The sequence below is a fragment of the Leucopleurus acutus genome (genome assembly GCF_964270905.1).
Source record: "Leucopleurus acutus genome assembly, chromosome: 5".
NCBI classification, from domain to species: Eukaryota; Metazoa; Chordata; class Mammalia; order Artiodactyla; family Delphinidae; genus Leucopleurus; species Leucopleurus acutus.
Genome location: NC_139147.1, coordinates 65,188,261 through 65,475,217, shown reverse-complemented (window position 1 = coordinate 65,475,217; position 286,957 = coordinate 65,188,261). Strand labels below are relative to the sequence as shown.

The window sequence follows — 286,957 nt, the reverse complement described above, 5'->3', positions numbered from 1 at the left end:
TTACATCCACACATGTCATTCTCATAACCTAATTAGGTAGAAGAAGAAAAAGGGTGGGGAGGCTCCAGTTTGCAGATGAGGCAACTAAAGCTTAAATTGGTAAATTAAGTTCCCTGGGGTCATACAACCAGTAAGTGGAAGAGCTGGGCTGGAGGCCTTGGTCTGCGTGGCTCCAGAGCCCCAGTGCTTCTCCCCAGCCCATGCTGGCTCCCAGAAATTATCTACAAGGCTTAGCGCTGTGTCTGGCACTTTAAAAAGCAGGTCTCTCCCTCCCTGAGGATCCTCTGGAAGGAATACAGGGTAAGTGTTTGGGTGAATTATTTTGGCCTTTGCACGTTAATTACCTTGAGATAAGCCATCCACATCTCTCAGTGTTTTGTTAATTAAATTAACTATCCACTTCATCCACTCAGGCTCTAAATCAAAATGGGTTATATGACACAACTTGCATTTTGAGGGATACAAAGATATGTAAGAGAGATGGTTGTGTTCTAGAATTTCAGGCTTTAGTAGGGAAGCTGTGTTCCCAAGTCATTATAATGTGTCTAATAAGACCTTAAGTATCGTGGGAGTTCTGAGGAGGGAAGGGGTAAGGCGTGCAGAGTATATATGGTTCTGATGGGTCAAGAAGAGGTGGGTGGGAGTGGGAGGAAGATGGGGGTGACATTCCAGGTAGAAGGAAAGGAAAGGTCAGGGAGTAGAGGCTTAGAAGAGTAAGGAGCCCAGGAGATAACACACTAGCCAGTTTGGCTGAAGTTCCGGCGTGCGTGGGAGGGAAGCCTTCTATTGGACTCAGACCTTGCTAAATTGTAACTTCATTGTTACACTCTAAAGTAAGTATTCACAACCTTCCAAGTAATCTTAAACATCTCTAAATATTTTCCCTTACCTGTTCACCTGGGCAGTGGTGGGAACTGGAGTTGAAATTTATGAGTGTTTTCTGGCCCGGAACTGGGCACATGGTGTACTCCATCAGTGTTTGCCAAGTGAATAGAAGAAATGGGGCCATAGTTACAAGATCCCTCTGCGTAGCTTCCGCTAAGAAATGCCATTCATTTCTTTCCGCTTGGAAATGTCATTTCAGGTTTAGAAATGTCATTCATTCTTTCCCGAGATTGTTGCACACTAGACGGAGTGGAGCCTGAGCGCCGCGAAGGAGTTAATGCACAACCTCCCCCAAAGGGGAGCCTTACTCACGTAGCTGGATCAGCCACATTATAAAGTTCCTCACTGGAATGCACAGATATTGCTCCTGACCAGTTGGGTCACTGTCGAAACTAGAGACACAGATAAATAGACCATGAAAGGTAGAAGTTCAGACAACACAAGTACATAGAGAGAGTAAAGGGCAAAAGAGGCCCAAAGCAGCCCCATTATCACCCAGTACCAATTAGGACCCATTTGCAGATAGCAGCCTATTTATGGTCATTAGCTGGGCTTAAAGAACAGAAGGAAGACAATTTGTTCTTTCAAGGAAGTTAAAGTGTGATTGTAGCAACATGGCTGCACAGCAAAAATGACTGTACACTGTAGAATAAAGGAGGAAAGTAGGGCTACGGAGAAAAAGGAAGAAGACAGGTAGGTCACCAAAGAAAGAGGGCTTTATTGGTCCAGGAGGAGCTGCTGAACAAGAGAGCTGGCCCCAGTGACCCAAATATATCCTGTAACGATGCATACTTTCCCAAAGATGACTCTGCCACACAGAGTTTTTAAAAAGGGGAAGAGACCTATGAATACTCCGTGGAAGAATTGCAAGTCAGAATTAGGGTGGGGAAACGCAGACCAGAGTGGGAAAAAAGAAGGAAGGAGACAGGTGGGAACTTGGTGTGAGGAAAAAGGAGAGTAAAGTGAAGAAATCTAGACAAGCATGAAGTAGGAGATGCCAGGGAGGGGCATCTGATTCAGGAAGGCAGGACTGTGTGGATGGGCACAGAATGCTGAAGTGGCTGCTCGATGTTTCTCCTTTTCCGCTACGCGTTCCTTCTCCTCCTTCAGCGGTGCGTAATAACTTAGATAATGGCACAAAATAAAGTGATGGTGAAAGCTGTCATTTAATGTCCTCAGCACATGCTGGCACTCTGTGTTCATCCTCTCAACAGACCTGAGAGATGGGTATTTTTACCAAAATCTGTCCTGGTTTCTTATTGCTGTTATAACAGATTACCACAAACTTAGTGACTTCAAACAACACACAGGGAATTATCTTACAGTTCTGGTGGTCAGAAGCATGAAATGAGTCCCATGGGGCTAAAATCCAGGTGTCAGCAGAGCTGTCCTCCTACTGGAGGATCTAGGGGAGAATCTGTTTTCTTGCCATTTTGCAGATGCAGAAAATGAGGCTTAAAGGGATTAATTGCTTTGCCCAAGGCACGTGGCTAGAAAATGCAAAAGCGGAGACTCAAACCCAGATCATGTAAGTTAACACTGCAGTTTGTAAAGACCTGCCATATGGCTAATACTTTCAGTAGAAGAAGAAACACCTGGCTTGTTTCCTCGCCAAATCTGGAGCAGAGAGAGTAGGTACCACTTTTCCCTGCTCAGGTGATCCTGCCTTTGCAAAGGTCAGAATCACTGGGCCTCTCTTCGCTCACTTCTCCAAGTTCTTGCCTCCTTAGCCCCTCAACACTGCACTCGTATTTGCACATTTGTCCCAAACCCAGAGCTGCACCCACACGTTGTTCCAGAAAATCTGTCTAGATGTATTCCAGACCTGCACCTTTCTCATGCACCCCTTGGGAACAAAATTCTTAGAAGAGGTACAAATGTGCAGGTCAGTGTGAGAGCCAGCATTTCATAGCCTCTCCTCGGCCACTTGTAGTTGACTAGGTTGTTGTCTAGAAGACGTAAAATATTTATTGCATCCCCCAAACAGCCACAAATGTCAAGAGGGGTGGCAGTTAGACAGCCAAGTGTAGGCTTCTGGCAGCTCGCAGGGTGGTCTACTGGCTGTGGTCTAACAGTGAGCACACCGCACTTGGTGTTAGAAAGCCAAGGTTCAAACGCAGTCTTGCCCAGTCCTTACGGTGTAACCTTGGGTAATGCCACTCAGTGTCTATTTCCTCACTTACAAAATGGGTAAAACACAACTTGTTGATGGGATTGTTGTGATCACTGAGATAAAAGATGTCGAAGCGATTGGTAAACACCAAGATCATTTACAAGCATGAGAAAGTATGAATAATAACTAGAGGAATATTTAGGAAGGGCAGGCTGTTGGGCTGTGGCTTTGCTTCATGTACCAGTGACCCCTGGGGCCTAGGAGGGAGGTTTTAATGGTTACTGATACCACAGCCAAAGGCATCGAGGTTGAGGTGAAGCAGCCTCTTTCACCTTCCTCCTGTTCCCTGCTCAAGGGCTGCTCTGTTGGAGGGTGCTAAAAGCCTTACCCATCTCCCATCTGTGCCCCTTTTTATTTTCCATGGAAGGATTCATTGGCTGGGGGAGAAGGGAGAAGCTCTTTGGGAGAGGGAAAAAAGCTTCCCAGTTGTGCTTGGGGTATGGCCAGAGTCAGGTACCAAACAGCACGTCCCTATGGCAGGGGCCCTCTGCACATTGCACCAGCATTCCTGAACAGTTAACACCGCCATTGGGCCTCATCCCTAGGCTTTGGCCAGCTCTGGAGCCTCTGGTCCAGATTATGAGGTGATGCAGAGATGACCCTTGAGGTTCCTCCTCTGTACTGGGGCTGCTTCCCCCCCCTGGCACAGAAATTACTCAGGGAGGACTCTGTTCTGCTCCCCTTGTGCATTATTTCCTCCTGGTATCAACCTATGAAGGGCTTCCTGCACTTTACTGCAAGAGTCTCCAAGGCAGAAGAAGGCCCTGGGACCCTGTTTTATTTGTCTTTTTCAGTCCAAAGTGGCACAGCGCTTTACATGTGGTAGGCACTCAATAAATTATTTTACTCAGTAAAAAGGCAGATGAAATAAATTTTAAAAATGTATATTTGAGTGAGAAGAATATATGAGTGAATTATTTGCCTAGAACTTTATTGCAGAACAGGTTAGAGTATGATGAAGTAGAAAGAGCATGGGATTTGGACAAATCTAGCTTTGAATCTTAGCTCCACCACTTAGAAGTTTTGTGGCCTTTGGTAATTACTTAATCTTGTAGAGCTTTATCTCTAAATGGGTATTATAATACTTAACTAAAAGGGGTACTATGAAAATTACATGAGAATATGTGTGAAGTTCTAACACAATATTAGTTACCCAACCAATATTCATTTTCTTTACCTTTGCCTCAGTTTCTTGAAGCAGACAGACCAGAACAAACAGTGAATGATGAAGGCATCTAAAACTAGTGATTTAATTTTGTTTTAAAACAGAGCCGCATAGGGAATGTAAATTGGTACAGCCACTGTGGAAAGGTTTCTCAAAAAACTGAAAATAGAACTACCATATGACACAGCAATTTCACTCCTGGGTATATATCTGAAAAAAAAGCCCCACTAATTCAAAAGGGTAAACACACCTCATTGTTCACAGCAGCAATATTTACAATCGCCGAGATATGGAAGCAACCTAAGTGTCCATCAACAGATAAACGGATAAAGATGTGGTGTATATATACAATAGAATACTACTCAGCCATAAAAAAAGGATAGAATTTTGCCATTTGCAATGACATGGGTGGACTTGGAGGGTATTATGCTAAGTGAAATATGTCAAACAGAGACAGACAAATACTGTATGATGGGACTTCCCTGGTGGTGCAGTGGTTAAGAATCCGCTGCCAATGCAGGGGATATGGGTTCGAGCCCTGGTTCAGGAAGATCCCACATGCCGCGGAGCAAGTAAGCCCGTGTGCCACAACTACTGAGCCTGAGCTCTAGAGCCCGTGAGCCACAACTAATGAGCCCACGCGCCACAACTACTGAAGCCATGTGCCCTTTCATAGCATGATTGAATATCAGCTCTGGCTGCAAACCAAGAGGCTTCATAGGCAGCTCCATCATGGTGCAGACAAGGAAACCAAAGCTCTGGGAGGGAAAGTGACTTGTTCAAGATCATCGGTGTGTCATTTTCAGGGTCAAGATTTCAGTCCTGATCTCCTGACTCTTAAACCAGGCCTTTGTATTGAATTTGTTGCTGATCTTTCTTCTTTTTAACGTAGGGAGATACCACCTCCCTTTATGTTTCTTTAAAATTAAGAGATACTCCCCTGCCCTTTTTCCTTACAAGTTTAGCCAGAAGGGGAGTCACATAAACAAAGTTGACAAGGTGAGAACCTTCTACCCTCAACCTCCATTCAAAGTGTTCCTCACTCTTCACTCTAATTTCCAAATTCCCATAACTCAAGAATACTCCTTTGCTCCTGGTTAAAATGCAAATACATATAAAAGAGGCACCGTGAGCCTCATGAGCCATCGATGTCAATGCCTCATTGTGAATGATTTTAGTAGAAACCGTTCTTGTATTTCCAAAGGGAGAGGGAAGACACCCTGACAGGGAAGGAGGCCTGAGGAGAGAGCACAGACGAACAGATGAACTTCCTAACCCATGATTTGGGGGCTTCGGGCTGTGAGTAGAGACTGACTCCTGATAATATGGTGTATCTGCCCTTCCCCCCCTTCCATTTTAGCTCCCAGTATGGATGAACTTTTCAAATATGGGGTTTACTGAAACTTTCCTGTGTTATTCCAAAGCAGTGCTTCCTTCATATATATTTGATTTTTTTCTTTCTTTCTTTCTTTTTTTTTTTTGTTATTTGGGAGAGCTAGTAAGGAAGTGGATGGGATGGGGTGAATTTTAAAAAATGGGATTGGTAGCGGGCAGAGGATGGAATAGCAGCTGTCCCCCTTCAGAGACGACATTGCCCTTGCCTGAAAGTGCACAGTTCACCTCAAAATTTTTCCACACACAGGAATAGCCCCTGTGAGCCCCACCCTGTGGAAGACTGCCCAGTGACCTGGCACCATGATGATTTATTCAAATTGCACAACCTCCGGGAACTCCTTTGCTCTGAGGAGTACAGAGTTTTGAAAGGCTGGAGTTTTCTTTATGTATTTTTCTTGTGTCTTCATTCAGTTTGTTTTCTTCTAAAAATTATTCATCCCTACAGTGTTGATGTTTCCAGACACATTGAATAGGTCTAAACACCATTGCTTACTAAACAAACCAATTTTCAGAGCAGGAGGAAAAAGAAGTGAGACTCACCCATCAGGCATGAGATCATTTTTTCAAGCTCATTACCTCTTTTCCTCACCCAAGTTTGTTGGACCAGAGAACACACAAACCACACCTCATACTTTAGCTCCTATTAGTGAAATTTGGATTGACAAAAGAAAAAAAAGGAGAAATAGGAGAGGATGAAACAGATAATAGGCTATTGCCTTAGCCCAGATTCTGAAACCCAGAACAAGATTAGACACTTGTATGACTCAGAGATGGGGATAAAGATGGCTGTGGAGATTAGATCAGGGCAATTGCTGGTCTGCTTACACTTAGGGTATGACGAGGTCGTGGGAATGATGAAAGGAGGAGCTTTTTCCCATGGCCATGACCCCCATGGCCCACGGCAACCTTTCGTTTTTCTTGCTTTACAGCTCTAAACCTGCTCTGACCAGTGTGGTGACTAGTAGAGGCTTGTAGCTATTTAAATTCAAATTAATTCAATTAAATAAAATAAAAAATTCAATCCTTGAGTTGCACTAGCCACATTTCAAGTGCTCAATAGGCAAATGTAGAACATTTCCTTCTTTGCAGAGTTCTATGAGACAGCACTGCTTTAGATCCCTGATGCTTGCTGTGCTGAGCTGAGTCACTCACTCACCTGAAGTCGTGGAGTAAGATGTAAGCAATGGCTCAGGCATTCTCAGCCAAGTGAGGACTTCGGGTGTGGGCAATGCCAGTGGGATGCCCAGCCCCAGGGCAGGAGTACCATGGAGATGCCTTGGGGCAGGTGAAATTAAGACACTTCCTCATGAATTTGGTCTCTGCCCCGGTTAGGGAACAGTGACGCACCAGGGGTGTGGGTAGGCTTCATGGCCATGAGGCTCAGATTTCAGCGTCAAGGGGAAGCATATTCTAGGGCTGATCAGTGTTTGCTCTTCCTAAGAATGTAAGCAGGAGAGGTCAAAAGAAATTCCGAGTGTTCATTTGTTTTTCTTGACTAGATGATGCCTAAGGTCCCCTGTGTACTTACAAGTCTATGATTCTTTCCAGATAGTTAAAAAAAATATAGGTGATTGATTTATAAGCCCATTGTTGCAGAAAGCAAAAATAGTCTGTTGTAGTAGAAAGAAAAATAAGGAAATTTTCTCCTCATTGAGAAAGAAAAAAAAAAGCCAAACATTTTTTATAAGGTTTGAAAACTATACGACCCAAGTTATATATATAACTTAGAAATATATATATATAAAATCTAAGTGAGTTCTTCTTATGCTTGGCGATTCTATTCAGGCAAAAGTGATCAATAAACATTATCTTTAGTTTAAAAAAAGACACTAAAATTCATAAAAATTCTAAATGTCATAAATATCTTTAAAGCTAGTTATAAGTGGGGTTTTAAGCTCATAAACATAAAATGATACTGTTATTATTTGAAACTTAATCTGTATTACGTGTAGAAATGTTGTTAGAACAAAAAAATACAACCTGCAAATCCTGGTGGAAACACCAACTGGTGAAGAGTAAAAATAAGTTATGTAAAAATAACATTGTGTAGATAAAAGCTAATTTGTTGACCTATTTCAACATTTATTAAGCAGAACTGTTTGCCGAGAAGAAACATGAGTAAATTGCCTCACAAATCCCATTATGAGTAGACAGGACCAAATGATTTCTGACAAGAAGATTAAGAAACTTTCTCTCTGCTAGGCTAATTTTCCTTTTGCTTTTTTAACTCTACATGGAAACTGGAGGTCCTCAAAGGGGTCTGTCTATCTGAGATTTAATCAGGAGACAGAGGTTTTCCCAGGGTTCTTGGAGTTTTCTTGGTCTTTCTGTGAAGAGGTGGAAATGTGAGGTGGAAATCAGGATGGGTGAGTAACACCCCCTGGAAGAACATTATCTTAGTTCTGAGAACTGGACAATATCAAAGGGGATAAGAAAGCAGTTTGTACAGTTTAAAGAGAACAGAATAGTCACAATATCCTAAATTACAAAAAATGATAGACTGTTCATCAGGAAATGAACTTCTTCCCCAACCCCTAAGAGTGCAGTTATCTTCCCTGCCCAGTGGAATGGGTCTACTCACCTGCCCTCTCCCCCTCTTCCACCTCCTGGTACTGTGCCGGCCCACTGTGCACACTGCTCTGGCCTGAGGTGCTTTTCTACCCTGTACCAATCCTTTGAACCTCTGGGACCAGGGGAGGGTGGTCTGCGATTGGGAGAAGGCATCTCACATGGGCTGAGCCCGATGCTGCCTGAGCCTGCCTCTCTGAGGCCGGAAGTAACAGGAAACTTTCAGCCAGTAGATTTCTGCTACTTTGGAATGTGTGACTCTGACAGGTGCAAGCACCTTCTGGATTCCTCGGAGGTCTGGGCTTCCTCGAACACACACTCAGGGCTTTTGTTCTGATTTTGATTTGATTTGTTTCTATTAGTGTGATTTAATGCTTAATTCTGCTCTTATGCATTAAAAGTCCTATCCACTGTCCCAATTCTTCACAGTCAGGCTGGTACACATTTATGTGTCCAGGGTCATGTCTAATTTCAGTTTCTATATCTTGCAGACTCTACATTTACGGGGATAGGACTTGCCCAAGTAAATGCTCCCACTGAGTTGGTCCAAAGCCTAATAAGGGGCAAGAGATCTGGAAACAAAGATTGCGAGATAGAGGGCTCAAGTACCCATCTGATGTTATTCAATGAATTTCTCCCCTCTCTCTCTTCCCTCCCTTTTTCTTTCCTTCTTCCCTCTGGAGCCGCCATGTGCCATAACAGCACTAACAACGTCTAAACAAAACAAACATTTCTTTCAATGTCTGCATAACACATCACGGATACGTGCATCACAGTTTATTTAGCCTGGCATGAGCCATGGGTCCTGGCAGTAATGTCAGGATTTACTGAGTGCCTTAATCAATAGACTTTGGGAGTTCTCATGGGTCAGGTTATGTTTTTCAGGAACCGACTCTGAGACAGAGTACAATGTGTAGTATATTTATTAGCGAGTAAACACCCATGGAAGGAAGAGGGAAGAAATAGGACGGGGCAGAGAGAGAAGCTGAGCTACCATGCAGAGTGGACAGCCCCAGGAAACTCTAGAGGAGGATGCCCTATCACAGTCGCTCTGCCTTGGGCCCCTCTATAATCAGTCCTTAGATGTGGGTTGCCCTGGGAAGGTGCTTGTAGCTAAAGCAATCCCTGCAGGGGGCTGGTAGTGGAGGCTGGAGATGCCAGTACTCCCAGCAGCTGGGCAGCATGTTCCCCCTTGAGGGGGCCTGCACGGGGCATCTCTGAGTCCATCACATGCCTTATTCCTCCTCAGCTCTGCAGGACATGGTTAGAGATAGCAAAATTCACACAGTGGAATCCTATGCAATTGTGATGAAAAAAATGAAGCCACAGAAAAATACCTCATGAGCAGCTGCATCCCCTGGGGAGATCAGCTCGGTGCTTTGTGACCACCTAGAGGGGTGGGATAGGGAGGGTGGGAGGGAGACGCAAGAGGGAGGGGATATGGGGATATATGTATATGTATAGCTGATTCACTTTGTTGTACAACAGAAACTAACAGAACACTGTAAAGCAATTATAATCCAATAAAAATGTTTAGAAAAAAGAAAAATGCTTCATGACATGGAAATATGTTCAGTTATTATATTCAGTGTTTATTTATTTATTTTTTACATCTTTATTGGGGTATAATTGCTTTACAGTGGTGTGTTAGTTTCTGCTTTATAACAAAGTGAATCAGTTATACATATACATATGTTCCCATATCCCTTCCCTCTTGCATCTCCCTCCCTCCTTCAGTATTTATTTATATAACTATTTATCTAGAACTTATGATGTTCCAGACACTCTTCTAAGTGCTACAAGTGAAAAAAGCAGGTTACAAAATAGTGTGTACAATTTGTCACGCTTTTATTTTTTTAAAAAGTGTATATATGTATATATGAATTAAAAAGTTAGGAAGAAATTAAATATCAACAGGGTTATATCTGGATGATGCAATGTGGATGACTCTTTTTTGTAGTTCATATGTTTACAAACGATCTATGTTACAGAGAAATAGGTAAATTATTAAAAACGTGTTCTTTTGGAAATCTTTATGGTAAAGTAGCAAGGATGCAGACAAGGACGTATGTTTCCATTCATATCTTAGGCATTTTATGTTCTATTACTAGGATTATGTGGGGAGAAAATAAACATGAATCTTTTCAAAATAGATAATGTGAACACAAAACCCATAACAAGAAACCAGAGGCTAGCTAGGAAAAGGAAGATTAATTTTCAGACAATATCTGTAAGTGATTAGATGAGGCATTTCAGGTCCTGAATGTGTAAGTATGACTGTTTATTTTTCCAATACTGTAAGTGCTTTCTAACTGTTCTGCTAATCTCTCCTTCCCTCTGGCTCGGTGGTTCCCTTAACTATTTTTAACCCCATTCCAAAGCTCATCAGTAAATTCTCATTACTAAAAATCTCAGTTCAGTTAGAAAGACTTAGATATTTTCTTCCTATCATTACAATTTAGACTTGAGACTCCAGTGGTTTGGGAGGATATGGGGAGGAGATGGGGGGGTATCTCCCAGGTAATCCCCCTTCAGATTCCCCGTATACACTCCTCTGAGAGTGAAGTGATGTTGTCTTAAGTGACTGGACTGGGAGAGGCTGCGGTCCCTTCCTCTTGGTCCTTACCACCATCCACCATCTGGCTCACTGCCAGCAGCCTCAGTGTAGACAGGGGGAGCTGTACAGGTCTAGCTGATAACGATGCTCGCCCAACCCTAAACAGCTCCCCTAAGCACCAGAGGATGCTCTGCCCCCTTCACTGGTTTGCAGCCAGTTGCCAGTCTCACCCACACTCCAGTACCCCAGTTCTCAAACTGAATCCATCTTCAGTGCACCTCAGTAACCCGGAATTAAAGGGAGGTATGTGTGCCCAGTTTCTGCCTGGCCATACCACTGCCCATCACCCTGCATTGCTATTCCTTCTCTGTGGTAGTTCCAAGGCAATTTAACAAGTCTGGTGACTAATGTGATTTCTAACTGGACTACCAGATGTTGGTCCTATACACACCCTCAAACTTTCCAACCCTCATGGGGCTTCTCTCTCATCTTTGGAACAAAGAACCACTGGAATGTTTCTATTCACAAACACTGCACTCCTTAAACAGATCCCTCACTTAAAATCCACTTTTTTTTTTTTTTTTTTGTGGTACGCGGGCTTTTCACTGTTGTGGCCTCTCCCGTTGCGGAGCACAGGCTCCGGACGTGCAGGCTCAGCGGCCATGGCTCACGGGCCCAGCCGCTCCGCGGCATGTGGGATCTTCCCGGACTGGGGCACGAACCTGCGTCCCCTGCATCAGCAGGCGGACTCTCAACCACTGCGCCACCAGGGAAGCCAAAAATCCACTTTTTAATGGGGGAGGGAGGGAGCTGTAGTGTAAACTGGGTGGGAAAGAGACTGGCCCCATATCTGGAAGTTCTTTGAAATAAGAATGTGGGTTATATAAAGCCTTTTGCTCTAATCACCAATTTCAGGGGAAAGAAAGACTTCTCCAAACCATGATGCTGTCTACCATGTTTTCAGTACTTATTAAAAGTCCCAGGCATTGTCATATTTCCTCTTCACTGTGAAGTATATACTATCACTAAGCCCCGCTTTATAGATGAGGGAGCTGGAGGTTAGGGGAGAATAACTTGCCCATGGTTACAGAGCTGTTTAGAGGGAAAGACTCTGGTTGGTCTGTCCTCACAGCCTGTACTCTTAACCACTAGGATATACTGTTTGAGTGTAGTTAGACAATCAGTGTAACTTTTTAAATGTTATTAAAGCTCCGCTTCTATATTAAAAAACAACTGAGCCAAACCTTAGAACAGTGAGCCGCAGGGCCCAGGTCTGCACAATTCTCTAGTGCTGCTAAAAATGGCTTTTTCTCCAGCAAGTCTTGACTCTCTTTGCAAATTTTACTGAAATATTTAAATTCAGGCTTTCTGACCTCTCATGGGTCCTCTCTCTAACTCAGCAACCCTTTTGTTCAAGTTAATTGACGTTCTCATTTTCTCTTCGGCGCCTATAGACGATGAACGCTTCACTTTGTTCATATTTTTTAGATGATGGTCACCAAAAAATGACTTCGAAAAGCAAGTCTAACCCTTTCCCTGGAAAAGCACATACCAGTATTAATAGACTCTTACAACTGGAAGGGACTTTAGCCCATTTCAATAACCATTTATTGTTATTATAAGGAACAATTATATGGAATAATCATATTCCGATAAAATAACCAGTTAGTCCAGTTTTTTACCCAATGAAGAAAAGCCTCTATATTATCTCTGATGTCTGATACTAGGAGGCAAGTCTATGAAACTTGTTGTGTTTATTGCAGAGGTATTGAGGATGTTGTGTACAGTCTTACATGTTGGGTCGGAGAGGTCCCAAGGGAAAACATTTTCTCTGGTCTCAGTATGTGGAATGAGTATACTTTTCCTAATCAATTGGTTTGTTTTGATCTATTGGACACTGTTAATCTTCCACCAGATTCAACCTTGCCTCTGTTCTTACCACGCCATTGAAACTACTTGGAAAGTTCCAAACAACCTCTATTTTGTCAAATTCAGAGGACTCGTCTTTTTTTTTTAATATAAAATTTATTTTTATTTATTTTTATTGAAATACAGTTTATTTACAGTGTTTCAGGTGTACAGCAAAGTGACGCAGTTATATGCATATACTTTTTCAGATTCTGTTCCATTATAGGTTACTACAAGATATTGAGTATTGTTCCCTGTGCTACACAGTAGGCCCTTGTTGTTTATTTATATATAGCAGTGTGAATCCGCGAACCCAAATTTCCAATTTATCCCTAAGCCCCCTTTCCTCTTTGGTATCTATAAGTTTGTTTTCTATGTCTGTGAGTCTGCTTCTGTTTTATAAACAACAGTGGACTCTCGTTTGTCTTCATTTTACTCAGTCGCTCAGCAGCCGATGGTACAGCTGATGACGCCATCTTTCTCATACTGCTTTTCTCTTCTGGCTTCCATCATACCATATTCTCCTTGTGCTTCCATCTCTCTGGTTGTTCCTTCTCAGTCCCCATAGCTGTCTCCTTCTTGGCCTGACCAATTATGTTAGAAGACTCCAGGGCTTGGGTCCAAGTCTCATTTGGGAATCTAGCTCTGAAATGGCGCCTCCGTCAGGATTCAGCCGGCCCCTCACTCATGCCCACTACTTCCTGGTTAGAAGTCCAAATAAAGATGAAGCAACGCTGTCTGGATGTAAGGGTAAGAGTAAGAATTGTAGACCTTTGTCTTCTTACAAATACAGCTGTGTTTCTCTGCTTTCCCCCCAGAAATTTCTTTTTCTTTCCCTGGCCACCAGCTTTTGAAAAACAGTGAATAGGTTGTGGTCTCTCAATTTGGTATTTACTAAGTATATATACTTTTGATTTTTAAAAGTTTTTGTTTATTTTATTAGATTTTGGGGGCAGAAGATTCTGTAATGCAATTTAAAGCTACCCTCTTTATCAGAACTGTTCTGAGAACTTTTAAGACAATAAATCAGATTTTGTCATTCCTTTGTTTAAAAAGTCCAGTAGTTCTCTCTGCCCTCAGCATAAGATCCAAACTCCTTACCATGGCTTACAAGTTGCCCATGTACTCTTCTGCAGCTTCATTAGGTACTACTTTCACCCTCTGTATGTTCCAGCCACAGGGGTTTTGCACTTGCTATTCCCATTAGCGGAAATCCATTTCTCCCAGTGGTTCCCAACAACCTTGAAATGCAGCTCAGCTCTCACTTCCTCTGAGAAGCCTTTCCTTATCTCCCTACCTAAAGTACCCTGCCTTCTCCATGCCAGTGACTTTTTCTCATATAATCATGTTTTATTTCCTTCAAAAAATAATCACAGTCGATTATTATCTTATTAATTTATTTGTTGTCTTTTTTCCTCTGCCCTTGTTGCTTCACCAAAACTAGAGTAAGTTTCAAATGAATGAATGAATTTCTGATCCGGGAGGTTTAGGGTGAGTTAGGTCTACTCAGTCCTGGGGAAAAAAAATTCATTTTATTAAATAGTGTTTGAGTAGAGCCACAAGCACAGGACCAAAGTGCCAATTATATGGAGGTATCTACATTTCTTTTTTTTTTTTTTGGTATCTGCATTTCTTTAAGTATTGCCCTAAATTATTCTCTGCTTTAAAACCAACATTCATTATTCTATTCTGATAACAAAATGAATGAATGTTCATTGTAGAAAATAAAAATCACTATACTTCCTTACTCAGTGATAAACACAATGAACATTTTGGTGTGGAACCATCCATTTAGGAACTATTTGAGGTACTATTACGTGTCAGGTACAGTACTAGCCAGAATAAAACATGGCATTTACCTTCATGGCACGTTCAACCTTTCTTCTTTACATTTTCTCACAAAATAATTGGGATCACACTTATTTACAGTCTTCTAAACCAGTTATTTTTATTTACAATACAGTGCAGACATTTCCCTATGAGTTTATTCTACAACATAATTTTAGTGGCTGTATTGTATCTCACCATATGAATATGCTATTATGTACTTACTGAACCTCTCAGGTTGAAAATTCAGATTTTCAATTTTTCAATATTATAAATAATGCTATGGAAAATTTTAAACACATTTCATTATTTTCTTCATACAAATTCCTAGAATTAGAATTTCTGGCTAAAGGGTATATTCATTTTAAAGTTTTTGGATTCATGGGATCAAACTGCATTCCAGAGAGGTTGTAAAATATATACTCCCCACAGGAGTATAAGAAAGTGCCCATTTCTCTGCACTTTAAGCCAGATTAGGTATCATCTATGAAAGTTTTTTTTTTGTTTATAAAAAATATTTAATTGGTATATAATTTTTGTTTTAATTTATATTTCTTTGGCTATTTACATGTTATCTTCAGTAAGTTTCCCACTCATATTCTTGGCCCTCTTCTTTGACTGGGGGTATTTACAGTTTTAAAAACTGATTTCTGGGAATTTGTTACATATTTAGGATATTGACCTGACATATTCATTGCATCTATTACTCTCAATTAATCGTTTGCCTTTTTGCTAACTTTTTCTCATACATTTAAAAATATTTAATGTCAGTTATATAAATATTGTCCTTAATAATTTCTGCCTTTGGCATTACGTTTAAAAAGAGATTTCCAAGTCAAGATTTCATATTTTCCTATTCTTTTCTCTCTTTCAGTCTGTCTGTCTCTTTCTCTGTTTAACTCTTTATATGTAAATATGTATATTGTTGTGTATGTATGTGTATGTTGTTATATGATACGGGGTAGATCCAACTATACTCATCCAAATAATTAAACAATAATTACAGCAACGTTAATGGGATGAATAGAATTTCATTGCATGGATATGCCACAATTTATTTGATCAATCTGTGGTTGGTCAATTTTGAGGTTGGACAATTATCCCCACTTTTCTCTCATTATAAAAATGTGAAACAAATCTTCTCTATAAAATTCTCCAGGTTCAGTGTCATTTCTGGAAGTGTAATTTGACTATATGCGTGATTTCATTGCGGGACAGTTTTGGTGATGACAAGGTGTGGCTCCAGTGGTGGGTGACTAAAATAGAGTATAAAGGTCGTAAGAAAGGAGGAGTCCTTTGTTACTCACTGCTCACTCCTCTCCCCTGTACCTGCCCACGCTGACTGTGGAGCTGTCTGAGGTCTGCCTGGAAAACATCCTGCACTTAGCTGCTTCTGTGGGTTCTTAGGTGGGTTGTCTGCCCTAATTTATCCATTATTGTTGCCCCATCTGCTTTCCGTTTACAGAAATCATAGAAATCTCTGGCTTCTCTCCCTTTTGCTTTGAGTATTAAAATGGATTTACTTCTTTTTGTAAATATTTACTGTAATTTTAATGGAGTTTGAGGAGGACTGCTTTGGCTTTCTTTAAAAAATTAAAACACAGAATTAGGCAGACAACTTAACTCTACCCATTGGAATCCTATCTGTTCATAAGAATAAGCCACACTACCACTGTCTGTCTGGTGTCAACTTGTTGCAAATTCTGCCAACACTGCAGGTAAAAAAATAGCCTTTTGAAAGCCGAATAAGGCATTGGCATACTAACACTGTTTGCCACTCATAACAACACAATTCTCTTTATCTGAGTTTTAGCCTTACAATGTTTCCAATCAAATTATTGGCATAAAGATTCAAGCATGGGTACACAGCCATCTGGAACCATACCTGTCCACACCCCTCTTAAACAAAAACATATCTGGACAAATGTGAGTACAAAAACATCAGCAGACATAATTATAATTATATACTCACAACTCCTTATTCACAAGAATAGGCGGCTTGCATGGGACTTCCCTGGTGGTCCAGTGGTTAAGATTCTGTGATCCCAATGCAGGGGGCATGGATTCCATCCCTGGTCGGGGAACTAAGATCCTGCATGCCACGTGGTGCAGCCAAAAAAAAAAAAGAGAAAAGAAAAAGAGAATAGGTGGTTTGCAGAGTGTTGACATAAAGGCTGATGACATAAGAGCAAAAGAAGGTAAGTGGAGGAGAGAGGGTGAGTAAAACTGAGAATAAGTAGGTCAAGAAATAATAGGACGCTTTATCATGGAAAGCATCTCCCAATATATACATATATCAAATCATTACATTGTACACATTAATCTCACACAATGTTATATGTCAATTATATCTCAGTGAGCTGGAAACACACTCACATACATATACACACAAACATGAAATAACAGGAGGCCAATTTAAAAGAAATAAAGTGTATGCAAGAGACTGAAGGGTAAAACAAGGGGATTTGTAAAGAATGGGGAAGTAGAGGGATAATTCTGGAAGGCTGGGGTATTCCTGTTTCTATTGTTTCTGAGTTTCATAGCTATTCTCCTTCACTCTCCTCTGTCATAAAGTGGACTTAAAATATTTATCTTCACATTAATCTTTTAAAAACAGCTTTATTGATATATAGTTCATATACCATAAACTTCACCCTTTTGAAATGTACAATTCAGTGCCTTTTAGGACAGTCAGAGTTGTGCAACCATTACCACTATCTAATTCTAGAACATTTTCATCACCCACGAAAGAAACCTCATTCTCATTGCATTCGCTCCCCACTCCTCCCCCTCCCCTACCCCTGGCAACCACTAATCTACTCTCTGTCTCTATGGGTTTGCCTCTTCTGGAGATTTCACATAAATGGGATCATACACTATGTGGCCTTTGGTGACTGGCTTCTTTCACTTCACAGAATGCTTTTAAGGTCACTCAAGCCATAGTCATATATTGGTACTTCATTCCTTTTTATTAATAACCAAACAATATTCCATTGTATGGATATATAACTTTTTTCATTTTTAACTTTTTAAAATTGTGGTAGAAAACACATGCCATTTACCATCTTAACCATTTGTAAGTGTATGGTTCAGTAAAGTACATTCACATTGCTGTGCAACAGATCTTTTCCGTTCTGCAGAGATGAAATTCTATACCTATTAAACAACTCCCCATTTTCCCCTTCCCCCAGTCCGATAACCACCATTCTACTTTGTCTCTATGCATTTGACTACTCTAGCCGCGAAGCATGTGGGATCTTTGCTCCCCGACCAGGGATCGAACCTACACCCCCTGCACTGGAAGGCAAAGTCTTAACCACTGGACTGCCAGGGAAGTCCCTGAATTTGACTACTTTAGACACCTCATATAAGTAGAATCACACAGTATTTGTCCTTTTGTGACTAGCTTATTTCACTTAGCATAATGTCCTCAAGGTTCATCCATGGTGTAGCATGTGTCAGAATTTCATTCCTTTCTAAGGCTGAGTAATATTCAATTGTATATATAAACCACATTTTGTTTATCCATTCATCTGTCAAACATCACATTTAAAAAATCCATTCATCACTTGATGGGCATTTTTGTTGTTTCCACTTTGGGGTTATTATGAACACTGCTATGAACACTCTTGTACAAGTTTATATATGGCCATATATTTTCAGTTGTCTTAAGTATATACCTAGGTTTGGAATTGTTGAGTGATATGATAATTTTAACTTTTTGAAGAATTGCCAAACTGTTTTCCAAAACAGCTGCACTATTTTACATTTCCACTACCAGTATAAGTATTCTAATTTCTCCACAGCCTTGTCAACACTTGTTAGTGTCTGTCTTTTTGATTAGAGCCATCCTAGTGGATGTGAAGTAGCATCTCATTGTGGTTTTGGTTTACATTTCCCTAATGACAAATGATGTCATGTTTATTCTTTAAATGGAAGAGAGGAAGGGATATGCCCAGGAAAACTGTTCTAATAGCTTCATTCTCTATTACTGTGAGGAGATTGGGGTGGCTGGGGAACACAGCGAGGGAGCGTCACTAGGATTGTTCAGGTAAAATCTAATATCAATACTTGAGACACTCACACCTCATATCTATAGGAATAACTCCTTCTTTTAGAAGCATCCTTGGGGGATTCCTTCAAGGGAGATCATATCTTCTGATCTCTGCTTGTTCTGACATTGAAACTTTTATTCCCATTACCTTTATATTCCATGTGTCATTCCATGTCCTCTGTCAGTTTTACTCTGAAAAGGTTGGGACTCCTATTCCTCTTCTAGTTGACAGCCAGCGCCACCTGGAGACTCACCTTTACTCCTGGTCTGGGACTACTTCCTACCACTTAGGGACTAAGAACTGAATATACTTTTCGCTGACTGATCTTGTGCACTATACAGATCTTTTAGTAGAGAGCCTGAGTCACTGAGAGTGAGGCCTGATCTCCATTTTCTCCCTTCTCCTTTCAGTCAAACATGTTCAGACAGGATCACTGGACCATACCGAGCCCATCCCCTCTGGTCCACTGCCTCACTGTGAAAGGTCAAAATGACAGCTCTGAAATGCATCACAGAATGTCAATGAGAAGGGCTGAAGTGGCTGAGGTGGACTAGTTTGAGGTGTTCTGCTTTAAGAAACATAGTAAAGTGTTAGGGCTGAAAACCAGTGAACTAAATTCAGTATTTAATTTCAGATGTTATTGATAACATCCAAGTTTTTGATCACTAATGATATTGTGGACCCTTCAATATTTGGGTTATTTTGTTCTAGCAACTGATTAATTATAACCTTAGTCATGTCACTCAAAGTTTTCTCACAGGTTCACTGTAAGTTTATCAGCTTTTACCTAGTTTTGCCAGCCCACAATCAACAGAAAGGCTGCTTATCCGCCTGGAGTCTGGGCACTGGCACATTTTGTGGACAATTGAAGAAAAAGCTAAAGAAGCTTTGAAGTTTTAAGTAGAGATTTTAAAACTATAATTATTAGACATGAAATTCAGGTATAAAAAAGGGGATTTATGCATGATTGTTCAAACAGAGGCTTAATTCATTGCAATACACCACATAATTATACCAAATCGCCAGGGAAACAATATGAAGAATCAAGTCTGCTATAATGTTCAAACAGAAATTAAATGAAAGGTTCAGCTCACAAAAGTAGTATCAGATGATCATCTCAGTTATGATTGCTGGGCAGATACTCTCATACCAGGTAGATCACGTTGAGGCTTTTTGCTTTTAAATACCAGTTCAACTGGCTACACGTTCCACACGATGCAGACACTCTTCAGAGGTTAAAGGTAATAAGGAAGTGACATTCTGCCTCTCCCATAGGTGTATACAGAGTAGTATAACATGTCTGAGTTTTGCTTTAGGTTAAAAATCAGAAGAAGATTATCCCTTGGAATAGATTAAATCACTTCCATTAATGTCAGAATATAACAGGCAGGGTCAAAGAGGAAAACAGTAAAAATTTGTTGGAGGTATTAAGAAACAAGAAAAGAGATCTTACAACAGTTACCTTCCCTTAAGAGAGAAAAAAGTGCTGTTACGAATTATTTTCCGCACATTTTCCGATTGAAAATTTTATAAACAGTTTCGAGACATGATGGGTTTGTATGCTTTTGGGAATGTGTATAAATTGCTAATATTCTTTTCTTGATCCTCTCTGGGATTTGTGAACGTGTTTCTGTTCAGTGCTTTGGAGGAATGAGTACAGAAATATCAATGCATGGATAAGTATATGTGCCTATGTTTTTTGTATGATGAGTCAGAGGTATCTGTAACTGTTATGTGAATTTTACGAAGCTACCCAGTAGATTTTTACTTAAAAAATAAGAACACATTTAGGCAGAGTCACTACAAATGACCATTCAACAATGATTTTTCAGAGTGGGAAACAGAACATAGTGTTGACACTGATGGTTGTAAACAATGTTGAGGAGAGATTCATTCTTCATAGGTTTCACTTTTCTTTCTGTTTTGTATCATTTCCTGTACCTGAGGAGAATGAAAAAGAATTTTTTTTCACTTGCAGTTTTGGTCTACTTTGAGTTACCTTATCTTGTAGGGTTAAAATATATAGACATTTAAAATACTGAAGTCCTTTTAAATTTTTGCTATCTTGTGGTTTTACGTATTATGTTACTGTAAATTTAATTTGCAGGTTTCCTGACTGTTAAAGATGCTCAAGAAATTGTCATGTAAAAAATAAATAATAAATAAATTAATAAATAATAAATAAATAAAAATAAAATAAAATACAGAAGTCCTTGTACTGACTTGGTACAAATAATTTAGACTTTGATAAGTCACGAATACGTGTTGTAATATCTAGGGACACCATTTAAAATATTAAGAAGGTTATCAGGGCAGTGACCTTATTCTGTATGATACTGTAATTATAGATACATATCATATACATTTGTCAAAACCTATAGAATGTACAACACAAAGAGACTTTATGTAAACCATAGACTTTAGTTAACAATAATATATCAAACCAGCTGATCAACTGCAACAAATCTACCACACTAATGCAAGATGTTAATAATAGGGGAAATGGGGGAAGGAGAGGGAGTAAATGGGAACTCACTGTACTTTCTGCTCAAATTTTCTGTAAGCCTAAAACCATTCTAAAAAATAAAGTATATTAATTTTTAAAAATCACCCCAATGTGAAACCAAAAAAAAAAAAAAAGATTAAGAGAGTATAACTTCTAAATAGAGAGAAAAATGGAACAATAAAAGAAGATAAAAAGTAGAGGAAAAGAAACAAAACAGGCAGGACAAATAGCATATGGTAGGACAATAGATTTAAACCCAAATGTATCTTTAATAACATCAAATATAAAGGGACTAAATGCTCCAATTAAAAGATTATCAGATTTGAATAATTATAAAAATTATAATACATGCTATATATAAGAAAGATATCTAAAAGACAAGGACAGAGTAAAGTTAAAAATAATAAATATATACCATTTAAATATTGACTAAAATAAATCTGGTACAGCTATAACAATATTGAAAGGAGTAGAGTTCATGTTATACCTCTTAATGATAAAAATTCAATTTACCAGAAAAATATAAGAACTCTAAATTCATATGCACCGAATAACATAGCCTCAATTACATATACACAGCGTAAATTGACAGAACTATAGGAGATAGGCAAATTCACAATAATATTGGACGACTTGAACAATATGTTTAGCAAACCTGATCTAGTGGATATATTTAGACACTTCCCAATAATTGCAGAATAAATATTTTTTCAACTCCAATTAATTCATTCACGGCAATTAGCCATATGCTGCATCATAAAGCAAGTCAACACATTTCAAAGATTTGAAATCTTGATCTCTGAGTAAAATGCAATTGACTTAGGAATCATAAACCAAAGGGCAACTAGATATCTAATATTTGATAATTTATATAAATAATCTAATGTCAAAAAATCCATAAGTTGAAGAAGAAATCATAATGAAAATTAGAGACTATTTTGAACTAAATAAACTAAAAACACCACACACTTAAATTTATGTGATAAAACCCATATGTATATATTATATATTAAAAAGGAAGATCTGCTTCCTATATGCAAGAGTAAGCAATAAAAAAAAATGAATTCTGCAAATAAGAATCAGATGATCATCTCAGTTATGATTGCTGGGCAGATACTCTCATACCAGGTAGATCACGTTGAGGCTTTTTGCTTTCAAATACCAGTTCAACTGGCTACACATTCCACATGATGCAAATAACAGCTATGTATTCATGGATAAAATACAGCTATGTATTCATGGATAACAGCTATGCATTCATGGATAAAATACAGCTATGTATTCATGGATAAAATACAACCCTGCCCACAAAAGAAAAACCCTACAAACCAAAACAAAACAAAAAACCTCACAGCTACCTGAAGGTTCCGGTGACTAAGCAAAGACAGGCAGATTTTGGAGAGGAGTCTAAACTTAGAGCAAGTGGCCAAATGGAGCGAATTTCTCATTTTTTGTAATTTTGACCCAATGCCAGTCGTGACTCACAGACATAGCTATGGCTGCACGAGAATGCCTCAAACTGTGACAGAAAGCCCCCTGTCTTTCTGGATGGAAGAATTACAGGAAGTAGACTGGTCAAATATGGCTAGATGCTGAAGAGTGAGGGGAAATCCTAGAAGAGGGGAGGAGATTCCTTAATTCTGTGCATGAACTCTGCACAAGCCTCAGGTTGACTTCTGAATCATGCATTCATAGGACAGATTCAAAGTAGTAGTAGGCTTAAGGAACTGACCTGAGCTATGACCACAGAAGGCAAGAGAGAGAGCTTACAATTCAAATCTAACCATGTTAACTGCCAGCTAAAACAAAAACAACACCATCACTTGTCACAGCAGTATGACAGAACTCAAGTCTACACAGCATAATATTCACAATGTTAAGGATACAATTGAAATTATCCTAGTTATAGAAAACCAAGAGAATGCTACACATTTTAAATGGAAAAGATAACTTTAACTTCTTCCTTTCTGATTTGGAAGCCTCTTATTTTTTATTAAAAAAAATTTATTTGGGGCTTCCCTGGTGGCACAGTGGTTGAGAGTCCGCCTGCCGATGCAGGGGACACGGGTTCGTGCCCCGGTCCGGGAAGATCCCACATGCCGCGGAGCGGCTAGGCCCGTGAGCCATGGCTGCTGAGCCTGCGCGTCCAGAGCCTGTGCTCTGCAACGGGAGAGGCCACAACAGTGAGAGGCCCGCATACCGCAAAAAAAAAAAGGCTAATGCTGAAAATACTGATAATACTAAGCGTTAGGTGTAAGTGATAAGGATGTAAGACAACTGGATCTCTAAAATACACTGCTATTGGGAGTGTAAATTGGTACAATTGCTTTGGAAAATTGTTTGAAATACTCTACTAGAGCTGATCGAACACATACCTGACAATCCAGCATTGTCTCTTGTGGGTATACACCCAAGAGAAATGTGTGTATACGTGCACCAAGAGACATGCACATGAAAGTTCCTAGGAAAATTTTTTGTAATAGCTCCAAGCTGGAAATAACCTGAAGGTCCACATCTATCACAGAAAGGATAAATTGTGGCATTTCATACAATGAGTACTATACAGCAATGAAAATGAATGAACTACAGCCACACACAACAGCACGGATTAATCTCACAGACATATTTTGAGAAGAAGAATGAACCAATGAGTCCCTAGTACATGGTTCCCTTTACATAAAGTTTAAAAGGTTGACAAGCCTACACAGATATAGAGAACAAGCTAGTGGTTACCAGTGGTGGGGGGCAAACTACTGGGTGTAAGATAGGCTCAGGGATGTATTATACAACATGGGGAGCAGAGCCAATATTTTGTAATAAGTGTAGATGGAAAGTAGCCTTTTAAAATTGCATGAAAAATTAAAACAACATTTTTAAAGTCTCAAAGGTAAAGCTTTTGGCTCTAGAAGTCGTGCTCTTAACCACCAAAAAAAAAAAAAAAAAAAAAGAAATTTAAAAATAAATTTAAAAAAAAGGCTGACAAGTCTAAACCAAAGTGTTTCATGATTCATGTTTCATGGTAGAATTATAAAGAAAAGTGAGAATGTCATTATTGTAAAATTCAGAATAATAGTCCCTTTGTGGGAAGTGATAAGCATGAAGAAAAGAAAGGGGGCTTCTTGGATGCTGGTAATGTTTTAATTTTTTTTGAACTTGAATGGTAGTTACAGGTGTGCTCACTTCATGATAATTCACTGAGTTGTATATGTTTTGTACACTTGTATGGGTGCTATATTTTATAATGAACAGAATAACAAGCTTGTTCTTTTTTTCCTATTCCATACCTGGCACAGCATAAAACTCAGGGGGTCTTCTGGCTTTTCATAGACTAGCTTTTCAGTGATCTGCTGAGGGAGAGAGAGAGAAAGGCATCACATTATGGTTCTGAGCTAAAGCTATATGGTCAGGTTATACCTGAAGCAATCTTTTACATTAACCTAACATCTACCATAGCATTTTAAAGAAATTCGTATATCTCTACATAGTGACAAATTACTTTCTTACTGCTGATAAATTTGGGCAAATTAAGGTAAAATGTGGAGGGATTAAAAATTTAGGAATAAATAATAATGTATATTTTTCTAGTTTCTAAGATCAAAGAGTTTTGGAGAAAGGTTTTGAGAATTGTGATTTTGCTAGACTGAGAAATCAATAAATTATTTGCTTTGAAGAATAGTCGAAGAAAAAGTTTGGAATAAAAATTTTAAAACACTGTATGATTTTTACATAGAAACTTCCTCCTAAGGCATTTGATTCTAAAAGGTGAAAATGATGTTCAGCATTTGTAATAATAAATGAGGAAGAACATAAAAAACTTCAGAGACCCCCTTCCATATGTTTTACTGTTGTTGAATAACTCAAAAAATTATAATAAAGCAAGCAAAATTCTCACTTGCAGGGAATAACAATAGGGCAATTTTTTTGGTATAAAATATTCTGGTCTGTTTAATGCATCCACGCTAATTAATTATTTCATATATGTGTCTCCTGAACACATATTTATAACTAATTTTTCTGATAACAACGTTCAATGCATAAGCATTGTTTTTTTCTTGACAGATAAAGAAAATTACTTACAGAACGATTAGAATTCTACTTTCTACGGCTTTCATCCTTGAGTTTAATAATTAGTATTTCTTTGGTTAAAGCCAGAAAATCCAGCCATTAGCATTCTCCCACAAAATGACATTTTAAAGAAAGAAAAGGCATACAGCAGTGTTAATAAAGCAAATATCACTTATCTCTATTTTATATGAGGAAACTGAGATTCACAGAAGTTAGGTAATTTCCTCCAAATCACAAAGATGAGAAGGGACAAAGTTAGCTTGGAGCCCTGGGCTAACAGATTTTAAAATTTGTGCACTTTCCTCTATTTCCTACTTCTTTAAACTTAAATTCTTCCAGTTTAAATGCTTTCATTTGGGGTGGGCCACTCTTACTTACAACTTTCTAACCACAAAGTTATTTCATGTATATATGTCATTATATATGTATATACACCTTGCTGCATAATAATATTAACATAAAAATACACATGTCAGGAGAACAGAAACAAAAACAACAAAACAGCAAAAACTTTATAAATGTGATAACATTTTATAATTCTGTATTGGCCAAGGAATGTCATACTTTAAAGAAGGTTCCAGCCCCATATCCTGAGGTCTATAAAATTTGTAGTTTCAAGAATTGGAAGCAACTTTTAACTATGTCATTTTTCTCCTAAAGACTGTGGGTTCTTAGATGGTCACAGGTTGGTCATCTTTTGAAAGTATTATATTCCTGCCTGGAAAGTCTTTTTCTCTCCTTTTCAATTGCCATTATTTTGTCATTCCTTCCTAGTCTGGCTCAAACTTTAACACTGGGCCAAATTTTTTCCCTAGCAACCAACCTATCAGATCTCTAATTCCTCTGAAGGGCTTCACATCATGATAAAAATCATTCATTTGGTGTTTATCATTTACTACTTTTGGTTAATACATCTTAATGCACTTACTGACTTCTCATTAAGATTATATCCCTTTTATAGCAAACGCCCTTTCTTGTACCTCTTATAAGCCAAGTCAAAGTTTGTCGTTTACATTATAATTACTTTAAAACTCACAATTAAAAAAGAGGTTGAGTGGTTTACCTGGAATATTTGCAGAATGTGGTGTTTCTCCACGTATCGAAGTGAAACTTGATAAGGATCTTCATGTACTATAGGAGGTAACTGCTTCTTATAAGGTTGATTGTATGCCTGAAAACTCCTTCTTTCCTGGTATTCTGAAATATCAACCTAAAATGGAAATATCCCCCAAGAGAGTCTTTAATGAAATGAAAATCCCCAGGAAGTTTTGTTGCTATTGCTGCTGTTATCAGTGGAATCTGGTATTGATGGGATCTGAACACCAGGAATTAAGAGCAAAGACATTATTATGAGAGACCTGGCTGATTCTCCAGGCAATGTAATGCACCTTGAGTCCTGGGAGGTACCTTAGACATCTCCAATCTACTTCAAATACTTTTCCCTTCACAGAGATTTCCAACTGACTCCAAATTCCTTTCCTTTGGTAGAAGCCCAGAGGGGGAATGACTTAGTGTCCCAGTGTTAGCAGCAGAACCAGGACTTGAAACCCAGGTCTCCTGAATCCTGGTACGTTGATCCTTCCTGAATGGCCTTACTTAGTGTAGCAGAGAAGGCAATCCATCTTTTTATTTCCCACCCTTCTCCTGCCCTTCCTGAATCCTATGGGTCACACATACCACAACATGTGCCCTCTTCCTACATTCTGCCAGACCCCTGGCTTAACCTCCAACCTCCCAGGTGGGTATCAAATGCCCCTTTAACCTACAGGCTTGGTTTCCACGGGTTGAGTTTTTTCTTGACTGATGATATAGTCCAATTTGGATGAGATGGAGGGAAATCTTGGGGAGTAGGCTTGGTCTTTTGTTTGGGAAGTACTGGTCAATCCGTGATCAAATGGGATGAATGCTTGCAGATCAGCTACACTTTCCGTTTCAGTTTCAAGGGAAGCCTTGGTTATGCTGCCATCTGTCTGGCCAGGCTCAAATTTGCAGGGTTGTACTCTGAAGTCAGCCTCTTTGTCTTCCTTGCTGCAGCCAAGCTGGTGGAATAATCTATCATCAGACCGGCTACATGCTCCATAGTCAAACAGGTTGTCTTCTGTGTAATCATCCTCTTCTTCCACTAAATCGTCAGCCTGGTCAGATTCACTGCCAGCCTTGTCAGGGTCAGCAGCCTGGTGTTCAGATGGTTTAGTAGCTTGGTCATACACTTCGTGGTGCGTCTTTACAGATGTTCGGTGGTCAACTTGGTCAGACAATCTATGATCAATCTGTTCAGAAGTTTTTCGCTCAACCAGGCCAGACAATCTACTTTCAATCTGTTGAGAAGCTCTTTGGTCAGCCGGGAGGGACATTCTGTGATCGCTCTGCTCAGAGGCTCTTTGTAAAGATGGGACAGATGGTTTACAGTCAATCTCTTCAGAAGCTCTTCTCTCAGCTAGGCTGGACATTCTGTGATCAATCTGCTCAGAAGCCCTTTGTTCAGTCTGTTCAGAAGTACCTCGTTCAGGCAGAGCAGACATCTGGCTGTCAGTCTGTTCAGACTCCATGCCACCAGCTTGGCTAGATGCCTTGTCGTCCATCTGTTCTGACATGCTTCGGTTAACCTGATCAGATGCTCTAAGATCGGCAACATGATGAGCATGGTTGGATGCTCTGAGGTCAGCCCGATCAGATGTTCTTTCTCCCATGGAGTCATATGCTTTGTGGTCAGCTTCATTAACTACGTTGGGTTCAGCCGGGGCAGACACTATCTGGGCAGCCTGGTCAGCTGCTCCGTGATCAGTCTGGTCATCAGCTTCCACTTCATCCTGGTTCTGTCTGTTGTCTTCCTGGCTGTCTGTGTGGCTGTCATTTGGGGACTTGGCCGTACTTTGGTTTTCCGATGATTCCGCCAGAGCCTCTTCTGGAGGCTTTTCCATTTTCTGCCTGGTACCAGACTGGTCTAGATTGCCAGACGCTGTGGGTGGGGCCGCGCCGGGTAGTCTAGGCGACCTTCGGAGCGCACTAGACAACAATACCCGCGGGCTTTGTTTGGACCTCCGAGCTCCAGCTCTTCCGGGCGCGCGGGCGGATGCCGGTGGATGCCGGGAGGTGAGCGGGGGAGCCCCGCCGCTGCCTGGGGAGGGATGCCTCCGGGCGCCCAGCGAGGATGCGAGTGCAGGGGCGGACACCCTCTCCCAAGAAGTGGTGATGCCCACAGCCTGGCGTCGCCACCGCCCAGTGACCGGGCCTCAGGGCTCTGTGAATCGGTGCCTTAGAGCGGTCCCCTCCCCGTTTTCTTACGGAGGTCCGCAGCTGTGTGTGTGAAATAGGATCCAGCAGGTTATCACTCGAACCAAGAAAATGTTAGCTATGAACACGCGTCCAACCACATGAGGGCGGCAGACCTGAACAGAGGTTACTGTTGCCATCAACCAAATGCCACGTTTCATCAGCTACTGACTTTTTACAACCACAGTTGTATTGCAGAGTATGATTACTGCTGGGCATGTGCTAGTAAACGGTCCTGCTAAATGTTATTTTTCTTTAGACTCTTATCGGTATTGGGGTGATGTGGCCCAAATTCTGTGGTTTTTCTTTTAATTAAAAAAACAAAACAAAACAAAAACTTTTAAAAGCCAGCCTTTCCAAAGAGTGCCCGTACTGTTTTCAGTGGTACCAGGAAGGCTTTAGTCCTTCTAACACTCACATTACCAAAGTCAAACGTATCTTTCTTTCTTCATAGTAAGAGTGTAGAGAGGAGGCTTTTGCTTTCCTTCTCACTCTCATCCCGACACACCCCTTGGCAGTTCATTGCTGCAGGAGCATCCTCTTCTCTGTCTCACCGGACAGGTGAGAAGCTGTTTTCCATCTTCTCTGGGAAGAGCTGTCCTGACGGTGGAAACTCAAGCTCCAAGTGTTTTCTTGCTGAATTAGTCATATATGGTTGGAGGGCTGGAGAGAGGAGAGGCGATCCAGTGAGAATGGGTTCTAAAATCACCCGATCCAATGGTCTTATAGCAGAAGGGAGGGTTAGGGTTAGGAGCCAGAGTTCTAGAAAGAAAAGGAGTAAGGAAGGTGGGGGAGAGATAGGAGAAGGAATACTTAACAGGTGGGGAATTTGCACTTGATGGTGGTGGCCAGTGGGGTACATGTTTTGAGATTTGCCCCTCCCTTTTTGAAATAAACCTTAAGAATCCACTTCAGGCCAGCACGCCCTCTACTCTCAGGAGCGGGGTAGTACAGAGGTGGTGAGGCAGGCCAAGGATTGGTAGTGTGATGCCAGATATTCTTTTAATATGGGTTTAATTGCATTCAATAATTAGAGATAAGACTTAAAATCCAAATGCAAATAGTAGTAATTAAGGAGTGAGAGGGAGAGTGCGTACCTTTGGTGCCATACTTAGGAGCAGAAGGAGACTTTAGATGCACTGAAATAAAATCACTTACCTAACAGTACCTAGAACATATTTGGTGCTCAAGACGAGTTTGTCGGATATAAATATATTAAAGATTTGCCTTATTTATTTATCTAAAAATGTGTGAAGCAAATGGATGCTACGTTTGAAGTAAAATAGGTGATGGTCTATGGTTTGCAACTTCAAAGGGGCATTGGTTTTGTAGATTTGTTTTTCCATTTATAAATTAAATGTAATTATTGTAGAAAAGTAAGAAAAACAAGCATAAATTTGAAAAAATTCCCCCAAACACCCCAGGGATAACCTTTATTAACATTTTCCTGTATACCCGTCTAAAATTTTTCCCATGCAAATCTATACATCTAATATCTATAGGTATGTGTATATTTTACAAAATGGAATCAAACCATGTAACTGTTCTATAAACTACATTTTCATTTAATGCTATAGTTTAAATGTTCTTCCATGTCAAGAAATGTAATCTAAATTAAAGAGCATTGGCTTTTGGAGTTAGACCAATTTGTTTTAATTCTGTATCTGCCACTTATTAGATTGTTGAGTTTGAGCAAATCTCATTATTTTTCTGAGCTTCAATTTTCTCATCTGCAGATGAAAATGGGAATAATATAATAGTTCTCAGAATTCTTGTGAAAACTAAATGAGATAACAAATATAATTAGCTCATATGTGCTTCATAAAGAGTAGCTATTTAAAAAAATATATAATTTATTATATGAATTTATTTTGTTGCTTTTAACAGCGCTGCATTGACCATCATTGTACAAACATTTTATAAGTTTGTCATATTTTTTCCTTAAGATAAATTTTCTGTTGTGGAATTGCTTGGTTAAGGAAGTTTGCTCATTTGGTGTTTTGAAAGTACTATATTTAAAAATGCCTTCCAGAAAAGTTGGGCCAATCTCTAGCTCCACCAGTAATATATGAGAATGCTATTTCCCTATACCAAGTCCAATTCTGTATATATTTTTCATTTTTGCCTATCTGATAAGTGAAAAGTAGTATTTTGTTTTAATTTGTATTTTTTAAAATATGTTTAATGACTTTGGATTTCTTTTTTTGTAAATTTCCTAGTCTTGCCTTTGTCTTTCCTTATTGATTTGTAAGAGCTTCTTACATATTAAAATACTTAATTCTTTGCTATATAAAGACTACATAAAACTTTGCAAATAAAGTTTTCTGGCTTGTTTGCCATGTAGTTTTATATTTTTTGGTTTATGAAGTTAAGTTTATTTTTCCCTTTCTAGTTTTTTTCTTTGGGGTCATGTTTAAGAAGACCTTTGTTATCACTTATGATTATACAAATATTCCCCACTTATATTTTCTTTCAGTACTTTTCAGTATGTGTGTATTTCTTTTTTTCTTACATAGAGTTAAGTGCACAAAGTTAAGTGTGCAGCTTGATGAATCTTTACACACATATACATATATGTACACATTGCCCACATCAAAATATAGAATATTTCCAACTTTCCAGCAGGTTCCCTCATGTTCCTCCCTAGTGACTACCCCTCCCAAAGTTAAGTACTGCTGTCCTGATCTCTGTTTCCATAGCTTAGTTTTTCTGGTTTTGGAACATCACACAATATGATTCTTATTCTGGCCTCTTTTGGTCTACATTATGTCTGAGATTAAACCATATTCTTACACATAGCAGTATACAGTTATTTTTCATTGCTCTGGTATATTCCATTGTATGATTATACCACAAACTATCAACTCTGATGTTGATTGACACTGGACTGTTTGTAGCTTGGAACTATTTAGAACTTTCTTGTACATGTCTTTTGGTGGACCTAAGTGCTCATTTCTCTTGGGATAGACCAGTGTGGGATTCCTGGATCATAGGATAGGCTCATGTTTGGCTTTAGTAAATACTGCCAGACAGATTTCCAAAATGGTAGTACCAATTTGCACTCTCACCAGTTATATATAAAAGAATTCAAGTTGCACCACATCTTGCCTCTTACTGTTGGCTTTGGGTGTATTTGTTAGAGCCTGACATGTGAATTTGAGGAGGACATAATTATTTAGTCCATTACAGTCATAGATGTGAGGGCTTATTTCTAGATTCTCAATTCTATTCCATTAGTCTATCTATCTGTCCTTATGCCAGTCACACACTGTTTTGATTCCTATTGTTTTATAGTAAATTCTGAAATCAGGAAGTATGAGTTATCCAACTTTGTTCTTTTTCAATATTGTTTTGAATTGCTAGGGCCCCTTGAAGTTGTATATGAATTTTTAGATTGGCTTTTCCTTTTCTACAAAGAGCTTATTGGAATTTTGATAGAGAATGCATTGAATTTGTAGATTGCATTGGGCTAGTATTGCTGTTTTAAGAATACTAAGTCTTCTAATACATCAACATGAGATGTTTGTCCATTTATTTATGTCTTCTTTAATTTCTTTTAGCAATCTTTTGTAGTTTTCAGTGTACAAGTCTTTCACCCTCTGCTTGGTTTAATTTATTCCTAGCTAGTTTATTTTTTTATATACATATGATATTGTAAATGAAATTTCATTTTTGGGGTTGTTCATTGGTAGTGTATAGAAATACAGCTGATTTTTGTGCGTTGATCTTGTATCTTGCAACTTTGCTGAATTTGCTTATTATTTCTAATAGTTTTTTGTGAGTTTTAAAGGATTTTCTATGTATAAGATCATGTCATCTGTGAATAGGGATGGTTTTATTCTTTTTTTCCAATTTGAATGCATTTTATTTTTCTTGCCTAATACTCTTACTAGAATTTCCAGGACAATGGTGAGTAGAAGTGGTGAAAATGAACATCCTTGTCATATTCCTGATCATAAGGGGAAGGCTATCATTACTGAGTATGATATGGGGTTTTCATCAAAGACCTTTATCAGATTATGCTTGTTTTTATCAAGAAAGGGTGTTGGATTTTTAAAATTGCCTTTTATGCAGCAATTGAGATGATTATGTGTTTTTTTCTCTTATTCTATTAATGTAGTGCATAGCATTGATTAAGTTGTATATGGTGAACCACCCTAACAATCCTGGGATAAATCCTACTTGGTCATGGACTGTGAGGCTTCTTTTATTTTTTAATTGAAGTATAGCTGATTTACAATGTTTCAGGTATACATATACATCTATCTATTCTTTTTCAGATTCTTTTCCATTATAGGTTATTACAAGATATTGAATATAGTTCCGTGTGCTATAGTTCATTGCTGTTTATCCATTTTGTATATAGTAGGGTGTAGAGTGTGATGCTTTTAATATGCTTCTGGATTTAGTTACTAATATTTTCTTGAGGATTTTTGCATCTATATTCATAAGAGATATTAGTCTGTAGTTTTTTTTTTTTTTCTTGTGTTGTCTTTGTCTGGCTTTGGTATCAGGGTAATGCTGGTGTATAGACTGAGTTAGAAAGTGTTCTCTTCTCTTATTCTTTGGAAGAGTGTGAGAAGGATTGGTGTTAATTTTTCTGTAAATGATTGGTAGAATTCATCAGTGAAGTAATCTATTTCTGGGTTTGTTCAGTTTGTTTGGTTTTACTTTTGTCGACTCAGTCTCTTTATGTGTTACAGGTCACATAAAAAAATAGAGATTTTCCATGGTTTTTTTTTGGGTCAGTTTTGGTAGTATGTGTGTTTCTAGGAATTTGTCCATTTCATCTGCGTTATCTAATTTTTTTGCTACACAGTTGTTCATAGTATTCTCTTACAATCCTTTTTACTTCCATAAAGTTGGTAGAAATGTCCCCACTTTCATTTATGACTTAAGTTATTTACTAGTTCTCTATTTTTTGTAAGTCTAGCTGAAGGTTTGTCAATTTTGTTGATCTTTTCAAGGAACCAACCAACAAACCAACTTTTTGTTTTGTTGATTCTGTTTTTCTATTTCATTTATCTCTGATCAATTCTTTAGAATAGAATTTCTTTTCATCTTCTAGCTTGGGTTTAGTTTTCTCTTCTCCTTATAGTTCTTTACGGTATAACGTTAGGTTATCAGTTGAGATCTTCTTCTTTTTTTTTTTTTTTTGCGGTTCACGGGCCTCTCACTGTTGTGGCCTCTCCTGTTGTGGAGCACAGGCTCCAGATGTGCAGGCTCAGTGGCCATGGCTCACGGGCCCAGCTGCTCCGCGGCATGTGGGATCCTCCCGGACCGGGGCACGAACCCGTGTCCCCTGCATTGGCAGGTGGACTCTCAACCGCTGCGCCACCAGGGAAGCCCCTTTTTTAAGGTAGGCATTTACAGCTATGAATGTCCTCTGGAGTTTTGCGTTCCCTGTATCCCATAAGTTTTGGTATGTTGTGCTTTTATTTCCATCCATTTCAAGGTATTTTCATCCATCTCAAGGTATACATTTCCCTTGTAATACTTTTTTTCATCCATTGGTTATTTAAAACTGTAGTTTAATTTCCAAATATTTGTGAATTTTCCAGTCTTCCTTCTGATATCTAGCTTCATTCCATGGGGTGTATCAAAGAAAATACTTTTTGGGATTTCAATCTTTTAAATTTATTAAGACCTGTGGCCTAACATAGGGTCTGTCTTGGAGAATGTTCCATGAGAAGAATGTGTATCTGCTCTTTTGGGAGGAATGTTCTTTATATATCTGTTAGGTCTAGTTGGTTTATAGTGTTGTTCAAGTCCTGTATTTTCATACTGATCTTTTGTCTTGATATTCTATCCATTAGGCATCTTGTGTCAGTCCTTCAGGTAAAAGCCCTCAGACAAGTAAAAAAAAGACAAACATAATTCTTTGAGAGCAAGGTGTGTTCTGCTCCCTCTGGAACCAGCGGCTATGGTCCCACACTGTGAACATGGGCTGCTATCTTCAAAACTGTTGCCGAGTTGAGAAGCTGGGAGCAAGGACAAGTAAAAATGCTGCAGTACTTTCCTACTCTTTGTTAAGTGCCTTTCTTGACTCAGCATTCATTAGGTTGCTGAAAACCTTTCTAGGGTCCTGACAAAGTTGACTGACAGTTTCTGCTTATTTTTTCATTGTTTCAGTGGAAGGACAGGCTCCCAGAGCTACCTACTCTGCCATTTTCATCACTCTCCACCCCTCCCAGCTTAAAGGTTTGAAAATGGAACATTGTATATACACATCAGATTTCCAGTTTCTTTTTAAGAATGGGAAAATCTGCCAATACTGGGCTCACAGTTCCACATATCAACAATTGCCTAGTGAGTAGTAGTTTACCAGTTCAGGGAGGACCTACATTCTTCAGTTGTCCCACACTTTCCATTCTGCCCCTTAATCATTTAAGTTACCTGATTTGTTCCTCCATCCATTTTAATTTTCAATCTCTGTAGTATTACATAGTGACTAAGAGCTCAGGCCTTGAGCCAGACAAAACTGGATTTGAATGTTGTCTTCACCATTTAAATACTGTGTGTCCTTAGGTAGGTGGTGTGCCCTCTGTGATCTGTGGCATCTTCACTTGTAAAATGAAAATAAACACAACTACTCAATGGGATTGTTGAGATGAGTAAATGACATAATATTGATAAAGAATTTAGGCCAGTGCCTAACATTCAGCAAGTAAATAATAGTATTTATGTGTTTTAATGTAAATTTCTTAAGGCCATCTTTTATGTTCTTTGGTAATGTTTGGACTTTATTTTTCTTATATGTTGACTGTATTTGTTTAAAAAGTTATTCTTATGTAGTTTATGAGTTTTATTATTGCTGTGAATTGGATTTTTTTTCTAATATATTTTCCAAATGGCTAATATGTAGGAAAGGTAATTTCTGTTTCTTTTATACTGTCATCTTTTTTATTTTCTTATTAGAATGAACAGATTTTCAGATTAGTTTGATTTTTCATAATAGACAGTGGTAATGATAGCTTTTCCTCTTCCTTTATAATATTTTTACCTCATTTGTTTCTTTTCTAATATTGAATAAGACTGTCAAACAATGTTTAATAATTATGAAGATTATAGATGTCTTCATTTTATTCCTGAATATAATGAGAATGTCCCATGAAATGCAAAGCTTAATTTTGGTTTCTGATATTTATAAGAATATATATATATATATATATATGTTTCTATTTCTGTTTTACAAGAGATTTTAATTGGCTTTTGAAGTTTATCAAATAATGTGTAGCATCTGTTGAAATAATCATATGATTTTCTCCATTAATTTATTCATGTGTTTATATCAAGAGATTTTTAAATGTTAAATCGGTTATCCATTCCTGGAATAAACCTTACTTGGTCATCCTATATTTTCCTTTAAAATGCACTTCTGGAGTAAGTTGCTAATATTTTATTTAAGGTGTTTGTACTTTATTAATCAGTAAGATTGGTCTATTGTTACCTTTTCTTGTTTTATATTTGTTAAGTTTTGGTGTCAGGATTAGGCTAGCTTTATAAAATAATTTAAGAAACTTACTGTCTTTTTCTGTACATTGTAATAGTTTTTATATGAACTATCTGTTCTTTAAGCTTTGTTAAAACTCACCTATAAAATCTCATGGTCTGGTCCTTGTAGGGTGCAGGGGTTATGGTTGTGGTGTGTAGACATCTTTTATAGAGTTTCCATTTTTTCTATGTTTATTGGTCTACTTAGATTTTCTCCCTCTACTTGAAAAAATTTTGACAATTCGACTTTGCTAGAAAAATATTTCGTTTCCTCTCAAATTTAAGATTTATTGAGCATAAAGTATTTTCTTACAATATTATTTCAATCTTCTCTATATACGCTTATATTTCCTTTTTAATTTCCAATACTGAGTCCTCTTTCTTTCTTGGTTACTCAGTTATACTCTAATATTTTTTTTCAGTATTTCTTTAAACAGTCTTTTAAGAGAAACACCTCTTTTGTTTATTCTATTGTGAGTTGTTTCGGGGTGGTAAGGCTGTAATAAAATAAACAGTGTACAGTTTTGTGCTCCTCTGACTTGTAATATCTAACTCTGTGTGGACTGCCAAGACCACTAAATTTTGGGTGTGCCTCCATGACATACAAAGGGGTCAGTAGGGAGCCAAGTTGACCCTCTTGCATCCTTTCTCATTTATATTCTTTACCCTATTTATGTATTACTTTGTGAGAAAACGAAAGTGAAAGCAACTCTAAACCTAGTTCAAGCTGTCATTCTTGCCTATCCCTAAAACCAGTTAAGAATCTGTGGTTTGGACTAGGGAAGACAGTTTTCTCTTGGTTTTGCTTGTTTTGTCCTTTTTGGTTGGTGTCTGGGAAGTTATTGTTCTTTAAGCATGAGGCTGAGTTTTTAACATAATTATGTATTTCTAAAAATAGTTTTATTAATATATATTTCACATGCCATAAAATTCACTCATTTAATGTGTGGAATTCAGTGCTTTTTATATATTCACAGAGTTTTGCAACTGTCACCACAATCTAATTTTAGAATCTCTTTAACACTCTAAAAAGAAATTCCATACACGTTAGTAGTCATTCCCCGTTCCTTACCCTGTTCCTCCCTCACTTCATCCCAACCCCAGGCAACCACTAATCTATTTTCTGGGTCTATGGATTTGCCTATTCTGGACATTTCACGGGAGTGGAATCATATGATCTGTATCTGGATTCTTTCACTTAGCATAATGTTTTCAAGGTTTAGCAACAATGTAGCCTATATCAATACGTCATTTTCTTTTTAGTGCCAAATAATTTCCATTATTTGGATATAACACATTTTGTTAATCCATTTGTCAGTTGATGGAATTTAAGTTATTTCTACTTTTTGGCTATTATGAATAATGCTATTATGAACATCTGTGTATAAGTTTTTGTATGGATATATATTTTAATTTCTCTTTGGTATATACCTAGGAGTGGAATTGCTGGATCATATGATAACTCTCTCTGTAATTTTTTTTTTTTTTGGTGGTACGCAGGCCTCTCACTGCTGCGGCCTCTCCCGCTGCAGAGCACAGGCTCCGGACGCGCAGGCCCAGCAACCGTGGCCCACGGGCCCAGCCGCTCCGCGGCATGTGGGATCCTCCCAGACTGGGGCACGAACCCATGTCCCCTGCATTGGCAGGTGGACCCCCAACCACTGCGCCACCAGGGAAGCCCTCTCTGTAATATTTTGAGGAACCACCAGACTGTTTTCCAAAATGGCTGCACATTCCTACTAGTAGTGTATGTGGGTTCCAATTGATCCACATCCTTGTCAGCTCTTGTAATTATGTCTTTATTATTTTAGCCAGCTGTGAAGTGGTATATCTTTGTGGTTTTGATTTGCATTTCCCTGATGGCTGATGATGTTGAGCATCTTTTTATGCGCTTATTGGCCATTTGTATATCTTCTTTGGAGAAATGTCTATTCAGAGACTTTGCCCATTTTTAATTTAATAAAGAATTAAAAATTACTTGCATTTACTATTGAGTTGTAAGAATTCTTTATATATTCTAGATATAAATCCCTTATAAAATATATGATTTGCAAATATTTTCTCCCATGCTGTGTGTTGCCTTTTCACTTTCTTGATGGTATCCTTTGAAATACAAAAGTTTTGGACTTCCCTGGTGGTGCAGTGGTTAATAATCCGCCTGCCAATGCAGGGGACACAGGTTTGAGCCCTGGTCTGGGAAGATCTCACATGCCATGGAGCAACTAAGCCTGTGCACCACAACTACTGAGCCTGCGCTCTAGAGCCCACGAGCCACGACTACTGAGCCCACGTGCCACAACTCCTGAAGCCCGCGTGCCTAGAGCCTGTGCTCCACAACAAGAGAAGCCACCGCAATGAGAAGCCCACGCACCACAATGAAGAGTAGCCCCTGCTCGCTGCAACCAGAGAAAGCCCGTGCGCAGCAACGAAGACTCAATGCAGCCGGAAAAAAAAAAAAATACAAAAGTTTTAAATTTTAATGAAGTCCAATGTATTTTTTCTTTTGCAGCCTGTGCTTTTGGTGTCACATTTAAGAAACCACTATCTAATCCGAGATCACAAAGATTTAGACCTGTTGAAGAAAAGCAGTAAATGCTGTCTTCCAAGTGAAGAGACTAAATGTACCTGTGATTGCCTAATCTGCTTGTAAAGTACTTGTAACCTTTAACTCTTTTCTGATTATGCAGAGGAGCCAGAATTTACTAAGGAAGATTGGATGAGTATATTACTGTTCTGATGATAGCTTGTTGAAATTCATGTAGATGACTTACTACAAGGAGTGATACAGGACAGAGGAAGGTCAGAGCTCCTGGATGGTGGCAGCTTTGACAGAGAAGTAGCATCCATCCTACTACCCTGATTTATGTTGGGACAACTAAAGATGATCCCATACAAATCTAAATTGAGTTAGCTTTAAGTAATCCATTCTTTTTTAAAGGTTTGTGTGGTCTAATAGAATGGGTCCCATCCTAATATTTGTACTGGAATCATGTATCCAAAGAGGACTTTCTAAAAGTAACTACTTTTTAAATTTTAAGATATGAGATTTATTTACTCTAATCTTCCTTTCTCCTTTTCCTCACCTCTCTCAGGTAAGAAGAGGACATGTCCCTGGTGGGACTTTTGCTCTGGTGGGACTACTTTTCTAGTACTGGTGAGTGACTTGGCATTGATAAGGTTTTAATAGTCTTAGCAGTTATTATCTCTGATGACCTAGCTGAGGGAAGGGCTTTTTATGATTCTGACCTCTTGTCACATTCTCCTACATATTAAAAAAGAGTCTCCCATTTTTCAATCCTGGGAAAAAATTTTCATTTCAAAAAAAATGTATTGAACACTTGCTGTGTGTCAGGGAAGGTGGATACAATAGGAAACAAGACAGATACAGTTTTTAACCTCAAGAATCTCATATTCTAGAAGGCATCTCTGGTAAGAAAACAACAAATTGTAATACTGTGCTAAGAGCTATGAAGGGAGAAGTACAAGCAGCTGTTGGTGCATCGAGATGAGGCAATTAACCCAAAGCTGAGGGGTGAGGAGCAGTGACGTAAGAGTGGCATAACGTCTAGCCAGTTGGTTGTTGTAGGACCTTTGCAGAGCTGCAGTCTAGCTGCAGCTCCAACATCTACTAGCTTGTCACCTTGGACACATTTCTTAATCTTTACCCCCTCCAGTTTCTTCATACTTGAAATGGGGATAATAACAGTAGTCATCTCATTGGTTTTCTATGAAAATAAATCAGTCAATACATATAAATTGCTTAGCACAGTACTTAGGTAAACAATAAAAAAATGGTAACTCATTATTATTCTGAGAGCTGAAGGGTTATCAGGAGTTAAGAAGTAACCGAGTGGTTGGTGTCAGGAGAAGAATATTGCAGGCACAGAGAAGAGCACATGGCATACCTGGAAGAAGAACGGATCACGGAGAGTTTGAATAAAGAAATTCATTAGGCTCCAGTACTGTGTATGAGGGGGTTGCAGAAAAATAGATGAGGCAGGAGAGGTGGGCAGGGGCCAGATGACAGAAATGTTTGGACTTTATCTCAAGAGCGTACAGAGTCATGAAAGGGTTACTTGCAGGGTACTGACATGATCAGATTTGCATTTTAGGTCATTCTTGTTGTAACTGAAAAAAATGGATTGAAGGATAAGATTGGAGGTAGGGAGACTAATAAAATTCTGTTACAGAGGCTTCTGTTTTTTAAATGGCCATGTAAAGATGGCACTAAACTCTTCTCTCAGAAATCAGTGCAAGGTAAGAAGAACAAAAGACAGAAATGCAAATGCAATCTTTGAAAAAAAAATTAGATGAAATCTATAGCCCTGAACAATAATATATGAGGAAAAGCTACTGAGAGCAGCTGTGGTTAAATAAGAATATGAATAGATACAGAAGGATGTTGCACCTACATATTTCAGGCAAAATACCCTTAGGGTATAGAAAAGACACTATACCCTAAGGGGAAAACCCCCCCTACATTTCCTTATTTGGGATAATGGGAATGTACCATTATTGGAGTGAAGAGCAAAGTGAAAAGGAAATAGAAATATATAATTTTAATGTTGCTCTTATTATGGAGTAATAGATAATGTCCAATAAAATAGATGATTAATATAAGTTTATAGTTATCCCACAGATACACTTGTGAATGTGAAAAATACAGTTTGTGAAGAGATATTCATTGCAACATCATTTGTAAAAAGCAAACGATTGGGAATAGTATAAATGTAATGTATATCTGTAGAGTACAGCTATTGTAAAGAATGAGCTCTATGTATACTTACACGCAATGATCTCCAAGATGTATTATTAAGGGGGAAGACAAGACACAGAACACAGTGAACAGAATCAGGAAAGAAAACCAACATATATACATACATATTTGTGTATGTATAAAATATCTCTGAAAGGAACACAAAACTTTGGTTAGCTTGGTTTCCTCTTATTAAGGGAATTGTGTCCCTGGGGGCCTGGGGTGGGAGGGAAATGTTTATTGTATACCTTTTGGAAATTTTTGAATTTTGTAACATTACTTTAAAAAATAACTTATTTTTCTTAAAAAGAGGGTATTTAAGTCACGTATGTAAGAGAGGATGGTAGTGAAATGGCAGTGGGGATGGAGAGAAGTAGATGGATTGGAGGTATTATCAGTTAGAATGATGGGTAGGGAGGAAGAAGGGGTCAAAGATGGCACCTAGGTTTCTACTAGCTTGGGTAACTGGATAGGTGTGTCATTCCACAAGATGAGATACTCAGATTCCCTAAAGATCTGTGCACAGGCTTCATCCTTTATCTGTAGAATTCTGTTATTTCACACCTTTCTACCTTTCCACCACTTCAGTTTTCACCTCTGTGAATCACCTCTCTTTTATATCTTTTACAAACTCTACCTTACCTGGATCATCAGGCGCCAACTAGACGTTAATTCAAATACATACCCTTAACTAATTTTTGTACTAAAGAATCGTAAAATTTAGATCTAAAATGGACCTTTGAAATTTATCATGGTCTTATCATTTTGTTTTACTAGTGAAAACCCTAAGGCACAGAGGCAATATGTGACTTAGATTTTTGTTAAAAATCTATATAAGTTGGAGCATGAATTTACATATTTTTGATCTCTCTTCTCTTCCTGTATCTTTCTTTTTTTATTTTACTGTAGTACAGTTGACGTACAGTATTATATTAGTGCAGGTGTACAACATAGTGATTCAACATTTTTATACAATTTGATCACTGTAAGTCTATAACTACCTGTCACCATACAAATATATTGCAATATTATTGACTGTATTCCCTATGCTGTACATTATATCCCTGTGACTTATTTTATAATTGCAAGTTTGCACCTCTTAATCTCTATCACCTATTTTGCCGAACCCCTCACCCCCTTCCCCTCTGGCAACCACAAGTTTGTTCTCTATGAATCTGTTTGTTTTGGTTTGGTTTTTAGATCCCATATATAAGTGAAATCATACAGTATTTGTCTTCCTCAAACATATTTTTCTTAGAGTAATACCTTCTATGTCCATCCATGTCACAAATGCCAAGATTTCATCCTTTTTTTAATGGTTATATTCCATTGTGTATGTACCACATCTTCTTTATCCATTCATTTATTAATGAACATTTAGGTTGCTTCTATATCTTGGCCATTGTAAATAATACTGCTATGAACATTGGGGTGTATGTGTCTTTTCCAATTAGCATTTTCATTTTCTTTGTATAAATACCCAGAAGTAGAATTGCTGGATTGTATGGTAGTTCTATTTTTTAGTTTTATGAGGAACCTCCATACTGCTTTCCATAGTGGCTACACCAATTTACATTCCCACTAACAGTGTACAAGGGCTCCCTTTTCTTCACATCCCAACCAACACTTGTTTTTTGTTGTCTTTTTGATAATAGTCATTCTGACAAGTGTGAGGCGATACCTCAGTGTGGTTTTGATTTGCATTTCCCTGATAATTAGTGATGCTGAGTATCTTTTCATGTGTCTGCTAGCTATATGTATGTCTTCTCTGGAAAATGCCTGTTCAGGTCCTCTGCCCAATTTTTAATTGGACTGTTTGGTTTTTTGATGTTGAGTTGTGTGAGTTCTTTTTATATTTTGGCTATTAACTCCTTATTGGATATATCATTTGAAAATATCTTCTCTTATTAATTTGTTTTTTGTTTTGTTGATGGTTTTCTTTTTCTTTTTTGTGGCCCCCACACCCTATATATATATATATATATATATATATATATATATATATATTTATTTATTTATTTATTTATTTATTTAATTGAAGTATAGTTGACTTACAATGTTGTGTTAGTTTCAGATGTACAGTGCAGTAATTCAGTGGTTCATATATATATATAATATATATAATATATATATTTTAAGTATATATATTCTTTTTCAGATTCTTTTCCCTTATAGCTTATTACAAAATATAGAGTATAGTTCCCTGTGCTATACAGTAGATCCTTGTTGGTTATCTATTTTATATATAATAGCGTTGATATGTTAATTGTTAATGGTTTTCTTTGCTGTGCAAAAGCTTTTTAGTTTGATATAGTCCAGTTTGCTTATTTTTGCTTTGTTTCCCTTGCCTGAAGAGACAGATCCAATGGACAGATCCATTGCTAAGACTGATGTTAAAGAGCATACTGCGTGTTTTCTTCTAGGAGTTTTATGGTTTCAGGTCTTACATTTAAGTCTTTAATCCATTTTGAGTCTATTTTTGTATATAGTGTAAGAAAGTGGCCCAGTTTCATTCTTTTGGATATAGTTTTCCCAACCCAATTTATTGAAGAGACTATCTTTTCCTCACTGTTTATTTTTGGCTCCTTTGTTGTAAACTAATTTCCCATATAAGTGTGGGTTTATTTCTTGACTCTCTTTTTCCATCATAGTTCCATTGATCTATGTGTCTGTTTTTGTGCCAGTACTGTACAATTTTGACTCCTATAGCTTTGTAGTATAGTTTGAAATCAGGAAGCATGATACCTTCAACTTTCTTGTTTCTTAAGATTGCTTTGGCAATTTGGGGTCTTTGTGTTTCCATACAAATTTTAGAATTATTTGTTCCAGTTCTGTGGAAAAATGCCATTGGTTTTTGATAGCGTTTGCACTTAATCTGTAGTTTACTTTAGGTAGTATGGACATTTTAGCAATATTATTTTTTCCAATCCATGAGCATTGTATATCTTCCCATTCATTTCTGTTGTCTTCAAGTTCTTTCCTCAATGTCTTATAGTTTTCAGAGTCAGTTTGATATTGATGAACTCTTTTAGTTTTTGCTTGCCTGAGAAGTTCTTTCTCTCTCCTTCAATTCTAAATGATAATCTTGCTGGATAGAATATCCTAGGTTGCAGGGTTTTCCCTTTTAGCTCTTTGAATATATCACGCTACTCCCTCTGGCCTGCAGGTTTTCTGCAGAGAAATGAGCTGATAGCCTTATGGGGGTTCCCTTGTATATGACTTTTTGTTTTTCTCTTGCTGCCTTTAGAATTCTCTCTTTAACTTTGCCATTTTAATTATATGTCTTGATGTGGGTCTATTTGGGTTCATTTTTCTTGGGATCCTCTGTGCTTCCTGTATCTGGATATCTGTTTCTTTCTTCAGGTTTGGGATGCTTTGGGCCATAATTTCTTCAAATTTTCAATTCCCTTTTCTCTGTTTTCTCTTTCTGGAACCCCTATAAAGTGAATGTTGGAACACTTGATGTTATCCTAGAGATCTTTTAAATTGCTTTCATTTTTCTTAATTAGTTTTTCTTTTTTGCTCCTCTGTTTGGGTGATTTCCATTATTCTGTCTTCCAGATCACTTATGCATTCTTCTGTATTATTTAGTCTGCTATTCATTCTTACTAGTGTGTTTTTTTAAATTTCTGATGTTGAATCATTTATTTTTGATTGGGTCATTTTTATATTTTCTAGATCCTTCTTCAAATGATCAGTGTCTAGATCAATTCTTTTCCCTGTATCAGTTAACATTTTTATTACCAATGTTTTGAATTCTTTATCTGGTGAATTGTTTATTTCTGTTTCATTATCTATCTTTTCAGGGATTTTATTTTGCTCTTTCAATTGAGAGTAGTTCCTCTGCCTTTTCATTTTACTTAGCTTTCTCTGCTTCTATGAATATAGGTGAAACTGTTAGCTATTGTGGTCTTAAAGAGGTGTTCTTATATGGGAGTGGCGCTATACAGACTGTGTGCCCAGTGTCTTCAGTGGGAGGGCTGGATTTGATGTGGACATCAGTCATGTCTTTCCTCAGTGTGTGCTGGCAGCTATCACCTTGGTAGGAAGTGGGATTGGAGATGGAGAGGCTAGAACTGGCACTGGATGTGAGGCGGGACTTCCTCCCTTCACAGTGGCTGCCACCACCCTGTCAGGGACAGGGTCTGATCTCAATTTGCTGGAGCAGAAGCCCTGAGGGTCAGGCTTGAGCTAGCTCTATTCCCTTTAAGTGTGTATTTTTCCCTCTCCCTGCACTGGGGCCTTTGCCCCAGAGGAGGGAGGGGAGTGCTAAAGCAAATGGGGCTTGTGGGCATACAGGGGTCCATGGTACTGCCTGGGGTTCCACTTAGACACAGCTTATTTGGAGTCTCTTTCCCAGTCCTGGCTGCCCCAGATCCAGTGCCGTAGGGCTGGAATGTTCACTGGGCTTGGGCTGGGGCAGGAAATTCAGCAGCCACAGGGCAGGTCTCTCTCTGCCCTGCCTGGGGGGCAAGACCCCTTTGTGTCTCACAGCTGATCATTGTTCCCAGCCTCTGCCATTCCTGACCTGTCATGGAACTGCTCTACAGGGCAGGCGAGGTCTGTGTGGTTTCTTTGCATGTATTAGGGGGTGAGCTGTGGCAGAGCAGCTGCTGTCAGAAGTCTGGGCTGCTTCTGGGGCACTGCTTGAGTGAGCACCAACAGGGGCCACTGCTGCCCCACTGAGGGTCCGCTCCAGACCTGTGTTGCCTCTGAGTCCCAAGGTTGAGTTTTCTCCCTGGTCCTTGTTGCCTCAGATCCAGGGCTGCACTGTGATGTGAAGTGAGCAGGGCAGGAACGTTCATTCGGCTCAGGCTGGGGCTTGAGACGGAGGTGGGAGACCCATCAACTGCTAGACCTTTCTCACCAAGCCAGCCTGTGCACACTCGTAAATAGAGTCTATGCCCCTCCAGCCTTTCTCTCTATCCCAGTGGTTCTCTGGCCAGCCAAGGGGGCTTGTCTCCTTCACATAGGACCCTTGGCTTGGCATGCCCAATCTGTGGCTTGACCCACTCACTCCCCGGGGTGAGTGTCTGCCCATCCAATCTCCCTTTTCTTCTGAGACCCCTCCTAGGGGCACAGGTCCTGACCCAATAGCTTTAATTCCTGTCCGATCCAATTACATGTGTATCTTTCTTACAGCCTTGGTTGTATAGGAGTTCTTCTGACAGTTTCCAGTTAGTTTGTAGTGAGAATTGTTCCACATGTAGATGTATTTTTGATGTGTTCATTGGGGGAGGTGAGCTCCATGTCTTTGTACTTGCCATCTTGATCTCTTCTTTCCTGAAGCATCTTATGTCAGTGTCTCTATTGCCATTATTCCAGCTGGAGTTCAGATTCTTTTGCCTGGACTATAGCAGTGGCCTTTAAACTGATCTCCTTAGTGTTAGGTTTTCTCTTTTTAAATTTATCTTCTGGATTACTGTAAAATGTTTCTTTCTAAAAATGTGGGTCTTATTGTGACCTCTTTTCACTAACTGTTCTTGGCAGATAAATAAAAGTACAAATTTCTTGGAGGGCATTCACGGTTTCCATGATTTGTAGCTAACTCTTATTTCTGATTTCATTTCTGAATATACCTGCCATTGCAGCGATACTTGACTAGTCATCTTTTCCAAAATTCAGTCTGTATCTTTCCACTAATGTTATTAGTTCACTTCTTTTTTTCATCTGAGGTAACTTTTCCCTTGTTTATTTTTGTTGAAAATTTATCCATCCTTCAAGAGCCTGTTAATTTACTACCTACTTTAGGAAGATTTCCTAGGGCAAACATTTACCTTACTTGCATGTCTTTGGCTTTGTACCACTAATAGAATAGTATTCTGACAGTTTACTTTCCATTTTAGTGGTATATGTGTCCATGTACTTTTCTCTTTTCATGCAGAGACTGTATCTTTTTCATTTCGGTATACTCCATCAACCTTTTCTCTTTCCCAAATTTTGCACATTCTAGATGCTCAGAAAAAAAAGTTGGGATTGAATTGAGGGCTCTTTGTGTCTCCTCTGCAGAACTTCAGTGATCTGGACCTGGTTTGAAAACTGAGGTTAGAAAATGGAGGGATCAGTCATGAATATTTAAGTAATAACAGAATAGAAGTACTCTCGAGTGACTTGTTATATTTCTAAATGGCATTCTTCACTTGTGACTTTTTTGTTGCAATTTTTGCATGTCTATTTATTTTGCAATTTATTACAATTGGTGCAAATTTTTAAAAAGTGAAACATTGCACTTAATATGACTGACTTCCCAAAGGGAATAAATTATGAATACAAATAAATTTGTTACTGGAGATACTAATACAAAATTGTAAGCATTCAAAAATGTATATGAGTATTTGGAAAAATATTTGAGTAGAAAAGTTGTTTTATTTCTTCAGAAGATGAGTTGCTTAGCTGGTAAGGATGACCTTTATGTGCACTACACTGTGTCTTCCACTAGAGGGTAGCAGTGACTCATGATTGCACCAGGCAGTAGTAAAATGCTTTGGGATTATCCTTGGATTATAGTTTCCAATGCAAAACTGGACAAAATGCATTTGCCATTAACTTAAAAAACATAATTGACTTTCTGTCTAGGTGGAAATCAAGCCCTAGTATTAGCTGTTAAATTTAGTAGACAAATTGCGTTTTGTGTTAGACCAATTTTCTCACCTTAGTTTTCAATTTCATTTCTCATTTCACATATTCATGTATTAAGCTCTGTTCTGTGGCAGGCACTGTGCTTTTCCTGGGAATATAAAGTTGCATAAGACATATCCTAGCTTCAGAGAACCTTGTTTTATTAAAAATTGTTTTAGTAGTCCTATACTAAATACAATAGGGGACACAAATATGTGTACGACATAATAATATAGAGAATGCATTGAATGTTTACAATGGGCGAGGCACTGTTCTATGTGCTTTACTTCTATTATGTCACTGCTCACAACTCTAAGAAGTATTAGGCATTAGTATTCCTGTTGTACAGGTGTAAATGGAGGCACAAAGAGGTTAAGCACCTTGGTAAGTATCACAGACTATTTAAATGGTGGAGACAGCATTTGAACTTAGGCAGTATTAATATGACACGTGGACTCTTTATCATTGTGCTACTATCGTGTTTCCCGCAATAAGCTCTGTTCTCAGAAAATGATCACTGATGCGGAAATGAGACATCCTGGGGAAATAAACAGCATCATATGAATTAAGTGCTTCCTCTTGAGGTCTATGATAGACTGTCAGTAAATGTACTCCTCTTTCTCACCTGGATTCTGAACAGTTTAAGGAATAAGAAAAAGAGTTGGGAGATGGGGCCAAAATATCACCTTTATTACAGATAAAAGCCAAATTGGAGGATTTGGCTTTAGATCTATTATGCAAATGGGCTTGCTGATACTGAGTTGCAGAATTAGCAGGTTTCTCCTTCACCCTTTATGAAGGGAAGCCAGGCTCAGGTAAGCCTTTTACTCCCAGCAGGGGCAGAGTCCCTGGATGAGCAGTGAAATGAGTGCTCCCTATAAATACCTCATACCCCCCAAAAGGAAGGCAGGCTCTGAGCCAAGCATGCCTAATTTATTCTTCCCAAATTACCTATCAGATAAATCTCTCCATCTTTTTGGAGCAGAGAGAAGCCAGTAATTACAGTGAGTGAGTTTCTCTGGGAAGTAAATACCAGAAGTAGTGGTGATGCATACCTCCCTATCATTGTCTAGCTCTTGTCAGCTACTTCCTAGTTACTATTTGTTTTGTTTTGTTTTGTTTTGTTTTTTGCGGTATGTGGGCCTCTCACTGCTGCGGCCTCTCCCGCCGCAGAGCACAGGCTCTGGACGCCCAGCGGCCATGGCCCACGGGCCCAGCCGCCCCGCAGCATGCGGGATGCGGAATCCTCCCGGACTGGGGCATGAACCCACGCCCCCCGCATCGGCAGACAGACTCCCAACCACTGCGCCACCAGGGAAGCCCCCTAGTTACTATTTTTGAGAAAGCCGTTGGGGTAGACAGAATAATGGTCCCCCAAACATGTCTACATCCCAATCCCCGAACCTGTGAATGTTAGGTGACATGTCAAAGGGGAATAAAGATGCAGATGGAATTAAGTTTGCTATGAGAGATTATCCTGGATTAACCAGGTGTGGAATAGACTAAATATGTTCCTCCACAACTCCTATGTTGAAGCTTTAACCACTAACGTGATGGTATTTGGAAGTGGGGCCTTTAGGAGGTAATTGGTTTTGGATTAGGCCATGAAAGTGAGGCTCTCGTGATGGGATTAATGCCCTTAGAAGAAGAGGAATCTCTCTCTCTCTCTATGAGCACCCATGGAAGAAAGGCCCTGTGAGCATAAAGCGTAACGAAGGCAGCCATCTGTAAGCCAGGAAGAGAGTCTCACAGGAGCTCACCCGAGGCACCTGATTTTAGGCTTCCAGCCTCCAGAACTGGGAGCAAATAAATTTCTTTTGTTTGAGTCACACAGTCTGTGGGGGATACACACACACACACACACACACACACACACACACAGAGGCCGCGCTGCACAGCTTGCAGGATCTTAGTTTCCCAATCAGGGATTGAACTGTGTGTTCATGCTCTCTGAAGTGGAAGTGCAGAGTACTAACCACTGGACTGCCAGGGAATTCCCTGTGGTATTTTGTTATAGCAACCCAAGCTGACTAACACAAGGTGGGTACAATCACCCTTAAAGGTGGAAGAGTCACACAGATGGCAATGTGATAAAGACTGGGCCCCGAAATTGTGAGAAAACAGACCTTGTGACAAAATAGTATTTGATAAATGTTGGACTTCTGGTCCCGAAGAGGGTATAGTATGGATCAGAAGGAGTAAAGCTCAGTGAATTTAAAAGCAGGAACTCCACGGCTGGCTGCCTACCTAAGGCCCCAGGAGATGAAATGGGGCCTGTATGACACAAAGTTATAGCCAATCAAGGTCGATGTTACTCTCTCTGTTTCCCTTATGATATGCCTTAGCATTTAATAAAGGCATGAATGTCTAGTCTTTCCCATCTATGCTGCTCGACATAAAGAAAAGACATATTTGCGCAGCTTGGGGTAGGCAGTTAAATGGAAAGTAGCGCAACTTTCCAGCCTAGAGGCAAATATGATTATGGCATTAGTCATCTGCAAGGAGACAAGGGGAAGGAAGAATTTCATACAGGGTCAGGAACTGTAATCTAGTTGCTTTCGCCATTTGAAGAGTCCTTGGAGTGTCTGGACTTTATTATAATCAATAAAGATTGCATTTCCTTTTAGAAAATGAAAGCCATCTCTATGTCCATTTGTCCTACTTCCACATGGATGCCCAAGAGTCTAGGCTGTGAGGAGTAGGCCAGTTAAGAAAGCGTTGGGGACAAGCATGCCCACCAAGAGGTGCTTTCCCACCAAGAAGAGTGCTTAGGAGATGTCACTATAACCATGGTATATTTTTTTCAATACATCTGTTACTTATTTGGTGACCCCCTATAAAGTGCTAAACATTGCACTAGGTAGTTGCTAGAGATAAAAAATATAAACAGATAGTCCCTGTCCTTAAGGAGCTCAAAGTGTACTTGGAGAAAAGACATGTAAATGAGTAGTTAGAACACAACATGAGTAAAGAATGAAGATGTTTATGAGGCAATCTTCCATGGGCCCTGAGCACCCCTGTGTGTGCTGGAAATTACAAGAATGCCAGGCCTGAGCTCCCTTTACCTGGACCACTCCTCAGAGCTGGGCAGCAGCAAGCAATCTTGAGGGTAAGGTGATGTCTCCCCGGGACAAAGAATTGCGTATTACTCGCTGTAAAAGTGGTGAATCTCCAAGTGTGGTGTTTCTCTCCTGTGATGCAACCCACTGCATACGTAGACAACTATCTAGACCCAACTATCTAGACTGTGTCATCCCTGTGAGACTGGGAAGACCCAAGGAACTGGCACACACATGAAGCTTTGGCTACTACTTTTGTCATAATGAAGTCCTTTGTCTCTGATCTAGGAATCTCATGTCTTCTGCCAGCACCATGAAACAGTAATAAGCTAGCTTGTTACCTTATAGGTAGGTCCTTCACAATTTCTGACTGTACTCTGCCTTGGGTAAGTAACCTGAGACTTGAAGAAGGAATATGGATTTTCTAGGCTGACAAGAAGGTCAGATAACACTGAGTCAGGCAAAGCTGCCCTCTGAAGGCTTTAGCTCTCATTAATTCCGACCTACATAGATCTACTTGGTTCATTGGTTTTATTCTTGGAAACATTATGTGCATATTCTCTTTGCAATAGATCTTTAATAGTTCATGGTTCTTTGTTCTTTCAACAAAAAGAAAGATTACACATTCTCCAACCTAGACTTGAACCATAATCTGAAGTGTGTGAGTGTGTGTGTGCGGGGGTGAGATATATATATATATATATAGAGAGAGAGAGGGATTGATTCAGTTCCTACTGTTGTTTTTAAATAATAATTTTGTTTGGGTTTTGACTTTGATACTTTTCCTTAGCTTATTTTAATGTGAAAATTTCCTGAACCTTTAGAATGAAGTGGGTTTCAGGAAAGGTTTTTGTTTGTTTGTTCGTCTGTTTAATTTCACAGAGCTTTGTCTTCTGTGTGGTGTTAAAAATATGGTGGCTTTCTGGCTTTGTTCACTGATACTATTTTGATCCAGATATTCTTATTCCTTTTCCCCTATTCTGCTCAATTTTGATTGCACTCACATCTGTTTCTCCTCATTGTTCTGCCCTTTCCTAGCACTCCTGACTCTATATCAGCATCTACTTCCTGAGGGACCTGAACTGATAAAGGGGTTCTGTTGTCAAATCCATCAGAAGATGCCTAACTTCTGCCTTGTTTTCCCTATGAAACAGACACCAATACCATACAAGTTTTGTGGCTATTAATGGTTTCCCTGCACACCCATTTGTGTTTCATGGTTTGTAAGCATATCTTGTCATTCAACTTTTAAATAAATGTTGTTCATGGGTTTTTGACTTTGCTATCTAGTTGCCCTTCCTGTTTTTATGTGAGGATTTGAAAAAATGAAAAAATTATGCTGCCACTGCCCCCTCTTCCTGGGATCCATATTAAAATTATTATCAAGTATAACTATTGATAGTATTAGCTGAGCCACTATAATCCTGCCAAATGCTGACCCTGACGCATATACCTGAGGCATTTTACAAGGGCACTTCAGCTTTATGAAGGTACCCTTTAAAATGTCTTAGGATCATTTTCCGTATTGTATCTAGTCTATCTTCTGACCTTAACTTCATTTCTCCCTTGGAAGAAATATTGTTGATTAGCTGAGATGAATAAATACCCTTGGTTGTTCTATTATCTTGATAAATTATTTACATATTCAATTCAGGTTAACCCTTATTTTGGTCCCATTGTTTGTACCAGGCACTATGAGCTAGGCACCAGAGACACAGAGTTGAATAAACCATAGACCCTACACTTAAGGGGCTCACAGGTACATTTGTTTGCTGGCATTAGGGATCTGTCCTTACCTCAGATGATGTCAGACCCCTAAGAACAACCTCTGATGTGGAGAAGGAATTTGGACACTCTGACTATTAAAGCCTTATAAAAATAACTAGTAAAATTTCTGGGAGGTAGAAGGAAACAAACTGTTACTGAACCTCAAATTGATGTGGAGGACAAGACTCTGAGTATTGATATTAAAAATTCCTGGTGTTTGTTAGTTGGATAATGTCATTTAATGACCCAAGCTTTCCTAAGAGGTAGGGTTAACCAGAGTAATTTTTAACGGTCTGGTGAGAAAAGGCTGCAGAAGCCTAAATACATGAATGGCCAACAGTTTCTGCAGGGAGCGATCCACAGTGTTTGCGTCTGTCTGAGCTCACTCCATTAACATGGAGCTGATGCCGTGGAATCCCTGGGAAGCATTCCAAAAAGTGCAGTACTAATGACTGAAGGTGAAATAGATGAGCTTTGCAGGCAGAGGTAGCTTAGCAATCTTCAGTTTCCTACATAACATTAAGACAATTAGTGTGTGGATTGTATGATCCAGCATTTTCACCCCTCATTATTTACATTTTATTATATCTTTGTGATATTATATATATATATGTGTGTATATATATATATATATATATATATATATATATAAAATGGATTAAATGTTTATGTCCCTCCAAAATTCATATGTTAAAACCCTAACCCCCAAGGTGATGGTATTAGGAGGTGTGACCTTTGGGAGATAGTAAGGTAATGAAGGTGAAGCCCTCATGAATGGGATTAGTGCCCTTATAAGAGAGACCCTAGAAAAGACCCCTTGCCTCATCTACCATGTGAGGCCACACAGTGAGGATGAGATGGCAGTCTGTGAGGAAGGGAGCTCTCACCAGACACTGAATCTGCTGACACTTTGACCTCAGACTTCCCAGCCTCCAGACCTGGGAGAAATAAATTTCTGTTGTGTATAAGCCACGCAGCCTATGGCGTTTGTATAAGCCACCCAGCCTCCCAAACAGACTAAGACTATATATATAAAATCTTTGTGGTAAGGGTGCTTGCCCTATAGATCAGTTAGATCACTTATTCCCAGGAAGGCTAGGAGAGGAACTGGGAATATATGATAGAGAAATAGTCCATGAAGCTAACTGGGGGCAATTGGTAAAAGAATCCACAATTTATAGTGCTACATTTATATTTCAATTGTCAATTTAGGCTTCTTTTTTTTAAAAATAGTTTAAAATAAATAAATAAATAAATAATTTTTGGCTGCGTTGGGTCTTCGTTGCTTTGCTTGGGCTTTCTAGTTGCGGCGAGCAGGGGCTACTCTTCACTGCAGTGCGTGGGCTTCTCATTGCAGTGGCTTCTCTTGCTGCGGAACACAGCTCTAGGCACGCGGGCTTCAGTAGTTGTGGTGCACGGGCTTAGTTGCTCCACGGCGTGTGGGATCTTCCTGGACCAGGGCTTGAACCCATGTCCCCTGCACTGGCAGGTGGATTCTTAACCACTGCGCCACCAGGGAAAGTCCCTAGGCTTCTTAACTATAGTTTTATCTTAAAACATAATCCTAACAATTGATATTGAAGCTGTATTATCTTACCTGGTACTATTCTTTTTATACCCCCTTGAGAAAGGATAGTTTTGGTTGTTCGTCTTTGAGAACCCTGCTTTTCTTTGTAGTTTTGGTCACAGAAGCATGCTAAGTTGACATTTTCAGAGAAAGTTTATCATGTCTTCCAGATCCTTCTCTTAGGATTTCCGTAAAATTAGTTTTTTATCGTTATAAGTATTTGAACATACAAACTCTGAAGACTAAACATAGATGAACAGAATTTTATGTTGTAATCAATGAAACTTAAAATGACATCAATTAATCTGAAATATTTAATGATTATCATGATTACTACTGTGCTTCATGAAATTTAAGGACACATGGTAAGCACTGAAATTTGGCATTAAAGTATTTATCTGTTTAAGGACAGTACAGACATAATCCATAAAACATTATTGCATTAACTGTCAGGATGATGTTGAGGTTATGATTTAATACATTATACACTATTTTCTGTATTAGTACTCCTGGAAGAAATTTCTCTCTGTTCTTGGTACCTGGAATAGTTATGCTGCTCCTAAACTACTGTTTTGTTTACCTTTTAAGGACACTGTACCTTATAACTGATCATGTTCCTCTTTGCACTGCCTGCCAGGAAGCTCAGAGTCAAATTTATGGCTGACCCGTAGTAAGTTTGGGGGCTATTATGGCATACATTATCTGTCCTAACCTCACACTTCATCTTACTTTCACCCTGCCATTCTTTCTTTTTTTTTTTTTTTTACGTCTTTATTAGAGTATAATTGCCTTACAATGGTGTGTTAGTTTCTGCTTTATAACAAAGTGAATCAGTTATACATATACATATGTTCCCATATCTCTTCCCTCTTGCATCTCCTTCCCTCCCACCCTCCCTATCCCACCCCTCCAGGTGGTCACAAAGCACTGAGCTGATCTCCCCCTGCCATTATTTCTTACCTATTAATTTTTGTTATAACATATTATATTGTTTTATTTATTTATTTATTTGGCTGCATTGGATCTTTGTTGCTGTGTGGGCTTTCTTTAGTTGTGGTGAGAGGGGGCTAGTCTTCACTGAAGTGCGCAGGCTTCTCATAGCAGTGGCTTCTCTTGTGGAGCACGGGCTCTAGGTACACGGGTTTCAGTAGCTGTGGTGCACAGGCGTAGTTGCTCTGCAGCATGTGGGATCTTCCTGGACCAGGGATCGAACCCATGTCCCCTGCATCGGCAGGCGGATTCTTAACCACTGTGCCACCAGGGAAGTCCCTATTACATTGTTTTAATTTTTGGATGAGCCTCTAAATTTTAATTAAGAGGTTTGAATAAACAAAGTGAGCAGCTCATGTAAGTAATTACAGGTGATAGGTATTTACATAGTCAAACTCAATTGTGCTGGGTTGGTACTGAACATGGGCAAACTGGATGAAGCAGGAAGTTGCTCTGAGTTCTATATGACGAACTCAGGACGCATAATGTAGGAGGAAACAGGAAATCAGGTTTAACAATTTCTCTCGTTGGAGCGTCCCACATCTCAGGTGTTCTAAGGACTGTGACTTCAAACTCTCTCCTTTTCCCCCTCGTCTCCATGTTCAGTGCTTGCCTTAGCAGTATAGATACAAGAAGTGTATTACAAGGGGAGATTTCTTGCCCCCAAATATCTTCCTTGTTGCCTAAAATTCCACTAGACATAGATTTATTTGGACAACAGCAAATGCCTATGGAAGGACTAGGAATTGGATCTTCATACTTCCTTCCACAAATAGGTGTGGGTAAGTAACAGTGTTATGAAACTGAAAGGAATTTTAGGGAGCCCAAACAACTCTTCTTTTTGAAATTAATTAACTAATTAATTAATTAATATTTGGCTGAGTTGGGTCTTTGTTGCTGTGTGCGGGCCTTCTCTAGTTGTGGCGAGTGGGGGCTACTCTTCGTTGCGGTGCACGGGCTTCTCATTGTGGTGTCTTCTCTTGTTGCGGAGCATGGGCTCTAGGCGTGCGGGCTTCAGTAGTTGTGGCATGCAGGCTCCGTAGTTGTGGCTCGAGGGCTTTAGAGCGCAGGCTCAGTAGTTGTGGCCCATGGACTTAGTTGCTCTGTGGCATGTGGGATCTTCCCGTGTTCGAACCCGTGTCCCCTGCATTGGTAGGCTGATTCTTAACCACTGAGCCACCAGGGAAGTCCCAACTCTTCTTTTATTAATGAGGAAATTGAGGCTCCCTGATGTAAAGTGATTTGCCCACGGGCGTACAGTTTATAAATGTTAAAAACCAGGACTGGAAATCCTAACTCAAAACCCAGTGTATGTGTCAGAAAATAGATTTTTAAAAGAACCGAATGGCATGGTATAGTGCTTTATATATATATTTAATATATACTTAGCATATAAAAATACTCTACTGAAGAAGCGTCACCTTTGGACCTGGAGGGGAACCACCCAGCACTTGTGGATTCAGTATTCATCTAGGTATTACGGTCATGAAAATGAGAATAGAGATCCAGTAGAGCCTGAAAGAGACTGGGAAAAAGAATACGTGAGAACAAGTAGCAATAAACAGCAGAGGGAAAAGGAGTAAAGAAAAAGACTATGAGGAGAAGCAGAGGCAGGTGGGAAAGACAGAGACAAAAATAGAAGTGAAAGAGACAGAAAAAGGAGAATAAAAATGAGCAAAATGAAAACAGACCAAAAACTGGGACTATGAGAATGAAAAGTGAGTAAGAAAGATGTAGTAAAGAATAAGACATAAAAGAGATGAGGAATGCCCCCCATGGGCAGTCAGATGTTCAACCAGATGTTGTAAATAGCAGATGGAACAGCACATTAAATGCTTAATATGAAAAGAAACCGGGTATTCATTTGACTTTCTAAGTTGTTGAGAGGCACCAATATATTGCCCGAAAATGAAAACCAATTCAACATTTAAAAAAGCAAAACCAACAAATAAAACCCAAAACTTTCTGGGTAAAATTTTAGAAGGAGGAAATTCATTAATATATTAATAGATTTTTACTCTGCAGGGAAGTAGTTACACTGGGCTGTTAAAAACAACTGTCACCCTAGGTAGGGTCTATCTTCCTTTAAAGATGCAGATTAAGCATGGACTCTCAAATGTTACTTAGGATAGGAAAGTTACAATTATCTGCTCTTTGGTTCTTCCTTTATTTCACTGTGGCTTTAATTAAAGGCCTAGTGATGTCGGAAATTCACATTAATTATTCATCTGCAAACATTTACATAGACTTGCCTGTTCCCCTTCAATAAATTATCAACTTCACATCTCCATAATTGAATCAAAATGACTAAAAATACACCATCTCCAGCTTCTGCCCTTCCTCTCTGGGCTTTGTTTCTTCAGTGTTATTTGTTACTGGAGAAGACTTCCCGCTGTTATTAAGAAAGAAGAGAAGAAAATCTGTCTGCTGAAATTGTGTGGATAGTGTTTACTTTCTTCCACACTGTCATACTGATTGGTATAAAGCTGTGGTTTGCAAATGTCCATAATTTTTTTGGATCAAGATAAGAGGTACCATAGAATCATGCTATTATTAAAAGCCAACATGATGTTGGTATATAGTAATAGAAGCATAGTATTTAAGAATAAAGCAGCAATTTCTTCTATAATCCTCAGAGTGTGAAGAATCAAAGCTTCAACCACTAAGCATATAGAAAAATCATAAAAAGGGAAACTTCTAGGGGTTACAGCTAAGGACAAGAATAAGTATAGTTAAACAGCCAAATGTAAAATTAGAAATGCCACTTAAGAAAAATTACTCAAGAAGGCAGATGTACAATTTGACAAGTTACTTAGTAGGTCTACAATTTGGCCTATTTATTTATTTTTTGCGGTACGTGGGCCTCTCACTGTTGTGGCCTCTCCCGTTGCGGAGCACAGGCTCCAGACGCGCAGGCCCTGCGGCCATGGCTCACGGGCCCAGCCACTCCGCAGCATGTGGGATCTTCCCGGACCGGGGCACGAACCCGTGTCCCCTGCATCGGCAGGCAGACTCTCAACCACTGCGCCACCAGGGAAGCCCTTGGCCTAACTCTTAAAGGTACATTGGCAAATTGTTAAATCCAAGGACTCACAGGAGGAATCCTTAAATTGATCTAGAGATTCACACAATTCCTATCAAAATTCCAGCTCTTTTCTTTTCTTGCATAAATTGTCAAGTTGATTCTAAAATTCACATAGAAATCCCAGAGACCCAGGATAGCTTGAATGATTTTGAAAATAAAGTTGGAAGACTTAAACTTCCTGATTTCAAAACTTAATACAAAGCTACAGGAATCAAGACAGTGTGGTTCTGGTGTGAAAATAGACCTATATATTAAGTGCAATATAACTGAGAGTCCAGAAATAAATCCATACATATAAGGTCAGTTTATTTTTGACAAAGATGCCAGAACATTCAATGGTAAAAGAATAGTCTTCTCAATAAGGGACACTGGAGCAACTGGATATTCATGTGCCAAAGAATGAAGTTGGACCCTTACTTTACAACACTTACAAAAATTAACTCAAAATGGATCAAAGACCTAAAGCTAAAACTATAAAACTCTCAGAAAGAAAAATAGGTCTATATCTTCATAATCTTGGATTAGGGAATGGTTTCTTAAATATGACTCCAAAAGCACAGGCAACAAAAGAAAAAGCAGATAAACTGGACTACATCAAAACAAAAAATATTTGTACATCGAAGGATACTATCAAAAGAGTGAAAACACAACCCACAGAATGGAAGAATATATTTGCAAATAATTTATCTGATAAGGGTCTAATATCCGGAATATACAAAGGACCCCTGCAACTCAGCAAGAGAAAAAGTCTCAAAAACACAAACAGCACAATTTAAAAGTAGGCAAAGGACTTGAATAAACATTTCTCCAAAGAAGATATACAAATAACCAATAAGCACATGAAAAGATGCTCAGCATCATTAGGAATCAGGAAAACGCACGTCAAAACCACAACGAAATACCACTTCAAAAGAGAAAACCATAAATGTTGGTTAAGATGGAGAGAAATTGGAACCTTGAGACACTGTTGGGGGAATGTAAAATGGTATAGCCACTTTAGAAACAGTCTGGCAGTTCCTCAGAAAGTTAAACATAGAGTTGCTATATGACCTGGCAATTCTACTACCAAACTGTACTTTGGTATATACCAAAAAGAAATGACAATATATGTTCACACAAAGACTTGTACATGAATGGCCATAGTAGCCTTATTAGTAATAGTCAGAAGAGGAAATAGTTTACATACCCATCAATTGAGGAATGGATAAACAAAATATGGTATATCCATACGATGATTTCATAAAAGGAATAAAGTTCTGATACATATTACAATATGGATGAACCTTGAAAAAAACTATATTAAGTGAAAGAAAACTGTCACAGAAAACCACAGATTATATGATTCCATATATATGAAATGTCCAGAGTAGGAAAACAGATAGAGACAGAAAGTAGATAAGTGGTTGCCTAGGGATGGGAAGGCGTTGGGGGATGGGAAATGGGGAGTGACTGCTAATGAATATGGATTTTCTTTTGGGGTGATGAAAATTTATTGTGGCAATGGTTGTACAACTCTGTGACTATACTAAATACCATTGAGTTGTGTACTTTAAATGGGTGAATTATGTGATAGGTGGATTATGTCTCAATAAAGCTGTTTTTTTTAAAAAAAATATCATATCTTCTGACTTGTAGTGACTCTAGCTTGCTTACTGGGGGACATGAGGGAGGGATTTAATGTAATACCTAAGTCTCCCAAACTGGGTCACAGCTTCTCAAAAATGGAATGTGAGAGCAACTGATGGTTATTTGCCAATACAAAAATATTCTATATACCTCAAAATTGGGAGGATTCAATGAGACATGAGAAGCACCAAGAAAAGTGCCTAAATTTAGCTTTCACTTCTTGACAGATTGAAACCACCATTATTAGATATAATTCTTTGTGGCACGGTTGCCCAGTAAGGTCAGACAAGCCAAATCTATGGCAAGTTAGCCTATGGCAAGTGGTTTACAAATTCTGTATTTTTAGTTGTGAACTTTTGATAGGGGGTGAACGATTGAGTTTACGTAGTTAAATTTGATACTCATTTCTAATAAAACTTCTACTGCATGAGTGTCATTTTTCAGATAAGCGTTGGTCTGTGGCCTCAAGTCTTAACCAGATCTCTCGTCTGACTAGGGCATTGTTCTGGTCATGAACATCAGTCATGTTTTCTTGTGTGTTTCCTTCGAGAGAGTAGCCATGAGCAGGTAGCAGCTCCTGCGTGGTCACCTCAGGGACTTCTGATTATGTAAACTAAGCCTTTCTCAGAAGTATGGACATTCATTTTTTTTATTTTTTATTTTTGCAGTATGTGGGCCTCTCACTGTTGTGGCCTCTCCCATTGCGGAGCACAGGCTCCGGACGCGCAGGCTCAACGGCCATGGCTCACGGGCCCAGCCGCTCCGCGGCATGTGGGATCTTCCCGGACCGGGGCACGAACCCGTGTCCCCTGCATCGGCAGGCGGACTCTCAACCACTGCGCCACCAGGGAAGCCCTGGACATTTATTTTGATATCAGTTTCCTTATATCCCTGGATCATGTTAACTAGATTAAAGTAGATCAGATCTTATTATAGTTATGTACTTTTGCTTGGCTCCATTGGTGATAGAGAACAGAATGCATTGGCACCAGTTGCTTTGACAGGGCCAGAAGTATCTCTGTAGCCCACATAATCTCTCAGAATATACAAAATTGCTTAGCAGCTCTGAGAGCCAGGTTCCGGATGATATTAAACACTTATGCAGTAGATAAATATAGGGCAGTACTGCCAGTACTTCTGCATCTGTTGTATGCATGGTTTATTTTTAATAGGCTGCTTTCAGACTACATGTTGTAACCACTTCATGTTATAATAGGTAGAATGGGAGAGTGGAAAGAGGACTGAATTTACAGTCAGATAGGCTTGTATCAATTCCCCATTATTTCTACAGGTGGGAATTGCCTTCCTTGTGTATGTTACTTCACCTTTGCACAATGAACATAATTCTTCTTCCTAAGTTGTGGTGAGGAGTAAATTGTGTAGAACCATCCTGCACATCCTCTTGCTGAGGACCTGCGGTGAAAAGCTATACTATTTTCTTCTTTGGTCTGGAAGAACTGTGATATAGGGGATATGGCATGTGCTCTAAAGTCAGAACATCTGAATTCCAACTTCACTGCTTACGTATGTATTCTTGGTTAAGGAGCTTTAATGGACCTCAGTTTCCTCCTTTGTAAATTGAATATACTTCCCAGTATTGCTGTCATGGTTAAATGAGATAATGCAAAGTGCCCTGCACCTAGCAGGGGCTCAACAATCATTACTCCTCCTACCCAATGCCTTTTCTTCCAGAGTTGTCTCATACTTTAGTGAATCATTGCTAAATGGAATTTCAGAGCTGGAAAGATAGAGGTCTCCATTTCCATTGCCATGACAACAGAATCAGAGAAGTGAAAAATTTCCTCTCAAAGCAGTGAGGAACTGTTAACAAAGTATAGAACCTTTTTAATTGATGGCAAGTATGTGATTTCTTTCCCTTTTCCCTCTGCTTTATTTAACTCGTGTCCCTAATCCTATTTGTTTACTCTGAAAGGACCAAAAGGAGAGGTTGGAGATTGATTTTCTGATTACTAGGTAAATGTTAACAATGATATCTAATACATTTATACCACTTACCTCCTAACTGCTGCCTGCAGAATATCATGGAAGGTACCTGGGGTTTTATTATTATCTGAAATTAGACTTTTTCAAAATCAATATCTGCATTTTTCAGATGTATTTAAATTATACTCTGTAATCTCAAAAAGTTACAGTGGTCGTCTAGTCTTTCTTTCACCCTCTACAGGATCATTTCCAAGAGGAATTTTTCTTTTTGATTTGTCGTGCCTAAAGTTGACTCAGTTAATTTCCATGGTAATATATTTCACTCCCTCATAGCTTTTATAGTCTTAATTAGGAACCCAACCTACTAAAACTTAAGCCTCTTCTCTCTCTTACCAATGATGTAGATACAGATCATCATCACTAACATATCTTTATATGCTCTATTAAGAAATACTGCAATTATAATCTCTTCTTTAAGATAAACTGTTGTCCTTTTATTACATTACATAGTACAAAGCTATTTTAAAATAATATATTCCACTTAAAACATATTTTTAAAAAGTTGCTCTGAAAGCCTGATTCCTTGAAAGCAGTTTGGCAGAAATCTGTGACCGAGGTCAGGCTTCAGAGATCAGTAAAGAAGTCATTTACTGAAAATTTCTTATTTGAGGGAAGAACTGAGTGAGGTAGAAACATGTTGCCAGTAAAATTATTTCCTTCTCATTGGTAAAAGATCACTACAGATAGGGAAGTCATGCTTCTTCCATGCAAAGATGAAATTATAGGACTCTCTTTGGGCTTTTGATAAGGTATTTGGAACAGAAAAGTTTTCTCCTGTCCAATTATAGAGTTTATTAGTTAGATAAGAAAGAAGATAAAAGAAGGGCTAAGAATGGAACTGTAGCAGAGATTGCTAGCTGCCCACCCAACATCCATTCTTTCCTTTTTCCTTACTAAGGGAAGTCCAGTTTTCTTAGGGGCAACATTGTATTCAGGTTAACAAATACTACATTTTCCAGACTCCCTTTTGGACAAGTGATACAGTTTGGGTCAATGATGTACAAATGGAAGGTTAAGTTAGAACTTCTGGGACTACTTAAAAGTGAGTGATTGGGCTTCCCTGGTGGCGCAGTGGTTGAGAGTCCGCCTGCCGATGCAAGGGACAAGGGTTCGTGCCCCAGTCCGGGAAGATCCCACATGCCGCGGAGCGGCTTGGCCCGTGCACCATGGCCGCTGAACCTGAGCGTCCGGAGCCTGTGCTCCGCAACGGGAGAGGCCACAACAGTGAGAGGCCCACGTATTGCAAAAAAAAAAAAAAAAAAAAAAAAAAGAAAATGAATTCTTACAAACATTTATGGTGAGATAAAACAAATCTTTCACAAATTCTTTTGTAAAATAGAAAAAAAGGAATACTTCCTTACTTTTTATGAGATCAGCATAACCCTGACTTTAAAACGTCACAAGGAAATTGTAAGAAAATAAAATTACAGATCAATTTCTCTCATGAAAGTAGATTCAAAAATTCTTAATAAAGCATAAAAAATCCATTTATATGTAAAAAAGATAATACATCATGACTATTGGGATTTATTTCACAGACAAAATGGTAGTTAAGTATTCAAAAATCAATTAAGGTAATTTACACATGGCCAAGAAAAAAAAAGAGAAAATCCATGATCATTGCAACAAACAAAAAGAAAGCATTTGAGAAAATTTAAGACACATTAATGATTTTAAAAAATCTTGGTAAGCTTGGAATAAAATGGATTTTTCTTAATTTGATAAAACAGTAGATAAAAATCTATAGGAGACATCACAATAAACAATGAATTATTGAAATCTTTTTCCTCGGATATTGACTAGAGACAAGGAGGCCTGCTACCAGCAGGACGTCTTAGGAAGTATAATAGGTAAGAAAAATAAGTAAATAAGAATTGAAAAGGAAGAAATAAACTTATCTTCAGATGATATGATTGTGTATGTAGACAATTCAAAAGAGTCTATAGATAAACTATTGGAGTCAGTAAATGAATTTAATGAGATTGTGAGAAACAGATGCACAAGAGTTAATTTTTTCTAGACACTAGCAATAACCAAATAAAAAATGAAATTTGAAAAATGAAACCATTTACAACAGCATCCAAGAATATCACATACCTAGGAATAAACTTAACTAAAAATGGACGAGAAGCTACTAAATATTATTGTGAGAAATGAAAGAACCATAAATACATTGATTGATGTGACCTGTTCTTGGATTGGGAAACCTAAAATAGTAAAGATATTTTCCCTCAATTAATTTATAGTTTCAACACAATCCCAATCAAAATTCCAGGAGATTTCACTGTGGAAATTGAGGTGTGATTCTAAAATTCACAGGGAAATGTAAAGCACCAAGAGTAGCCAAGGCGCTCTTAAGAAAGAGAACAAAGCTGATATCAGATATCAAGACTATTATATACCTATAGTAATTAAGACAGTGTATTATTTTAGCTAGGATAGAGAAATTGATCAACAAGAACAGAATAGAGGCAGAAACCCCACGCATACTCGATTATCTCATTTATGCGGGCGACACTGTAGTTCAGTAAGGAGAGGATTTTTCTTACTTTGAGTAAATGGTACTGGATTAACTGGCTATCCCTACTTCACACCATACACAAATATCAAACCCATATGGATTGCAGATATAAATGCGAAAGGTAAAACAATGAAGCTTTTAGAAGAAAATGTAGGAGAACATCTTTCTGACATTGGTGTAGTCTTTCATCTGTGGTCATTTCATTCCAACTGCAGGGCCCTCTGGCACACCAGTTTACTTGGCATCTCAGAGTGCCCTCCCTTCCCTTCCCTGAACCAAGAACATGAGAACCCTAACCTGTCCTTAGGCACCACCATAATGGAGTGCGTGCAGCTCTGTGAGGTCATCTTCTGGCCTAAGTGTCAAGACTTTGCCACAGCCATTGTTCTTCCACCATCCACTTACCTAGCTGCAGTAGTACCTCCCTGAACTGCTAACCACTACAGGGAAAGTGAGGACACTCCAACTTGGCTTCCTGGCCTTCTCTCTCTCTCTCTCCCTTGGTTCATCTTTGAAAAGTTTCCCTTACCTTTTTCCTAGGGTTGGAACCTCACTTATATAATATCCTCTGACCTGTCTTAAGGGTGACTTAACAGTGAAATCTTTTTGTTTGAATCCATCTGACTTATTTCTTGATACTTAAAAAAGGAGCTATTAGAATTAAAAACAAACAAAACTACAAACAATAATGACAAGAACAACAATAAAAGTACGTAGAAATTTCCCCTCTCTTGAAGCTTGGCTATAAGAAAGTAGCTCTGCCATAAACTCAAACAAGTAACTGTCATTCTCAAAGCAGAAGAATGACATTTTCTGCCCCTAGGGGCCTTTTCTGTCCTTCTCTGTGCACAACAAAACTTATGGCTTGACCTGGGAGAGGGGGGATTGCAGGAAAATAGGATTTACAAAGGGGAATTAAAATGCATAGTTTTAATTGTTTCAAAATACCCCATTACACATTCTATTGCCTGTGCCACAAATTACCAATTTCCCCTTTGCCTGGTCAACCTTTCAATCTTTGTAAAGGAATCATATTTTTAGGGAAATTTCCCAGATCTCTTTAATTACATTAAATTCTGTTTCAATCCCACTTAACATCCAATTTCTCTCCTTCATATCACTGTCACATTTATTTGTAGGATTATGTGATGAATTTCTGCCCTTTCCACTTAAAATGGAGACAGAGCCTGGGAGACGGTATACTCTTAACAAATACTGTAGAACCAACCCTATTGTAATATGCCCCATCAATAATGACAATTAGTATATAATGCAATTTACAATTCCTGTTCTGTGTTCAGCCCTTTTTTCACGTGGGGCGGGGGATGAAGGGAGTGGAGGCTAAAGTGTTTACTTTCTAAGGGAGGATTTGGTGGGGTGAGTGAGTTTAGAAGGTTAAATGGCAAGTACTTCTGTCTTAGGAAGCAGAGGGTGTGTCCCCATATGTTATGGCCCAGCATTCTTGCATCAAACTGATGAAACAAGTGCCAACTCACTGTTCCTGGAATCACCAAGGCTGCCATGGGAAGTACCAATCAATACAGGACCCAGAAACATTCCCAATAGCTGAGCTTTAGTTTGAGGTGCCACCAGGTGGCGCTAAACCACAGCTAGGACAGGAATAGACAGGGATCCAGCAACAGGACCTCTGGAATTCCTGGCCAGCTAGCCAGTTTATTAACCCAGCTATTTTTTTAACCTCACAATACTGTGGCTGTGCATTTTACATGATAAAACTGTTTATTTTCCACTCAACAATCATACCTGGGTTTTTCTATACCTGTTAAATTGATGAGGGACTGCATGGAAGCTGTGAACTTTCAGTAATGGGGGAACGACAGGGTAGGATTGGTTGTGAGACAAAGGTATTTGTTAAAGCAATAATGCCTTGAAGTCTCTCATTTCAAAGATCCAGACACAGGTTTGCTCAGTTTATTCTATGGATATATCTTGATTCCAAACACTAAATGAATTCAAATATTTGCTTATGGCTGCAAAATACAATTAATAAAAGGTTTTTGGTGAAAATACCAAATCCACAAAATGGATATTTTATCCCCATGATGGCAGAGTTCCAAATAGAGTCAATAATCTACACTAATGATAATAATAAAGACAGCTAACATTACTTTCCAGGCTGATTATCTGCCAGGACGTGTAACAGGCATTTTCACATATATTACCTCATTGAATCCTTATAACAACCATGAAGTAGGAAATAAAATAATTTTTGTAAAGGAGATAGTTGAGGCATAGAGGGTTAAGTGACTTTCCAAAGGTTATTAAAAAATAAAGCAGAGTTGAAACTGAGCAAACCTTTCATCATTTAGAACTTCAAATGCAAAAGCTACATTTTGTGTTTGCCTTATCTGATTCTAAATATCAAGAAAGACACATGATAGAAACCTGCCAAGACCTATAGGACAAGAAGAAATGTACTATTCCCAGAAATCTAATGTGCAATATGAAAAGATCTGGCTATTAAAAAGAAACTATAGTAGAATCTTAGTAAGAACTGTATAACAGATACATAAAATTTACTTAAGAGTAGGTCTCTTAACCTGGGTTCCCCTGAAAACTTGTGTCAAGTCAAAGGCTTATGTAGAGTTAGTTTATTTAAAAAGTAATTTCAGGGCTTCCCTGGCGGCGCAGTGGTTGAGAGTCCGCCTGCCGATGCAGGGGACGCGGGTTCGTGCCCCGGTCCGGGAAGATCCCACATGCTGCAGAGTGGCTGGGCCCATGAGCCATGGCCGCTGAGCCTGCACGTCCGGAGCCTGTGCTCCACAACGGGAGAGGCCACAACAGTGAGAGGCCGCGTACCAAAAAAAAAAAAAAAAAGTAATTTCAGAGGGGAGGGTTGATTGATGGGGGAGTGAAAAGGGAAGACAGAAGAGCAGTCAAGGCTGTGCTCATTGTCAGTTGGTTACTCTTGATCACGCCAGGACCTTCTGAGGAGCTTGATGAACTAAGAACTGTCTACTTGGAGAATGCAAGGGGAAGGATTATCCACTGGTGCCCATCCCACATTAGTCAAGAGTGGCCCTGTAAGTGTTGACATCCCTGTGCTACCAGGTTGCACAAGTCACTACCACCAGATTCCTGCTGGTGTCCCAGGCAGCTGTGTCAGAGAAGCTACTGAGCAGGGAGAGGTACTTGGTATAGGCCACCATGAAGCAAGTCACTGTCAGGTTATACAGTGAGAAGATGAGCTAAGCCTGCAGCAAAGGATGGAAGAAGAGGTAGGGCTGAGAAGGTCTGAAACAGTGTACAAGAAGGGTCTCATACTGTGGTACCCGTCCTTTAGGATTACAGAGTATTAATATGTGGATTTTGGTAATAATGAGTAGATACATATGGATTTTTCTAAAATGGTATTAAAGCTATAAACCAATTTATTGGAATTAAAATATCTTTTAGGGCATCTAACTTTTACCTCATTGTGTTACTATAGAAACATTAGTGTGGCTCACTGTTTTTTAATTTGAATTCCATTTTTATGGGTTATTTCTGATTTTATTATTAATGGCATACAAAATCCAGGTATTATTTAGTCCTTCAAGCTCATTAAATATAAGATTTTAGAATAATTTTTAAGGGGGATGGTATCCATTTAATTGTGTAAGTCTATATCTTTTAAGGAAGAATATTCATGAACAGATTCAGAAGATGGGCTAACATCTAAACCAACAATCATTTAATACTAAAAAGTAGCCGAAGTATTATCAGTTCTGAATGTTAACCAGGTTGCTAATTCAAATAGAGATTTCAGGGTCTACTGGAAAGAAAACTGGCCTTAGAGTCAGAAAGATTGGGATTTATTACATAAAAAGTTGAGTGATCTTGACCAAGCATTTCAAAGCTGCTCTGAATCTGAGTTCTCTTCAGTTGAAAACATGGAATAAAACCACATATCTCACAGGGTTTTTGTGAGGATTTATGTGAGACTATGTACACTAAAACACATAGCATGGTGCCTGGCACATAGTAAGTATGCCATAAATATGGATTGAATTTAAACCTGAAATGTACACCAACTGGATCTGATCCACACACTGATAGCAATGTGTGGATGTTACCAGACTAGAGGCCATCTTTTTGAAATTTCTGGTTCTTTTCATGGCTTGTTTCTTCATATCTTTTGAGTACTAGCCTAGAAAAATCTTCCCTGATGGCTCTCATCAAGTACGACCTTCCCCATTTGAAGTATAAGTTAATGAGTATCTCTAACCTCCTTCTAGAAAGGAAAGAACCTCAGAACTCTTTAATCCTAAAGACAGTGTTCTTTGTGGCAAGCAACAGAAATGGATGGTGATTAATTAAAGAAGAAAAAGTCTAGGATGTTGGGTAGCTCGTAGAAAAGATGGGGAGTCTAGAGGATCAGAAAACAAGCAGCAACCCAAGGAAGCTAGGTAGCCAAAATGACAGTGTAGGAACAATCCAGTGAGTCCTCCTGGCACCACCGCCGCTGCCAGCACCACGTACTGGATACCATACCTGGTTGCCCTGACTGCACTCTGGTTGCTAGGAGGCGGGGACGCACTTTTGGCTTCTGTAGTGGAGAGTATACTCTGTTCCCATTGAGAATCAAACCTTGGGGAATTCTCTGAACACTGGAAGAGGGTCTTGATGCTTAGCAGTCAAAAAAATGTTTAGCAATCAAAAAATTCGCCAGAGTCCAGCCCTTCTGATATCCAACATCCACCAATACATTTTCCTTATATTTATGCTTAAAAAATACATAATGCATGTATCTTTCTTACAACTGAAAAATCACTCAATTCTTCCATTTTAGAAGACAACCCAAAGTCTAATATTAGTTACATTTTCGAGATTTAAGTCCAGTGGGTTGTTCTTCTGTCTTGATATTATTCAGTCTGTGGACTAACTGTAAAGTTACCTTTACATCCTAAGTAAAATAGCAGGGTAAAGGAAAAGGAAAGAAACAGAAAGCCAGTTGAACTTGTAAATATATAAATGACCCAGCAAGGAATGAGATTATAGAGGCTACAGACTTTATTTCTGAAACTGATTCTGAGGCCCTGAATCTATTTCAACCCTAAATCTTTGAGGAAACATTATTTTCATACACTCTTAGAAAGCACCTGACTTTCATTCCAGGTCTTGAGCCCAGAATTTAGGAATTTAAGCATGTTACCTTCTTTCTTTAAGCAGTCTAGTGCCATTAAAAGTAGTCACCTACCCCACAGTTCTTCATGCTGATTTTACTGTTCTCCAAGAGCGGAAACCAGATTTCTCAAAGCCTTGCTTTCATGGACACTTAATGAAATGATCATATGATTTTTCTCCTTTCATCTCTTAATGTAGCGAAGAGCATTATTTTCCAGATGTTAACCCGATCTTACATTTCTGAAAAAATCCAAGTGGTGTGATGCATTATCCTTTTCATTTTTCACTGGACTTGGTTTGCTAATATTCATTTGCATCTCTCTAGATGATGAAAATTGGCCCCTTTCCCTTTCTCCCATTATTTTTGCTGATATTTGGTATTCAATATAATACTAGCATCATAAAATGAGTTGAGGAGTGTTTGCTATTTTTTCTGTATTCTCAGATAGTTTGCAAAAGACTGGAATTTTTAATTTCCTGAATATTTGGTAAAAATTGCTGTTAAAATTGTCTGGATCTGAAGTTTCATTTGTAGGAAGATTTTAAACTATTACTTTAATTACTTTATCCATATGAGACGATTCAGGTTTTCTGTTTATTTTCGAGCGAGTGTTGATAAGTTATATTATTCTAGGAATTTGTTCATTTCTTCCAAGTTTTCAAATTTATTGGCATAAAATTGTTCATTATTCTCCTTATCTTTTTAGCAGCATCTATAGTGATGTCTCATCTTTTTTATTCTGATAGTATTTGAGAGCTCTCCCTCCCTCATTTTAATTTTTGATTAGTCTCATTATTTTAGTTAATTTAATTAAGCTTTTCAAGGTACCAACTTTTGGCTGTGTTTATCTTCTCTATTACATGTTCGTTTAATATTTTATTAATTTTACCTCTTTATTATCTTATTCCTTCTATTTTCTTTTCCTTTTTTTAATATGTGTAGCTCCCCTTCTATTTTTTATTTTATTTTTTGGCCATGCCACCTGGCTTGTGGGATCTTAATTCTCTGACCAGGGATAGAACCCACGCCCCCTGAATTGGAAGCATGCAGTTTTAACCACTGGACCGCCAGGGAAGTCCCCTGCTTCTATTTTCTTTGGACCTATTTTATTTTCTTTGCCAAACTTCTTAAGCTATATCTTAATTAATTAGTGTTTAGGCTTTTATCTTTTAAAAAATTGAAGTATAGTTGATTTACAATATTGTGTTAGTTTCAGGTGTACAGCAAAATGATTCTGTTACATATATTATTTTTTCAGATTACTTTTTATTATAAGTTATTACAAGATATTGAATACTATTCCCTGTGTTATATAGTAAATCCTTGTTGTTTATTTATTTTATATATGGTAGTGTGTATCTGTTAATTCCATACCCCCAAATTATACCCCTCCCTCCCTTTCCCTTTTGGTAACCCTAAGTTTGTTTTCTGTCTGTGAGTTTGTTTCTGTTCTGTAAATAGATTCATTTGTATTATTTTTTAGATTCCACATATAAGTGATATCATATAATATCAATATTTGTCTTTCTCTGTCCAACTTATTTTGCTTAGTATGATAATCTCTAGGTCCATGCATGTTGCTGCAAATGGCATTATGTCATTTTTTTTTAATGACTGAGTAATAGTCCATTGTGTATATATACCACTTCTTTATCCATTTACCTGTTGATGGGCATTTAGGTTGCTTCCATGTCTTGGCTATTGTAAATAGTGCTGCTATAAACACTGGGGTGCATGTATCTTTTTGATTTAGAGTTTTTGTCTTTTCTGAATATATGCCCAGGAGTGGGATTGCTGGATCATACGGTAGCTCTATTTTTAGTCTTTTTAGGAACCTCCATACTGTTCTCCATAGTGGCTGTACCAATTTACATTCCCACCAACAGTGTAGGAGGGTTCCCTTTTCTCTAGCGTTTATTATTTGTAGACTTTTTGACGATAGCCATTCTGACCTGTGTGTGGTGCACTATAATTTTGCTTTGCATTTCTCTAATACTTAGTGATGTCGAGCATCTTTTCATGTGCCTGTTGGCCGACTGTATGTTTTCTTTGGAGAAATGTCTATTTAGGTCTTCTGCGCATTTTTTGATTGGGATGTTTGTTTTTTGATATTGAGTTGTATGAGCTGTTTCTATATTTTGGAAATTAACCCCATGTTGGGCGCATCATTTGCAAATATTTTCTCCCAATCCATAGGCTGTTTTTTCATTTTTTTTAATGGTTTCCTTTGCCGTGCAAAGGCTTTTGATTAGGTCCCATTTGCTTATTTTTGCTTTTATATCTTTTGCCTTGGGAGACAGATCTAAGAAAATATTGCTACGATTTATTTCAGAATGTTTTTAGGCTTTAGTCTTTTTTAATGTAAACATTTAAGGCTCTAAGTTTCCTTCCAAGTATATATTCTAGTTGCATTTCACAGGCTTTGATATGAAATATTTTTATTATTGTTTTCTTCTAAATACTTTAAGCTTCCTTTATGATTTAATTTTAGGTTTTGAATTATTTAGTGGTGCCTTTCGTTTTTTGTTTTTTTTTTTTTTTGGTACGCGGGCCTCTCACTGTTGTGGCCTCTCCCGTTGCGGAGCACAGGTGGGCCTCTCACTGTTGTGGCCTCTCCCGTTGCGGAGCACAGGCTCCGGATGCGCAGGCTCAGTGGCCATGGCTCACGGGCCTAGAGCTCCGCGGCATGTGGGATCTTCCTGGACCAGGGCACGAACCCGTGTCCCCTGCATCGGCAGGTGGACCCTCAACCACTGCGCCACCAGGGAAGCCCCTAGTGGTGCCTTTCTTAACACCCAAATGTGTGTGTGTATGTGTGTAAATTCATCTTGTTATTGATATCTAGCTTAATATAATTGTGGCCAGAGAGTGCATTCCAATTGGTTTCAATCCTGTGAAATTTTGCTTCAGTCACTGATTCATCTATTCAAAATGTTTATTCAGTGTCTACTATGTGCCAAGCACTGTTAAAGATACCAAGAATTCAGCAATGAATAAAACAGATCAAAATCCCTGCCCTCATTAGTTCTATTGGGTGATGCAGACAATAAACAAACATGATTATTAAGTAAAATATAGTGTATTAGTGATGGAGTGCTAAGAAAAAATACAATAGGGATGGGACTTCCCTGGTGGTGCATTGGTTAAGAATCTGCCTGCCAATGCAGGGGACATGGGTTCGAGCCCTGGTCCGGGAAGATCCCACATGCTGCGGAGCAACTAAGCCCATGCGCCACAACTACTGAGCCTGCGCCCTAGAGCCCGAGAGCCACAACTACTGAAGCCCACGTGCCATAACTACTGAAGCTCGCATGCCTAGAGCCCGTGCTCTGCAACAAGAGAAGCCACCTCAGTGAGTAGCCCGTGCACTGCAACCAAGAGTAGCCCCCGTTTGCTGCAACTAGAGAAAGCCTGCGTGCAGCAACGAAGACCCAACGCAGCCAAATAAATCAATAGATCAATCAATAAAAAAAATACAATAGGGAAAGGTATTTTAAAATGTGTTTAAACTTTTTATTTTATATAGAAGGGTCACCTAAGGCCTAACTTTAGGTGACATGTAAGACTTAAAGGAAGTGAAAGGGGAGCTATGCAAAAACCTAGAGAAGGAACAATTTCAGTGGCCCTGAGGTAAACACGTTCCTGCTTATTCAGGGAACATGGAGGAGATCATTGTAGTGAGAGCAGAATGAGCGAGGGGAAAACAGAAGCAGTGATCAGAGAGAAAATGGGGGACTAGATCATGTAGGGCCTTGTGCTAAACAGAATAACGCCCCTTCCCCCACCAAAGATGCCCACCTCCTAATCCCTAGAACCCGTGGATATGTTACCTTACATGGCAAAGGGGAATTATGGTTGCAGATGGGGTTAAGGTCATTCTTCAACTGACTTGGAGATGAGGAGATTATCCTGGATTATCCAAGCAGGCCCACTGTAATCACAAGGGTCCTTCAGTGTGGAAGGAGGCAGGAGAGAGAGTCAGAGAGATGACAGTGGGAGAAGGTCTACGCTGATGGCTCTGAAGATGGAGGAAGGGGGCTGTGAGCCAAGGAAAATAGGTGGGCTGTAGATGCTAAGAAGGAAAGGAACACAGCCCTGTCGCCCTCTTGAGATGAGATGATTACCTAATGACATTTTGGACTTTTGACCTCAGAGCTATAAGATAATAAATCTGTTTCATTTTATGCCATTACGTTTGTAGTGACTTGTTACAGCAGCAATCGGAATCTAATACAAGCCCTTTAGTTTATAGCAAGGACTTCACTCTGAGATGGGAAGCCATTGTAAGGACTCGGGCTGAGGAGTGACCTGATCTGACATAATAGGATCATTCTGGATGCTGTGTTGAGAATAGAACAGACAAGAAGGATTCCTTCCTTCTAGATTTTAGCTTGACTTTTCCATATTTTGTTGAGAGCTCATCAATTCATTTAAGATTGAAAAAATAATTTCACAATTTTTGTAAGTCAAGGTCTCTCATCTATTTTGTTGTCAGAAATGAAAGTCTGATGTATACTTTAAACTTCTATGAAAAGCTCATCAAATTTGAAAAAAATAAGATAATTGATTGCCAATACCCCAATATATAGAATCAAGTAACAGAGTTTGAAGCAGATTAATTTAGATTAGTGAAAACTGGTAAAGAGACTTTGAAGAATACTTTAAAATTATTTTCCTTATAATAAAGAGAATACAAAAAAATTTCAGGTGACGTGAAATGCTTCTTATGCTGTTGCCCTTTTCAAGTCCTAAAAAACATAAGGGTGCCATTTTACATTTGCCATTAGAATAAATTCAAAAGCACTTAGTTACACTGGGCCCTGCTCAGAGAATAACCTTGCCTAAAAATAAATGTGTTCATAATGACATGGTTTCAAGGAAAAGAGCTAACTTCTCCCCAGATGAATGAAGATGTGAAACTTCACTTCAGCAATATTCACAATGGTGACAGGGACTGGGCTATGGTGAAGGGGATGGAGATGCTGTTTACCTTTGCGTAAATCTTGTCTAGCAAGAGTTACCAGAGGAAAAGGCAGAAACAGATATAAGAAAGACTAAGCTGTCGATATATCTAGGTTACAAATTGATCGAAAATTTGAGAAGGATGTTTTAAAATATTAAATGATCTATTTATGTCTTAACATACAATAAACACTTATTAGTTTGCTTGTTGCTTTACTCTAATGATTCCACTATTATCTTTTCTACTCCTTTATTATTATTTTAGAGACCTTATTGCCTCTGCACAAAGGGGAAGAGGGAAGAATTCCTCTCAAGTTCTACTTTTAAAAGGGTCAGGCTCATAAAAAAAAAAAAATAATGCCGTTTGCAGCAACATGGATTGATCTAGATATTCTCATACTGAGTGAAGTAAGTCAGAGAAAGACAAATATCATATGATATTGCTTATATGTGGTATCTAAAAAAGGGTACAAATTAAAGAATTAAATATTTATTTCTTATTTACAAAACAGAAATAGAATCACAGATGTAGAAACAAACTTATGGTTATCAGAGGGGAAAGCGGTGGGGGCGATAAATTGGGATATTGGAACTGACATATACATACCACTATATATAAAATAGATAAGGACCTACTGTATAGCACAAGGAACTCTTCTCAGTACTCTGTAATGGCCTGTATGGGAAAAAAATTTTAAAAAGAGTGGATATATGTATATGTATAACTGATTCACTTTACTATATAGCAGAAACTAACACAACATTGTAAATCATCTATACTCCAGTAAAATTTTTATTTTAAATCAAAAAGAAAAAGGACCAGGCTCTGCTCTAGACTATATATGGTTCTAAACAGCGAGGTTAAAATAGTTACAGAATGAGTTACTGGCTCAAACAAGGATCAGAAAGATATTTTCTAACTTTATGAATGATGTTCTTATAAAACATTCCATAGACAAACATTCTCAAAAACATAAATTAACCTTTAATTATATACACGAACGGAGAGGGATAGGTGGTATTAATAATTTAAAATAGCTAATTAAAATAATTTATATTTAGCTTTGGAAAGCCTTATGATTCCATCCACAGTTTTTCTTTCCTAATTATGTTTCTCCTGAGCTAATCATAAATTTAATTTTCCATTCTTGAATGCAGAGTAACTGATTGTGGAAAGAGATGGGTCCAGCATTTTGATGGGGGGAGGAGAGAAGCTGGTCTAGGACTAAAATTTGAATTTGGATAATTCCTATTTAAATATTGAGAAGTTGACTGTATTGTCAGGTCATCAGTGTTTTTGATCCAAAATTATTATTCACTATAACAGAGTCCCTTGTCCCAGTCCTTCCCCGCTCCATTTCTTCCTTGGTCAGGTAAGACAACTATAGCCTCCTCAGAGGTGAGAGTGGGGCTCGTCTCATTCAAATTATACAGCTACGGGCTTCCCTGGTGGCGCAGTGGTTGAGAATCTGCCTGCTAATGCAGTGGACACGGGTTCGAGCCCTGGTCTGGGAAGATCCCACATGCCGTGGAGCAACTAGGCATGCGCCACAACTACTAAGCCTGCACTTCTGGAGCCTGTGCTCCGCAACAAGAGAGGCCGTGATAGTGAGAGGCCCACGCACCGCGATGAAGAGTGGCCCCCGCTTGCCACAACTAGAGAAAGCCCTCGCACAGAAACGAAGACCCAACACAGCAAAAATAAATAAATTAATTAATAAACTCCTACCGCCAACATCTTCTAAAAAAAAAATATTTTACAGCTACTCATGTGCTGGTGGGATGTGGTGGTGGTGGGATGCTGATGGGGTGGAGGTGGGATTAACGTTGGGGAGGCAATTGCAGTGTTCCCCACAGATAGCTTTAAGACACTATAGTGGATATAAATTTCTTTAGATGTTGGTCTATAAAGAGATAAAAGAAAGACTTTGTGGTGTGGTTGAAAAAACTGTTGGGTTGGTTCCAATTCTGCCCATTGGTATTTGCAATCCCTGAGATGTTCACTGATCTTTTTGAGACTCAGTGTCTTAGTGAGTGAGGAGGGGGTGATACTATTTGCCTTACTTACCCCCAGGGTTGCTGTGAAGATCGAATCAGACAATATATGTGAAAGCACTTTGACATTTATAAAGTATTCTACAAATGAAAGATGTTGTCTGTTGCTTTAGCACTCAGAATAATTGAGATTTAAAGAAAGCCTACTGTGGTCATAAGGCAGATTAGGATAAAAGAGTTGGTAAAACTCATTACTAATAAAAATTTTACTCAGAGTACATGCCTGAGGTATTAGCTCTGTGAATTAAATAGCACAGTTTTTCTTTGTTTCCTGTGAGAGCGTCCTTTTGGGTGCCTCTGTGTACAGCGCTTGGAGTTTCCAGTACTCCGATCTGCTTCCTTTGAGTCAGCCATCTACCATCTGCCCGCATGCTTCTGGGCAGCCAGATTGCCTCCTGAAATCTGATCATCCCCAGTCTCCCTTCAGAAGCCACACTTCTTTTTCAATTAGAAGGACTGCTCCACCAAACTGTGAGCACTCTGTCCTCTTAATAACTCACTAGCTCCTGTCCGGCAAGGCAGAAGTACACTATGGTGACAAAGAGGCAGGACAGCTCTCTTTCTCTGCTGATTCATAACATTGTAGATATATCCCAAGTGTAATTGGAAGCTATTTAAGGGTGAGGATCATACACTGATATTTTATGTTTAACCTTCAACCCAGTGCCTTACACAGTGTAGATACTCAGTAAATATTTGCTGAATTGATTTGCTAAGAAGTATATCAGGTAACTTGCTTTATGAAGGCTTTTAAGCCTAGATTATGAGGTTATTTATTTAATTATAGAACCAATATTCTATCTATTTAAATCTGGGATTATAGTGAAGCAAAGTCCTGCTTGGAGTAACACCTTTCTTTTCTCCTTATATTACTTGCTTTTATACCCTGCTTGTGGCTGGGTTAGAAAGCAGGAATATGTACAAGACAAAGGAAGGAACTGAATTGGTTGGAGAAAAAGAATATTTAGTCCTTACTCTGGAATTTAAAAGAATGAGAATGATCCCAGTGATGAAATACTTGAAATATTAAACTTTTGTTAATATCAAAAAAAAAATTCTATACTGTCATATCACACTTTTCTTGCCATTAGAGATCTGGTAAGGGATTCTAGCAAATTGGAAGTAGTCAGCAAAGCTGAAGCATTTAAAATTCATAATCAAACTATCTTTTCAGGGTATTGTTGTTAAAGGTGGTTGATGTTTCTTAATGTGGTTTCTTTTTTAACTTCAAATTATAACAGCAACATTTTCAAAAAAGAAAAAGTGCATCCATAATTCCATCATCCTGATACTATTTTAATTTTTACCTATGTGTCTCAATCTTTGTCCAAATGTATAGATGTTTTATATATTTGTCTTTCTCCCGTGAGTGCCATTTTCATTTCTGAGTTGCCCTGGGAGGACTGTATCTGCCAGATGGGGGCTCAGAATTTCTGAATGGCTCCAAGAATTCTAATCTATGCTGCTGTAGAAATTGACCAGAATGGTCTGACATTACCGGGGGAGATATGTCCTCAAATCTAGAAGGACTGGGTGGGAGGCTGAAGTAGAATGGGACTGTGGGCTTTAAGAAAGGGAGCAGGGGGCTTCCCTGGTGGCGCAGTGGTTGAGAGTCCGCCTGCCGATGCAGGGGACACGGGCTCGTGCCCCGGTCCGGGAGGATCCCACATGCCGCGGATCGGCTGGGCCCGTGAGCCATGGCCGCTGAGCCTGCGCGTCCGGAGCCTGTGCTCCGCAACGGGAGAGGCCACGGCAGTGAGAGGCCCGCGTACCGCAAAAAAAAAAAAAAAAAGAAAAAAAGAAAGGGAGCAGGAACCTCATTGGAAAAGGAATGAAGATTAGGTTTTATAAGGAAAGATGTAGGTAGGTATTTAAGTAAAATAATTTCAGATGCCATGAAGGTCTCTCTTCCCATCCAACCAAAACAAGCAAGAAACAAAAAATAGAAACCCAACCAAAGTAATCAATCACCACAATAAAAGCATCTCTAGTTAACATTAAAATAAAAGCATTACTAGTTAACAAATACTTGAAATTAGTTTAAGAAAGCGATAAGGTTTAAAAGAAAAAATTTTAAATATTGTAAGTTGTTGTAAGTTTTACTAAAGGGGCAAGAGAGGGTGGTCTTTGATAGGAATTGGGAGTTAGGGGCATGCTACAGCCCCTACGCTCTTTTCAAGGAAGAAACGGTAGTCGGAAAAATAAAAGGTATAGGACAAACCTCATCGATTCTCAATTTTGCTAGAGTCTGGTTCTTCTGGGTTACTTAGGGTACAGAAGAAAGGATTGAGAGAAAGTGAAACGGCCAAATAGAAATCATCTGAAAACTGCGATAGAAAAGAATCTTGCCTGTTCGGACGCAAGCTGTGGTGAACTGCCTTGTGGAGATCTCTGGCGCTCAGGACTGTCACCGCCGGTCTGGGGAGTGGTTCAGGGCAGGGGAGGGCCCTGGGTGCGGACGAGGAGGATGCCCGCCTTCGGTTCCCAGCGCTCGTGGAGGTGTGCTGGGAGCGGGCGGCCCCGCGCACAGGTGGCCAGGGCCGCGCCAGCTGCGCGCCGCGCTCGCTCAGCTGGTGGGCCGCCAGGCGGCGCGCTGGAGCCGCGGTTGCCGGGGAGACCAAGCGGGGCGAGTGGGCGGCGCGGAGCCGAGCCGCAGCCGGGCTGCCGCCCAAGTAGCCGGGCGAGAGTTGCGGGGAGTGGATCCCCGGGTGGCGCGAGGGGCCGGCGGGTCCTGGGGCAGCGCGAGGTGGCCGTGGAGCCGCGGGGCAAGGCCGGCGAGCCCGGGACGCACCTGGTCGCAGCTCAGCCTCCGCGGAGCCGGAGGGCGCGGGTGCCGCACTTGCCTCGTTTGCAGCTCCCACCGTCCCAGCCCCGCCGGGCGGACTGCGGCCGGGCGGCGGGTCTGGGAGGTCCGGGCTGCCCCGAGAGCTCAGAGAGCCCGGCCCGCTCCTCCGCTGCCGCGACGAGGAGCCGGGCGGGCGGCGGGCGCGCTCCCCGCGGCCCCGGAATGACTTGTCGGGGCTCCCCTCTGGCGCCTTTGCTGCTCCTCTCTCTGCACGGTGAGTAGCCCTCCCCTCCCCTCCCGGTGGGGCCTGGCGGGGCCGGTGGGCCGGGGGAGGCTTTCCGCGACGCAGACAGCTTTCTCGCCAGGGCCGGTCTTCGGAGCCCAACTTTCTCGGGGGCCATATTCGTTGCTGTCGGCCGAGGCTCCCGCGCCCACGCGGCGGCTGCTGCCCAGCCGGCGCCCCCTGCCTCGGTCCGTGGCCCCCGCACTGCTCAGGTGTTCCGATCCAGAGGTAACTACACCCGCCACCGGTTACCGCCGGTCCTGAACACGGCTCTGACTCCGACCCCGCTCTTTGCCCCTTTTAGACAACGAACTCCCTTACTTACTGGGTCCAGGGAGAAACGGGATTTAGAATCGTTTCCGTTGTCAGGCGGCTGCAGGAAAACTGGAGATGCTTTTAAAATAATTTGGAAAACTTTAAATTGTAGCTTTCCCCAAATCTTTAACGAGCATATGTAGGTTATGACGGAAAATGTGGTCTTTATTTTAAAAAATAACAACGGTGTGCTACACTAGATTAGAAAACAAGAATTTATTTATTTTTTTTATAGTCTAGTTTCTTACCCAAGGGATTTAAATCGACTTACAAAAATACATAGAACATAGCAACATAAGAACAAAAGAAATAAACATATGTTTAATTTTCTTATTAACTGTCTTTAAAAAAAATCTATTTAATTTTCTAATTTCTATTTAATCTTTCTTATATTTTATTTTCTATGAATAGTCGTGATATTTAGATCCTGATTTTCATTTTATACACTGCCCTTTCTTTTTGTGTGTCCTGTCCTATGGAATCAAGTTTTCTGTTCCATTTAATTGATTGTTGAGATTTACTGAGATTCATTCTGAAGGCTTTTATTTAAGAAACAGGTTAACTGATTTATGGAGTATTGTGGTTAATACAGTTTCTTTCTGGAAATATCAGTATGTTTCCCATAATTTTAGTTGCACTGATAGTGTACCCATAGATCTTGAAGTAACCTAATTTTAGCCGACTTAAATTGTACAAATTCAATTTAAGGGGTCCATAGGAGTAATAGAAGGAAATAATCAAAATTACAGATAACTTCTCTGGACTTCATTAGGTGTATATTTAGTGATGATGTGTAGATAATAAAGTGACATCAGTATGTGCATTATGTAAACGTGTGCTTCTAAATTAATTTTGTCTGGTTACTGCTTTGAGAGGGCCAACATTTTTCTCTGTCCTTCCTTTAGGTATGAAATAAGATAGAGTAAATGGGCTTTTAAATAATCCCTTGGACATAACTGAAATTATTATAAATATTACTATAAGAACAACTGAAATTTTTGGTAAAAAATTGGGTTGTTAACCTTTGTATATTACAGTAAATGCCACCCTCTTCTTGTAAATAGCATTTGTGTATGGTTTGTTTTTGAATTGTTAGGCAATACTTTTAAAGAGTTGATGAAATTTGCAGAATCAGCCTTGCAAGGTCATCTGATGTGTTTCTTTTCCTTCAGCAGAACTATTCCTAAACCATACTAGGATGTTTTTAAAGACTTCCAAGGACATTTCAGCCTTCGTGATAATCTATTCTGTAGAGGCACTTTTCACCCTCAAAAAATGTGTTCATTTGTTCAGCAAGTGTTTACTGAGCTCCCACTCTGGGCACTTGGGTGTCTGGTGGGGCAGGATGGTGGTGGAAGACAAAGATGCACGAGAGTTTGTCCACAGCCTGTAAGGAGTTCGCAGTTTTAAAACAAACTGTAAGCATGCACAAGTGATTTATGATACAAGGAGTATATGATGAGTGCCATTTTTTGTTGGTGATATCAAGGGAGACTTCGTGGAAAAGTTTCCTTTTGATCTGGACTTTGAATGAGTAGAATTTGAATTGGCTGAGATGAGAGTGTTTGGCTTTCCTAGCCAAAGGAACAGCCTGGCTGTAGGATATGAAGTGGAAAGTGCAGGGGCATATTCTGGAAAGGCCAGGCTTGTAGCTGCTGGAACAGGAGATGTATATGTGAGGCAGAAAGGGCTAAAAAGGTAGTAAAAGGATGGTAGAGAACGTTGAATACTGACTTTGGGCTTTATTCAGTGGGCCATGGATAGACCACTGATACTGTTTCCTTAAGATGGGGAGGGGATGAGGATGAACAGCTGTTGAGTGCCCAGCATAACACTTTCCAGGAGGGTACCATGTCCTGACTGTGTTAAGTTCTTGAACCAGTCAATGGTAAAGTTGGAGTGAATGAACTAAGGCCCATTCCTAGGACTTGCAATGTGGAATGAGGGGAAGAGTGGATATCGGGTGGAACAAAGTTGGGTCCATTATGAAGGGAGAAAAGGGAAATGGATGCTAGATAAATAACCATTATAGTAGTGGCCAGTACAATGGGAGAATGCACCAAAGGTAGAAATAGGCTCTTACATTTTTGAGAGAAAATGGTTGTCAAGAAATTTCTGTTTTTATTTTTGTTTAAATCTCTGTGGAGTAACTTCAAAGGGAATTTGAATTGAAAAGTTGACTTCTGTATAGTTCTACCAGTGGGTTAGATATATCTAAAGCATTTCTTGTATTATTTCTGATTCCTTTAAATAGCAGGTAACCTTCCAGAATCTGAGAAAAATATATAAAAGATGACATAAAATGAAAAGAATTATGAGCTCCGATTGTTAGCATTATGAAAAATTTATTGTAAACTCCCATTTCTTACATCTAACTTGAATTATGGAACTGCTTTGGAAGGAGTCACTTCTTATAAAAATTTGTAGTTTGACCTACATGAAAGGTGACAGCCACTGGATGAAAATTTTAGAGAAATTAAGTTCAGTATTCAACATGGACTACTCAGGAAGCAATTTAAATATTAAATCACCAAGCGCTTTAAAAATGTTATGCTTTGAACTGTTGTCAGACCCAAGGTAATGATGCAGTGGGTAAAGACTTCTCCCCACAGTAACAGTATGTGGCACATTTTCAAATGTGTTTTCATACTTCGATAGTGGAAGCATTTATATTGAAAATTCTCATTTGAATCTTTATACTTAAGCCATGTGATTTAGTGTCAGACAAGGTGATGTGCTGATACACAAGATTCTTTAGTTGCTCTGAGTTATACAGAACACTGGTGTGGGATTGAAAGTTGGGAAAATTGTGGCGTTCCACTAATTTCTCATCTAGAACTGGACTATTTAGAATAGGGATTCTGAATCTATTGTTATCTACACCAGTGGTACCCGTTTACATGTTAGGCAGTTTGAGGTAGGATTGCTGACTTTCTAGTAGTCTGATGACCTCAAGTGAACCCTATCCCCTCAATTTCTTCCTCCTTTGTTTGATGAGGACTCCCTGGCACTTACACATCTAAACCCTGTGTTTTGAGGGCAGCCTTAGACCATCTGGAGGCTCTGAAATCCTCCCTTGATCGTACTTTGAGAGAAGCTAGTTTAAGAGACGCTGTCTGTTCTTGGGTGATATTCAAAACGCCATCTGATTTGAGCTGATTTTGGTCTTAAAAATGGAAAGTTGATTAGTTTACTTATTAAGCTGATCTTACTAAACTGGAAGGATTTCTTCCTGTTAAACTTTGCGTAATTGATTTCCTCTGTACCTGGTTTCCTACCATGTAAGAAAGAGACTGTAGTGGTAGTTTGCCTCTGTGATGGTTTTAAAATTTCAGAAATGTGAAGTCAGTCAGTGTTTCCTAATTTTACAAATGATAGGCTCAGTCATTGATCTGATACCAGTTCATCATTACCATTATTGGGTACTACATAGGTGCTATATGGTGTGGCTCTGCCTCACTCGTGTTATAGGAAGGTCACATTTTCATAAATATCATTAATTTTTTATTTTTATAGAACAGTATTAAACCAATGCAATTTGCCAATGTGAACAAGAAGTCTATTCAATAAAAAATTCTTAGAAGTTGTCTACTTACTGGTTTCTCTTCAGTTATCATTTTCATCTTGGGAGAGGTAACAAACTGACAAGGTTAGATGCACACTTTTATTTAGAAAAGCATTGTGGGTAAAGAAGTTGAGATCCCAGAAGCGCTGAGTTCAGGAAATTCTTGTACCACAGAACGTTTTTTGGAAGAATCTTCAGAGAATTAGGTTAGCATTAATGGCTAATAACGATAGTGGATCAGGATTTAGGGTTGGGATAGATGGTTAAAGTATAATAGGTTTGTGGGATTGGAAATTCAATATTGTTTTTTCATGGAGGGTCACAACTATGTAATACCACAATTTGACATTGTGAATGTCACTCTAATGTAATGGGCCTACTTGTGGGCCATTCTTAAAAGACTCATTAATCCAAATTTTTTTAAAAAATGAAAAGAAATTTAAAATTCCATCAAAGTCTGTTGAAGATCACACCAGTGGAAACTTAAGAAATGTTCAAATTTAGAGTTTGAGCTTTATCCACCTTTGCCCAAAGTCTCCCTGTTCGCAGCAGTAGCTCATGTAAAATCTGTTCTCTCACTCCTGTTCTCTCATTAATGTTGATTCTTTTCTCTCCTCATCCTCCCCTTCCGTTTTGGAGAATGTTATGTTCTTTTAGTAGCATCAGATTCTTCCTAGGTAAATAAATCTAGCCAGTCATAGCTCCTTTCAGTTATTCAGCTCTACCTATTCCAGGATTGACATTAAAAAAAACAAACCCTGCAGCCAACCAGACAGAACCAGAAATCCCCTTAGAAGCTAGAATTGGTGGGGGTGTATGAGAGTGTGGACATAGTTCTATGCTAACAGTTTTCCCTTGTTCCATGAGGTTAATTTTATGATGTAATTATGGGTGTGTATATATGTATGTATGTATGTGTGTACATTTTCCCTAAAAGACAGTACCATGCCTGGCACAGAATAAATGCTCAGTAGATAATTGTGACTGAATGAGTGAGTGGTTACAAAAGCAGGTGGTACTCCCGTGTGCTTGGAGTACCTGAAAAGAATGCTTTCTTTTTCTTTTAAAGAAAAAGAGAATTTCATTAAAATTTTCCTTAAGGATTTGGTTTGGCTATCAGCTTCAACTAATCTTTAAACCTTGCTGTATGTTTTGTGGAATAGAGGAGCTAGAGTTCTATTTTCATAGTCTTTTCAAATTTTATGATTTTAGAAGTTTATTTAGAAATGCTGTATTCACATATCTTTTAAAATTGATTCTTAGCTTATCTTTAATCCTAAAACTTTGAAGTTGTCCAATTTGAGATAGTTTTTTATTAAGGAATTTCTGAAGGTTTTGCTCCACGTAGTGAAGAATGATGTTAGACTTTTAGGAATCCATTTAGAACCTCGAAGTTTCCCATTTACGTTACTGGTATTCTTCGTCCTGAGGGCCTGTGTGTTAGAACTAGTCTCCCAAGAATGGAGATAATTAATTAAAATTACTCCTCATGTGGTCTAAGCCCTCTCTCCCCCTCCCCACATCATGTGTATAAAGTACTAGAGAAGCTTTTTTAGAAAAAGGAGCATTAACTCAGTCAGCCTCATGTGGGAGGCGTTATAACCTCCTCCTGGTGGAGATTGCTAGTTGTCTTCCCCACCCATTCTCTTTCCATCCTTTGAAGGCTATGTATTTCCAGCCATAGTTTCTTCCAGCTGTGATTCATTCCTTTATGGACCATGCTCTCAGTCTGCAGTGATGTTTTATAGCTCTCAAAATGTCCAGAGTCTTCCACTAATCATAACTGCATCCTCAACAGTGTGCTTGCAGATGCCTTAAGTATCATCATCATTTATTTCTACTTTTTTTTAACATCTTTATTGGGGTATAATTGCTTTACAATGGTGTATTAGTTTCTGCTTTATAACAAAGTGAATCAGCTATACATATATCCCCATATCTTCTCCCTCTTGCATCTCCCTCCCATCCTCCCTATCCCACCCCTCTAGGTGGTCACAGAGCACCGAGCTGATCTGCCTGTGCTATGCGGCTGCTTCCCACTAGCTATCTATTTTACATTTGGTAGTGTATATATGTCCATGCCACTCTCTTACTTCGTCCCAGCTTACCCTTCCCTCTCACCGTGTCCTCAAGTCCATTCTCTACATTTTGTGTCTTTACTCCTGTCCTGCCCCTAGGTTCTTCAGAACCATTTTTTTTTTTTTTTTAGATTCCATATATGTGTGTTGGCATACAGTATTTGTTTTTCTCTTTCTGACTTACTTCACTCTGTATGACAGATTCTAGGTCCACTCACCTCACTAAAAATAACTCAACTTCGTTTCTTTTTATGGCTGAGTAATATTCCATTGTATATATGTGCCACGTGTTCTTTATCCATTCATCTGTCGGTGGACACTTAGGTTGCTTCTATGTCCTGGCTATTGTAAATAGTGCTGCAATGAACATTGTGGTACATGACTCTTTTTGAATGATGGTTTTCTCAGGGTATATGCCCAGTAGTGGGATTGCTGGGTCGTATGGTAGTTCTATTTTTAGTTTTTTAAGGAACCTCCATAATGTTCTACATAGTGGCTGTATCAATTTACATTCCCAACAGTATGAGAGGGTTCCCTTTTCTCCACACCCTCTTCAGCATTTATTGTTTGTAGATTTTTGGATGATGGCCATTCTGACTGGTGTGAGGTGATAACCTCATTGTAGTTTTGATTTGCATTTCTTTAATGATTAGTGATGTTGAGCATCCTTTCATGTGTTTGTTGGCAATCATATATCTTCTTTGGAGAAATGTCTATTTAGGTCTTCTACCCATTTTTGGATTGGGTTGTTTGTTTTCTTGATATGGAGCTGCATGAGCTGCTTGTAAATTTTGGAGATTAATCCTTTGTCAGTTGCTTCATTTGCAAATATTTTCTCCCATTCTGAGGGTTGTCTTTTGGTCTTGTTTATATTTTCCTTTGCTGTGCAAAAGCTTTGAAGTTTCATTAGGTCCCATTTGTTTATTTTTGTTTTTATTTCCATTTCTCTAGGAGACGGGTCAAAAAGGATCTTGCTGTGATTTATGTCATAGAGTGTTCTGCCTATATTTTCCCCTAAGAGTTTGATCGTATCTGGCCTTACTTTAGGTCTTTAATCCGTTTTGAGTTTATTTTTGTGTATGGTGTTAGGGAGTGTTCTAATGTCATTCTTTTACATGTAGCTGTCCAGTTTTCCCAGCACCTTATTGAAGAGGCTGTCTTTTCTCCATTGTATATTCTTGCCTCCTTTATCAAAAATAAGATGACCATATGTGCGTGGGTTTTCCTCTGGGCTTTCTATCCTGTTCCATTGATCTATGTTTCTGTTTTTGTGCCAGTACCATACTGTCTTGATTACTGTAGCTTTGTAGTATAGTCTGAAGTCAAGTCCAGGAGCCTGATTCCTGCAGCTCCATTTTTCTTTCTCAAGGTTGCTTTGGCTATTCGGGGTCTTTCGCATCATCATTTAAGTATCATCAATTTTAAGTATCATTATACTAATCTTTGTTTCTTTGGACCATGCCCATCACTATCAGTTATACAACTTTTAACAGCCCCTGTTGGTCAAGTTCATTTGCCAGAACACAAAATACATGGCAAAAAGAGAGGCTGAAGTGTAGTGAACATCACTTGTTGCAGAACATATTCAAATCAGGCTAACATTTTATGCTTTCATTGGTTGAGAAAGTTTGTAGTACATTTCACTTATGCGTATTGCCCACGTATAAGTACAGATTGCTATACTTGCACTTGTTGGCCAAGACCTAAGACAGTAAGAAAAACACATGAAAAATGTGTTAACAGTACACTGCAAAGATTCTCAAACTTTTTGGCGTTAAAGATTATTGGGACCTTAATGATTATAGAGGGCCAGAAGAGCTTTTGTTTATGTGGGTATGTCTATCAATATTTACTATATTGGAAACTAAAAATGAGAAAATTTAAAAATATGTATTAATCAATTTAAAAACAACAATCATATATCCATTATGTGTTGACATAGTATATTTCTATGACAAGTAAGAATTTTTCCAAAACCAAAAAATATGAGCAAGAAGAGTGGCATTGTTTTACATTTTTGGAAAACTCTTAAATGTGTGGCTCATTAGAAGACAGCTGGATTCTCCTGTCTGCTTCTGTATTCAGTTTATTATGAAGTGTTGTCTTTGTTTGGTTGAACTATATGAAGAATATCTAGCCTCACACAACTATGTATTTGGAAAAGGAATGAGTATTTTGATAGCATTTTTAGATAATTTTGGTTATTCTTCTTTGATATTCTACCAAAACACTTTAAGTGGTAGTAACTTAAAGACTGGTTGCAATGAAGAATCAGAAACCATATCAATAAACATTTCTTACTCCATTATATTAAAGTCCACTTTAATAAATATTAAATATTGTACTTTAAATGGATCTTTTACTCGTGTGTGATTTTTTTGTAACATTATTCATTGATTATTCAGTTGAATAATTATTCGGTTGAATAATAATATTCGGAAAATATTGGTTCACTTATGCAGACCTTACAAATGTTGACATGTATTACATTTTATAAAATGTAAAAAAATAATCACATGTTAATATCACCATTGATCTCACCAGAACAGCCTTTAAGTATTGGGAAGCCATTAAGCTCACAATGGCAGATTCAAGCTTTCCAAATTTTACTATTTACTCAAATTTTATCTTTGGCAACAAACAGTTATCAGTTATTTCCCTTGAAGTGAGAGTCTTACTTTGTTCAATTTTGAGAAAATGTCATCCAGGTACCTAAGTCTGAATGATTAGTCTGTCAGTTGTTCTTTCAAGTACAAGTCCTGATCCGTGGAAAAAGCGAATAGCTGAGTTAGCCTTGAGCTCCAGCAGCTGCCCCAGCGCTTCTCCTTGGGACACCATTTGGCTCTGGTAGCCACATATGAGATTCATGTTTCATTCTGCCCATTCGGTCACACAGAATATTAGAAAAGGTCAAGATGTAATGAAACTGCTGTTGTTGCTTCACAAAGACATTTTTTTAAAACTGGTTTTCCTTTCTTAACTGTGAGTGCGTGATGGTGATGACTACAATAACTTCTCCCACGGTTTTGTGACAGTGGCTTGACTTGTGCCAAGGCACCAGCAGTTTTACCCACCACTGCTTCTGCACCATCCGTGCAAATGTTAACTCAGGCAAAGAGGCAGATAACACTTTACCATTATTAAGAAAAAAGCTTTTACCTCATGGACTTTCTGTCAGGATCTGGGAGACCCCCGTGGGTCTGTGGACTAGACTTGAAATGCTGGTGTACTGTGATGGGATGTTAGTTTCTTTTTTTAAAAAAGTGTTTTAGAGACAAATAGCCACACAATTATTCTATGTTATGGGGGATGGCATTAAATGGAGAATGCATGCATTAAAAAAAATAAATAATAAACTCATTTAAAATTCTTTATTTTTGTATGATAATTTTTTAAATTATAAAAGTAACATATCCTAAAAATTCAGACAATGCAGAAGTGTTTAAGAATTGACTCAAACCCACCTCCACCCACTGAATTCTCTGCGTTTACTGTGCATTGTTCTGGACCTTTCTTTAACCACAAACAAAGCCTGCATGCACATGTAATTTTTTTAAAAAAATAAATAATGCCATAAATACTGTTCTGCAACTTATTTTTAAAACGTAACAATTTAGGGCTTCCCTGGTGGCGCAGTGGTTGAGAGTCCGCCTGCCGATGCAGGGAACACGGGTTCGTGCCCCGGTCTGGGAAGATCCCACATGCCGCGGAGCGGCTGGGCCCGTGAGCCATGGCCGCTGAGCCTGCGCGCCTGTGCTCCTCAACGGGAGAGGCCACAACAGTGAGAGGTCCGCGTACCGCAAAAAAACACACAAAAAAACAAAAAAAAGTAACAATTTAATATGGGTATCTTACCACATCTGTTACATGGATCTACCTCATTCTTTTTAGTGACCATTTAGTATTTCACAGCATGTATATACTGTAATTTATTTAGCTGTTTCCCCATTATTGGATATTTATGTTGTTTCTGATTTCTTGATATTAATGATGTAGTAAACATCTTTGTACATATAACCTATAAATTTGTGTAGGTGTTTTTGTAGTCTGGGTTGCCCAAAATGGAATTTTTTGGATGTACACATTTAGCATTTGGGGGGAGATGAGCATTGTGTAAAAGTTCATGGGTTTGTATAGTCAGACAGGTTGGGTTTGAATTCCTGACTTATTTATTTGTTCTATGACTTTGGGAGTGTTATGATGTTCTGAGCTTGAGTCTGATTATCTTGTATCAGTGCGTTGAGAAGTACTAAAGTAAATGAAATGACACATCTCTCAACTGTCTAGCATAGTGCCTGGCATATAGAAAATGCTTGGTTAGTAATAGTTACTGTTATAAGTATTGCTAAGCCCCAACTTGAGTCAGGAGGCAAGAGTTCTATCCAGGGTTGTCAATGGAGGTGTGACCTGGGACACATGATACAGCTCTACAGGCTTGCTTTCATCTGCAAAATGAGGGATTAGGTAGGGTAATCTCTTCTTTTCCAGCTCTGTGATCTCATGATTCTTTAACTTGGCTTCCAAGTATTGAGAATATTGGCAATAAAATAAGCTGGAGATAATATATGACTGGTGTTAACATATTTTTAAAACTTTTCCTAAAATAGTTATATGACTTTCTTCTCCCTCTCCCCCATCAATATAATGAGACTTTATGGTGATATCTGTTCTGGGAATTAAAACCATCTTCATCTGTTGTAGAAACTTTATAAAAAGTGGTTTCAAATATAAAGAATTATATTTTAAAATTAATTTCTGTTCACTTTGACTCAGGCTATGTACATACATCTTTATTTTCTTAAATCCTTTATAGCATAGATAGGTATCGTATGTGTCAGGAGAGGGTCAGTTGTGAACAGGCTTTAAATGTGACAGAAAAACTTTTTACCACAATCACTGTATCCTCATCCTTTAAATTGATTTTTAGGACCTTTCTCTGCTTTTATCTCATAATGACTTTTCTTGGTCTAAGCCAGGCATAGGTGTGAAAATTTATCTATACTGGGTTACATGATGAATATAGACATTTTAGTCGTACTGCTGTTGATTAAAGGTGAAAAGCCTGTGAGCTTTTAAAAAACAATGAGTTTTAGTCAGGGAGGTAGTGATAAAAGCTTTGGAGAGATGTGGTTGGGCACATCTTAATTCTGACGTATGTCATTGATAGTGTTTCCCAGCTGTTCTTTGTGCATTTTCATGAAAGAGAATGTTTTTATACAAAGCTAGGTGGTCTCCCAAATGGACAGTTAGTCACATTAGCGGAACTTTCAAATTAATTCTGAGATTCATAAACTCACTGCCTACTGTGTTTTCTTGGTAAGTATGGTTTGTCTTCAGATCATTAAATTTTTCCTGAAACTAAAACACACTAGTAGAGAAGGTTCTTGAGGTTTGTACTCCAAAATAGTTATAGAAACTTAAATATGATTCATTTTCATGAAAATATTTTCTGAAAATGTGAATTTTTTACGCAGGCCTCTCACTGTTGTGGCCTTTCCCGTTGCGGAGCACAGGCTCCGGACGCGCAGGCTCAGCGGCCATGGCTCACGGGCCCATCCACTCCGCGGCACGTGGGATCCTCCCGGACCGGGGCATGAACCCGTGTCCCCTGCATCGGCAGGCGGACTCTCAACCACTGCGCCACCAGGGAAGCCCCTGAAAATGTGACTTTTAATTCTTCCTAATTCGTGATTTCACTGTCCTCAGAGCAAGACATGTTTCAGTTGCCCTTTGATATCTCCAGTTTCTGTGTTAACATTTGCACTTCTTTGGACAAATGAATTGTGCTCTTCCCTCCTCCCTCCCTGGTTACTTCGAATCCAGGGGGTTGAGTTGTCTTTCTCATTAATAAGAAAGTGCAATGTTGTGAGCCACTGGGAGCTGGACCAGTAAGGTCTCTTAGAGCCCTTTAATTCCATAATGTCCTTGATCTGATGAAGCCGCTCAGTAAATCTCTTCACAATTTCCACCACCAAGCCATCTGCCTGCATTGAAATAAATCAAATCTGCTTATTCCGTCAACGTCTAACGAATATTCTATAAACTGATGATGATGACCATGAACACGAAAATAATTTGCAATCTTGAGCACTTCCTCTTGAATTCTCATCTCAGATTCTCTTGACATAGTGGAAGTCGGCCTGCCAGCTTTCTGTTTGACTTGAGAAAGAGGGTAGTGGAGCCCTTTCCCTAACTCCTTGTGGTGTAGTTATCCCAGGTGCAGTGAGTGCACTTCTTCAGCTTTTCCACATTCAGATTAAACTTCACAAAACCTTTACTTGCCTTTCTACTTCATATATGCTTGCTAATATGAAAACACACACATAGTTATCTAATTTTATATGCGGCAGTTTGTATATATACGTGTGTGATGTGTGTGTATATGTATACACACACACATACACACGCATATATTTATAATTAAACCTCAGGCAGACTGATTTTATGTGTGGCCCAAGCTTCTGGTGTTGTCCAGACTTTGGAGACTGTGGCAGTCATGCTGTACCAGTGCATGATCCCATCTGACACCACCGAATCTAAACTGTTTCTTCTCAGCGTTCTTAATTTCTTGCTCTCCTTTCTTTCCTCATCACCTTCCTTAATTTAGATCCTTATCATTTTAAGTTTACAGTATTCTGACAGTTTTCTAGCGGGTCTTTATTTCACCTTTCTTCTCTTTGATCCATGCTTTCGTCTCTGCCAGGTTGCTTTTCCGTCAAACACTGTTTTCATTATATTTCTCCCTTCCATCAACAGCAATAACAACCGCAAACTCCGAAAATCTTTAGTAGTTACTCAGCCTTTTCCTTTATGGAACTAAGTTTACAGTAGCTTCCCACTTTCTTCTGACATGTTCCTGCTGCCTTTCTAGAATTTATACGTTGTTCAGTCCACTGAAGAACGATGACATACAGAGTTATTTTTTGGATTATATTTCAAACTTGTTAAACTTATTAGAAAAGAGAATAGTGGCCAGGACAGTGTAATATACACAAAAATAGTGTAGAAATATTGAGTACTACTTAGTGAATTATCGTAAGTCATATACTTAGGTAACCATCATCTGGATGCAGTGGCATGCATTGCCCACACCCAATAGCCCCAAAAGACCGTCTCAATCATCCTACCATTCCCTGCTCCCCAAAGGTAACCACTTTTTTTGTTTGTTTTTGCGGTACGCGGACCTCTCACTGTTGTGGCCTCTCCCGTTGCGGAGCACAGGCTCCGGACACGCAGGCTCAGCGGCCATGGCTCACGGGCCCAGCCACTCCGCGGCATGTGGGACCCTCCCGGACCGGGACACGAACCCGTGTTCCCTGCATCAGCAGGCGGACTCTCAACCACTGCGCCACCAGGGAAGCCCTCTTCTCTCCTTTTTTGTTATCTTCCTCTTCCTCCTCTGTTGCCACTGCCATCTCTGCCAGCATTGTCTCCGTCTCCTTCATTAATATCATCCTCATCGTCTGGAACTGAGGTTAGATTCTGACTCTCATGATCTTAATTTTACCATTATATAGTACTCTCCTTTAAAAATAATAATTTTAGTCTTATAATAGTATTTTATATTGCTGAGTACCTTGCATCATAACAACACCACCTTACATTTGTTTTGTACCAGGAATTTTAACCCATGGTCCAAAAATGGTTTTCAGAGATGTCACAGAAATTTTTGTGTTGTACACATTTGGTATTTTTCTTGGTGAGAACATCTCAACTTTTAAAAGTATATTTTTTCATTTTCCAATAAACTGTTGAGAAACCTACTCTATGTACACCACTGTAGGAGGCATTGTGGGTCATACAGAGTATTCAGTATGGTACCTGGTCTTAAAGAACTTAACACACGTGTAACTATAGGTAAAACTGTAAGCGCAGTTACAACTTGGAGATTTATGTGAATCAGAAAAGGAGTAATTGTGGAACACTTGTTGTCAGAATCATGTGTGGAAGTTGAAGTGCAGAGATGTAGTAGTTGAAGTGTCAGGCGCAAGAAGGTAGAGCCAGATAGTTAATGGCCTTGTGCACTGCCTGTCTGGTCTTCATCCCAGTTGATGAGGCAGAACACCTTTGTTTTTTCTTTATTCAGCAGTTTTTAAGGAAAAAATAAAACAAAAAAAAGGAGGGCTTATTATGCTCCAGGCATTTGGGGATAGAAAGATGAATAAGTGTAGGATTCCGTCTTCAGGACTCCATGAGTTTAGTCTAAAAGACAAACATGATTCAGCTCATTATCATTTAATTTGTCACACTGATATGGATGCAGTGTTGTCTCCTGCTCAATCCTCATTCTTGTTTTGACCAAGCCATGTCATTTCCCTAGGTGGTATGGTTCTTGGGGTCTTCCAGCTCTGCAGCTGGTCACTTTCAGCATGTGCTGGAGTGATGTGGTGGAGGTAGTGGCAGAAGGCAGGTGGAGTCTGAGGCAGTGCTCCCGGTTCCCTAGGGCCTGCATGAAGTGTGTAAGAGACCTAGTAGTGCTTGTGTGTCCGGGTGATAGAGGTCTGAGGTTAGAATGAAGAAATCCGTGTGTGTAGGAATTGCAAGATCAGAGGCAAATGGCCAGGACCCCTGATTAAGGATGGGAACCAGCACGTAGCCACCACTGTTCCCCATTCAACACCACCACCACCACTGGAAGGAACATCCCCACAGAGCACCAGTCTTAACTTACTGGTTATTAGTCTGGGAGTAGCGAGTTAAGATACTCTACAGCAGAGGCCAGTAAAGACCCAGAGGACTTTGTGTGGATATGAGGGCCAGCCTTCTTCTCTGCCTTGGGGTAGTTTGAGGACTCTGTCCTTCATGCAGTCAGATACCATCTTGAAGAAAATCAGGACGAGGGGAAAGAAATCTGAAAGACGGAGCATTTATCTGAGCCATCCGAAAGAGACATCTATGAGATTACTTAAAGAAGGTGTTCAAATTATTGGAGCAGCCTTAGATGACCAGATTGGGCTGAATTGAGTTATCCCCCTCACCCCCACTACCCATCTGGTTTTTGGGGTGGGTTGTTGGGAGGTGAGAAGTGGTAAGAAGATCATATCAGTTTGAGAGAAAATAGACTGTTTCTTTGCACATGCTTATTTATTAACAAAGAAATGCAGACTTACTTATTGCTGTCCTCTTGGTAACATGTGGTTTAGATGCATGGCCAATCCCACAGAATCTAGGGGCCTCCTCTAGCCAGATGCACCCACCTTGAGCTTTGTCCTGGTTTTTAACTGAAGCTGACGTACCAACATGGCAGCAAATGTGTAAACAGTTGCAAGAACCGTATGACAGTGGTTTATTGAATCTCAATAAATGATCTTTTCAGAAAAGCCTCTTTATTTGCTTGATCACTTGGAGTGCTTTTAAAAAATACTTGGATCTGGCAGGCTTCTTCGATACTGAGGTGCCCACAGCGAACCGAATGTGGTTAAACAGCTTGGAACACTGGAGTTGAGTAGACTCTGGGCACATGTGCCAAAGGGTTGGCAAGCCAAGCCGTCCTGCCTCCAGTGCCAGCTCTGACAGGCTCCAGCTCTGCTGCTCCACCGCTTCTAGATGCCTCTCTAAGTCAACACATTTCTCCTGCTTTTAGTGTCCCAAGTTTCCAGTCTAGATGTCAAATTTCCATTAAGGTCATAACTGCCATTATTTGGTACCCACCATGTGCCATGCATCACCCAGGCATTTTAGATACATTTACTTGAAGATCCTTAAGACAAGCCTGTGAGCTAGATGAATATTAGCCCTGTTTCCAAGCGAGAAAGTTGACTGTGTGGTTGGAGAGTAGCGTGAATTTCAGTACCTGGAGTTAAGTGCCTGGAAGAGTAAGATAATATGTAAAGTGCCTAGTGCTGTGTCAGGCTCAGACAGTCAGTGACTGGATTACATTTTCTCTTTTTTTTGTTGCGGTACGCGGGCCTCTCACTGTTGTGGCCTCTCCCGTTGCGGAGCACAGGCTCCGGACGCGCAGGCTCAGCGGCCATGGCTCACGGGCCCAGCCGCTCCGCGGCATGTGGGATCTTCCCAGACCGGGGCACGAACCCGTGTTCCCTGCATCGGCAGGCGGACTCTCAACCACTGCGCCACCAGGGAAGCCCACATTTTCTGTTTTAAGCTCTGACTTTGTGGTGATTTTGTCTCCATTCTAGGGCCTAACTGGAGAAGAATTTGGGGAACTTTTATATGAGCTGTGTGAGCAGGGCTTATAAAGACCTTTAGAACCCTAAGCGTGCAAAGATTATGGTGCCCTTCCTGTGAAGCTCAAAATAAATCCTAAACTGTAAAGCAAGAGTCAGCAAGTTGAGCACAGTTGTGATTTTTCCTTCAGGAAGACTGCTTTAATCTTTGTTCTGAAATATCAAATATCAACCTTAAAAAACCCTCTCTCTCCCTCCTGCCTTGCTGGTGCCTTAGGTATTTGTTTGGTGTGCCTGTGGGATAATACAGCATGAGCCATAAAAGAGTTGAGAACTTTGTTTTCATTTATTTCAAATAAGTTGGCATGGTAAATTATAAGTTCTCACATTCAAAGGGGAATGATTGAAAAATAATTATACCAAGAAGAAATTGTGCTTGGCCTTTGTGTTAGACACTGCAGGTGGTAGGATAGAAGTGCACAGCTCCTTTCCAGCCTTCACTGAGTTGACAGTTTTCAAGGAGGGAAGGGAGGAAGCATTTTTTTGAATGCCTACTAGATACTAGCCCTTCAAATGTACATTATGTAATTAATCTTCATCACACCATTGCATTATTTCCATTTTATAAACAAGGAAAAGTTAAATAAGGTCACACCTCTAGTGCCTTTTGGTATCCAAAACCTACCCTCTTCTTGCTTCAGGAAAAGGAGAGAAAGAAAGCACTGTCATTTCAACTTGAAATCCCCTTTCTTCCTCTTTCTTCTGGGCCTGGAAAATAAGGCTTATGCTTCCAGACCGAGGTTGGATGTCACCTTCCATGTGGTCTCCCTGAGTTGGCTTTTCCCCTCCCTATCTCCATAGAACGTTGTTCAGACGTTAGCCCGTCCTGTTTTCTGTAGTCTACACACTCTGCTTTGTTTAACCCCCCTCTTCCTTCCTTACCTTTAGGCACTGTGCCTGGTACACAGCCAGTGCTTAATAGATATTTGTTTCATAAATCATAAGTGATAATTGCATAGCTCAAGCTATAAGAGCAACTGGACTTCAAAGAGACTTTATGGAACAGCAGGGAGCTAGCAGAGTCTCGCAGTATCTGAATAGGATTTAGCCGAGCACTAGGGAGGCGGGACACAGCAGACTGGGGAGGCTGAGTGTGGCGACAACATCAGAAGTGGTCACATGGAAAGGAGCATTGCTAGCTCCTGTTAGGAAGTAATGTGAGTTAAATTTGGATGCCACGTTTATTATTTCAGCTCTTTGAAAACTGCCCCAATGATATCTCTTTTCTTTTGTTTCCTCAAAATTAATTATCTTTTTGTAACTATGGCAACTCATTTGAAGCTCTATTATGCTTGTAATCTGTACACATTGAACTATTTGCTTCAGCATTCTAAGCATTTTCCTGCATAGTCAATAATTCTATATTTACAATGTTCTCTTCCTTCTGGTGAAAATTGGCTTTTCCCTTTAGATTTCTAAAGATGATTTAAAAAAGAATTAGGTTTGACAGCTTGACTAATGATTTACCATAAATGACCATCGTCTTTGTCACTAACATTCATGCCATTATTTGCTTATACTGACATATTTCTAGACTGTTTTTACTTTGAGAGCTTTGAACACATGACGCACACCACCCTGGTTTCCCTGATTCCCCTGGTTCCGAGGACCCCTACACCCTCACCCCTGAGGGTCCTACACCTCCCACCCTCCCTGTCGGGCTCCAGCAGCCCAGCGGGACACCTTTTGTGCCTCTTGCCTGGCTCTGTGGTCCAGCCGGTTACACTGTTTGTACCTGCTCTTCCCGTGTGCTGCTCATCCTGTTGCTAGCCTTCCCAGCTCAGCCTTTTTTCCTGGTTGTCTTTTATGTCCTGCTTCTTGGAGGAATTTTGCACCTGCACCCCAGCCCATCTAGGTAGACTAGATGGTCAGGTGGTTCCATGTTTTCTCCTCTTCTTTGGTCAGAGTGTTGTTTAGGCTTTGAATCTTTTTCTTCATTGGAAAGTGAGGCACATGACACCTACCCCACTGAGTGATGAAGAGATGGCCCTAACGCATGTGGTACATAGGAAGAGTCTGTAACTCTAAGTCCCTGTGTCGTCTTGAAATGCTTGTTCACTTATAATGTAGTGGTAGGTTAAGAATCATGTAACTGACACAGAAAGAAATTATGTTAAGAACTTAAGTTTCCTTAAGTCATGGTAAACGTGCTTTTTAAAGCTTTTACAACCTTTGGATTTATGTTTATGTTCTCCAGATAGATCAGTTTCTTTAGTGAAGTTACAACCTGTGCTGGGTTTCTGTCTCCGTAACACTTGCAGTTAGTTGTGTTAGATAAGCTGGATCTTACACAAGAATTTGAAACGGACTCTCGTTAGTTGTATGGTTTTTATTTCTAATTAAGTGACTCCCTGTTACTAAGAACAGTAATAAAAACTTCAACAATTTCGTCTGAGACAGTCATTGCTTAGTATTACTTATACCACAGTACCTTACAGTGGGAAGGTGTTCAGGAAAGGTTTATGGACCCAGGAAATGTTTATTTCGCTAACTGAGAAATAAACTTCTTTTTTGAGGGCTTTATTAAGAATTACATCTGATGTTTATCACCAGTAATAAACATCATCCTCGATAATGCTTGTTTTTCATTTTCCTTTTACCTTATTTTTGTACTTTAGAAATGTAAAATTGTCCCGTTTGAATTGTGTTTATTTTAAAAATACTTCTAGGTTGTTTTAGTACTTACTAAATATTTGTTTAACTTCCAATGTATATACTCATACATTTTAGGGGTAATAAAAAGGTATATAAATAAATATTGATCCATTTGCTTCTGGGTTTAATGTTGCAAATTTCAGACTAGAAGGGGAAAACTTCTTACGCTTACGGTGGCTTTTTGTGAACATTTCTGCAGCTGTCGTACAGTTCCAGAACTGTATATCCGGAAAACACCTTTAGTCTCTGGTTTCTCTTCGTTGCTGACCTCTTTCTTCCTTCCCCTCTTGCCTCTATTCTGGCGTATTCTGGTTGTATAATAAGAAACCCAGAGAGGTAAAAACATTTACGTGGCAAAGTTTGGACCAGAATCCAGGTTAATGCTCTTTCCAATAAAGACAAATAATACAGCCAAGCAATGTTTCAGTTACTTTTTCTGTCTTGTTCACATTAATTTTAACCGCTTTAGGGTCAAACATCATCTCTTCCTAGGGTCTTTCTGTCTCTGTCACACCACCACCTCAACAAAATATTATACAAGAGGGCTTCCCTGGTGGCGCAGTGGTTGAGAGTCCGCCTGCCGAGGCAGGGGACACGGGTTCGTGTCCCAGTCCGGGAAGATCCCACATGCCGCGAAGCGGCTGGGCCTGTGAGCCATGGCCACTGAGTCTGCACATCCGGAGACTGTGCTCCGCAATGGGAGAGGCCACAACAGTGAGAGGCCCACGTACAAAAAAAAAAAAAGAAAAAAAAATATTATACAAGAAAATTGTACATATACCATGAGTGTACACAGGTGTGTATAAATAGCGCATGTGTTTGTATAATTGTGGTAGGATTATTTAAACACAGTGGAGATGTGTGCACATATATATATATACACACACACACACACACATATATGTGTGTGTGTGTGTGTGTGTGTGTATATATATATATATATATATATATATATATATATGATACCCTGCCCTTACTACAATTATGCTTCTGTCATGTCCTCCTATTCCAGACTGGGTAAGACAAAACAGACAAGAAAATACGCAAATTTCATTTCAGAATCTGTAGCAGCTGGAGTGAACTCAAACAGATGGGCTTTTCCACCCTGATTATCCTAACTTCCTAAATTTAGAAATACATGCTTTAAAAAAATGTAAATTACCCCAGGGGGTGGTGTAGCACATGCCAGGCAGTGCTAACCAGTGCAAATAGATGTCATCTGCTGACTTAGATGAATCTCAGCTCCCACTTTTGTGTCTCTGTTATTTCTTTCCCTTTAGATTTGTTTTATGTCACTGCTTTCCTTTCTGAAAATGTAGTGTTAAGCCTCTTTTCACATATACGTTAATATTATTTAACATTGGTGCGATTTATATAGTGTCTTAAACCAAAATAGTGTTTAATCTGTCTTATTACTCAAAGTTCCTTCGAATTGGTGGAAAAGGATAGGAAAGAGACGTTAGATGAGCAGTTTCTTGTATCTTACCTTTGCAGCTAACTAGCTGGGTGAATTTGGACAAGATACTTACTCTACCATCAAATGGGTGGACTGGACTCAGTGGTCTCTAACGTACCTTTCAGTTGTAAAGTTCTTTGTTTCTGAAAATTATCTGTATCTATAAATTATTTTGTGCAGTGTTGTGGCCTTAAAATCTAGCTCAGTGCCTGGCACATAGCAGGTGTTTAATAAACATTGTCAAAAGCATCAATACAGCCTTATATTTTCAGTTTTACAAAATACATTGGGCAAATTGTTTTAGAACTAAGTGTTTTATAGCCACCCTGTCCCTATTAGAATAACTATGTATATTTCTCTCCTGTGTCTTATAGTTAAGTTGAGGAGATAACAGTCATCCAAGGACATAAAAAGCAATATCCATATAAGTGAGGAGGTTTGTGAATATGCACATCACCTCCATTGGAATGTGAGTTGTATGGGGAATCACATTTTATGCAAATGAATATGTCGATAGAATCTCCTTTATTCCAAAGTTACAGGCGGGAAAGCAGACAACAACCTGTAAGTCCATCAACCAAGGGAAGTGGAATGATCAAGTTTGCAAGATGAGGTCAGAAATGAGTCCAGAAGCTTCATCTTAGATGATGAGTAGTTCAGGAAGTAAGGGGAAATGTTGAAGGGAGGGGGCCTGAGAGGGCCAGCCCTCTGGCAGAGAGAATAGATGAGCAGAGTAACAGAGGCATAAAGTCGTCTGAGAGCGACGAGTAGTTCTGCATGCCTGGAGGGTAGGGTTCCCCGGGAGCAGAGGCCAGAGATGGGCCAGCAGGATAGGCCAGCACAGGGATCTGGACTACCTGGTGAGCAGTGGGAAGCCATCCCAGGGTTTTCAGGAGGAATAACTTGCTCAGCTTTGCTCTTTTAGCAATTTGGCTTTAGCAGCAGAGTGGAGGATGGATTGGAAGTGGACCAGGAGGGAGATGGCGAGGTCAGCTAAGAGGCTGTTGTGGAAGCTCAAAATCATGTGAGGTTCATCATAAATGTTGATAAATTAAGTCCAAGAAGAGAGACATACTCTCAGTAAATCTTAAAAAAACGCAAAGCTTCCCTCCCCACAAAGTGAAGACTTGTAAAGAGAATATTTTCTTCTCAGAATGGGGGAAATGTAGGAAGGAAAAAAGTGTTAAGTTTGTGGGAGTTTCATTAATATATGGATAAATGTGAATAATTGAAAGGTTATTAGTGTTGTATTGAGCCTGAAATCTAGGCATTTGTGTCTATGTTCTAGTTCTGTGGTTGGTGACCAGGCCAGACCTTAGAAGTCTAGATAGCATGATAGACAAATTCAGTTTCAGTAAAACAGTGTCCATCTGAGCACAAACTAAAACAAACCACTTTTTTACAGGGGGTATACAATTGTGAATACATCAAATAAAGCATGTAGAATCATAGTGTAGCCCTTATTTGGGAATTTCGTAAGGTTTGGGAAATGTCATAATGAATAATCCTGAAAATGGGAGGTCTTTGTGGTTTTTCTTTTCTCAAATTTGCCTTGAGTCACTAACCACTGATGGTTTGCCAGGTTCTCTGTATTTCTCAGAGGTCCCCAAGAATCTCTGACAATCTCTTGGCCTCAAGGGTCTTTTCAAAGATTCTAATTAAGTTGCATTTTCCACTTCCTGGAATGGATCCTCTCCCATCATCCTCTCCCTCCTCTTTCCCTTTACCTTAGACTCCCCAGTAGAAGTACATTAAGCTAAGTTAGCCCTTATTAACTGTAGCTTCCTTCCCACACCCCACGGGGAAATGGTTTTTAAAAATTTACATCCCTTTTACTTAGGGTATTTTTGGTATGGAAATGAAACATGATTTATTTTTTTAGTTTGGTTGATGTAATTACAGCCTTTATTGAACCATGATTTCATGGAAGGTGGTAAGATGGTGAGTTGCCTATGACTAGGTCACTCATCTTACTACAGAAAAAAGGCCCCCGAAGTGGGCATCAATGATTTTTTTAAAAATCCACTTTGATAAGGTACAGTTTGAGTACAAAAATCTGCATCCATTTTAAAGTACACAGTTCGATGACAGTTGTACAGACATCCATGGACCCACCACTGCTGTCAAGATACGGAACATTTTTACTGCCCCCTAGAGATTATCTGTCTCATTTTGCATCCCTCCCTCCCTTCTTCTGCCTCTAGCCTCAGGAAACCACTGATCTCCTTGCTGCTACTGTGTGTAGGTTTGCATTTTATGGAATTTTTGTGAATGGAATCAAACAGTGTGTACTCTTCTGTGTCTAGATTCTTTGACTCAGCATGATGATTTTGCCATGTTGTTGCATGCATTGATTTGTTGCTTTTTTATTGTTGAATGGAACCCTTTTGCATGGATATACTACAACTTGTTTTTCCATTCTCCTATTGAGGAAAATTTGAGTTATTTCCAGTTTGGGGACTGATCTTGTATGAGTCTTTGTGTGAACACGTTTTCAGTCTTTTGGGGTAAATAATTTTACGTGGAATGGTTGATGTTTAACTTTCTAAGGAAACTTGCCAAACTGTTTTCCAAAGCAGTTACCTCATTTGTTTTTTTTACCCCACTACCGGTGTGTAAGAGTTTCAGTTGTTTCACATCATTGCCGAGACGTGGTGTGGTCAATCTTTTAAAATTCTGGCCATTCTAATGGATGTGTAGTGGTTTCTTGTGGTTTTAGTCTGTATTTCCGTGATGACTAGTGATGTTGAGCATCTCTTCACTTGCTTAATGGCCATTTGTATCATTTCTTTAGGGAAATGTTTGTTTAGACTCTATTGCCAATTTTTTAAAAATGGGGTGTTTGTCTTATTATTGAGTTGTAAGAGTTATTTATATATTCTGGATACCATTTTTCATCAAATATATGTATTGTAAATATTTTCTGCCTTTTTGTGGGTTGCCTTTTTACTTTATTAGTGGTGTCTTTTGAAGAGCAAAAGATTTTAATTTTGAAAAGTCCACTATAATTTTTTTCTTTTATGTTTTGTGCTTTTAGTGTCATAAGAAATGTCTACCAAAAGTTGCAGATATTTTCTCCTATGTTTTCATCAGTGAGATTTATAGTTTTAGCTTTTACATAAATGTCTATGATCCATTTGGAATTACTTTTTGTAATTCAAGGTTAGGTGAGAGTAGATGTTCATATTTATTTATTTATTTATTTTTGGCTGTGTTGGGTCTTCCTTGCTGTGCACAGGCTTTCTCTAGTTGCGGCGAGCGGGGCCTGCTCTTTGTTGTGGTGCAAGGGCTTCTCATTGTCGTGGCTTCTCTTGTTGCGGAGCATGGGCTCTAGGTGCGCAGGCTTCAGTAGTTGTGGCACACGGGCTCAGTAGTTGTGGCTTGCGGGCTCTAGAGCGCAGGCTCAGTAGTTGTAGTGCACGGGCTTAGTTGCTTCGTGGCATGTGGGATCTTCCTGGACTAGGGCTCAAACCCGTGTCCCCTGCGTTGGCAGGCAGATTCTTAACCACTGCACCACCAGGGAAGCTCCTTAGCTCATTTTTAACTAGTATCATTCCTCAAGTTCAAAATTATATTTACTTAAGGTGACCAGATGGCCTATTCTTTGCTACTGTTCTTGAGTATTGAGGTATTAAGAGAAGCATCTTGGTGTTTGCTAATGTAGGAATTGCTCCCATCTTTCTTGCCTTTCCCTGCCTTTCCCTTTCTTGTTGTGTTCATTATCTTTATTCCTTTTAAACAAGGCTGTTGGGAATCCCGGTTGAATCTCTGTGACCTCATGCATACTGCTTCGCCAGAGGAAGCCCTATTCTTGGTACACTCTGTGCAGTGATGTCACCTGACTCTAAGTCTAGCTGGCTCTGAAACAGGGGTCTGAGAGGGAAAACTAGCTGACAACACACAGAGCCCCAGGGGGCAGCCTCTGGGATGACTCTTCTCTTCCTAACGTCCTCTACTTTCCCTTCATCCCTGATTCCTCCATTTTTGTCTTTCCCCTTATTTGCTCATTCCTATTCTCCCTCCTTCCCTCATTGTGCTAATTAAATTATTAGATTAATATTCAAAATCATATCAAAATAGTATCTTATGTTTCCTAGCCAATAAAACATTACCTTATTTTTTTTTTTTTTTTTTTTTTTTTGCGGTACGCGGGCCTCTCACTGTTGTGGCCTCTCCCGTTGAGGAGCACAGGCTCTGGACACGCAGGCTCAGCGGCCATGGCTCACGGGCCCAGCCGCTCCGCGGCATGTGGGATCCTCCCGGACCGGGGCACAAACCCGTGTCCCCTGCATCGGCAGGCGGACTCTCAACCACTGCGCCACCAGGGAAGCCCCATTACCTTACTTTTTAAATTGTCTGTTTCATTTGAAATTTAGGCATTGTATGTTTTAAGGTAGATGTTGGGTATTTTATAGATCCTTCCCTTCCTCAATTTGTAGGGTAGCTGAAAATAGTGTGACAGAACAGTAGAGAGTGAAGCAAGAAAGTCCATGAACTCCCAATTATGTGGGAATAGAAATACCTGGAGAGACTGAGTGTAAACAAAATAATCTTTTTATCTGTCCTATCAGTTCTCTGTTAAAGTCCTAAGTTATTATTGTTACTATGATGGTTATTATTTTGGTAGTATTATGGATGTCTCGAGGAGTGTGTTATGGAAGACGGTGTTGGATGGAGAGAAAGCTTTGGTAGCAGAATTGCAAATATCTTAGTCTAACACTATTACAGCTTGGTCTTTAGAATTTACAGTCTGAGAGACTGAGCACAAGTAGATTACAAGTAGGTTAAGGAATGTACGCTCTTAATGCCCATGGGCATGTTTATTTGTAAAAGCGGCTAAGCTCTAATTCAGGAAAACTCCAGGGACTTACTTAAAATGACCAACAATATCTGAAAGAGGTCTGTAGGGGAAGATGTGCACAGTTAGCATTCAGCACTGCTGCCTGCTTCCTCCTCCTAGAAACTCCTTGCTTCTTATTCCCCTGTTTCTCTTTCTACTTCTCTGACTTCAGTTTCTATGCAGGATCTTTCAACACTCAGATTTAGACTGTGTATTGCAGACAAGTGCATGGCAGAGGGAGGGATAGAGAAAATGAGGAGGAAAGTTGACTTTCCTGAAAAGATTTCACAGTGGAACTTTATTATTTGGTTTAGATGTTTAGGAATTGATAAAGTTCAAGGACACATTCCAAAGCCAACTGAAATGAGCTTTGGACTGTCTGTTGCTGTATTTGTATTGACCTTCATTTCAGGTTATAAATGTGGCTTGTCCTTTTTCTTTTGTGGAGATACCTGAAATAATCTTGAGTAGGGGTCATCTTGCTTTAGTTAGTTATCTTTTTTTTTTTTTAATCAAGAAATGTGTATTCTTCTGGATGGAAGGCCGTCAAGATTCCAGCCCACAGTGATTCACTGTATAATGTTGGTCAAATTAATCCCTCATGAGTGTCAACTTCCTTATCCATATAATGAGCTAAATGGAGTAGATAAGCTTAAAGGTCTCTTTCAGTTTTGACTCAGTGATTAGGAGGACATTAGGGAACTTTGATAAGGCTATTTTAGTAGAGGATTTGAAACGGAAGCATCCGGAAGGAAAATGGAGGAGGTAACGAATGTGGATTATATTTGGGCAGCTTGACTAGAAGAAGGAGAGAAATTTGACAACAGTTAGAGGAGAGAGCAGAGTCAAAAGAAAATTTTCAAAATAACAAAATTTTTTGCTTTTTTGAAGGCACAAAGGAAGCGGCCAAAGAAAAGGGAGCACCTGAAATGTGAAGTGGTTGGGTGATGAAACAAACAAGATCCTGGTGGAGGTTGAGAGATGCTTTAAGTAAAGGAAGGAGTTACCCTACCTCCTGTGGGATGGAAGAGAAGGGCAAAAGGATAGGTAAAAAGATGGACACTACAGTGTGGTAGAGAGAATTCCTTGAATTTCTTCTAGAAAAGGTGAAAAGTGAGGTGTTTGCCAGGAGTTGGAAGGGTAGGATGGGAAAAGGAGTTAAGAAAGATGCATCTTTGGAAGAGCTTTTAAAGTCTGTCTGCTGTGAACTCAGTGAGCGATGATTAATGGGAATATCTGTTGGAAGTTGGATGGTGAATCAAAAAGCCAACCTTTTTTGTTCATTTTGTTTTATATTTTTAGATTTGTGATTTTTGTTCCCCAACAACTCTGGGTGTCAGCTGGTCACTAGTACTGTAGGCAGCTTGCTTTGTTCTCACTGTTTTTTTGACCTGAGACCCTGTTTCTCAAGAACCTCCCTATGAATTAATTTTTACAAAGCATTCTGTCATTTTGGGGCAATACTAGCTAATGTGGTTAAAATAAAAGTGACCTTAAATGGACATTCTGTTATTAAGTACTATTGCTATAAAGTTTATGTATAATATATGCTTTAATTTAGCGTTATAAATGAAGAGACATTTTGACTTTTTTACTTAACAAGTGATGTGCAGTGTGATTAGAAAAATCAAATATTTTCAAAACTTTTTTGCTCAATCATTTCTTATGAGGATTTTTCAAGAAACTCATGTTTTTACTGCCGTTTCCTTGTAGCCCTGAAGGAAACCCATTGTAATGAAATGAAGGAACCCATTGTAGGTGCTATTTCAACCACTGATGGAATATAGAAAGGATTTGGGATGAAATTAACTCTAAGATTGCTGTGTTCTGTGTGATTCAAGCGGGTGTGTATTGAGCAGTTTTAAGATTACAGACATAATTGTGATAATTCCTTTTTTACAAAATGGTTTTATCATTGTGATTATATATAACCTAGTTATTGAATACAATGTTTTTGAAAGTGTTCATTTCTTTTAAAATAATCTTAGACATGGTTTACTTTTTGAAAATGTCATCTATTTTAAACATTTCTATCTTGGAAAAAGGTTATACATTCACATGGCTCAAACTTCAAAAAATATATAAAAGAATACTTCATTGAAAAGTTTCCCTTGACCACATTCCTCCAATATGTCTCCTTCACAGGGCAACCAATGTTGTTAGTTTTTTTTGTTGTTGTTAAGAAATATCATTTTAGAGTTATTTTAAGCATATTCAAATACATGTATAACCCTCCCCTTTTTCCTACACAAGTAGTAGCACACTGTACCTGTATGCTTCCTTATTATTTTTTTAATATCTGCACAACATTTCATTGTATTGGTGTACCATAACTTGACTTCCCTGTTGATGAATATTTAGGTGGTTTCCAAACTTTTACTATTGTAAACAATGCTAAGGTGAATAAACATATTGTATATACATTATCTTGCATGTGTAACAGGATTGCTGAATTTACTTTAAATTAATCACATCAAAGAAAGCACCACCTGTCAAATTTTAAGGCAACAGGCTTTTGGACATGAATATAGAAAGTGCAGATTGAAATTTAAGTTGTGTTGAGACATTGAAAAGAAATAAAAACCTTACTTTGTTATCCTGTCTGGTATTTTGTCTTATTTTTTAAAAACTACTTTTGAGGCTTCTTTTTGAATACAATAATAGACAAAATATTTCAAGCTGCTATTTGTAAGTACTTTTCTGGCAAATAGCACATTGTGGGGGCAGTCTTTATTCCCCATAGATGAAAAGCCACTTTTGATGTTATATTTTCTGTATCTTTCCTTTTTTTCCATTGGATTTGGAAGTAGTGGAGACATTTTGCAAGGCATAAGAAATTTGACCAGATAATGCGATATACACAGCTGGTAAATATCATCTTGAGTTGAAGTTGCAGGATTTAACATTTGTGTTATTTTATTGACTTATATTTCAGTAATTCCCATGTTTTCTGTATTTAACCAATGGTTCTTTATAGATATCAAATAAATGATATATGACTAAATATAAATCAGTTTAAAACCTTAGTACTGGCAAAGTCACCAGGCTGCTGTCTGTGGTCACCTGAATAGTTAACCAGCTGACTAGGTCATAAGCCGACCCCTCTTACACTGTAGTCATACGTGCTCCCTGGATATGCAGAAAGAGGTTCTCAAAAGTTCTGTTTTAAAAGTTAAAATATTTGAATAATTATTTTATTATTGACTTAAAAATTGAATATTATCTTATTGAACTTGAAGGGTTTGTATTCAGTAGTTAAGAAACACTGATATTGAGGAAAGTTAAGGAGGAAACAGAATTAGGAGGTTGTAATCAGTGTCCCCTACATCTGCGTTTGGAAAAGTAATCATTACTTAAAGAAACTCTCTGGAATCTCTTCACGTTTATTTGTCATGTACAGTATTTTATATTAAATGCTTTGCACAGTACTATAGGAAGCCCGCTGTAAGTCATAATTTAATTATTATTGTCTAAAAATCCTTGTAGCAGCACATTCTAAGGCAGCTCTCTAGCGTCAGTGGGAGAGAGGAAGGGATATAACTTTTGTATCTGTCGCCTAAACTGTTAACTTAGTCACGTGCCCAGACTGAGAAATTGCCTGGTGTAGTGGTCAGGATACGGACTTCCAAGCACGGCCCCAGATGTACTGTCTGAGAGTCAGGAATGATTTATGATTAACTAATAGAGAAGGCATTTGGAAATTGGTGAGGACATCAGATAACAGAGGTATTGCAAAAGCAGTTTGAAGGAAGTGCCCAAATCATAGGCTTTGTGACCAAATCACCCCTTGTAAAGATCCCACCACAAATCTAGTGCTATCTCAGTGGTTTCTCTTGTCCTTGAAATGCTAACCTAGACCTGACCTGGAGCTGCCGAATTTCAGATTAGAGAGACACTTTAATCTCTTCTAAGAAGCTGAGCTTGCTTCAAGCTTTATTAACTTAGTTCATGATTATCTAAAATAGTCTTAGTCCTGTTTACCATAGATAACTCTACTTCTGTTCTGAAACAGTGAAGCCAAATGTCATTGGGATCCAGGCCCATACTGCCAGTTGCCAGTAGGGTAACTCTACTTAGATGTACCATAGGCACCTCAAACCCAGCCGGCCTGTAACTGAATTCATCGTCTTGTCCCCGACCTGATCCTCTCTCTTTCATTCTTTCAATGTACTAGGCACTGAGTATCCCAAGATGAATAAAACCGGACATGTTCTCTGTCTTGGACATTAAGTGCAATGGGAATTCACGGAAGGCCTAAACTTCAAAAAACAGTTTTTTTTAACACCTTAAAAAACTAAAAATAGAACTGCCATATGACCCAGCAATCCCACTACTGGGCATATACCCTGGGAAAGCCATAATTCAAAAAGAGTCATGTACCACAATGTTCATTGCAGCACTATTTACAATTGCCAGGACATGGAAGCAACCTAAGTGTCTATCATCGGATGAATGGATAAAGAAGATGTGGCACATATATACAATGGAATATTACTCAGCCACAAGAAGGAACAAAATTGAGTTATTTGTAATGTGGTGAATGGACCTAGAGTCTGTCATACAGAGTGAAGTAAGTCAGAAAGAGAAAAACAAATACCGGATGCTAATGCACATATATGGAATCTAAAAGAATGGTACTGACGAACCTAGTGGCAGAGCAGGAATAAAGATGCAGACATAGAGAACGGACTGGAGGACACAGCGGGGGAGAGGAAGCTGGGACGAAGTGAGAGAGTAGCATTGACATATATACACTACCAAATGTAAAATGGATGGCTAGTGGGAAGCAGCCACATAGCACAGGGAGATCAGCTCAATGCTTTGTGATGACCTAGAGGGGTGGGATAGGGAGGGTGGGAGAGATATGGAGACATATGTATACTTATAGCTGATTCCCTTTATTGTACAACAGAAACTAACACAACATTGTAAAGCAATTATACTCCAATAAAGATTAAAAAAAAAAGTTTATCCTTGTTTGTAGACTGGATTGGAGTGAGTCGAGGAGAGTGGTGAGGAGAGTGATTGAGGCCATTGGAGAAATCAAGGAGTGAGGTGATGGTGGCATGCACCAGAGTGGCGGCAGTGGCGATAGAAGTGGTGGATAGATGAACCAAATTTTGGAATTAGAATCAGTGGCACTTGGTGATGGACTGAATGGTGGGGGCGTGCTCTGGAGATCCCATGTCAAAGGTGATTCCCAGGTTTCTGGCTCAAACAGTAGCATCAGCCTGGTGCCACATACTGAGATACGAAACCCTACACTGGAGAACAGGTTGGGGAGCAGCAGCAAGAGTTCAATTTTGAGAATTATTAGACTTGAAGTATCTTTAGGAGAGTCAACTGTCTCTTGTACGTTTCCTCTTATCAATGACATTAATTCTCTTCATGCAGGCTAGAAGCCCAGAAGTTATCCATGATTCTTTTTCCTCACTCTCTACATTCAGTAAGCCGTGAACTCTTGTCAATTCTGTACTTCTTTAGAGTTTTCTGGACTCTTTTCTCCCCTTTCTCCATCATTAGTGATTATTTTAAGCATTGGTCATTTTCCCCTGGACTATTGCGCTAGCTTCCTAATAATCTCCATCTCCTGTTATCCTCTCTTTAGTCCAAAGTTTTCCACACCTTCTTCTGCCAGAGCACAAAGGGCTCTTCTGTGGTGGGGGGTAGAGGGACATTGTCCAGGCTCCTCCACCACTGTTTCAACCAGAAGAGCTTTGCTTTTTTTTTTTTTTTTTTTTTTTTTGTGGTATGCGGGCCTCTGGCTGTTATGGCCTCTCCCGTTGCGGAGCACAGGCTCCGGACGCGCAGGCTCAGCGGCCATGGCTCACGGGCCCAGCCGCTCCACGGCACGTGGGATCCTCCCGGACCGGGCACGAACCCGTGTCCCTTGCATCGGCAGGCGGACGCTCAACCACTGCGCCACCAGGGAAGCCCGAGCTTTGCTTTTTTTACATCTTGGGTTTCTGTGTAAAATTTCATTTGAAGACGCATTAAAAATAACATAGGTCAATAAAAACTGGAAAACCTCTTTCCCTAGTGAATCTTCATCCTGCAAACAGTTACGTGGATGATATTTCTAAAATGAATCCGATCGTTTCATTCACTGCTTAAAACCTTTCAATGCCTCACTATTACCTTTAGGGTGAGGTTTAAAATTTGTAGCATATCCACAAGATCTTTCGTGATCTGGCTTAATTTCCCCAACTCATCTTCTAACATTCTAGTCTCACCCTTATTTGTTCCCCAGTTTCTTTCAGTCCCCCAAGCCTATTTGCCTTGATTCTGGTTTGCTTCCCTTCCTCCATCCCCTTTGCCACACCATTCCCTTTTACCAGTTCTTTGAGGCCCTGCTCAGGTGTTGTCATTCCTATGAGACATTTGTGGGTCATCTCTAGACAAAGTTAATTACTCTCTTCTCTGTACCATTTCCCTGCCCCCATACTTATACTAGTTTGCATACAGAGCACTGAACTTGAATCATGTGCTTACATGTCTGTCTTAGACTTAAGAGGCCATGAACTCCTTGGGCATTGGGCCCACTGTATCTTTTGTCTGTGTGTTGTAAACCTAGTCGTGGCCTATGGTGGACTTCAGTCAGTGTTCGTTGAAGTAAATGGAGCCAAAATTGGCAGCAAGTGCTGCTAGGTTTTGTTAATTCTTAGAGATTCAAGGTGTTTGGAATATAAATATTGCGTCCTTTGGTGCCCCCAGAGCCAGTCCAATTCTAGACCAATGCTTGGGATATGAATGCATGTTGATATGAGAATAATTGTTCTACTTCAAATATGCCTGGCCCCATCTGATATCAAGTAGCTTGCAGGATGGCTTTTAGGAGTGCATAAAGATTTGCGGTTTGGCACAATTTAAAAAAAGCTTTATTGAGATATAATTTACATACCATAACATCCACCCATCTATACAGCAGTTTTCAGTATGCAGATTTGTGCATCCACCACCGTAATGTAATTTTAGAACATTTTCAGCCCTCCGGAAAGAAAGCTTGTGCGCATTAATGGTCACTCTCTGCTCTCTCCCACCCCCTCCTAGTACTGGGCGACCTGTAGACTATTTTCTGCCTTTGTAGAGTTGCCTATATGGTCTTCTATGACTAGATTCTTTCACTTAGCATAGTGTTTTTGAGGTTCATTCATCTTTTAGCATGTATCAGTACTTCATTCCTTTTGTTTAATGCTGAATAACGTTATATGTGTGGGTGGACAAATTTCTATTTATCCATTCATCATTTGGTGGACATTTGGATTGTTTCTACTTCTTGGCTTTCATAAAATACTGCTGTGAACATTTATGGACAGGTTTTGTGTGGACATAACGTTTTCATTTTTCTTGCATATATACCCAGAAGTAAAAATTGCTGGACCTTGTGGCACGTCTCTGTTTAACTGCCAAACTATTTTCCAAAGTGGTTGCACCATTTTACGTTCTCCCCAGCAGTGTGTGAGGGTTTTAGCTTCGCCTCCTTACCAATACTTGTTACTGTCTTTTTATTGTAGCCATTCTAGTGGGTTTGAAGTGGTTTCTCATTTTCCTAATAATGCTAGGAATATTTTCATGTGCTTATTGGCCATTTCTATGTTTTCTTTGGAGAAATGTGTTATTCAAACCCTTTGTCATTCTTTTTTTTTTTTTTTTTGCGGTATGCGGGCCTCTCCCTGTTGTGGCCTCTCCTGTTGCGGAGCACAGGCTCTGGACGCACAGGCTCAGCGGCCATGGCTCATGGGCCCAGCTGCTCTGCTGCATGTGGGATCTTCCCGGACCGGAGCACGAACCCGTGTCCTCTGCATTGGCAGGCGCACTCTCAACCACTGCGCCACCAGGGAAGCCCTGTCATTCTTTAATTGGGTTTTTTTTTTTGTCTTTTTATTATTAAATTTTAAGATTTCTTTGTAGATGCTGGATGCAAGTCCCTTATCAGACATATGATTTATAAATATTTTCTCTCCTTCTGTTGGTTGCCTTTTCACTTTATTGGTGGTGTCATTTGAAGCACAGGCATTTTAAATTTTGATCAAGTTTAGTTAGCAAGTCTTCCCTTTTTTGCTTGTGCTTTTTGTACATATTTAAGAAATCATTGCTTAACTCTGGTGCAATTTCTTCAACTTCTCTTTTTCCATTGAACTTTTTTCTTCAATCCCAAAGTGGCTATGGAATCCTTGTAATTTATCTGAGAGCCTGTGACTTGTTACAGCCCCAGGATCAGTTTCACAAAGCCAGGTGCATAAATCAGATAGGCCAAAATTGCATGAGTGCTTGGAGTTGGGGGTGAGGATGGTAACTGTTTGTCTTGCCCGTCTGGAAGAGGTATTTGCTAGAATCTGTTAATCTGGTGAATAAAAGCTTTTTAAATGTAGATCCAAATAGTGTATAAACAGGCTTTGCGCTCTTTTACTAAATGTTTGAGGAATACCATCTAAGTTAACTACGTGCTGGAATCTTAGATTGTGGTTTACACTTGTACGTATGTAGTAAGAGATTTACAAAAGGGGAGTATTTGGGTGAAACCTCCCAGTGTAGGTTGACCACTGGGAGACGCATAACATCCAGACTCAGGCCTGCTATGTGAAATTTTTCAACATGCGAATAACCCTAGTAGTCTTTATTTTTTATTTGACATTTTGAAATATGGGTTGTTTGTGATGATTCTGGTACAATTCCCTGCTCTTCCTCTTAGTGCCAGTTTAAGAAATTGCTAATTGTCCATTCTTGCTGGAAAGTACTGATTTCCATTTGAATATAACAGTCTTTTTGCTGAAACTTTCCTGTGGTTGATTCGAGCAAATACAAGAAGCCTTCTGTTTGTGGACTGAATGTTCAGCCAGCCATGACGTGGCCACTATTCTCAATGAAGCTTATTCATCACTTTCCGTGCTGGTGCATTATACGGGCCTTGCTGAGGATCCTGGGGACTTTGAATGGAGAGCTTCTCCTCTGCTTACCTCCATACACTGTCGGTATTAAGGGATTCTGTTCTTGATCTTTTCCAGACCTTGTGGATAATTAGATCTTTTTGTTTTCCGTTGATTCCCAATAGTGTCTTGCAGATGACAGGCGCTGATTGAGAATTTGTTCTTTTTCTAAGAACGGAATGGCAATTAATGCTCTTAGGAGAAAGTTTTTTGTTTTCTTCTCATATACATGAACAATTTATCTTCGATCCAATGTCATTTTACACATGCATAGGCGATATTATGTTTTTGTAAAATAAAATAAAATGAAATGGCTGTTGATGATTTTAGATTCAAGGCTTATTACTCTTTAGGTAAATTAAACTTTTTAATATTTAATCTTGTATACTTGTTGAATAATTAGATTAAGTTTACAGGTTAATTGCTGAATTTCATTTATATAGGTAGAGCTGTAGAGATACAATAGTGGTTATTTGTTCCAGTTCATGACTAGAAGGCAGTCAAAGTTGTTATAAAACTAAGCCTATTATATACTTTGGTAAAATCATGTGCCCTGAAACACAGCAGGCACTTACTATGAGAGCCTGGTCAGACACCGTCAGACCACCATATCATGGCTCTTCAGCCAGTTTCACAACAGTACTGTTATGATAAGCAGTGTTCCCTGTGTGTGTTAGTTATGGCCATTGGGGGTATAAATATCCATGATAGAATAATATTTGAATTGTTTTTGACTACATCTAACACAGGCTTATTTTTTTTTCAAAATATTTCATGAAAATGGTATATGCTTGCTCTACATTCCGCACTCCTGTTGCATTCTCTCAGGAGTCACTGAGTTTCAGGGACTCCCTAAGCCTGTGACCTCTATTCTAAGAAAAAGCCTAACTCTGGATCTCAGTGGAGTTTACACTGTGTATGGGAGGGCTGCACTTTCCCTGAAGACTGGGTGCTTCCAGAGGAGCTGGCTGGCTCAACAATTTTCATTTCAGGGACTCAAACTTGCCCTGGGAACATTTCAGGAAATACGAATTTCTTCCAGCCAAGGGACCCTCCCTCCCCACTTACCACCACACACACAGACACACACACACACCCCATACCCTTTAGAGATTCCTTGAACCCATAGAATTCTCTTGATTGAAAGTGAGTCTTGGTTTGTTACTTACTGAGGTAAGCACCTCAGACCTTCTGTGGTCCAGAACTAACTTCTGGGGAGTCTCAGGAGACCCTAGAATTGCCCTGGGACTAACAGTGAGGTACCTCCTCTTATTCCCCTTTGTAGCTCCTGTAGTATCTACAATACTGCTCTGTTCATAGAACGTGCAAAATAAATGTGTTGGCTACAACTCTTTTTATTTTTTTTATGAAAGCTTCTTTCTTTCTTTATTTTATTTTTGGCTGTGTTGGGTCTTCGTTTCTGCGCGAGGGCTTTCTCTAGTTGTGGCGAGCGGGAGCCACTCTTCATCGCGGTGCGCGGGCCTCTCACTATCGCAGCCTCTCTTGTTGCGGAGCACAGGCTCCAGACGCACAGGCTCAGTAGTTGTGGCCCACGGGCCTAGTCGCTCCGCGGCATTTGGGATCTTCCCAGACCGGGGCTCGAACCTGTGTCCCCTGCATTGGCAGGCAGATTCTCAACCACTGCGCCACCAAGGAAGCCCCAGCTACAACTTCTTCTCCACTGATACATGTGAATCTATTTAGATTATTTAAGCCCAATATCATTCTAGAATTTCACATTTCACCCCAGATACCTCCCCTGTTTCTTGGCAACGCACGCACTGTTCTTGTGTTTACTGAACTTTCACATTTTCATTCCAGAATTTCCCATTTTATCCCAGTATCTCTCCTGTCTCTCAGTAACACACTCACTCCTCATTCTTATACTTAGCGATTTCTCCCTTGTTTAATCACTTACTAAGTGAACAACTGTCTGATTACAGATTCTGACCCATATTGATAAGCAAGGAATATTATGCATATTATACCTTTAAAAAATTTTCTCTGATGATACAGGTGTGCTCCAGGATGACAATTATGAACCTCAAGGTTATGTAATTTTCATAAGTTTTAGGTTGTCCACATTATCTCTCTAGGTAACCCACAAACAGATGAAGACTTGGCTTAAAAACAACTCTTCCCACAGAGAAATAGGATGTGACTCTAAATTCCTTGATTTCTCTGTTTTAATTCTGATCTAAATTTATATGTAATAGTTGATAATTATTTATTCATTTGAGTAGGATCTGTGATATAAGACAAGTGATTTTTTTTTCTTGAAAATAGTTTGTTCTGATTGCAACAGGTCAACATATTCTAGGTGGATTATGCTGAGTAAAAACTCCATATTGTCTCTTCTTAAAAAAATAAAATAAAAAAATGAAACATTTCTCTAAGTCGTTCTCTCTTGCCTGTTTTCCTTGACATATGCAGGTTTCTTCACTTTCCACCTAGATTATTTTCCAGTATGTTCATAACTGGTTTCTATCTCTCCCTGTTCTCTCTCCCTTCAAATCTGCCTACTGTACTTCTGAAAGAATACCTTTATGAAAATATAAACACGTCCTTCTCCTGGTTATAAAAATGGTCAGTGATTCCCTCTTGCGTTTTGGGTAGAGCCCAAAGCCTAAACTATAAAGTCATACAAGTTTCTTTGAATCTTTGTAGCTTAACTTTCTGCACTTTTACTGTTTATTACTTTGCCTCAAAGTCTGTGCTGTAAACATACCATCTACTTTTATGACCCCCAGGCTTTTGCAGATGCTCTTCCTCTGCCTGAGATGCCTTTCACGTCTCACTATGTCTGATGTATCCTTTGCAGCTCAAAGGTTATCTCCTCTCTGGAGCCTCTCTGAACACGCCATTTGTCTTCGTCTGTGCTCATACAGTATCATATTATATATAGTACTTCTGTTATATCACTTTATTGCTTTGTATACCAATACTTTTGTAAAATGTAATAAAAATGAAATAGAAAAATGAGGTGTAAAGAAGACATAGAAAATAGAAACCTCATTTTAAAATTATTAGATTCAACAGCCCAAAAATTACTAGGTTTCTAAATGTTTATGCTCAGTTTTGAACTTAACTATGTTTTTATGGACCAACAGCAAACAATTCACAGGTCGTCACTGGTCCACAGGTCACAGTTTGAGTAGCACTGTTCTATAACATTTATCAAACAGTTTTACAGTTATTTGCATGCATATTTGCTTTCCTGACGAGACTGGGGTTGTGTCTTTTTTATCTTGTGTTTTCCTTTATCTGGCTTCTCATCCTTTGTCCCCTAACCTCCCCCCCGACACCCCGGTCATCCCCTCCCCCCCAAAACCAGGTCTTAAAATAGTACGTGACAGAGTTAATCAGTGAATGTTCATTGAAGGATTTAAGTATAGCAGTGGTCTCATTACCGTATAATCACAACTGACTTGCATTTCAGTTCGCAAAGTCACATGGGTAGAGCTTTGTGTTAGTTCATACGGGTATTGCTTTGAACTTCATGATGCCATAGTGAAGTTCTGTTGGGGAAGGGGCTTGCTGACTCCGTCTGAAGTAGATTCACTTATGTTGTACTCTGCCTAATTTCAGTAGTCTCTGAGAAATCTTGCATGCAACACGCGTCCACATTCTTAGCACAAGTGATAAAATAGCTCTCTGCTGTAGGGGAGGAGCAGAGAACTAGTAACACCACTGAAGCAACTTTTTAGCACATACTTGTTTTGAGGAGAATGTTTGTTGCCAGTTACAAATGAAATGCTTTTAATTTTTCTGGTTCTACTGACACACTACACGCAGATGCCAGGTCTCCCACCCTTGGGGATATCCAGCCCTCACACCCCTCCTTCCATCCCCATTCACAGTTCATTACTCAGTTTAGAATCTGCATTTCTGAAAGTTGTAGTTATCCAGCTTCAGAAGCTTAGAACTTGTCCCATATCTGTGATCTTGGAACAGTGTTCTGCTATGGTGGAAAGCAGTGGAAATCTGAGTTCCAGCCCAGGCTTTTCTGATAGTTGACTGCATGACTCTGGGCAAGTCATACTCCCCTTATAACTTGAGTCCTCATTGGAAAATCCAGACTAGATGATTTATAGGGTTGTTTTTTAACTCTCCCCTTTGGTCCCTGTGGGAGTCGACGTTTGCCTGCTTTGATTTTGGTCATTTAACTCTGGCTAGTGATCTTCATATACTGTCATGTACATCGTGTGCCAGCAGTTACCATATTATATTGACATTCTCGCCCTATTAATGTTGGTTGACTTGTTAAGCTGAACTCTGTCCTTTGTTTTTGCTACAGAGCTTTGTTTAGCACTCTGCCTACCGGGGAACAAACCTTGCATCAGTTGCGTATTTGATGTCCAACTAATATATTACAGAACTGTTTCAGGTTGTGGACGTCATGAAGCCCGGTTGGAGCGATGCTGATCAGTCCCACGACTGTGTAAAGCAGGTGAGAGTTGTGGTTATTCATTCACTGTTTTCCTCTGGAGGGTCTCATTGATTATTAGCTTGATGGAGGATCTGAGTTGGTAGTCCTCTGTCTGGGCCTTCTTGGCCTCGGGCAGCTGAGAGAAAGATGTGAGTTCTCTGCCCACAGACTGTCCAGCCCTGTGGGGCAGCCTGCCAAGAGTCTCAAGTCACATGCCCAGGGAGTTGCTGCTACATTTTTTCTTCCTTGTCTTTTTCAAGGCTGCTGTTGTTGGGCTCTGTGCCTGGTGTCCCTGAATTGTAGCTCTTTTAATTCTCTGGGTGGTGAACTCCAAACATCGTTGAGCAGCCGGTGCAATCTTTATTGGGGCTGGATTACCTCCACCGAGTAGACCAAGCGTGTTTTTATGATATCACCAGGCAAGACTTGCAGCTGTGACCCGTACACTGAGCCCACAGTCCTCAGTCCCCACAGCGTGCCCCTGAATATCCCCATGCCGGGGTGTGCGGGGCTGTGGTGTGAGCTGTAGCTTGTCCTCACCCGCTTCTCTAGGTAGGTATCCCATTGCTCATTCCGTTTGCAGAGCTGAGCGCTGAGCCTCTTTGTAAGATCTTTCATACACCAAAGTGCTCAGACGCCACGAGGAAGGTTAGTACTTGGAGTTGTATTGCAGTGGTGGTGACGGATTAAAACTGAGCCCCTACACACGTTTTCCTAGGCTACGGGTTTGTGAAATGGTTCACAAGGTTAGAAGTTTAGTAGATGGATATCTAGTGGAATGAAACTAGTTAAGTTTATTGCACCACTAGCCTTAACTTTCCTTAACGTGGTGTTCTAAGTAACAGCCGTGGTTTTAGGATGATCCCATTACCGTGAGTCACCTATTCTGCTGAGAAATATGGAGAAGAGACTGTGAGTCTGGAGAACTTAGAAAATTTTCTTTTCTTCTTCTTTGTGTGGCCTTTTCTTTCCATTTAATTTCTGTGTTCTCTCTCTTATGTGAGAGGCACTAACGGATTCATGTAAAACCTGTATTTTAATGTTGACCCATCTGCTTTCCAGTTGTTTAGCCTTGGGAGAATTTATTATCCTCTCTGAGCTATAGTTTCCTTCCTAGTAAAAACAAGATAGTGCCACTACTATTTTAAACATTAAGCATCATGTGAAGGAGTGTACTTGGTGTGGTACCCGGCTGACCTGCGGAAGGATGATAAAGGATCCTTGCCATTTTCCTGTTACATTGAGCATACACAATATTTCTTACTATAAATCCCTCATTTGTACCTGTAGTGAAAATGTTACAAATGGCATCAAGTAGAAATCGAGGCACGTAATGAAAAAAGTTTAGTGAACGTTTCTTGGGCACCAGGCACTGTGAGTGGAGGAGAAGACAGCTTCCCTGAGCTGTTGGCAGTCTCACGGGTAATACAGAGAAGCAAGCGGTGTTTGCAGAGGGTGTGATGGGTGCTGTGGTGGTGCGGCTGGTGTGCTCTGCAAATGTGGAGGCAGGCCACTCGCTTCTAAGGCGAGAGGAGCAGAAGGGATGGCAGAAAGTCAGGGGAGAGTTCCTGGAGGAATGGGGTTTTGAACTGTGGCTTGTTGAAGAGAGGAAGGAGGTTCCAGGCTGAGGGAACTACACGCAAAAGACCAAAAAGTGTAAAGTAGCATGGGGCGTGCAGCGCAAGTCATTCAGGCTGGCTTCATTGTAGCGATGTGTGACACGGCCAGTGCTGGACGGTGGAGCTGCTGATGACCGGCCCATGGAAGGCCTTTCTGTCATGCTGAGAAACTTGGTTTGTCTCTTGGGGAGAACGGGCTCGTCATCGCAAGGCTCTCTTCTGAGGTGTGGCATGATCAAATTTGCATTTTAGAAGCATCCATCTGGTGCGAGGGCATGGAATCTGTTGGTGGGAGACAAGGTGAGGAGAAGGGGGGACATATGCTAAGAGGCTGGTGCAGGGGTTCAGAGGAGAGATGAAGATGGCAGAAGGGATGAAGAGGAGGACACCAACTGAGAGTAACTGAGGAGGTAAGAATCTGTGACTCCTTCATCTTACAGAATGAAAAAGCATCTGGGGGAATCTCCTAGGTTCTTGTCTTGGCTGCATAGGAATGGAAAATAATAAAGGAGGAAGGTCAGGTTTTGGAAAAATATGATAAATTCGGTTTTGGATAAATTGAATGGGTGCTGCTTGTGGAATGTGATCCAAGGGAAGGGAAACCAGGAAGCAATTTGATACATGGGTCTAGGGCTTAAGGGAGGTCAGAGCCAGAAATGTAGCTTTTCACCTTGATCGATAATAACGACATAGGAAACAATAAGTAAAATGGTCGCTTTGTCCTTGCACTGTGACAGAGGGACAGACATTTATAATATATCACAAATGAAGCTGTCATTAAAAATGTCCAATAGAGCCCCCTCCCCTCCTACCTCAGTTCTCTCCTTAGTAGAGATAGGATATTGCTATTTCCCTTTTCTCTCTCAACCCCCATAGGGCCTTTTGGTTTGAAATACTGCTTTGAAATTAAATAAGGTTGAATTTTGAAGGGTCTTAAATTTTAATATGATACTTTCCATAACTCTAAGCTGCATTTTAATGGGGCTTAGCATAACTTCTGATGCCTCTGGGAGTGCTTCTTAGTAATTTATTATTATTATTATTTTATCATTAGCTCTTAGACAGAAGTTGAGAGAAAATTATTAGAACAATCAGGATGTATTCCCTAGGCTGTGAAAGGGATAAGTGTAAGGTCTCGGCTACAGTGGCTTTTTGTCTTCTCACTCGGCACACCCTGGCTTCTGTCTCCTGGGGGCTCTGCAGTTTTAGATCAGCATCAAGTTGTCGCTGAGTGGCAGCGTTCAGTGACAGAGTCCTTACAGGTCAGAATTTTTTGGATAATCTTCCACATCCTCACCTTTCCTCCTACCATTCTCTCTTCTTTTTTTCTTATTCCAGCGGACCTTAGGAAATCATATTCTTGGATGTTCTCATTCTATTCCTTTGTGGGCTATACGTGTTTTCCTTAATTTTCCTCTTGTCAGTATTGAGGTTTATGACAACCTGTCCTTTTCTATCTTCTTCCACTTGAATATGCATAGAAAATCAGCCGTGCTCTTCTGGCATCCTTAAAATTATAGCTTTGCCTGTTTTTTATTTTTCTTTCTCTCTCTCCTACTATCCATTGAGATGACAAATATTCTAGGTTCAATCACTGCCACTTTTCCCACCCCCACCCTCCAAATATACCTGTTAAACCTCCGTATTGCTCTAGCGACACGACCAACCACGCTTGCCTTAAATACTTCTTATACTGGGAAGTTTGCTGTCTCGTATGACTTATTTCATTTTCAGCAGCTTCAGTTGTCAAAAGGCTTTCTTTATGATATAACCACGTGCTACTGTGATATGTTAAACAATGTACTTTCTGTTTCTGGTATTTTCTGCTGCCCTCTGACAGTTTTACTTTTTCTGGTTAGCAGTGGGGGAAGAGACACCTCGGCAGAATGCAGAGAAGAGGCAAGTGTCTGGTTTTTGAATTTCAGAAATTACAAAGCCTGGGTCTGACTATAAAACTAAATTTGGAAAAGTCAGGAAAAAAGATGTTGTAGACAAGTTGAGGGAGAGTCAGATAGGGAGTTGAGAGAGCCCAGATATCGGCCTTGTGCTTGAGAGAACCTCTAGGAAGGTTTGATGAATTCTAGAGGAGAGTGAACTTCTCCGTAAGACCTCACAGCAAAACTGCAAAGATTAAGTTTCTGCCTCTCAGCTCAGTGGGGGCTCACAATGAAAATTAAGTTTAGTTACTGAAGAAATGAAGAGAATGAAGTTACATTTCTTTCCCATCTGATTTGTAGGCTGAGATTTGTATGTGCTATTTCTATATTGAAAAACAGTGAGACGTAGTGGAAAATTGCACAGGCTTGGAAGCCAGATTAATTTGGGTTTAAATCTTAGCTCTGCATAATATCCTAGTCAAGTTACTTAATCTCTCTGAGTCTGGTTTTTTGTTTTTCATTTGTGTAACTGGAATAATAATACCCACTTTGTGGGAGTGTTTTGATGCTTAGATGAGAGGTACATACAGTCTCTAGAATGGTGTCTGGCTTATAATAGGCACTCAGAAATAACTCTCTCACTTAATTTTTTGTCTCAGTACTGCTTCTTATTTTGTCCTCTTAAGACTTAATAGAATATATCTAAATACTTCTTTCATATGATAGGCTTATAAATATTTGAAGACCAATATCCTCAACAGTGCCTAGCACTGTGTCTTGCATATTTGAGAAGCAGTGTGACATAATGTATTCTGGAGCCCGTTGCTTGGATTTGAATCCCAGCTAGGCCTCTTACTAGCTTGGGTAAGTTACTTAACTTTCTTTGGACCTCAATTTCCTTGTTTGTAAAATGGGGTAATAATAATAATACCTATCTCGAGGTGGTTGTGGATATTAAAGATGTTAACACATATAAAGACTTCCAGACGCACGGTAGTTCATCAGGCATAGAGTAAGTGCCTCATGGTGATAGAGACAATGCTACGTGATCACCTAGTCCTGTTTTATTTTCCTCTTTAGAGCCAGGTCCTGGCTGCTTTTTCTTTCCTTCCTTGTGGGTTAGCTTGGGACCATGTATTTATTCTAAACAGTAGATTATAAGTGGAGGTGACAGGTGTCATTTATGAGCCAAAGCACTTTGCCACATGGATTGTAGAGACCCTCATGTGGATTGTAGAGACCTTCATATGATGGTTTCACAAGGTCATACTGGACTGAGTCCCTGAGTCACCATTTGGTAGAGAGCTTCTGGATCCCTAGAGGACACTGTGTGAGCAAGAAATAAACTTTGTTTAAAGCTGCTGAGATTTCAGAGTTAATTTGTTACTGAGGCACAATGTAGCCTATGAGGATTAATGTAATATGGCTGTTATGATTGTTGACTAGTTGAATACCAAATGAAAGAAACTGTTGAGTCAATTTTAGCAGGGGCCTTTTCAGTGAAGGTATTAAGGAGAGAGGAAGGGATTTTTTTAAGGAAACAAGACAGGGTTGAGACAGGGACATTAATTTTTCTTTTTGAAAGAGGTTTAATGTAAGTTTATGACTGGGTGATAGAATTCTTTGCCCTTCTTTTTCTTGCCCCATATCCTATAATAGAAATCTACTTGTTTTAAAGCTTCTTGTATCTTGTTAAACTTCAAACAATTGTGTTCTGGAGTAATAATTGATAATTTTATTAGTGAATGAGTTTATCAGATACCATTTGATAGCATTGACAACAGCATGAAAGGAGTTTGAAAAGATAGCTCCAAGGTTAGAGCCGGTTGTTACCGTTAGCTAGGAAAATATTGGGAAAGCAAACTTATTTTTAAGGAGAAGATGGTGACTTCACTTTTGGACATTGAGTTTAAAGAGTATTAACGTGGTGGTTGGAAGTTTGACACTCCATCTCTTGTGAAAAGCTGGGCTAACAGTGGTTTAGGTAGAGACTTTCTGTTGTTAGGCTCAAATAACCCCAGTCCCCCAATTTTATATTTGATAGAGCACATCTTTGAGATTTTAGAACAGGTTTGTGGAAGTATACGATTTATTATATAAACTTCAGACAGACTTTCTATGAGCGCACCTTTTGTTCATCGGGGGTACAAACTTATCTGTTATTTGTAGTAACAGAAACCTACATGGAATGAGTGAATTATTTTTTTAAGGACAGGTACTACTGAAGAAAATAGAAAAGTGGAATGGCACTTAAAAATATACATTTGGCTCTGTGAACAAAATGATTTTTTGATTTTTTTTTGTTTAATTTTTCTTTTTCAAGGCAAAGTTTCTTCAATAAAAGGATGAGAGAGGAGAATTTCTTCTCTGTCAAATTTAATCTGTAGCCATCTGCTGCTGTATCTCATTATGTTCTTCATGTAATTAGAGCAATTAGGCTGAGGCTTGCACTATATATTGGTCTTGGAAAGAGGGTTGAGCTGTTTGCAGGCTTATTTTGAGAGACTGGAGATTAACGGCCTAATCTTTTAGGTAAACTGATGGAAACCGAGAAATGTTTAAGCTACTAAAAGAAGAAGGGCAGTTTTTTCTCTTCTCTGTAATGTTGCTTTCCTATCACCATGGTGACTAGGTATCTTGACAAATATGTTTTTAATGAGATGAACTCAAAAGGTAATAGAGAAGAAAGGTTGTAGAAGAAAGAGAGGAGAAGGGCTCTGTGGAGTGGTGATTGTGGTGGAAACCTCTCTCCAAAATGTTGACACTGAGCTGCTTGGAAGGCAGGAATGGAGAAGAGGAGAAGGAGAATTGAAAGGAGACAGCGTTGATTAGAGATGTACAGAACTCTCTTTTGGGGAGCCAGTCACCTGAATTTGGTTTGTGTACTGAAGAAGGGCAAGGGGGTTAGGTACTGTAACAAAGATGTGCTAAACTATTGTGGGATCCCTCGGATAGGACCGCAGTGCCACTCTGCACAACCAGCTAGGATTAGTGTGCCATTCCACATCCTGGAAGGGACTTCTCGTGAGGGCTGACAGCTCTTCCTTCCTGCTCTGTCTCCCTCTTTGCCCTTTCATCTTCATTTCAGTTGCCAATATACTAGTGGTGATTCTCATCACCAATAACTGAACTGTTGCATTATTTTCCAACTGATCTTTATCAAGTCATTATCTACTCCAATTCAACCTACCTGAGGCCACCAAATGCATTTTTATGAAACATCACTTCATTTTCGTCTCTCTCTTAATTCACGTGTTTTCCGCATTGCCCGCAATGCCACACTTCTTACCCTGGCATTCAAGGTCCCCTGAAAGGTTACTGACCCACGTTATCAACCATAGCTCTTCTACATGAACCCTACTATTTCCAGCTAGTCTAGTGTCGTCCCTGTCTTAAGAATGTTTCATGTTCACGTCCACTGCTGCATCTCTGCACACGCTATTGCTGTTTTCTGAAAACCTCTTTATTTCTCAAAGTTCTAAATCCTTCAAGGTCTACCTCAGTACTTAACTATCCTAATTATTTTCTACCACTATTGTCTCTTACATTTTTATTGAATAGTCCTTACAGTGCACAGAATAGTTGTGTATAACATGATAGATGCCGAAAAGTTGGTGGTGATTGAACCATAGGCCTTTAGATGTGGAAGAACTTTAGAGATCAAGATGGCCCATCTTGTTCTTAATTTCAAGCAGTTGTGGCACCGAGTCTATCAGCTTAAAGAAATGAGTTGGGTCTTTACTGCATTTCTTCGTTTAATCTGTCAGAGCCCTGGTGTCACTGAACAGTTGACAGAGACAACCATTTTCTCCCGTTTTAAGGGGATTTATCCTGGATGCACTGAGTGTGTTTAGCGTCTGGGTGCGTGCCCAGGGCTGTGTGCATGGAACACTTAATTCTAGGGGCTGTCCGTGCTCCACTCTATTCAGATCAGAACTTATTTATGTGTGCCAGGCCACTGCTGAGCTTGGCACATGGTGGTGGGCAGGAGAGGCCTGCTGGTCTCTGTGCATATGACAAGTTCTGCTCCTGCTGGGCGGGGCATATGCCCGGGTGAGAGAGCAGCAGAGGGGTAAAACACTGGGAGGGAGAGACTGGGAGTGAGTGCTAAGAGCAGAAAGAAAACGAGATATTAAAAATGGAGGGGATTGGTATCCACATTCCTAGTGGAAACAGCCAGGGAGAGCATGGCTGTGATGTCTTTCTCAGTGTCTTGCATCTTTATCTGGGTCCTAGCATCACTTGAAGGTAACTGACTCCAACTCCTTATTCATTTATAGTGTGATCTATGCCTTATCCCAACTCTACTTTAAGAAGGTGTTAATTCTTCATGAAAGGTGTCCATATTTTAGTTCTCCAAGGCTACTTAACTCTTTATTTTAGTTATGCCAGTGAGATCCTGGTCTGCGTATCTGAAACTGTTCCATTTATCCTTGAATTATATCTCCAAAGCATGGAGCTCTAGTTTGTACAGATTCAGCCATGGAGTCTGTCCAAAGTGTCCAGGATACAGCTGTCCAGCCCTGTAACCATACTTTATGTTTCAGTCACATGGATTTTGTTGCTTCAAAATGGCAAATTTATAGGGTGTCAGGAATTGCACAGACTATGCACATGCATCCACTCAACAGCTGTTTATTGAGCAAGTATTCTCTGATACGAAGAATGTGAAGATCCTTGCCCTCACAGAGCCTCCATTTTACTGCAAGGAGAAATAGACAATAAACAGTAAGAAAAATAAGGATAATGTATACTACGTTAGGAGGTGGTAAGTGCATTGGGAGACAGAAAAAGTACAGAATAGTAAGGAGGTGACTTGAAAATATGTGAATGAGACTAAATATAGCTTAATATTTTCAATTTGGATAAATTTAAACCTTTTTTTTTTTTGGCCGTGCTGCGCAGCTTTCTGGATCTTAGTTCCCCAACCAGGGATTGAACCCCGGGCCCTGGCAGTGAAAGCGTCCAGAGTCCTAACCACTGGACTCCAGGGAATTCCCCAAACCTTTTATTTAAAAACAAAAAAATGTAATTTGAAGAGATTGTACCTTTTCATGGGTTTTTTAGTCGGGCATTCAGATCCTGGTGTCTGGACCCTACAGGAATAATTGGTTGTTTAGTCCTGTCCATTTGGGACTGGAGAGAAGGACAGGAATAAACCCCCAAACCTCAAGTCTGTAGATCAAAATTTAGTGAGAAGAAGCTCCAAAGCAAAGAAGACATTGAATGCCTCCTTTCTGTTCTCATGGACTTGGAAGTTGCTCCTTAAAGATAGAAATGTGTCTTGTTCTAATATTTGGCTTCAATGTACAGCAATAATAATTGGAGTTTTAGGTATTTTTGATTAAATACCTTTTTACTGAATAGATTTAAATATGAGTTTAGGAATACGTTATCTTGAACATGCCATTCTTCATTCTTAATTTACACGCTAAAATATTAAGGTGCAAGGAAGGGCTTAAAAAGGTGAGTGGAGAAAGGATGCATTTCCTTTGTCTACCTACTATACTTTCAATCTTTTATTCTCCCTTTTTCTTCTTGTCACTTCTCTTTAGGATAATCAGTGTTACTGAACTGAGGAACTGTATCTCAGAATCAAGATCAAACCACATGTCCTGGCATAATCCTCAAGTTTTGATGTTCTGTTTTTCATGCTCAGGCATAAAATGTTTTCCCTTAGGTATTTATTTTCTGTTACCTGATTTTCACTCCCTAAAGTTTGCTAATTTGACTGGCGCTGACCTAGTAATTTATAACTTGAAAGTCATTCTCTGCTCTCTGCCCCGTCTGTGTCCATGCCATGCATGCCCGTTGTGTGCTTCAGTCATTCAGTGCTTTTTACTCTCAAACACTATAATTGACTCTAGTTATATATTTCTTCAGGTTGTTCTCTGGTCAGAGATTTAGTTAGTGAGATAGCAGTAGGAGCATCTGTCAGTTCCAGGGCTCACCAGGATTCACCTCCCGGCTTTGGTGGGGTGTGGAGAGCTGGGCCAGGCTCGTTTTTGTCAGCCTATTGTTGCCTGTTCTGTTTTAGCTGCCCAGCTCTGTGTGTGTGAAGGTAGCACAGCATTATTCTTGGTTTCTTTTTCAGCTAAATATTTTTTTTTCCAAAGAATAAGTAACCTACGTACCTATTCCTATAAATGAAGAGACTGTTTAATAGAGAAGTGTGAATGGAAAGGCAGATTTTAGGGTTTGAAGGTTTTAAAAACTTTTTAAAAAGATCAGTCGTGCTGTCTCTTTCATAAAACTGTGTATCTATTTGAAGTCTGATAGTATTTGAAAACCATAGTAATGAATGTATTACTGAGAAACAACTCAATAGTACTAATTTCTAGAATAAGTCTGGAATCCTTTTTCTGCTGGCATTTTAAGTCATCATCTTGAACCAGAAAAACCTATGTGAGTGTAATTCAAAACCAAATTCAGAACCTTTTCACTCTAAACTGGTGTCTGTTTTGATAATGCCATTATTTTCCTAATCTCAAAGGCTAGAAAAACCATGGGATGATTTTATTTTCTCTCTTATTCAGTATCCTTTACTTCTGTTAAACATTCCCATCAATTTTTCCTTTTAATATCTCTCACCTTACCTATTTACTGTCCATTTCCAAAGATCCCCTGGTTCAGGTCCTCTTTATTTCCCACTTAGTTTGATGTGATAATGTTTGCAGTATTAACCAGTGGCCATCCCCTCCCTATGGTTTTTCTTATACTTACCCTTCTTTTCATTTGGCATTCTGACTTATTTTTTAATGAAAAGATTAAACACAGCATATTCTGTAGTATAAAAAAGTCAAGTTTTTGGCTTTTCAACTTTAGAAGTCAGGTTCGAGGGAGAAAGGGAATTGGTGTGGAAGATTCCAAATCTGCTCTTCCTGTCCTCAGAAAAGTAGAGCTTGACGTGGTGGCACAGAGATCCCCGTGCCCAGCATGGTGGATGGAGCTGAGGTAGCTATGCCAATTCCCATGGCCAGGATAATTTAGGTGGCAACAGGAGGTGCCTGTGTGTGCACAGGGGGGTATAAATGTGGCCAGGAGAGAGCCAGACTTGGAGAAGGCTTGTGGGAGGGATGAGGAGGATGAGGGAAGGATCTGGGTAGACCTGTTGGTGGAAGAGCTTCAGGTATTTGCAGGGATAAAGGCAAATGATGGTCTTCACCCATCCTGTCCCCAGATCCCCCAAATCTAGCGTTTTGTAATCCTTTGGCATTTAGATATAACCTTTGAGAAAGAAGAAACCAGAAATTGATTGAGATTACCCTGAATTGACTGAAATTCAGTTTTTACCATTCAGTGGAATGGTAGCCCCCAAACAGAAATGAAATTCAGCTATACAGAAATAAACTCCAATTTCCTGCATGCTTGAGATGGTGCTTTGCAGTATGTGTACCTGTTACTCTAGTTCCTTTCCAGTGCTGCCTTCCTAATGTTGCTGCTTTCTGTGTGGAGGAATCTACCGACGCTGTTTGCAATACATGGCCTGGATTTCCAGATTCTTCATAGTCGAGTTCTACCCCATTGTTTCCCACTGTGCTCCAAATTGAACCTCTCATTTAGGCAGGCTGATCTCCTCATTAGCCTCATGTCTGCCAGAGAACCCCTCAGCATCTCACCCAACCACTCTTTATTTGCTTATATTTCTCCTCTTTACGTTCAGACAGGGACTGTGCATCTCCTCTTTTATGCCAGTCTAAATCCTATCCATTTTCAAGATTCAGCTCAGATTGTGCTGCCTTTTTAAAAGGTTTTTTTTTTTTTAATTTCAAAATCACAATGGTCTTGGTTTAAAAAAATTACAGTACCACCTAGCCCTTAGTTACATAGTGCTATTTGTGCCTTGATTTTTGTTCTACAGCCATTAGTCTTTATTTCTCCGACTAGATGATACGCTTCTTGGGAATATGGGTCATACGCCCCCATATTTTTCTTGCATTCTCTTAAATATTAGCACATGATGGGCAAGAGCAGATAATGGAAGATTACTCATTAATTAGCAGGGTAGAAGCCATTGCTGTTTATATTGTGCATGTGAGACAAAGTTTATCTGTTTTCGCTGTGTATTTCTACATCTCTACCACTCTAGCAGTTAGATAAAAGAAGCAAGCAGTGTTCTAATCTCATACTTTTACATGTACCTGTCCAGTTTTCCCAGCACCACTTACTGAAGAGGCTTTCCTTTCTCCACTGTACATTCCTGCCTCCTTTATCAAAGATAAGGTGACCATATGCGTGGGTTTATCTCTGGGCTTTCTATCCTGTTCCATTGATCTATCTTTCTGTTTTTGTGCCAGTACCATACTGTCTTGATTACTGTAGCTTTGTAGTATAGTCTGAAGTCAGGGAGCCTGATTCCTCCAGCTCCATTTTTCGTTCTCAATATTACTTTGGCTATTCGGGGTCTTTTGTGTTTCCATACAAATTGTGAAATTTTTTGTTCTAGTTCTGTGAAAAATGCCAGTGGTAGTTTGATAGGGATTGCATTGAATCTGTAGATTAGAACACTCCCTAACACCATACACAAAAATAAGCTCAAAATGGATTAAAGGCCTAAATGTAAGGCCAGACACTATCAAACTCTTAGAGGAAAACATAGGCAGAACACTCTATTACATAAATCACAGCAAGATCCTTTTTGACCCACCTTCTAGAGAAATGGAAATAAAAACAAAAATAAACAAATGGGACCTAATGAAACGTCAAAGCTTTTGCACAGCAAAGGAAACCATAAACAAGACCAAAAGACAACCCTCAGAATGGGAGAAAATATTTGCAAATGAAGCAACTGACAAAGGATTGATCTCCAAAATTTACAAGCAGCTCATGCAGCTCAATGACAAAAAAACAAACAAACCAATCCAAAAATGGGTAGAAGACCTAACTAGACATTTCTCCAAAGAAGATATACAGACTGCCAACAAACATATGAAAGAATGCTCAACATCATTAATCATTAGAGAAATGCAAATCAAAACTACAATCAGATATCATCTCACACCGGTCAGAATGGCCATCATCAAAAAATCTAGAAACAATAAATGCTGGAGAGGGTGTGGAGAAAAGGGAACCCTCTTGCAATGCTGGTGGGAATGTGAATTGGTACAGCCACTATGGAGAACAGTATGGAGGTTCCTTAAAGGACGAAAAATAGAACTACCACATGACCCAGCAGTCCCACTACTGGGCATATACCCTGAGAAAACCATAATTCAAAAAGAGTCATGTAGGGATTCCCTGGTGGCGCAGTGGTTGGGAGTCCACCTGCCGATGCAGGGGACACGGGTTCGTGCCCCGGTCCGGGAGGATCCCACATGTCGCGGAGCTGCTGGGCCCGTGAGCCATGGCCGCTGGGCCTGCGCGTCTGGAGCCTGTGCTCCACAACGGAAGAGGCCACAACAGTGAGAGGCCTGCGTACCGCAAAAAAGAAAAAAAAAAAAAAAGAGTCATGTACCAAAATGTTCATTGCAGCTCTATTTACAATAGCCAGGAGATGGAAGCAACCTAAGTGTCCATCATCGGATGAATGGATAAAGAAGATGTGGTACATATATACAATAGAATATTACTCAGCCATAAAAAGAAACGAAATTGAGTTATTTGTAGTGAGGTGGATGGACCTAGAGTCTGTCATACAGAGTGAAGTAAGTCAGAAAGAGAAAGACAAATACCGTATGCTAACACATATATATGGAATCTAAGAAAAAAAATGTCATGAAGAACCTAGGGGTAAGACAGGAATAAAGACACAGACCTACTAGAGAATGGACTTGAGGATATGGGGAGGGGGAAGGGTAAGCTGGGACAAAGTGAGAGTGTGGTAGTGTATACATGGACATATATACACTACCAAACGTATAATAGATGGCTAGTGGGAAGCAGCCGCATAGCGCAAGGAGATCAGCTCGGTGCTTTGTGACCACCTAGAGGGATGGGATAGGGAGGGTGGGAGGGAGGGAGACACAAGAGGGAAGAGATATGGGGACATATGTATATGTATAACTGATTCACTTTGTTATAAAGCAGAAACTAACACAGCATTGTAAAGCAATTATACTCCAATAAAGATGTAAGAAAAAAAGAAGCAAGCAGTGGGTGGATGCATGCTCCCACAAGTGAAACAAAGCTGATTTGCTCTATTTTTAGAAAGCTTGATGGTGTTCGTTTTTCAGGTGTCACTTGAAAATAGGTAGCTGAATAAGTACTCTGTTTTAATGCAGTCGTATACTTCGGTAAAAAGACCTTTGGAATATGGGCACCTACAGGTTTAACCTCTTTAGTTAATACTTGCTCCGAGTTAATTGAAGGGATAGAGAAAGCAAATGCTCTGTCTTGTTTAAGTTTCTTTAATTATGAAAAATTATGTGACATTAATTGCGGTCCCTTGACCGCAAGAGTAATTTTATCACAGATTGTAGTTCTGTGTTTCATTTGTTTGCTTGAAAGAAACTCAGCTGGTTTCCTGCCCTGTTCTGTACTTTCTTTTTTATTCAGTATTTGGAGCCTCTTCATAGAGGGGTCGTCCTCCAATTTGTTTTGGAGAGGCTGGATCTTCCTTTTACATATACCTCTCTGGCTATAATAATTCCCTGGAGGTCCAGGGCAGGCAGGAGACCTGGGAAAGGAAGGCAGGAGCTGAAAGTCGAGAGGCTTCAGCCACATGTTATCCTGTTCCCCCTCCCCACCCTCCCCAGCAATGCATCTGTTTCCCCCAGTTCCACAGGAGAATGCAGAACCCATTTTGCAGAAGTCAGCCATAACCCCTCTTCAGGGATGACCTATAAAACATGTATTGTTTTTTACATGTAAAAGTATATAGTGCATCTAATATTTTTTAAGTCCTTAAATGATCCCTTACAAACAACTTGAGTTTTGTAATACTCTGCTTTTAATGCAATCTTATCTGAGTTTTTTTTTTAATTAAGAAGCTCTCAAAAAAAATCACGTGTGTGTGTATACATACACATGCACGCACATGCACACACACACACACACACACTTTTCTACTGGTAATGACCCTGTCACAGTAAGGTTATTCCAAAGTGTGCCCTTATTGTGAGAGTAAGGAAGAAGATGCATTAACTTTGGGCGGAATCCTTGCCCTGTTCGGTGATACTGCTTGCCAGTGAATAATAAAAAAATGAAATAAAATAAATAGAAAATCCTCTACAAAGAGAAAACAGTACAACTATATTTATTTACTTGCTTGCTCATGCACTTATTTAACATGTTTCAATAGATGCTGATGAGAAAAAACACCTGGCACTATGAGAAAGAATGCATAGGAAAGGGGGCCTTTCTGAGAAGGGTGCTTTAAGGAAGTGATGTCTAAGCTGACACCTGAAAAGCAAATAGGAATTAGAGAGTAAAAGGGTCAAAGAAGAGGCTGTTGTCTTGAAGTTGGAAATGGCCGGGTATGTTGGAGGACCTGAGGGCTGGACATGTGGCACAGCGACTGAGGAGCAGAGTGGCAGGTGCTGGAGGCAGCTTCATTTATTTTTTATTTCTTAAAAAATTATTTTATTTATTTATTTTTGGCTGCATTGGGTCTTCGTTGCTGTGCGCGGGCTTTCTCTAGTTGCAGTGAGCGGGGGCTACTCTTCGTTGCGGTGTGCGGGCTTCTTGTTGCAGTGGCTTCTCTTGTTGCAGAGCATGGGTTCTAGGCGCGCGGGCTTCAGTAGTTGTGGCGCACGGGCTTAGCTGCTCCGCGGCATGTGGGATCGTCCCGGACCAGGGCTCGAACCCATGTCCCCTGCATTGGCTGGCAGATTCTTAACCACTGTGCCGCCAGGGAAGCCTGGCAGCTTCATTTAGAAATGCTTATATTTAACTTCTAAAAGTTGATTCTTGGGTTCATGATTGACAGCTGTGGAAAGTGAAATAGTTTGTTCTGGGTCATCAGTTTGCCAAAACAGTAGATTCTTATACAGTCATGTCTAACTCTTAATAGAGAATGTAAAGAAAGCCTAGAGGAGAGATTTAACACAGGTCATACTATGATCAATGGCCTTTATAAGCCTTTTAATCTTTTACTTTAATGAGTGGAATACCTGGACATTTACTTGACACATTTCATATATATATATATATATATTTGTCTTTGAGTTTAATGTTTTTGGCATTAATTTTTGAAACTCAGTATTTGGCATCCCCTTATGTTTAGTAACCTTTAGAACTTGGGTTACTTCACTGAGAATGTAACAATGTGGTTAAGTTAGAGCCCTCCTTCAGTACCCGGTTAAGTTTGGAACGTGTCCTTTTTTTCCCTTTTCCTTTCCCTTCTCCAGCTTATCTATTAGGTAGAATTACAGAAGGCAATGGGAGCAGTTGTCTCTTTTAGACATGGTGCTGTGTTACCACCTCCTGTGCAGGCAGAACCCTGCGCATTCCAGAGATGTCCTGGGAATGGAAATGAGACAAAGGGAGAGGAAGGAGCACTGGGCTGCTGGGTTAAGCTGCGGGATACTCAGTTTATGAAAGAATAAACTGGATGTAGAGACTAGGAAGTGGCAAAAAGATTCTTTCACTTGGCTATCTTAAATTTAAATCTAAATCTGGCCCTTATCACTGTAATCTGGTTGCCTTTTATTTGGGTAAATATGTAGTCTTTGACATACTGTCTCAATGCTACCTTTGTACTAACCTAAGTCTGGAAATCCTTATCTGTATCATTGGAGATTCATGATATGGAGATGGAAGTCGCCTACAAGAATGAGTTTGTGGAATCTTCTCTTCTACAGGCCTTCATAAATAAGACAGATGTTTTGTTTGTGTGAGGTTGTCTAGAAGTGATCTTATTTGGCGCTAAAATAGGTTGGATTACCTATGAAAGAGCCTTAAAAAAACGAAACCTAACAGCTAGTTAAAAGTATAAAATGTCTTTTCTTCTTTTGGTTTTGCACCTTCTCCTCTTGCCTTGCCCTTCTTCCTGCAGGTAACCTGTGTATTTGCTGTAATGTGTGTACTTACCTTAAGCTAGTATTTCAAACCCTCTTCTCAGCCTGTGCCATACTGGTAGGAAGTCCTCAACCCTGAGCCCCTTTCCTTTTCTCTTTAGCTCTGCCCATTCTTTAACCCATCCTCTGATTTGCGCTCATTATGTACCTGTGCGTTACTTGTTTCTGAAACACTGTGGTTAATACACAGTCATAGGGCTTCCCTGGTGGCGCAGTGGTTGAGAGTCCGCCTGCCGATGCAGGGGACACGTGTTTGTGCCCCGGTCCGGGAAGATCCCACATGCCGCGGAGCGGCTGGGCCCGTGAGCCATGGCCGCTGAGCCTGCATGTCCGGAGCCTGTGCTGCGCAACGGGAGAGGCCACAACAGTGAGAGGCCCGTGTACTGCAAAAAAAAAAAAAATACAGTCATAGATATAACCCATCCAACCTTCTGACTTTTTTTCCCACTTGCTATTTTACTTACAAATCTGTAAAGCAAGTATGCAAACCCAGAGTGTAATGATACCCAAGAGCCATCTTTCCCAAGGTAGTCTAATATACAGAATGCCACAGATGAGTCAAGAGGCAGTGACTGGAAAAACTCAAGGGAAACAAGCACATCCTTTAGGCTTCAAGTGGGAGTGGGGAGGTGCTGGAGTGATTTTTAGAAAACAGTGTGTGGCAGGCTGCACTAGAGGGCCTCCCGAGGATCTTTCTGGCTCCAGTATTCTGAGACCTAAAAAATGTTGCCTAGTCGGAGACCACTGAAAACAAAAGGTTTCTGTACGTAGTGGAGCTCATTGTGCTCCTGACCCAGGAAGCTTGGCAGCTAGGCCCATCACAAGACTGTCAGTAGTCAATTCAAATCAATACCAATTAGGGAGTATTAATTAAAATTGCTGCCTCCCTAAGGAAAAGAAAATTGATTCTCTGTTTCTATACATAGATAAAAACAGTGACTGTCTATTTCTATATATAAATAAGTAGAAATATAGTTTTTTTCCCCAAATCAAAAGAAAGGCAATCACACTGAATATCTTTAATGTATCTAATAATAGTAATCTAGTGCTTTTAGGTTGCATGACTTCTTTATAGCACCTCAGTACCACCAAACAGAGCTTTTTCTTTTCATTCTTGTTTTACATAGTTCACCTGGCCCTCAACCCTCATCTCCGTGGTCTCCCGTCTACCCATGAACATAATTCTCCCCCCCGGCTAGTGTACTTCCTCAACCCTCATTAGAATGATGGTAATCATAATTGAAATGAGCTGATGTAAATGAAGAGCAGAAGTGTTATTTTTGCCCTGAGTACTTCTGATTATTGTATTTTTATCATGTAGTTTTTGACTTCTGGGTGGATGCTAGTAATCATTGTTGTAGCATCCTATTTTCAGAGAGACAAATTACTGAAACTACAGAATGTCAGAGGGAGAATGGACTGTGAAGAGCATATAGTGCAGCGATCCTCAAGTTTTAGTATGCATGGGATTACCTGGGGAGCTTACTAAGGATACCTAAGCTTGAGTTTTAACTCCTTAGGTTCTGATTCAAAGGTCTGAAGTAGGGCCCTTGAATCAGCAGTTTTAAACGAGTGTCTCTGATAATCCTGGTGCGTGTGGTTCAGGGACCTTATTTCTGTAGATCACTGGAGCGCAGTGAGTCCACTCTGGTTCACCTAGGGTTAGGAACATGGGCTTCTCATTCTGCAGTTTTATGTTTTAGCAAAATGGCCAGATCTACTACCCTTTGTGGACTGCTTTTGTAAAGACCACCACAGACATCCTGGTTGCCAAATCCAGTGTGGTTGATTGCAGGTTTCTTAATAAATTGACTTTAACATACAAATTGATATTTGTGTTTTTTTGTGCCTGTGTTACTCTCCCCCCGACACCCCCCCCCACCTTATTTTTCCCTTCTCCAGGTACTTGCCTTACCCATCCTCATTCATCCTTGTTCTCTTTCCCCAGTTCCCCTTCCTCTGCCTGCCCTTGGAATGTGGTGTGCCACGAAGTTCTGGCTTTTATTTTTGTCTTTCCTTGAATGACCTTTTGTTCACTGTCATGACTTCATGGCCCATTTGTTTGTCTGTGACTCTTAGATCTTGCTCTTTACCCGTATTTCCGGCTACATCCTGAGCATTTTCATTTGCTAGTCCCTTAGAAGTTCAAACTCAGTGTCTAAAATTGACCCCAAATCATTTCCCCCAAACACTTCTTCCACCTGTATTTCCTATTTTAGCAAATGGTCCCACCAGTGGCCTATCCAGAGTACTTGATAACCAGAGTAGATTTTTTGATACCCTCCTTTTTTATATGACAAAATTATTTTCAGTAATAAACATGAAATGAAACAAATAATAATGGCCAGGCAATAAATTTTTCTCTCATGCCAGTAACAAAATAAATATTACAATGCAAAATGAAAGCTTATAAATTATAGTAATGCAATTATATTGATATTATAGTTGAAAAAAGAAGGAAAATATGTGAAGAAACACTTCCAAAAGTGAATTCTGCAAGGTTCAGAGAATGATTTGCAGGTAGAAAGACAGACTTGAAATAATTCAAGTTGTGTTTCTTCCCTTACAATCACTGTGCTAATCACTGTTTATTTAGAATCTACTCTTCAAACACAGGACCATGTAGTTGGAGATACAACGTGGGTTGAAGACAGGAACTGCACTTGAAGTGAGCTCCAGTTCTTTCAAATAAACATGTATCAGAGGCCAGGCCATATAATTACATATGTGTAAATCTCATATAATTAGTGATTTCTGTGAAGTAACTTCCATGTGGAATATAATTTTATTAAAGGAGAAGTAATAAAAATATGCTAATTCAAAGTTTACATATGTATTATACTACTAAAAATAACAATGGCAAATGTTTAGACCAGCACATTTTCTCAGGGAGTAGTTTATTTATTTATTTTTTTGGTGGTACGCAGGCCTCTCACTGTTGTGGCCTCTCCCGTTGCGGAGCACAGGCTCTGGACGCGCAGGCTCAGCGGCCATGGCTCACGGGCCCAGCCGCTCCACGGCATGTGGGATCTTCCCGGACCGGGGCACGAACCCGTGTCCCCTGCATCGGCAGGCGGACTCTCAACCACTGCGCCACCAGGGGAGCCCAGGGAGTAGTTTATTAATGACATTGTTTAGAATTACTGGGTCATGGTGACAAGAAGAAGCTGACTTTTGTGAGCTGTATTATTATTATTATTATTTTTAAATTGGATGTAAACAGTGCACCCCGGTGTTGTCCAGCTCACTCCTATGTCCTTACTACTCCACTGGATCCTGCCTTCACGCGTTTACCTCAAGCCAGAAACCTTAGAATCACGTTAAAAAATTCCTTTTCTTCTAATTTTTTTGAGTTTACTTTTTTATTCTTTTTTAAACTTTTCTATTATGTGGTTAATTCATTAATTTTGAGATTTTCTTTTTGCTAATGTGAACATTTTGGGCAAATTTCCCTTCACCACTTTAAAAAATAGCTCTTTTTTTGAGGAGTGATTTACATACAGTACAATTGACCCTTTTTCTAGTGTACAGTGCTGTGAGTTTTGAGAAATGAATATGGTGTGTGAGTGTGAAAGAGCCTGTGGACCCGCAGACACCTAGTGTTGGAGTGAAGAAGTCTCTGTGCACGACTTCACAACCAGAGCCAGCTGTTAGGACCACAGGCCCCATAGTGAGTGGCAGCAACTCTTTGCGGAATAGCCCAGGACCAGCCACATTTCAGCAGGAACCGGTAGAAGGAAGAGAGCCACCCTATACCTGACAACAGTACTCAGATCAGGGCCCTCTTCTCCCCCCTCGCTGGAAGGATCTTGTGAGCCCCCATATATACTGTCTCTTTGGGTGTTCCTGGAGAAGGGGACGGGGTGACATAGAGCTCTGAGAGTCTGTCCAAGTCCTCCAAAGGGGACCACTTAAACCAGCAATTTTGTCAAGTCAGATTTTAATAGATAAATATTTAAACTGAAGAATTGTTTAAACTGGAAGAGTTTGAAATATTGCTGATTAGCAAATCTGTTTTCCCACTTCCCATGAGGTGCCTAAGGATGATTAAATCAGCCATGGAAATGAAAGAGGCTGCATTTCTTTGCACCCTGAAAGTTTTAAAAATAAATTTGCAACATTTTACCACAAAAAGTAACCCTTGCTAAAAACAGGTGTGTAGCCTTGCTATGAGATAATAAGAGTAATATAATAAACGCATGGGAAAAAGATCAGAACTACACACCAACAGTCTTCATCTCTGAGAAGTGACATTACAGGTAATTTTTCTCTTTTTTCTTTTCGGTTTTTTCCTCCTAAATAGTCTGAAATAAATTATATACTTTATTGCTAGGAGAAACAAATGCTATTAAAAATAATTAATCAGCCATGAGAGCTAATAATTTCCTGATCGAATATATATGCATTATTACACGGCCTTATGGTATACATTTTACGTGTACATATTTGATGCAATATTTTTTTATAGAATTTCATATCCTGTTTCTTTATCACCTAATGTTAGAGCATGATCATTTTCCCTTTTCCCTAAAGGCTTTTCAAAAGCGTTTTTAAAAAAGTTATATAATAGTTTGTTGCTGAACCATTTCTCTCTTGCTGGACATTAAGATTGTTTTAAAATTTTTACCATTTTAAGTAATCCTGTAATATAAATAATTCTTTGTAAATCTTTGCATCTTTGATTGTTTCCTTGAGATAGAGTCCTCGAGATGGTATTACTGGGCCAGAAAATAGGAACATTTTCAAAATACTAGTTTTATTTTATTTCTTTTTTTAATTTTTAAAATTTTATTTATTTTTGGCTGTGTTGGGTCTTAGTTGCGGCACGTGGGATCTTTGTTGAGGCATGCGGGATCACTCGTGGTGCAGGCTCTTTGTTGTGGCGCACAGGTTTCTCTCTAGTTGTGGCACGTGGGTTTTCTCTCTCTAATTGTGGCGTGTGGGCTCCAGGGTGCGTGGGCTCTGTAGTTTGCAGCATGCGGGCTCTCTTGTTGAGGCACGCAAGCTCCTTAGTTGTGGCGCTCAGGCTTATTTGCCCCGCGGCATGTGGGATCCTAGTTTCCTGACCAGGGATCGAACCCGCGTCCCCTGCATTGGAAGGCGGACTCTTCACCACTGGACCACCAGGGAAGTCCCATAGATAGCAGTTTTAATTTTAGTGATCCTTTAAGCCTTAACTAAGGACTGAGCTACATTACCTGAATATAGCCTTTTCATTTCACACATATATTATTTCTTAATAAAAACAACAGCAGCAACAATTAATACAACCACTTGTATGTGTGCACATGCACACACACACACAGCTGTTCTGTTCTATCTAATCAAGACTTGCAAGTCCATACTCTCCTAAAAATTGAGGACACCTATTTGTCTGTCTGTTCTCTTTGAGGGACCTCTCACTCCTTTTTTTTTTTTTAACATTTTTATTTTAGTATAATTGCTTTACAATGATTTGTTAGTTTCTGCTTTTTAACAAAGTGAATCAGTTATACATATACATATGTCCCCATATCTCTTCCCTCTTGTGTCTCCCTCCCTCCCATCCTCCCTATCCCACCCTTCTAGCTGGTCACAAAGCACTGAGCTGATCTCCTTGTGCTATGCGAGTGCTTCCCACTAGCTATCTATTTTACATTTGGTAGTGTATATATGTCCATGTATACACTACCACACTCTCACTTTGTCCCAGCCTACCCTTCCCCCTCCCCGTGTCCTCATGTCCATTCTCTAGTAGGTCTGCATCTTCATTCCTGTCTTGCCCCTAGGTTCTTCATGACTACTTTTTTTTTTTTTTTTAGATTCCATATATATGTGTTAGCATATGGTATTTGTTTTTCTCTTTCTGACTTACTTCACTCTGTATGACAGACTCTAGGTCCATCCACCTCACTACAAATAACTCAATTTCATTCCTTTTTATGTCTGAGTAATATTCCATTGTATATATGTGCCACATCTTCTTTATCCATTCACCTGTTGATGGACACTTAGGTTGCTTCCATGTCCTGGCTATTGCAAGAAGAGCTGCAATGAACATTGTGGTACATGACTCTTTTATTGTTTTGTTTTGTTTTGTGATACGCGGGCTTCTCACTGTTGTGGCCGCTCCTGTTGCGGAGCACAGGCTCCGGACGCGCAGGCTCGGTGGCCGTGGCTCGTGGGCCCAGCCGCTCCGCGGATCATCCTGGACTGGGGCACGAACCCGTGTCCCCTGCATCGGCAGGCGGACTCTCAACCACTGCGCCACCAGGGAAGCCCATGACTCTTTTTGAATTATGGTTTTCTCGGGGTATATGCCCAGGAGTGGGATTGCTGGGTCGTATGGTAGTTCTATTTTTTGTTTTTTAAGGAACGTCCATACTGTTTTCCATAGTGGCTGTATCAATTTACATTCCCACCAACAGTGCAGGAAGGTTCATTTTCTCCACATCCTCTCCAGCATTTATTGTTTCTAGATTTTTTGATGATGGCCATTCTGACCGGTGTGAGATGATATCTGATTGTAGTTTTGATTTGCATTTCTCTAATGATAAATGATGTTGAGCATTCTTTCATATGTTTGTTGGCAATCTGTATATCCTGTTTGGAGAAATGTCTATTTAGGTCTTCTGCCCATTTTTGGATTGGGTTGTTTGTTTTTTTGTCATTGAGCTGCATGAGCTGCTTGTAAATTTTGGAGATCAATCCTTTGTCAGTTGCTTCATTTGCAAATATTTTCTCCCATTCTGAGGGTTGTCTTTTGGTCTTGTTTATGGTTTCCTTTGCTGTGCAAAAGCTTTGAAGTTTCATTAGGTCCCATTTGTTTATTTTTGTTTTTATTTCCATTTCTCTAGGAGGTGGGTCAAAAAGGATCTTGCTGTGATTTATGTCATAAAGTATTCTGCCTATGTTTTCCTCTAAGAGTTTGATAGTGTCTGGCCTTCCATTTAGGTCTTTAATGCCTTTTGAGTTTATTTTTGTGTATGGTGTTAGGGAGTGTTCTAATTTCATTCTTTTACATGTAGCTGTCCAGTTTTCCCAGCACCACTTATTGAAGAGGCTTTCTTTTCTCCATTGTATATTCTTGCCTCCTTTATCAAAGATAAGGTGACGATATGTGCGTGGGTCTATCTCTGGGCTTTCTATCCTGTTCCATTGATCTATATTTCTGTTTTTGTGCCAGTACCATACTGTCTTGATTACTGTAGCTTTGTCGTATAGTCTGAAGTCAAGTCTGGGAGCCTGCTTCCTCCAGTTCCGCTTTTCTTTCTCAAGATTGCTTTGGCTATTCGTGGTCTTTTGTGTTTCCATACAAATTGTGAAATTTTTTGTTCTAGTTCTGTGAAAAATGCCATTGGTAGTTTGATAGGGATTGCATTGAATCTGGGTAGTAGAGTCATTTTCACAATTTTGATTCTTCCATTCTAACAACATGGTCCATCTCTCCATCTGTTTGCATCATCTTTAATTTCTTTCATCAGTGTCTTATAGTTTTCTGCATACAGGTCTTTTGTCTCCTTAGGTAGGTTCATTCCTAGGTATTTTATTCTTTTTGTTGCAGTTGTAAATGGGAGTGTTTTCTTAATTTCACTTTCAGAAATTTCATCATTAGTGTATAGGAATGAATGCAAGTTTTCTGTGCATTCATTTTGTATCCTGCAACTTTACCAAATTCATTGATTAGCTCTAGTAGTTTTCTGGTGGCATCTTTAGGATTCTCTATGTATAGTATCATGTCATCTGCAAACAGTGACACTTTTACTTCTTCTTTTCCGATTTGGATTCCTTTTATTTCTTTTTCTTCTCTGATTGCTGTGGCTAAAACTTCCAAAACTATGTTGAATAATAGTGGTGAGAGCGGACAACCTTGTCTTGTTCCTGATCTTAGTGGAAATGCTTTCAGTTTTTCACCATTGGGGACGATGTTGGCTGTGGGTTTGTCATATATGGCCTTTATTATGTTGAGGTAAGTTCCCTCTATGCCTACTTTCTGGAGGGTTTTTATCATAAATGGGTGTTGAATTTTGTCAAAAACTTTCTCTGCATCTATTGAGATGATCATATGGTTTTTCTCCTTTAATTTGTTAATATGGTGTATCACATTGATTGATTTGCATATATTGAAGAATCCTTGCATTCCTGGGATAAACCCCAGTTGATCATGGTGAATGATTCTTTTAATGTGCTGTTGGATTCTGTTTGCTAGTATTTTGTTGAGGATTTTTGCATCTATGTTCATCAGTGATATTGGCCTGTAGTTTTCTTCCTTTGTGACATCTTTGTCTGGTTTTGGTATCAGGGTGATGGTGGCCTCGTAGAATGAGTTTGGGAGTGTTCCTCCCTCTGCTATATTTTGGAAGAGTTTGAAGGATAGGTGTTAGCTCTTCTCTAAATGTTTGATAGAATTCCCCTGTGAAGCCATCTGGTCTTGGGCTTTTGTTTGTCGGAAGATTTTTAATCACAGTTTCAATTTCAGTGCTTGTGATTGGTCTGTTCATATTTTCTATTTCTTCCAGGTTCAGTCTCAGAAGGTTGTGCATTTCTAAGAATTTGTCCATTTCCTCCAGGTTGTCCATTTTATTGGCATATAGTTGCTTGTAGTAATCTCTTATGATCCTTTGTATCTCTGCAGTGTCCGTTGTTATTTCCCCTTTTTCATTTCTAATTCTATTGATTTGAGTCTTCTCTCTCTTTATCTTGATGAGTCTGGCTAAAGGTTTATCAATTTTGTTTATCTTCTCAAAGAACCAGCTTTTAATTTTATTGATCATTGCTATCATTTCCTTCATTTCTTTTTTATTTATTTCTGATCTGATCTTTATGATTTCTTTTCTTCTGCTAACTTTGGGGGTTTTTTGTTCTTCTTTCTCTCATTGCTTTAGGTGTAAGGTTAGGTTGTTTATTTGAGATGTTTCTTGTTTCATAAGGTAGGATTGTACTGCTATAAAGTTCCCTCTTAGAACTGCTTTTGCTGCATCCCATAGGTTTTGGGTCACCGTGTTTTCCTTGTCATTTGTTTCTAGGTATTTTTTGATTTCCTCTTTGCGTTCTTCAGTGATCTCGTGGTTATTAAGTAGTGTATTGTTTAGCCTCCATGTGTTTGTATTTTTTACAGAATTTTTCCTGTACTTGATATCTATTCTCATAGCGTTGTGGTCAGAAAAGATACTTGATACGATTTCAATTTTCTTAAATTTACTAAGGGTTGATTTGTGACCCAAGATATGATCTATCCTGGAGAATGTTCCATGAGCATTTGAGAAGAAAGTGTATTCTGTTGTTTTTGGACTGGATGTCCTATAAATATCAACTAAGTCCATCTTGTTTAATGTATCATTTAAAGCTTGTGTTTCCTCATTTATTTTCATTTTGGATGATTTGTCCATTGGTGAAAGTGGGGTGTTAACGTCCCCTACTATTATTGTGTTACTGTCGATTTCCCCTTTTATGGCTGTTAGCATTTGCCTTATGTATTGAGATGCTCAATAAATATTACATAAATATTTACATAAATTACATAAATATTACATAAATATTTACAATTGTTATATCTTTTTCTTGGATTGATCCCTTGATCATTATATAGTGTCCTTCTTTGTCTCTTGTAATAGTCTTTGTTTTAAAGTCTAATTTGTCTGATATGAGAATTGCTACTCCAGCTTTCTTTTGCTTTCCATTTGCATGGAATATCTTTTCCCATCCCCTCGCTTTCAGTCTGCATGTTTCTTAGGACTGTTGCGTGTCTCTTGTAGATGGCGTATATACGGGTCTTGTTTTTGTATCCATGCAGCCTGTCTATGTCTTTTGGTTGGAATATTTAATCCATTTACATTTAAGGTAATTATTGATAAGTATGTTCCTATTACGATTTTCTTAATTGTTTTGGGTTTGTTATTGTAGGTCTTTTCTTTCTCTTGTCTTTTCTGCCTAGAAAAGTTCCTTTAGCCTTTGTTGTTAAGCTGGTTTGGTTGTGCTGAATTCTCTTAGATTTTGCTTGTCTGTAAAGGTTTTAATTTCTCCGTCAAAACTGAATGCGATCCTTGCTGGATAGAGTAATCTTGGTTGCAGGTTTTTCCCTTTCATCACTTTAAATATGTCCTGCCACTCCATTGTGGCTTGGAGAGTTGCTGCTGAAAGATCAGTTAACCTTATGGGGATTCCCTTGTAATTTGTTGTTTTTCCCTTGCTGCTTTTAATACCTTTTCTTTGTATTTAATTTTTGATAGTTTGATTAATATGTGTCTTGGCATGTTTCTCCTTGGTTTTATCCTGTATGGGACTCTGTGCTTCCTGGACTTGATTAACTACTTCCTTTCCCATATTAAGGAAGTTTTCAACTATAATCTCTTCACATATTTTCTCAGTCCCTTTCTTTTTCTCTTCTTCTTCTGGGACCCCTATAATTCGAATGTTGGTGCGTTTAATATTGTCCCAGAAGTCTCTGAGAGTGTCCTCAATTCTTTTCATTCTTTTTTCTTTATTCTGTTCTGCAGTAGTTATTTCCACCATTTTATCTTCAGGGTCACTTCTCTGTTCTTCTGCCGCAGATATTCTGCTATTGATCCCTTCTAGAGAATTTTTAATTTCATTTATTGTGTTCTTCATGACTGTTTGTTTGCTCTTTAGTTCTAGGTCCTTGTTAAACGTTTCTTGTATTTTCTCCATTCTATTTCCGAGATTTTGGATCATCTTTACTATCATTATTCTGAATTCTTTTTCAGGTAGACTGCCTATTTCCTCTTCATTTGTTAGGTCTGGTGGGTTTTTACTTGCTCCTTCATCTTCTGTGTGTCTCTCTGTCTTCTCATTTTGCTTAACCTACTGTGTTTGGGGTCTCCTTTTCGCAGGCTGCAGGTTTGTAGTTCCCATTGTTTTTGGTGTCTGCCCCCAGTGGCTAAGATGGTTCAGTGGATTGTGTGGGCTTCCTGGTGGAGGGGACTAGTGCCTGTGTTCTGGTGGATGAGGCTGGATCTTGTCTTTCTGGTGGGCAGGTCCACGTCTGGTGGTGTGTTTTTGGGTGTCTGTGGACTTATTATGATTTTAGGCAGCCTCTCTGCTAATGGGTGGGGCTGTGTTCCTGTCAGCACTGTAGCTTGCTGGTCGTTGAGTGAAGCTGGGTCTTGGCTTTGAGATGGAGATCTCTGGGTGATTTTTGCCGTTTGATATTACATGGAGCTGGGAGGTCTCTTGTGGACCAATGTCCTGAACTTGGCTCTCCCACCTCAGAGGCACAGCCCTGACACATGGCTAGACCACCAAGATCCTGTCAAGCACACGGCTCAGAATAAAAGGGAGAAAAAAAGAAAGAAAAAGGTAAAAAAAAAAAGTTATTAAAATAAAAAACAAAAAATAATTATTAAAAAAACTTTTTATAGTAATTTAAAAAAAAGAAAGAAAGAAAAGAACAACCAAACCAAAAAACAAATCCACTAGTGGTAACAAGTGCTGAAAACTATACTAAAAACAAACAAACAAACAAACGAAAGGGAAAGACAGAACCCTAGGACAACTGGTAAAAGCAAATCTATACAGACAAAATCACACACAGAAGCATATGCATCCACACTCACAAAAAGGGAAAAAGGGAAAAAAATATATAAATATTCTTGCTCCCAAAGTCCATCTCCTCAATTTGGGATGATTCCTTGTCTACTCAGGCATTCCACAGATGCAAGGTACATGAAGTTGACTGTGGAGATTTAATCCGCTGTTCCTGAGGCTGCTGGGAGAGATTTCCCTTTCTCTTCTTTGTTCGCACAGCTCCCGGGGTTCAGCTTTGGATTTGGACCTGCCTCTGTGTGTAGATCACCTGAGGGCGCCTGTTCTTCGCTCGGACAGGACGGGGTTAAAGGAACAGCTGATTCAGGGGCTCTGGCTCACTCAGGCCGGGGGGAGGGAGGGGCACGGAGTGCGGGGCGGGCCTGCGGTGGCAGAGGCCGCCGTGACGTTGCACCAGCCTGAGGTGCGCCAAGCGTTCTCCCGGGGAAGTTGTCCCTGGATCACGGGACCCTGGCAGTGGCGGGCTGCACAGGCTCCCGGGAGGGAGGTGTGAAGAGTGACCTGTGCTCGCACACAGGCTTCTTGGCGGCAGCAGCAGCAGCCTTAGCGTCCCATGCCCACCTCTGGGGTCTGCGCTGATAGCCGCGGCTCGCGCCCGTCTCTGGAGCTCCTTTAAGCAGTGCTCTTAATCCCTTCTCCTCGCACACCAGGAAACTAAGAGGCAAGAAAAAGTCTCTTGCCTCTTTGGCAGGACCAGACTTTTTCCCAGACTCACTCCCGGCTAGCTGTGGCGCACTAGCTCCCTTCAGGCTGTGTTCACGCAGCCAACCACAGTCCTCTCCCGGCGCTCCAACCGAAGCCCGAGCCTCAGCTCCCAGATCCCACCTGTCCCGGTGGGTGAGCAGACAAGCCTCTTGGGCTGGTGAGTGCCAGTCGGCACCGATCCTCTGTGTGGGAATCTCCCCGCTTTGCCCTCCGCACTCCGGTGGCTGCGCTCTCCTCTGCGGCTCTGAAGCTCCCCCCGTCCGCCTCCTGCAATCTCCGCCCGCGAAGGGGCTTCTATTGTGTGGAAACCTTTCCTTTTTCACAGCTCCCTCCCACTGGTGCAGGTCCCATCCCTATTCTTTTGTCTCTGTTTTTTCTTTTTCTTTTGTCCTACCCAGGTACGTGGGGAGTTTCTTGCCTTTTGGGAGGTCTGAGGTCTTCTGCCAGCATTCAGTAGGTGTTCTGTAGGAGTTGTTCCACATGTAGATGTATTTCTGATGTATTTGTGGGGAGGAAGGTGATCTCCACGTCTTACCTTCCGCCATCTTGAAGCTCCTCCCTCTTTGTAGTGTTTGGACCTCTCACTCCTGATACTAACTGCTCTCCTTCTGTGAATTCAAGGACAGCCAGCTAAGAATGGCTTCGGTAGTCTGTTCCTTGGTGGGGTCCCATTATCTTGGAATATTATTCCTTACCTATCATTCCATCAAGAGTTACACACGACGTGTTTCTCTGAGGAGTTCATTGCTGTTTCCTTTGTCTGGAGTATGGTCCTGTCTCCTTGATGTTTAATTATTCTTCTCCCTGTATTTACAGATCTCACACAAGACTCAGACTATCCACAGTCTTTCCTTTTTGAGTTACTCCCGTTAGTCTTTTCCTTTTCTGACATCCAGTAGCATATGTAATCTGAGCCAGACATCTTACCCAGTGGCTTGGATCTTCTCTAAAGCAGAGCCCTGTGGCTTACAGTTCATGATAGGAAACATTGAAATTGACTCCCACTTTAAAGAAAAATCTTCCATACATATTGCAGGGCAGGTAGCCTATTTGCACTTCTTGCCTAATCCAGACATCACCTCCAAAATGCAGTCTTTAACGTCCAGTGAAATCTGGTGTATCCAACTTTATTTATTAGTAAAGTGGTCTTCTCTCTCACACACACACATTTTGCAGGTGCCTCTGTAGTCCATAACATTCAGCAGAAGTAAGTTACTGCTGGGAGGAAAGAGAGGAGTTAGCACTTGGAATACATGAAATGGGCTGATGACTTCTGTTAATGTAGAGAATCTCACTTGCTGCTTTTGTGTTCCTCACAATGCTTAACTCAGTGCTAAGGACAAAACTTGCCCTTAATAAATATCTGTTCTCTGTTCGTCTACACCTCTATTTCATTTTATTGTTATAATAATGCCTTTTGTGATAAAGTGTTGATGAACATCTGTTTTAAAGTATGTTTATGAATCCTTCAGGTCACCAGCTGACCTTGTCATTAACTCAGCTTTTTACGCACTGCACTTACGTCTAGTGTTCTTCTTCTTTTTTTTTGGTGGTACGCGGGCCTCTCACTGCTGTGGCCTCTCCCGTCGTGGAGCACAGACTCCAGACGCGCAGGCTCAGCGGCCATGGCTCACGGGCCCAGCCGCTCCGCGGCATGTGGGATCTTCCTGGACCGGGGCACGAACCCGTGTCCCCGGCATCGGCAGGCGGACTCTCAACCACTGCGCCACCAGGGGAGCCCTAGTGTTCTTCATTTTTGAATCATTCCAGTGGCAGAAGCAATCATGGCTATCAAAATGTTTACATTTCTTGAGGTTCCTGTAGTGAATATTCATGTATCCCTTTGTAATAGTGTTCTTTGTATTGTTGCTTATGACACCATTTTTATTGTTTTCACTGTTTTCATTAGTTGGAGACTAATGCAGTGCTTCCTACAAGATCCCTAGACGCTCATATAAGTCATCTCTGGGTACATTGTGATAAAGTAAGGGAAGGGAAAAATTAAATTACCAAGTTTAGTCACAAAATATGCCTACATTCCTCCTTGCTTTTCCCTCTAAAGCATGAGTGGTGGTCACAGTGATGGTAATTTTGATGGCTTCTGGATTTTGGTTCACTGCCACATTTGTCAACTTTATTTATTTCTCTTCTTCCTTTATGAAAGAAAAACAGTAGTCTTCATCATTGACAAGGTTAGTTGTGAACTTTAACGCTTCCTTTTTGCAACTTTGAATATTTTAAAAGTACCATATCCTACGAAATATTACAGAGAACTTTGCGGAAATGTTTGATTCTGAGAAATACAAGAAAAGAGGTGGTTTGCAAGTGATTGTAGAATAAGCAGAGTTAAGTTTATGATTTCCTTTTTCCTTTGAGTGTCCAGTTTTGGATTGTAGTACCTTTGATTTTAGGAAAAGAGCTGTGCAGCTGCTGTAAACCTCATTCATTAATGACGTTAATGTTAATGTCTCCTAATAAATCAGAACTTTGTAACACGCTCAGTAGCCCAGAGAAAGCAGGAAAGGTAAGGAAATTTGGAGGGTGTTGTCCTTTCTTGGAGGTAAAGAAAGGAATGTTGGTTTCATGAGCCCTGATAAAGTTTGTAACGAAACGAGCTGTTCCTTTACTCTGGCCTATAGAGAAGGCACTTTCCTCTGAAGCCTCTCCTAGCAGTTGGCTGCTGTTTCAAAGTAGAAATTACTTTTACTCTGTAAAATAGGGGTGATAGTAATTGCATTGAAAAATTATGTTTGAAATGAGTTGCTTGTGAAAAAAAGTGATGATTGGAGGAAATAAGCTCGCCTGTGAGGCATGGAGAGCATGGTGGTTAAGAGCATGCATGCACTCTGGAGACAGGCTTCCTGTATTTGGGACTGGGCTCTGTCATTTATTTGCAGTAAGTTGGCAAATTACTTAATCCCTCTCAGTCTCACTTTTCTTATCTGTATAGTAATAGTACTTATATAAAGGTTGTAAAGCTTGAGCTAATACATGTGAAGAACTTAGGATGGTTCTTAACACGTAGTAAGTGCACATTAAAGGGCTAGATACTATTAGAACTATTATTATTTTAAAAAGAAACATCAGGGCTTCCCTGGTGGTGCAGTGGTTGAGAGTCCGCCTGCCGATGCAGGGGACACGGGTTCGTGCCCCGGTCCGGGAAGATCCCACATGCCACGGAGCGGCTGGGCCCGTGAGCCATGGCCGCTGAGCCTGCGCGTCTGGAGCCTGTGCTCTGCAAGGGGAGAGGCCACAACAGTGACAGGCCCGCGTACCACAGAAAAAAAAAAAAAAAAAAAGGAGACATCACCTGAAGCTTACTAATATGTAAATGTGTGATGTTTTATGAAAAGGAATCTGAAAAATAATACCACCCCATTTTGTAGGAGTACCAAAGTCAAATGCTTGTGTGTGTGTGTGTGTGTGTGTGTGTGTGTGTGCGCGCGCGCGCGCACGTGCGTGTGTGTTTAGGGGAATCAAGAAATGTTAGATATATTGGCCAACTGGGGATTACCATGTATAAAAGTATTTAATTTAGATTAAGAGCAAAAAATGCTGTGATCACCAAACCAGACCCATCTGTCAGCCAAGTTTGGTCCATGGATCACCTGTTTGCAATCCCTGGTGTGGAGGAAACATGCATGATGAATAGTTTAGTTCTATAAAAAGACTAAGAATCTAAAACTGTGCTACCCATTAGCCACACATGGATATTTAAATTAATTAAAATAAAAATTTGGTTCCTCAGTCACACTAGCTACAATTCAAGTGTGCAATAGTCACATGTGGCTAGTAATATATTGGAGAATGTATATATAGAACATTTTCATCATTACAGAAAATTCTGTTGGATAGAGCTGATCTAATGGTTTATAAAAATATTCACACATTACTGTCTACCAACTTACATGTACCTCCATGAGAAATGGCCAGGCCAAAGGCAGTAGACCAGTAGTTTACAGTAGTATGGGATTGGGAGGAATTGTTTTCTGCTTGGTTTTACATTATAGCTGTTAATCCACTCCCTAGCAGCAGTTTATAAGTTTGTTTTTGAAGTATTTTTAAGAAAGCTCTTTGGTGACTGTAGGCTTCTGGCACTAGGTGAATCTCATTTGAGGAGAAAATTCTATAGGGTAGGGGAATAGAAAGGGTGGTTTTCCCCACAGAACTTCAAAAGATACATTATTAGTGCCTTTCCAGGGATGAATGGGAAAATTGAACTGAGGTATATATGTGTTTGCATTTGTGTGTATTTCCTCCCACTCAGAAAAATACATCAGTGAGAAACTTAAATATTCTGTATAGAATATATAAAATGCATATTGCCTTAGAAATTTTTTACCATCATAATAATCTTGTATCTCAGGTTGGCCATCAATATTTACTATTGCCAGAATAATGCTTTATCATGTAGAGTGGGAAATAGCACACTTTTAATCATTTAATGGTGATTTGAAGAATTTTCACTATTAGAACTACTGGAGGAGGCTTAAACTGGTGGTGGTGTGACGTAGCAGATAACATTCCTTAGGGCTGTTCAGGTTAGTGGATGGAATTGTATCTCTATTGCCATTCATGATAGAGCCCATGTGTTACTCCTTGAACAAAGAAAGCATATAGCGGGAGTGTGTGTATGGCTGTGGTTTCTTCAGGAAGAGCTGGTAGCATCAAATGTGTGTGTCAGGGGGAATTACCAGTTTTTCCTGAACAAATCTGTACTTCCATTCCTGACTCAATAAATATAGGGCAATTCTTTGTATTTTCTGTCTTTATTAAGCTTTTGCATTGGTAACTGTCCCCTCACCTCCCAGTCTAATCTAATTTATTCCAAGCCTTGGGCTTGAGGATTATAACACATATACCAATTTTTATTGGTGAATTAATTTCAGATATTACAGTCACATTAAAGTGAATGTATCCATTCTCTAAGAGGTGAAGTATGCAGAGGCATATATTTGAGATGTGTGCATTTTTCTTTATGTTTGTTATGTTTCAAAAATTTCACATTAAAATATGAAGTTACAGCTAATTTTATCTTATTTGTAAATGTTGGATTTATTTACTTTTGGTCACTAAATACTTTTTCTTACTAATCCATCAATTTAAAGAACATTTATTCTTCTTTAGTTTTGTTCCTGATTATAAAAATAACTATTATAAATTGTATTTGCTTTATTTTGTTATTTTCTAATACAAGCGTTTAGAGCTATAATTTAAGCACTCGTTTAGCTGCATCCCAAATATTTCAAGGTTATAGAGAAAAATGCCCATGGCACTCCATGGCAAAGCCAAGGGGTTAATTCAAACCTTACTCATCATTACCATGGGGAAGGCCCCTAACCTTGATTATACTTATTTAAGGCCCTCTGGAGGAAGAAACTTAACTAAACTATGAGCAGGGTAGAGAGGATCTCCCTGAAGTATGTGAGAAATCACTGAAAAAAAACCAACAAGCGGATACCTGGATACATGGGAAAGAAACAAAGAACTGAGTCAGAGAGCCTAAATTTGACCCAATTGGAAGCCCAGAATTTACTAAAAGAATGTAACGAAAAGATAAAAAGGCACCAATTGACTTTTGCACCTCTGCAACATAGGTTCTGAGTTAATTTTAACATCTGCTGAAATGCACTTTCATTTCATGTCTTAATTGATGCTGGGACTCAAATTATAGTTATACCTGAGGATCTTAATGTATTTAAACAAGGTAATCCTGTACATGGAGATACTACCAAATTTTAATAAGGTACCCCTAATACCCCTAGAGAAGTTACCAAATATGTAATAGAGAACAAATAGGCCTGTCTCACCTTACCCATTGGAATTAGTGCCTTGCCTAAATTCCCCATGGTCATAGCATTTATTGCCCTAAAATATCCAAGGTCAGCATGGATGCACTGACCCAATGAATAATAAATTAAGTTACATCTTTGAGACTTAGAGTTGGCTTGGAAATATGGGACTTCCTTGAATCCCTCCCCACTCCATGATTAAAATAGCTAATATTGCCCAATGTAAATGAAAATAAAGAGCCTTCAAGAATTAAAACCCATATATAAGACCTTTTAACACAATGGGTGATGATTCCTACTCTTTCTCAGTTTAACAGCACAATCTGACCTGTTTTTAAACTCAGAAAGAACGAATAGTACCTCACAGTGGATTACCATAACTTTCGAGCCATGATCCTACCCATTAAGGCCTCCATTCCTAATATTATGGAAATTACTGACTCCACCTAATCAGCAGCTGGTAGTACTTGGCAGTCATAGATTTGGCTAATACGTTCTGTTCAAAGCCTATTTCAGCAACCTCTCAACTGCAGTCTGCCTTCATCTTTGAAGAGTACACCTCTGCCGAGCTGTCCATGGGGTCCATCAATAGTCCTATTATTGTGTACAGTCTTTGCAGGCAAGATCTTCACCACATCCAGCTTTCTCCAGAAGCACAAGTATGACATCACCCTGGTGACATTCTCCTCCAAGGAGATCCACTTGACATACTCATTCAGGACATTCTAATACTCACAAAGGACATGAGCCATTGATTGCCCCACACATAGTACAGGGCCCTGCTACCTTTGTTAAATCCCTGAAAATTATTTGATAAGCCAAGAGCCACTCCATCTCTGACACTGTCCAGAAACAGCTCATGGCCCTTTCAGCACCCACAAATGTTAAAATAGGCTCAACGTCTTTCTGGGTTTTGAAGACAACATATTTTTCATTAAAGAATTTTACTTAAGTGAATTTGTGCTGTTACTTGCAAACCAGCCGATCTTAAATGGGACTCCCTACAACAAAAGGCTATAGAATCTGTCCATATAGCAATACGGTGGCACTCCTGTTGGTGCCCCTCCTCCGACCCCAAGACTCTTTTACTACAGAGGCTTTAACAACCTCTTCTCATACCTCCTAGAATCTCTGGACCACCCATAATCACCACACAGCATTGACTTTTGATGCAATCAACTGGCCTCCTGGTCCCACGCTCTTTGCCATTAGATACTGAGATCTGGAAACAGAGGCTCTCGTAGGCCTGAGCCATAACCTTCTGGACTATCTCAACCTGCAGCATCTGTGTTCAGCTCCCCAGTAGCTCTTCTCTATTGAGCTTCATCGAATCATGCCCTTTGCATGCACAGCTTCACCTTCAGCCAAAGACTTAAGGGGAACTCTGTGTGGACATCTGGAGCTCGTCTTTTTATAGCTCCTACTCTCTTGTGACCTACTCCACAAATTCCACCCACCTCGGTAGCCCCAAACTTGTCTGCCTTTTCAGCTTGAGTATGCTGTGCTCTGCTTTGAGTCCACTTGTCTTCACTAAGTCTAGAATGTGCCTCAAGGCAGAAGGCTGGGACCATCATGGGACTCACGTCGTTACGGTCCTGTATGCCTCTTTTCCAAGTTCGGAAAGCAATTGCTTCATGTGTTCTGCTCAATTTTATAGCTCTTTGTACACAATGAAGAGGGAGAGTATGATACTCTTTAGTCTTTTATGGCTGGTAGTAGAAGTTATAATATATTTTTTACTAAAACTTGGTAGGAACTTTATCCTAACCATTTCAAGTAATATCATCAGCTTTATCCAATGGTATGCTATGTTTTAATTGTTTACATAATCTAGACAAGATGTTTTTACTTCGATCGATCACACTCTTCTTAAATAGCTGTTGAGTTACTTGTAGGTTTTCTGCAGAACTTGTCTTTAATATTACCAGATTCAGTTGTATATAACTATGGTACATGATACGTATATTTTATGCTTTACACTTTTATCGAATTCAACTCTCAAAATATTTCAGTAACTTTTAAAAGTACATTTGAATTTTTTATACAATGTAATTAGATTATCATAAATAGGATATTCTGGCATTAATTGTAGCCAGATAGCTTTTGTATTTCCCCTATGACAGAGTAAGTTTTCAAACATCTTGTATTTAGTTTGAGTTCATGCAGAAACATTAATACCAATGATTGATTTTCTGATTTAGAGAATATTTATTGATGTTTTCATGGGGATTGTGGCCTAATATATTAGAAGGTGGGGAGACATGAAACATAGATAATTGAAATGATTGAAATCACCAATTGCAATTTCTCCTCTATAGTTTTAATCTCTTTTCATCCAAAAACTTTAAAATCACTAAGTTTTCCAGAAATTATTAGAATGGACTGAGTTCACAGTCATTTCCTTTCTATCATCTATCATTTGGTAAACAGCCAAATGAGTAATGGAATAAATAACAGTGGAAAAGATAAAGAAACATAAATTTCAGGCTTCTTATTCAGAAATACTTGAGATTTATTCCTTAGTATTTGAGTTTCTGTCTTTTGTGCAACAAATCTGATACAGTGGGAAAGACACTGAGCTGGGAATTGAGGACTAGCACTAACTAACGGTGATTTCAGACCTGTGACTTCCCTGTTGTGGGAGAAGTTTTTCATTTATGAAATAAAAGGATTGGATTAGATGATATTTAAGGTCACTTTCTACCCTTTTAACATTCAGAAAAGCTTCAAATTAAAGCAAACAAACAAACATTAAAATGACACCTAAGGGGGGCTTCCCTGGTGGCGCAGTGGTTGAGAATTCTCCTGCCAATGCAGGAGACATGGGTTCGATCCCTGGGCCGGAAAGATCCCACATGCCACGGAGCACCTAAGCCTGTGCTTCACAACTACTGAGCCTGTGCTCTAAAGCCCGTGAGCCACAACTACTGAGCCGGTGTGCTGCAATTACTGAAGCCCGCATGCCTAGAGCCGGTGCTCCACAGCAACAGAAGCCACCGCAATGAGAAGCCCCCACAATGAGAAGCCCGCGCACCACAATAAAGAGTAGCCCCTGCTTGCCACAGCCGGAGAAAGCCCGCGTGCAGCAACGAAGACCCAACACAGTTATAAATAAATAAATAAATAAATAAATAAATTTATATATGAAAAAAATGACACCTAAGGTCTAGGATTTACCCTAAACCTTGATTTTTACATGAAAAGTGAAACAATCTGTGAGCTCTGTAGGGAATCTTAAGGGTGGCACATGAAACCATCCAAAATAAATACTTTCAAAGAGACTCCTAATGAAAGAAGAACAGGAGAGCAACAATGGCAAATGCCATCTGGTCACTGACTTTATTTCTGAGTACAGCTTGGGTAATTGATACTTTTAGGAATAGAAAACTCACTGTAGCAGACAGCAGAAGGAAGAAGAACTAAAATCCGGCAGCCTGTGGAACACAAACCACATTCACAGAAAGATAGACAAGATGAAAAGGCAGAGGGCTATATGCCAGATGAAGGAACAAGATAAAACCCCAGAAAAACAACTAAATGAATTGGAGATAGGCAATCTTCCAGAAAAAGAATTCAGGATAATGACAATGAAGATGATCCAGGACCTTGGAAAAAGAATGGAGGCAAAGATCAAGAAGATGCAAGAAATGTTTAACAAAGACCTAGAAGAATTAAAGAACAAACAAACAGAGATGAACAATACTATAACTGAAATGAAAAATACACTAGAAGGAATCAATAGCAGAATAACTGAGGCAGAAGAACGGATAAGTGACCTGGAAGACAGAATGGTGGAATTCACTGTTGCAGAACAGAACAAAGAAAAAAGAATGAAAAGAAATGAAGACAGCCTAAGAGACCTCTGGGACAACATTAAATGCAACAACATTCGCATTATAGGGGTTCCAGAAGGAGAAGAGAGAGAGAAAGGACCCGAGAAAATATTTGAAGAGATTATAGTCAAAAACTTCCCTAAGATGGGAAAGGAAATAGCCACCCAAGTCCAGGAAGCACAGAGAGGCCCATACAGGACAAACACAAAGAGAAACATGCTGAGACACATAGTAATCAAATTGGCAAAAATTAAAGACAAAGAAAAATTATTGAAAGCAGCAAGGGAAAAACTACAAATAACATACAAGGGAACTCCCATAAGGTTAACAGCTGATTTTACAGCAGAAACTCTACAAGCCAGAGAGTGGCATGATAGACTTAAAGTGATGAAAGGAAAGAACCTACAACCAAGACTACTCTACCCGGCAAGGATCTCATTCAGATTTGACGGAGAAATCAAAAGCTTTACAGACAAGCAAAAGCTAAGAGAATTCAGCACCACCAAACCAGCTCTACAACAAATGCTAAAGGAACTTCTCTAAGTGGGAAACACAAGAGAAGAAAAGGACCTACAAAAACAAACCAAAACAATTAAGAAAATGGTCATAGGAACATACATATCGATAATTACCTTAAACATGAATGGATTAAATGCTCCAACCAAAAGACACAGGCTCGCTGAATGGATACAAAAACAAGACCCATATATATGCTGTCTACAAGAGACCCACTTCAGACCTAGGGACACATACAGACTGAAAGTGAGGGGATGGAAAAAGATATTCCATGCAAATGGAAATCAAAAGAAAGCTGGAGTAGCAATACTCATATCAGATAAAATAGACTTTAAAATAAAGAATGTTACAAGAGATAAGGAAGGCCACTACATAATGATCAAGGGATCAATCCAAGAAGAAGATATAACAATTATAAATATATATGCACCCAACATAGGAGCACCTCAATACATAAGGCAACTGCTAAAAGCTATAAAAGAGGAAGTCGACACTAACACAATAATAGTGGAGGATTCTTAACACCTCACTTACACCAATGGACAGATCATCCAGACAGAAAATTAATAAGGAAACACAAGCTTTAAATGACAAAATAGACCAGATAGGTTTAATTGATATTTACAGGACATTCCATCCAAAAACAGCAGATTACACTTTCTTCTCAAGTGCACACGGAACATTTTCCAGGATAGATCACATCTTGGGTCACAAATCAAGCCTCAGTAAATTGAAGAAAATTGAAATCATATCAAGCATCTTTTCTGACCACAATGCTATGAGATTAGAAATCAGTTACAGGGAAAAACACATAAAAAGCACAAACACATGGAAGCTAAACAATACGTTACTAAACAACCAAGAGATAACTGAAGAAATCAAAGAGGAAATCAAAAAATACCTAGAGACAAATGACAATGAAAACACCACAATCCAAAACCTATGGGATGCAGCAAAAGCAGTTCTATAAGGGAAGTTTATAGCTGTACAAGCCTACCTCAAGAAACAAGAAAAATCTCAAATAAACAATCTAACATTACACCTAAAGGAACTAGAGAAAGAAGAACAAACAAAACCCAAAGTTAGCAGAAGGAAAGAAATCATAATGATCAGAGCAGAAATAAATGAAATAGAAACAAATAAAACAATAGCAAAGATCAATAAAGCTAAAAACTGGTTCTTTGAGAAGATAAACAAAATTGATAAACCATTAGCCAGACTCATCAAGAAAAAGAGGGAGAGGACTCAAATCAATAGAAGTAGAAATGAAAACGGAGAAGTTACAACAGACACCGCAGAAATACAAAGCATCCTAAGATACTACTATAAGCAACTCTATGCCAATAAAATGGACAACCTGGAAGAAATGGACAAATTCTTAGAAAGGTTTAACCTTCCAAGACTGAACCAGGAAGAAATAGAAAATATGAGCAGACCTATCACAAGTTATGAAATTGAAACTGTGAATTAAAAATCTTCCAACAAACAAAAGTCCAGGACCAGATGGCTTCACAGGTGAATTCTATCAAACATTTAGAGAAGAGCTAACACCTATCCTTCTCAAACTCTTCCAAAAAATTGTGGAGGAAGGAAAGCTCCCAAACTCATGCTATGAGGCCACCATCACCCTGATACCAAAACCAGACAAAGATACTCCAAAAAAAGAAAATTACAGACCAATATCACTGATGAATATAGATGCAAAAATCCTCAACAAAATACTAGCAAACAGAATCCAGCGACACATTAAAAGGATCATACACCATGATCAAGTGGGATTTATCCCAGGAATGCAAGAATTCTTCAATATACGCAAATCAATCAATGTGATACACCATGTTAACAAACTGAAGAATAAAAACCATATGATCATCTCAATAGATGCAGAGAAAGTTTTTGACAAAATTCAACACCCATTTATGATAAAAACTCTCCAGAAAGTGGGCATAGAGGGAACCTACTTCAACATAATAAAGGCCATATGTGACAATCCCACAGCAAACGTCATTCTCAATGGTGAAAAACTGAAAACATTTCCTCTAAGATTGGGAACAAGACAAGGATGTCCACTCTCACCACTATTATTCAACATAGTTTTGGAAGTTCTAGCCATGGCAATCAGAGAAGAAAAAGAAATAAAAGGAATACAAATTGGAAAAGAAGAAGTAAAAGTGTCACTGTTTGCAGATGATATGATACTATACATAGAGAATCCTAAAGATGCCACCAGAAAACTACTAGAGCTTATCAATGAATTTGGTAAAGTTGCAGGATACAAAATTAATGCACAGAAATCTCCAGTATTCCTATACACTAATGATGAAAAATCTGAAAGAGAAATTAAGGAATCACTCCCATTTACCACTGCAACAAAAAGAATAAAATATCTAGGAATAAACCTACCTGAGGAGCCAAAAGACCTGTACGTACGCAGAAAACTATAAGACACTGATGAAAGAAATTAAAGATGATACCAACAGATGGAGAGATATGCCATGTTCGTGGATTGGAAGAATCGATATTGTGAAAATGACTATACTACCCAAAGCAATCTACAAATTCAATGCAATCCCTATCAGATTACCAAGGGCATTTTTTACAGAACTAGAACAAAAAATCTTAAAATTTGTGTGGAGATACAAAAGACCCCGAATAGCCAAAGCAGTCTTGAGGGAACAAAATGGAGCTGGAGGAATCAGACTCCCTGACTTCAGACTATACTACAAAACTACAATAATCAAGACAATATGGTACTAGCACAAAAACAGAAATATAGATCAATGGAACAGGATAGAAAGCCCAGAGGTAAAGCCATGCACCTATGGACAACTAATCTATGACAAAGGAGGCAAGGATATACAATGGAGAAAAGACAGTCTCTTCAATAAGTGGTGCTGGGAAAACTGGACAGCTACATGTAAAAGAATGAAATTAGAACACTCCCTAATACTATACACAAAAATAAACTCAAAATGGCTTAGAGACCTAAATGTAAGACCGGGCACTCTAAAACTCTTAGAGGAAAACATAGGAAGAACACTCTTTGACATAAATCACAGCAAGATCTTTTTTGATCCACCTCCTAGAGTAATGGAAATAAAAATAAACAAATGGGACCTAATGAAACTTAGAAGCTTTTACACAGCAAAGGGAACCATAAACAAGGCGAAAAGACAACCCTCAGAATGGGAGAAAATATTTGCAAATGAATCATCAGACAAAGGATTAATCTCCAAAATATATAAACAGCTCATGCAGCTCAATATTAAAAAAACAAACAACCCAATCCAAAAATGGGCAGAAGACCTAAATAGACATTTCTCCAAAGAAGACATACTGATGGCCAAGAAGCACATGAAGAACTGCTCAACATCACTAATTATTAGAGAAATGAAAATCAAAACTACAGTGAGGTATCACCTCACACCACTTAGAATGGGCATCATCAGAAAATCTACAAACAACAAATGCTGGAGAAGCTGTGAAGAAAAGGGAACCCTCTTGCACTGTTGGTAGGAATGTAAATTGATACAGCCACTATGGAGAACAGTATGGATGTTCCTTAAAGAACTAAAAATGGAATTACCATATGACCCAGCAATCCCACTACTGGGCATATACCCAGAGAGAACCATAATTCAAAAAGACACATGCACCCCAATGTTCATTGCAGCACTATGTACAATAGCCAAGTCATGGAAGCAACCTAAATGCCCATCAACAGACGAATGGATAAAGGAGATGTGGTACATATATACAATGGAATATTATTCAGCCATGAAAAGGAGCAAAATTGGGTCATTTGTAGTGATGTGGATGGATCTAGAGACTGTCATAGAGTGAAGTAAGTCAGAAAGAGAATAACAAATATCGTATATTAACGCATATATGTGGAACCTAGGAAATGGTACAGATGAACCGGTTTGCAGAGCAGAAATTGAGACACAGTTGTAGAGAAGAAATGTATGGAAACCAGGGTCACAAGATCACTTTGACTACCTGGCCTCCCTGCGGGGGGTGGGGGTTGTGGTGTGATGAATTGGGAGATTGGGATTGACATGTATACACTAATGTGTATAAAATAGATAACCAATAAGAACCTGCTGTATATAAAAAGAAAAGACTGGTCATAAATACTATAAGAGATACCTCATAATTGAGGAGTGGATTACTCAGTTTGGGGATTGTGTAGACCTCTGACCTCAGTGTCACTTTCCTCTTTATTGATCACTTCTCTGTTGAGGTGGTGGTCCCCATTGGAGTCTGGCTTCAAGGAGAGAAGTGCGGTAAAGGAAGCAGGTGTTTCCTTTGAGGATATTTTCATTAGGAAATTGGGTTGAGAAAGACAGAGCTGTGACCTCCAATTTCTCCTTTTTTGTGTGCCATGGAAAAAATATTGAACCCTTTGAAAATTGTAGATAATGTGGCAGTCTTATTTTTCTGCTGATCTTCAGCTCAACAGCTGCTTTCTTCATGTAGTTTTATTAATACTGTTCTTTTTTTTTTTTTTGGTATCCAACCTGGGTAACTGATTTTTATCTCCAGATTTTCAGGTTGTATGTATGTATGTATATGTATATGTGTGTGTGTGTACGTGTGCATACACACACATACACAGGTGCTTCTATGGTTTTTAATTAATTAGTCACAAGCCATTTTGCCCCTAGTAGTCTCTTTTCATCTGGCTAAATCTGAAAACCCCAGACAACTTTGAATAGCCATGGAGTTGTCTGAAAGGATTAAATTGGAAAGATGTGAGACTCTTTGTCTAGTTCACAGGGCACTGAGGGAGTGGCCTTCTTGGATGCAGGACATAAGATGGTGTGCACTGTACAAGGAAAAGTCGTCAGAGTCTAGGACTACTGCTTCTAGTCTCCAACTGGAAGGTGTTTGGGGGAGGGAGAAAAGGAGAGAAGAACTTTAAAAATCATATGGAAGGAACGTATTACTCATGTTGTATAAGTAGTTTTAGTACCTTAGATCTGAGAGTGCTTTACTATTTTCAAAGCCCTTTAACTCAGAAGTCAGTGGAAGCACCTAGTTTCTTGTACACAGCTTGTTCCATTGTGACTAGAGTGGAGCCAGATAAGTTTCACTCTCAAGCCGTTACTCTCAGGCAGCAGCTTAATTTTTGCAGAGAAGCGGCAGCTATGCAGAAAGTTCTCCCTGTCCTGCTTGGTGTCTCTAGTTCATGATCATTTCTTCTCATGCCAAAGAAAACATCCCTCCACCAGGCTGTCTGGTCTTCCTCTGAAAATCAGTTTGATCTAAATTCAACTGAAATCCTCTCTGAACCTGAGACAGCTCTGGAAGGGCTGGATAACCAGAGTGGGTGCCCACACACCCTCTGCACCGGGGCACAGAGTCCTAGGGCTGCAGGAAAGAGTCGTGCCCTTCGGTTCACCCTCTGGGCTCTTGTGTGTCAGTTTCAGACCATGAGCCAGCCCTGGTTCCATGATATTTTTCCTGAGACCTGAGGACTCAGCATTGTAGACAGGCTGGGAGAAATAAAAGTGCATATCTTCTGTATAACATTTATCACCATTGTGTTTAATCGATTAACAGCTGTATTTCCACTAGATGGTGGATTCCTTGAGGGTAGAAACTGTGACTCCTATGTTTGCCACTCGTACTGGTGCCTGGTATTTGGTTGGCTGCCTGAATTAGTAAGGGTAAAATGTGATCAGCCTGGGCTCATGTGAGCCTGGGGGCCGAGGTGGAAGCATGAAGAGTATGGTTGCCCTGTGCTCCCCAGACTTTAGCCCCAGCCAGTGCCTCCTCCTTCTCTCCCCCCAGCTTCCCCCTCCACTACTCACCACACACACCAGTGCTCCAGCCTCAGTTCCCTTCTCATGCCTGAAAAGAATTAAATATATTCTTCCCTATTAAACAATAATATACCTGTCATCAATATATTTTCTCCCTCTTCTTCCTCCACTTAATCTGTTTTGTCCAAATCCCTTATTGCCTGTCCTTTTCCTATATTTTAATAACAAACCCCATAAAAATTTATCTTCCTGTGACATTTAAATTACCGGATGTAAATATATGGGCTGAGCCATTAATAAGACTTCACCATGTAGTGAGAGAACCGAGTGATCATCCTAAAATTCCCCACGCGGAGACCTGCTGGATTCTAGTGTAGGTTTTTACAGGTGTTTAGCACCTTCTGAAATGGTCCCCGGGCACCCAAAGAGTAGGAATGGAAGCAGTGAGAAGATGTAAAATGTAGTCTGTTCCTCAAAAGAGCAGGTCTGGCAGGGGAACACTCATTCATCTAACGTTGTCATTCCCATCTCAACCCTAAGATGCAGTGGGGCTCTGGGGGTGCCATGCTTTTTCTGATAACATCATGCTTCCTGACACCTGGTTGTAGGACCTCTTCATGATGAAACCTAACGTTTTATGTGCATTTGTTAATCCTGCAATTGAACATCAAGGCTAAGCCAAAATAGGGAAACAGTGACTGCAAACTAGGACGAGTTTGTTCCCAGTGAGTTAGTTACTCCAGCCCTTTCTTGCTTTTACCTGGCATAAGAGCCCTTGTCAGTGGAGTGACCCTTTCTCGTTTTCTTGTTTTTCTAGTTTTAAACTTTTCACCAGCAGTATAATGTGCAGTGGACACAAAGTCACAATCTTATATTACTGTCATAACACTCTTATTTATGAATAATATGTGAGGTTCTTGTTCTTCTGGACCAAACATTGGGACATCTGTTAGGCCTCAAAAGAATTTTTTTTTTTTTTAGTAAAATGGGCTCATCTTAGAGATTAAATCTGTTGTGAAATGCTATATATATGTTACAAATATAAGTGCCAAAGAAAAATGACAAGTATGCTATGTTTGCTTAATTCTGTTATTTAGTTGTTAATCTTCTAGAGGAATGTGTCATATTTTTAAAAACCATTACTGAATTCTGCAGTTTTGCAGGATTTATATATAAGTGTGTGCGTGTATACATAATACGTATATTTTTTATCTTCTCATCTATTTCTTGCCACTGCAGTTCTGTGGTTGCTATGGAGAAAGTTATGATAAGGAGAAGCATCAGAAGGTTAAAAGTTCTTCCTGTATCTGGGACAGAAATAACAATCCCCCCACACCATCTCTTTGTGCCCTCCCACTCATGTGATGATACCAAGTACTGCACCACCTATTGCTGACGGAGGATGGCTTGATGCTTTCTTTTAAAAATTACATAGGAGAGCTAATCCTCCTCTTTTTCACTTTTCAGTTTTATCACGTTATCATTTTAGTATAGGCACAGAATGAAAGGAAAGAATAGGAGCATTAGGGTGAGTTGTCAACTCAGTACATTTTTGTTTTGTGTGGGTGGGCTTTATTCTTCTATTTTATTTGTGTGTTTAAAATTTTAATTTATCCTTTATTTGCTGGTCTGAGGGAGGACAAGCTTAGAGAAAGGACCTGATGTAGAACAGTTGGGATTTGGTTAATCTGCTTAGAAATAACATTAATCAGTGTTTCAGATACTGTCAACAATACAGGGCCTTCTAGCCCCATTATCTTCCCCCATTCTCTTCCTGCTTATTCTTCCTGTGCCATCTTTGGTTTCATTTAGATTTGTCTTTTTATTTCCTACCGGTTGTCTTCTAATGCTTTTTAAATATTTTTACCTCACATTTAATTTTTGAATTTCACTCCTGCTTTGTCATGGGGAAGTATTCAGTCTTTTAGCTTTTTACTAGGGGCTATGGAGGATATGAATATGCAGTAATACATCTACCAAAAGAAGTGTTCTCTTAACTTAAACATATGCTTAAGCATAACTTTGTATAGCTCTTAGTAATTAAAAAATCAGTTATAGGTTTGTCAAAAATAAGTATATGATCATAATTTTCCTGAGAAGTTTCATGCCCCTGGGACAATTGTGAGTCTGGGTGAATATATACTTGCTTTCTTCTCTTCTTTCTTACTGCTTAATACTACTTTGGGTTATCTTCCTGAGATCAGATTCAATTATTATGCATTAAGGACTTCCTTTAAGCCAGGTACTTAAAGTACACTTCTTCAAAGTGATCTTGTGAGGTAGATATTTTTATCCCTTTTCTTAAAAATGCAAGAAAACTAAGGCTCAAAGGTTTAAGTAATGTGTCTAAAGTTATGCAGCTATAAGTAGCCGTGCCTGGATTCTAAGTCCTGTGCCCTTTTCACTGTTACTAGGAGGCTGTATGAAGTACTGGTTAGGAGGCCAGGGAGTCAGAGTGGACGTTGGTTTGAATCCCAGTTCTATCTGGGAATGTGTTTTAGCATCTCTGGACCTCAGTGTCCTCATGTATAAAATATGATTAATAATCCTATCACCTACCAGTCTTGTTTGTTACTAAGCTTATATAAAGTGCTTAGAAGAGTATTTGGCATGTAAGTTCTTGATGAGTATTATCAAATGCATATTGGACATTTACTGTATTATCGGGCATATTGGACCGGGGCATATAGTTTCTACTTAGAATCTGCCTAGAAGGTTTCTGATAATTTCAGGGAAGTACAGGGTACTGTGGAGGTATGTAAGAGGTCTGGAGGTCAGGGAAATTTTGAAATCTGAAGGATAGGTAGGAGTTAGAAGGATCCTGTGTGTGTGTGTGTGTGTGTGTGTGTGTGTGTGTGTGTGTGTGTGTGTGTGGCGGGGGAGTGTATTTCAGGCTATGGAAAGAGACCATACAAATCCAGGAGAGGCCAGTGTATTTCTGGACCTGAGAAAAGTCCACTGTGGGAAAAAGTGCTGTAAGACTGGTTGGAAAAACAGGCAAAGGCCATATTCAGCAGGGTCTGAAGGTCATGGAAAGTACTTAGACACATTGTGTCAGTACTTAATTCTGATGTAATATTACCTCTGTCTGCGCTGTTAGATTTCTAAGAGTTTCTAATAGGATAGGTAACAAAATTTCCTACTTTCGCATTTTTTAGTTGAGGTATATTTGACATAAACATTATATTAGTTTAAGGCGTGCAACATAATGATTTGACACTTGTATACATAATTGCAAAATGATCACCACGGTATGTCCAGTTAACATCTGTTCCCATATATATACAAAATTTTTTTTCTTATAATCAGAACTTTTAAGATTTACTCTCCTAGCTAATTTCAAATATGCAATAAAGTTTATTAACTATAGTCATCAAGCTGTACATTACATCCTCATGACTTTGTAAGTGGAAATTTGTACCTTTAGGCCTGCTATTTGGCCCGCCCTCCTGCCTTCGGCAACTAACAATCTGTTTTCTATATCTTTGAGCTTGGTGTTTTTATTTTCTTTTTTTAGATTCCAAATATAAATGAGATAATGTGGTATTTATCTTTTTGTGTCTGACTTACTCCACTTAGCATAATGTTTTCATGGTCCATCCATGTTGTTGCAAATGGTAAGATTTCATTCATTTTTATGACTGAATAATATTCCATTGTACATGTACACCACATTTTCATTATCCATTCATCCATCCATGGACCTTTAGATTGTTTCCATGTCTTGGCTATTGTCAGTAATGCTGAAATGGACATTTAGGTACAGATATCTTTTCAAATTAGTGTTTTCATCTTCTTTGGATGAATACTGAGAAGTGGAATTATTGGATCATGTGGTAGTTCTATTTTTAATTTTTGAGGACCCTCCATATTTTTCATAGTGGCTGCACTAATTTATATTCCCACAAACAGTACAGTTTGTGAGAGAGAACAGTGGGTTCTCTTTTCTCCACATCCTTGTTAGCACTTGTTATTTCTAGTCTTTTTCATGATAGTCATTCTGACAGGTGTGAAGTCGTATCTCATAGTGGTTTTGATTTGCATTTCCCTGATGATTGATGAAAGATGAGGTTGAACATTTTTCATGTACCTGTTGGCCATCTGTATGTCTTCTTTGGAAAGATCCTCTGCCCATTTTTTAATTGGATTGTTTATTTTTTAGCTGTTGAGTTGTGTGAGTTCTTATTTCCTCCACATTTCAAATCTCTTATTTTTTCATATTGTACACATTGAAGAGTGCTTTACACTAGTTAGAAGTTAAACTGGTACTGACACAAACATATCCCCAAAAATCAAGAAAATTAAAAAAAAATAGTGTTTAATTTGGAAAGAGGCAGTGTTATTGGTGAACAAGAATAAAAATTTCAGTTGAGTCATTTTTAAAAAAGAATTTAATTGGTTTCAGAATATAACATCCTTCCTGATGGTTTCAGATGGCTTTATTTGTTCATAAATAACTCTACTTTTGATTTAGCCTCTTTTATCATATGAATGCTTCATTAAACAAATGGAGCTCGCTCATTATAGCCAAGTGGGGCTATATTCAACCATTTAGTGACGTTGAGCGTACGTGGTTGTATTTAACAGTAAAAGCCATTTATCTGGCCTTTTGCCATCTGGAAACTCTAGTTAGTATTTCCCAATATAAATCTTCAATCTGCTAACCAGATTGATACTGGCATTTAGCTAGTGTGACAATGTCAGAAAGGCCTACCCAAATATAAACTAAAGAACTCTGTAATTTCTTTAGAAAACACAACAAAACTAAGCCAGGAAAGAAAAGTACATTCTTCCACCCTAGTCATTGTCTGGATTAAAAGCCTACATATTTAGAAGTTCTTTAGAAAGCTAAACAGTAAAAGCATTTTAATTTTTTTATCGCTGGAAAAGGCCAGTGACTTGCACGTTCAGATTTGCCAAAAGGTTACCCCTGTAATAAAAGGTAACCATGAAAAAATAGCTCATAAACTGTCAGTTTTCTCTCCCCATGCCTTGCCCTCTTTCTAAACAGTGATTTCTGCAATTTGAAAGCACAGTGATTTTTTTTTTTTAAAGTCTTTCATATAATCCTTGGGACATTCAGATTTTTTAGATGATACTTATTCCTAGGACCTGCAAAGGTTTGCAAGAAATGCTCTTCATCTGCTTTCTGTAAGGCAAGTTAAATACAAATGTGAGACTCTTCTTATCAGCATGGCAATAAATTTGATATCGATTTTTATTGGGGCTCCCTCCTCCACACCGCAAGGTCTCATGCAGAGCCAAAACACTGGGGGACTCCTCTGGTCCTCTGCAGAGTAACTATTAACATGCCCCACGTTTGAGCCCGCAGGGTCCGTTGAAGGCTTGCTCTGCAGCTCTGTACTGTGTAGAACTCAGGGGATCTTGCAGTGACAGAGCCCCAGTGTCCAGGGGCAGCCATCCTTTTTGAGACACTGCTATTTCCCTTGGCCTCTGAGGAAAGTAGAGCTTGGATCCCCTCTTCTCTGGGAAGTTGGCTATAGCATCCATGCCCTTCCTAGTAGTCCGTGTTCTCCTTTCTTCAGCTCAGAGGTAGCCCCTCCTACCTCCTCTTCCCCAGGACAGTTTCCTCAGTGAGCCCAGGCTTTCCCTAGAGATAGCCTGTTTGTCTTTGGTAGTTTCAGCTTTCCACCTTGCAAAAGCCTCTGAGGTGAGGAAATACAGAGTGCTTGACAAAGAAAGGCTTAGAAGAGGTAGGGGAGAGGAAAAAGAAAGAGAAAGAACTTTTAATGTTTTCATTTACTGCTTGTTGTCATCAACATTTGTCCTATTCATGTCTGGCCATCACATGTTGGACAGCATTTCTACATTTGGAGAAATTTCCACATTATGCATCCGTCTCCTTAGGGTCAGAAGTGAGAACTCAAATTTCTAGCGTCTTTTGCTGCTTGGACTTCACTCTCCAGTCGGAGGCACTTAGGTGAGACCACGACTTGGAAGAGAACCACGTGAGAAACGGGCTCTGTGCTGAGCATAGGCAGCAGCAGGAGAGCGTGGCTCTGGGGGATGATAGTGTTGTAGGGTTGAGTGCCTGGTAGAGACCGGGCATCAGTACTAGTTGCAGTCAGGTTTTGGCATTTAGGGTTTGGTGACTGGGACAGATGCAGCAGTTTTCTCATCAAGCCAGTTCTACAGCATAGTTTTGGATGTTTTCCTAGAAGTTTAGCCTTGAGCTTTCTTGTTTTTCTAGTCATCTCAGTGATTCTGTGAACTTAAAATCAGATTTATTGAGGTATAATTGACGTACAGTAAAATACTGTTTTGGGTTTATTGTTTGTTGGGTTTTGACAGATGTTTACGGTCTCCTAATAATCACCACAATCATGATACTGAATATTTCTATCACCCCAAAGAGGTTATGCCCCCGTGTAATCTTTTCTGTGCCCCCTTTCCTCTCTGCCCTAACTCCAGCCCATTTTCTGCCCCTGTGGTTTTCCCTTTTCCATAATACCGAATTTTTAAAAACCGTGAATACATATTGTATATAGTTTTTGTTTCTCTGTTCTTTCACTTAGCATAATGCCTTTGATATTTATCCATGTTGCATGTATCAGTAGTTTGTTCCTTTCTGTTAATGAGTAATTTTCCAGTGTATGCCATAATTATTTTTATCCATTCACAAGTTGCTGGACATTTGAGTTTGTTCCAGTTGTTTTGGCTATTGTGAATAAAGATGCTATATGAACCTATAAAAAAACCTATGCATATAGGGTTTTTTTGTGTGTGTGTATGTATGTTTTTACATCTCTTGGATAAATACCTAGGATTGGAATTGCTGGATAGTATGATTAAGTGTATATTTAACTTTGTTAGAAACTGTGAAAATATTCCCAAATGACTGTACCACTTTGTAGTCCCTCCAGAAATGTATGAGGTTTCGAGTTGCTCTGCATTTTGGGCAAAACTTGGTATTGTCAGTTATTTTAATTTAACTCATTCTAGTTGATGTGTAGTAGTATCTCAATGTATTTTTTTTTTCATTTTTAAAGTCTTTATTGAATTTGCTACAATTTTGCTTCTGTTTTATGTTTTGGTTTTTTGGCTCTGAGGCATGTGGGATCTTAGCTCCCTGACCAGAAATCGAACCCACACCCCCACATCGGAAGGCAAAGTCTCAACCACTGGACTTCCAGGGAAGTCCCCTCAATGTGATTTTAATTTCCATGTTGACTAATGAAATTGAGTAATAAGAATTTTCATATTCTTATTACTCATTTGTATGTTGTCAATGGTGCGCTTAAAAAATTGGGTTGTTTGTCTTACTGAATTGTAAGAGTTGTTTAAATATCGTAAATACAAGTCCTTGATGTGTTTTGAAAATATTTTCTTCCAAACTGTGGCTGGTTTTTGATTTTCTTAATAGTGTCTTTTGAAGACAAGAAATTGTTAATTTTGAAAGACTACTTTATCAATTTTTAAAATAATTCATGCATTTTGTATCCTAAGAAGTCTTTTCCTAACTCAAAGTCATGGAGACTTTCACCTATGTTTCCTTACAGAAATTTCATAGTTTTCACTCCTACATTTAGGTTTTTGATCCATTTCAGGTTAACTTTTATATAAGGTGTAAGGTAAGGGTAAAGTTAATATTTTTGCATATGGAGGTCCAGTTCTTCCAGCACTGTTTTTTGAAGAGTATCCTTTTCCCACTGAACAGCCTTGAAATCCTTGGAAATCAATCGACCATATTTGTGTGGATCTGTTTCCGTACTCTGTATATCTGTCCTAATGCCGATCCTACACTATCTTGATTACCGTAGCTTACAGTAAGTTTTAAAAATCAGGTATTGCAAGTCCTCAAACTTTTTTTTCTTTTCAAAATTTGGCTATTTTAGTCTTCACTTTTACACATACATTTTAGAAGCAATTTGTTTATTTCTACAAAGAAGTTCACTGGAATTTTGATTAGGATTGTATTAAATCAATAGATGAATTTGGGGAGACTTGACATCTTAAAAGTATTGTCTTCTGATTAATGGCCATGGTTTATCTCTTTATTTATTTAGGTCCTTAAATTTTTCTCAGGAAAGTTTTGTAATTTTCATTGTATAGGTCTTACAGATATTTTGTTAAAGTTATTCCCAAGTGTTTCATCTTTTTGGTGCTATTGTAAAAGTGGTATTATTTTTTTTTATTTATTTATTTTTTTAAGGTACACGGGCCTCTCACTGTTGTGGCCTCTCCCATTGCGGAGCACAGGCTCCAGACGCGCAGGCTCAGCGGCCATGGCTCATGGGCCCAGCCGCTCCGTGGTATGTGAGATCTTCCCGGACTGGGGCACGAACCCGTGTCCCCTGCATCGGCAGGCAGACTCTCAATCACTGCGCCACCAGGGAAGCCCTATTTTTAAATTTTAATTTCCAAATATTCACTACTATTAAATAGAAATATAGTTGATATTCATATTATTGACCTTGACTTCTGCAGCCTTGGTAAACTAATTTATTAATTAGAATTTTTTGCTTTTTAGTAGGTTCATTAGGATGTTTAATGTAGACAGTTGTGTTATCTGCAAATAATCTGTACAGTTTTACTTTTTCCTTTCCAATCTATATGCCTTTTGCTTCTTATCTTTGACTTATTGCAATGGCTAGGAACTCCATGTTGAATGGATGTGGTGAGAGCAGACATCCTTTCCTTGTTTCTGATCATAGGAGGAAAGCAACTTTAGCCATTAAGTGAAAGTTGTCTTTTATCATTAAATATAATGTTAGCTCTCTATTTTTTTGTAGATGCTTGTTATCCATTTGTGGAAGTTTCCTACTCTTCCTTGTTTGAAGAGAGTTTTTATGATAAACAGACACTGATTTTTGTCACTTTTTTGGTACCCATTGAAAAGTGTGTGTGTGTGTGTATTTTTTTTAGTATATTGGCTTGGTAAATTATATTGATTTCAAATACTGAGTGAACCTTGCATTTAAAAGGGTAAACATCACTTTTGTCATTATTAATTATTTTTCTATATATTGCTGGATTCAATTTGCTAATATTTTGTTAAGGGCTATTATGCCTATATTTAGAAGGGATGTTAGTCAGTAATTTTCTTTGCTTGTATTGTCTTTGTTGGATTTTGGTATCAGGGTAATGTAAGCCTCATAAAATGAGTTGGGGAGTGTTCCCTTTTTTTTCTGGAAGAATTTATATATGGAATTGGCATTATTTTTTCATTAATTGTTTGGCACAATTCACAGTTGAAGCCATTTGGACCTGGTGTTATCTCGGTGGGAGAATTCTTAAATGCAAATTAATTCATTTTTTAAAAAATGAACATAGGGCTAGTCAGGTTATATCTTTTACAGAGAGCTGTGGTAGTTTGTGTCTTTCAAGGGATTTGTTCATTTCATCTGTTTCCAAGATATTAGCATAAAGTTATTTATAATATCCCTTTATTATTCTTTTAATGTCTCTGGGATCTGTAGTTATGTCCTTTCCTTCATAATGGTAATTTATGTCTTTTATTTTCTTGATAAGTCTGGTTAGAGATTTATCAATTATTGACTTCTCAGAGAACCAGCTTTTGGTTTCAGTGATTTACTCCATTAATAATTTTCCTTTGTTCATTTTCATTGAATTCTACTGTTATTTTTATACTTTTCTCTTTTGACTTACTTTTTTTTTTTTTTTCTTTTGTGGTACGCGGGCCTCTCACTGTTGTGGCCTCTCCCGTTGTGGAGCACAGGCTCTGGATGCGCAGGCTCAGTGGCCATGGCTTACGGGCCCAGCCGCTCCGCGGCATGTGGGATCTTCCCAGACTGGGGCACAAACCCGTGTTCCCTGCATCGGCAGGCGGACTGTCAACCACTGCGCCACCAGGGAAGCCCTTGACTTACTTTTGATGTAATTTTCTTTTCCTAGTTTCCTAAGGTGGGTGTTTAAGTTTTTGACTATAAACCTTCTTCTTTCATACTGTGAGCATTTAGATGCTATTAATTTTCCTCAGAGTAGTGCTTGGTTGCTTGCCTTAAATTTTGATGTGTTGTATTTTCATTTTTATGCAATTCAAAAAATTTTCTGATTTTCCTTGTAATTTGGCCTTTGACCTGTGAATTATTTAGAAGTTAATTTTTATAAATATTTGATGATTTTCTATATTTCTTTCTGTTGAGTTCTAATTTAATTCACATCCCTGTGTGATTTTAATGACTTTAAATTGGTTAAAGTTTATTTTGTAGCTCAGAATATGGTCTATCTTGGTGAATGTTCCATGTGCATTTGAAAATAATGTGTATTCCATGATGTTGGGTAGAGTGTCCTAAAAAATCTCAGTTACGTTAAGTTCATTTGTAGTGTTGTGTAGGTCTTCTGTATTTTCACTGATTTTTTCTTATTTATTGATTTTTATATATTTGTTTTATGTAATTGTCAATGACAGAAAAGTGTTCCACTCTCTGTGATTGAGATTTTTTTCTTTTTATCCTTTCAGTTCTATCAGTTTTTGCTTCATGTACTCTGAAGCTCTGTTGTTAGATGCATACACATGACTATTATGTTCTTGATGAATTGACCCCTTTATCATTACTTAATGTCCCTCTTTATTCCTATTTTGGTGATTTAGTTCTCTCTTCACATGCTACTTCTTTCAGACTCTCCAACAAGAAGGAAAGTCCTATTGGAGTTACCAGGCACCGTTGTGTTTGGTACATCTTTTGACAAGGATCTTATGACAGCTATTTCAAAACAACTGTCTGGTCTATATGTGACTGATTTGGTCAGGTGCTGATTTCTGGTATACAATCACGTGTAGCCAGGATGTGAATGAGATCCTGTGTTAAAACCATGGTGACCTATGTAAGGAATTGCTTCATTCTGCTTTCCCTGAGGGGAATTTTGGCTGTGGTAGCCATCATATTATCATGTTCATCATAACACTGCAAATCTTGCATCTGCTTTTGTGGCTTGCTTCTTTGGACAGCTAATTATAATCACATTACTCATTTTTACAAAAGGATTTGCAAACACAGATGTTCATAGGAGTCAGGCAGGGATCCTGACTGAGAAAAGTGGTATATTGTAGATAATAGGGAGTGGTGAGGATTGTGGCAATGTGGAGAGCTCAAAATTTGTGTGAAGGGGCGGCACTAATTAATTACCATGAGAAATTCAGGCCCACTATTACTCTTACAGTTTTTTAAGATAAGTTGGTAATCTAGAGTTTTTTATTATTTAATTGTAAGTAATTCGAAGTACTTAAAAACTCTGAGTGGGTCATATAACATAGGCCAAACAAAATATGTATGTAAATCATCTGTAACCTTGCCAGACTGTAGTCAGCCCTGTAAGGGAATTCCTAAATGGAATAGAACGACTATGTCCTAAGTCAGATGTAAAATTAGGGGAGGGTGATAATAATGGGAGACTTGCTGTAGAAGATTCTGATCAAGATCACATGGAGTGTTAGGAATTATTGCTGAGTAGAAGTCTCGCATATAATAGATATGCCGTGGCACGAAGGGGCCGAGTAGGCAGATGTATATACTTTTGATCACTTGAAAAGTGACAAAGGGGCATGCTAATGTAGAGTGTGAGCATTGGTTCAGTACAAGGCCTTGGCCTCCCTCTAGACCGCTGTCTGACCTCTGGGCCTGCTCTTTGGAACTGTACCTGAGGAAATCATTCCTATACCTGGGTCCCCTGGCATGCTGTTTGCCCTTGGCATGCTTCCTGAGGAATGTTTGTGGCTGAAGAGGAGGAGCCAGTGAGAATGCACTGCAGTGGCGTTTAAAGGGGCACCATAATACCATGGAAATACAATACTGTGATACCGTGGCACATGTATGGGGCTACAGTGCTCCAGTCAGAAGATGAGGATGTGTAATTTTATGGTAACCTGCCTTTGTATACCAACAATAAAGTATGCATATTGTTTAGAGATTGGCAGTCGTTCTGTAAATTGATTAATGTCGATGACCAGTGCATAATAAAGCCATCTACACTGATCAAATTAACCAGATATTTACTTTTCATTTAGTTTAGTGCTGTGTTGACGGCCAAAGCCTAATTTAATGTCAGTTAACACAAACATTGTTTTTTAGTTAAAATGGCAGTTAAAATTATATAATAATAACAATTGTAAAGATAATTTCATCTGATTAAAATTTGCTTAAAATATGAAGAGAAAGTGATTTCCTTAAAAATCACTACAGTAAAATAAATAGCTAGTGGGAAGCAGCTGCATGGCACAGGGAGATCAGCTCCGTGTTTTGTAACTACTTAGAGGGGTGGGATAGGGAGGGTAGGAGGGAGACGCAAGAGGGAGGAGATATGGGGTTATATGTATATGTATAGCTGATTCACTTCGTTATAAAGCAGAAACTAACACACCATTGTAAAGCAATTATACTCCAATAAAGATGTTAAAATAAATAAATAAAATATTTAAAACTTAAAAAAAATAAAAATCACTGCAATGTTAGAGACTTGTGTTATTCCATAATTTCCTTCAGAAAACGAGTATAGCATAGAATTTTTGTTTTTTTGAAATTTATTTCAGTCTGCTAGATCTACAAAACTTAACTTGAACAGTTTAGATGGATTTTATAATTTTTATATGCACGAAACAGCACTTATGAAATCATATGGGAATCATACAAGCCAATAGGCATTATGTGACCGCTGATATTAACATTTGGGGCTGAAGGAGAGCATAGGTCCTCCAAAATGCCATAAGATCCTGTTGATGCTTTGCTGACCACATTCCTGGAGGGAAGTGGTCTGGCAGTTGGGCTGATCCTGAAACATGAACACATGCTCCATAGATATCAGCAAACACTCTATTTCAACATCTCAGTTAGATTTTTGTGCCAGTTCTGCTTCTGAACTTCAGGTGTTCTGGCTCTGATGGATTTGTAGGGGAGGCCTTGTGTCCTTTGAGTCTAGCCAGTCACTGTAAAATGTCCTTTGTCTCTTCTCTTGGCTATGCAGTGTGGATGATTCCTCTTCAGACTTCTAAGGATTCTCTGCTGCCAGCTTTTTTTCCTCTAATATGTACCTCTTGGTCTGAGAAAATGGAATTTCTTCTTGCTTTAAATCTTGGGAAATAGAGGTCTAAAGAAAGAGTATACACAACTGTTATTTATGGTTTCAACTCCTGGGAGGAAATAGAGCCATGTGCTTTATGTCTTTCTTGTTTAATTGCTAGGAGTCATTCAGAATTCATGAGTTGACTTAATTTTTCTTGGGTGAATGTACTAAGAAAAGATTCAAGTCTGCAAAATGCTGCCAATTCAACTGTTAAATTATGCATTTTACATGTAAATACTGCAAATTGTAAGATATTTTAAATGAATTTTTAATTTAGTATTTAGCATTAAAGTTTAAATTCCTGCCCAGAATTTCAAACATGGAAATACACTCTAACAGAAAAGAGGGTTTTTTAAAAATGAAATAGAAAAAAAAGAAGCATTTAAAATGTGAAACACACCCATTTCCTTCCTTCTTACTCTTTCTAAGAAATTCTCAATTATATTCAGTTGAATCCGTATTTTAAATAGGAATCCTGAGACACAATCACAAAGCAACTTTTTGTCTTCCACATCTTTTAAAATTTATTCAAGATCCAGTTTTTCTTTTTCTAGATGAAAATTTAAGCAGGTTACACAACTTTTCTGATCATTCTTAGGTTAAAAATAAAGCAAAGCAAGAAAATCTCAATTTATACACAGAACTATATGTGTAGTTCTCAGAATGCCAGTGACGCACGCTCTAGTCCAGAGGTCTGCCTCCAGCTTCTTTCTCCTGGAAGGCTCATTAGACAGCCCTCTGGGACAGAATCTAAGGGAACCCACATGTGATCCAAAAGATGCCCTTTGCCCTGACATGTTCAGGGAAAGTAGCCCCTTTTGCTGGGTGGGAATGGAATGGAACTTATAGCACACCACAGCTCTCCACAAAATCTGTTTCCAGACATTCATGCCTGATCCATTTATTCTCTGTGTAGTCCTAAAAGTTATATAGCCAGTTTTCATCTGTCTTTGTACAAATCCTTCAGGGTAGTTGATCTTAAAACTCGCTCTGAATGGGCATCATCAGAAAATCTACAAACAACAAATGCGGGAGAGGGTGTGGAGAAAAGGGAACCCTCTTGCACTGTTGGTGGGAATGTAAATTGATACAGCCACTATGGAGAACAGTATGGACGTTCCTTAAAAAACTAAAAATAGAACTACCATATGACCCAGCAATCCCACTACTGGGCATATACCCTGAGAAAACCATAATTCAAAAAGAGTCATGTACCAAAATGTTCATTGCAGCTCTATTTACAATAGCCAGGACATGGAAGTAACCTAAGTGTCCATCAACAGATGAATGGATAAAGAAGATGTGGCACATATATACAATGGAATATTACTCAGCCATAAAAAGGAACGAAACTGAGTTATTTATAGTAAGGTGGATGGACCTAGAGACTGTCATACAGAGTGAAGTAAGTCAGAAAGAGAAAAACAAATACCGTATGCTAACACATATATGTGGAATCTAAAAAAAAAAATGGTCATGAAGAACCTAGGGGCAAGACGGGAATAAAGATGCAGACCTCCTAGAGAACGGACTTGAGGTTATGGGGAGGGGGAAGGGTGAGCTGTGACAGGGCGAGAGAGAGTCATGGGCATATACACACTAACAAACGTAAAATCGATAGCTAGTGGGAAGCAGCCGCATAGCACAGGGAGATCAGCTCGGTGCTTTGTGACCACCTAGAGGGGTGGGATAGGGAGGGTGGGAGGGAGGGAGATGCAGGAGGGTAGAGGTATGGGGACCAATGTATATGTATAACTGATTCACTTTGTTATAAAGCAGAAGGTAACACACCATTGTAAAGCAATTATACTCCAATAAAGATGTTAAAAAAAAACAACTCGCTTTGAATGGGCATCATCAGAAAATCTACAAACAACAAATGCTGGAGAGGGTGTGGAGAAAAGGGAACCCTCTTGCACTGTTGGTGGGAATGTAAATTGATACAGCCACTATGGAGAACAGTATGGACATTCCTTAAAAAACTAAAGATAGAATTACCATATGACCCAGCAATCCCACTACTGGGCATATACCCAGAGAAAACCATAATTCAAAAAGTCACATGCACCCCAATGTTCATTGCAACACTGTTTACAATAGCCAGGTCATGGAAGCAACCTAAATGCCCATCGGCAGACGAATTGTTAAAGAAGTTGTGGTACATATATACAATGTAATATTACTCAGCCATAAAAAGGAACGAAATTGGGTCATTTGTAGAGACATGGATGGACCTAGAGACTGTCATACAGAGTGAAGTAAGTCAGAAATAGAAAAACAAATATTGCATATTAACGCATATATGTGGAATCTAGAAAAATGGTACAGATGAACTGGTTTGCAAGGCAGAAATAGAGACATAGATGTAGAGAACAAATGTATGGACACCAAGGGGAGAAAGCTGGAGATGGTGGTGATAGTGGTGGGGTGAATTGGGAGATTGGGATTGACATATATGCACAAATATGTATAAAATAGATAACTAATAAAAATAGCTTTTAAAAAAACTTGCTTTGATATCTCATATCTTATATCTGACATTTTAATGTGTTGGTTGACTTTCAAAATTGTCTTTCATAGAGAATTCTGATAGCTAAAGAGCAAAGTAGACTTTTTATATTAAGTTCTGTATACATGAGACAGAGTAGAGCAGATATATTTACAAATAAATTGAGTTTTTATTGCTCAGTGTTGCTTCTGTTGGTAAAGAAGTATCTCTTCGCCTTAATCATACTACAAGTAATCGTATCATTTGTTTTCAGAGTTATGGTCTGTGGAAGAGTTTGGAATAGTAGAAAATATACTCTATCAGAAGTCAGAAGAAATAGGTCCTAATCTTAAGACCTTTGGCAAGGCTATCTCTTTGGACCCTAGTATCTTCGTGTGCAAATTGAATTAGATCAATTAAACAATATATATTTATTGAGTCCTTATTGTGTGCTTACAGTAATGGAATTACTCTGGAGTTAATGTACCTCACAGTATTCCAAGGATGTTATCTTAAATAATCACACTGATGAAAGTATGATTACAAGTTTGAATAGTGTTCAGAATAACAGGAACACTGCTTTATGAGACCCTGACCTAGGCTGAGGGGTCAGGAAATGCTTATCTGTGAGAAGGTAGCACTTGAGCTAATATGAAGAATGAGTAGGAGGTAATATATTAAGTAAAAGATTGGGTGTGGAACAGAGAAGTTCAGAGGAAAGACAGAGGACAGAGCAAAGGCTGTGATGGAAGTAGTCAAGAGAAATTTTATTGGTAAAATGGATCAGATTTGATCGTGGACTGGGTTTGGGAGATGATGAGAGAGTAGAAGGAATCAAGAAAGATTTCTAAATTTCTGACTTGTCCAACTTGATGGCTAGTTGAGCCATTTGCTAGCACAGGGAACTCTAAAAAGGAGCCAGATACACAGGGGACGCAGGCATGGTGGGGAAGATCAAGAGTCTGATCTTGGACGAGTTGACTTGAGGTATCTTTGAGATTTCTGTGTGGAGATGTCTAGGAGGCAGTTGTATATAAGAGGAGAGGTTTGGGTTGGTTAAATTTGGAAGCCATTGGCTTATATATGAGAAATGAACCCATGATAGTGAATGAGAGTCTGCAGGGAGAGAGTTTAGAATAAGAAAAGGCAGCCAGGGGCTTCCCTGGTGGTGCAGTGGTTGAGAGCCTGCCGATGCAGGGGACACGGGTTCGTGCCCCGGCCCGGGAGGATCCCACATGCCGCGGAGCGGCTGGGCCCGTGAGCCATGGCCGCTGAGCCTGCGCGTCCGGAGCCTGTGCTCCGCAACGGGAGAGGCCACAACAGTGAGAGGTCCGCGTACCACAAAAGAAAAATAAAAGAAAGAAAAGGCAGCCGATTGAGGAATGCCAACATTTAATAGCTGGGTAGAGAAGGGAGAAACAGCAGAAGAGATTGAGAAGTATCCAGAGATATGGAAGGAAAACCAGAAGTAAATTACATCACTGAAGCTAAGGGAAAGCTGCGTTTCAAGAAGGAGAGGGGAATGGTCATCACTGCTAGATGCTACTGAGAGTCCAAGAATGAATTCAAGAGTCATGGAGCCATCAGAAGGTCTCTGGGAAACCTAGGGAGAACTATGTTAAGAAGTAATGGTGGCAGGAGTGGATTGAAGACTAAATGTAGAAGAGTCTGGAGAGAGGGCAGTCCCTGGAGGGAACTGTGGGGTGGAGGGAGGGAGGAATTTTGTTCTAAGTGGAAATACTTGAGTATGTTTAAATGCTGTCAGGAAGTCTCCAGTGCAGAGCAAGAGGCTGAGGCTACAAGAGAGGGGACAGTCTATGAGGAGGCCAAGAGGATGAAATATAAATTATGCTCACCTGAGAGGCTGGCCTTAGATGAACTTCTCTAATCTAAGGAGGGAGAGGAAGAAGAGGCAGATCAAAGCTGACTTGGAAGCAGGAAGTTGAGGGAGTTTTTATCTGATGGCTTTATGTAAAAGTCCATACTAACTTAAAATTTGGTGATTGTATAATATAGTAGTGGTGATAAAAACAAACATTTATGGACTGATTTCTGTGTGTTATGTGTGGTCTTTAAGTGTATGTTCTCTGTAGATAAACTGTCTGGATTTGAATCCAGAGCTTACCATTTCCTTGAACTGTGTGACCTATAGCTGGTTTTTAGTCTCTCTGGGCCTAAATTTCTTATGGATAAGAAATTATATATGAGGTATAAGATACTTTATAGTATTAAATGAGTTTGTGTATGTATACGTGTATGTACATGTATATGTTTACATATAGTGCTTCATGTGGACTCGCTATGTGGTCAGTGTGCCCTAAATGTCAGCAAGCAATAGTGGTGTGGTAATGGTCACTGTCAACCGTCAGCATCTGGTATTGCCCTCATCCTACCCTTCTAACGATGTGATGATGGTGTTAGCCCTATTTTACAGGTGAGGCAATGGAATCAGAGAATAAGTGAGGCCACACAGTTAAGTAGATGAAAGAGCCAGATTTCAAACTAGACCTATCCAGCTTCAAACCCATACTTTTACAAGTTCTGAAAGCAGCTTATCTAGAGTATTTATTCTGCACCTGTCTCAATGCTTGAGATTTCAGGGTTAACCTTATGTAAAAATGTGAGATAAATAAAGTCAGCCTTTCACAGCTTCTGCCACCCTGGGGGCCCGCCCTCTGCCAGCAGATCTGCTCTGTTTCCCTCAGCTCCCACCCCGATCCTGTGAATCTACTCTTCCTTTACTGGAATCCTATCGTATTTTGGTAGTTTTCCCATCTACATCTTTATCTTTCATTCATAGTCTATATTGCCCTTTTTTTCTTTTTAAAATTTGTATCAAAGATTGTGTGAGTTCAGCTTAAAATTAGTAAATCGAGGGTGGGGGGTATATGTTATCCTGTATAAATAGTTTAAGGGGTGGCGTATTCCCTACACTTCTTCCTTGGAGTATTATCTGAAGAATGAAGTGATGGAGGTTTTTTGCCAGTTTGGTTTCCACACTTACTTTTAAAAATCTCCATTGCATTTATCATAATGATCATAACATATATCTTTCGTTAACCCACTTCTACCCATGAGGTGACTTGTTCCTGCCATTGCCTGTTCCATGCTCAAGTAACCTCCACTTTCTGCCTCTTAGCACCTGAGGTTCATTCAACTTTCCTTTTAAAACTTAGAGACTTTCCCTAATGTTATTTAACTTAGAGACTTTTCCTGATGTTATCAAGTGCTTTATATTCTACCACAGATGGCTCATTTTATGAAACATTTTATCCTGTAAAGTTAACTGCTAAGAGCGTCATTGGACTATATGTGAAGAACACAAAGTTTTATGGAAGGAAGGTGTTATGTATGTTTATTTTTTAAACAAATTGTAATCATAACAGTATGTTATTGTGTTACTTTTTTTGGGCGAACTGAGGTAATATCACTTCAAAATAAAACAGTTTGAGTTATTGCCATGGACAGTGTATTTTTCATAGTTAGAATAGCTTCTTTATTGGATCCCTCTGACCTATTTTAATCTCCTGTTATTCCCATATTGTACTATAGTCCCAGGGGGCAGGCATTCTTTTCAGAAAAGATTACAGTTGATTTTGACTTGTCAGGAGTTAGCTCTGGTAAGTTACTGGGGTTTTTTTTTTGAATTTTAATAGCAATACTGAGGTATAATTTACATTCCAAAGAACTCATCCATTTAAAGTATAAAATTCAGGCTTCCCTGGTGGCGCAGTGGTTAAGAATCTGCCTGTCAATGCAGGGGACACGGGTTCGAGCCCTGGTCTGGGAAGATCCCACATGCCGTGGAGCAGCTAAGCTCATGTGCCACAACTACTGAGCCTGTGTTCTAGAGCCTGCGAGCTACAACTACTGAAGCCCACATGCCTAGAGCCCGTGCTCTGCAACATGAGAAGCCACTGCAGTGAGAAGTCTGCACACCGCAACAAAGAGTAGCCCCTGCTCGCCGCAACTAGAGAAAAGCCCGCGTGCAGCAACGGACACCCAACACAGCCAAAAATAAATAAATTTATTTATAAAAAAGTATAAAATTCAATTATTTTTAGTAAATTTATACAACCATCAAAGCAATACAGTTTTAGAAGTTTTCCATTGCCCTAGAAAGTTCCATTGAACCTATTTACATCAATCCCTTTTCCCTTCTCTGTTACCTCATGCAGCCAGTGATTTGCTTCCTGTCTCTATAGATTTGCCTTTTCTGGACGTTTCACATAAATGGAATAATACAGTATGTAGACTTTTGAATCTGCCTTCTTTCACTTAGCAAAATGTTTTTGAGAGGCTCATCTATGTTGTAATATGTATCAGTAGCTTGTTGCTTTTTATTTCTGAATAGTATTTCATTGCATGGATATACCACATTTTGTTTATCCATTCATCAGCTGATGGATATTTGTATTATTTCCATTTGGAGGTATGATATCAATAATGCTGTTATAAGCATTCATGGTCTTTGTGTGGACATATATTTTCATTTTACTTGGGTAGATTCCTAGGAATGGAATTTCGGGGTTATATGGTAAGTTTGTTCCACGTCTGTGTTAAACTTTTTAAGAAACTGAAGCTGTTTTCCGAAGTGACTGTACAGTTTTACATTTCCACCAGCAGTGAATGAGGAGGATTCCAGTTTCTCTACATCTTTGTTCAGCACGTGGTTTTGTCTTGATTATAACCGTTCCACTGGATGTGTGATGATACCTTATTGTGGTTTTAATATGCGGTTTCATAGTGAATAATAATGTTGAGCAGCTTTCCATGTGCTTGTTATTAACCTTTGTTGAAATACATACTCAGATGTTTTGCCCATTTAATATTAGGTTGTTTGTCTTTTTATTATTGAGCTGTAATCGTTCTTTATATATTCTGTATACAAGTCCTTTATCAGATATGTAAATTAAAAATATTTTTTCCCAGTCTATACCTTGGCTTTTTATTTTTTTAATTAAGTCTTTTGAATCACAGAAGTTTTTAAAAATTTTAATCAAGTCCAGTTTCTTAATTGTTTTCTTTTACAGTTTATGGTCCTGGTGACATAACTAAGACCACTTTGACTAATCCAAGGCCGCAAAGGTTTTCTTCTATGTTTATTTCTAGAAGCTTAATAGTTTTAGCTCTTACATTTAGGTCTATGATACATTTTGAGTCGATTTTTGTATATGCTGTGAGGTAAGGGTCTGAGTTAAATTTTTTGCATATTAATATTGAATTGTTCCAGAATCATTTTTTGAAAGAACTATTTTTTCCCTCATTTCATTGTCTTGTACCTTTGTTGAAAAGCATTTGATCATAAATAAATAAGGTTTATTTCAGAACGATCAATCCTGTGCCATTTGTCTGATGCTCTGTCCTTATGCTAGTATTACACTGTCTTGATTGCTGTAGCTAATTTATAGCAAATTTTGAAATCAGATAGTGTAACGTCTCCAAATTTGTTCTTGTTTTTCAATATTCTTTTGGCTATTCTAGTTCTTTGCCTTGTCATGTGTTTTAGAATTAGCTTGTCAATATCTGCAAAAAGCACGCTACGATTTTGATTGGCAGTGCTCTCCATCGTAGATCTATTTGGAGAGGATTGGCATCTTAACAGTGTTGATTCTTCCAACCCATGAACATTGCATATCCATTTATTTAGTCTTATTTGATTTCTTTCATCAGCATTTTATAGTTTTCAGGATATACATCCTGAGCATATTTTGTTGGATTTATTTATAAGCATTTAATTTTACAGTGTGCTATTGTGTAATGATTCTTTAAAATACTTTCAGTTTATTTCTTATCCCTCATCACCGTTGGAGCTTTGCTTAGACCCTGTCAGTTGAATTCTCCCAATCTGTATTTGAATCTGGCAAATATCAGATACCGTCTTACAAAATAGAATGTGTCTTCTAATATTTTTCCTTTATAGTTTCTAAGAAGTAAAAGGTTGAAAAATTTTTATTATTTTGACTCAGTGAGTGGTCAGTAGATGTTTAGTAAGACTGTCATATCAGTCTGTTTACATAACTGATAATATAAAACACACAGACCTTTTATGAAGAGATTTGGTCTATCACATAACCTCTTTGTTCCTCCTTCTGTAGGTGTTGCAGCTTCCCTGGAAGTCTCCGAGAGCCCTGGGAGTGTCCAAGTGGCCCGGGGTCAGACAGCAGTCCTGCCCTGTACTTTCACTACCAGCGCCGCCCTCATTAACCTCAATGTCATTTGGATGGTCATTCCTCTCTCCAATGCGAACCAGCCTGAGCAGGTACTTCTGTCCCATCCTGTGCTACCTCTGAAATTTTAATCTTTTCACAAGAGGTGGGTAGGAAAGCATCTTGAGTACATATTTGATTTCTAGAATAAGGTGATACTTCCACTGAACCTAAGCTGTTTTAAGTCCTACTCCTGCATTATTAGTCAACTATCAGAAGAAGCTATCCTCTTTGTAAAAGATTTTCTTTTTTTAGTTAAGAGATGTCAAGGGGATCCTTCCGAGGATTTTATGTAGGAACCTGGAATTTCATCAGAACACATTGCTGACAGGAAATACTAAGACAGAAAAAGCAAAGTATATTTTGACAGGGAGGGACTAGTACTAACATATGTTAGGTGGATGAGAGAGTACTTTTTAAAGATAGTGATAGGGCTTCCCTGGTGGCACAGTGGTTAAGAATCCGCCTGCCAGGGTTCAAGCCCTGGTCTGGGAAGATCCCACCTGCTGCGGAGCAGCTAAGCCCGTGCGCCACAACTACTGAGCCTACGTGCCACAACTACTGAAGCCCATGCGCCTAGAGCCCACGCTCTGCAACAAGAGAAGCCACCACATTGAGAAGCCTGTGTACCACAACTACTGAGCCTGCACTCTAGAGCCCACGAGCCACAACTACTGAAGCCTGCGCGCCTAGAGCCCATGCTCCGCAACAAGAGAAGCCACCGCAATGAGAAGCCCGTGCACCACAACGAAGAGTAGCCCCCGTTCGCCACAACTAGAGAAAGCCCACGCACAGCAACGAAGACCCAATGCAGCCAAAAATAAAAATTAATTAATTAAAAATAAATAAATATAGTGATAATATTAAGGAAGTAACATTAGGTAGTAGTACTTGATTTTTTTGGTTAATTGCACAAGTATTTTAAAATAAACAAAGCCAGGCACACTAGATCTCTTCCAAGATTCTCAAATAAATTAGGGTACATGAAAATAGAAGCTACTATCTAATAAGGTGTATCAGTTATAGGTAAAAGATCCCATAATATGCGATACCCACTGCAGAAAATAATCCTCGGAAAATTAGTGAATTGTGAACATGACTATACCTTCATTCCCAAAATTAACTTATTTCTGTTATGAAGCTTTTCGGCATCAGTAAGCTTTTCACTACCTAAAAATATTTGATAAGCTAAGTTTTCTGATAGGAAATTTAAATTGCTATATTTAATAGTAACCTCTTCTATTTCCTTAATCCATGGAACTTTAATAATTAGACTGAGCCTTTGAGATCATTTTGTTCAGATTCATCATTTTAGGAGTCAGTGATAGAGGCAAGAAAAGACTTGATAGAGGCAAGAAAAGACTTGACCACAATCTGCCAGACATTTAAGGTAGAGCTAAGATAAAACCAGGTACCTCACTCTCAGCCCAAAGGGCTTTTTGCAGTACCACTCTGAGTCCTCTCCCACGAAGAGTTAACTTTGGTAAGGAAATTGACATAGGTAAGCAATCATGGACTCATAACTCTTCTTCCCTTTCATGGCGTTCACTTATATTCCGTCTATAACTGTGAGCTATCATTTTGTGACCTAGTAAGCATGAGAATGGCAGTGTTAATTTTTTTTAACATTTTTTCTGGAATTAATTTTTGCACTGGTAAAAGTATCTATGAACTAATAGTAAGGTATCATAAAATGCACTTTCTATATTCTGTTGAGTTAGGTAAGGATACGATGTTATTCCAGTTTGGTATGTAAGAATTTAGAATCCCTGATATCTACAGATAGGTGCTGTAGTACAAAGTTGGTGACCTAGAGGGGTGGGATAGGGAGGGTGGGAGGGAGGGGATATGGGGATATATGTATACATATAGCTGATTCACTTTGTCATGCAGCAGAAACTAACAGAACATTGTAAAGCAATTATACCCAATAGAGATGTTAATAAAATAAAATGAAATGAAAAAGAAAGCCCAACAAATAATTAAAAAAAAAAGTTGGTGGGGCTTCCCTGGTGGTGCAGTGGTTGAGAGTCTGCCTGCCGATGCAGGGGACACGGGTTCATGCCCCAGTCCAGGAAGATCCCACATGCCGCGGAGCGGCTAGGCCCGTAAGCCATGGCTGCTGAGCCTGCGCGTCCGGAGCCTGTGCTCCGCAACGGGAGAGGTCACAACAGTGAGAGGCCTGCGAACTGCAAAAAAAAAAAAAAAAAAAAAAAGTTGGTGACAACTCTAATATTAGAAATATAATTTTCCAATGTTTGGTATAGTCTGCTGTTTACTAGGTAGTTATTGTTATGTGTCTAGAAGGAGATGCAGTGGCCAATTTATTTCTTTCGCTTTCCTTTGCAGGTCATTCTGTATCAAAGTGGACAGATGTTTGATGGTGCCCCCCGGTTCCATGGTAGGGTAGGATTTACAGGCACCATGCCAGCCACCAATGTCTCTATCTTCATTAACAACACCCAGCTATCAGATACAGGCACCTACCAGTGTTTGGTTAACAACCTTCCAGATAGAGGGGGCAGGAATATTGGGGTCACCGGTCTCACAGTTTTAGGTGAGTGACAGGAAAATGTTGCAGCTACCTTGGCTTTACTTACGAATTTACTCTCAAGCATATTTACTTCTGCCAGTTTTTCTGTACTCTCTTTCTGCTTGTGTCCTTTTCCTGTCCTCTCTCCTTTCAGCTCCATCTGGACTCTGCTTCTCCATGCTGCTTCCACATAGTCTCCCCACCCATTACTCCATTTCAGGTGGCTCTCGAAAGCTTACTTGTTAAATGACTTTTCCTCAAGGTGGAGAAAGGTGGTATAAAATACCATCAAAAGTGGCCTCTCACTTTTCCTAAGCTTTTATAGGATAGGACTTATTGTTGAGAGCAAATTAAATCAAGAACAATTGATTATAAGCAGGGAGCAGGGGTTTTAGCACACGTGAGAATAAATTTACTACTACTTCATATCTATGTAATGCTGAGTAGGCCCCCGACAGTTCTAAGCTTTTGCCTCTTGTCCTGGAAGAATTTTAATAATACTTCCTTTTACTCTCAAAAGTATCCTTGTTTGAACGAGAAATTATATGATCAGTTTGGTCTTAATACTGAGATCAAATAGATTTGGAGTCTTTCCCAAGGTTTTATAGACCATGAACAACAATAAAGTTGAGCTTAAAATTTAAGTCTCTGTACTTAAACCAGTATTCTTTCTATTACACCATACAGATAGACTATCTCATGCTAAATTAAATTCATTCTGAGCACATTTTATTTCTCACTTGTGCTGCTTCTGAAATAAAGTGCTGCCTCCTAAATGGGTACTTGTGGTAGAAGTGGCTAAATTCAGCTCATCTGGGGAGGATGAGAAATGCTTAGAGAAGCCTGATGCTCTGGACTGTCCTCCATCCTACTGAAGTCTCAGAATCGATTCCAGGATTCCTTGGTACATTCTCCCCCTTTTCCCTTCCACTGTTGAGTCACTTGAAGATACCAGTGTTGGGGGTTCTTGCCATTTTCCTTCTTTGGGCAAGAAAATGCTATAGCCCTGGTGCCTTGTTCTCCCAGTCTTCAAACAGAATCAGAAAACCAAGGACAAGTGGGAGATTTCTGTCCTAGAACTATTATTCATTCAAGTATATTAAAATTATATAGACTTTAAAGCACTCTGAGTACTGAATAAAGAGTACTGTTGGAATTTAACATTATTTTGACGCTTACACCTGTAGTTCAGGTAGTGAGCTTCCCACATGATCCACATTTATTTTTTCATTTTTTAAAGGAAGAAAAAAACCCTGTAATTTATCTTATAGTTAGTACTACCTTCAAATAATTATTTTGGCTTTCCCCTCATAGCCTCATGATGTCAATGTTTAAAGCAGTAAATTGAGATTGGTTTATCCCATCACAGCAGTTAAGATTCCCTGAGATTTTTCAGTCTTTCTACCTAACCCTTTCATTGTTCTCTCTTCCCCCACCCATTTTCTTTGCTGGTTCCTGTGTGTAGTGCATTCATTTTCCACTCATTCATTCATTTTTGCAAGGTTGAACACATTTATTAAAAAGTCATTAGCATTACAAGTGCATCATCACTTGTATTTAAACTCTACTGTATGCATTATCAAATATGAGAATCCAAGCCATGGGCTTAGTTTATATTTTTATTGGCTTGCTTTTTCACTATAAACTATCACCTTCTTCCTTTAGTATTCTTTTGGTTTTTGTAATTTTTTGTTTCACATCCTTTGTGTCCTTATCTGTATTAATGATTATAAAATGTCCATTGCATTACTATCAAGTACTAGATACACTTGAACCTTGCTCTGACTCCTCCCACCATAAAACAGAAGTTGGTATAATGTTGGTGTGTCTGGTTTTGTTTGTAAAGTAACAAAGAACTATGGTAAGGTGGTCTTAGGCGAGAGTAGCCGGCAGGGTAAGTGGATGCTGTTCCTTGAGATATCTTCTTTACAAGGGGGCTCTTTCATCAATTAAAAATTTTTAATTGTGGTAAAATATAACAAAATTTACCATCTTAGCTAATTTTTAAGTGAACAATTTAGTATATTCACATTGTTGTGCAACCAATCTCCGGAACTTTCTTCAACTTACAAAAATAAAATTCTGGTCATTAAATGACATTTCTCCGTCAGCTCAGCAGCTGGAAACCACTGTTCTATTTTCTTTTTCTATGAATTTGAGTACCCTAGGTGCTGCATATAAGTGGAATCATACATTATTTGTCTTCTTATAACTGAATTATTTCACTTAGCATGTTCTCAAGGTTCATCCATGTTGTAGCATGTGTCAGAATTTCCTTATCAAGGTTAAATAATATTCCATTGTATGTATACACTATATTTTGTTCATCCTTCCATCCCTCTATGGACACTTGGGTTGTTTCCACCTTTCAGCTATTGTGAATAATGCTGCTCTGAACATGTGTGTATTCAGTAATGCTTTTAAAAGCAATATGTTGACATGAAGGATCTTAAGAATTCTTCGAATACTTCTTTGGAGGAAGAAGAGTGAAACTAAAGCCATAAGGTATCTTAAAAATACAATCAGAGGGTGTTGCCCCTTATACATATTTGCTCCCTGCCACCCGAAGTTGTAGGCCCTGCACCTATGGCCAAACCTGTGCATCGTACATACCATTCACTGGCTTTGCTCATGAGGTAGTCTTCTGATACGTGTCCCCAAAACAGTGTTACCTGAGGTTCTAGTGCTGAATGTTGATGTCTCCTCTGTCATCACTTGACTCATGGTAAATGTATTCTTTATTGCTTACCCTTCCTATTATAGTTCCTCCTTCTGCCCCACACTGCCAAATACAAGGACCCCAGGATATTGGCAGCGATGTCATCCTGCTCTGTAGCTCAGAGGAAGGCACTCCTCGACCAACTTACCTTTGGGAGAAGCTAGACAGTAGCCTCCAACTACCCCCAACAGCCACTCAGGGTATGTACGGTGTTGCTTCGCCCATTTAATTCATTACCATGGAAAATTCTGACTCGCAGGCTCACAAAGTAATTGACTTTAATAGAGTTTGAAAAATAACACACTCTATTTGTAACTGCTGAAAAAGCTATCTGGATCGTTTTGTGTTTTTGACTTTAAAGAGAATAAAAATATCTCCTTTCATCTTCGCAATGCTGCCTTTATGAAATATATCTTATCCAGTGGTAACTATATATGGAAATTCTGTCTCTTTGTAGTGAAGACTTAAAATAGCTAATTGGTAGTTTCCTTGAATTGTTAACTGTAAGACAATCCTTGAAGTTTATAACTGAGAATCTACTTCCTACTTCAGAAAAAACTGCCTACTTTAGTATGAGAAACATCAGCATGGTCATGAGAGGGTTAATCATCCTGTTTTCAGCCTCAAGTCTAATTAGAGGAGGAAGATGGGAAAGAGAACAGGAAAAGGCCTCAGATCATGGGAGATCTAGGAGTTGATCACACCAGACAAGTAAAGATGGAGGAGGCATGAGTATCACCAATGGTTTTCTGCATGTAAATCCAGCTGCTTAAATTGATATTAAAGGAAACACCCTTGAAAAATTGAGGAAAATTTATGAAATGAGGGAAATTACAGAATTATATATGTAATTTCTATTTCAAGAGAATAAAATTTAGCAGTCTTGTGTGTTGCATGATCTCTAATACAGAGCATGTCTCTTCTAGCATTCTCAGGGCAGATTTACAAATCTTAACTTAAGGAGTTGGCAGTTAATGGAGAGGACCCAAACAACCTTAGTTATGCCTGATAAGTTTGAATCATATTTTTGGTATAGCCCTGTCATGGAAAGGAAAGTCCTAAGTTGTATGGTGAAGTTAGACATTAAAGAACCAGGATCACCAGCCTCTTAAGAGCTTTTAAGTTTCCTTTAAGAATCCCCACAGAAATTATTAATAGACCTTCCCATCACTTTTTAGTTAACTTAGCCCAGTATTATTTTTAAAAACTTCTTTTCAACATAATAACTTTTGGGTTACTCTAATAATGATTACTGCAATGCTGTTGTTGCCTACTGATTGTTCATTGCTAGATGTTTTAGCCATACTCTGGGCTAAATAGTCTTTTTTTTTTTTTTTGGTGGACTAATCTGTTAATATTACCATTGTAAGTGGCATGTTTAAATTAGCTCTTGTCTTGAAATCCTGAAAACTATATTCAAGTTCTAGATTTTCCAGTAACTATTTCTGTGACAGTTCACCTCTTTGTTGCCTTGTTGTAAAATAAGGCGATTTAACAATATCATCTCCAAGTTCCTCTGTATCAGCATTAAGATTCTATGATTTAAAAAAAAAGATGGCGCCCCAGTGAGAGCCAGGCAGGGAGAGAAAGTCAGAGACGGTGCCCACCAGGCAGCAAATCTAGCTAAGTGCTACATCGGATGCCTGCCTCTCAGGCCGAAGCTCCAGGACAAGCAGACCAGCCTCCCCGACATGAGGTCTGGACGACCAGTGACTGCTTTGCACTGGTCCCTGGAGCAGCATTGCCTTTGAAGATATGTATGTGTTGCTAACAAATGACTGACTCTGGACCTGCAGAATGGAAGCCACAGAATGAACAACATACCTGAACAAGTCACACTATCAGTTTTGTTGGAGAGAACTTCAAGATGGCGGAGGAGTAAGAGGTGGAGATCACCTTCCTCCAAACAAATACATCAGAAATACAACTACATGTGGAACAACTCCTACAGAACACCTACTGAATGCTGGCAGAAGACCTCAGACTTCCCAAAAGCCGTGTGACTGACAGAGTCCTGGTGCTCTGGCCGGGTGTCACGCCTGTGCCTCTGAGGTGGGAAAGCCGAGTTCAGGACATTCGTCCACCAGAGACCTCCCTTCTCCACGTAATATCACACAGCGAAAGCTCTCCCAGGGATCTCCATCTCAACGCTAAGACCCAGCTCCTCTCAACAACCAGCAAGCTCCAGTGGTGGACACCCCTTGCCAGACAACTAACAAGACTAGAACACAGCCCCACCCATTAGCAGAGAGGCTACCTAAAATCATAATAAGGTCACAGACACCGCAAAACACACCACCGGACACGGTCCTGCCCATGAGAAAGACAAGATCCAGCCTCATCCACCAGAACACAGGCACTAGTTTCCTCCACCAGGAAGCCTACACAACCCCCTGAACCAACTTTAGCCACTGGGGGCAGACACCAAAAACAATGGGAACTACGAACCTGCAGCCTGCGAAAAGGAGACCCCAAACACAGCAAGTTAAGCAAAATGAGAAGACAGAGAAACACACAGCAGATGAAGGAGCAAGGTATAAACCCACCTGACCAAATAAATGAAGAGGAAATAGGCAGTCACCTGAAAAAGAATTCAGAGTAATGATAGTAAAGATGATCCAAAATCTTGGAAACAGAATGGACAAAATGCAAGAAACTTTTAACAAGGACCTAGAAGAACTAAAGAGCAAACAAACAATGATGAACAACACAATAAATGAAATTAAAAATACTCTAGATGGGATCAATAGCAGAATAACTGAGGCAGAAGAACGGATAAGTGACCTGGAAGATAAAATAGTGGAAATAACTACTGCAGAGCAGAATAAAGAAAAAAGAATGAAAAGAATTGAGGACAGTCTCAGAGACCTCTGGGACAACATTAAACGCATCAACATTCGAATTATAGGGGTCCCAGAAGAAGAAGAGAAAAAGAAAGGGACTGAGAAAATATTTGAAGATTATAGTTGAAAACTTCCCTAATATGGGAAAGGAAATAGTCAATCAAGTCCAGGAAGCACAGAGAGTCCCATACCAGATAAATCCAAGGAGAAACACGCCGAGACACATATTAATCAAACTATCAAAAATTAAACACAAAGAGAAAACATTAAAAGCAACAAGGGAAAAACAGCAAATAACACACAAGGTTAACCCATAAGGTTAACACACAAGGTTAACCCATAAGGTTAACAGCTGATCTTTCAGCAGAAACTCTGCAAACCAGAAGGGAGTGACAGGATGTATTTAAAGTGTTGAAAGGGAAAAACCTACAACCAAGATTACTCTACTCAGCAAGGATCTCATTCAGATTCGACGGAGAAATTAAAACCTTTACAGACAAGCAAAAGCTAAGAGAATTCAGCACCACCAAACCAGCTTTACAACAAATGCTAAAGGAACTTCTCTAGGCATGAAACACAAGAGAAGAAAAAGACATACAAAAACAAACCCAAAGCAATTAAGAAAATGGTAATAGGAACATACATATCAATAACTACCTTAAATGTAAATGGATTAAATGCCGCAACCAAAAGACGTAGACTGGCTGAATGGATACAAAAACAAGACCCATATATATGCTTTCTACAAGAGACCCACTTCAGACCTATGGACACATACAGACTGAAAGTGAGGGGATGGAAAAAGATATTCCATGCAAATGGAAATCAAAAGAAAGCTGGAATAGCAATTCTCATATCAGACAAAATAGACTTTAAAGCAAAGACAATTACAAGAGACAAAGAAGGACACTACATAATGTTCAAGGGATCAATCCAAGAAGAAGATATAACAATTATAAATATTTATGCACCCAACAAAGGAGCACCTCAGTACATAAGACAAATGCTAACAGCCATAAAAGGGGAAATCGACAGTAACACAATCATAGTAGGGGACGTTAACACCCCACTTTCACCAATGGACAGATCATCCAAAGTGAAAATAAATAAGGAAACACAAGCTTTAAATGATACATTAAACAAGATGGACTTAGTTGATATTTATAGGACGTCCCATCCAAAAACAACAGAATACACTTTCTTCTCAAGTGCTCATGGAACATTTTCCAGGATAGATCATATCTCGGGTCACAAATCAACCCTTAGTAAATTGAAATCATATCAAGTATCTTTTCTGACCACAACGCTATGAGACTAGATATCAATTACAGGAAGAAAATCTGTAAAAAAATACAAACATATGGAGGCTAAACAATACAATACTTAATAACCAAGAGATCACTGAAGAAATCAAAGAGGAAATCAAAAAATACCTAGAAACAAATGACAAGGAAAACACGATGACCCAAAACCTATGGGATGCAGCAAAAGCAGTTTTAAGAGGGAAGTTTATAGCAATACAATCCTACCTTAAGAAACAAGAAACATCTCAAATAAACAACCTAACCTTACACCTAAAGCAATCAGAGAAAGAATGACAAAAAACCCCCAAAGTTAGCAGAAGGAGAGAAATCATAAAGATCAGATCAGAAATAAATGAAAAAGAAATGAAGGAAACGATAGCAACGATCAATAAAATTAAAAGCTGGTTCTTTGAGAAGATAAACAAAATTGATGAACCATAAGCCAGACTCATCAAGAAAAAAATGGAGAAGACTCAAATCAATAGAGTTAGAAATGAAAAAGGGGAAGTAACAACTGACACTGCAGAAATACAAGGATAATGAGAGATTACTACAAGCAACTATATGCCAATAAAATGGACAACCTGGAAGAAATGGACAAATTCTTATAAAAGCACAACCTTCTGAGACTGAACCTGGAAGAAATAGAAAATATAAACAGACCAATCACAAGCACTGAAATTGAGACTTGGTTAAAAATCTTCCAACAAACAAAAGTCCAGGACCAGATGGCTTCACAGGCGAATTCTATCTAACATTTAGAGAAGAGCTAACACCCATCCTCTCAAACTCTTCCAGAATATAGCAGAAGGAGGAACACTCCCAAACTCATTCTTTGAGGCCACCATCACCCTGACACCAAAACCAGACAAAGATGTCACAAAGAAAGAAAACTACAGGCCAATGTCACTGATGAACATAGATGTAAAAATCCTCAACGAAATACTAGCAAACAGAATCCAACAACACATTAAAAGGATCATACACTATGATCAAGTGGGGTTTATCCCAGGAATGCAAGGATTCTTTAATATATGCAAATCAATCAATGTGATACACCATATTAACAAATAGAAGGATATGAACCGTATGATCATCTCAATAGATGCAGAAAAAGCTTTCGACAAAATTCAGCACCCATTTATGATAAAAACTCTCCAGAAAGTAGGCATAGAGGGAACTTGCCTCAACATAAATAAGGCCATATATGACAAACCCACAGCCAACATCATTCTGAATGGTGAAAAACTGAAAGCATTTCCTCTATTATCAGGAACAAGACAAGGTTGTCCACTCTCACCACTGTTATTCAACATAGTTTTGGAAGTTTTAGCCACAGCAATCAGAGAAGAAAAAGAAATAAAAGGAATCCAAATTGGGAAAGAAGAAGTAAAGCTGTCACTGTTTGCAGATGACATGATACTATACATAGAGACTCCTAAAGATGCTACCAGAAAACTACTAGAGCTAATCAACGAATTTGGTAAAGTAGCAGGATACAAAATTAATGCAGAAATCTCTTGCATTCCTATACACTAATGATGAAAAATCTGAAAGAGCAATTAAGGAAACACTCCCATTTAGCATTGCAACAAAAAGAATAAAATACCTAGGAATAAACCTACCTAAGGAGACAAAAGACTTGTGTGCAGAAAACTATGACACTGATGAAAGAAATTAAAGATTATACAAACAAATGGAGAGATACACCACATTCTTGGATTGGAAGAATCCAAGTCATTGTGAAAATGACTGTACTACCCAAAGCAATCTACAGATTCAGTGCAATCCCTATCAAACTACCAATGGCATTTTTCACAGAACTAGAACAAAAAATTTCAGTTTCTCAACTGCTGCGGCTGGCAGTTGTGCATCATGAAAGATGAGCCAGAAGAGGCGAAGCTAATTTTGCATGATGCTCTTCATCTTGCCTATAAGAGTGATAACAAGACGGCCATCACTTACATTTATGATTTGATGGCCAGCTTATCATTTTTACGGGGTCAGCTTGAAAATGCAGAAAAACTTTTTAGAGCAACAATGAGTTACTTGCTTGGAGGGGCCATGCAACAGGAAGACAATGCAATAATAGAAATCTCTCTAAAGCTGGCCACTATTTATACTGCTCAGAATAGACAGGAATTGGCTCTTGCTGGCTATAATTCTGCATTTCAGCTCTAGAGGAAAAAATTGAAAGAGAAAACGAATTATCAGAAGACACTTTGTCAGTGTAAGAGAAAGCCAACGCCCATCTCCTCTTGGGCATGTGCCTAGACACCTATGCCCGCTACCTTCTGTTCTCCAAGCAGCCATCACAGGCACAAAGCATGTATGAAGAAGTTTTACAGATCTCTGAAGAAATACTAGGAGAAAGACACCCACAGACCATCGTGCTGCTGAGTGACCTGGCTACCACCCTGGATGCACAGGGCCGCTCTGATGAGGCCTGTGTTCACACACACAGGGCGTCAGACCTGGCGAGACAGGTGGAGCACCCTGAGCTCCAAGTGCTGCTCAGTAATCTGGCTGCAGCCCTGATGCACAGAGAACGATATGCACAAGCGGAAGAGATCTACTAGGAAGCACTGAAGCGAGCAAAGCTGAAAAGAGATGAGGTTTCTGCACAGCACATCAGGGAAGAGCTGGCTGAGATGTCAAGAAAAAGGAGACCTTTGTTGTAGCCTTACCAAGCTCTAGACCCATTTTTGTTGTAGGGAACGCCTAGTAACACCTCTTATTCCAGTCCCAGCGGCACCATAATCATTGGCTTAAATCCTTTGTCCTTGATACTCAAGTCCCCTCAACTTAGCCTTGGTGGAGGACAAGCTGTATACACTGTATACACAGTCACTTCTGTTGTGCAAAGAAAACTTTCACCCCCACCTGCTACTGCTTCTAAGGACAGGTGTCAGTTGTTGCTTTCCATTGTAACATGGTTGGTTAGGTGCTGTCCATGCTGGTCCGAGTATAGCTCTAGATTAAGAGACGCCAGTTTCCCTCTGGGGTAGAGTCTGGTATTTCAGCCCGGCGTCTCTCCCATAAGATTTCTGTCCACCGATTTGCTGCCTTCTCTTATTTTATCAATACCTGGCAGACCAGAGCTACCGGTCTCATGGCAAAGGGGGATGACAGTGAGTTATTTTCTCTTATCATCTATCTCCTGAAGCCCAGTGTGGGATTTAATGCATACAAAAGTAATATCTTGGCCTGCCACCAGCATCCAGCATGAAGTTTTAAAGTGGAATTAGGCACTTGAAAGTATAGTGCCCATTTGATTATAAATAAAAGTGAACTGTATGTTTTTGTATGTATCTGGTTATATACAACTATGAAAAAAGGAGGGCAAGGAATGACGACCTCCTGCATCCCTGCCCTCTGAGCATTCACTCCTCTGCATCCAGTCACAGGTGTCCCCAAACCCTCTGACTCCGAGTGGGGCCCTATAGGTGTAGTGTTGAAAGCTTCCCAGTCACTCTGATGTGTCCTACTGGTGCTGTAGAAGAACCAGTGCCCTGGACCCTAACTCTGGCTTTTGGAGTTTGGGTCTTAGTATCTTCGTGTGTAGTGAGATTGTCTCTTAGCCCTGGGAGAATGCATTTGGTGGATGACCTTGCCTGGATAGGCTGCTATGTTGAGAGCTTTATCACACTGCCTCAGAGTGTGTAAAGTACACAACACAGGGGGCATCGATGATGTTTTCACCCCAGCAGTTCTGCAGTTCTTCTAGGTACCATGAAGAAACGCTGTTGTTGCTGATATGCCTTTGTGGGGGGTGGGGGTGGGCAGGATAAACTGAAGTTTGGGTTCCTATGTACATACTGGGAGAACCCTTTCATAATAAACTAGACACTCTGCAATAAAATAAATAAATAAATAAATAAATAAATAAATAAATAAATAAATAAAATAAAATTATGTTGCAATAAAAGTTACCAAAAAGTTGTCCTCATGTAGTTTACATGTGGATACTAGATATTGAGTAAATTTAGAACCAGCATCCTGTGGAGGTATACTTTGATTTTATACAGAGGAATAATAAAGTGGATTTAGCATTGTTCTTTTGGTATATAAAACTTTGAATTCTAAAATAAGTGAAAACTATGTTTGATGGATATTATCTGAAGCAAAATATAGCAGTCTGGGCAGTGTTTCATTAGGCCTGTATAGTTGGCCCAGGTCCCATTAAGTGGAAACATAACGCATGAGACAGTTCATCAGCCTCTGCATCAGTGGGTTCTCAACCGGGGACAGTTTAATTTGGCAGTGTCTGGAGACATTTTCGGTTGTCACAGCTGGGAGGAAGGTGCTACGGGCAGCTAGTAGGTAGAGGCCAGGGATGCTGCTGAACATTGTATATGCACAGGTCAGCCCGCACAGTAAAGAATTATCCAGCCCCAAATGTCAACAAGTGAATTAAATTAATAGATTTTTCAAACATTGAAACACCCTTGCATTTCTGGAATAAAGTCTGTTTGTGATTAGTTTTTAATAAATTGCTAATATGCAGTATGCCAATTTTTTTTTTTTTTTTTTTTTGCTGTACGCGGGCTTCTCACTGTTGTGGCCTCTCCCGTTGTGGAGCACAGGCTCCGGACGTGCAGGCTCAGTGGCCATAGCTCATGGGCCCAGCCGCTCCGCAGCATGTGGGATCTTCCTGGACCGGGACACAAACCCGTGTCCCCTGCATCGGTAGGCGAACTTTCAACCACTGCGCCACCAGGGAAGCCCAATATGCTAATATTTTAATAGAACTTTCTCATCTGTGATCATAAGTGAGAATGGCCCATATTTTTCTGTCTTGTGTTATCCTTGGTTGAACTTTAGTATCAGATGATAAAATGAGTTGGGCAGTTCTTCCTCTTTTTCTGTTCTCTGAAACACTACGAATAAGACAGAGGTGTTTTAGGACAAAGAAGACAGTGTGTTTGGCATGGAGTAAGCAAGGCAGAGAATAGTAGGAGCTATTTTGTCCACTTACAGGTGCTACAATGGGGGTATGTATACATATATATTTCTTAAAATTTATATTTGTTAATCATATTATTCAAATACTTTATATCTTTACCAATATTTTATTTGTTTCAGCTAGTATTTTATGTGAGAGATTTGTTTAAAAATCACATATTAGGATTGTGGATTTGTCAATTGTGCCTTCTTTTTTTTAACCTATCCTGGGCCTCTGTTGGTTATAGGTTGTTATATCTCACTGATTCTCTATGCTTAATATGCATTTTTGTGTTATTTTAACTGATATTAAAACCGCTGTAGTGGCTTTCTTTGGTTAATTCTTATTGTTATGTTTCTCTTTTATGGTTCATTTACTTTTGGATTTCCATGCTTTATGTTTTAGGTGTATCTCTTGTAAACAGTATGTCTGGATCTGGTTTGGTTTCCAGTCTACAATCTGAGAACATTTTTCCTTTGATTGAATCCATTTACATTAATTTTGATAATGGATATACTTAAGTTAATTTCTGATACCATATTTTATGTTTTTTATTTACCCAGTTTTTTCTTTTACACCCTATCCCATACCTTCTACTGCTTATTTCAATGTTCTTTATAAATTCTGCATTTTTCCTAAGAAATCTTCTGTTGTCCTTATCCTTTCATAATTTAATGCAGCGAAAAGGGATGATTAACTCTCCTGCTTGCTTGAGAACTCTGTGCAGAACCTGGTATGGAGATCATAGATGGAACATCTTAACTATCACTGTAGTCCAAGACTATCGTGTTACAAAGGAGGAGACTGAGGCCCAGAGAGGATACCAGGTTTGCCCAAAGTCCACTGATAGAAAGCACTCCCATTCTCCTGCCAGGCTGAGAAGCCTCAGGAATTTTGTTTCTCCTTCTTGAACTCCCACTCTGTTTCCCTTCCCAGTGAGAGTGGTGTCCATTTTTCTCTCATGGGGAGCAGAAAAGTCTTCAGCCACTTAATTTGCCCAATAAACAGGGGCTTATTTCTTCTTCATCGAGATGTTATTCTGACCAAAGATAAGATTTCCCCTTTGTTTTGCCCTCAGACATAAAGAAGCTAGTCCTATGCAGTGTTCATTACTCCCTCTTCTGAAAAAATTAAATACGAGCGATTATCATAACTGTATTCATTTGTTAATACATTCATCCATTCTTTTAGTGTGTATGTGTGTGTGTGTGTGTGTGTGTGTGTGTGTGTGTGTGTGTGTGTGTACACATACACAGACACAACACTTATTCTGTGCAACTGCTTTAGGGTAGAGTGTTGGGGAAGGTAAAGGAATATAAAAATAAAGAGATATATCTCCATTCTAGAGTTCACTGTCTAATGGGGGAGACCAGTATAAAGAGATAACTACAATGCTATGTATTTAATGCTATAAAAGTGTTTACAGTGCTATAAAGTTAAAATGATAGAAGTATTAATTCTCCCTGAAGAGGTTAAGAAGGACTTTATAGGGAATGAAATTCCTGAGGAGAAAAGGATCTTAAGGGATGAGTAGATGTTTTACCAGGTAAAAGTGGTTATTATCAATAGAGAGAACCATGCATGCAAAATCTTACAAGCATAAAAGTTTGACCTTTTTTTGAAGTATAGTTGATTTACAATGCTATATTAGTTTCAGATATACAACATAGTGATTCAATATTTTTATAGATTATACTCCATTTAAAGTTATTGTAAAATATTGGCTATATTTCCTGTGTTGTACATTACATCATTATATCTTATTTTTTTTATACCTTGTAGTTTGTACCTCTTAATTCCCTTCCCCTTCCTTGACCCTCCACTAACCACTTTCCCCACTGTTAACCCCTAGTTTGTTCTCTGTATCTCTGAGTCTGTTTTGTTATGTTCATTCATTTGTTTTATTTTTTAGATTCCATATATAAGTGAAAGCATACAGTTTTTGTCTTTCTCTGTCTGACTTACCTCACTGAACAATACCCTCCAGGCCCATCCATGTTGTTGCAAATGGCACAATTTCAATCTTTTTTATGGCTGAGTATTCCTCTGTGTGTGTGTGTGTGTGTGTGTGTGTGTGTGTGTGTGTGTGTGTGTATTCTCCCGCGCCACATCTTCTTTATCCTTTCATCTGTTGATGGACATTTAGGTTGCTTCCATATTTTGGCTATTGTAAATAATGCTGCTATGAACATTAGGTTGCATACATCTTTTTGAATTTATGTTTTCATTTTCTTTGGATATATACCCAGCAGTGGAATTGCTCGATCATATGGAAGTTCTATTTTCAGTTTCTTTGAAAAACCTCCATGCTGTTTTGCATAGTGGGTATAAGAATTTACATTCCCACTGACAGTGTATGTTCCCTTTTCTCTATATCCTTGCCAACATTTATTATTTGTTGTCTTTTTTACAGTAGCAATTCTGACAGTGTGAAGTGATAGCTCGTTATGCTTTCAATTTGCATTTCCCTGATGACTAGCAATGTTGAACATATTTTCATATGTCTGTTGGCCATCTGTATGTCTTCTTTGGAAAAATGTCTAGTCAGGTCTTCTGCCCAATTTTTAACCAGGTTGTTTGCTTTTTAGATATTGAGGTGTATGAACTGTTTATGTATCTTGGATATTAATCCATTAACAGACATGTCATTTTCAAATATCTTCTCCCATTCAGTAGGTTATTTTTTTCATTTTGTATGTGGTTTCCGTCACTTTGTAAAAGCCTTTAAGCTTAATTAGATTCCATTTGTTTATTATTGCTTTTGCTTCCCTTGCCTAAAGAAACAGGTCCAAAAATATTCGTAACACTTATGTGAAAGAGTGTATTGCCTATGTTTTTTTCTAGGAGTTTTATAGTTTTCAATCTTACATTTAAGTGTTTAATCCACTTTGAATTTATTTTTGTATGTGGTGTGAGAAAATGTTCTAATTTCATCTTTTTACAGGTAGCTGTTCAGTTTTCCCAACACCACTCATTGAAGAGACTGACTTTTCCCATTGTATATTTTTGCCTCCTTTCTTGTAGATTAACTGACCCGTGTGTGCGTGAGTTTATTTCTGGACTCTCTATTCTGTTTCATTGATCTATGTGTCTGTTTTTTGTAACGTACTGTTTTGATTACTGTAGCTTTGTAGTATATTCTGAAGTCAGGGAGGATTATACCTCCAGCTTTGTTTTTTTTTTTCCCCCTAAAGATTGCTTTGGATATTAGGGGCCTTTGGCAGTTCCATATGAATCTTAGGATCATTTGTTTTAGTTCTGTGAAAAATGTCATGGGTATTTTGATAGGGATTGCATTAAATCTGTAGATTGCTTTGGGTAGTATGGACATTTTAACAATATATTAGTTCTTCCAATCCATGAACACAGGATATCTTTCCATATCTTTGTATCATCTTCAGTTTTCTTCATCAGTGTGTTATAGTTCTCTGAGTATAGGCCTTTCATCTCCTTGGTTAAATTTATTCCTAGGTATTTTATTCTTTTTGATATGATTGTAAATGGGATTCTTTCTTGTATTCCCTTTCTGATAGTTTATTATTGATGTATAGAAAAGAAGCAGATCTCTGTATATTGATATTATATCAGGCAACTTGATTAAATTCATTTATCAGTTTTAATAGTTTTTTGGTGGAGAATTTAGGGCTTTCCATATATAGCATTGTGTCATCACAAATAGTGACAGTTTTACTTCTTCCCTTTTAAAATTTTATTATCTGATTGCTGTGGTTAGGACTTCCAATGTTGTGTTAAATAGAAATAGCGAGAATGGACATGCTTGTCTTGTTCCTGATTTTAGAGGAAAAACTTTCAGATTTTCTCCATTGAGTATGTTGTTAGCTGTGGGTTTGTCATAAATGGCCTTTATTATTTTGAGATATGTTCTTTTATACCAACTATGTTGAGAGTTTTTTATCATGAATGGGTGTTGAATTTCGTCAGATGCTTTTTCTGCATCTATGTAAATGATCATGTGATTTTTATCCTTCCTTTTGTTAATATGGTATATCACATTGACTGATTTGTGGATACTGAACCATCCTTGCATCCCTGGAATAAATCCCATTTGATCAAGGTGTATGATTCTTTTTATATACTGTTGAATTTGGTTTGCTGATATTTTGTTGAGGGTTTTTGCATCTTTATTCTTCAGAAATATTGACCTGTAATTTTTAGGGTAGTATTGTTATCTAGTTTTGGTATCAGGGTGACAGTGGCCTCATAGAATGAATTTAGGAGTGTTCCTTCCTCTTTAATTTTTGGAATAGTATAAGATGGATAGGTATGAACTCTTCTGTATATGTTTGGTAGAATTCCCCTGTGACGCTATCTAGTCCTGGACTTTTCTTTGTTGGGAGGTTTTTTTTTTTTTTAAATTACTGATTCGTTTTCAATACTAGTAATCAGTTTGTTCAGGTTATCTATTTCTTCCTGATTCAATCTTGGAAGATTGTATGTTTCTAGGAATTTATCCATCTCTTCTAGTTCGACCAATTTGTTGGCATATAACTGTTCATAGTATTCTCTTATGATTGTTTGTATTTCTGTGATATCAGTTGTAATTTATTCTCTTTCATTTCTTATTTTGCTTATTTGTGTCCTCTTTCTTTTTTTTCTCAATGAGCCTGGCAAAAAGCTTATTAATTTTGCTTATCTCTTTGAAAAACTAGCTCTTGGTTTCACTGATCTTTTCTTTTCTTTTGGTCTCTTTTATTTATTTCCACTCTGATCTTTTCCTTCCTTTTTCTGACTTTGTTTTTTTTTCCTCTCATTTCTTTAGGTGGTAGGTTAGGTTGTTTATTTGAGATTTTTCTTGTTTCTTGAAGAAGGCCTGTATTGCTATAAACTTACTCAAGTAGACCTGCTTTTGCTACATCCCATAAATTTTGGAAAATTGTGTTTTTATTTTCATTTATCTTAAGGTATTTTCTGATTTCCTCTTTGATTTCTTCATTGACCCATTAGGTTTTTGGTAACATGTTGTTTAGTCTCTATGTATTTGTGTTTTTCCTATTTTTCTTCCTATAATTGATTTCTAGTTTCATACAATTATGGTTGGAAAATATGTTTGATATAATTTATATCCCTTTTAATTTTGTTGAGACTTGTTTTGTGGCCTAACAATTGATCTATCCTGGAGAACATTCCATGTGCATTTGAAAAGCATATGCATTCTTTTGTTTTGTATGGAATGTCCTATAGATATCTATTAAGTCCATCTGGTCTACTGTGTCATTTAAGGCCACTGTTTCTTTATTGATTTTCTGTTTGGATGATATATCCATTGATGTAAGTGAGGTGTTAATGTCCCTTACTATTATTGTATTATTGTCAATTTCTTCCTTTATATCTATTAACATTTGCTTTATATATTTTGGTGTTCCTATATTATGTGCATATATGTTAATGAATTTTATATCCTCTTCTTTATATAATGACCTTTTTGTCTTTTTTTATAGACTTTATTTTAAAGTCTACTTTGTCTGATATGAGTGTTGCTACCCCAGCTTTCTTATTGTTTCCATTTGCATGGAATATCTTTTTCCATTCTCCCACTTTTAGTCTATGTGGGTTTTAGCACTGTGAGTCTCTTGTAGGCAGCATATAGATGGGTCTTGTTTGTTTTATCTGATCAGTCACCCTATGTCTTTTGACTGGAGCATTTAGTCCATTGACATTTAAAGTGCTTATTGATAGGTAAGTACTTATTGCCATTTTATTACTTGTTTTCTGGTTGTTTTTGTAGTTCTTCCCTGTTCTTCTTCTTTTAGTCTCTTCCCTTGTGGTTTGGTGATTTTCTTTAGTGTTATGTTTGTGTTTCTTTCTCTGTAGTTTTTGTGTACCTATTGTAGGTTTTTGATTTGCTCTTACCGTGGAGTTCATATATGTTGACCTATAATTATATTTGCTTGTTTTAAACTGATAGTCACTTAAGTTTAAGCACATTCTAAAAGTACTACATTTTTATTCCTCTCCCCCACATTTTCTGTTTTGATGTCATATTTTATATCTTTGTGTCAATCCCTTAACTGTTTATTGTAGTTAAAGTTGACTTTACAATTTTTGTCTTTTAACCTTTGTGCTCACTTGCTTAACTGGTTGATTCTCAGCCTTTCCTATATATTTGCTTTTACCAGTGGGATTTTTCCCTTCCTATAATTTCTTGTTGTAGCCTTTTTTACTTAAAGAAGACCCTCTAATGCTTCTTGTAAGGTCAGCTCAGTATTGATGATCTCTCAGTTTTTGCTTGTTTGAGGAGCTTTGTATCTCTCCTTCAATTGTAAATGATAATCTTGCAGGGTAGAGTGTCCTAGGTTGTAGGTTTTCTCCCTTTCAGCACTTTGAATATATCATGCCGCTCCCTTCTGGCCTGCAAAGTTTCTGCAGAAAAATCAGCTGATAGCTTTTTATTGGTTCCCTTGTATGTGACTCTTGGTTTTTCTCTTGCTGCTTTTAAAATTCTCTCTTTATCTTTAACTTTTGCCATTTTAATTCTTGGTGTGAGTCTCTTTGGGTTCATCTTGTTTGGGACTCTCTGTGCTTCCTGGACCTGTATATCTGTTTCCTTTTTCAAGTTCAGGAAGTTTTCAACCATAATTTCATCGAATACATTTTCTACTTCTTTCTCTGTCTCTCTTCTCATTCTAGGACTCCTATAATGCAAATGTTAGTACACTTATGTTGTCCTCGAGGTCCTTTAAACCATTCTCATTTTTTAGATCTGTTTTTCTTTTTGCTGTTCTGTTTGGGTGATTTCCATTATTCTATCTTTCAGATCACTTGTGCATTCTTCTGTATCACTTTATCTGCTGTTAATTCCCTCTACTGTATTTTTCATTTCACTTACTATATTCTTCTGCTGTGTCTGGTTCTTTTTTATGTTTTCTAGTTCTCTATTAAAGTTCTCACTGTGTTCATGTATTATTTTCCCAAGTTCAGTTGTTATTCTCATTACCATTGCTTTGAACTGTTTATCAGGTAAATTACTTATCTCTGTTTTATTAGGGTTTTGTCAAGGTTTTTTGTTTTTGTTTTTTGTTTGAAACATATTCCTTCCTCTTCTTATTTTGTTTAACTTTCTCTGACTCTGTGAAATTAGGTGAAACAGTTACCTTTCCCAGTCTTGAAGGTGTGTCCATGTGTGGGAATGTCCCTATGCAGTCTGCATGTGCCCAGGGGCTTTGGTGGGAGAACTGGATCTGAAATGAGCATGGGCTGTGTCTTCACCTGGGGTGTGCTGGCAGCTACCACCTTGATGGGTGGTAGGGCTGGAGATGGAGGGGCTAGAGCTGGAGCCAGGTGTGAGCTGGAGCTTCTCCTGTGCTCAGTGGCCATCACCACCCTATCAGGGGGTGGGATTGGGGACACAGGGGTTGGGCAGGACCTCTGAGGGAATTGGATTTCTCCCAGGTGTGATGGCATTCTCAACCTTGGTTTGGGGTATGGCCAGGACCTGAGGATTTGGGGTTGTACTTCTATGCTGCTTTCACTTTTTCCCCAGTGTGTGCACCTGGGTTAGAGGCTAGGTCGGGGCCAGAGGGGTTGGTTCCACACTACTGGGCTGGCTCCCTCCCCAGTATGTGCAGAGACACGTGCTCAGGGGATGGCTGTTTCTGCCCTGGAGTTAGCCATTCACCTTCTGAGAGTGTGCACCAAAGCGTGCACTGGCCATGGCTGCCTTTGCTCTGGTCAGAGGCAGGGCTGGGGTCAGACCAAGTTCTCTTCTCTCAAAGTGTGTGCGCACTTGTTGGCAACAGCAGGTGGAGAGCAGATTTGGAACAAGAGCGGCTGGAGCAGGTTGCCATTGCCGGATGGGGGCATGCCAGGGTGGTCCTGGCAGGCTGGGCAGAGCTCCACACAGTTTCCAGTCTGCTGCTTCTGTGCTGCGACTGGCAGCAAGCAGGTCTGTGCACGTACTCTTCAAGAGTGTAGTCTTGGTTTCTTACAGCCCTCCAGTAAGCCACGTTGGTTTTCAGACCACCAAGGGGGCTTGTCTTCCTAGTGCTGGACCCCAGGGCTGGGCTGCCTAATATGTGGCTCAGACCCCTTGCTCCCCAGGGAGCATCCTCGAGCCTGTGATATCCCCTCGTCTTCTGTGTCCCCCTCTAGAGGTGGGGGTCCCAACCAGATGGCTTCTCCTCCCTTCCTACCAGACTCTGTGTGGATCTTCCTTTACAGCCTTGGTTGCAGAAGAGCCATCCTGCTGGTCCCCAGGCTGATTTCAGTGAGATTTGTTCTCTGTATAGTTGCAGCTTTGATGTATTCATGAGGGAGATGAGCCTAGTCCTCCTACTCTACCATCTTGATCCCACACACACTAAAAATTTTGACATTTTAAAGTGAGAAGAATTATGATTAAAGATTCACGAAGGTTTGACCTTTGATCGTGAATAAAGATTCATGACCTGAGATAAAGATTCATGAAGGTTTGACCAGAGAGGAGGTTGGCAAGTTCAGGTCCAGACTGTGAGAGTCATTGTATAGCATTCAAAGAATTTGGGTGTTGTCCTTGAGACTGTGGATATTGACTGGCCTTTTTATAAAGCCAGAGAAGATACCTAGATCTGCATTTTAGAAACAGCCTCAGCAAACAGGATGAGAGATTGGCAGCCAGGTCACAGATGGGAGGCTTTGATTATAGCTCCATCAAGAACTGAGGAGGGGGCTTCCCTGGTGGCGCAGTGGTTGAGGGTCCGCCTACCGATGCAGGGGACACGGGTTCGTGCCCCGGTCTGGGAAGATCCCACGTGCCGTGGAGCGGCTGGGCCCGTGAGCCATGGCCTCTGAGCCTGCGCGTCCGGAGCCTGTGCTCCGCAACAGGAGAGGCCACAGCAGTGAGAGAGGCCTGCGTACCGCAAAAAAAAAAAAAAATTAAGTATTTGTGATATTATCTTTGAATTTTAAAATAGGTTTTATTTTGGCATTTATTTTGTGTTAATGTTCCCATTTTTACTATTTTTTATCATCAAATGTTTGTATCTGGTTGAGATAATTTTTTACATATTTTTGAAATATATAGTATGTCATAATATATTGGTTCAAATAACAATAAACCATGTATTCATTATTTTCTTCTACAGAGTACTTCTGAAATTTTTATATGAGAGATGACTCACTGTTTATTATGATCATGCATTATTATTATAAAAATGCATAAATCATAAAATATAGAGTAATTTGATTTTGGAAGTCTGATCTCAACCTCAAATCCTGAGTATTAATATTTGTTGGAATTTGGAGACATTCAACATTTTCCCAATTTCTTGATTTTTCTTATGAATCTGAAAAAGATACAAATTTCCCAAGTGATGCCAAGAGGGAATTCCAACATGGAAGCCTTGCCAGGCACTATGCATTATCTCACTCAGTCCTCACAGTAGCCTGTGATGTAGAAGCATGTTGGCAGTTCCATGTCACACACGAGGAATCAAAAACATAGATGCAGAAGAGGTAGCACATTCATGACCAGCTAGCTAGCAGGTGGTAGAGCAGGTTCCACCCCAGGCTGCCTGAGTCTAGAACACATGTTCTTAGCCAGTGCACCGTCTACTAGGCAGCAGAGAAGTGGTTCTGGAGCTAAGGAGAAAGGATGGAAGTGGAAATGTGCACTTATATTTATTTCTCTCTAAATTCTGTAGGGCTTCTGGTCCAGGTACACAGCTTGTGTGGGATACAGTATTGCTGTGAACTGGGGTGTGATGCAATTTGTTGCTTTCCAAACGGCAGTTCCACACTGTTGAACTTCCCCTATTCTTTAAAAGAAAGAAGATCTAAAGAATATTTATTCTCTAACTTCATTTCAACAAATTATTCTGCTCCAGAGCAGGCCAAGTGAAGTGACAGATTGAGGAATGAGCCCATTTCATTTCAGAAAGGGCCCTGTGCCCGTGGCAGGGAGCAGTCAGGTGCTGGCTGCAGAGGTGCGTTGTTGCCTTGACTACCTCAGCAGCCCTCTTCTGCTTCTGGCTAGACCTGTCTTACTCATGTGTCTGTCCCATTCTCTGATTACGTTCTGAGTTTACTCCGGCGTGGTGTGTCAGCCTCACTGAGGAGGAAAGAACAGTGGCTTCACCTTTTTTTTGAAGTTGTCATTTTATTTTATTTTAGAATCTTTACAGTTTACCTCTTTCTGCATGCCAGAATGCTGCTTAGATCAGCTGTTAAAAATTTCCCAAATTCTCTCTCTGGAAGTGTCAACAAAATCACTGATTTGGTGTGAGCTGATCAAATTTCTAGAATTTCAGGATTTAGGAAAACAACGATACAGTGTGTGAAATTGTGGGGTTAGTTGCCCAGAGATTATGGTTTTCTTGCATGATGACATTTGCTAACGTATTGAAGGTGGAGTTAGACAGATGGCTTAGTTTAATACTCATAGCATTGGGACATTGATTGCAAGGTTAGGAAATATCCTACAGATGCATCCCACAGAATATTGTGGTTTTAAATACCTTACAAGAAAGTCAAGTGTGTGTATGGTGGTTATGAGCTTTGGACATGACAGACCTGATTTTCTGTGCTGCTACTTGTGTACTGTGTGATCTTGGACCAATTGCATAGCTTCTCTGAGCTTTTTCATCTTTGAAAAGTAGGGAATATAAAACTTAAGGTTTGTAAGATTAAATGAGACATGTGAAGCTCTTAGTGCAGTGTATGTGGTACACAATAGACGCTCGAGAAGATAGCCCATTTATTTATTTATTGAGCACCTTTCTGTGTGCTGGGTAGTTTCTGAGGATGATGATACAGTGATGAACAAGACAAACAAGAGTCCCTTATCTTAATGAGACAAGTAGGCAAGAAATTATAATAATGGGGTAAGTTCCAGCACTAGGGATTACAGGGTGCTGGGGAGCACATAGGAGGGATGGTTAAGGAGAGCACGGGAAATCAGATAGAACACGGAGGAGGGGAAAACAGTTTCCCTCCAGACGGACCCAATTATCTGAGTGAATTCACTGAAAAGCCTCATACATTTGTAGCCATCAGAGTTGTTTGTTTTTAAGGAAAAGGAAATAACACACAAGTGTGAACCAAATAACTACCAAGTATATTGACTTGGGTGTGTACAGTACAATTCAAATGTCCAAGTAAGACATAAGTATAAGTCAGTAAGATATCCATATAGTATGGGTTCGACCATTTAAATGCTCCCATTAAAAAACAAAAACAAAAGCAAAAAAAAAACCCAACCCTCCCTTCCCTGGCTTGTATATTGAAGTTAATTTCAGTGTGTGTTTGATGAGTCATTTGTTAACATTACCCACTATATTATGTTAGAAGGCAGGGAGATAACCCTGAGGGCGGTTGCTGCCTGGGGGTCTTTCAGAATTTGCTCATCCTCACTAGATGCCCCTCTTAAGCACCCTGTATCCTCTAGTGATGGCGCTTACCCCACTTATTGTGATTTCTCACCTACTCGTCTCTTTAAGGTACAGGGCTGGGTGTGTCTTGTTCATCATGATATAACCATCCTCAAAAATTATCCAGCACACAGAAAGGTGTTCAATAAATATTTATTGGTTAAATGACTCTGCTTCTGCCTTTGATCTAAATAGAAATGAAGGTTACCAGAAGAAACTAGGTGACTAAATCTTAGTTTCATGTAAAAGTTGTCAGCACAGGGTAGAGATAGCTCCAGGTGTTGCCCTAGGAGTATGTGGACTTTGTGCCACCAGTGTGCCACCAGGAGGCTTTTCCTGATTTGCTGCTCTTTTTGAGCAGTGAGTGGCTGGAAGAGTTGTGCACTGCCTGAGGGAGACCGCAGTGCAGCCTGAGCTTAGAGGTCGGACAGCCCTCCGTTCAGTTCCTGTTGCCCAGCTGTGTAATCTTCACTCATGTAAAGCCTCGGTTTCCTTATCTGTTCAATGGGATTGATGATGACAATACCGCTAAGAGTTAGTGTAAAGATTGAGATCATACGTGTAAAAGCTTAGCCAGTGCTTGGCGCGCAGTAATAACTATTAACTTAGGTTTCATTAGCACTGTAAGTCATTTGTGTTTTGTTTGTAAGGAATAAATCAACTATCCTAATGTTGATAAGTTACTAAAATGTGAACCACTGCAATATTTCTTGGTAATATCAGTGTGGTCACCTGGGAAATGCATGGCTCAGATCTCCTGCTGTGGGAACGTAATTGACTGACAGCCCCAGTGGCTTCCCGCAGCATCCACCACTGCTTCGCACCCAGGCCATGCTTTGCCTGGGCAGCTCCCAGCCAGTCACTGGGCACAGTGGGGCTGCTAATGCAGGCCCGTTCCTGCAAAGTCTAAGATGCCTTTAACGGGTGACCTTGGCTCAAGGACTCCCCATCAGCCTGGTGGAAACTTCCATAAGGCTGTGTTGCAGTCTGAGACGCTGCCTCCTTCCTTCCCTCTCCCCTTCACGGGGGCCAGACCTGTACTGCAGTCTGAGCCTCTCCTTGCTTCCTCCAGGTTCCTCTCCATTTCCCTTACTGCCATTTCCTCCAGTAAACCTCCTGCTTGTCTTGGTGTCCACTCCTTGGAGGAGCTGGACTTACACAAATGGTTATCGTGGTTGTTGGAAGGGAGTAGCAGTCTACACCCTTGAGCACAGAGAGGATATGTTTTCCATCAAGTATGAAGCAGACATTATTATAATGAGTTTAACTTTGTATGTTATTGCATTTCCTCAGAATTAAAATTTGGTGTTTCTGATCATAAATTCTCTAAAATAGGCATTAGCCAACATTTCCTCAGGGAAGGCTGCTCACCTTTAGGACCTCACACTAATCTGCAGATTAAGTTCTAAGACTGCCCTTATTTAGGACAGTCCTCTATAGCTCCGGTCTTTAACGTATGTTATTATTTTAGTCTTTAACCTTCATGAACCAAAAACATCTCTCCAAAAAAAGGTATTCATAGCTCTTCACTGTTCATCTCTTTTTATAGTCTTCTGCTGATTTCTTTGGTTTTCTTATTTTCTTTCCTAAATCCTCACTTGACTGTTACTTTTGTGACAGACCAGGTCCAGGGAACAGTCACCATCCGGAACATCAGCGCCCTGTCATCAGGTTTGTACCAGTGCGTGGCTTCTAATGCCATTGGGACCAGCACCTGTCTTTTGGATCTCCAGGTTATTTCTCGTAAGTATATAAAATTCTGATGTCCACTCTGGGTCTGAATGCCAAGATCTTTGTTAAACTAGGGAATGAAAAGTTCTGCTTGTTTAGAGGTTGTTTGAAGATTAAATAGAAATTCTTTTGATTTTAATCATTACTGAAGATATTTAATAGATGTGTTAGTATACTTCTCAGCCTCAGCAATACGACTTCTTCTTTATGATAAAATGTCTTCCCAGGATCATTAGAATCAGATCAGTTTGATTATATAGTGCTATAGACATATTAAAAATTTGTTATGATCTTACGGTCATGGCAAGACCTTCTTGTATTTTTTCCTAATCCCTTATATCTGCTTAAATGTTGGGTGCCCAGGTCATACATAAGCAGTGCAGAAATTTTCTCTTTAGTTGAGAATTCTGGGTTGTTTGAATTCCAGCTGCAAAAGGGAATGATCTGGCTGTGATGAGGTAGCAAGTTATCCTGCTGCTTGCCAGGTTCATTTGGGGCAGGTCAAGCAAGTAGTCAGGTACGGTCTTTTTCCTGCTCTGACCTGGTTGTGGCTCTCCTACAGCTGTTCGTTTATTGAACGAATTGCTCATTTATTCAGTAAATGTTTGTGAGCCTGTTGTGTGTTAGTCCTAGCCACTGGGGATACAGAATATTAAGTGAGGTTTAACTTTAAATGGATACAATACAGTAGGCAATTTTGTACATTTTAAGAAAATTCTTTGGTAGCCTTTTATGTTTATGAAGTTGTGTGAGCATATTCTATTTCTCTTTCTCTCTCCTTTTTTTCCTTTAAATATACCTTAAATATATTTTGCAGCCCAGCCCAGGAGCATTGGACTAATAGCTGGAGCCATTGGCACTGGTGCAGTTATTATCATTTTTTGCATTGCACTAATTTTAGGGGCATTCTTTTACTGGAGAAGCAAAAATAAAGCAGAGGAGGAAGAAGAAATTCCTAATGAAATAAGGTTTGTGTGTCAGATAATTTATCCTGACATTGGCATAGCCAGTGTCTGTATTTCTATTCATTTTGGCAGCTAAGATTTCTTTGCTAATCTTATGACTTTAAGCAAGGTAGTTAAAGTGGCCAAATGATAGTTTCTTGTATGTTATATCACTCTTCCTCATGGTACTTACTCCTCAGCTTTATTTACTGGATCATGAAAGGCGGGAGGTGGGTAGGGTAGTCTAGCATGTGCCCAACTAGGAGGACACAAGTGAAGAATTCCCCCGTTTCCTCCCATAGCTTCAGGGTGGGTGGGGTTAGGTGGCTGCCATAGTAGAAAAGTGAGTTTAGAACATGTGTTTAATATTGGCATTTATGAATGATGCGAACACAAAGCAAGAAAGAACAGCACCTGTACAGATAGACCAAAGCAGTATGGCTTGGTTGAAAACAGTTCATTCAAGAATATGAACATCTTAAGGAAACAATGTCAAATGATCTTGAAAGAAAGGTGACTCTTGCTGTATTGTGGAGATATGGGGGTTCAGGCTCAGTCTTAGATGGCATCGCATCAATAACCTTATTGAAAATGCTTTAATGACTCCAGTCTACTTAGCATGACATACACAGCCCTTCAGAATCTGACCCTTACCTGCTTCCCTGCTTTTATCTCTCACAACTTCCCTGATCACTTTGTGTTCCAGTCTGTTGTCTTCTCTCATGCCTCAGGGCCTTTCCTGTAGCCTCAACCTTGTTCCTGGACCATATACTCCTTCCCTTTGCATCCATCTCTTCAGTACATTCCTTGGTCTGGTTTAAGTCTAGTCCAGGCATCACCTCCTCACATAAGTTGACTTAGGCCCTTGTCCAACCTTTAAGACTTGCAGATGTTCCTGCATTGATTGTCACCCTCATTTGACCATAGGCTTCTTGGGTAGAGGAGCTGTCTTTTTCTCACATGAAACATCTAGTAAAATGCCTGGTACTCAGAAAATGGTAATTGAATTAGTTAACATCTTAAATTAACTTAATGACTTCTCTTAGCCTCTTATAATTCTTAAGGGTTTGGACCCTATGCAGGGACAGATTTCATCCCAGTGTAAGATTAATGAGAAAAACCTCTCATCAGCATACCACAGTGATTTCTCAAACCCCAAAAGGCAATAAAATCAGGCCAATTCTAATAGTTTTTTGAAGTTCCTACACCCGTAGTTTGGTTTCCTAGCTTTACAGCAGCTAGTTCGGTGGATTTATTCATGGACTATTTTCCTATTTAGAGAAAAAAAAAAAAAATATATATATATATACACACACACACACACACATATACATACACACACACATATATTTTTCAGTTATATTGGAAGACACAGTTTTTGAGAGATTTGATACTACTTTCTTGGTTACTCTTGGGGACTGAGAAGCTGAGGGAGAATTTTTCCTAAGCAGTGTCTTAAAGGGAATGAATATCAAAGCCGAGGCCACCAGGACTGCCATGTTTGCTTTCATGATAGTGTGGTCTGTCCTGAGGGTTTGAATTTCACAGACATATTCACCTGAACATGGGAAGACAGAGTCCTGGGCAGGTAGGTAGGTTAAGCCTCAAGTAAATCCTAACAACAGCTTTATTTTTGTTCGTTTTCAGAGAGGATGATCTTCCACCTAAATGTCCTTCTTCTGCCAAAGCATTTCACACCGAGGTGTCCTCCTCAGAGAGCAACACATTTACCTCTTCCAATACCTATAACAGCCGCTGCTGGAGCAACAATCCCAAAGTGCACAGAAACACAGAGTCGCTCGACCACTTCAGTGACTTGCGCCAGTCCTTCTCCCTCCACTCGGGCCACGCCAACATACCATCCGTCTATGCCAACGGCAGCCATCTGGCCCCAGCCCCACCGAAGACCCTGGCAGTGACAGCCAACAGAGGGTCGTCGCCGCAGGCCGTGTCCAGGAGCAATGGCTCAGTCAGCAGGAAGCCCCGGGCTCAGTACACACACTCCTACACCATCAGCCAAGCAAGCCTGGAGCGCATTGGTGCTGTCCCTGTCATGGTTCCAGCCCAGAGTCGGGCTGGCTCCCTGGTCTAGGACGCAAGCAGATAGAGCGTGCAGAGAAGAAGCAAAGGGAGCCCCCATTCCAGCGGGGGGCGGGGTGGTGGCGTGTTGGGAAAGACACTTTCCTGACAATGATCCTAGTAAAAAAGCACAAAGAAGGAGGCAGGGCTGTGACCCGGCCACTAAGATTGGTAAAATGAACTGGAATGCTCCGGCATGAAGACTTGTTCGTTCCCCCACCCCAGCTGTCCCAGGATTCTGTTCAAAACGCTGGATCTCACAGATGTGCCAAGCCAAGGAAAAAGGTAGAAGAGCAGAATAGCATTAAAAACCCAAACTGCAGTCCAGATGGGCTTATTTTTTAATTCATGTCTAACGTAATAATTTTTCAAGAGACTAAAGTGCCAGATGGAGTTTAAATAATGAAATTATTTAAAAAGATAGGTGTCTTTAGAAACATACTGAGCAACCCTGTGTTACATCCTGCCTTTCCCCGTCCCCTCTTGATGTAGGGGGCCGAATGGCATAAATGGCGAATACTGGTCCTAGCAGGGCTGGCTTTTGTATCGTAGAATCAAAACTTTTTACACCAACAGAATTCAGTAAGGAATGGGTGAAAACTATAAACTTCTTTGAGGAGCCCCTTCATATTTATTTATTTATCTCTTCCTGGACCATGAATTTCATATTTGGAATATTGCTATATTGACAGATTATTGCCTGTCTATGTTTTTCTAGGGTCTGTTATAGGTCCATGACAGTTACTGTTCATTATTTCCTGGGAAAATATTTTTTAAAAGAAAACTGTTGTTTTTAAAAAAAAAAAATAGGAGAGAGGCATTGGGTTAGGAAGGAAAAGACTACTGTCAACGCCACGTCCAGTGAGCTTGTTCGTGGATTCCGGCAGGCAGCAAGACCTAGGTCGTGCAGGCAGCACAGGAGCAGGGAGGAGGGTGGAAGGGAATTCCTGGCAGCCTCTCAGAGCAGGGCCATCCAGGTCTCCCTTGCTGTCACACCAGGTTACTCTTAATGAGGGCAGCACCCCATGCCTCTGTACTGGGGTAGATAACTTTCTCCTTGTTTGACAAGTTGAGGTTACTGGGTTGTTACAGGGAGGGCAGGAGTGGCTTTGTTTCTGTTTTTCTCAAAATGATTATTTTTGCAAAAGAGATAAGACTGAGACAAAAGGGATGTCTTCAGATATGCTCCTGGGAGGCTCTGCCCTGTTCTTGTCGCAGCTCAGGGTTGCAACTTTGCCCGGATGCGTTTTACACCACTGTAAAGAGATTCTTTGTGATTAATTACCTGGCCTTGGGAGTTCACCAGGTAATTTGCAGACTCTCCACTCTATTTGTGCTCTGTAGATCTGGCTGTGCTTGTATCGGTGACTCTCTCGCCTTAATCACACTTTAAGCAACACAAATGGTTTCTTCCCAGATTTGTTTCCTAAATTATTTATGATGCTGACCCCGGGATTGGATAAGAGCATCTTTTCTTTCCCCGATGTAGTCTCTCATTCCCTCTTCCCACTATGCTTTTGCCCTCTTTTCCTGCAAGCACAGTCGTCACAGGAAGTGGCCTTCTGGTTTTCAGACTTATTTGAATAATGGAAACCAACAGCTGCTGCATACACTATTTTTCCAAGAGGGCTAAGCTCAGAACCTAACCACTGCAATCATTCCAATATTGATGAAGAACTGAATTTACTTTAGCATTACTTATTTTTTCCGTTTGACGGTTCTTGACTTTGTAAAAATTTAAATAAATGAATGTCTATACTTTTTATAAAGAAGAGTGAAAATGCCATGACAGATAAGATGATACTATCAGATGTTGTTTAGAAAGCATTTATCTTGCATTTCTTTATTCTTTCTAATTATCTAAAATTCAATAAAAGTTTTATTCATATAAAAACAAGTTGTCATTAATTATCGTATACTAATGAATATATGGTTTTGTACTTGGTGTTCCCTTAATGTTGTAAACATTTTCCATTCTGTTAAATAGTATTTATAATAATTTTAACGAGCATATAGTATTCCAAAAATTACTTAACTCTACTCTTATCATTAGAAATTTGAGTCCATTTATCACATGTGTGATTGAAGATGTGATGATCCTTTTCATACACTGAGCCATTTTCATGTTTCTTTATCTGGAAGTTCATGAAGACAGGATCCATGGCTATCTTTTTCACCCTATATCTCTGTCACCTAGCACAGTGCCTAATATGGGTATTGAGTAGATAAATGATGATTTCTGAACTGGAGTTGCCAAGTTTCATTTCAGAAAGTTATGGTCATGATTGTAGCTCTTGATGTATATTGGGTCATTCCTTTAACTTTTTATTTGAGATAATTATGTATTTACATGCAGTTTATAAGAAATAATAGAGATTCCCATATACCCTTCACCTAATTTTTCCAAAGGGTAATATCTTGCATAACTATTATACAGTGTCACATACTGATATGGATACAATCCATCCACCTTATTAGATTTCAACATTGTACATGCACTGCTGTGTGTGTGTGTGTGTATGTGTGTGCGCGCACGTGCACATGCGCACATGTGCATCAGTTTTATGGAATTTTATCACCTGTGTAGATTTGTGTGGCCACCACCACACTCAGGATACAGGATTCCTTGAGTTATTCTTTTATAGTCATAGCCACCTCCTTCCTCTCCAAGTCCATAATCCCTAATCTCTTCTCCATTTCTATAATTTGTCATTTCAAGAATGCTATATGAGTGGAATCATGTAGTATGTAACGTTTGAGGATTGACTTTTTCTCACACAGCATAACTTTCTCGAGATTCATCCAAGTAGTTGCATGTATCAATAGTTCATTCCTTTTTATTGATGAGTAGAATTCATGGTACAGATATACCACAGTTTGTTTAACCATTTACCCACTGAAGGGTATGAAGGATATTTGAGTTGTTTCCAGTTTTTGGCTACTACACATAAAGCTGCTGTGAACATTTTTTGCAGGTTTTTATGTAAACGTAAGTTTTCATTTCTCTGAGATAAATGCCCAAGTGTATAGTGGCTCCAGCAGTATTTATTGAAAAGTCTATTCTTCCTCCAGTGAATTGCTTTAGCACCTTTGGAAAAAATCATTTTAGTCATATATGTGTGGGTCTCTTTCTGAGTTCTCTAGCTATTCCTCTGATTTTTGTGTCTGTTCCTTCACCAATACTATGCTGACCATTGTAGCTAATTAACAATATTTAACACCTAGTAGAGTGGTTCCTCATACTTTATTCTTCTTTTTCAAAATTATTTTAGCTATTCTAGGTCCTGTACCCTTTCTATATAAATTTTGGAATAAGATGGTCTATGCCAACAAAACAGCTTGCTGTTTTAATAGGAATTGCACTAAGCCTATAGATCAGTTTGGGAAGAACTGGCATCTTTACTGTATTGTCTTCCAGTCCATGAACATGTTTTGTCTCTATTACTTAGGTCTTCTTTGATTTATTTCATCAGCATTTTGCAATTTGCAGGATACAGATCCTGTACATGTTTTGTTGGATTTATCCCTAAGTATTTAACCATTATGTAATGTCCCTTTTTATTTCTAGTAATTTTTTTTTGCTCTGAAGTCTACTTTCTCTGATATTAATTTACCACTCTTGCATTTAAAAAATTAATGTCTTCATACTCTTATAACATTACTGTCATTGTATTTGAAGGGAATTTCTTATAGACAGCACATTGTTGGATTATATTTTTGTGTCCACTTTGTAAATACCTGTCTTTTAATTGGTATATTTAGACCATTTACATTTAAGGTAATTACTGATATGTTTAGGGCTTAAAGCTGCTATTTTCTTTTTTGTTTTCTGTTTTTTTCCTCCTCTATTTCCTATTATCTATTTCTCTTTTCTTACCTTATTGTGGGTTACTTGAACAGTTTTTAGGATCTCTTCTTGATATATTTACAGTGTTTTTGAGTATATCACTTTGTATATTTTTAAAAGTTTATTCTAGGTATTACAATAAGCATATATAACATATCACAGTCTACTTGTATCAAGATTTTACCACTTTGAGTGAAGTGTGAAAACATACTTCCATATATATTCCTTTTCTTTCCCCACTTTTAAATATCTTTATCTTGATAAGATAGTGTATAATTTTTGTTTCAATCATGAAACATAATTTAAAAACTCATGAAAAATTTATTGTATGCACCCATATATGTGCTTTTTCGTTTTTCTTTCTTTTTTCCTATTGGTCCATATTCCTTTTTTTTTTTTATCATTCCCTTTGTGTTTGAAGAACTCCCTTTAGCCAATTTGTAAGGGTAGGTCTGCTAGGAAAAAATTCTATTAGTTTTCTTTTGTCCAAAAATGTCTTCATTTCCCTTTCATTCCTTACTGGGTATAGTATTCATGGTTGACAGTTCTTTTCTTTCAACCCTTGAAAAATTTGGGAAGTATTCAGCCATTATTTCTTAAAATACCCTTCCGGTCCCACCCTCTTTCTCAAATCTTTCTGAGACTCTGATGATGAATCTTTTGTTATTGTTCCACTGGCTCCTGAGGCTCTCTTCATTTTTTCAGTCTATTTTCTCTCTGTTGTTCAGAGTAAATCCTGTTCATCTGTCCTCAAGTTTACTGATTTCTGTCTTCTGTTGTTTCCTCTCTTCTGTTGAGCCCATCCAGCAAGTTTTTAATTTCAGTCACTGTATTTTTTAGTTTGATAACTTACATTTGATTCCTTTTTTAAAGAAAATTTAATTAGTAATTGAAATTTCAACCTATATTATATTGAGAGATAATTTACATAACAAAGTTCACTTATATAAAGCGTACAAATCAGTAATTTTTATTATGTTTACAGAGTTGCACAGTCATCACCAAAATCTAATTTTAGGACATTTTTCATCACCCCAAAAAGAACCTGTACCCATTGACAGTCACTCCTTTTTCCATGCCATCTTCAGCCCCAGGTAACCACTGATCTACTTTCTGTTTCAATAGATTTGCCTACTCTGGGAGATTTCATATAAATGGTATCATATAATATGTGTATGTTTTTGTGTGTGTGTGACTGACTTAATTTACTTACCATAATATTTTTTAGGTTCGTCCATGTTGTAGCATATGTTATTACTTCATTCCTATTTCTTTACCAAGATTTTCTAGTTTTTCAGTTAGTTTCAAAAGAATTCATAATTGCTTACTGAAGAATTATTGAAACATTTTTATTATAGCTGTGTTAAAAATCTTCTCTGATTCGTCTTGATGTTGGCATTTATTGACGATCTTTTCTCATTCATGTTGTGATTTCCCTGGTTCTTAGGGTAATGAGTGATTTTTAATTTTCTCTTGGACAATTTGGATATTATATTATGAGATTCTGGAAACTTTTTAATATTTTATTTTATTTTTTAGCAGGCATTCTCTTTGTGGAGGTGTAGCACAAGGACCAGATGGGTGTATATGTTTAGTTGCCTGCTAGGCTCCACCTCAGCAGAAGTGGAGTGTTTACATGGTCTCTCTGCAGATGCGGGGGTGTAGAAGGATGGCTCCCCCTCAGCTCGATTTCCCCTTCTTGGTGAAAGTGGAGCACACCATGCTGTTGCCTTCAAGTGGAAGTGTAAGCTCAGCTCCTGCTGGGCCTGCTGGCACCCAGGAGGGAGGAAGCAGAGTGCTGACTTGCACCATTTGCTGCTGCAGGGGGGCAACAGAAACTCAACTCCACCCTGCCCCCACCAACATCAGTGGAGGTGGGGAGGGAGCTGGAGTGCACCTCACTGGTTAATGGCAGGTGGGGTGGAGGCTCCCCTCCCCTCTGGGCCTGCTGAAACTGGGGGGAGGGGGAGGAGGAAGTGGAGTGACAACTACCCTACCTGTACCACCTATTTCCACTTCGTTGGTGCTGGGTGTGAGTGCAGGCTCCGCTCCCCTACTAGGGGTTGCCAAGGTCCCTAGGAAGTGTGTCTTCCTTCCACTGTTTAGAGTCTTCCTGTGCTTGTGTGTTGTGTTATGTCCAGGTTTTTTTCATTGTAAGAGGGAAGACTGTCTTACAATAGGACTTATAATGGGGCTATTCCATCTTGGCTGGAACCAGAAATCCTGGAACTTTCCTTTTTAAAATAATCAGCAGTTAAACACATCTTATAGTACTCTACTATTTGATAGCTTTGAGGATTCTCAATTGTGTTTTAAATAAAATTCTTACTCCTTGGCTTGACTCATTCCATTCCTTCCGGAAATGGTTCACTGTCTTTCCATTCTCAACTCCTGCTAGCCTTCTACATGCAAACTTTACTCCAGGCCCGTTTATCTTTTCTTGAATTAGCTTGTTCTTTTTTCTTTTTTTCCTCTATATTTTTCCTACTTTATTTTTTTCTACATCTTCCACCTATCCCCACCCAAATCTTCCTGTACCACAAGTCCAGTTCAAATGCTCTGTCTTCCATAAGTATTCTCTTTTTCAGTCTAGTGAGAAGTCAGTGCTTCTTCTCACAAGCCATATAACATTTACTAACTTTGAGGGAATTGTCATAATCCGTATTATATTCCTGTATTTGTATACATGATTGAACTCCTCTGCTGGACTATAAACTGAGTTATGCTAGAATCTTTTTTTTTTTTTTTGCGGTACGCGGGCCTCTCACTGTTGTGGCCTCTCCCGTTGTGGAGCACAGGCTCCGGATGCGCAGGCTCAGCGGCCATGGATCACGGGCCCAGCCGCTCCGCGGCATGTGGGATCTTCCCGGACCGGGGCACGAACCCGTGTCCCCAGCATCGGCAGGCAGACTCTCAACCACTGCGCCACCAAGGAAGCCTTGCCAGAATCATTTTTGATCCCTTACTATGTGCTAAACACTGTTTTAGGTATTGGAAATAAAAACAAGCAACAACAGCTGTCCTTGAGGAGCTCATATTACAGGAGGAATCAGCAAATGATTACACTTAGTATCACAAGTATATGAATGGATATATATACAAGTTCAGGCAGACAGTATGATCTCTTCTAGATCTGGGTGGTCATCACAACACTTAGCACATTGCTTCACTCAGAGAAAATGCTTGAAGGATATGCTAACTTGATGAAACTGAAAATATAGGGTTGGTCTCTTCATCTCAGGTATTAAAAGTAGTAGTCAGATGTCAGTAAATTCCTGAAGTAATGGTGCATCAGAATCATTCATCCAAGGGGCAAATGATTGTACCAATTTCCTGGGTGGCATTTGCTCTTATACTAGAGATGCAGTATTCTTTGGGAAAGCTGTAGAGATAATATACTAAATGCGGTGATTTGGAACAAAACCCGTGTTTTTCAGTCCTCCTGTCTGAGTGAACCCATGTCTGGAGGAGAGATATGGGGTCCTGGTTGTTTTGCCTTCTAATGGTCCTCTTTCAGACAGCCCTCTAACTTGTGTTTAGTAAAATAATATTCAATCTCACAGCAGAATGTGGAGAAGATGAATGCAATCTAGAGAAAGGGTGCTTGTAAATTCTGTGTGTATATAGTTATTTATAGCTTTTCCTCACAGCTCCCTTGTGAATAAGGTATTTGTCCCTATTTTAGGTAAAGGCAGGGTACAAAATTATGACTTAATCATAAGACATTAATGATAGAGACAAACGTATTAAAGCAATAGGTGTGAGTGCCTGCTGTGTATTTAACACTGTGAGTTCAGTTGATAGTTGACTAATTTTGGCAGGTTGGATAACTAGATAATTTAGACTAAAAAAATTTCCATTGAAGCTACATTTCTATACCACCCATCACTGCTCCCCAAGTTCATCACATTTACAGCAGTTTTGCATTTTGGGCTTGGACAAATTTATATGTCCATGTGTATGTACATGGATGCATTGCAATTGTCCATTTTATAGGACAAGTTACAAAATTCAAGAAGGCTCAAATTCATCTATGAAACAGACATAACAGGGACTTCCCTGGTGGCACAATGGTTAAGAATCCGCCTGCCAATGCAGGGGACACCAGTTTTAGCCCTTCTCCGGGAAGATCCCATGTGCTGCGGAGCAACTAAGCCTGTGCACCACAACTACTGAGCCTGCTCTCTAGAGCCCGTGCTCCACAACAAGAGAAGCCACCGCAATGAGAAGCCCGCGCACCACAACGAAAAGTAGCCCCACTTGCCACAACTAGAGAAAGCCCATGTGCAGCAACGAAGACCCAACGCAGCCAAAATTAAATAAACAAAATAAATACATTAAAAAAAAATAGAGATAGGGCTTCTCTGGTGGCACAGTGGTTAAGATTACGCCTGCCAATGCAGGGGACACAGGTTCCAGCCCTGGTCCGGGAAGATCCCACGTGCTGTGGAGCAACTAAGCCCATGTGCCACAACTACTGAGCCTGCACTCTAGAGCCCACGTGCCACAGCTACTGAGTCCATGAGCCACAACTACTGAAGCCCACGCGCCTAGAGCCCGTGTTCTGCAACAAGAGAAGCCGCTGCTCGGCACAAATAAAGCCCGCGCGCAGCAACGAAGACCCAACGCAGCCAAAAACAAGTAACTAAATAAATAAATTTATTTTAAAAAACAAAAGGTTTAAAAAAATAGAAATAACAGTAGCTACCTTTGAGGTTGTGAGGATTGGATGAAATAATGGACGTAAAGTGAATAGCATATTGTTTGGCTATAGTAAAACACTCAATATTAGACATTATTATTAGTAGTTCAGAAGCTTACATTTCCAGGCTATAGTTAAGTCATTTACACCTACTCAGTATTCCAACTCTTCTTGCCAGAGATGCTATTTGAGTGCTGCTGCATATAAACTAGCTCTTAGAGATTCTTTTGGTTTAAGAGAAAGGAAAAGACTTGGCAATTATTGTCTGTCTGACCAAATAAACCCTTGTTTCCTATTTTCCCACATTTTATCCCAAAATAGCAAATCTATGTTCTGGTTACCATCAATTTTTAAATCACTGAGGAGAATTAAAAGGGAGGGTGGGAAAACATCAACATTTATAGAGCACCTGCTGTATGCCAGCATGCTAATCACTTTGCGTGCATCCTATTTAATCCTCAGGACACACTTCCAAGTTTAGTGTCATGCTAATTATACAGATGAGGAAACCAAGGCTTTGGGTTAAGTAATTTGCTCAAAGTCACAAAGCTAGTAAGCTGTAGAGCCAACAGTATTACTCGTGTTATCATAGACGACTCCTCCATTAAGATAGCTGATAAATATTAAAAGTCTTGGCATTGCCTCAAATTTGGCGTGGCATAGACAGAACTCAATACCTTTTAGTCATTCTTTGCCCAAGTGTTTTTAATGATTGGAGAAGATTTCCATCTCTGACCTTCTAGAAAATTAGATTAATTTTCTCTACACAGTCAAGGTTTTTGAGTCTTCCTTTTTAACTCCTATACATTAGGAAGCCCCACAGCCTTTTACTTTTTTTTATTGGTTTCCTAGGGCATTCGCAGTTTACATAAAATACTGATCCCCTCACCACCTTTAGCTCTGCATAGAGCTGTTGTGAGAGGAGGATGCATTTGAGGAAATTCTCTTAGAGGAGAAGTCCCTTCTCCTTTAGGGACGAGAAAGTCCCTAAAGGCACTGCGCAAATTTGGAAGAAACGGCTAACCAGACAGATGCACTGATTACCCTGGAACCTGAGCTTCAGTCCCTGCTCCATCACTTCCTAACTGACTTTTTAGGCAGTTGTTTAGCCTCTCTGAGCCTTGTTTCCTTCACCTATAAGATGAAGATCATCATTTCTGCATCACAGTTCTGAGGATTCAATTAGATAATGCATGTAAAATGGCATAGTCAATAAATTGGAGCTGTTACTGTTTTGTTTTTTTTTTAAGGGAGGTTGCAATTTTAATTTATTAATTTATTATTTATTTATGGCTGTGTTGGGTCTTCGTTTCTGTGCGAGGGCTTTCTCTAGTTGTGGGAAGCGGGGTCACTGTTCATCGCAGTGCGCGGGCCTCTCACTATTGCAGCCTCTCTTGTGGCAGAGCAGAGGCTCCAGACATGCAGGCTCAGTAATTGTGGCTCACGGGCCCAGTTGCTCCGTGGCACGTGGGATCTTCCCAGACCAGGGCTTGAACCCGTGTCCCCTGCGTTGGCAGGCAGATTCTCAACCACTGCGCCACCAGGGAAGCCCCTGTTACTGTTTTTACTTTATAAGTAATTTATTTGAATTTTATAAGGAGGGGGGAAAAGTTCCAGTGGAGAGACTACAGAAGATCTGGGTCTCAGATACAACCAGTTCATCATGCTCACTCTTCTTTACTTCCTTTTCCCCAGTCATCAAGAAGGCAAGGCTGTGTCCACTCCTCCAACTTCACAGAGCTATTCCTTTATTATGATGTAGGTAGAGGCTATGATTTTCCAAGCCCCAATCCCTTTTGTGTAGGCATCACAACTTCAAATGCCAGATGTTAAGGAAATGAGAGGATTACGCCAAGTGGGTGGTAGTGACCTGGAGACTGGCTCCATGCCCACGATTTAGCAGCTACTCAGCACCCACCTAGACGTGCCAGGAAGACTCCAGGCCTGCCCGGGATGGCCAAATCTCTCGAATCTACAAGAGAAGCTAGAAATGCTGATTTGTTTATCTCCTAAGTCATGTATGTTGATAATAACGTGTTTGGAAAGTTAAACCCTGTTCAAGTTAACTATGCATGTCTGTGGGCCTTCGTTGGCCTGTGGTCCAGTACTTAGTTAGAATCTCTCTTATAGAGCAGACCCAGTTCTAGCAGTGCCATGGGTTGATCCAGCCTGAGCTCTCCTCTGCTGTGTAGTGTCTGGTGACCAGAAACCATGTGCCAGGCACTCTTCTAAGCACTTCACATCTATTAACTCATTTTAATCCTCACAACAACGCTATGAGGTAGCTACTATAACCACCCATTTTACAGATGAGGAAAAGAGGCACCAGCAAGTAAGTAGCCCCAGGCTACTTAATAGCGGCAGAGCTGGGACTAGGATTCAAATGAAGACAACCAGGCTCTTAATTGCCAGGTTTTCTTATTTATAGTGGTTTGTGATATTTATGCTTCCAGAAGAAGGAGAAAAGGTGCCTTTCTGATCTTTTTTTTAACTTTCTTTGCGGTTCCCCGGCCTCTCACTGCCGTGGCCTCTCCCGTTGCGGAGCACAGGCTCCGGACGTGCAGGCTCAGCGGCCATGGCTCACGGGCCCAGCCGTTCCGCGGCATGTGGGATCTTCCCGGACCGGGGCACGAACTCGCGTCCCCTGCATCGGCAGGCGGACTCTCAACCACTGCGCCAGCAGGGAAGCCCCTTTCTGATCATTTTTAAATGAAGAGGAAGATTTGAATGATTTAGATCAGTACACCCCTCTCCACAGTTCTCCTCATAACAATCTGGGCTTCACACTTGGAAAGGAAGAGACAGGGCTGGTCCAGGAGCCTGACTTCTTGGACTAGGTTCTTCTGAAGTACATGGAACTGAAAGCCCCCATTGTGTAAACTCCCAGTCCCCCTCCCCCCAGTGAGAAATCACGAGCAAATCTTGAGTCTCTACATCTCTAGAGGCCTATGGAGGGAAACTCTTCATTAACAATGCATTGATTTGTGACTGTACTTCTATAAAAAGAACAACTTTAATAGAGGCCTCTGCAGACTTTTTTTTTTTTTTTTTAAGGTGCAGTGTTTTTGGTTAATTGCAAAGCACTGAAGAGGAATTAACTTTCAGATGGGTACAAGGAATCTTCAGATGTGTTGCTGCTAGCACTTTTTTTTTTTCATTGAGTATATGGGTGAAAAGAATGTTACCTTTCGGGGAGGATTATCAGGAAAGAGAATTTCTTCTCATTGATGAAACGCAGCCAAAAGGGGTGGGGGAATCTTTCACCTAGCTTTGACTTTAATTATTCCATATGATGAAAAAATTTCCTCTGTCTTGTCTGAAAAAGAAAGTAAAAACTTGTCATTTTAGTCTTGCGCTAGCAAACTTATAAATATGTTTAAGAAGGGAAAACAGAGCTGGGTAGAAATTTTGGTTAGACAAGAGGAGGTCTGGGGCCTTAGTCACTGCTGTCCAGGAAAAGGAAGTGATTTATCAAGAGCTTACCATGTGCCAGACACAGTCCATACATTATCTTATTTATTCTCACTTCCAATCCATGAGGTAAGTATTATTTTCCCCAAGGTGTTTTGAAAGGCAGTCATGTCTCCCTCCTCCACCCTCAGACACTAGTGGCTTCAGGAAGAGGAGCTGCTTGGAGGTGGTACTCTACTGGAAAGTGGGCAACGGGGAGGAAGGGAAAGTGGAGGATTTTTCCTATCATTCTGTTAGCATAGCAAATACCTGCTTTCATATTACCTGTTTGTTTAGGAGGGCTGCAGGAGATTATGGGGGAGCTAAACCTCCCAGCACCAAACTCACCCTTTGCCACCACTGACTCCATATAATCCAGGCTGTGGACTTGACATTTCAGTATCCTTCCCCTCCTCTCCTTCCCAACTGCCTTTTCTTTAGCCTGTGTTTTTTCCCCGTATTCACTTGGACTGTCATGATGGTCTCTTTAGCTGGGCTTCCTGCCTTCAGTCTGTCCACTTCCAATCCACTCTCCACACTGTTGCTGGTTGGAAATGTGATATTACACCTCTGCTTATTGCACTCCTTAAATAGCCTCTCATTGCCTACAGAAAGAGGTTGAGCAAACAGTAAAAAATGGTAGATCTCACACAGGACCGACTAATCAGTATTACTGGGGGTGAGCCAGGCATCTGCAGTTTTTAAAGCTGTGCAGGTGATGATGATGTGCATCCTCGTTAAGATCCAGGGACCCAGAGTGTCCAGGCTCCTTGGCATGGCACACAGGCCCTCTGTGACCCTGCCCTTGCTCAACTCTCCAGCCTCACTTCTCACTGCAGTCCCTACATTACCTTATGCTCCTGTCATACCAAGATGCCTCACACACCCCCAGTTCACCCTGCACGGTCACCATTCCCTGTTCGGCACCCCACTGCTCCATCCTTCTATCTGGAATGCTCTTCTTTTCTTCCTTGCTCCTTGGGGGCAAACTCATCTTTTATCTCAGCTCAGGAATCATCTCTCAGCAGAAATGAGGACTCTCTCTCTTTGGGGTACCCATTGTACATCTTATGTCCATCTGCAAAACCAGCGCATTAATTTGTTTCAATGTCTGCTTTCCCATGGTAGATTTGGAGCACGTTTGCATTTTGAGTACTCAGCGCATAATGCTTATTGCTAATAAAGGTTTATTGAAAAAAAATGAATCTACTTTACAGGTAATTCAAGGTCACGTAGGGCTCTAGGACTGCCTAAATCACCTGCTCGTCTGTTCTGCTCCCTACAAGAAACTATGACAAAGAAATATTAGGCAAATTGTGGATACAATAAAGTACCCTATCTCTTACGTATAGCCCCAGAGAAACATCCCAATGCACACATGCTTAAAAAACATTAAAATCAGGCTATATGGATAATTGGTAACTTGATTTTTAAATCACTTAATATTATATTAATATATTCTTACTGATTAAGTGGTTTTTAAGAAATATTTATGTAGCTAAATAATATTCCATTATAGTGTTATCATATTTTTAATCTAGTGTTTCTCAGACTGTAGCTCACAACTCACTAACAGGTTTAGTGAGTTGCAATCAACACTTTAAAAAATGAAATTGAATGCATTGTATGTAGTAGAAACATGTATTGTCTCATGAAGCTTTTGTTTTGGATTTTATATATATATATATATAAAAACATGCAAATGTTTTGGTGTGTGAATATATTTACAGTAGTCAAGAAAGTTCAAAAGCTACTGCCAATAGCAGGACATTTAGGTTACTTACATGTCTTACTATTGTAAGTAACACTGTAATGGATTTTTCTGTGGATAATTTTTTTTTTTTTTGGCCACACCACGCGGCTTCTGGGATTTTAGTTCCCTGACCAGGGATAGAACCGGGGCCCTCAGCAATGAGAATGCGAAGTCCTAACCACTGGACCGCCAGGTAATCCCCTGTGGATAATTTTTTGAGTTTGTTTCCCTAGAACATATAGATATGGCAAATAATTGGGTCAAAGATATTAATTTTTAACCTTTTGATTTTTTTGCCAAGTTATTGTCTAGAAATATTATATAGCAGGTTACCCTACCAGCAATAACATATGGTACATTAAGGCGATTTTTTAGAACTGGGCCCTGAGTAGTGAGCATTTCCAGGCATTCAATGAGGGAGGAAAGCACATTCCAGGCACAGAAAGCAGAATAATCAAAGGAATTGGGCCAGAGGTGCTAGAAGTACCTGTTAATTTTGAGGAATAGCAGGTAGTGTTGTGTATGGGTGGTTATTGAAAAAGAGCAGGAATTTAGTCAGATAGCTTAGGGCCAGGATTCAGGGGCTTTATATGCCTTGCTAAATTTTGGGTCTTTATTCTTTAAGAACTAGAGCACCATAAGGTTTGAAAGCAGAAAGTGCAGTGATAAGACCTATATTATAGAAAGACAAAATGGTGGAGAAACTAACCTTTAGAAATGAGTTAGGGGTTATTTCAGTGATTCAGGTAAGGAATGCTGAGAAACGGAACTAGAGTCAGAAAGTGGGGATAGAAAAGAGGGTCCCACTTTGAGAGGTAGTTCTGACATAGAATAAGACGACTTGAGAGTAGATAGTTAGATGAGTCCTATGTAGTAACAGAAATGGGGACCCAGTTTGTTTGAAGAGAGTGGATGGTAATAGTAACACCCTAGCCCACCAGGCAAGTGCCATGGAATGCTGTCTTGCCTCCCAATGTAGAAATCATGGAATGACCTACCTGAGATGTTCCATGGGACCCTAGAGCGCTCTTCAGCCTCTGGTCCTGATGCACTGGTTCCAACCTCCTTATGGCGTAGGTTTGGGGTGTGTTTCTGGAACAATTTGATAGTGGGATGAGATGGGACACAATTCAAGTATGCGACCACTGGGAAGCATACTTGGTTTTTCACTGGACTATGTCCTTCTCAAAAACTCAGGAAGACATTTGATGGACAAAACTTGGAAAACAATACCTTTGGCGGGGGTGGGACCTTTGACTTTGGATACAAGATTCTGATCTGGAGAATGATCATGAAGAACTTTAATATTTGAGTATGGCATTTATGAATGCTGGGGAGATGACAAGGGCTCAGGGAAAAGGCAGGATTTCCTACTGCCAAAAGTCTCATTTTCTCGTTCTGTAGTTCTGTTTATTGAATAGATTAAGATATAAAATGGAAGATATTTACCTCCATACCGGAAGTGACTGAGGAAAACATAGAAAGCTGAATTATGTAATGGCACAGTGTACCCATTTTCACTTGTGTTCCTTTCCCCTTTGCTTTTTTCAGGATTTCATTCATCATTTTTTTCAACAAATATTTATTAAGCATTTACTATGTGCCAGGGACTCTTCTAGGTGCTGGAGATGCAATAATAAACAAAACAAAGTTTCTTTCCTCAAAGAAACTTATGTTCTAGGAATTAGCATAAATCAGTATTAGGAAAGTCACCCCAGCCATATCAAATCATAGATATGCGTGGCACTTTGAATTAACCAGAAAGTTCCATTTTAAAAATTATTTTAGATTCTAGATAAACTGGAGATTATGGTTTCATGGCTATTGAGACCTTTGAAACCATCATTTTTCAGTCAAAATTTACCTAGGATGGAACATTCATAAGTTATACTAATATGTACATAAGACTCTGGTTCCTCTTCCACAACAGCAGAGTGTGTTCTGGACTTGGATTCAGAAGAAACAGTACTTGGCTGACGACCTGTGCAACCTGGTCAATTGACTTAACCTCTCCAGTCTAGTTCCACTTTTCTGAGACAAGTACAATAATATCTGCCCTAGTCATTGTACAATGTAGTTATGAATTTCAAATGAGATCACACAATGAAAAATATTTTGAAAAGTACAAAAGGTAAAACAAATATAAGGTTATTATCTCCCATGATCTTATATAGGCCTGGAAGGGCTTGTTCAGACCTAGGGACAGTCAAGATCATTATGACTGTTGATTCTGGAAAAGAGCAAAGGAGGCAGGGAAAGGACAGTGTGCTATTAGGGGTAGCATTGCATAGAGAAAGAAGATTCCAAATCTGAGTGAAAATCATAAGGACTTGGGGAATATCAAAACAACAGAACAAGGACTACCTTTGAAAAATCTACTTTAACATTCTGTCACTCCCCAGCGCTTAGCACACAGCTGTTGTCCTACAGACACTTCCTGATTGATAGTCAAAGGGAGGAGGGTAGAGTGAGGAGAAATAATCTGCTAAACAGCTGTTATCTGCAGTGTAATGTGAAACGGTGCAATGGTTTTGCTTTTTTGTTTTTATTTTGTATTGTGAAATGTAGGCGGTGTTCTGCATTACGTGATGTGCATTACACTGGTTCTCTCTCTTGATACTGTCAGGTCCAGGCATTGATTGTTCAGTAGCTCTCGGGTGACACTTGCTGCAAATTGTAGGAACTGCACCGCTTAAAAATTCCACATTTGGGTTTCCGCAGGCTTCTGAGGTGTGACGGGTTAGTAATAACACTGATTCCATAAACCAGTTTCACTGTGCCACGGCATACCACATTCCTGTTTAATTGATGTACACCTGGGAATTAAAAGCGCGTCAATATACATCACCGAGCGCCCACACTGTGCACTGTGCTGCCACCGTGTGGCGGGACAGGAGTGGGGCGTAGTGGGGCGCCCTGGCCTTGGAATCAGGCGACCTGCAGCTCTGTAACATTTCTGTGGGTCATAAACCTCCCTTGCCTACGCAACTGGGTTGTTATGTGGTTTAAATAACGTGTATGTGACAACTTTTGTAAATTATGTATAATGTGGTTATCCTAAGACGACCTAAGGGACTTACATTCTCGTGGAGTGTAACATAAGCAGTAAATGATAACGACACAAGACCCATACACAATACGGCAGCAGGAATAACAACACTAGTTAACACTTTGTCGTGGTTTCACACTGGGACAGCTGTGCTCAGCTAGCACCATCACCCCAGGTTTCCTTCCTTGCCTGGTTGTGGGTTAGGGCTGCCCGAGGAGAAATCCACGCGAGATTTGGAAGGCGGAAGTGACGCGGCAGCTCGCGTGCTGGGCGGGTTGGTGCAGGGCGTAGAAGAAGGGTGGCTCGCGCTGTTTTGACTTCACTGGAGTCAAGCCTCAGCTGTGACTGTGGCGGCTCCTGCTCCCACCAGCTCTCCTTCAGCTTCTTCCGGTTCAGGTAGGTACATGCTGCTTGGCGAAGGCAGCCGCTTCTTTTTCTGGTCACCAGCACTGTGTGGTTAAACGCTGTGAGAGGCAGTCGTGGGTTCCAGTTTTCCTTGCTTTCCTCAGCTTTGGTCTCGAGTTTCTTCCCCATCGGCCTACTCTTCTGACCTAACTCCTCCAGCAGATTCAGAGGCAGCCTTCTCAGCACTGGTCTTCTTCGTCAGCTTTCCTTTGTGGTTCCTAATAAGCGATTTTTCTCTCATCCTCCAGCGTTCCCCTTGCAGACCTTTACTTATCCAGATTTCCCCACAGTTGAGTAAGGGAATCCCTGTAATAAAACCCTTATTCCATTATTAGTCATATGGTTCTGCTTCCCTGATCGCACCCTCCATGATACTCGCATATGGACTCTTCTAAGCATTTCACTCATGTTTACATATCTGATTTCCAACACAAGCCTGGTGAACAGGTCCGTTTTATCTGCATTTTGAAGACGAGAACATTGAGGCATAGAAAAACTAAATTACTTATTTAACATCATAGAGTCACTAAGGGGCAGAGCTGGGATTTGAGTCCCAGCTTCAGTTTTTCCAGAGTCTAGGGTCTTATTCTCTGTACTATACAGTCTGTCCTGGCATTATTTTCATTGCTGCTGCCTTTGTTCAGTGTCAGGGGAGAGCCATGAGAACTGAAGTTGTCTCTCAAGGGCAAGGAGAGTTGTGTGAAAAAGCTGAGCCTGAAAGTGCTGGTCCTGAGAACCAGAGCAAAGGTGACCTCCAGGCTGCAGCGCCAATCCACAAGGGAGAAAGGATGGGCAAACGGTCAGAATTGAATCTAAGGTCCAGCGGCTGAATGGAGGAGTGGGGTTGATTAGGTTCTCTGAGGAATCCCATGCAGGTTGGCATGAGAGAGATCCAGCCACAGGTGTTGAGAAGCTGCTGAAAAGGACCTGCAGGTCAGGAATGGGAATCCAGTGGGAATTCATCTTGTGGACACGATTATGGTGTAAGCCGAAAAGGAGGAACTGGTAGTCAAGTCAGCTTTTAGTACCGACCTTCCTAATTCCCCTTGCCTTGTCACTGAGTCCAAGGTCTTGGGCAGTTTAAGCCCACAGTGGTCGTTAAATGGATATATGTGATTTGTGCCGCATCTCTTCCTTTGGGGACCCATCTTCTGTGATTCTGTGTGATTCATGTGGGTCTGATCGGTCCCCTCATTCCACCTCCAGCTCCAGAGAGGAGCATGTGACCAGGTGTGTGCAGTCAGAGCCTTGTTTGCCAGAGCTATTGTAGACAATGTAGGTAGGTTGGAGTTGGCCCTGTTCCCCTGGCCTCAGTGATTGGTTATGGATTTTCAGGAGAACCAAACAATGCTATCAGAACAATGTTGTCTTTTCCTCTGATACCGTGAGCTACAAACACAATATAAGTTGGAATTACTTGTGGGTCATCTTGCCTGGCCAAATGAAGGTATCTCTCTTTTTGGAGAGGATGAGCCCAATATGCAAAGAAAAGCAAAGCTGAGAGAGAGCCCAAACCACACTGTTGAATGCCTGGATCCAGCTAAACCTGAAGGTCTAGCTCTAGGCCTGTGCTGTCTAACATGGTAACCACTAGCACGTGTGAGCACTTGAAATATAGCTAGTCCAATTTGATATGTCCTGGAGATGTAAGATAGACACCAGATTTTGAAGACTTTGTGTGTTAAAGAAAAAGAGTAAAATATCTCAGATAATTTTAACTTTCTGATTAAATGTTGAAAGTAGGATAATTATAGATATATTGGATTCATAAAGTATACTATTAAAGTGAATTTCACCTGGATCTTTTAACTTTAAAATATGTCTATTAACAATTTTAAAATTATGTATGTGTTCACATTATATTTCTATTGCTTAGCACTTCTCTAGACTCTTTACTTACAGTAGCCAATAAATTCCCTTTTTACTGATTCTGATTTGAATTGAGTTTTTGTCATTCACAGATGAGAGTTAGGACAGGCACATATTGGATCTCAGCTCAGGCAGATAGAAGTTGGGAGTGCTGCCACACAGAGCCCTGCATACGTCATCAGGATGGAGACTGCAGAACATTACGCGCTCCATGTATGTGGCTTCTGTGACCTCCTAAATTGTATCTCTTTCCCTCATTTGTTTTCTGAGCACTAGGCACAGATTAATAGATGTTAGGTAGATATTTCCCTTTGGCCATTCCCTACCGCAAAGTCAGCATGTTTATAACCAAATTGCCAGGTCTTTCTGGTCAACCATATTCAAAGATTTGAAGTCATTCTTGATCACACCACCTTTCCCTACTTCTTGATTTTCAACGAAACAGACTTTTGAGCCAGAATGAACTTCTTAAGTTCCTGTAGTGGGGTATAAACTCAATTCATAGGTATGAAAACTGATTAGTCAGGAAGTTTGTTAAATCTTTCTCCATGCTCTTTGCCTGTCCTAAGTCTTCCCAAGTGACGAGAGCAAGCAGTTGCTGCATTCTGGCCGTCCTTTTCTCCAGGAGGAAGCCCCTGGCCACCTCCTCTGACTCCTGGCATTGTCACTGCTTGGGTTAAATGATCTGCTTGATTGCACTGCCCCCTTGTGGTACCAACAAACGTTAGTTAGTGGTGCACCCTATAAAAAAGAATAGTCAAGGATTAGAAAAGTTATATTAATTTGGTTTTCATTTACTTATTTGTTTTCATACAAGAAGAGACATATAACATTTGACTAATTTACTTATCAAATTAATCCTTGAGAAGAAATCTTATTCATTAAGTTAAAAATAATTAAAAAGCATACTTCAATATTAAGGGTGAAAGAAAGGAAAAGAGCAGAAAAGGGAATGATAAGGAGTAAGAGACAAAGGTAGACCTTAAGAATGGGGCAGAGAGAGAATAAAGAAAATATATTTAAAAAATAAAGAGACAGGAAAGTTAGAGTGAGAAACACAGAGACACCCAAGGGAAGAGACCTTTAAATGAGAAGAGCCATCCCTGTGGAATGAGGCTTCTGCAGAGTCCAGCACTGTCTTCCCAAGAAGGATTGTTAGCAGTTCAAGACAAGGACTGGACCCTCTCTGGGTGGTGACTAATTGGGCCTTCTGAGAAAATAGTCAAGAGACATCAGGGAACTGCCAGCTGAGACTGTTCAGGGCCTGGTGGGCAGGGTGCGGTGGGCAGCAACACTTGATGCTCCTCCCCTAGTGCCTCAGACTTTGCTTCCAGTGGGGCATCTCTGAACATCTTGTAGGAAGGACTGTAAGGAACTGAGGGAAGAGGGCCACAAACTTAACACGTGACAAGGCAAGTCCATCCTGTTTGGGACTATATTAATCAGCTCAAGCTGCTGTAACAAAATACCACAGACTGGGTGGCTTAAACAACAGAAATTTATTTTCTCACAGTTCTTGAGGCTAGAAGTCCAAGATCAAGGTGCCAGCAGGGTTGGTTTCTGATGAGACCTCGCTTTGTGGATTGCAAACTGCTGCCTTCTCACTGTGTCCTCACACAGCGGAGGAAGAGAGAGTGTTTTGGTGTCTCTTCCTCTTATAAGGACACCAATCTTATCAAATTAGGAGCTCACTCTTACGGTCCTTATGACCTCATTTAACCTTAATTACCTCCTAAAAGCCGTATCTTTAAATGTAGACATATTGGGGGTAAGGGCTTCAGCAAATGGATTTTGGAGGGACCAATTTAGAATGTTGGAACGTTAGTGACGAGACAGTCCTCTCCCACCTCAGCAGTGTGGTCAGTGTGGGAGAGGTCAGTGAGGCACCAGGGAGCGGAGGGGGATGAGGCCTACCTGCATCAGCGATGGGTCAGGTCCTCACATCACCTGCCATGTAACAGAGACAAGAATAGTGACTTTAAAGCTAACGCAACATTGTAAAGCAACTATACTCCAATAAAAATTATTTAAAAAAAATGAGAAAATAATAATTTCAGCTCTGAGAGGACCAGAGGAGACATTTGCTCTATGACCATAAAGGTGAACTTGTACAGTAATTACTCTCAGGCATAATGACCCACTCAAGAAGCCTGTCAGGAAAAGGGAGGAGCTCTGGCAGGACTGGATTCTAATGTTTTCACTGGCAAGGACTTAGTTTCATTTTGTAAAGCTGCCCACACCTTTCTCAGTCTTGTGATGGCTAGGAGACATAAAGATGGCGGTGCTGAGGGAGATAGCAGGGGTGTGGGCTGCTGGATGTCTGAGGATTGACTGAGGGAAGTAGGAGAGAGACTGAGCCACACACACACACACGCACACACACACAGCTGAGCTCCAGATGTACTAATAAATCCAGAGGTATCTTCTATAACAGACAACCTTTATTATCTGGCCTTCTGGTTTACCATGGTTAAAGACCTAAATTCAAGGTCATGTTTTCCCAGTCACAGGTGTGGGGGAAATGACTCTTGGTCTTTGCTGCTGAGATGGACGGCATTGAACTGAAGGCCGGGATCTGGTTTGGGGACCAAGGGTCCCTTTGTATTCACTCCCTGCCGAGTGGAGCTGGTAGAAAGCCCACCGGAAGACTCCTCCCACCATTTCCTCATAAGCAGCTGCTCTTTGAGACGTGGTTAGGCCCCAGTGCATCCTGCAACCAGCCTCTCCTAACACCAGTGAAGAGTGTAGCTGAGCAGAGTCATAATCCGCACGTTCACACATCAGTTAGGGATGTTAGGAGAAGCGGGAGGTGACTAGGAGCTCACACTCAGAAGACCCGGGCCTTTTTGCCATTGCTGGAGGGAAGGCAACAAAAGGGACTGGGGACTAATGAAAATCAACTTGCCATGTTAGTTCAGATACCTCGAAGATCTTGCCTAAGCCCTTTAGAAAGCAGGGCACACCCGGGCCAGTTTCACAGAGCTCAGTATCCCCGGACCAGTGACCGCCTGTGGTGGGTGGACACAGCCACCTTCTCAGAGGCTAGGGTAGAGGAGGCATCGGGCAGTCATCAGGGGAGCAGCACGGCCGGGGCCACGAGCCCCCAGAGCTCCCACGCAGCACCTGGTGCAGCGACCCTCAGCCCCGAAGCCTGCCGTCTTCCCTCCCTCGCGTGCAGATCCATGAGCTCTCTAGCAAGGGGAGCATGTTTAGCAGCAGAATGACCAAGGCAGGAGGTTTCCTCTGTGGGGGGCTTTGTGTGCAGGAGACTGAACGCCACCGGCGAGCTAGGCCAGCAGGTGAAAGAGACAAGAGTTTAGAGATGGGAGTGAGAGCAAGCTGAGGGACTCATTGGTGCCTGGGGGAGAGCGTGTGTGTGTGTGTGTGTGTGTGAGGTCACTTGCCTCTCAGTTCTCACATTCCCAAAGTCCTGTGTCTGTATTTGCTGTTGTTATTTACTCCTTCTGGGGTAGAGTTGAAAGCCCAGTCCCTTGGAGAGGAGGGTATTTCTTTGCAAGGTTTATTTCAATTATATGGTTGGTAACATAACTGTCCCCGTGTTCAGAGGTCTGAGGTTGAAAGTCCCCAGGATCACACTCCAAGTGCCACATCTTGTTAGGAGGGCAGGAGCCAGTGTTGGGTGTCTGTATTGTGGCTTGGTGCCTCTGAAGACACTTGTCTCCTGAGATTCTGCTGGCTGGGTGGCTCTGCTTTGACCGTTCGGCCATATAAACGCTAGAGACCCGCTGATATCATGATAGTAGGAGACGCAATGCAAAAGGACCTGCTTGCAGAACTAAACTGTCCCAGGATTTTACAAGGTTCAACTCCCTCCTTTAGAGGAGGGGTTGGCCTACTTTTTCTGTAAAGGGCCAGGTAGTAAACATTTTAGCCTTTGTGGGCCAGTTTCTGTTACAACCAGTCAGTTCTGCCATTTGTAGCATAAAAGCAGCCATAAACAATATGTAAACAAATGAGCATGGCTATGTTCCAGTAAAACTCTCTTTCCAAAAATGGGGGGGCAGGCTGCTGCCTGGATTTGGCCTACAGGCCATAGTTCGCTGATCCCTGCTATAAAATATCTTTTATATAATACTCTCCCTTCTTAAACTCCTGGCATCACCAGAACAACCTGTATTCCATAGTTATCAGGAGAGGTGGGAGAGGCTGGAAAATCCAGGGTATTTGTTTTGACATTTCTCACTGGGGTCTTGGCCTTGATAAGCTCAGGTTATGTACCCCTGATCAATCAGTATTTGAAAACCCTCTGGGCATGAGTTACTGAACAGAGTTCTAAGTGTCCTCCCCACTGTCCTGTAGCAATACACAAGTCAAACACGGGCTTATATTGCTTCTACCTAGAAGTGTGGGGATGATGATGAAAGGAATATCTAAAGTGTTTCCAGTTAAAAATAGAATTCAGGATAAAGATAAGGAAATGTGGGTTGTATAAACGCAAACGTAGTTTTACTAGAGGTTGCCATTTTGCGTATCTGCCAGCTAAGAATCAGAGCAAATGTTTTCCTGTAGCCTCACCCAAAGGGTTTATGATTAGACTCATGGGCTTTGCTGGGAAATAGTATATCAGTGTTGTTTTAATTTGTGTTTCTCCCGTTAGGAGTGAGGTAAAGGTCATTTCATATGTTTATGAAATGTTTCTTTATCTGTGAATTTATTTGTTCACATCTGCTGCCCTGTATTTTTATTGGGTTATTTGTCTTTTGTGCTACAAATTTTTTTTAAAGAGCCCTTTTATACTTATGGAGACGAGTTTTTTTTTTTTTTTTGATATAAGTTGCATTTGCCCCAGTGTGGTCACTTTTGTGTTTTTTTGAACAGCTTTAAAATTTTAAAATTTTATAACAGCTTTATTAAGGCACAATTTGCATACAATAAAATTCACCCATCATAGCTGAACATTTTGATGAGTTTTAGCTATTGGATACAGTTGTGTAACCACCACTACACTCAAGATGCTTCCAGCATCCCCCCAAATTCCCTTGTGCCAATTTGTAGTCAACCCTCTCCCCTCCTCCCTGCCCCAGATAACCACCCATCTGATTCTGGAAGGTCATGTACTTGGAACCATTCAGTGTGTAGCTCTTTGAGTCTGGCTTCTTTCACTCAGAATAATGCTTTTGAGATTCATCCATGTTGTAGCATGAATCAGTAGTTTGTTCCTTTTTATTGCTGAGAAGTATTCCATTGTATGGCTATATGGTATTTATTTGTCCATTCATCAGTCGATAGACGTTTAGGTTGTTAACGGTTTTTATGAATTTATGAATTATGAATAATGCTGCTATGAACATTCATATATAAATCTTTATATGTATATATGTTTTCAGTTCTCTTGGGTAAATACCTAGGAGTGGGTTGACTGGGTTGTATGGTAAGTATATAGTTTAACTATGCAAGAAACTGTCAAAGTGTGTCCCAAAGATGCTGTGCCATTTTGCATTCCCATCAGCGTATGAGAATTGTAGTTTTTCTTGTCAACACTTAGTAGAATCAATGTTTAAAAAACTTTCCTGATGACTAGGGATGCTGGGCATCTTTTCATATGCTTACTGGTCATTCTTATTTAAAGTGTTTTAAACCTATCTTTAAACATATGATTATATTGAAATGTAATTATATGATATGACTATATTGTAGAGACTTTGGTACAGAAATTTGCCCTGGATCTAAGAGGAATTTATCACTAATAGAGGATTTTTAAGCCCATCAAGAATGGGTTTAAAGCAAGAAAGGGCCTTTGAAAGGATCCTGTGGATAGAAAGTGGTAGGGGTGGAAGGATATTTTATTTTATTATTTTTTGAATTTTACTTTCCTTTTTTTTATACAGCAGGTTCTTTTTAGTTATCTGTTTTATACATATTAGTGTATATGTGTCAATTCCAATCTCCCAATTCATCCCCACCCCGGCCCCGCTTTCTCCCCTTGGTGTCCATACGTTTGTTTTCCACATCTGTGTCTCTATTTCTGCTTTGCAAACCAGTTCATCTGTACCATTTTTCTAGATTCCACATATATGTGTTAATATACAATATTTGTTTTTCTCTTTCTGACTTACTTCACTCTGTATGACAGCCTCTGCTTCCATCCACGTCTCTACAAATGACCCAATTTCGTTCCTTTTTATGGCTGAATAATATTACATTGTATATATGTACCACATCTTCTTTATCCATTCGTCTGTCGATGGGCATTCCATGACCTGGCTATTGTAAATAGTGCTGCAATGAACATTGGGGTGCATGTGTCTTTTTGAATTATGGTTTTCTCTGGGCATATGCCCAGTAGTGGGATTGCTGGGTCATATGGTTGTTCTATTTTTAGTTTTTTAAGGAACCTCCATACTGTTCTCCATAGTGGTTTTATCAATTTACGTTCCCACCAACAGTGCAAGAGGGTTCCCTTTTCTTCACACCCTCTCCAGCATTTGTTGTTTGTAGATTTTCTGATTATGCCCATTCTAACTGGTGTGAGGTGATACCTCATTGTAGTTTTGATTTGCATTTCTCTAATATTAGTGTTGCTGAGCAGCTTTTCATGTGCTTCTTGGCCATCTGTATGTCTTCTTTGGAGAAATGTCTGTTTAGGGCTTCTGCCCATTTTTTGATTGGGTTGTTTGTTTCTTTAACATTGAACTGCATGAGCTGTTTATATATTTTGGAGATTAATCCTTTGTCCATTGATTCATTTGCAAATATTTTCTCCCATTCTGAGGGTTGTCTTTTCGTCTTGTTTATAGTTTCCTTTGCTGTGAAAAAGCTTTTAAGTTTCATTAGGTCCCATTTGTTTATTTTTGTTTTTATTTCCATTACTCTAGGAGATGGGTCAGAAAAGATCTTGCTGTGATTTATGTCAAAGCGTGTTCTGCCTATGTTTTCCTCTAAGAGTTTTATAGTGCCCGGTCTTACATTTAAGTCTTTAATCCATTTTGAGCTTATTTTTGTGTATGGTGTTAGGGAGTGTTCTGATTTCATTCTTTTACATGTAGCTGTCCAGTTTTCCCAACACCACTTATTGAAGAGACTGTCTTTTCTCTGCTGTATATCCTTGCCTATTTTGTCATAGATTAGTTGGCCATATGTGCATGGGTTTATTTCTGGTCTTTCTTTCCTGTTCCATTTATCTGTATTTCTGTTTTTGTTCCAGTATCATACTGTCTTGATTACTGTAGCTTTGTAGTATAGTCTGAAGTCAGGGAGTCTGATTCCTCCAGCTGAGTTTTTTTCCCTCAAGACTGCTTTGGCTATTCGGGGTCTTTTGTGTCTCCATACAAATTTTAAGATTTTTTGTTCTAGTTTTGTAAAAAATGCCATTGGTGATTTGATAGGGATTGCATTGAATCTGTAGATTGCTCTGGATAGTATAGTCATTTTCACAGTATTACTTCTTCCAATCCAAGAATGTGGTGTATCTCTCCACCTGTTTGTGTCATCTTTGATTTCTTTGATCAGTGTCTTATAGTTTTCTGAGTACAGGTCTTTTGTCTCCTTAGGTAAGTTTATTCCTAAGTATTTTATTTTTTGTGCTGCAATGGTGAATGGCATTATTTCCTTAATTTCTCTTTTGGATCTTTCATTGTTAGTATATAGGATTGCAAGAGATTTCTGTGCGTTAATTTTGTATCCTTTACCAAATTCGTTGGTTAGCTCTAGTAGTTTTCTGGTGGCATCTTTAGGATTATGTATGTACAGTATCATGGCATCTGCAAATAGTGACAGTTTTACTTCTTCTTTTCCAATTTGTATTCCTTTTATTTCTTTTTCTTCTCTGATTGCCGTGGCTAGGACTTCCAAAACTATGTTGAATAATAGTGGGGAGAGTGGACATCCTTGTCTTGTTCCTGATCTTAGAGGAAATACTTTTAGTTTTTCACCATTGAGAATGATGTTTGCTGTGGGTTTGTCATATATGGCCTTTATTATGTTGAGGTAGTTTCCCTCTATGCCCACTTTCTGGAGAGTTTTTATCATAAATGGTGTTGAATTTTGTCAAAAGCTTTTTCTGCATCTATTGAGATGATCATATGGTTTTCATTCCTCAATTTGTTAATATGGTGTATCACATTGTTTGATTTGCATATACTGAAGAATCCTTGCATCCCTGGGATAAATCGCACTTGATCATGGTGTATGATCCTTTTAATGTGGTGTTGGATTCTGTTTGCTAGTATTTTGTTGAGGACTTTTGCATCTATATTCATCAGTGATATTGGTCTATAATTTTCTTTTTTTGTAGTATCTCTGGTTTTGGTATCAGGGTGATGGTGGCCTCGTAGAATGAGTTTGGGAGTGTTCCTTCCTCTGCAAATTTTTGGAAGAGTTTGAGAAGGATGGCTGTTAGATCTTCTCTAAATGTTTGATGGAATTCACCTGTGAAGCCATCTGGTCCTTTTTGTTTGTTTGTTGGAAGATTCTTATTTTATTTTTATTTATTTATTTTTAATTATTTAAAAAAATTTTTGGCTGTGTTGGGTCTTCGTTGCTGCACACGGGCTTTCTCTAGTTGTGGTGAGTGGGGGCCACTCTTTGTTGTGGTGCATGGGCTTCTCATTGCAGTGGCTTCTCTTGTTGCAGAGCATGGGCTCTAGGTGTGCGGGCTTCAGTAGTTGTGACGCGCGGGCTCAGTAGTTATGGCTCGTGGGGTCTGGAGCGCAGGCTCAGTCGTTGTGGCACACGGCCTTATTTGCTCCACGGCATGTGGGGTCTTCCCGGACCAGGGCTCGAACTGGTGTCCCCTGCATTGGCAGGCGGATTCTTAACCATTGTGCCACCAGGGAAACCCCGGAAGATTTTTAATCACAGTTTCAATTTCATTACTTGTGATTGGTCTGTTCATATTTTCTGTTTCTTCCTGGTTCTGTCTTGGAAGGTTTTACCTTGCTAAGAATTTGTCCATTTCTTCCAGGTTGTCCATTTTATTGGCATAGAGTTGCTCGTACTAGTCTCTTATGATGCTTTGTATTTCTGTGGTTCCATTGTAACATCTCCTTTTTCATTTCTGATTTTATTGATTTGAGTCTTCTCCCTCTTTTTCTTGATGAGTCTGGCTAAAAGTTTATCAGTTTTGTTTATCTGTTTATCTTCTCAAAGAACCAGCTTTTAGTTTTATTGATCTTTTCTATTGTTTTCTTTGTTTCTATTTTATTTATTTCTGCTCTGATCTGTATGATTTCTTTCCTTCCACTAACTTTGGGTTTTGTTTGTTCTTCTTTCTTTAGTTCCTTTAGGTGTAAGGTTAGATTGTTTAAGATTTTTCTTTTTTCTTGAGGTTGTATTGTATTGCTATAAACTTCCCTCTTAGAACTGCTTTTGCTGCATCCCATAGGTTTTGGGTTGTCGTGTTTTCGTTGTCATTTGTCTCTAGGTTTTTTTAAATTTCCTCAGTGATCTCTTGGTTATTTAGTAACATATTGTTTAGCCTCCATGTGTGTGTGTTTTTTACGGTTTTTTTTCTCTGTAATTGATTTCTAATCTCATAGCGTTGTGGTCAGAGAAGGTATATGATTTCAATTTTCTTCAGTATACTGAGGCTTGATTTGTGACACAAGATGTGATCTATCCTGTAGAATGTTCTGTGTGCAGTAGAGAAGAAAGTGTAATCTGCTGTTTTTGGATGGAATGTCCTGTAAATATCAATTAAATCTGTCTGGTCTATTGTGTCATTTAAAGCTTGTGTTTCCTTATTAATTTTCTGTCTGGATGATCTGTCCATTGGTGTAAGTGAGGTGTTAAGAATCCTCCACTATTATTGTGTTAGTGTCGATTTCCTCTTTTATAGCTTTTAGCAGTTGCCTTATGTATTGAGGTGCTCCTATGTTGGGTGCATATATATTTATAATTGTTATATCTTCTTCTTGGATTGATCCCTTGATCATTATGTAGTGTCCTTCCTTGTCTCTTGTAACATTCTTTATATTAAAGTCTATTTTATCCAACATGAGTATTGCTACTCCAGCTTTCTTTTGATTTCCATTTGCATGGAATATCTTTTTCCATCCCCTCACTTTCAGGCTGTATGTGTCCCTAGGTCTGAAATGGGTCTCTTGTAGACAGCATATATGTGTGTCTTGTTTTTGTATCCATTCAGCGAGCCTGTGTCTTTTGGTTGGAGCATTTAATCCATTTACATTTAAGGTAACTATTTGTATGTACGTTGATATTACCATTTTCTTAATTGTTTTGGGTTTGTTTTTGTAGGTCCTTTTCTTGTGTTTCCCGCTTAGAGAAGTTCCTTTAGCATTTGTTGTAGAGCTTGTTTGGTGGTGCTGAGTTCTCCTAGCTTTTGCTTGTCTGTAAAGCTTTTGATTTCTCTGTAGAATCTGAATGAGATCCTTGCCAGGTAGAGTAATCTTGCTTGTAGGTTCTATCCTTTCACCACTTTAAATGTATCATACCACTCCCTTCTGGTTTGTAGAGTTTCTGCTGAGAAATCAACTGTTAACCTTATAGGAGTTCCCTTGTATGTTATTTGTCGTTTTGCCCTTGTTGCTTTTAATAATTTTTCTTTGTCTTTAATTTTTGTCCATTTGATTACTATGTGTCTTGGTGTGTTTCTCCTTGGGTTTATCCTGCCTGGGGCTCTCTGCACTTTCTGGGCTTGCGTGGCTATTTCCTTTCACATGATAGGGAAGTTTTCAACTATAATCTCTTCAAATATTTTCTTGGGTCCTTTCTCTCTCTCTTCTCCTTTTGGAACCCCTATAATGTGAATATTGTTGCATTTAATGTTGTCCCAAAGGTATCTTAGGCTGTCTTCATTTCTTTTCATTCTTTTTTCTTTATTCTGTTTGTGGCAGTGAATTCCACTATTCTCTTTTCCAGGTCACGTATCCATTTTTCTGCCCCAGTTATTCTGCTATTGATTCCTTCTAGTGTATTTTTCATTTCAGTTATTGTATTGTTTATCTTTCTTTGTTTTTTCTTTAATTCTTCTAGATCTTTCTTAAACATTTCTTGCATCTTCTCGACCTTGCCTCCATTATGTTTCCAAGGACCTGGATCACCTTCACTATGATTATTCTCAATTTTATTTTCTGGAAAATTGCCTGTCTCTACTTCATTTAGTTGTTTTTCTGGGGTTTTATCTTGTTTCTTCATCTGGTACATAGTCCTCTGCCTTTTCATTTTGTGTTTCTTTCTGTGAATATGGTTTTTGTTCCATAGGCTGCAGGATTGTAGTTCTTCTTGCTTCTGCTATCTTCCTTCTGGTGGATGAGGGTATCTAAGAGGCTTGTGCAAGCTTCCTGATGGGAAGGACTGGTGGTGGGTAGAGCTGGGTGTTGCTCTGGTGGGCAGAGCTCAGTAAAACTTTAATCCACTTGTCTGCTGATGGGTGGGGCTGAGTTCCCTCCCTGTTGGTTGTTTGGCCTGAGGTGACCCAGCACTGGAGGCTACAGGCTCTTTGGTGGGGCTAATGGTGGACTCTGGGAGGGCTCACACCAAGCAGTACTTCCCAAAACTTCTGCTGCCAGTGTCCTTGTCCCTGTGGTGAGCCACAGCCACCGCCCCCCCCCCCCCCGCCTCTGCAGGAGACCCTCCAACACTAGCAGGTAGGTCTGGTTCAGTCTCCTATGGAGTCACTGCCCCTTCCCCCTGGAGCCTGATGTGCATGCTACATTGTGTGTGTCCTCCAAGAGTGGAGTCTCTGTTTCCCCTAGTCCTGTAGAAGTCCTGCAGTCAAATCCTGTTAGTCTTCAAAGTCTGATTCTCTGGAATGCTTCCTCCCATTGCCAGATCCCCAGGTTGGGAAGCCTGATATGGGGCTCAGAACCTTCACTCTAGTGGGTGGACCTCTTTGGTATAATTGTTCTCCAGTTTTTGAGTCACCCACTCAGCGGTCATGGGATTTGATTTTATTGTGATTATGCCCCTCGTACTGTCTCATTGCAGCTTCTCCTTTGTCTTTGGATGTGGGGTATCTTTTTTGGTGAGTTCCAGTGTCTTCTTTTTTTTTTTTATTTTTTTAAATTTTATTTTATTATTTTTTTCCAGTGTCTTCTTGATCATTGTTCCGCAGTTAGTTGTGATTCTGGTGCTCTCGCAATGAGTAGGTGCACATCCTTCTACTCAGTCATCTTCAAACGAAGGTCATATAACTAGATGGTGTGGAAGCTGAGACTCAAATCTTGGTGCCTCTGACCAGGAAGCCCAGATTTTTGCCACTCCCTCAAGCTGCTGTGAATTCTCCTTCCTTTAAGACCAGTTGGCAGGGATTGCCAGGTAAAGCAGCTGACTCCTAAATGTGTTTTGAGATAAGGAATTACTCTGCAGGGAAGGGTTTGAGAGTCAAAGGTGAGTTCCCAGTGTGTGTGAGAGGTGAGAGGTCGACCATCAGTTCTTAGCTGGTCGAAGCTGAGAACTTGTTACCCGCCTCTGTCAGGGCCCTAAAGCCCGCCAGCCCAGATGGATCACACAGGCAGAGCTTGCGATCAGCCACGTGGCCCAGCTTGGTCACTTGGCTTTCAGTTTTTCTTATTTTTTCAATGTAAAAGTTTTTTCCTCCTTTTTTTTTTCTTTACATCTTTATTAGATTATAATTGCTTTACAATGTTGTGTTAGTTCCTGCTATACAACGAAGTGAATCAACTGTATGTATACCTATATCCCCTCCCTCTTGGCCCTCCCTCCCACCCCTCTAGGTCATCACAGAGCACCGAGATGATCTCTCTGTGCTATACAGCAGCTTCCCACTAGTTATCTGTTTTACACACGGTAGTGTATATAAGTCAGTGCTACTCTCTCAATTCGTCCCACACTCCCCTTCCCACCCTGTGTCCACAAGTCCATTCTCTACATCTCCATCTGTACTCCTGCCCTGCCATTAGGTTCATCACTACCATTTTTCTAGATTCCATATATATGTATTAATATATGGTATTTGTTTTTCTCTTTCTGACTTACTTCACTCTGTATGACAGAGTCTAGGTTCATCCACATCACTACAAATGATTCAATTTCGTTCCTTTTTATGGCTGAGTAATATCCTATTGTATATATGTACCATATCTTCTGTATCCATTCCTCTATTGATGGACATTTAGGCTGTTTCCAAGTCCTTGCTATTGTAAATAGTGCTGCAGTGAACACTGGGTACATGTTTCTTTTCGAATTATGGTTTTCTCTGGGTATGTGCCCAGTAGTGGGATAGGTGGGTCATATGGTAGTTCTACTTTTAGTTTTTTAAGGAACCTCAATACTGTTCTCCATAGTGGCTGTATCAATTTACATTCCCACCAACAGTACAAGAGGGTTCCCTTTTCTCCACACACTCTCCAGCATTTATTGTTTGCAGATTTTGTGATGATGGCCATTCTGACTGGTGTGAGGTGATACCTCATTGTGGTTTTGATTTGCATTTGTCTAATGATTAGTGATGTTGAGCATGTTTTCATGTGTTTGTTGGTCATCTGTATGTCTTCTTTGGAGAAATGTCTGTTTAGGTCTTCTGCCCATTTTTGGATTGGGTTGTTTGGTTTTTTGATATTGAGCTGCATGAGCTGCTTGTATATTTTGGAGATTAATCCTTTGTCAGTTGCTTCGTTTGCAAATATTTTCTCCCATTCTGAGGGTTGTCTTTTCGTCTTGTTTATGGTTCCCTTTGCTGTGCAAAAGCTTTTAAGTTTCATTAGGTCCCATTTATTTATTTTTGTTTTTATTTTAATTACTCTAGGAGGTGGGTCAAAAAGGATCTTGCTGTGATTTATGTCAAAGAGTGTTCCACCTACCTTTTCCTGTAAGAGTTTAATGGTGTCTGGCCTTACATTTACGTCTTTAATCCATTTTCAGTTTATTTTTGTGTATGGTGTTAGGAAGTGTTCTAATTTCATTCTTTTACATGTAGCTGTCCAGTTTTCCCAGCACCACTTATTGAAGAAACTGTCTTTTCTCCATTGTATATCCTTTCCTCCTTTGTCATAGATTAGTTGACCTAGGTGCATGGGTTTATCTCTGGGCTTTCTATCCTGTTCCAATGATCTGTATTTCTATTTTGGTTCCAGTACCATACTGTCGTGATTTCTGTAGCTTTGTAGCATAGTCAGAAGTCCAGGAACCTGATTCCTCCAGCTCTGTTTTTGTTTTTCAAGATTGCTTTGGCTATTTGGGGTCTCTTGTGTTTCCATACAAATTGTAAAATTTTTTGTTCTAGTTTTGTGAAAAATGCCATTGGTAATTTGATAACGATTGCATTGAATCTCTAGATTGCTTTGGGTAGTATAGTCATTTTCACAGTGTTGATTCTTCCAGTCCAAGAACATGGTTTATATCTCCATATGTTTATATCGTCTTTGATTTCTTTCATCAGTGTCTTATAGTTTTCTGTATGCAGGTCTTTTGTCTCCTTAGGTAGGTTTATTCCTACGTATTGTATTCTTTTTGTTGCAGTGGTAAATGGGATTGTTTCCTTAATTTCTCCTTCTGATTTTTCGTTGTTAGTGTATAGGAATGCAAGAGATTTCTATGTATTAATTTTGTATCCTGCAACTTTACTAAGTTCGTTGGTTAGCTCTAGTAGTTTTCTGGTGGTATCTTTAATATTTTCTATGTATAGTATCATGTCATCTGCAAACAGTGCCAGTTTTACTTCTTCTTTTCCAATTTGGATTCCTTTTATTTCTTTTTCTTCTCTGATTGCTATGGCTAAAACTTCCAAAACTATGTTGAATAATAGTGGTGAGAGTGGGCACCCTTGTCTTGTTCCTGATCTTAGAGGAAATGCTTTCAGTTTTTCACCATTGAGAATGATGTTTGCTGTGGGTTTGTCATATATGGCCTTCCCCCCCCTTAAAAAGTATTTTATATAGTCAAATAGAGCCATCTTTCTCTTTCTTGCATCTGAAACTTGTCATGTAGGAAGCTTTTCCTTCTTTCCAAATTAAAAACAATATACCTGTTTCTCTTTTAGTTCTTACATGATTTCATTTTTCTGTATTTAAATCTGTTATTAATTTGGAAATTATCTTGGTGGGTAATCTGAAGGTGGATTCAATTTTATTTTATTTTTCTAATGGCTATCTAGTTATCTCAATATTAAAAAGTCATATTCCCCTAAGATTTGAGATGGCATTTTTTCATGTATCAAATTATCATATACACTTGGGTCTGTTTGTAGACTTTCTTTTCTGTCTACTCATATGTCAATATTATACTGTTTTAATTTACAGGATTATAATATGCTCTCATATCTCATAGGCTAGCCTCTCCCCCTTTGCTTTTCTTTTATCAGGTTGTTTCTGGCTTGTTTTTGTTTTTTCTCCTTCCAATTGAACTTTATAATTAAGTTGTCTACGTAAGAAAACAATTCTATTGGTATTTTTGTTAGCGTTCCATTTGTGAGTTAACTCAGAATTAAGATCTTTATGATGTTGAGTCTTATTGAAATATGTGGTATGTTTCTGTTTATTCACATCTACTTTAATGTCTTTCATGAATATTTATAATTTTCATCATGTTCCTTCAGTTCAAAGAACTTCCTGAAAAACTGCCTGTTGGACAGGTCTGCTGGTCATGAGTAATCTCAGATTTTACTTACCTGAAAATGTCTTTATTTTGCTTTCAGTTATGAAGAATATTTTCACTGTATGTAGAATTCTAGATTGACAATGTTTATTTTCCCTTTCAGCACTGTAAATATATCAGTTCATTAGCTTCTGGATTGCACTGTTTCTAATGAGAGGTCAGTGATAATTCTTAGCATTTTGGGGTCTTTTTTATATGGCTACATTTCTTTTCATCATTGATTTCCAGAAATTTGACTATGATGAGATTATGTGTCATTTTCTTTGGTTTATTTGGATTGTACTGTATTGAGCCTCTCCAGTCTGTGGGTTGATATTTTTCATTAAGTTTGGAAAATTTTCAACCATATTTCTTCAAATTTTTTTTGTGTTTTATTTATTATTATTATTATTGTTATTGTTATTTTACTGTAACATCTCTCTCCTCTCCCACTAAAAATCCAGTCACATTTTTATTAGACTATTTGATATTACCCAATAGCCCCTGAGGTTCTATTCATTTTTCCAGCCTCCCCACCCCATCCCCCAACCCCACTGCCTGTGCTTCTGTTTGGATAGTTTTTATTGTCCTATCTTTATGTTCACTGATGGTTTTTTCTTCAGGGTTCAGTCTGCTGTTATGTTCATCCAGAGCTTTTATCATTTCTGTTCGATTATCAGTTTTAACTTATATAATTGCTGTTTGATTCTTTTGTGTAGGGTCCACTTACCTCTTGAGGGTATCTCTTCATTCAATATATCTGTGTTTTCTCATAAATCCTTAGACATATTTATACTAACTATTTAAAATAGTTGTTTGCTAATTGCAACATCTTTGTCATTTCTAGATCTGTTTCTATTGATTATTTTTTTAATGGATCACATTTTCTTACTTCTCATGTCTGTAATTTTTGATTGTGTAGTAGACATTTTAGCTACTTTTTAAAAAGCCTGGTTTTTGTTGTCTTGTTTTAAAGAGTGTTGGGTTTTGTTCTGTCAGTTAGTTTAGTGGAGGATGAGTTTGATGCTTTCAGGGCATAAAGTAAGCTGTATTAGGATAGATTTATAGTAGGCTTTATTCTATGGCTAGAATAAGGCAACTCATCTTTGGCTTTTCTGAGGTCTCAGTTGAGTTCTTGGAGTGCACAATGAGGTTTCTTTGCATTGAGTGGTTGGAACACCCATGTCTCTGCGTTCTATGACCTCTGCAATTTCCACTCAATACACAGATCTCATCCCGAGTAGCTGTTATCTGTTATGCCTCATCTGCTCTCATCCTGTGCGTCTTAATCTTTGTTCAAAATGCTAAGATCCATTTGCAGAGTTCTTGTTGTTCTCCTTTGTGAAGCTTCCTTTTTTCTAGTACAAGGCTCTACAAATTCCATTCCCTTGAGGTCCTGATCTCCAAGCTCTGTCTCTCCAGGTAATAAATCCATCATGCTCTGCATGAACTTACCTCCCTGAACTATGGCCCAGAAATTGCTTTCATACAGAAAGCCAAGGAGAGTGTAGAGTGTACCTCATTTGCTTCCCTTCTTTTATATGATTCTTGTTGTCCAACATCTGAAAACAGTTACTTTATAGATTTGTCCAATTTTATGGGTGATTCTGTGAGAATATTAGTTTGGTATCGATTACTGTCGTGGTTAGAAGCAGAGATATGATCTGCATTTTTTTTCTTGTTACGTGATGTTCAGGAGGAAACTTTGTCGATTAAATAAACAAAAAAAACTATCCATTTTCCTGCAGGATCTTGAAATCCTCATCCATGGTGTTGACTCTAAATATGTCCTTATCTCTAGAGCAACTCTACCGCATTTTGCCTTTGGAGTTTTGGCGGTTTGTCACATTTGCCTCTGAGCTTGTCAATATTTTGACCCTCAACTCTTGAGGGACTCTGTCCAGGCCTGAGCTCCCTCTGTATCAAGGATTTTAAATCTCATACCACAGCTGTGTCCTTGCCTAGTCCTTGTGTTTGGGTATCCTGGCAGCTGAGGCAGAATACAGTTCTTCATAGAATAGGATGAGAGAAATATGCATCACCAGTCTCTAGAGTCACTGTATAGTACAAAGACACCCCAGTTCATGTGAGCATGGCCTGAGAATTCAAGCCAGCAACCCCTGGGGTTCTTGCTGCTGACAACAGACCCTTTGCTGCAAACCTTATGGGGATTAATAGTGACTTTGCCTCTAACCTTCTTTCCTTGGTGGCAATGAGGCTGACACGTCCCTGGAATTATAGATTCATACAGTGCAGCTGCTTAATTCCCATAGAGAGCAAACATGGTTTCTCACTGTCATGCTGAAATGCTTTCTCCAAAGGCTTTTTGCAAAGGCAGCATCCCCATTCCCAGCCTTGCCTTCTCTTCTACCATGCAGCCTGGTGAAAACGTGCAACTATTCTAGCAAAGGGGCGTAGGGATGCTGATTTCTTTTATTACTTTATCTTGGGCTGAAACTGTGCTCGTATGACATCAGGCACAATTTTATTTTGTCTTCTTTGGCTTACAGGAGGCTTAGCTTCTCCCATTTTATTTATAGAAACCACATATCAAAGGAGAGAATAAGGGAGGTTTTTCTATGATGTGGCTCTTAGCAAGAATCTGCAGATGTTACAGGTGTCTGTCCCTCATTGCATATATGCAGTCTCTCTTTGGACAGGGCATACCTTTCTAACAAATAACAATTATAGACTATTAGTTCTGTTCAGTCCTGTGAAGAGGAAAACTCCTTATGTGGGAGTGCCAGGAAATCTGGCCCCATTTAGGACATTTTCTGGAGAACTTCCAATACATCATTTAATATAAATGTGTTGTAATTTGATTCAGAGCCCTTTTTAAAAAAATTCTCAAGCATTTTATTTAATTGACCATGCATTCTGTTGCTTTATGTTTTCTCTTTCAACACTTTATGAATTAAGGAGATTTTTTTAAAATCAAAGAATTGGTTAATGAGAAATTTAATTTGTAAACAGCACACAATAAACATTAATTTCATATAGAAGCCAAAATGTCTTGTGTTGCTGACTGTGATGTTCCTTACTTCATCTGTGTGGCTGAACTCTCGGGGCATATTTCCTGGGCCTCAGTGAGGGGTGTCATCCATGTCCTTCTGGAACCCACTCTTTGCTCCCCAATTCTACTGCTGAAAGCATACCTTTAGTTGTTGTCTGGACCCCTGGGTAATACGGAAACCTACTACGTACCTCACGTGGTCTTCTCTAAGGGACTTAAAAGAGAAGGGAGCTGCAGTTCCTCTTCTCTGTGTGACACTGTCTTTGATTCTTCTTGTCTTCCTCCAGCTATTTCCTCTCACTCTCCTACTACAGTGTTTCCTTTACTGGCCAGCGTGGTCCTGCTGGTCTTCAGCTGAGAGGCTTTTCCCAGTCAATTATTCAGCCTCTGCCCCTCCGATGGTGCATTCCTGTATCACAGCCACATTGCATTATTAAACATTTTCATGATAAACAATTCAGAGCAGCATTCAAAATTAAAAACATTCATCCCAAGGCAAATAAGAGCTCTAGTTTATTGGAATGTGCTTTAACAATAATCTGATATTCCTCCGAAGCAGGTTCTCAAATTACAGTCTGAGTTGCTGGGTGGTAGGATATCTTTCTAGAGTCCCAGGCTATAGTGACCCTCTCTGAATTTGCCCTTGGTTGTCAGCAAGACAGTTCTCTCTGAAGCTGTGAGCTTTTCTCACAGAACTGATTTTCTGTTGGAGAGTTTCCCCTGACTTCTCCCATTCCTCTTTGAGAAATAGGAGCCAGTTTGCTTCCTCCATCATCCATTAGTTCTAGGTGAACTACACTGTGCTATTGTCCTAATTAAGGTGTGCACTTTGAAGAGTGCGCCAAGCTCAGCATCACGTAAATGAACAAACCTTTAAAATTCTCACCATTTCTGGAAGAATTTTCTTTATTTTATGAACCCTTAAGACACTCTCTAGGGTAATCTCAAGTTCTTCCTCATATGTTCCTTAAGAAGGTGGCATTGCCTTTAAAGAGCTACTCAAATCTGCCTTTACAGAGGCAGAACTGCAAAAATGGTGGATGCGTTGCTTCCTTCAAGACTTCACAGCTCACGTGTCAGAACTTTAGTTTCTCAAGTGCAAATGACGATGATAATAGTATCTAGCATTTAAGGTTATTGTGAAAATACAGTGAGTTGATAAATATGAAGCACTTAGAACAGTGACTGAAACATTATTCAGTGTGTTAGCTGCTATCACTTTTATTTGAAAGGACTTCATATAAATACATACTTTAAAATGTGTATCAAATCAACATTGTATTTAACACCATTCTATCCCTCCAGCGCCACAGTACCATTAATTGGATTTAGGTTTAGGTCTCTCCAGGCAGAACCTGAATGAACTCCAGGCTGCGACTGGGCTTTACCACCTTTCAGTGGACAGTCTAGGTATTGCATTCCTGCCCTCACCTGCTGAGCTTCACCCATTCTTTCAATGGCCTCTGCTACCAACTGAGATAGCTTCCAGTTTTACCTTTGCTCCTCTCTTCCCTGCCACAGGCGAGTATTTACACGGCCTGAGATTAGAGAATGATATAAATCAGGAACCTCTGTTGGCATTTGCAGCTGAGTCTGTTTCCCCAGTGCCTATCTCCTGTAGCTGGCTGGAGTGCTCTCCCGGCCCCTCTCCTCCCATCAGTCCTATTTTAAATGATTCATTTAGATGGGATCCTACTCTTACTCTTAAAAAGTTACCTGTTCTCAAGACCAAAAATTGATCTCAAGTTTTAGAAGGGCATTATTGGAAATCCTTCATAAGCAGTTCATCCTCAACATGATGTAGAAAGCCCAATGGTGATGGCAAGATATGTTGTTTGGGGCATTTATTATTTACCAGATATTATAGACTGAATGTGTTCCTCTAAAATTCATATTTTGAAACCTAACCCCCAAGGTGATGGTATTTGGAGATGGAGCCTTTGGGAGGCGATTAGGTCATGAGGGCCTTGCCCTCATGAATGCCATCAGGGCCCTTAAAACAGAGACCCCACAGAGCTCCTTTGCCTCTCCTACCATGTGAGGTTACAGTGAGAGGCTGGTCTGTGAACCAGAACGTAGGCCTTCACCAGACACCAAATCTTAGACTTCCCAGACTCTATAGACTGTGAGAAATAAATTTCTTTTGTTTATAAACGACCCAGTCTGTGGTAGTTTTGTCATAGCAGCCTGACAGACTAAGAGTCAAGATAACTGGAAATGTGACCTTACACTAGGGTAACCCTACTATCAGTTCATCCAGGTTAGTCAAAGGTTAAACTTACAGTCCTGGAAATTATTATTTTTTATAGAGATATAATTGACATGTAACATATTATTAGTTTCAGGTGTACAACATAGTGAATCGATCTATTTATATATTGTGAAATGATCACAGTTAAGTCTAGTTAACATCCATCACCACACAGAGTTACAAATTTTTTTTTCTTGTGATGAGAACTTTTAAAATCTACTCTCTTAGCAACTTTCAAATATACGATATAGTATGTTTAACTGTATTCACCATGCTGTACATTACATCCCCAGGACTTATTTATTTTATAACTGGAATTTTGTACCTTTGACCCCTTGCAGCCATTTTGCTCACCTCCAGCCCCCACCTCTGTCTGCCAACTGCGAATCTCTTCTCTGTATCTGTGAGTTTTTTTTTTTTTAAGATTCCACATGTAAGTGATATCATACAGTATTTGTCTTTCTCTATCTGACTTATTTCACTTAGCATAATGCCCTCAAGGTCCATCCATTTTATCTCTGATGGCAGGATTTCTGCCTTCTTATGACTGAATAATATTCCACTGTGTATGTATGTGTCTACACACACACACACATACAAACGTCACATTTGCTTTATCCATTTGTCCATCAGTGGACACTTAGGTTGTTTCCATGTCTTGTCTTGTAAATAATGCTGCAGTGAACATGGGGTGTAGATATCTCTGAGTTAGTGTTTTTGTTTCCTTCAGATAAATACCCTGAAGTGGAATTTCTGGATCATATTGTAGTTATATTTTTAATTTTTTAAGGAACCTCCATCCTGTTTTCCATAGTGGCTGTACCAGGTTACTTTCCCACCAGCAGTGCACAAGGGTTCTCTTTTCTCCACATCCTTGCCAACACTTGTCATTTCTTGTCATTCTGATAATAGACATTCTAACAGGTATGAGGTGGTATCTCACTGTGGTTTTGATTTGCATTTCCCTAATGATTAGTGATGTTGAGCACCTTTTCATGTGCCTATTGGTTATCTGTATGTCGTCATTGGGAAAATGTCTATTTAGATCCCTCACCCATGTTTTTTAATTGAATTGTTTGGTTTTTTTGCTATTGAGTTTTATGAGTTATATATATATATATTTTGGATAGTAACTGCTTATCAAATATATAGTTCACAAATATTTTCTCCCACTCCATAAGTTGTCTTTTCATTTTGTTGATAGTTTCCTTTGCTGTGTAGAAGCTTTTTAGTTTGATGTAGTCCCACTTGTTTGTTTGTTTTTTTGTTGCCTTTGCTTTGGGTGTCAAATCCAAAAAAAAAATCATTGCCAAGACTGATGTCACGGAGATTACTGCCTTTGTTTTCTTCTAGGAGTTTTATGGTTTCAGCTCTTACATTCCCTAGAAATTACTAAGTAAGTGTCTTTCCTTCACTCTTAGAAGTGTCTTAGTTTAGACAATAAATTATAAGATTGCTCTAACTTGAACTGTTGTCTTCTAATCCTCCAAATTGTTTTACAACAGGAGTTCATAACCTAACATCAGTTTCCCATAGATCTCTACCTCTGCCTTGCAGGCTGGTGGTTTCTATAGGCTCCTCTATTTTAACAACTCTGTTACAAAGCTTCCAGGAGAGGTATGTTGAGAAGTATGTTAGAAAACCTAACATAAGCATATTCATGGTGAAAGGTATGATGAAAATAGGACATCAGTCTCTACCACAGTAGAATAGGAAAATCTCTTTTCAGGTTATACCTCCTTCTGAAGCCTTCCTTGATTGCCCAAGACAGGTGAAGAAATCTGTGCTTATATAAGACACCCTGTGCTTATTTCTATTTTAGGGTTTACTATATAATACTCAAATTATATTTGTCCTGTGACTATACTTCTTGAAGGCAGGGACTATATTGCAATTATTTGTACTTTCCCAGGGTCTGGCACAATGCCTGGCACTAGTACCTGCTGAAAAAAATGTTCGTTGTTCTGAACATTCATCATGCTAATTGAACTCAAAGCTATTTTTTTAAAAATTGTTATTTATTTTTTGGCTGCATTGGGTCTTCATTGCTGCGTGTGGGCTTTCTCTAGTTGCAGCGAGCAGGGGCTACTCTTTGTTGCGGTGCGCAGGCTTCTCATTGCAGTGGCTTCTCTTGTTGCGGAGCATGGGCTCTAGGGAGCGTGGGCTTCTGTAGTTGTGGCACGTGGGCTCAGTAGTTGTGACTAGCGGGCTCTAGAGTGCAGGCTCAGTAGTTGTGCACAGGCTTAGTTGCTCCGCAGCATGTGGGATCTTCCTGGACCAGGGATCGAACCTGTGTCCCCTGCCCTGGCAGGTGGATTCTTAACCACTGCGCCACCAGGGAAGTCCTTCAGGGCTATTTGTATCAACTCTTCTCTTTATTGAAGTTGGTTAGTGCCTACCTACTAGAGGCTGCTGCCCACCTACCTAATGAAGCAAATTAATCTGATGTGTTATCGTCATGTAGGCTACTCCCCCACCCCACCCCGCCCCAGTCTTCCATGTATGGAACATTCTCTTGCTTCCACCTCATGGAGGCAGGTGAACCCCTTTCCCTTCTCCCTACTCTTAGTAAGTCTGATGACACCCCATGTTCCTGCTCACCTGATCCTAAGCCACCAAAAATAAGATGAAGCAACACGTACCTGAGCCAGGAATTTCTTAGGAAGATCCCGTCAGGGACTATAGCCAGTCCCAGAGAGACATGGCCACAAGGCCCACAAGTAAAGCCAATGACCCAGGTGAGGAAGGTGTGGCCAATATCATGAGTCTGGAGTTTGACATCGGAGCTGATCTTGATAAAAGAGATGGATCAAATAAAGAGAAACCAATTAGAATAATTCTCATTCTCTGTCTGTAATTCTGGTAAAACATACGAAAATTGTGACTCACATATGGTGTTTGCACTCTGTGGATTTGAATGACCTGAGCTATTCTTATCTTGCTTTACAGTGAATAATTGAGATTTGGGCTTTGTAGGATGAAAGAAAAAGTGTTTCAAAATCCAAGGTGACTATAACAGTATCTGCCTCTCAAGTAGGATAGGAGTGACATATTTCATATCAGAGGAAAATATGTATATACATCTGTATGGCTTCCTTCTACTCACAGAGGCCGGAAGGGGAGGAAGAGAGGAAAGCATAAAACTTCAAAATCTCCCCTGTTCTTTCTTTTCCTTTCTTCTTCTAATCTGAATAATGCTGCAAGATTTGGGGGTGGGTATCAAAGGTTGAGATAACCCATTGTTTTGTCAAAGGATATAAATGAGTGGGTTTTTTTTTATGTTTGCCAACATGAGCACAGGGCTAAGTTGGAGTGGGAACCAAATTACTCTGAATAATAAAATGAGGGGAATTGAGATGTGAGATTTGAGGTATAAGGTATAGGCATTGCTTTCTTGCAAACCCCTGCATTGCCCCAGATCTGTAATGAAGTCTGTTATTCTCTTCATGCTTTTGAGGAAATCAAGGAGCAACTGAGTTCTACATCTGCAATGTCTGCATTGAGTATAGCAGAGCTTCTCGAACATTAATATACATGCAGATCACTGGGAAGCTTATTAAACTTGAAGATTTTGATCCAGCAGGTCTGGGGTAGGGCCCAAGATTCTGAATTACTAACAAGTGTCCAGGTGTTACCGATACCCCTGGTCTCAAGATCACATTTTGAAGAAGTGCAGGTGGACTGTCATATTCGGCAGATTGAAAAGCTTAGAATGAGAAAAACCTTGAGAACGTAAACCCTAGAGTTCCTCAGATATCTTAGGGGAGAGTATTAGACTGCCCACTGAACACAGGAAAAAAAAGTTGGAATCAGTTTTATTAAATCTCAAATGACAAGAAGAGGGCAGCTGATACCTGAATTATAGGTACCTGCATTACTTTTGAGTTTTTGGGTTTTGGGGGTTTTAGTATTGAAACCTTCCTGATTTGCTTTTCATGGTTCCTTTTCTTTCTTTCTTTCCTTCCTTTCCTCCACTGTTCCTTCTTTTCCTTTCTTATTCTTCTGTGCATTTTTCTCACATCCAATGCATGGTGTCCACTGGAATCCTAGGAAGAAAACTCAAGCTTGCCCTGAAAGTGTCACCCCAAATTAATATCCCAGAAGGCTACCCTTTCATTAGTATTCAGACCTGGTTTCAGCCCAGATCATTAATGGACTCTTTTCTCTGAGGATGATAATTATGTATGATGATGATGTTCCCTGCCAGTCTGGGGATATGAAGAGCTTTTATCACTGTGGTGGGCTCATCAGAGAGTTCAGTGGCCTGGATGAACGCTGTTCCACCAAGAAAACGTCTTCGGACATTGTAAGCAGAGTTTCAGCCATCACCAAACCCGATGCTGTTGCATGACTTCGTGTGGAGTTTGTGTAGTTGCTGACGGATGAGCGCACGAGCACTGCTGGGTACTCGCAGACTGTCTGGTATTAGTACACACTGTCAGGTCACCTGTGGGTAGGTTAAATGCAACAAAAACAAGAGTTCCTCCTCTGAAATCAGCTCTAATCTAGGATGCTCCCCATTCTGGCTTAGTTAATATGAACAGTGAAATTGTATATTTATCTGATGTTTCCAAACACCTCATTTGTTCTCAGATTTTCAGTCTGTTGACCATTCTCCAATCCAGTCTTTTATAGCTTTGTGTATATCAAAGAACTTCTGCATATATTCCTATTTGATGCATACGCCCTTATCTCTTTCTGATTCTCTTTTATTGCTTCATCACCTTCTGATGGAAGATTACGTGTCACTTGCCGTGGCTTATATTCACAGGGCAGTGTGTTCTACAACATTATGCAAGCATTTCCCTCCCTCAGAGCTGATACTTCTCAGAGCTCTGGCTAAGTTGACACATTGGGGTGCGGACAGCAGCTCTTCTTGTGTGGCAGTTGACTGACTAAGCTGAGCCGTGGAGGGCAGTGCCAGGAGTGAGAACCAGGCCAACGAGCAGGTAAGGGGCCAGGCAGGCAGACCACAGCCTGGGGCCACAGTTTCCTGGAAAGCGAAGCCATGTAGGTGGCCTACCTTCCAGGGAAGGGGTTAGGACTTGTAGTTCTATAGAAGCTGAAGAGATAGAGAAAAGCAAACAAGAAAACTAAGTTTTATAAGAACAGCTGCGAAATCAGGCTGTTTACTGAAGCCGTCTTCAGTCACAGAAGTTTATAGATGCTCCTTGCCAAGGTTGAATCTGTTCTCTGGAGTGACTGCCTCTGGATCTGCAGGTGGAAGTGAGTGAAATAACTTGCTAAGGTGGAGGATGGAGTAGGAATCGAGACCACAGGAAGTCAGTTCCTGGTGCAGACACTATTGTTCATGCAGTTTTGGATCCTCGGGTATCCAGAATTACAGGATGACCCAGGAGTACTGCTGTCTGGAAGGGACAACACCAATCATACTGCAAACTAGGTTTTAGAAACATTTATATTGAGCCCGTATAAACTTTACTACTAGCACAAAGCCTAGTGCCCAATACACAGTAGGTACTATTAATGTTTGCTGTACTGAGGTGGACTAAGTGTGAACAGACTGGGGTTTGTCCAAGTGGAAGCCCTGGATGTGTGACTTGGGTAGCAGGGAATTAACGTGAGTTAAAAAGGGCAGGAATATTGAGAAGATGGAACACAGCAATAAGAGGAAGGCTGCGTGTTGGGAGAAGGGCTATCAGAAAAAGAACACAGTGTGAGAAGTCCGGAGGTGGGCATCCCCAGAGGAGCTTAATTCAGCCTCATTAATGTTCTTTGAGGGCCAGCTTCTTTGGTCCTGATCTCCATGCGCCAGGGGGTGCTCTCCCTCAGGATGGGCCCATGCTGATGACATGGCTGCCTCCTTTCCATAGTTACGTAGACACAACAACAAACGGGACGAGGACTGACTCTTCCAGGTTCTCCTTCACAGAGAGGTCCCAGCAGATCTCTCCTCTGATCTCTGCCAAGAGCTACGTATGTTCCTGTTTACTCCTACATCAGTCACTGATGAGCAGAATGATATTTCCGCGATTAGCATATATTGTGCTGAGCAGAGTGTAGTCCTTGGGGCTTTGGGGCTGGGGCTGGAGCTAGACTCTCCTAAAACACTAGACAGAAGAGGGTGGAGAAGAGAGTTTGGGTAGGCTACCATCAATATTGTTATAATGGATATTTAGGGGGTTTGGGAAGCTGTTGGAATTAGTTGTGTGAAGTCCAAATCTGGTGTCTGGTGTGTGTGCCATGTTTCCCTCACCTTGCTAGAACGTGTGTTGCACTCTGAATCACTGAAGTGGGGGTGTGCTGCAGACCTTGTGTGCAAGAAGTGTTATGAAGGGATGGAAGGGGAGAGGCTGCATCCCAAGTTGTGATCTTTAGAAGTGGAACTGACCTGTTCACTTTGATGTAGGTGTGTGTGAGAGGAGCCTTCTTTGAGGAGATTGCCCTTAACCTGGTTCATTGCATAGTTCTCCTGATCCACAAGAGAAGTTGTTTCTCTTGGTCTGATGCCTATTCTGCATGGTCCCAGTTTAAAGACTAACAGTATGGATACTCATTACCCAAATCCATCTCTCCTTACCAGCTAGATGTCTTGTCACAGCTCCCTCTGCCCTTCTAGACCCTAGTTCCCTTGCTATAAGCCCAGGCTCATGTATTTTCCAAGGTCAACTTTGAACCAGTGGGGAAATGCATTTCTTTCTTTCTTTTTTTTTTTTAATTGAAGTATAGTTGATTTACAACGTTGTGTTAGTTTCTGGTGTACAGCAAAGTGATTCAGTTTATATATATATATATGTGTATACACACATATACACACACATTTTCTTTTTCGTATTCTTTTCCATTATGGTTTATTACAGGATACTGAAGATAGTTCCCTGTGCTATACAGTAAGACCTTGTTGTTTATCTATTTTATATATAGTAGTTTGTATCTGCAAATGCCAAACTCCTACGATTCCACATATAAATGATATCATATGATATTTGTCTTTCTCTTTCTGATTTACTCCACGTAGTATGATAATATCTAGGTCTATCCATGTTCCTGCACATGGCATTATTTCATTCTTTTTTATGGATGAGTGGTATTCCATTGTGTAATATATACTACATCTTCTTTATCCATTCATGTGTCAATGGACATTTAGGTTGTTTCTATGTCTTGGCTATTGTAAATAGTGCTGCTATGACCATAGGGTTGCATGTATCTTTCTGAATTATAGTTTTGTCTGAATATATGCCCAGTAGTGGGATTGCTGGATCATATGGCAACTCTATTTTTAGTGTTTTAAGGAACGTCCATACTGTTTTCCACAATGGCTACAGCAATTTAAATTCCCAGCAGCAGTGTAGGAGGGTTCCCTTTTCTCCACACCCTCTCCAGCATTTGTTATTATATTTGTAGACTTTTAAATGATGGCCATTGTGACCTGTGTGAGGTGGTACCTCATTATAGTTTTGATTTGCATGGGAAATGCATTTCCATCTGGGACTTTCAGACAGCCTTGTGGGGGAAATTGGGAGAAGGGCACATCTTTAATGGTACCCCTTGTTTTACTAGATAACTTTTCTTTCCAATCTCCTCCTCCTCAAGCTCATTATTCCAAATGTATTTCAAGTTCAAAGAGGCCAAAGTGAACGGTGCTTTCTTCCTGACCAAATTTTTAAAAAATTTTTATTTATTTAATTAATTTATTTTTGGTTGCGTTGGGTCTTCGTTGCTGCGCACGGGCTTCCTCTAGTTGCGGCGAGCGAGGGCTACTCTTCGTCGCGGTGCACGGGCTTCTCATTGTGGCTTCTCTTGTTGCGGAGCACGGGCTCTAGGTGCGCAGGCTTCAGTAGTTGTGGTTCACAGGCTCAGTAGTTGTGGCTTGCAGGCTGTAGAGCGCAGGCTCAGTAGTTGTGGCGCACGGGCTTAGTTGCTCTGCAGCATGTGGGATCTTCTTGGACCCGGGCTCGAACCCGTGTCCTCTGCATTGGTAGGCAGATTCTTAACCACTGCACCAGCCAGGGAATTCCCCTGACCAACTTTTAATCATGTTTTCCAGTCGCCATTGAGGTGGTTGTAAAATTCATGACGTTATAGTTTTAGATTTGGAATTCGTCCTTTACTCCCTAGTAACGCTTAGTTATAAATTCCTTGGCTACATTCAGTTGGAACATGAGATTCTCCTTATCTCATTCTCAATTTCTTTATGTGAGAAAGTCACAAACGTTACTTTCTGTTTTGTCTTCTGTGGTTTATATGCCAGTCTAACCCCTCGTACCCTTGACACATTGTCCAAGATGGGCTGACAGTGGAGACATTTTAGATGCCATAGGATATTTTATAACTTTAAATATTTTATAACAAATTAAATGTTAATTATATGCTGGTCAGGGAAGAAAATCGCTGAAATATTTAATTAACATTTAATTTATTATTCATCAAATATTTACGTAGCTCCTACCTGAGGGACTTTTCCTCTTCATTAGTGTAAGTTAGTAACAAGTTATCATTGTTAGTTACTGCAGCTCCTACTAATCCAAGTTTGTATGTCTTTCTAGATCTCTTTAAAAATACCTTTGCATATGCATACAGGTAGACCCCAATACAGAAAGACATATTTCTAAAGCCCTTTTTTCCCCCAAAGACTTTTTGTGAGTCCAGTTGATTGCTAGTTAGACATATTTTCACATAGAAATCCTATGTTTGTATGCGACTTTACAATTTGAAAACTGCCTTAATTTTCATGATCTCAATTCGCCTTGTCACTAGCAACAACTTTCATGAAATTTGTAGGGTGGATAGGATCACTGATACCTTATAGGAGTTGGATTCTCAAAGGGTTTGTATAACCTCTCAATGTCGTGGTGGCAGAGGTGGAATTTGATCCCAGATTTTCTGCCTGCAAGTTTAGCCTGTTTCATGATCAGTGTCAGGTGGCATTTCAGCCTTGGAAAAGTCCTGACAGTTACTTTAGTGACCAATTTCATCTTTTATTTCTAATTTATTATGAATGGAAAATGTGGCCTATAAATGATTCTCTTGAATATGTTTATTTAAGCAATGTACTGGATCAATTTTTTTGTGAATGTTTCATGGACATAAGACAAAAATATATATGTGTTCTCTATTTGGAGCCATATGGTTCTCCATATATTTAGTACATTTATTGCATGATTCAGTTCCTCTAGGTATTTGCTTATTTTTTGTCTAGTAAGTCTACCCATTTCTGAAAGAAGCATATTGAATCTTCCTAGTATATTTGTTGTTCATTTATTAAGTTCTGTTTGCATTTCCAGTACTTTTTGCTTTACATATTTATCTACTGTGTCATTTGGTGACCGTGGTATCTTGTTTATAAGTAGTGCATTCTTATTATTGCAAAATATCTCTTTGATGTGTTTGATGTTTTCATAATCTTGCTGATTTTAAAATGCTCCCTTCACCTTTCCTTTTATTTATATTTTCCCAGATTCTCTTTGTATAGTTCTTTATTTTCAGCCTTTCATTATCACTTTAAGTATTTCTTGTAAGCTTAGGGTTTTTTTAATAAGCAAATCTGAATTCTGTCTTTTGTCTTTTAATGGGAGAATTCAGCGTGCATAGTGCAAGGACTGGTATACTTGATGTTATTCTGTCTCTTCTTCTTTGGTTCGTATTTATTTGGTTCGTATTTACATAGTTGCATCTTCTTTTTATTTACATGGCTTGTTGAGATATAATTGAAGCACACTAAAGGCACATATTTAAAGTTTACTGTTGGATTACTTTGATATATATATATGTGTGTGTGTGTATATATATATATCTGTATATACATAATATATATATACACACACATTTGTGAAATCATATCTTCAATCAAGATAACAAGCATTCCCATCACCCACAAAATTTCCTTGTGTTTCTTTGTAATCCATCCCTCTCTTCACCTGGCTTTAGGCAAACACTTCTGCCTTTTGCTAATATAAATTAGTTTGAACTTTTAGAACTTTTCATGAGTTGAATTATAGAGAATATATATTTTTTTGCCTGACTTCTTTCAAATGGCATAATGATTTTGAGATTCTTCCACTTTGTGTGTAACAATAGTTCACTTTTAATATGCTCTTGTATGGACATACCGTAATTTGCTTATCCAGTGACCTGTTGCTGGATATTTGGGTGTTTCCAGTTTTTGGACTTTATGAAGAATGCTGCTATGAACGTTCATGTAGAAGTCTTTGTATGGACATGTACTTTCATTTCACTTGGATAAATACATAGTAGCAAAATAGCTGTTTTATGTGGTAGGTCCATATTTAACTTTATAAGACACTGCCAAACTGTTTTCCAAAGTGGTTATACCATTTTACATTCTGATCAACAGTATATGAGAGTTCCATTGTTCCATGTCTTCCCCAACACAGAGGATTGTAATAGGACCCAGAGGCTACATGACATAATCTCATTATCTAGTTACTTGATATATAAAAAACCAGAAAATGTGACTGATACTCAAGGGAAAAGACAATAAAAAGACACCAACCCTGAAATGGCCTGGATGTTGGAAATATCAGGCAAAGTCTTTAAGCATCTGTTACAACTATGCTCCATGAGGTCAAGGTAAACACACTTAAAATGAATGCAAAAATAGGAGAAATAAAACTATAAAAAAGAGTCTAATGGAAATTTTAGAACTGAAAAATATATTATCTGAACTAGAAAAAGCTCACTGTTTGAACTCAGTAGTATAGTGAAGAAGACAGAGAAACAAGTAATGAATTTGAAGGTAGTCTGAGAAACAAAGGAATAAAAGATGGAAAAAGTTAACAGAGCCTCAGAGACCTGTGGAATGATATCAAAAGGTCTAACATACATGTCACAGTAGTCCAAGAATGAGAGGAAAAAGATGTTGAGGAAGACAACACATTTAAAGAAATAATGGCCAAAATTTCCCAAATCTGGAGAATATAAACCCAAATGTTTACAGATTCTGGAAGCTCAGTGAAACTTAAACAGCACAAACTCAAAGAAAGTTGCACCTAGATGCATCATAGTCAATCTGATGAAATAAAGATAAAGAAAAAGTCTTGGGGCTTCCCTGGTGGCACCGTGGTTGAGAGTCTGCCAGCCGATGCAGGGTATATGGGTTCGTGCCCCGGTCCGGGAAGATCCCGCATGCAGCGGAGCGGCTGGGCCCGTGAGCCATGGCCACTGAGCCTGCGCATCTGGAGCCTGTGCTCCGCAACGGGAGAGGCCACAACAGTGAGAGGCCCGCGTACCGTAAAAAAAAAAGAAAAAGTCTTGAAGGCAGCTAGAGAAAAGTGACACATTACATACAGGGAAGCAGTGATTAGAACGACTGTGGATTTCTCATCAAAAACCATGGAGGCCAGGGGAGAGTGAAACAACAACTTCAAGTGCTGAAAGAAATGAACTGTCAACCTCAAATTCTACGTCCAGTGAAAATATCCATCAGGAATGAAAGCAGAATACAGATATTTTTCTCAGACGAAGGAAAGCTAAGAGAATTCATCATCAGCAGAACTGCTTCTTAAGAAATGCCAAAGAAAATTTTCAGGTGAAAGCGTCCTTAGGAATAAAGGCAGAGCAACAGAAATGGCAAATCTCTGGCTGAATAGAAAAGACTATTTTTTTTTTCTCTTAAGGTTTTTAAAATATGTACGACTGAAAAAGCAAAAACTTGTGGGATTTTTAGTGTATGAAGATGCAGTATAAATGACCATTATGACATAAATGTCGGTGAAAGGACTTACATGGTTGGAAGGTTTTTTCCTTTTATATGAAGTGGAACAAAATGAGCTCAAATTAGACTGAGAAGGTAAGGTTAGATATTAATATTCTAATCTCTAGAGCAACCACTAACAAACAAGTCAAAGCAAAACATATATAACCAAAAAGCCAATAGATAAATTATTATTGAATAGTAAAAATAGTTAAATAATCCAAATGAATACTCTTTTTCATTTTCACTTTTTTGGTGTTGATTTGTAAAAGTTGACATTCACTTCATTTGTTGTTAATTTGGAAGTTCTATTGTACTTCTTTTCCTGTTCTGTTTTCTGTTATTCAGACTCTCATACATATTTCTCTCCTATTTATTTAAAAATATCTTGCCTATTTCCCCCATCAAGACCCTGTATCTTCCCTCTATTTCCCCTGTCATTATGGCATAAAGTAAGGCTTTAAGAATACTTTCACTTTCCCCCATCTCATAATCTCCCAGCCCCAACCCAGATGAGACTTTTTGGAAGACGTCTTTTCTCTATCCCCAGTCTCAAAGTTTTGCTGAAGTAGTTTAGTACTTTTAATTCTTGAGTATTATTAAAATTTTCACTGAAGTTTACCCCTTATATTTTAACAATTCTTATTTAGTGCATTCATCTCATTCACATAGTTTATCAGTATCCATTTATAATTTTCTCTGTCTGTCTCTCTTTCACAGTCACACACCGCAAAGCTTTCTCCATGTGGCAAAACACACTGTTTCCTCTCCTCTTCATTATGTTACAAATTGAGTTCTTGGCTCTGATTCATTAGTTCTTTGGTTAGAGTTCTTTCTTGAGCCTTTTCGTCTGATGAGGTGTGGGTGACATGAGTATAAACAATTTTTTTCCTCTTACTAGTTAAACACCCGGGTTCTTAGGTTGCAGTCCTTTTCTCTCAGTACTTTATAGGTAATAATCCAACATCTTCTAGCTTCCAGTGTGATGAATAAAAATTTCTATACCAGTTCTTAGCAGATAACTTATTCTTTTTGTTAGAAATTCGTAATTATTTTGTTATCCTAAGAGTTTAGGAATTTTAACATCATGTGCTCAAGAGTATATATTTTTTCAGTTAAATTTGTGTAGAATTTAGTGTACACTTTTAATCTGAAAACTTGTACTTTCCATCATCTCAGGGAAGTTCTCTTTTATTATTTGTTTAATTATCTCCTCTTGTTTCTGTATTCCATTAATGATTTCTAGAACTCCTATTACTGGCATCTTAGTTCTCCTGAATCTATCCTCCAAGTCTTTCACCTTTTCCCTCACAATTTACTTTTCTATAATTTGAGATTATTCTTTTAATTGGAGTTCAGTGCACTAATTTGGGACTCGATGTTTACCACTTCTCTGTCAATTGATTTACTGAGATATTAGTTTGAGAATCAAGGTTTTCAGTTCTAGAAGATCTTTTTTGTATGTTTGTGAGCTTTGCTTGAATATCATGAAGTGCTGTTGATATACTTCTGGTCAGTTGTCATCTGTCTCCTCTGGAAGCACCACTTTGCTGGGTGCCATTTTGTTTGGTCTTGCCTTCTCTGGGGCCATTAGATGTATTGTTATTTTCCTTTGTCTGTCACTGAGACTTAGATCTGATTATTGGGGTATCCTAAGTGGCACCAGTCCTGACAGTAGCAAGAGGTAATGTGATCTCTACCTCATGGCACGGTGGAATGGAAACAGCAGTCTGGAATCTCTGGAGAAAGTTGCCCTCTCCCCAGATTCCACACACTCTCCTCACCTGAGGGACATGGAAACCTCAGCCCCATAGTTCAGCTCATCTCAGCATCCTGGGGACCTGTGCAACCTCTCACAAAGGGCCAATGTTGACCTCGCCCTTAGTGGGGTGAAAATCTCTGGGGACCAAGCTCCTTTAGGGTATCCAGTCGTCACCCCAGCTCTTTGACCCTGGTCTTCAGGTCTCCCACGAACTCTCCCCGTTAGACATGGATTGGAGCCTAAGACTTCTCTGGCACTTAGCTGACCATCAGCCCCGGCATCTAATTGGGGTAGGAGTGGCAGATCGTGTGAATTGGGAGGATGGGCGGATATGTGCCAGACTGCCATCATCCCAGACTTCCTCTTCTTGTGGAAGTTAAAAAAAGCCCAAGCTGATTCTGTATAAAAATAGTAAGAGAAGTGGGAATAGAATTTTAAGCAAAATAAATGGAAAGAACATGTATGTACATATTTCAGATGTTAATTTATCTATGAGAATGAAGGGAAGACATTCATTTTAAAGGATGGTGGCCAAGTTTGGACATTTTATGTTGTTCATGTTGTATTAAATTGACTATTATCTAGTGCTCATTGATTAATAAATTTTAGTGATGTAGGAAAATGTGGTCAATTAAATGAGTGACCTTAACCATTTATAAAATATGTCCTTGGGGTCAACTTAATGTCCCAATTTGACCCACCTAAGATGTTTCTGGAGGTAACACTTTTTTGAGAGGCTAAACTACTCACCTCTTAGATTTGAGGTAGATTTATAAGACCAGGAGCAGGGACGGGAAAGATGGCTCCACGATGGCATTGACTCAACTTTTCGGATATGCTAGTGGAATATTCCCTTGAGGATGGATAGCCATAGCGGGGGAAAGAAGAACAGTCATGGTGATTTTTGTCTTTTGGAAGCTCATGACTTATCTTGGAACTATTTTTCCTTCCCTCACTTTGTGTCCAAGCATGAGGAGAGAGCCGGTCTAAGGGCATTAGTTGGCCCACATTACAAGGAGTTGAGCCTTGGTGGGAGGAATAAAGATGTGCCTGTGTCTTTGCTTCTTTCTTCCTCCTGGGAGGAGCTGCCTTGCCTAGAGATGTCTTAGGTGGTAGGAGGAAACTATTTCCCTCCCTTTGCATGGTGTGCTTTTCCTTGGAATTGCTTCTCTTCTGTATTAGAGTGGTAAAACACAAAGGATTAAGATTTGAGTTTAAGCTTAGGGGAGAAGGCCCAAGGCAGCCTGTTAGCCTTCTACGTTTATATGCCTGTTAGGCAGAAGAAGTCATCCATATGGTTCAGTTTGGTCACCAAGGGCTGCATTGGAATTTGGAGTAAACAACTCATGGTAATAAAGAGTATGCCTTGTTTTGGTTTTAATGTTTATATTTTCTTAGGGACCTTGGGGAGCGTGCTTTTTCTTGGCTTTGTCTCTATATATAATACATTTAAAACATTTTTATTATTAAAAACATTTATTATTAAAGAAATTCTATCTATCCATCCATCCATCCATCCATCCATCATCTTAGGGACCTTGATGGAGCAGTGGTAATGGCCATAATAGACAGCCTTTAAGTATTTGTTGTATTTTTGTTTTTTGGCTGTGTGGCATGCGGGATCTTCGTTCCCCGACCAGGGATCGAATCCATGCCCCCTGCAGTGGAAGCGCAGAGTCCTAACCACTGGACCACCAGGGAAGTCCCAGTTTTTAAGTATTTGTGGATGTGGGGAATTCGGTCATTCCTTTCAGTCTCTCACTTGAAACATGATTTGTAACCTAGGAACTGAGATCGATCTGGTGTGGGCAGTTTTAGGAGGTCCTTTAAGCCTTTCATATCCTTGGGAAATCCCTGCCTTCCTCAGGAACTACTAGGGCTGAGGACGGGCCTCTATGAGTAGAGAAGGGCAGAGTGGGTTGTCTCTGAACCCTCCAGTGGTTTTGCAGTGTGGGACATCTCTGGTCAAGGGGGAGGATAGGAGCCTTGAGCAAGTCATTAAGCTGTTGTCTCTCACCTCTAAAGCCACCCTTCTATATTTTGCTTTGTGATAATCTCCCAACTGCACTTATGCTTTGCCACCTGGTTCCTGATTAGAATTTTCCAGTAGGGGGCACTAACAGGGAGATTGCAAGGCTAGGGGAGGAAGATGGCATTTACTACTTTCTGTTTGCTTTTGAGAGTCACCAGTAAAGCTTCTTCACTCTGGCAGCAGCACTTCCTTCCTGTAGCAGCAGATGAATTTAGTTTGCAGTATTTCCAACACCTGGAGAATCAGTCTCATTGTACCTTTCTAGAAACCCCATATCAGTCAGCTGGTACTCCCTCCTCAGCAGACTGTGTCCCTCTGGAAGTTGTTTTTTTTCCCCTTCTCTAAGTTGTAATAATTACAAACTATTTCCATTGCTCGTCCAGCCCGAAGAGTGGTAGCTGTTTCTTGTACTTGCTGCCTCCATGATGCTCTAATGTTCTATTATTCTTTGTTTCCTGATAAGTAACTTTATACAATTCTTTATATTAAGTTCTCTCTATTCACATTTCTTCTGTGGTTTTTCTGACTGCCTTAACTGATGCAAAACCTTACATGAGCTGGTACCTGGAACTGTAGTGAGGATTTTTAGACAAGGCTAGCATGGTAGCAAGACTTGAGACACACAGTCTTTGCAGAAAATAGGAAGAGGCAAGAACATTCTCGCTTTCTCAGTTCCCCAGGCCCTCTGTGAAAAGAATGACATAGATTGCAGCTTATAAGTGATTCCAGACAAGAGCCACCCCTTTCCAGAATGCTGGTTTGGGTCACCAGAAGTTACATCCTTCTAGAGCAGGCAGGACTGAGCGAAAGTGCCCAGATACCCAGGAAATGAGGTAGTGATGGTTTAAAACGAGAGGCATGGTCTTTAGCCCGACTGAGAGTCTGCAAAGCCAGCTAAGAAGGGTTGGTCCTGGAAGGGGAAGAGTTAATGTTGCAGATCTCTCTGGAGTCTGTGGCCAGAGCCTCTAGGAGAGATTCGTGGTAATGGTTGCTCCAGTAGCTTCTCTGGGTCAAATTATCAGGGTTTGGGGGAAGCCAGGGGAGGCTTGGTCTGCAGTGAGGAATCTGGGCAAAGTTTTGAAGGATGATTGACGTGTATCCTCAGTTCACTGAGCACTCTATCTTAGACACTTAGATGTGTTAACTTCTTTAGTCCTAACAGTAACCCATTTTGTAAAGGAGGAAATAGTTTTAAATAGGTTCAGTAACTTACTCCATCATTTAGTCATGTGGTTAGTAAAGATTGGAAATGGACTTTGAATCCAGATCTGTCTTGAAGCTAGAACTCCTAAGTGCCACTCTTTTTTTTTTTTTTTGCGGTACGTGGGCCTCTCACTGTTGTGGCCTCTCCCATTGCGGAGCACAGGCTCTGGACGCGCAGGCTCAGCAGCCATGGCTCACAGGCCCAGCCGCTCCGCGGCATGTGGGATCTTCCCGGACCTGGGCACGAACCCGTGTCCCCTGCATCGGCAGGCAGACTCTCAACCACTGCGCCACCAGGGAAGCCCTAAGTGCCACTCTTGACCTTCTCACTCTGTAGAAGTTTTGATGGGTGAGAAGTCAGTATTCCAAGTGGGAGGAAGAACATAACATTTCTTTGGCTATACCTGCCTAGTTCCTGCTCCTGTCAGGCTGAAATTAGTTTTATAAAAATAATATTAATTTCAAATAATAATTGTTGTATGCTTTATCTCTAGGCAGTTTGAATTTTTCTTCTTTGGTTCAAGTTGCATTTGCTCTTTTTAACCCAAGATAGCTCTTCAGAGAACAAATCACTTTTCTTTTTTCTAACTGTTCTCTCTCTGTCCCTCCAGCCTGGACTTGCTTTCTTTCATGTAATTGATTGTTAAGCTAAGTTGGGTACTTTCCCCATGAGTATAGAAAGATTCCTGATTCTCCCACAGTTATTTAGCATACATGTACAGAGAGTTTATCTCACATCAGGGCAGTGGGAGAGGAGCGTAGTTGAGAAGCAGAGATGGGAAGGATCACCATCTTCTCTCCTTCAGTTAGATAACAAATTCCTGGAAGGCAGAGCTCTGTTTCTGATTCTGCACTGTCACATTGTTAACTGGTGTTACAACTGACCTAGGGCTTCTATTTTAATACGTTTTATAGCCTGTGCAGTAAGAGCAGCATACCTAACCATCTACGCATACTTTTGCCAGGCTGTCCTCATGCCTGCTATTGGTGGTGGTGATGCGAATGGAGCTGTTTCATAGGTTTACTGCCACTAGAGGGTGGTGGCTCTTTGTTATTAACAAACACTGATACTCTTTAATAGGCAAAAATATTTTGAACCAACACTCACATTTTAATTTTAATTGCATAATCTCAGGATATTTAAAATTCAAACTCACTATGGGAATCATAAATCTGAAAAGGAACTTTCTAGGACCATGTCATGGAGGCGACGTGGCAATGGGAAGAACACTGGAGTGTTCTCCAGTCAGAGGAGTAAGCAGTTTCATTGCTTACTAGCTGTGTTCTCTTGTTCCCTAAGATCTTGAAACTTTAGCCTTATTTCTAAAATGGAGAGAGAACACCTGACCATATCACCTCACATAGTACCTGTATTACTTAGGGTGAGATCAGCTGCAAATAACAGAAAATTCAAATTAGATCAGCTTAAGTAACAGTGAGAATTTATTAGTGTATATTATTGGAAGTCTAGAACTAGGTGGGCCTCAGGATTGGTGGGATTCAGCAGACCACAGTGTCATCAAGAGTTATGTTTCTATTCAGTTCTGTCCTTTCTTGCCTTTCCTGATGCCAGCCTCATCCTGAGAATACACCCCATTGCTGTCACTACTCCAGGCCCATATGCTTCCTTGTCCACATTTGGAGTGTGTACATAAGGGAACCGTTTGGACATCTTTCGGAAGAGAGATGGTGGTGCATCTTTCAGAAACGTAGAAAACTCCAGTGTATGATCTCATTGACCCAAATTCTGTCATGTTCCTACCCTTGAACCAGTAACTTAGCCTGGGGTCAGGATAATAATTCTTTTCATATGTGCCCCATGTCTAGAGCCAGGTGTGGCATGAAGCATGTGGGCCACAGTGGGCAGTGTGTGCATTCTAGAATGGAAATCTTGGCAGCTACCAAGAGAAGGGGGAATGGAGGTTAGCGTAGCAAACACAATATCCATGATAATAACACTGAGGATAAACAGGCAACTCGTGGCCATGGTACTTCCAATTCTGTGTCCCATAGAGCCTCAGGAGCCACCTCTAAGGGTGTGAGGGGATGGGCGGGACACTCAGCCCCAACCTGCGCCTAACACACATACCTTCAACCAAGGCAGCGCTGACCAGTGAACTCTGGGAAAATATTAGAGACCTATAAAGCACTGTATATGGTATTATATTATTAATAATAATCATAACAAAACTACCATTATCTTAATTGGTTTACTTTATATCCTATAGACTTCGCTATTCACTTTCTGTTTAGCCAAGAGAAGAAACAGATCATTTTGTATCTTGCCAAGGTCCAAAGAGTGTTGAGTAATGCTGATCCCAATAAGCTTATGTCATTTTCTGCTTATAATATATTTGAAAGCACCTTTTCTGCACCTGCAAATGCAGATTGGTTTCTGTTTACTGTTGCAAGAGACACCTTTTATTAAGATGTAAGCAGAGCGGAAATAAAATTATAGAAGGAGTATTCAGTTTTGACCTTCTTGACTTTGTTGCTAATAAACTGTCAGAATAACACATTACCTTATACAGAACACCTTAAAATATTCAAGACTCCACTGGTCAGATTCCTTACCAAAGGAAAGATAAATCTGTGTATAAACAGATAGATTACCAGTTTATATTGTCTGCTTCTTGTTTATCAGTCATTGAAGTTCAAGGCCAACAGTGGCTTGAATTTTTCCTCTCTGAAAGGTTAACTTGGTGTTTTTGGATAAGGACTCTTAGCTCTTCAGTCTTCTGACCTTGGAATGTCATTCAAACTAGAGTCTCCCTCTAACGTGGCCTCAATTATTCAAAACGCCTTTAATCTTACAAATTAACCAAATCCCTTCCACTGCCCTTGCCTAGGGCTCAGAGTAGACCTTTATCAGTTAATAAAATGTGACTTGAAAATTTTGAGGTTTTTATCATTTATGTTTAATTTTAAACTCTTTTTTCCCTTTATTACAAGAGTTAAAACTACAATGAAGAGCAGTCTTCCCCCAAAGTTTGAGAGCATTGTTTTAAAACAATAGATTTTATTCAAATCCTAAGCAATAGAATAAAATGGTCCCGTCACATATGGGCTGGCCTTGGATATAAAATTTCTTCATTTAGTATTTGGCCTTGATTTAGGAGCTCCTGTCTCCTCCTGCCCTTCTCACGTGTCTCTCTCCTTTTCTCCCTTCTTGTCTATCTTCCTTTCTTTTCTTCCTCTTCCTTCCTTTCCTCTCCACTGCCTGCCTCCCTCAAGGGCTGTAAGACTGAGATTTTTGTCCATCTCTGCCAGCATTGCTTGGTTTTAGCACCTGCTCCATAAATTACCCACTAATGTGTAATTTCGCTCATGAGGTAAACTTTTCTATCCTGAATTTTATGACCCGGCTGGGACTGCAGGCTGGGGCATAACACTCCCTCCCATTCCCTGCACCCCAGCCTCAAGTCCTCTTAAAGCCCTCACCCCACCCCTTTTGACTTTGCTCAGGGCTGTGATTCATCTCTGGGGTTCACATCAAGCCCTTCCAGAGTTCCTCTCCCAGCTACCCTGGCATGGAATAATGGAACATTAAGGATTGGCCATTCTTTACTGGAGTAGCTCAGTTCAGCAAAATTCTGAGGACCGCCTGCTGGCCAGGTGCAGGCAGGCGATGGCAAGGTCACTTCCAACCTGCTCCTTGGAAGCTCTCCCTCCTTGAAGCCTCCACCGGCTTTCTTCAGAGATCACTCAGGGCTGGCCAGGTTTGTCCATCACATTCCAACTGGGAAAGTCTCTCTCCCACGATTTAATCTCCACCTAGGAGTTTTTGCCTCTGGATTGCCAAGGACTATTGCATCAACCACGCTGGGCGGGCTTCTACGAGGGTGCAGTAGCTCCTCACTGCCTGACGTGGCTGAGGCCAGCTGGCCCTGCATGCACTGTGCCCTCCGTTTCTGCGTGCAGGGCTCGCCGAGGGCCTGGAGGGACGCTCCTGTCCTGGAAGTCAGTGCAGAGCACACCATGGCCACCGCTGGTGCTGGCACACATCCGTCTGGCCACTGCCACCCAGCTGGGCTCTTTTGCCCTCCCCAGCGAGGACGGAATGGATCCCCTGACAGGATTTCTAGTTCTTTCTCTGTTTCCGGCAGAGGGTACACATTAAAATCAAAGGATTATGCTTGTTAAACTGACCCTGGGAGGGGCTGTTGACTGTCACCGCATTCGCAGCCCACCCTTCCGATGAGCTGGGCTGGCTCACGTGAACACGCCTCTCTATCACTCTGCCGTGTTCCTGCATTAGTGTTTGCAGACTGGAAAACATTTTCTGTACTCAGATTGTCTGCGTTCAGATGCTGGCTCTACTGCCTTCTGTGTGCCTCTGGGAAAGTAAATTCATTTTCCTGGGTTTCAGTTTCTTCAGCTGTAAAACTGAGACCATGCTCTTATCTGCCTCAGAGGGTTCCTCGAAGGCTTAGACAACCAAATGTCTGTAAAGTACTTAACCCAGTGCCCGGTGCATTGTAAGTGCTCATTAAACACCTATAATATTTATTATAATCATACCTATATTTTGTGGCACTTCTATTATCTGTCAGTGTTTCCATATTCATTATCTGATTTAAACCACCCAGCAATTCTGGGAGGCAGAAGTTACTGTGTCTGTTTTACATACGCAGAAACCAAGGCTGAGGGGAATTGAGTAATTTGTCCAAAGTCAGGCAGCTCAAACACGAGAAGCTTTCCTCTGGACTTTGGTCTCTGTGAATCCCAGAGCATCGGCTCACCTCCTCACTGTCCTCTGCCTCACAGGGATGACCCAGCGCAGTCAAGCTCCCAGGGTCCTGTCCATTTGGGGGATCCTGCACCTGTGTACCCTCCTAATTCGGAATCCCACGTTTCCGAGAGGTCTTCTTCCCCGGGTTCCTGAGTCAGCCTCGAGCCTGCCCAGACCCCCATCGCCCCTGGGTCAGGGATTCCCAAGCACTGGGCCCCATTCCCCTTCCCTCTTCATCCCTGGCCTGACCATCCTGGCTGTGAACCCCTGTTTACCACATCCTCTTGGCCATGTGAGAGGGTTCTTCCTTCTAGAATATGAGGGTGCCCTTCCATGCACGCTGTGGCCTCACGGTAGGAGAGGGAAGCTGGGCCGTGCAGGATTTCAGAGTGCAGGGATCAGGCCTGGGAAGCTCTAGAGCACACAGGGGTACCTAAAGCGAGGGTCAGCCCAGCGGGGCGTCCGGTGTTACTTTCCCCTGGGGGTAGCTCCGTGCCTTCAGAGTGAGCCCGGCCAGCTGCTTAGTACAGCCATTTAAAGGTTTCGAAATGTGGATAAACATGACAAAGACTCCAAGACTTCTATGAATATATGAAAAATTCAGATGTAACCTTTAAATTGGAATTAACTTTTCCCTCTCTTCTGTAGCTCAGGCTTAGTGTGTATGGTCTAGGGTGCTTCTAGGTGTTATGAATCTGCACAGGATGACGGGACTCCATGGTCAGCTATGCTGGAGACATGCTGGGTTAAGCAGCTTTCTCCACTGGAAGACTTTTCACAGCCCTAATATAGTCTGAACTCAGACTCTCTAGAGAATGTTGCTTGCAGCTTTTCCAAACCGGTTCCATCCTGTGGTTCTTCCTTTTTTCCCACAGAGCTCCCACTGAAGCAAGTATTTCAGTGGACTAAGAGGTGGGAGACTGGGGCTTGGTCCTGACGGCCATCAGCAGCCATGTGACCTGAATGAGCCACTTCTGCTTCGTGGGCTGCAGCCTTTTCAGCCTCGTAATAAACATGTGGGTCCACCAAATGTTTTCTTCCAAATCTGCCATTCCATCTTTGGGTTACATTAGAATACTTCTTGCATGTATTTGCTGGGAGATGGAGAGGTGGAAGGAGATTAAGAAGAGAAAGGAAAGGGCCCAGTGTGATCATTCCTGGGCAAAGGCAGTCTGCTTATTATCTCTTATTGTCCTGTTTCCTTTACTTGAAACTCAGTATACTTGTGAACCCCCATTTTCACCCCCTGCACCCGTGTCATGGCTTTCCCAACCCCTCATTTTCCCTCACACCCCTCCACCTACGACCAGTCATCAAATCCTGATGGCTCAGCCTGTAAGATCCATCCTTCAGTTCACCTCCTCCTGTCCACGTCCCCTGCCATCATCATCTCTCAGCTGCACCCCTGCAACAGGCTCCTAGCTGGTGTCTCAGTTTGTCTTGCTTCCTAAAATCCATTCTCTACTCTGAAGCCAGCTTGGAACTTCTTCATTGGAAACAAAATTTATGTGAGATTTCTCTTTTAGGTGGCACTTTTGCAAGTATACTAATGGTGCTAGGATGGGATACTGGTTGGGACGTGGAAATTGTTTGGCCTAGTGGGACCTATTTATCTCTTCATTTAAAAAAAAAAAAACTTTTCCAGATATCTACTGTGTGCACTATTCTCGGTGCTGGGTGCATAATGGCAGACAAGTGTACTTCTACAGTGGTTGCAGTCCAGTGCAGTGGTCCTCAAATGTCAGCATGCACCCACCCACAAGGAGAGCTTGCTAAAACAGAGCCTGGGTCCAACCCTCAGGGTTTCCCAGGTGATGCTGGTGTGGCTTTTCCAGGGGCCACTCTTTGAGAACCAATGATATAATGGAAGAGAAAGAAAAGTGCATGAGTAAGCAAGTGAAATAATTGTCAGTTGTAATTCATGCTATAAAGGAACACTCAGGTGCCAGAGAGGGACTGACTTAAGGTGAGATGGGCAGGAAGTTCTCCCTGAGAAAGTGCTGTTTCGGCCTAGGCCTAAAGGAAGCGTGGGGTCTCGCTGTGTCTGGAAAAGAATATTCAACAAAAATGAGCCTGTCCAGAGACTGTGTGGTGGGAAAGATCTTGGCGTATTTAAGAAACACAGAGAAGGCCAGCGAGATTGGAGCAGAGAGAGAAAGGTGAGGCTCAGAGAGGTTGGAGGAATAAGATCACGTAGAGCATTTTAGGCGTCAGTGAAGATTTTGTCCTGAATGCAGAGCGAAGCTTCCGAAGGAGTTTTAGGCCAGCTGTGGAATAGAGCGTGAAAGTCGTGAGCAAAACGGTAGGTGGGACACCAGCTACAAGGCTGTTGCTCTGGTCCAGGGGAGAGAAGACAGCGGCTGGGACTGGGATGCAGCGAGGAAATGGAGAGGAGGAGGTGGATCAGAGGCTGTATCTTAGAGGCTGAGCCTCCAGGACTTGGTATAACTCGGGGGGGGGGGGTGGGGTGGGCAGAAGGGTGTGGGGAAAGTGTGAAGTTAACGATGGCTCCTGAAATGAATAGGGCCCTGTAATGGGCTTAGTTTTTTTTTGTTTGTTTTTGCGCTACGCGGGCCTCTCACTGTTGCGGCCTCTCCCGTTGCGGAGCACAGGCTCCGGACGCGCAGGCTCAGCGGCCACGGCTCACGGGCCCAGCCGCTCCACGGCATGTGGGATCTTCCCGGACCTGGGCACGAACCCGTGTCCCCTGCATCGGCAGGCAGACTCTCAACCACTGTGCCACCAGGGAAGCCCCGGGCTTAGTTTTTTAAAAGTCTGCTCAGGAGGAAGTAGGCATCACGTACGAGTGCCTGCCCTAACGCATGCACCCGATGCCCGAAGAGAGGGGTCCTGGCATGGCTTTCTGCCCACAGACTCACAGCTAAGTCCCCAAGGAGAGCCCCTCCCCACCTCCTCACATCACTCCCTGTCCTGCCAGTCAACTGGTTGCTCACCTTCCTGTCTTCTAATCATTGCTGTAGAGAAGTCCGTGTTACATGTCAGCAGGAATTGGTCTGGCAGGTGGAAGAGAAGGCATGCAGATTAACAGGGGAGCCTGAGAAGCCTGCATATTACCAGATGCTGTCCCTAGAGATGCAGGTCTGGTTGGGGCTGAGTGCTGCGTGATGCTGATGCCAGTGAGAAAACCGCTGCTTTACATCCCGCTCCGCACAGGGTGGTCCCTCGAACCACAGCATCAGTGTCACCGCCGAGCTTGCTAGAAATGCAGAGTCCCAAGCCCCCTCCAGACCTTGTGAATCATAATCTGCATTTTAATAAGACCTCCTGTGGTTCAGTTATACAGTCAAGGTCAGGAAGCCCTGCTCCAGCTGGTGCAGCCAAACTGACCTTCCACGGTCTCTCATAATGACTTTTGGAGAAGTCAAGAGCCTGCCTCAGGTTTCTGGAGACTCTGGCTCTCCCTGTTTTATGACTCTGTTCAGTTTTATTTGCATAAACCAGCCCAGACCCTGCCTCTCCTTTCTGCTGTGTCCCAGCAGGACTGGGCACATCCTGGCCCAAGGTGACTGGCTGGGGCTGGGCCCCTCCTTGGCCCGGGTTCTCTTTCTCTGGGTGGTGAGTGTGTTCCTGCATGTCCCTGCTTCTCCTTGCCCCTGAGGAGACCCCTCCGCCAGCCGCAGTTTTATTGCTTTTAAAATCTATTTTATATTCCATTATGTGATTTCACTGTCCTCCCTCTCATTCAGCTGGAGTGCATGTTCCATTCTAATCTAGGTTCAGAACATTTCATCAGATGGTCTCTGATTAAAATACAATAAAATTGAAAGCAGGGGAAAGTCCAGAATAAAGGAGATGCCATACAACACACGAGGTCTGAATGAAATTCTGTTTCAAGACTTCTGAACACATTTTGGGAACCACCTCTGAGGTCTGTATTATAAAGGAAACAGAATGACAATAGAAACTCCCTCCTCCTGCCTCCTGCCACACAGCCTGTTTTGTGTCTTTAACGTGAGAAACCACAGATTATGTCTGAAGACCTCAAGGGTTTAGTACATTTATTAGGTTCTTATTATATGCTAGGTGTGGGTAACAGATAATCTATCTATCTATCGTCTATCTACCTATAATCTATCTATCTATCGTCTATCTACCTATCTTTCTATCTGCCTATCCATCTATTGCCTGTATATCTATTATCTGTCTATCTACTTATCTGTCTACCTATCATCTATCTACTTACCTATCTATCGATTTATAAATCTGTCTATCATCTATCTACCTATCTTTCTATCTGCCTATCTATTGCCTGTCTATCTATGTATCTACCTATCTATCTGTCTGTCTGTCTGTCTATCATCTATGTGTTTTGTATCACAACTGCAGCTTCCAAGCCCTTGGAGCCGATCTTCCCGGGCCACACACTGCCTGCACCCTGACCACCTTCCTCCTCTGCTCATTTGTTCACGGCTGTCCCTCTGCATGACTCTTGGCCTCCTTGGATGGTGCTTTCCCTGCCCAGCACCATCTCTCTCCTCCCACAGGCAGCTCTTCCATTCAGGGCAAAAATTGACATGAGGGAGTCAGAACAGCTTTATTCTGTTTATCCCCGACAAAGTGCCTATTATGGAAAATGGGTTGTCAACCCGTTTCTAATATATGTTTTCTTGTCACGTTTCTCATATATGTAATTAGATGCATCCAACGTATATTTACTCTCTGCCCCTTCCTAATGATGATCCCTCCCATTCAACGCAGGAAAATGTTTCCTCCACATAATTCCCCGTACTTTAAAACAGCAAACAAAGCTACAGCCAGAAACACTGTCATGCACACGGTGACACCTTCACTCAGAATCTCCATTATCATTCTTAGCATAAAGAATTTTTTGCTTTGTGCAGCATTTTTTCTCTAGAAACTTAAGGAATTGTCTTAATTGCCTGGGACAAAGCCTGGGTGATGCAGTCGGAGAGACAGAGTGCAATTAATTTTGTCATTGATTTGGGGATGGTCCATCTTCCAGGGTAAAGTAGGCTCATTTATCCCTCCATTTTGCCACAATGTACACTGTACAGTAAGAGATGGGGTGGGGAGGGACGGGGTGGGCGTGGGGAGGAGGCGACCTGTGGGCACGAATACGATCCCACTGTTCATGTGCAATTATGTTCTGTTCAGGCTCCCAGAGTGGGAGTGGGAGAAGGGAGCTGAGCTAAAACTCAAGTTGCTTGTTTGTTAAACTGGAGGAGGAGAAGAACAGCAGGGAGGTTCTGTATTATCTGTTATTCAGTTTTAAATGTTTCAATTATGCTTCTCCATTGGTATGGAAAATTGAGAGTTGGCTATAAAATGCTTGTAAAAATAACCGTACTTGAAGCTGTTTAATTACTTTAATGAAATGAAGACAAATATTTGTAAGTGAAGAGCATGCTCATAGATAATGCAAGTCGAGAACATGTATTATTCAGCAAATGACTTAATTAGTTTTTGATTAGTAGAAATTGCAATAATTTTTTAGCATATCTTTTATTGGAATGGTTTTTAATAATAAAATAGCATGTGGGCATCCTTTGTAGAAAGCCGTTTACTGTAAAGCAGGATAACAGATTTGTTTCCACTAGAAAAATTTCAATTCTATTATAAGCTAATTATAGCTCCACTTGTGTTAGCAGTGCTCTGAGGTAGTGCTTCTTGTGTGTCGTCTGTACACATCTGGATACATGAAACGACTTGAAGATGATTTAGTTTCTAGGTTCTTTCACCCTTTGAAAACCTATAGGTTTTCATCCATCCATCCATCCATCCTTCCATTCATCCTTCCATTTATCATTCATTCATCCATATATTTAATATTTTATGGCATGTCAGGGGATGGTACTGGGTATTAGAAATTTAAAGGTTTCTAAGACCTAGGACCTTTGAAAAGTTCAGAGTCCAAGAGGGGAGACTGACACGTAAAATGAATAATTAGAATTAATTTGGTGAATGGCATCCTACAACCAATATCAAGTGGTTTTAAACCAAGATGAGGGAATAACCAGTGCTTACTGTGGGCTTCAGAGAATGTCACCTAGAAGGACTGACTTTCAAGTTCTTGGAAGGACCTCCAAGCAGTAGGAAGTTTAAGAAGAGAAGCAAGAAGGTGTGGAAATGCCTGATGTGTTGAGGAAACAGGGATAGAGGGGAGTAGCTGGAATGGAGTCTTTCCAGGACCTTGAGTGCCATGCTATGGAATGTACTTTAAATAAATATTTTCTCTAATTATTAAAGTAATACATCCTATTATGGAAAATTTGGAAAAAACAAAGAAGTGTTATAAAGAATAAAATAAAAATCATGTGTAATCTTACACATTGTTCATGCTTTGGTACTTTATCTTTGCATACAAACTCACTTAAAAAAATAAGGATGAGATTCTGTTGTATAAACAGCTTTATATCCTGTTTCTTTCACTTAGTGCATTGTAAGTGTTTTCCCATGTCATTCAAAATTCCTTGTAAATGTAATTTTTAATGGCTGTGTAACAGTCCACAGTATGCATGTCTGTATGGCCTATAATTTATTTAAGCAGTCCTCTCTTGTTGGGCATTTTTATTGATTCCATTTATTACTATAATAAATAATGCTATAATAAACATATTTGCACATAAATTTGCCTGAACTTCTGATTATTTCCTTAGGGTAGTTATCTAGAATTGAAATTACTAGGTCAAAAGCTATAAAAATTTTAAGACTTTTGATGCATATTGTCTTAGTGTTTTCACAGTGGAAGAGGATTAACAGTATAAAAGGTGTGCGTCTTACTGGACAGTAGGGAGTTTTTATAATGTTCTTAATCTTTGCCAGCTTGATAGAAAATAGTATCTTGTTGCTGAGGTAATTTATATTTCCTTAATTATAGTTATTTTTACTTAACATATATTTTAAGCAGCTACTAATGATAGGCTCTATGTTTTCAGAAGCCATTTGTATTTTTTCCTTAGCATCGTCTAATCCTTTGCCTGTTTTTCTATAGTGTTTTAATATTTTCATTATTGATTTGTTGTTTTATTGATAGGTAAAATGTAATGAAATCTCTCAAAAGTATCCTTTGAGATTTCTTCCATTCCTTAATGTTTTTCATGTCGTTTGACCTGGCATTCTCAGGAATTCTGAGGCAAACCTACTGCCACGTGCCAGCTTATACAGTGAAAATGCAGCTTTCATCTGTAAGCAGTGGGATCTGGGTTGTTCCCATGAGATATAGATACACACACACACACACGTGAATTATAACAATGGAAAAAGAAAAAGATGAACACTTAAGATGTCCATTAGCTTTATATTGTATTATGTCACCAAAATGTTTGAATGTTTGCTACTTTATAACATCTTTTCAGAGAATGGGAAGCCCATCTCTTGGAGCCCAATGAAAAAAGGAAAGTTGTGGCTGGATTTCATTACTGTCAATCATGTTTGGATTATAATAGCGGAGGCTGTGATTTCTCAAGGGAGAGATAGAAGGATCAGGTCATGTCCTGGGAACTTGACTATGGTTGCATCTAAGCCAGTGAATGTGGGGTGTGTGTGTGTGTGTGTGTGTGTGTGTGTGTGTGTGTGTGTGTGTGTGTGTGTCTAGTTTGGCTCAGGCCTTTGAAAGCAGTTCAAGGAGAAGTGATATCTGATGATTTCTTAATGTTATCTTGAATAGAAAATAAAGGGACTTTGTTGAAAAAAATGTCTGATTGATATCTTGGCCTTTCACTCACTGCCTTAAAAAAGAACCGATTAATTAATTTGGGACCAACCAAGGAGAAAAGAATACTGATCTTTGGCCAAAAATTCTTCTAAATCCTCTAATTCTTATAATCTATGTCAAATAACCTCATCATCAAATTAGAAGGCAAACAACAAACAAAGAAAACTATTTGAAATAACTATATCATATCTTGAAGAGAGGGTTCCTTATTCTTCTTCTAAGGTATTTAAAAAAGGTATTCTTGTCTGTTTATTTTCCCAAATGGAATTTAGAATACTTTTGTCAAGTTCTACACCTCTCCCTTGAAAAAATATCCAGTAGGGAACAATCTGAAATGCAAAGATTAATGTGCATATATTTTTCATAGTATGTTTATTGATAGATTTGATGAACTGACATTTGAGATCAATAAGATTAATGCTGAACGAACATATGACCCTCCACATAACATCACATAACGTCTCATAACATCACACAAAAATAGGAATTGAGTGAGCCCCCTCCCAATTGTGACAGGTGAGCACCCCATCCTGACACAGGCCCACTAAAAGCGGCATCCAAAAAAGTTGACAGATGTATGCCATCCCACAATGAACAGGGCCACATGTAGGACTGTTCACTATTCCTTGGCTCAGTCCAAACAGAGGGATAGAAATAATTTCTCTGATGTTCTGTAGACAAGAAAGACCAAGCAGATTTGGGACAACTTGGGGACAGGGTGAAGTGGTCCGGTTAAGATGATGTAATTATTTCAACAGCAGTGTGATGAGGCCAGCTTGGGAGGAATGTACTTCTATGTCAGTATGTTGGTTGTAAAGGACTTCAGTAATGGGCCAGCACCTGGGCATGGCATGGGGCTGCCTATTTCAGAGAGCACCTGTTGCTATGATTCTGTTTATTTTCAAACGTGTGGAAGGCACATCTTTGCTGAGAAGTCACCTCTTTAGAAGTCATTTCAAAGTGAATGAAACATTTCCTCGACTGACTTTTGATTTTCATACTCTGGCCTTTGCAGCCTGCCCATCTGTACAGTGCTCTCAGTGTCTGTGCTGGCTTACTGACCCCTGGACTCGTCTCTGGAAGCTTCACAAACGACTTCACACTTAACACAAATGAACCTCAGTTTCTTCACCTGTAAAATGGGATCAGTATATATTGTATGCCTAACTCACAGTGTTGTTTTGATAACAAAATAAAAATTATGTATGTGAATGTGTTATGCAAATGTGAGGTATTTTCATATCTCAACCTGTTTTAGCATTCATCAATAAAGACGCTCATGATGCGCCCTGAAGATACCCAGACTAAGCTCATTTTGCATTTTGCCCTCTCTGGGGTAAAACAGGCTTTTCCCAAAGCAGCATATTTGGTCAAAATAGCTATCATCACTTAGTGAATGAAATTCTGGAACCTTGTGATTTGTAAACAACATCGTTTTATCCTCAGGAGCAAAGGCATGTTTTATTAGTATACAGCAGGTAGAACCTTGTAACTTCTTTCCCTTCACCACAAGGTGGTGCTAGTGTATCCAAAAAAATAGTTGGCCCTGCGACTGAATCAAAAACCCTCTTTATTTCAGCCCTAATTTATGATCAGGATTTACAACCCAGTGCCATAACTTTACCTTACCTAAGCCATCAGTTCTCTGTTTATCTTTTAAAATTCTCTTCCTATGAAATTACTCCTCTGTTTTTTTGGAGGGTTAAGTTTGCTTTTGGGACAAATCCATGTCTACATTTTGAATTATTGACTCATAATTTCCACAGGGGCCAGTGTTCCCCTTTCTTCAGTGGGATACTGCAAGACCCAGTCTTGGGCTTATTTGCAGAATGTCACCATTCAGTTGTGGTGTTTAAATGTTTTATGATGGATGGTCTAATAGGAGGAGGGTGGTCTAATAGGAGGAGGATATGAAGGCATTTTCTCTATTGCTGAGCTATTGCTCTGTAGAAGGAGATTTGCACCCCATTTTGTGAGATCTCTGTAACCTGTCGAGAAGTTCCTTGACCTTTATGAGCTTCATTTTACCATCTCTAAAATGGTAATAAAGGTGACAGCAATCTCTTTGGACTGTTACAAAGATTAGAGATAGATTATAACATAGTTTTTTCTCATCTGTAAAATGGGATGATAATAATAGTTATCTCTTAGCGTTGTAGACTAAGTAAATGAGAGAACACATGTAAAACTCATATAAGCACAGTATTTGGGATTTAGAGAGTGCTCATTGAACATTAGTGATTATTGTCATTATCATCAAGGATGCCATAGAGTCTGTGCAAGGGGCTGGGGGTCAGGCTGAAGGGTCCTGCTCTTAGATTCCTTGGCTCTGTGTGATTGTACATAACTGTTTCCCTGGCCATTCATGAGGCTGGTCATAGCTGCCTTTGAAGTGGTAGGAGGTTTTGTCTCCTTTCTTTTCTTTTTCTATTCCTTTTATCCCCTTTTTACTTAAGGGGAGAATAAATTATTTCCATTTAAACTGCCCACCCCTAGCCCCTTTGGGGTATGAATTTGTGTTTCTGTAAAAAGACCTGAGTAAGAAGACAGGAGCCCTAGCTTTCGCCCAGAAATGATGTCAACGTGCCCTCTGAGATTAGAGGGAGCAGACCTGGAAACCAGGCGACTCCAGATCTAGAGACTTGGAAATATAATTGCTTATAAATTTAATGACTGACCTTCTCTGATTTGGTGATTCTTTAAAATGGGAATGGTAATACTTTTTCTTCTTATCAGACAGGGTTGTTATGAAGATAAAAATGAGCATGTGAGATGTGAATGATAATATTGGGGTTCCAGATGTCTGTATTAAAAATAGAGGTATTAGGTATCTGATGGTGCACGTGCGTGTTGGGTGAAAGAGGTCATGCTTTTGGAATGCTGATTGGACAACGTGTGATTGACCTAGCAGATTTCAACTATAAAACCAGGAAGTGAGGGTATTACATATTTTCTTTTTCTTTCTCACTCCCACACCCTAGTTCCAGTTTAAATATTTTAAATATTTTAAATATTTTAAATAGGACAATTATTTGTCCCAACAGAGTTGAAAATGGAATAAACACTAAAATAAGGGTCACTCCCAACTGTGTTTGGGATATCTAGTAATTTTGCCTTTGCGGGAATGTGAACACTATTTTCCAGTGCAGGGATCAGCCCCTGGCCTCTCCTTAAGAACCCTAGTGGCACGAGGCCTGCCTAGACATCAGTAGGCATAGGGCATCGATAGGGAGGAAGGCAAAGAGCAGATTACAGAAAAGGGAAAGAAGTGGGAAAGAGAGAAGAGGAAGGTGGAGAAGGATAAAGGAGTCGTACATTGCTGGGAGTGAAGACAGTTGAGATGTGGGGTAGAGGAAGAGAGGAAAGACTGGAAGCTTGGGTGTTAGGAAAATCAGGGCTGGCTGACCCTGTGACGCTAAAGGATTAATTTAACTACTCTGATTCTCAGCTTCCTTAACTCGAAAGTGGGGTTAATAATATCTATCTTTGCATGATTGTAGTTAGTTTAGCAGGACAAAATGTCCAGTATTTGTGTGTGTGTGTGTGTGTGTGTGTGTGTGTGTGTGTGTGTGTGTGTGTGTTCTTGCCTAGAGTTGAAGCTGCCTGCCTGCCACACCCTTCTAGACAGTATCCCTTCAGAGCCTTCCCTGTTGAAGCCTAGGCAAATT

At 39.8% G+C, this 286,957-nt stretch overlaps 3 protein-coding genes across 6 annotated transcripts; 2 read left to right on the top strand and 1 right to left on the bottom strand.

The window, feature by feature from the left end:
- Nucleotides 1-20,222: 20,222 nt before the first annotated feature.
- Nucleotides 20,223-28,025, bottom strand: TEX55 (testis expressed 55; the record flags this gene model as incomplete). Its single annotated transcript, XM_082839002.1, has 4 exons — nucleotides 20,223-20,474; nucleotides 24,324-24,386; nucleotides 26,168-26,314; nucleotides 26,871-28,025. The coding sequence occupies 4 exons, from the start codon at nucleotides 28,023-28,025 to the stop codon at nucleotides 20,424-20,426; spliced, it is 1,416 nt and encodes a 471-aa protein (XP_082695128.1). The 3' UTR covers nucleotides 20,223-20,423.
- A 50,598-nt stretch (nucleotides 28,026-78,623) lies between these two features.
- IGSF11 (immunoglobulin superfamily member 11) lies at nucleotides 78,624-216,190 on the top strand. 4 transcript variants are annotated; one of them, XM_082839392.1, is made up of 8 exons: nucleotides 79,025-79,068; nucleotides 117,488-117,550; nucleotides 183,764-183,927; nucleotides 186,224-186,431; nucleotides 189,171-189,326; nucleotides 211,202-211,324; nucleotides 212,130-212,280; nucleotides 213,904-216,190. In XM_082839392.1, the coding sequence occupies exons 3-8, from the start codon at nucleotides 183,889-183,891 to the stop codon at nucleotides 214,346-214,348; spliced, it is 1,122 nt and encodes a 373-aa protein (XP_082695518.1). In that variant the 5' UTR covers nucleotides 79,025-79,068; nucleotides 117,488-117,550; nucleotides 183,764-183,888; the 3' UTR covers nucleotides 214,349-216,190. The 4 variants fall into 4 exon arrangements, with proteins under 4 accessions (XP_082695517.1, XP_082695516.1, XP_082695515.1 ...); XM_082839391.1 differs by lacking the exon at nucleotides 117,488-117,550 and having other exon boundaries at nucleotides 78,624-79,068; nucleotides 186,224-186,275; XM_082839390.1 differs by lacking the exon at nucleotides 117,488-117,550 and having other exon boundaries at nucleotides 78,629-79,068; nucleotides 212,214-212,280.
- LOC309962078 (tetratricopeptide repeat protein 19, mitochondrial-like) lies at nucleotides 194,915-197,113 on the top strand. The gene is given in 4 exon segments (XM_082839652.1): nucleotides 194,915-195,430; nucleotides 195,436-195,504; nucleotides 195,508-195,849; nucleotides 195,853-197,113. Coding segments are annotated over 4 exon segments (795 nt in total). The 5' UTR covers nucleotides 194,915-195,148; the 3' UTR covers nucleotides 195,955-197,113.
- Nucleotides 216,191-286,957: the final 70,767 nt, after the last annotated feature.

What these genes read in the sequence shown, in the direction of transcription:
- IGSF11 (XM_082839389.1), top strand. Translation starts at nt 79,017, where the DNA reads ATGACTTGTCGGGGCTCCCCTCTGGCGCCTTTGCTGCTCCTCTCTCTG. An exon ending in GCTGCTCCTCTCTCTGCACG is followed by an intron (nt 79,069 to 183,763) that starts GTGAGTAGCCCT and finishes CTCCTTCTGTAG; the next exon opens with GTGTTGCAGCTTCCCTGGAA. An exon ending in GGATCTCCAGGTTATTTCTC is followed by an intron (nt 211,325 to 212,129) that starts GTAAGTATATAA and finishes TATATTTTGCAG; the next exon opens with CCCAGCCCAGGAGCATTGGA.